The 286,310-nt window shown below is 44.3% G+C and overlaps 1 protein-coding gene across 2 annotated transcripts; it reads right to left on the bottom strand.

The window, feature by feature from the left end:
• Window positions 1-79,243: 79,243 nt before the first annotated feature.
• On the bottom strand, window positions 79,244-191,191 carry LARP4B (La ribonucleoprotein 4B). 2 transcript variants are annotated; one of them, XM_048837660.2, is made up of 17 exons: window positions 190,815-191,191; window positions 142,076-142,210; window positions 121,970-122,117; window positions 121,556-121,717; window positions 119,148-119,229; window positions 118,054-118,190; window positions 117,540-117,643; window positions 115,614-115,724; window positions 114,996-115,049; window positions 114,704-114,913; window positions 110,550-110,656; window positions 108,894-109,148; window positions 106,487-106,532; window positions 103,459-103,623; window positions 96,510-96,634; window positions 89,727-89,835; window positions 79,244-83,183 (listed from the first exon to the last, which is right to left on the bottom strand). In XM_048837660.2, exons 2-17 carry the CDS (start codon window positions 142,154-142,156, stop codon window positions 82,902-82,904), a joined length of 2,178 nt encoding a protein of 725 aa, XP_048693617.1. In that variant the 5' UTR covers window positions 142,157-142,210; window positions 190,815-191,191; the 3' UTR covers window positions 79,244-82,901. The 2 variants fall into 2 exon arrangements, with proteins under 2 accessions (XP_048693617.1, XP_048693618.1); XM_048837661.2 differs by lacking the exon at window positions 190,815-191,191 and adding an exon at window positions 189,896-189,916.
• Between the last annotated feature and the right edge of the window lie 95,119 nt (window positions 191,192-286,310).

The raw sequence follows: 286,310 nt of genomic DNA, 5'->3' as shown, positions 1-286,310 counted from the left end.
GGCTTTGCTATGGTGTTCATCACTGTAGCATCTGAGTGCGTCATAAACCTTAACTTATTTGCAGAACACCCCGGTGAGGGTAAAGCGATATTATTCCCATTTTTCAGACAGAGAGCTGAGGCAGAGAGAGCTTAAGGTCAACCTTAATTCAGGTATTTACTAACTTGATGTTACAACCTTAATGTTCTTTTAACTAGTTTTGTGTGTGTGTGTGTAATATTATGATATACTGTGGAAGGATTGTTTTGACGTACTTCCCTCACCCCTTGTTTTTAAATTTGAAATAGGATTTTAACTAATGCACTGGAATTAATGATCTATCTCTTCTGAAGATTTTTGGTTTTGGTATTATAGTGGGTGCAGGTAGCGACTCCGATAGTTAAAAGTTACCTGCTACTTTCCATTATAAGACCCCGTTTTCAGTTGCTTATACCTTAGCCAAACAAACTGTTTGGGCTGGAGTTATCCCTAGCAGGTACGTGTCCCCACATGAAATTCTTTTGCAAAATTTCAGCAAAAATAATCGGCCCATACCTCAGAGCAAGGTAAGGGGGAAAGATGTTTTGACAATGTTATAAAATTCTTACTACTGTTTTGTTGAGAAGTCTAGTCTTTCAGTGCTTTGGTGCAGCAACTGGAAATTTGGCAGGGGGTCACCTTGGTGTCAGGGATGTGCCTTTTGCTATCCCCATAAATATTTGCCTGAATTTGGTCAAGTTATGACCCTCTGAAAATGTTAGTTTCCACATCCTCAGTAGAGATGAGAGAGAGTTTCACAGCTAAATTCTTTGAAGAGTCTGTTTGCACTGAGCATGCTCTATCCTGGAGATGCGGGAGCTGAGCAAGACTTTCCCTGCTATTGCTCCTCCTAGTTGCTGTGGCTTTGGGCATAGGAACTGAGAACAGGGGCAACCTTAATTCTGACATTTCCTATCTTTTCAGTGCATGACTTTACAACATTAAGCTTCTTTTCATGTATTTGTTTTGTATGTAATAAGGAAATAGATTGGCCCTCTTTCCAAGTGGGCAGGACAAAAATGAAGTCTAAGCATTATTATTATGATTATTATTGTTATTATTTTTAACAGAAAAGCATGTGGACACAGGATATTATATACTGTGATCGACCCAGGCCAGCTGGGTACAGCAGAGTAGCCTTAATGGGATCCAGGAAGTGCTGCTGCTAAAGGATCCCCCCAAGCCTAAGAGGGGGGTCCACAGGACCTGGAAACCAAATAATTATGGGGGACAACTAATGAAATAACAGGGACAGGAGTGAAGGTGAAGGGGCTGGGGGGTCTGTCAGGTCCACGGGGCAGGAGCCTGATGAAAAGGTCTGGAGGGCCTGGGGTGGAGGGTGGGTGGGGCATGCCCTCTCTTAGGACCCAGTCGAGGTAAACCCGAGCAACGGATGGCAAAGCAGCCCTCACCTCCTGAAGTACGTGCCGGGGAGTACGAGGCCTGGAGAGCCCCATGCGCTGAGCCAGCATCAGGGGATCCAGCCAGTCTCCCTGGTCGTAGTCCAGGAGGTCTTCAACTCTGGTAACTTCTGCCAGGACCAAGCTCTGGCGCACTGAGGGGGGACTCCGCCACCTGCACACGGAGCTGGGGATTGTGTAGCAGGGGGTCCGCAGGGAGATCTGCCCCCAAGGTGGCTGCCATGGACCTGGTTGCTGAGAACAGTTTCCAGGTCTGGAGGAGGTCCTGGTAGAAGACTGGCAGGTTGGAGAGGTCTCGCGGAAGACCTCTTGGATGGAGATAAAGGAGCTGCTGGTCATATCGGAGCCCTCAGAAGCAGCGCAGGAAGGCTTGCGCCAGTAAGCTCCACGCCAGACTACCTGCACCATAAAGGAGCCTCTGCAGGGCCTGGAGACAGAAGACTTGGACCTGAGTGTGTAGACACTTCAAGCCCTGCCCTCCCTCCAGGGGTAGATGGAGAACCCCTGCAGAGACCCAGTGCAGTCCTGACCGAAAGAACTCCAGAATCGATGTCCAGAGATGGGCCAGGAAATCCGGGGCCAGGACCAGGGTGCTGAGCCGGTACCAGAGCATGGACAGGACTAGTTGATTAAGCACCAGTGTTCTCCCTCGAAGGGAGAGGCACTGGAGTAGTCCTGTCCATTTCCGGAGCCATTCTATCACACTGCCCTCTATACTGTGCCAGTTCTCTGGCGGAGACGGATGCGTGGAAGAAAGGTAAACACCGAGATGGAGCAGCAGACCCGTGCTGCACCTGATGGCCTGAAGCGCGGGTGGGAGGGAGCTTGCCTGCCACCTGTCCCCGACCACCAGGCCCGAGCTGTTGACCCAGCTGACCCGTGCAGGAGAAGCTGCCGAATAGATAGCCTGGCAAGACTCCACCCATGCCAAGTTGCCTGGGTCCTGGACCACATCGTTGGCATACGCCGACAGGACCAGCCGCAGCTCTGGCTCTCGTAGCACCAACCACATCAACCTCCTGAGGAGGAGACAGAGGAAGGGCTCAATCGCCAGAGCATACAGCTGGCCCGAGAGGGGGCACCCCTGCTGTACTCCTCGCCCGAAGCTGACCGGTTCGGTCAGGGTCCAGTTGAGCCTGACCAGACACTCTATGGAGGCATACAGCACCTGGAGAAAACCCACAAACTGGGGTCTGAAGCCAAACACTTGCAGAGTACTCAGGAGATACCTCTGGGTCCACCCTGTTGAAAACAGTCTCCTAATCCATGGACAGGAGGGCGAACAACAGACCATCCCTACACCCAAGTTCTAAGAGGTCCCAGACCAGATACAGGTTGTCAAAGATGGTGTGGCCCGGGATGGTGTAGGTCTGGTCTGGGTGGACCATGTCCGCCAGCATGGACCCTAGCCTCAGCGAGATGGCTTTTGCTATGACTTTGTAGTCCGTGCTGAGGAGCGAGACGGGACGCCAATTCTGTAAATTGTAGAGGTCCCCCTTCTTTGGCAATAAGGCAAGCACAGCTCGTCTGCACGAAGGAGGGAGGACCCCACTCTGCAAGAACTCAGTTCAGACGGTAACTAGGTCTGGGCCAAGGACGTCCCAGAACACGCAGTAGAACTCCACGCTCGGCCCGTCCATGCCCGGAAATTTATTGGTAGGCATGGAGCAGAGAGCTTCCAAGAACTCGGCCAGAGTGAGAGGCAGCTCTAGCCAATCTCGGTCACCCATGCTGACTGCAGGGAGTTCATCCCAGAGCACTCTGCAAGCGTTAGGATCAGTCGGGTCTGGGGAGAAAAGGCTTGCGTAGAAGGCCCTGGCCCTCCTGGACATCTACGCTGGATCCGTGAGGGAGGTGCCATCCTCTGCCAGAAGGCAGGCGACGTGCTTCTTGGCCCCCCTCCTTTTCTCTAGAGCATAGAAGAAGCGGGAGCCACAATCCATCTCCCCAAGGAAACTGATGCGGGATCGAACAAAGGCGCCCCAAGCCCGATGGTCTTCGAGGGCTTGGAGCTCCTCCCGCTTCTCCTGGCATGCTTCGCAGAGGGATGGATCCTCGGGGCTGGTGGCCAGACGCCTCGCCAGCTCTAAGACCTCCTATTCCAACTGCTCTATCGCCACATCCCTCCATCAGCTGGCATCCCGGGGTGTAGTCACGGCAGAAGAGCAGGGCGTGCACCTTCCCCACGTCCCACCACCGCCACACAGAGGGAAAGGCATGCTACTGCCCTCGCCAGGCCAGCCAGAACTCCTGGAAGGACGCCACGAAGCCCACATCCTCCAACAAGCTGTTGTTGAAATGCCAATAGGCCAGCCCCGGCCTCTCTGCACAGAGAGAGGCCATCATGGTGGCTCAGTGATGATCAGAGAATGGGGCCAGCTGGATGTTGGAGGAGTGGGCCCGTGAAAGGTGGAAGCGTGATAAATAGATGCGGTCCAACCGGGCGTGGCGTGACCAATGGGCACCACCCGGACAAAGGTGAACGTCGAGATGTTGTCCGGGTGGTGGTCGTGTCACATGTCCACCAGGGAGTGATGTTCGACTATCTCCCGGAGGACGTCCGTGGGGGTCGGGTACTGCTCGGTCCTGCTCCTCGAGGGTGGTTTTAAAGTCCCCGCCCAGGACCAGGCACTCGTGAGGATCCAAGGTGTCAAGGAAAGCGGACGCCTGCTGATAGAAATGCAGCTGCTCTGGGCCCGATGTCAGGACATAGACGTTGATGAGATTGACCATGAGCCCGTCCATGAGGGCCCGGAGGTGCAGCAGGCGACCCGGCACAGCCTCAGTGACCCTCAGCATCTTGGGCTGTAGGTCGGGGGAGAACAGGGTCGCCACTCCAGCTGTACGAACTGTGAGATGGCTAAAGTAGACCCTGCCCTCCCATTCCAGCCGCCAGCTGTCTTCGGTGACCGGATCCATATGGGTCTCCTGCAGGAAAACCACAGAGTACCCCCCCTCCCAAAGGAAGGAGAGCACCTGGCACTTGTGGAGGCCCATTCTACAGCCCCGGGTGTTCAATGTTGCGAAGATGGTAGGTGCCATGAGGAGGGCTGGGGGGGATCCTCGGCGGCAGGGTTGCTTGCAGCCCCCGTCGGGCTGCGCAACAAACCGTGACCTACCCAATAGGTAAGTAAGGAATCACGGAAGAGGCAGACCCGCTGGTAGGCTGCAGTGGCCTGCTTCCCGGTCCTTTTACCCTCCCCCATGAGGGTCCTCGTGGCCTGGAGGATTTGATGGAAGTCTCCCCATCACTGGAGAGCAAGCTGCACCTTATTATGGGAGCCACGGATGTCTTTAAGGAACTCCTGCAGCTCTTCTTGCAGCATATAGGGGGCCAGGGTCACGGGCCCGCGGCAATCCTATGGAGGGGCATCTGACACAGCCCCGTGGCCTACCGAGATGGGTAGGCAAGGGGCAGACCCCCGATGGGCCGGCGCCACATGGCCCGCTTCAAACTCTAGCTCAGTTGGGGGCAGTGGAGGGAAGATAGCAGCCCCTGGTGAGTTGGGACAGGGAAATACAGATGTTGCTCCCTGGGGACTATCCTCTAGGAACGAGGAGGTGATGGCCCAAGGGGCGGCAGTGGCATCACGGGAGGTGGAGGGGATAAGGACGGGGTTGGCATCAGGGGCAGGGCAGGGATCAAGAGTAGGGGCAGAGCAGGGTTCATGGGGCAAAGTCGGGGAGAGGGACAGAGGTAGGATCCTGGGCACCAGTAGGTGGTCCCTCTTGATCAGGCTCGGGGATCTGGGGGGGTGAGAAGGGGACCCCCAATGATGCCGGGCTCAGGCTCTATGGCCGGTGTAGCAGCCACGGCATCGGGAGGTGGACACTCTGCAGTGGGGTCTCCGCCTGGGAAGGAGGTCGGTTGCCCCACACCTACGAGGGATACCTCATGGGACTCAGGTCTTGGCCATGTGGCACCAGCAGTTGCCTCAATAGGCTCGGTGGCCTTCAGTGGGGTGCCACCTGTGGCTAGGCAGATGGAGAAGCCCAGGGGACCGGCGGAAGCGGGAGCAGCAGGTAGGGGAAGGGAGCATGGGGAAAAGGGGGTCTGGGTGAGGTCACTCAGATTGAGGCCCGCTGGCAGAGGGTCATCCTCCCGCTGGGTGACCAGGGTCAGATCTAGGGCCCCGATCTCCTCATAAATGGAGGGGAGATCGCCTTCCACCACCCTGGGGTTTTCCCCGCTGGCACCCGAAGCGACGGTCACCTCTGGGCTCACAGGGGCTTTGGATGTTAATGGGGCAGGAAGGGCTCCATTGGGGGCTTCTGAGGGAAGGGACTCCAGTGGAGGGGGCGGTACTGCCCTCCGGTGCTGCCATGCCTTCCCCAGCCAGCACTGGTGGACAAATTCCACCCGGGGGCAAAGCAGAAAGCCCAGCATCAGTGCCCCCTTCCTGGTCTTCTGGGGGGCTTCCGCATAGGTGTGGAGGAGCGGAGCTCGAGCCTTCCGCTTGCTCTCTGCTTCCCCTGTACTATGGCCCAGCCTTCCATGGCACCATCTGGGGGCTGGCTAACAGGGGTCAGGTTGGGGAGCGGGGGCAGGGGCAATGGCTCAGGGCCTCGGGTGGGGGGGGGTTAACAGTGGGGCAGCATTAGGGAGGGAAGATTCCTCCTGGGGCAGGCCCTCTCCCATGCCTGGCAGTGTCCCTGCTGCACCCTCTTCTATGGGCCCCATCGGATTGCAGGCAGCAGAGGCGGGGCTCTCCCGCTCATCTGGGCACAGTAGGGGAAGTACCCCTTGGGCCCGAGCGGGAGCAGTGGTGAGCTGGTTAATGAAGACACCCTCAAGTCATTGGTAAGGGAGCCCTAAGGTAAGGGAGAAGCAGAAGAGCTGTGGGGAAGGGGCCCAGAAAAATGTAGCAACTCTAGCAGTGAAAGGTCAGCTGTCAACAGCTGCTACCATTAAGGTCCCTGAGGTGGAACCTGGAGTAGAGGACAGGCCTGGGTTCCCCCCAACCCACCACTACAGAAACACCTCCTGGGAGGGGAAAACAGGCCCATCAGGACAGGAGGCTAAATTGTTTTGGTATGAGGCTGTAAGAGCAACAGACTGTGGGAATTCTCTCACCAACCTCCTTGCTGGCTTATGACTGTATCCCTGGCCCTAGAGAGAGAAGAGGAGGGTTGCAGTGAGCCTCTGATGCTAGCATAAACCGCCTGGAGGCATAGGACCCACGGGGACAAGGTCGGAGCTCTGCCACAATACTTACTCTTCATTTGTTATATTTACAATACACACACAGTTCCAGTTATTGCTGTGAGCTAGGAAAGAATTAGACAGCAAAAGCAGCAGTAAAGTTTACTGCCCTTTCACCACTTTCACCACTCCAGGAAATCAGCTCTCGGTTGAAGTTTCCCCTGTATGTTTTAACTTCTCTAGTCCAGACACATTACAATTATTTTATAAGAATACATACCTAAGCTGTCAGTACAGCTCATCTCCCCCCAGACTGACTTTTTTTTTGCAATTCAACCTCTTGGGTTTGGAGAGAATGGTCTTGTCTACATTGGAAGTAACACTCACAATGTGCTAGGTACCACCATATCAAATGAGTAAACAACAGCAGCATATGAAGTGATTAAAAGCTATAAAGCCAACTCATAATAAAACTAGTGCTTTAAGTTCAAGATATTGATTTTGCTTCTTCAAGTAACCTTTTAAGATTGTGTCTGAAGTACAGGGGATGTCACTCGGTCATCTTGTGCTGCCATTTTGAATAATCTGCAGCAAGACATCATTAAAGATAGGGTCAGTACAGCTGTTTAAATTATCATAAGATGACAGTCTATATTTTAATCCCTTTTTAAAAAGCCAGTGCCCCTTACTAATTTGCACCTACAAGCCCTGAGTCTGCTAGTGTAACAACCGTTTGCATGGGTCATCAGCAGGTCATGAATCTCTAAACCTAAAACCTTATAGCAACTACTTGAGCTAAAGGAGTACTATCAGCACCATTAGTAGGAGTAGTAGGTTGTTATCCTAAAAATGGACTACTCACTAAAGGGGTCAAAGACACACTGTACAAATGGGTTGCACCAGTTGTGTGTACAAAGCTCCCATTGGTCATTCTATACACATTTAGAGTACAGGTCCAAGACTGGCTTTCATCTAGTGTTAGGGAAGCAGTTCTTTAATAGACTTTACTACAAGTAATAATGCCCAATTTCATGACATTAAACTTACAGGAGATGTGGCAGTACTGATCTCCACTACTGTCACAAATTGACAATGAATAAGTTGTCCAGGAGTCTGTGCTCAAAACACTTGTTGTTTTTCAGTGAAGAAAGCATGATTTTTTCTTCTGTGGACTTGATTGGATCTGTACAGTAATTACTTCCTGTTATTAGGATTAATTCGCCACTCTTTTCCTTCAAGTCACTCAGTCAGGGACACAGATGTAGGTAGCTAGTTTTTAGAATCTGAGCCAGGACACTTGGATTCAGAAACCTGATTCATTGTACGACCTCTATGCCAGAACTTAACCATCCACATAAAAATAGATTAAAAATATTATTCAGATGTAACCACTCTTTCATCCCTGGTTATTTGGGAGCAGGGAACATTCACCTGGGTGCCTGGGTGTCTGATGTTGACGACAGTAAAGAAGATCCTGAGTATCCCAATGGTGATGTTAGGTAGGTGGGAATTCTCTATCCACCCTTCTGCTGCCGTCATTTTACTTGTAGAGGAAATTAAAATAGGTGATGCCTCCATGTGGGTGGGCCCTGTGTACACACACACACAATGGGTGTGCCTTGGAAGCCTCCAGGAGTAAATCTAAACCAGTCTTGGGGTCAATTGGTCTAACTAAAAAATACCAATTATAAACAATATATACCCAATATGCACTTAGATGAGAATGAGCACGCACCTTTACTTAACAATTTAAGAAAACATGATAAAACAAACTAAGATTAAATGTCATCACTAATTTAAATCAGCGGTGGGGCAGTTCAATAAATTAACAAATACACTTTACAATACTAAATGAAACGTATTTAACTGGCATTTACACTGCCACCATTTACCCCACCCCTGAGTGTGCACTCCTCTGGATATGCATGGGTGTGCTTGGAGATCTCGAAGCTGGAGAAAGCATTCTGTTGGTCCAGTGAATCAATCCAGCCAAGGCAACAAGCTACACACCCTCAGAAGATTGGAGTTGTCTTAACCAAATGTCACCAGCCATGGTTTCTGGTCTGATGAGAAGATTGCTCTGACTCTTCTCAGACTCAAACAACCCATTAAAATCTCTTTGCTATGCCCCTTCTCTTGCAAGTACTTTTCCAGACAAGGGGTGTGGTTACTCTCACTGCCTTCGCTGCAGGCCGAGCTCAGTCAGCTTTAGGCACAGCAACAGTCTTTGCCCCGGCTCTAGTGAAGCCTCTAGATCTCTTACCTTTCTCCCAGGTTTTTCTCTCCTATTCGCTATCTGCAGTGCATAGTATAACTTTCACTCAGACGTATTTATGGCAGATGAGAGACCCAAGGGTCCAAAAGACTATACTGAACAGCGGCCAGACAAGAATGGACTTTTGGAACAAAAACGCGTAAAGTGGTTTTTCTGGGCAATATGTGGGGGAAGGGAGATGAATGCAAATTCCCCACCTCTGGTGATGCAAAAGCACAGCCTTTTGAAGCTATGCCCTGAGGAGCAGGCCATGATTTGATGATCACCTGTTACATGAGACCAACATCAAAGGCTTGAGCTGCATTGAAAAAAATCAAATCAGGCTGATCTGCCCAGTCTGTGGTCTGACTCGGAGACAGTTATGCCCTTGAAGCCACAGGAAACACCCCGTTGTGAGTTTGGAAAGACTGCCACCACCAAAGCCTGAGACTGGAGTTGGGGGGAACTCTGGTAAGCTTTTTAGCACACATGTAGGTTCTTTTAGTGTTTTTAATATGTTGTCTTTGTAATACTGTCACCTTATCAAGGAAGCACGTTTATTCATAAAGAGCTATGTGGTAACTGATAACTCCGGGCAATACACTGGGCACAGCCTGAGAAGCAACCACATACCACACAACAGAACCACTAACCCAGGAACCTATCCTTGCAACAAAGCCCATTGCCAACTGTGCCCACATATCTATTCAGGGGACACCATCACAGGGCCTAATAACATCAGCCACACTATCAGAGGCTCTTTCACCTGCACATGCATCAATGTGATATATGCCATCATGTGCCAGCAATGCCCCTCTGCCATGGACATTGGTCAAACTGGACAGTCTCTACGTAAAAGAATAAATGGACACAAATCAGATGTCAAGAATTATAACATTCATAAACCAGTCGGGGAACACTTCAATCTCTCTGGTCACACGATTACAGACATGAAAGTTGCTATATTACAACAAAAAACTTCAAATCCAGACTCCAGCGAGAAACTGTTGAATTGGAATTCACTTGCAAATTGGATACAATTTAACTTAGGCTTGAATAGAGACTGGGAGTGGCTAAGTCATCATGCAAGGTAACCTATTTCCCCTTGTTTTTTCCTTTACCCCCCCCCCCCCAAGACATTCTTGTTAAAGATTTGTGCTGGAAATGGCCCACCTTGATTATCATACACATTGTAAGGAGAGTGGTCACTTTAGATAAGCTATTACCAGCAGGAGAGTGGGTTTCTGTGTGTGTGTGTGGGGAGGGGGTGGGGTGAGAAAACCTGGATTTGTGCTGGAAATGGCCCAACTTGATTATCATACACATTGTAAGGAGAGTGATCACTTTAGATAAGCTATTACCAGCAAGAGAGTGGGGTGGGAGGAGGTATTTTTTCATGCTTTGTGTGTATATAAAAAGATCATCTTCACTTTCCACAGTATGCATCTGATGAAGTGAGCTGTAGCTCACGAAAGCTCATGCTCAAATAAATTGGTTAGTCTCTAAGGTGCCACAAGTACTCCTTTTCTTTTTGCGAATACAGACTAACACGGCTGTTACTCTGAAGCCTGAGAAGAGAAAGCGAAGTGCAGATGCTGGTCTGTTTATTCAGTCTGACTTGCTAGGACTATCACAGGGAGCTCCAAGTCAGGAGTGAGAGAGATGCAGGTCTCTGCCCAAAAGAGGTGAGGGCTGAAGAATCAAGTTCCTAGAGAAGGGACCACGGAGAGGGATACAGGTGCCCCTGCCCTGCGACAGTATTATCTTGCCGTTTGCCAAGCTGAATCTTATTGTGTTATTTTCTAACCATGGTTCTAGCTCTGAAAGAGTAAATTCAACCCTGGTGTAAGTGGGTGTATGTAACAGGGACCTTTTCTAACTGCCTCTTCGTGGCTCATCTGGGAAATTAGCTCATCACTGTCTGCAATTGCTCAGCTCGTTGCCTCAGTCACTCACTCTGCGGCCCCTCTCTCACTGGTCAGGAGCTGCAGTGCCTCTCCTTTGGGGCTTAGCCCTCTGGCCAAGTCACCATCATCCTCCCCTTCCAGGGCACTCTCAACATGCTCCTCATCATCCCAGGCAGTCCTTATGTCTACTGCCCTGGCTGGGCCACTCCCTCAGTGGCTAGACCGCAAGGTTCGGGACAGCGTCTAAATTCACTGCCCAGACTGTGCCACTCAGTGGGTGGGGAGGGAGGGCCTGGGTTCCCCTTACTCTGGGTTCCAATCCAGGGAAGCTATGTACTACCACAAACCTTCCTGTCACTCCCCTAGACTATGTCCTACTGTGCTTAACCCAGGATCACATTCTCAACCCTTCCAGCCAAACCCCTTTCCTCTGGGTCTCTAGACAAACCCCTCCTTTTGGGTCCAAATCCCTTTCTCTCCCCAATCCCTGTGACTGCAGCCCTCTTCCCTGTCACCCCCTTAGTGCTACCAGCTCCCTGGCTTTATAGAAGCCCTGCCTTTTCCTGCACAGGTAAGCGTCCCTTGATTAGACCTTTCCTCTTAGTCTAAATGTCCCCCAGTTTGCAGCCTAATAGATTAATTGGCCCATCTGGCCTATGTTAACTCCTTCAGGAAGAATGTGGGGTTCACACCCCATCACAGTGCCATTCTATTGAAGTCAGTGGCATTGCAACCACTTACTTCAGGACTGAATCTGGCCCACACATCCCATAGTATTATGTATCTGTCCTCACTGGTCAGCATTATATATAAATTTAATTAGCATCCTGCATTAATCAAGGTGCAGAGGGTTTATTCATCATAGCAGGAGTTGCCCAGTTTCTCTCTTCCAGAAGCCCACACCCAGCAATCATCATGGTTGGAAACAGGTTTCAGAGGGGTAGCCATGTTAGTCTGTATCAGCAAAAACAATGAGGAGTCCTTGTGGCACTTTAGAAATTAACAAATTTATTTGGACATAAGCTTTCATGGGCTAAAACCCACTTCATCAGATACATGGAGAGGAAAATACAGTAGGCAGGTACATATATTACAGCACATGAAAAGATGGGAGTTACCTTACCAAGTGGGGAGTCAGGGCTAATGAGGCCAATTCAAACAGGGTGGATATAGCTCAGGGGTGGGCAAACTTTTTGGTCTGAGGGCCACACTGGGGTGCAAAACTGTATGGAGGGCTGGATAGGGAAGGCTGTGCCTCCCCAAACAGCCTGGCCCCCACCCCCTCTGACCCCTCTCACTTCCCGCTCCCTGATTGCCCCCCTCAGAACCCCCCACCCATCCAACTCTGCCCCCTCCCGGGATCCCCGCCCCTAACCACCCCCGGGATCCCACCCCCAATCCAACCTTCCCTGTCCCCTGCCCCAAGCCTCTGCCTATCCAACCGCCCCCTGTTCCCCATGCCCTGACCCCCCCAAACCTCCGCCCCATCCAACCGCCCCCTGCTCCCTGTCCCCTGACTGCCCCCCGGGGGCCCCAGCCCCCTTACCATGCCGCTCAGAGCGGCATGTCTGCACCCACTCTGCCCGGCCGGACACGCTGTGGACAGCATGGCATGCTGAGGCTGCCGGGCAGGATGGTCCCATGGGCCGGGCAGGACGGTCCCGCGGGCCATAGTTTGCCCACCTCTGAATGAGCCTATTCCCAATAGTTGACAAGAAGAGTATCAGCAGAGGGAAAATTACTTTTTGTAGTGACCCAGCCACTCCCAGTCTTTATTCAGGAATTCTCTCTCTGCAATGATTGGAAAAGCCCTTGGCAGAGTTTTGTTTTAGTTTCTAGTGACTCAAAAATCAAAACATTCAGAGTCCATAATCATGAGTTATACTCTCCTTCACCTAGTTCACAAACCAGATCAAAATTAAACCCAGAGTGATATAGATTTGCTCACCTGCTCTATGGGCCCATCATCCATCTTCCTTACTCTAGGTCAGGGGTTCCCAACGCGGTGCCCGCGGGTGCCATGGTGTCCGCTGGGGCAGTTTTGTGCGCCTGCAGGACACCATGCCGTCAAAATGCCGCCGCTGCCTGTGGCCACCGGTGAACCGCCCGCCAAAATGCCACCGAGAAGCGTTGCCGTTTCTCTGCGGCATTTCAGCAGCAACGGTTCTTGCTGCGGCTGTGCTCGGCAGTGGCATTTTGGTGGTGGGATCTCCGGCGCCTGCTACGGTCTTCTGGGAATAGCAATATGCTATTCCCGCAGAAAGGTTGGGGACCTCTGCTCTAAGTGGACAGATCTGTGTAGTCCCTAGAGAGCCTTCCCTCATCTCCAAATAAATGTGTGAGAGAAGAACATTCAAAGGTCCCACTCCGATAAGAGCCACCTGGATCATGATCTGGATGATTATAAATCCTTCAGATTCCCCGGAAACAGTAATATCTGGCTTCCCGGGCCATGGCCATTGGTTTGCTTGGCTAACAAACTTCAACAGGACTGTATGTTTTAAAGTGGAAACCTCTTTTCCAAGCTGCTGCTGCACCCTCAGTAGCTCTCCCTCAGCCTCTTCAACTCCTCCCCCCTCCTTCCTGTTTCCTGTCCTTTCAGACTCCCAACAGCCAGTGCTCCCAATTCTAATAATTACAAGCAACATCTAAACACCACATTCCCATCTCTCAAGAAACTCTCCCAATTACAATAAACTTTGTTGTTCTAACCACAGGAACAAATAGGAAACAAGGCATTGTACTGTTGACAGAATTATTACACTAAAAACTATAGATACACTATAGATACTACATAACAGTCTCTAGTCCAGACACGTGGTCGTCTGGGTCTGACAGTCCATCTCTCAAGCCCTGGTTCCAGTTCAATGTCTTGTTGTGTTGTTACTATGGTGAAGTCATCCAATGCAGACTGGGTGTTGGCATAATCTCTTCATGGTGCATAGGCAGTTGCAAGATAAGAAATATTCCCTACCCGCCCATCAGGAAGTCGATAGGTGTAAGGTCCCTTCTTCTCTATGATTTTAAGAGGAGCTGTGAATTTATGATCCCCTTTGCGTAAAATTCCAGGTTTTCAGATTCTAACGAAGGAACCACACTGAAACTTTGCAAAAAGAAAAGGAGTACTTGTGGCACCTTAGAGACGAACAAATTTATTTGCAAATACAGACTAACATGGCTGCTACTCTGGAACCTGAAACTCTGGTTCCTTAGCACCCCGCCACTTGTCTGTGAAAGCCTTATACTTTGCTTGGTTCTGTTCAACTGTTTTTCTCACATCATCCTCGGTTGGGGCCTCAGGTCGTGCCTTTAACAATCCAGCAATGTTCAGTTTAGCATTTGTCTGTTTCCCATGCAGTAGCTCAGTGGGTGATCTTTGCATTGTGGCATGTTGTGTAGCCCGGTACTCTTGAAAGAAATCAGCAGTGAAGGTTATCCACAATTGCCCTTCCAGTTTAGCCATTTGCAAACTCTTTCAAACTTCTGTTAAACCGTTCGATTTCCCCATTGGCTTGAGGGTAGTATAGGGATGACCTTCTGTGTAAAATGTTCCTCTCTGCTAGAAAAGTTTTAAACTCCAGGGAAGTAAATTGACTTCCATTAATTGAAACCAGTTCTTTGGGGTTACCTTCCCTGCTAAAAACTGAAGAGAGGAACTTAATTACTGTAGCAGAAGAGATTTGCAATGTAACCTCTACCTCAGGCCATTTACTGAAATAGTCTATTAAGGTGATGGCATAACAGTCAATTGGAGCAGTATCAAAGGGTCCTACAATGTCAATCACCACTTTTTCCCATGCAGATTCAGGAAGAAGAACAGGCTGTAATGGAGGGGTACATGTCACTGCTGTATTATTATGCATTTGGCAAGTGACACAGGATTTTATGAGTGCTTTACTTTGAGAGTCCATCCCTGGCTACCAATACAGATCCCGTAGTCAGTCATTGTTTGGTTCTGACAGTTTCTTGATGAGTATTGTGTGCCAGGTGTATGAGTTTTGACTGTAATTCTTCTGGTACAAGTAGCTGCTGTGTACCTTGTAGCACACAGCCATCAAGCAAAGAAAGTTCATCCCAAACTCTAAAATAAGGCAGCACAACTGGGTCAAGGTTTTTAGGGTTACTGGGCCATCTCTGTCAGAAATTCCCGTAGTTTTGTTGAATTGGACATGCTGAACAAGCAGCTTGAAATTGTTCTCTTGTAACTACAGTAAGAGTGCTTGTAATAAGCACAACTACTACATCCCCATCCTCCGGTGGACCATCTGGTGAAGGCAAAGGCAGGCGAGAAAGGCAATCAGCTACCACATTTTGGTTTCCAGGCTTATATTCCAGTTCATAATTGAAAGAGTAGTCTTGCAGACCATCTAGCAATAAGATATCCTGCACTTCCCAGTCCTTTCATGGTGAGCAACGTCATCAAAGGGCTGTTGTCTGTGCGCAACTTGAATGTGCAGCCCCACAGGTAAGTTCTCCATTTTTCAGTAGCCCATTACTTAGCATTACTTAGTGTCCTTGAAAAGCAAATGCAACAGTCCTCTCTGTGTTGACCTCATGAAGTTGTGTGAGGACAGCCCCAAGTCCATAAGTAGAAGCACCAGTAGGTACAATTGTGGGCAATGCAGGACTGAATAGTGCAAGTACTGGACTATGTACAATCAAGTCTTTCACCATTTTGAAACTAGCTTGTGCATCCGTTGTTCACACTAAGGTTGAACTTCCCCGTAGTAATTCTCATAACGGTTCAATGACAGAAGCATAATTGGGAATTAATTTTGCAAACCAGGAGGTAAGACCCAAGAAGGAACATAAGGTTTGCAAATCTGTTGGAGGAGCAGCATTTGAAATTGCCAGGATATGAGCTGGATCAGTTTTTAGTCCAGTCCGTGAAATTGTATGCCCCAGAAAGGAGAGTTCAGTTAATCTAAATTTGCATTTGGACCTCTTGAGCTTGTGGCCTGCTTTGCTGATGCAGTTTAGTACAGACTGCAGGTTGTTGTCATGCTCCTCTGAAGTATTTCCAAACACGATAATATCATCCAAATTGCACTGAACTCCATGTTGATTATTCAGAATCAATGACATTTTTTGGAAGGCACTTTGGAAGGCTGATGCGAGACCGTATGGAACACGTTTAAAATGGAATAGTCCCTCATGTGTAATAAATGCTGTGAGGACTCTGCTATCTTCATGCAACATAACCTAGTGGTATGTGCTCTGCAAATCAAGAGTAGAAAACATCTTTGCTCCACGGACTTCTGCAAATACTACTTCTATGTGAGAAAGAGGATGGCTGTCAACCACAATAGCTTTATTTGGCTCCCTTAAATCCACACAAAGGCGAATGCCTCCACCCTTCTTCTGCATCACTACTATAGGTGAAACACTCTTCAATAATGTCCTCTTGAACAAGTTTTCTAAGTTCCTCTGAAACCGCTTCCCTGACTGAAAATGGTAAGTGCCGTAATTTCTGTCGTACAGGCATCACATTATTCTGCATTTTAACTTTATGCAGAAACCCATAAGCACAGCCGAGTTTCTCCTCAACCTGGTGTTGGTTCCCAGCTGAAACTGGTGTGTGTACCACAAAAGTGCTTTGCTGAGGAAGATCAATTCGTCCATTAACTACCCTGAGATTTAAAGCAGCCAATAGATCTCTGCCAAGGATCGGAGTGCCTTTGTGGACAACGTAGAACTCTGCAGTTACACCGCAATCATCAAAAGTAACTATTGCTGGCAGGCAGACACATACTGGAATATGGTTTTTCAAATAGCACACCAAGTGAAGCTTGGGTTCAGTAAGAGGCACATCTTTAAAGTAATGCAGACAGATGGAATCAGGTAGTATAGATACTGCTGAGCCAGTGTCCAACGTTAGCTGAATAGAGTGTGATTTGCCTGAGGGTATGGCAGAAACATTTACTGTGCACTTTATTTGTTCTGGAATATGTGCAGTAGTGATTTTGTCCATGCTCAGCACAGTAACATCTGGTATTGTAACAGCATGCACCTATTGATTGAACTGGCTGTTGCAACATACTTTAGCAAAATGTCCAATCTTTTTTTGCTACGCTTGCCGGACATCCTGTGTAGCTTGCAAGGTGTTGTGGGGATCCACAGAGAAAGTATGCTTTTAATGTATTTTGAATTTGCTGATTTGGTGGTTTTTCATTAGTTTTCCTCTTGAAATTGTTTGTCTGCAGTGATAGTGAACTTTTCTGCAAAGGAGTTACAGCCTGGACTGTGCCTCCTGAATCCATGCTCATTGTTTTGGCTTCAGCTGTAGCTGACTCAATCTGGGTAGCAATAGTTATTGCTTTTTCTAGTGTAAGTTGTGGTTCTAGAAGTAAACGTTCTCTTCCACGAAGCATGGTTTTCTCAATGAGCTGTCTCTAATCTCTCATCTGCCATATTCCCAAAGTCACAAGTTACAATCAGACTCCTCAGGGAAGCAATATTTTGTATTATAGTCTCCCCTGGTTTCTGCTTACGCTGGTTAAATCTGTAGCGATTCGCTACTACATTCACTTTTGGTACAAAAAAGTTCTTTAATGCAGTGAGTACAGTCTCATATTTATAGTCTGCAAAGGGAAAAGAGTAAAATATATGCTGCCCTTCTGCTTCAAGGCAGTGGATTAGCAGAGCGGGCTTTCTTACTTCAGAAATCTCTGTATCACTGTTTGCAAGCAGATAAGTCAAACATATGGATCCAGGCAGTAAAAGCAATTGGAGGCTCACCTGAGCTTTGTAGAAAGGGTGCAGGTGGGTTCAGAGGCAGAAGATCCCATCCTCGTTGCCAAAATGTTGTAGTAGCCAGGCAAGGTACTAACAAACTTAAACAGGACTTTATTTTATAAAATGGAAACCTCTTTTCCAAGCTGCTGCTGCACCCTCAGTAGCTCTCCCTCAGCCTTTTCAATTCCTGTCCTTTCAGACTCCCAACAGCCAGTGCTCCCAATTCTAATAATTACAAGCAACATCTAAACACCACACTAACCCACTGCAGAGATGTTTACTTGACTAGACCTAGTGTAGAAATTGGAGAAGAGTAGTTCTGGGCCAAGGGGGTTCTCAGAAAAGTTGCACACTCCACCTTATTCATCAAGAGCATTGATGCATCTGCACCACTCCTATCATGTAGAGATCTATCACTTGTTCTCATCCAGGAACTTCCAGACTGATGCATTTGTTTGCGAGACAGGACCAAGCAAGTATTTCTCTGTGACAGATGAGGGATCGATGAAGTGAAAATATATCATAGGGCCAAAAAGACTGGTCTCTCTACCAAGACCGTCCAAGAAACCCATGTATTGTACACAATTCTGTAAGATACATACCTGGGACAAGAAGACCAGATCTTCACAACTGTGACAGAGCTCATTATCATTAAGCGTAGTGAATTATTTCTTCATCTAAGATCCTTCACCTTAGAGAAGATAAATTCCCAGATACCATATTAAATATGCTAGACTTATAACATTGTTCTTTATAGTGGCTAGTGTCCCTTGAAGATGAATGGGGGGGGAGGAGGAGGAAGCTCTGTGCAGCTGAATGAAAACATCAGCTCTGAGCTTAATAATTGCATGACACAGCTGCCTATGTAGACTGCAGAATTTGTGTTGCTGCTGGTGCTGTCCGGCAACAGTATATGAAGAATAAAAGGAGAGATGGGATAGAAACAGCTGGAACGAAGTAGAAACAGTATCTGGGAGATGGAAAAGTATATGAACAATAAGAGTCTGGAGGAATAATTCCTATATAAAAATCTAATTTAAATCAAAGTTGGAGAAGCATACTCACAGATAGGAAGCATTACACTGGGAATTAGCCTTGCCTCCCATGCATAGCTTACTTTGATCTCCTACAGAGTTTTGAGGCTGCAGTTTAGTAAGAATTAATTTGCCCTTATGTTTAACCTTACAAAATAGAGAGAACTTATTTCCTCACTCTCATAAAATTCTAGGAAAATAGTGTGTCCTCTTTTCAAAATTGAAGCAAACAGCATAAAGTCTACTATGCATGACATTCAGAAGCAGATAAATAGACCAAGCCAAATCCATCCCTGATATAACTCTCCTGAAATGTATAGGCTTATTCCAAGGACGAATTTGGCCCTATGACCTATCATATTCTTTTTTTTTTTTTGCTAATTAGTGTGGTAGCATGATTACAAGAGGATTATAGCTCAGTGCTGAGCTTCCTTCCCTGTATTTGTCCCTCTTACATGAACACAAGATCTCCAAGGAAGACTCCGCTATAAACACAGTTATTTGGAAAACTCTAGAGCCTAAGTAATGGATCAAGTTGAAGCTGAGGCATTACTAGGAGTCATTTTTGTTATTTGTCTTCTAGGAATAATTTGATTTGTGACCTCTTTTACTCTCACAATGGTGAGCAATTACTGACACAAGCAGTCCCATGACTTCAAGTGGATTACTCTTGGGAGTAAGCACTCACCACTGTGAGCAAGAGCTGCACAGTCTTGTCCTATGCCTCATTTTACGGTTTATTAAATTAGGGATTTAACTGTGAAATGGCTGGAAGAGAAACCACATAAGAGCCTTAGAGCTGAGGACAGAATGTGCTATGATATACTTAGCACATTTTAATAAAAGCCACTAGCAGGTATACACTGCAGGAGAAGAAAAAGCTATATTCCTTCAACGTGAAATTATTGAATATTTAATGCCAGGGAAGAGATTGTTTAGTCCTTTGCTTCCTCTATTAGAAATAAAGTCACTGCACTAAATTTTACATACGAAGGGCTAAAACACACTAGGGCACAAGCCTGCAGTCCTTACTCAAGCAAACCTCCTAATCAGAGTATTGCCTGAATAAAGACTGCTATATTGGGCCCCAAAAGTGCAGGTGCAGTGCCTCCTGAGAGGTGCTGATGACTGCCTTCAATTCTCCTGACATTAACAGGAGTAAACATTACTCAGCAATTTCTAGGAAACACAGGGTTGGACCTAAATGAAATCACCAATAAATGGCTCCATGTATGGTCCTTTTGCCAAGCCAGCTTCAAAGACCGAAGAAGACTGTCTACTCTGCTCCGATTGGTTGTTTTTCATAACAAGTCCATGAAAAGATCTTAGAACTCACCTTCTTGCCCATATGGTTCATACACATGACTACAGCAGGGTGCTGCTTTTAGGACTTTTTGAGGGGAAGTTTAGTTTGGAAAAAAATAGCCAGTAGAGGGAGTCTTGACAACTCAGTCAGGCTACTTTGGGTGCCAGACAGCTGTTTGACAACTGAAGAATTATCAAGGCTGTAATAAAAGCAACATGTTATAAATGTCAGTATGTCCTAGCCCAAGGTCCAGATTCAGCTCTTAAGTGACCACCCAGCTCCCACTCACTCTGAGGTTTGGGTTCATTCAGAGTTTGAGGATTATCAAAGCTACCTGAACATCTTGGATGTGACAAAAAACCGGCCTTGAAGTCTCAGACGCGTCCTACTTATATTGCTATTCCTACTCTGGGAGGACGTGAGGGAACACTTACAGAATGAAAGCTTCCTGTCTGCATTTCAGTCTTCTTGTTAGGTAGGACTGAATTGTGTTGTGTCACAAAATGGGCTAAAGCTCTGAAAAAGCCTAAGACTCTAGCACGGCACAGACACATGGTTAAAACCGTCCTATCGAGAGCTGGTTGTGAATCTGTCAACTCATCATTTTTCCATCAAAAGTGCTGATTCATTGAAGCCAAAATGGTTCAGTAAACAGGGTCAGGTTTGATTTTTTGAACGTGTTGAAATATTTCATTCTAACATTTTTGAATGAAAAATATTAAATTTTCAGGTTTGGGACAACTTTTAGTTTCAAAATGTTATCTAATTAGCCTAAAAGGTTAAAAAGAAAAATGTCAGAATCAAATGGAAACACTCTGACACATAAAAGGTGCTGGGAGAATCAATTTTTTCAGTTTATGGATATTTTCATGATTTAAATGTTTCACTCCTATCTGAGATGGGTAAAAAATTCTTTATCTCAAAAATATACGATACGAAGCCTGTTTTTTCACACACTTCTAGACCTGTCTGCACCTAACGCAGAACCATGTTTTACCTGTATTGGTATACTACCATATGGTAACCACGTCTCCACAGGCAAAGAGCAGGTCTCCCACCGTTGAATACTGCCAGGGTTGCAGTATAGTCTGGGAGTACAGTTAAAACACAGTTTAGTCCTGCAAGGCTGACTCGTATATTAATTCTGTTTTAACCTGGCCCCTTAAATTGTAGGAACCAAGAAAACAGAGAGAATCTAGATTTGTCATGAGATTTCCTGTGATTCCTGTGACAACTATGAGCAGCCTGCCTGACTTTAATTTCTTCTCACTCTGAAAAGGGAGACGTGCCAGACACTCCATGAAACCCTCTAGAGACTTTGTTATTGCTATTGATTTTCTAGGGCAGGTACTCAGATGCTATGGTGATAGGTTGCAGTTTAAAAAAACCTAAGCATGACAGATATTAACACTTATGATTTGTAGTTCGTTTTGGTCATGTTTTGTGCTATGTGGCGCACAGCCCTTCACGGTCTTTCAAAGGAGGTAGCGGGTGCTCAGCAGCACCTCTCAGGATCAAACACTTCGCAGCTCCAGGACCACACTGTTAATTAAGGGCCCACTTAAGCTATCAGAAAGACTCATTGATTTTGATGGGCTTTAGATCCCACTCTAAGAAAACACCCACAGAGATGAAACCACTGAAGGGACCTTGATTGCCTGAAAAAATTATTTTGTTTGTCTTACAGCACATCTGCACAGCAACACTGAACAAGGTTACTTATCTCTGCAAATGACTGACTAGTGCAATCAAAGGAAATGTAGCTCTGTCCTCAAAGGAGGCAGAGGAAGGTGAACATGGCAATGTGTGAATCAGAGAATGGAATGGAGAAGGCAGTATTATTCCTGCGGAGTGGGGCCACAGAATGGCTGGTGGGTTCCAGTGTGTTGGTGGTGGGGAGGGAGCTGTAAAAAATGAAATGATCTTAACATACAAGACACAGTCACTCCTGGTTGAGTTATAAATACTATACAGTTTTTAAAAAAAAGCTATTGTGGTATGTCAGGTGTTCTGATTAAGTGCTGGCTGGAGCTGAGGCATGCAAAATTAAAAAGTGAACTGAAGTTTTCCAACCATGAAAAACAGCTCCATAAAAATTGTATAAGGGAAGGACGGTTTAGTTGCTAAAACATGAGGCTAATAATCAATCAGTTCCCAGCTCTTTCTCAGGGTTCTGAGAGGATAAATTCATTACCTTGTTGGAGGAATTTGATACCTTTGATAGCTGCTTTCAACTACCTTTGATAGCTGCTTTCAACTACCTGAAAGGGGGTTCCAAAGAGGATGGCTCTAGACTGTTCTCAATGGTAGCAGATGAGAGAACGAGGAGTAATGGTCTCAAGTTGCAGTGGGGGAGGTTTAGATTGGATATTAGGAAAAACTTTTTCACTAAGAGGGTGGTGAAACACTGGAATGTGTTACCTAGGGAGGTGGTAGAATCTCCTTCCTTAGAGGTTTTTAAGGTCAGGCTTGACAAAGCCCTGGCTGGGATGATTTAACTGGGAATTGGTCCTGCTTCGAGCAGGGGGTTGGACTAGATGACCTTCTGGGGTCCCTTCCAACCCTTATATTCTATGATTCTATGAATTCAGATTAGAACCTTAGAGTTATGAACACTAGCGTTACAAACTGACCAGTCAATCACACATCTCATTTGGAACCGGAAGTATGCAATCAGGCAGCAGCAGAGACCAAAAATAAAATAAAATAAAAGCAAATACAGTACAGTACTGTGTTAAATGCAAACTACTAAAAAAAAAAGGAAAGCAGCATTTTCTTCTGCATAGTAAACTCTGTTCAATATACTAAAGTTAGTTTTTATAAAAAGAGTTCAACTTGGCAGCTGGCAGAGAAGCCAGACTCATAGGGATGGAGTGAAAAGGAGCTCTTTTCCCACAGTGAGGGGACTATCAACAGGAAGGTACAAAGTTGGGGGTTGGGGGGAGTTATGTTTCCCCTTATTTCCCCACCCCCTCTAGAATTTTCACATGTGCAGAAAAGCCCGCAGATCTGCAGATGTGTGAAGCCACATCCCTAGGGAATTCTTGTCCTCACCGTCCCTAGCCCTTACTTCCTACCTCCAGACTGCAGGAATCTCTGTGTGCAAGATAGGTTCACTACTGGTCTAAAGGGGGGTCATTCTGAGAATGAGGAGAAGTTGGTGCCAGAGGGGAATGTTTTTCCCCCCATGGAAATCCCCACAGGAGTAGAAATAGCAGCAACTGCTGGAATTCTACTTGGAACCCCTTTCAAATAGGGCAAAGGATGCAGGTGTGACACTACGCTCCATATTTTTAGTAGAAATATTGTTATAATGTGATTATAGCACAACAAAGATGTATTTTGTGCAAAATGGGTCTTGTGAGATGTCGTTGGAAAGGTTATGATTTACTGAATCAGATTATCCTATTTGTATGCATGTATCGTTTTTGTATCTAAAGTTAGGCATATTGACTATACATGTGTACTACAAAAGTGTTTGCACCAGGGGAATGCCCACCAGACAGAATGCAATCAGTCTGGCTGGCTAGCTGGAGACAAGTCAATGAACCATTAGGGAGAACAATAGGTCTTCAAAGGTGCTAATCTCCGACCTTCCTGGGATGCTACAAATGGCCTTTGACTCATGGCTGTTTTGACACTGCAGGGTCATGCGCTCATGTCACCTGATACCAGACTCCATGATAGAATACCAGTATTTTTCTACTGAGGTGGGGAGGAATGACACTGGAAAACAAAAGATTCCCACCACATGTAAAATCTATTTAATACAAGGAAGTGACGTAATGAGGGTTCATTCGTCAGTGAATCCCTGCCCAGGATGACTGCTGGAAACTTCTAACAAACAAAGACAAAGTGGGAGAGAAGGACTGAGACCAGGCTGGAAAAGTGTCTGGCCTGTGAAAGAAATACCTGGAGTTTTAAACTGCAAGCAAGAGAATCTTGCCTACAAGAACCTCTGCAATCTGCTTAAAACATTTAGGGTGAGAAATTACTAGTTTTAACCAGTTTCTTTCGTATATTATGCTTAGCTTGCATGTTTGTTGCATTTGCTAGATAATCTGCTTTGATCTGTTTGCTTTCCCTTATAACCACTTAAAAATGTCTTTTGTAGCTAATAAACTTTTTTGTTTTTCTAAAACCAGTTTGTGGAATTCATAATTGGGGGAGGGGAGGAAAGCTGTGTATATCTTCCTCCACATTGAGTACATCAGGTGGCACCCCGGGGGGAGGGGCAACCTGTTACAGCAGGCCCAGGGACCTTTCCCTTGGCAACATGGTTTCACAGGGACTCATATTACTGGGAAGGTTAAATGGAGACTCAGAGACCTGCAGAGAAAAAACGGCCTTCTGTGAGAACGGGTAGGCTGTTGTGCAGACTTCACATAGTTCACAAAACCTGCTTGTTTCACTGGCCTGTCCTCCCCTCCCCTCAAACCTGAGAGAATGCATTGCATTGCGCTGAGTGAGTTTGGATTCAGGAACGTTAAGGTGCATCCTTCTACTTTCCTACAGGTGTATGCACAAGGCCCTTAGCTTCCTTCCTAATTTGGAAATGCAACACCTTATTTAGCATTTTTATCTATGGTGTTGGAAGAAAATATAAAAGTGTCACTGATAAAGTCTTTGCAGCTATTACAAAGATTAGGGGAGTGGTAAATATCTGGATTCGTTGGTATATTTGGTCACAAACAAAAAATAAATGTTTTAATAGGGCTGACTGTACATTTTTACTTCCATGAGCAAAGAATATAGGCCATACTTATAGAATCAAGGACTCTATCCTGGTAAACTGTGACTCAAAGAAAGACTTGTGGATCTTGGTGAATAATCAGCTCAACATGAAGTTACTGTTGACGCTATGGCCAAAAAGGATTAATGATATCCTTGGATGTATAAACAGGAGAATTTCAAAAAAGAGTGGGGCCACTGTATTTTTATTTGGTGTGGTGTGATTTCTGCTAGAAGATTGCAACATTTCTGGTGTCCACCATTCAAAAAGGATGTTGATAAATGTGAGAGGGTTCTGAGGAGAGCCATTAGAATGATTGAAGGATTAGAAACCATGCCTTATAGTGATAGACTCCAGGAACTAAATGTATTTAGCTTAACACAGAGAAGGGAAAGGGGTGACAAATCACACTCTAAGTACCTTCCTGGGGAACAAATATTTGATAATGGGCTTTTCTAGCCAAGAAAGATATAACAAGATCTAATGGCCAAAGTTCAAGTTAGACATATTCAGACTGGAAATAAGTTGCGTATTTTTAATAGTGCGTGTAATTCACCATTGGATTAATTTACCAAGAGTTGTGGTAATTCCATTACTGTGAATTATTAAATTAAGATAGGATGTTTTTCTAAAAGACCTGCTCAAATTCTAAGAGGAGTTTTTTAGGGGATTTTTTGGCCTGTGCTGTTCGGGAGATGTCTAGGAGATCACAGTGCTCCCTGCTGGCCTTAGAATTTATAAATAGATGCTCCTTGCTGTGACTGGTTTATTCTTGGTAGGATTATCCATGTGTGTGAACAGATTTTCAGATGAAAAGGCTCAAAGGGAATTGCTGGGAAAGGGTGGTGACCATCGCTTAACGGAAATCTGATAGAATAAAATTGATATACAGTAGAAACCTCAGTTATGAATACCTTGGGAATGGAGGTTGTTTGTAATTCTACAAAATGTTATGATGGTTCTTTCAAAAGTTTACAACTAAACATTGACATAATAGAGCTTTGAAACTTTACTATGCCAGAAAAAAAATGCTGCTTTCCCGTTTTTAATAGTTTACTTTTAACGCAGTAAAAGCAGTACTGTTCTTGCCTTTTTTTTTTTTTTTTTTAGTCTCTGCTACTGCCTGATTACATACTTCTGGTTCCAAATGAGGAGTGTGGTTGACTGATCAGTTTGTAACTCTGGTGTTCATAACTCAGGTTCTACTGTAGCCTTTTGAATCATGAAGGTCCCAGTAGGCCACAAATGCTTTTCAGAAGAAATGTCAGCTTGCTCTGGAACCTTTTAAAAAAATAAAATAAAAAATCCCAAAGCCAGTATTTTCTTCTCCCCCATCCAAAAAGGAAAATGAATGCCTAAATAAAAAAATCCTGCATTAATTCCAGCATTATGTTTGAGCTGCCTAAAACTAGGAGAGTCATATTTAACTGTAGCCCTCTTTACATATGGATTAGGACAGGACCATGTATTATATTCACAAAGGTACACTCACCAGAGGTCCCTTCTCTGCCTGGCGGGTCCAGGAGCCCGCCTTGGGTGGGTTCGGGGGGTAGTGGCTCCAGGTCCAGGGTGAGAAACAGTTCCTGGCTCTCGGGGAAAACGATTTCTCTGCTTGCTTGCTGTGCGCTATCATCTTCCTCATCCCCAAAATGCACATCCCTGTTGCATGATAATCCATTGATGGAGTCAAAGTACAGGGGTGGGGTAGTGGTGGCTTCACCTCCTAGAATGGCATGCAGCTCATCATAGAAGTGGCATGTCTGGGGCTCTGACCCCGAGCGGCCATTTGCCTCTCTAGTTTTTTGGTAGGCTTGCCTGAGCTCTGTAAGTTTCATGCGGCACTGCTGCGGGTCCCTGTTATAGCTTCTGTCCTTCATGCCCTTGGAGATTTTTTCAAATGTTTGGGCATTTCGTCTTTTGGAACAGAGTTCTGATAGCATGGATTCATCTCCCCATACAGCGATCAGATCCCGTTCGGTCCATGCTGGAGCTCTTTTGGGATTCTGAGGCTCCATCATGGTCACCTCTGCCGATGAGATCTGCACTCACCTGCAGCTTGCCACGCTGGCCAAACAGGAAATGAGATTCAAAAGTTCGCAGGCCTTTTCCTATCTACCTGGCCAGTGCATCTGAGTTGGGAGCACTGTCCAGAGAGGTCACAATGGAGCACTTTGGGATAGCTCCCGGAGGCCGGTACCAAATTGCAACCACACTATCCCGAATTCAACCCAGGAAAGCCGATTTCAGCGCTAATCTCCTCGTCAGGGGAGGAGTACAGAAATCGATTTTAAGAGCCCTTTAAATCAAAGTAAATAGCTTCATCATTTGAACGGGTGCAGGGTTAAATTGATCTAACACTTATAAATTCGACCTAAACTCATAGTGTAGACCAGGGCTTAGTGTCATCTGGCAAGAGGATAACAGGAATAGCCTGATTCTGGTATGTGCATTCTGGATCACCAAAGAATGTCATGTGAACTGCCAACTGAAAGCCAATGTCACAGTGGTTATTCATATAATTGTGAACTGTATTAGTAAATATACTATGTAAGCAGCTACGTACATACACTGAAAATATGTTCTTAGAGTCTGTATTGAAGTATTAGTCACCAGCAGAGGTGAAAAACAGATGTTCTCTCAAACAAGAGATGCTTATTCACCTCTCTCTCTGTTGGGATGTAAATTAAGCATTGTAACCTAATACAATAGATGCCTATTTCCATACAAAGTTGGATATTAATGAAGAGATGTGAAATCAGCAGGAAGGGAGCACACAGGAAAAAATAAGCCACAGGAGGTTATCCTGTCTATGATTAAAGACAAGGAATTCTCAGGGTACTTCTAGAAAGGAAAGAAGGAATCCTAGCATCCTGGCACCTAGGAAATAAATGCACTGTCCATTTATGTTCATGAAAATGGAATCTCAGCGAGCCTTGGTTGAAAATGCTGAAGAGGACTTTGGGTGAGAAACTTCTTTAGACAGGAGGTTAACCTATTAGTTAAGTTTAGTCTCTAGAAAACATTTTTTAACATGTAATAATTTGTTTCCAATATTTTCACTCACTTTCTTCTGAACCTCTGTTCTTTGATGATAAACTTATGCTTGTTTTCACTATAAATATGTCTAAGTGCTGTGATATTAAGCAAAGTGCTGGTCCTGAGTTGACTCTTACAAGCTGGTGGGTGCCAGCCTCTTGGAAGTAAGAGGCCTGGTAGTTCTGTGAGTGTTCAGCAGGTAAGGGGCTGGACACTGCAGGGAATGCTTGGAGAAGGTGCGGGGGTTGGTGTATGCCATTCGCTAACCTGCACAGAGGGAGTGAGGCCTGCAAGGTAGAGATTGTGCTGACAGAGGCTGTGGGTTTCAGGGAGCTGATACACAATAAGCACAGACAAAACTCCTTCATGCTAAGAGCAGAAAGTAGTCAGGTGCCTCACAACCCGGGTACACCTTGGGATTGTCACAGGGCAAGATTGGCGAGTTGTATAGGCCAGTGGTGCCCAGGCTCCGGCAAATTCAGGGCCCGGCTCTACTAATGTTCGGGGCCAGGTCTCTCCCATGGCCCTGCCTGCTACCCCCATATGCCCCCTCCCCTGAGCATTGCTGCCTACCCTGGGCAGTGGGTGGCTGACCCCTGCAGCTACGCGCTGCACTCCCTTGCAGTCAGGCAACTCCGTGGGGTGGGGAGCTTATCCTGGCTGGACCTCTGGAGCAGCAGTGTGGGGGGGCTTGGGTGAGTGTCCTGCCAGGGGGGCTGGGACAGGCATCCCCCTCCCCTGGAGCTCACTTCTGCCGGAGGGGGGAAAGGGGAAGTCCTCCTCTCTGGCTCCCCTGCCCCAGCCCAGCCTGCCTGCTGTACCCCAAACTCCTCATTCCCAGCCCAGCCCCATACCTACATCCCCCTGACCCCAGCCCTCTGTCCCAGCCCAGAGCCCACACCCAGCCTACCTCCCAGAGCCCGCACCCCTCCTGCACTCAAACTTCCTCCCAGAGCCTGCACCCCAAACCCCCTCCCACACCCAAACTCCCTCCCAGAGCCTTAGGCAGGTGTGGTGGTGGGGAGGGGGGAACACAGTGGGAAAGAGTGGGACTTGGACCTGTTCTGGGCACCATTAAAAATTATACAAACCTGCTGCCCCGTCACAGGGGGCTTCATGGTTTTTGGTGGGGAGATTTCCCACATGTATATGTAGTGTATTAAAAAGCAGGCTGGGGTGGGGGGGCGCGGGGGGAGAAGCAGAGAGGAACCAGACCTGAGAATGAAGTTTTATTCCAATATTCTTTTGGGGTTTGGAATCCACATATTGGGCCTTCCCCTCACTTTACACCAGGAGTCACTCCTGATTGATACTGGTGTAAAGTGAGAGGAGAATCAGGATCACCAGGGCTACTGCTGACAAAAGAGCTACCCCTTGATAAAAGAAGGCTGTTGCATTAGGGGCACTTGTGCCTGAGCTTCTTTTGGAGGGAAGGTGCAGACAGAGGAAACCTAGTTAAAAATCAAATTATGAGAAGCAGTGAGCCACATGCACCCGGGGGCTGCTCCACTGGTGTTGGTGAGGGTCTTCTAAATGTTACGCTAACTGCAGAAATGACTTTCCGTACTAGCTGCATGGGAGGATGAAGGTTGCAAAGCAGGCATGCAGGGTGACCTCAACTCCTGTGCATGGCAGAGAAGGGCTCTGCACCAGCTCCATATAAGCCAGGATGGAGGAAGATTGGAAGTGGGTTTCAGGTGAAACTGGTGCTTTCATATTTGTGCAAGTCCAGCAGTGCCTAACCCTCAGATAAGACAACTCCAAAGGTTGGAGTAGCAGCTGTAAACTGGCAGGGGTGTTGGTGGGTTCTCATCCCTGGATGAAGGGGCTTTGATATTTAAAAAATCCTAGGCCCACTTCCGTCAATGGGAGTTTCACCATGGATTGGAGTAGGGTCAGTATTTCACTCATTGATTCTATTCCCCACGAAGGGAAAATAAAGTCAGTCAGTGCATAAACATACCGTGCTTTGGGATTTGTTGACTATGGTTTTAGCAAAGGACATAGTAAAAGCCGATATTGGATTAGCTGCAAATTACCTGCAGTAAAACCAATCTCACTCTTCAGCAGCTCTTTTAAGTGATATTATTATTAGCTGTTCTTCAGAGGATGGCAGGCAGGCAGCCAGTAAAGCACTTGGATTTACCATCCATCCATCCACTCCTCTACAGGTTTGAACACTGGAGAGATTTTCCTTTTTAGGACTTGCTTTGAATACGATCAGTGGGCTACTTGCCATTTTGTTACACAAGTGACTCCTTGTGCATTAAGGCAAAAGGTATATGACAGGTATTTTGTCAATGGGAAACTCTTGATGCACAATATTTCCATTCATTCATCTGCTTGTTTATTCATATAGTGAAACTATTCCTGGTATTCTCTCTGAAGTAACAGACATTTTACATTGAATTAAAGGATTTACACACATGCCTCTTTGCAGCTGTCAACAAAATGAAAATTAGAAGCCTTATTTTTAAAATGTTGTGGGTTGTGTGTGTTTATCTTCATATGCATGCAAATAAATATTTATATCGTAGCAGTGCCTGTGAGCCTCAGTCATGGACCAGGACTCTATTGTGCTAGATGCTGTACAAATGCAAAACAAAGAGAAAGTCGCTGCCTTAACAGATTATAATATAAGTAATAATTTTATGCTGAATTTTAAATGAATTTCCAAATTGTAACTTTTTTAATGTCCAATGCTACAGCACTCACTGCAGGATTGGGGCCTTAGGTATCAAAATTAATGAAGGGGCTTGAACACTTCAGATAACTGCAATCCTGTCATTTAAAATACTGAACATTTAGAAAAGTGATCAACAGCAGTCACTAGTTGATGGGGTACATTCATTCAAAATCATGTCCTGCTCTATTTCTTTCAATGTGCTAAAGTCATGTATTATAAAAACATCTCAAAGCCATAAAAGAATAGTAAATGCAGGGGCCACTGTGAAAGGAATGCTTTACTCAGAGTTTTAGATCCAACAACTAAATTCATGGTACATGGTGAATTCCAGAAGAGAATGGACAAGATTTTCGAAAGGACCCAGCACCCGTCAGCTCCCCTTTAGGAACCTAACTCATGTGACCAGGATTTCAACAGCCACAGAGAACAATAGAGAATCTCTCACCCACACTTTGAGAACAATGGAAGCTGTTGTCTGTAAATCTGGCCATTTCCTTTAGGGGCCTAAATGGGAACTAAGCTTTTTAGGAAACCTGGCCCACTAAGGGTTGCCGTGTTACATGTATACATGTGAAGAGAAGGCAAGTGAATGGGAATGCTCTGAAAGATCTGGTGATGCAGAAGGAGACTACCACCAGCTGCTCTGTTTTACTGGCGCCATGGCAGAGAATAAGTGCCTCTCTGGTTTCCTCTAAACCCCAACAGGATGAGTTTGGAAGAGGCAGCACCTGAGCTGGCATCATAGTCTTCTCTTCCGCAGATTAAACAATCCCAGTTCCCTCAGCCTCTCCTCATAAGTCATGTGTTCCAGTCCCCTAATCATTTTTGTTGCCCTCCGCTGGACGCTTCCCAATTTTTCCACATCCTTCTTGTAGTGTGGGGCCCAAAACTGGACACAGTGCTCCAGATGAGGCCTCACCAATGTCAAATCGAGGGACGTGATCGGTCCCCTCGATCTGCTGGCAAGGCCGCTACTTATACAGCCCAAAATGCCATTAGCGTTCCTGGCAACAAGGGCACACTGTTGACTCATATCCAGCTTCTCGTCCACTGTAACCCCTTGGTCCTTGTCTGCAGAACTGCTGCTGAGCCATTCGGTCCCTAGTCTGTAGCAGTGAATGGGGTTCTTCCATCCTAAGTGCAGGACTCTGCACTTGTCCTTGTTGAACCTCATCAGATTTCTTTTGGCCCAATCCTCCAATTTGTCTAGGTCCCTCTGTATCCTATCCCTACCCTCCAGCATATGTACCACTCCTCCCAGTTTAGGGTCATCTGCAAACTTGCTGAGGGTGCAATCCACACCATCCTCCAGATCATTAATGAAAATATTGAACAAAACCGGCCAGAGGACCGACCCTTGGGGCACTCTGCTTGATACCGGCTGCCAACTAGACATGGAGCCATTGATCACTACCCGTTGAGCCCGATGATCTAGCCAGCTTTCTATCCACCTTATAGTCCATTCATTCAGCCCATATTTCTTTAACTTGCTGGCAAAAATACTGTGGGAGATTGGTAAAGTCAAGGAACAACATGTCCACTGCTTTCTCTTCATCCACAGAGCCAGTTATCTCGTCATAGAAGGCAATTAGATTAGTCAATTAGATGACTTACCCTTGGTGAATCCATGCTGACTGTTCCTGATCACTTTCCTCTCCAGAAGTGCTTCAGAATTAATTCCTTGAGGACCTGCTCTATGATTCACTGACCTTGTTCGTGAAGACAGAGGCAAAAAAAGCATTGAGTACATTAGCTTTTTCCACATCCTCTGTCACTAGGTTGCCTCCCTCATTCAGTAAGGGGCCCACACTTTCCTTGACTTTCTTCTTGTTGCTAACATACCTGCAGAAACCCTTCTTGTTACTCTTAACATCTCTTGCTAGCTGCAACTTAAAGTGCGATTTGGCCTTCCTGATTTCACTCCTGCATGCCTGAGCAATATTTTTAAACTCCCTGGTCATTTGTCCAACCTTCCACTTCTTGTAATCTTTTTTGTGTTTAAGATCAGCAAGGATTTCACTGTTAAGCCAAGCTGGTTGCCAGCCATATTTACTATTCTTGCTACACATCGGGATGGTTTGTTCCTGTAACCTCAATAAGGATTCTTTAAAATGAGTCCAGGAGAGCTGGCTGTCTTTCCCCCTCATGTTATTCTCCCAGGGGACCCTGCCCATCAGTTTCCTGGGGGAGTCAAAGTCTGCTTTTCTGAAATCCAGGGTCTGTATTCTGCTGCTCTCCTTTCTTCCTTGTGTCAGGATCCTGAACTCGACCATCTCATGGTCACTGCCTCTCAGGTTCCCCCCCGACTTTTGCTTCCCCTACTAATTCTTCAGTTTGTGAGCAGCAAGTCAAGAAGTGCTCTGCCCCTACTTGGTTCCTCCAGCACTTGCACCAGGAAATTGTCCCCTACACTTTCCAAAAAGTTCCTGGATTGCTCTCCCAACAGATCTCAGGATGATTGAAGTCTCCCATGAGAACCAGGGCCTGCGATCTAGTAATTTCTGTTAGTTGCCAGAAGAAAGCCTCATCATCCTGATCTATAGCAGACTCCCACCACGACATCACCCTTGTTGTTCACACTTCTAAACTTAATCCAGAGACTCACGGGTTTTTCCTGCAGTTTCATACAGGAGCTCTGAGCAGCCATACTGCTCTCTTACATACAATGTAACTCCCCCACCTTTTCTGCCCTGGCTGTCCTTCCTGAACAGTTTATATCCATCCATGACAGTACTCCAGTCTTTTGAGTTATCGCACCAAATCTCTGTTATTCCAATCACATCATAATTCCTTGACTGTGCCAGACTTCCAGTTCTCCCTGCTTGTTTCCCAGGCTTCTTGCATTTGTGTATAGGCACTTAAGATAACTCGCTGATCATCCCGCTTTCTCAGTTTGAGGCAGGAGCCCTCCCCTCTTGTGCTCTCCTGCTCTTGCTTCCTCCTGGTATCTCACTTTCCCACTTCCTCAGGGCTTTGGTCTCCTTCACCTGGTGAACCTAGTTTAAAGCCCTCCTCACTAGGTTAGCCAGCCTGCTTGCGAAGATGCTCTTCCCCCTCTTCGTTAGGTGAAGCCCACCTCCGCCTAGCACTCCTCCTTCTTGGAACACCATCCCATGGTCAAAGAATCCAAAGCCACCCCTCTGACACCATGTGCGTAGCCATTCGTTGACTTCCACGATTCGACGGTCTCTACCCGGGCCTTTTCCTTCCACAGGGAGGATGAACGAGAACACTACTTGCACCTCAAACTCCTTTATCCTTCTTCCCAGAGCCACGTAGTCTGCAGTGATCCGCTCAAGGGCATTCTTGGCAGTGTCATTGGTGCCCAAGTGGAGAAGCAGGAAGGGGTAGCGATCCGAGGGCTTGATGAGTCTCGGCAGTCTCTCGATCACATTGTGAATCCTAGCTCCTGGCAAGGAGCAGACTTCTTGGTTTTACCGGTAGGGGCGGCAGACAGATGACTCAGTCCCCCTGAGGAGGGAGTCCCCGACTACCACCACCCGCCTTCTTCTCTTGGGAGCGGTGGTCGTGGAACCCCCATCCCTAGGAGAGTGCATCTCATGCCTTCCAATCGGTGGAGTCTCCTCTGCTCCCTTCCCTCAGATGTATCATCTAGTCCACTCTCCGCATTCGTACCTGTGGAGAGAACATGAAAACGGTTGCTTACCTGTATCTGCATTGCTGGTACATAGACGCTCCCCTTTCTTCTTCTAGAGGTCACATGCTGCCAAATTTCTTCACCATCCTTCTGTCCCTGATACGCAGCCAGCTCTGAATCTTCAGAATATTGTGTCCGTAGAAGCATATCCTGACGTCTGTCCAGGAAATCTTCAGTTTCTCTTATGCAACGCAAGGTTGATACTTGTTTCTTCAGACCTTGAACCTTCTCTTCCAAGATGGAGACCAGCTTGCACTTTGTACAGACAAAGTTGCTTTGGTCCTGTGGAAAAAAGACAAACATGGCACATCCTGTGCAGGTAACAGCTGAACGTTCACCTCATCCATATTACCTTCCTTCTAAGAGCTTCCTCAGGTGTTGTGGTAACTACTAAGAGAAGCCTGCAAGATGAAAGCTTCAGGGGGCTCTTCCCAGGCAAACTCCCTCTGTTAGCCTCTCAGCTGACTGGCTTTTTATAACAGTCAGGCCCACTCAAGGCTCACCTGGACAAAGCATTCCCAATTCACACTTTTCAAACAATCAAGCACATGGTCAAACTGAAACTGTTCCCGCAACAGACACTCAGATACTCACCAACACAGCCCCCCAATGCAGCACTTAGCTTACCTCCTCTCTGACAGATCCCAGGCAAACTCACTCTGCTAGCCTCTCCGCCGTTAGCCTCCCCTCTGTTCACCCAAAGATCAGCCTTTGCATGGGGTTATTTCTCAAATAAGAGGTGGCTGCTCACATCAGACTTGACCAGGGGTTGGACTAACTAAGCACTTGGCTTTTCAAAACATTTTCCACATATCTCAATAGGTGCTCTGTTCAACTTTCTGGAGCCCTTTCCACCCTTATTCTTTCTGTTTCTCCCTCAGCCTGTGACCTTTCCCAAACTCATATTGAATGAGTGTTTGGTTAGTTAACATACCACAAAACTCTCGAAGGAGAGTCTTTTTGTGCACATCATGCAGGCAAAGTGCATTGTGTAATATTTCCCTGCCACTTTCATGACATTTGAGTCTGCACAGGACACAAGTCTTACATAAACAGGGTTTTAAGATCTAAGGCTCTCTCTTGAGAGCTTATGAACTTGTGTAGGGTTTGTGGGTGTTGCTTCTCTAACTGCAGAGAACAGTTTGCACAGAATACAGTAAAACAAATCAAAATCAAAGCTTATGGCCTTGATTCAGCAGAGCACTTGAGCACTGATTTCAGTGGGATAAGCACATACTGAATACTGTATTGAATAGAGTGTACAACTATGTGTGCACAAATTAAACATGGGCAGGGAAGTAAAACATGTATTTTTCTGGTTGAAATACTCTTTGTAGCCTATTATAAACTGGAATTTACTGGAGGGCTGTGAACAGCTGCAGCCTGTACTCCATTCCCCCCTCAACAACATAAACTCAATACTGAATATTCTCCCCTCTCCTGGGGTTTGCCTCTTTTTAAAAAATCTGAAATAAAGCCCATGGCAGAACAGTACATAATCACAGAAAGGCTTTTCTCAGCAGGTCTTCCTGTACCTTCCTCTTGCTCTTTCTTCACCTGAGACCCTCTCAAACCTTTGCATTCTTGGGTCAGAACTGAAGAGACCCTCCTGACCTAGCTTCCAGGGTGACTCAGAAAAAGTTTTATACCTCCTTACAGGTTTCTAAAGTCTGACACTCAGTCATTGGATCCTGTGGTCCAGATACTACTGTCACATCTGTATTACAAATAGATTAGAAGTAATCCTAATTTGCTGCATTACACATCAGCTGCATATGGTGGCAAGGGTGAGAACAACTGGCCTAAGTCTTTAGAAGTGACTAAGGATTTTGCATGCCGTACTTGGCACACCTTAAAAGGAACCTCATTTTTCAGAAAGTGGTGAGTAACCACCCTCAGAAAATCAAGCCCTTTTAAGGCATCTTAAGTTAAGCATCCAGAATCTCCAGTTGCTTTGAATTCTGTGACCTAAAGTCTCAAAACATCTTGTTCCTTCTTTGCATAAAGAAAACATTATGAAAAAAATGAAAGCTATTTTGCATAAAATGCCAATTAACATACTGCCTGAGAAAACTGCCAATTTATAAGCAATAATAATTTATAAAGATTATTTTATTTACAAAGCAAAGCACCTTTTCCCCACCTGCTGAGGCACTCAAGTTGCTTCACAAGCAATTTAAAATTCAACACAATTAACAAAAAATGCTCTTTTTAAAAAAAAAAAACAAAAAACAAAAAACCACTGATGTAATTTAAAAAAACAACGAAGATTGTAGCATCACCAAAGAGCAGCCGCAGAGGATCAAGAGAAGCTTATCAAAGGGGCATCAGGGCTTCAAAGCTAGGACAGCTTTGATAAAGCACAGTTCTCAGATGGTATTTCTAGGGTGGATGGGGATGAGCCACTTCAGATGGGGAGTGGGAATGCAGAGCACTAACACATATAAAAGGTTTCTTTTCTGAATTATTTAGTGCTCATGAAAGGTGCTGGATGAAAAGGTACCTGATGTCCTCTCTTTATCTGCAGCACTGCCAGAGAATGAGAAGTGGCAAAAGTTAACGGGCATCCTTGTTACATGGCTCTGCTGAGGCCTGAACCCTGATCTGGAAATATTACCCTTGAGGATGACAGGTTTGCTTAGTCACCTTGCTGACTCAGCCCTTGGTCTCTGCTCCAACAGTTTACAAGGGTGGTAAGCAGTGCTACTTGTCGGGGTGAAAGTAACAAAGGATTTACCGGTACTCCAGAGTCCTGAAGGGGCGGGGCCTTTAAATCCCCAGGCTCTTTAAATCAGGATTTAAAGGGCCTGGGGCTAGGGCTGTGCGAGCAGCAGCTGGGAGCCCCGGGCCCTTTAAATCACCCCCTGAGCTCCCAGCTGCAGAGGCAACTGAGAGCCCTAGGGTTCAGGGGTGATTTAAAGGCAGCTATTTAAAGGGCCTGGGGCCAGCACCCCAGCCCTTTAACTTGCCACCAGAGCCCCGCTGCGGCTACCCCAGGGCTCTGGCAACAAGGCTCCAGGAACAATTTAAAGGGCCCAGGCTGGATTAACTTTTTGTGGGCCTGGCGCCAAAGATATTTGAGGGCCCCCGAGGGAAAGAAGAGGCTAAGGGCAAGAGCACAGCGGGGCATGGTGGTGGTGGCAGGTGGAGGGGGGGGGGGGGGAAGAGAAGGATCGGTCCCCAGCTGGAGCAAGGCAGGAGCCAGGGGAAGATGAGCACAGTGAGGCACTGGGGGAGAATTAGTCCCTGCTGACTGGAGCAAGACAGGGGATGGGGGCAAAAACACAGTGGGGCGGGAGCTAGGATTGGTCCTTGGAGCATGGGAGGGGCTGGGGGTAAACTGCAAGGGGAGCAGGGCTGGGGAGGGGGTAAACAGTATCCCCCCCCCACACCATTGCCCACATAGAGCAGGTACCTACCTTCTCCCTGGTTCTAGCCCATTCTCTTTGTCTCTCTCTGCACCAAGCGGAGGGTGGGGGTGCACTGAGAACAGGGCTGGGGATGCAGGGTCTGGGAGGGAGTTGAGGTGCAGGAGCAGGCTGGGGGTTGGGGTGCAGGGTCTGTCCAGGAGCTAGAAAGAGGGAGAGGGCTCAGGGTTGGGGCAGGAGGTTGGGGTGTGGAGCGCTTACCTGGGGCAGCTCCTATTCAGTGCAAGGGGTGCAGGTGGGTATGTGGGGTGGGGGACGGTGCAGGAGCTCCTGTTTGGTGCTCAGGGTTGGGGTGGGGATGTGGGGGGGTGCAGAAGTCAGGGCAGAGGGCTGGGAGTGTGGACTGGGGTTGCTCCCAGCTCCCTGCCCTGAGCGGCTCATGGCAGGGGGCTGGAGGGGGTATGCCTGATTCCATGCCCTTCCCCAAGGCCCCGCCCCCACCTCTTCTCTTCTTCCTCATGCCAGCAAACAGCTGATCGGCAGCACGGAGAGAGAGCGGGAGGGGGAACGCAGCACACTGGGGTAAGAGGCTGGGGAGGGGGAGCTGGGCTGCCAGCGGAGGCTGCCCTGTAGCAGCAGGACAGAGCCCCAGGAGAAGGCAGCACCAAGCTTCTGCCCCCATAGGAGAGAGTGGGGGGCAGAGAACAGCAGCCAGGGCCCCTTCCGAGTGTGGGCCCTTTAAATAGCCGCTGGAGCCCCACCGCTGCTACCCCAGGGCTCCAGCAGCGGGGCTCTGGTGGAAATGTAAAGGGCCTGGGGCTCCAGCCGCTCCTGGGAGCCCCAGGCCCTTTAAATTGCCACCTGGGGAAGCCCATCCACCTGGTATGGCGCACCAGCTCTTGCCGATACGCCGTACCGGGGCGTACCGGCTTACTTGCACCTCTGGCTACTTGTGATAGACACACCAAGCGGGGCAGAATGGCAGCATTAGACTCTGGCTCCTGATGAGTGGGAAGATCAATCACAGTACCGTTTTGTCTAGTTTGATCTGTATAAACAAAAGCCAACATGAAATAAGCAAGTTGAAATGGCTAGATCCCTCTCACCATCTATTCCCCCCCACTTCTCCATATACACATACACACACACACACAAGAGTTTAGTGGGGGGCAAAGAGCATCAGTCTATTTGAGATTGAGGAGGGTGGGCCTAAGCCCCCATAGGTCAAAAGGCCTACCTCAGTTGAGGGAGGGGGCCACACAGCCCAGAAGACAACTCATTACATGGGACAAAAAAGGGAAAGAAAAACCAAGAACAGGAGCACAAGTTGAAGGTTTACAACCAGGGCACTGGTTGAGAGCACTGAGCAGGGCCATGGAAGATGTTTGGAGTAAAGGCTGGACTGCCAGAGGTCCTTGCCTTCACAGGGTGGTAGGATGTCTCTCAATTTAGTGTCAGGTGAGGAGTGTACAGAGGGGTGCATAAGATGATTTAGATATGTTCCCTGGGCCTGGCTCCGGAGTGGACCAGCTGGGTAGTAAGCAGCCTGTTTGGGTGGTATGCTGTGGGCAGTTGAGAGCTCATGGGGTAGGGGTCTTGTGTTGACCTCTGGAGATTCAGGGAATATGGATATGTGGGTAGCCACCACCTGCAGCACCTGTTCTAAGTACATCAGAGAGGCATTGTGGCCATCACCTCCTAGGGCACACAGAAGGAGATGCAAGGGGTGTCCAGCCCCATGCTGTGGGTGACTGTCACAGGGGGTGCACCACTCTCGCTAGCCACAGCCTGGGAAGTCATTAATTCTGGTGACATCAGCCAGGACCAACCTCCAGCACAATACGGGGGCCTCCACCATATATGCAGATAGATGGGGATTGATATAATGGAGGCTTCCCCACGGACTGTGGTGAACCTGGTCAGAGACAAGCTTCCAGGTCCTGAGGAGGTCCTGCTAGAAGCCAGCAGCTCAGGGAGTTCTCAGGGGAACCTCTTATGTATCTGCAGCTGATCATATCAGAACTCTCAGAGGCAGCAGAGGAAGGCATGCACTAGCTGGCTTCATACTAGTCTAAAAGCATTGAAAAGTCTTTGCAGAGCCTGAAGGAGAACATATTGACCTGACTCTTGACACAGATCAGGCCCTGTCCTCCCTCTCCCAAGAGGCCTCTCAGGACCCCCTCAGAGACCCAATGCTTCCCTAGCCTGAACTCCAGGACCTTCCCTGGGTTTCTGGGGTGGGCTCAGGATGATTAACTGGTGCCACACCATGGACAGAACCAGCTGGTTGATGACCAACACCCTTACCCCTAAAGAAAGAGGTGCCAGACAAACCCTATCCGTGCCTGCACCTGGCCAGATACCCTGGCTTTCAATTCAGGGTATTTCAATAAACTAGCAGAAAGGGACCAGTAAAGGAGAGGTAGACACCAAGATAGATCAGTGGACCTGTGCCTCACTGGATAGAAAGGAGCTGACCTGCCACCCAGTCTCAATCACCAGGCCAGCTGACCTGGTAGCTTGGAAAGCATGCCTTCTGCTGCTCAAGGGACAGGTGGGCAAGTGACAGCCGTGCCCTACATGGAAAAAGTTGCGGAACAGGTAGAAGTTGTCCAAGGTGGTCCAGATTGGGACAGTATGTCTGTTCAGGATGTATCAGGTCCACCAGCATAGACTCTTGCTACAACAAGATGACCTTGTAGTCTACGGTGAGGAGCAAAACTGGGCCTCAATTCATCAGGTTGCAGCAGTCCTACTCTTTTTTTTGGCAGATGGGCAAGCATGGCCTACTTGCACAACAGGGTAGCAGCTCACTCCTGAGGGACTCAGCCCAGGTGATGGCGAGGTCTGGCCCAAGGAAGTCCCAGAACATACAGTAGAGCTCCATGGTCAGCCCATTGATGTCAAGGGCTTCCAAGACTTGGCCAGAGCGAGAGGACCCTCCAGCCTCTCCTGGTCACCCATGCCAACTGTCAGGAGTCCATCCCACAGAATCTCACTAGCATCGGTGTTGGTCAGAGTTGGAGCAAAAAGATCAGTGTAAAAAAATCCCTCACCATCTCTCACGTCATATCCAGATCCATCAGAGAGGTGCCATCAAGTGTTTTTTTTGGCACCCCTCCTCTTTTCCAAGGCATGGAAGAAGTGGGAGCTGTAATCTCTCTCTTGGAGGAGCTGGCAATGCGACTGGTGAAGACACTCTGGATCCAGAAAGGGTACATCTTGACAGCCCTGAAGCCCTCTTTTTGTTCACAAAATAGGTACAGTACAGCCAATTACATCCCCAGTTCCCTTGGTTCTAGAACACTGTATGCGTGATTTATGTATTCATTGTAAATTATTCTGCCATAGAGGGACCAACTCTACCGTTTAGAAGGTAGTTTGGTCTACAAGTCTAGTTACTCCTCAAGTTCTATGCTGAGCGTGCTAACAAGCGTGTAAATCACTGCCAATTTTGAGAGGTTTTTTCCCCCCAAAGAAGAACTTGGAACTGGACAACCAAGTCATTTCACAAAGTGCCAAACAGCCATCAGAGGGTAATGAGTTTGGGTCATGCTCACTACAGACCAGGGCTGGAGTTCAAACTGTGTTCTGGATGTGATCCAGTCAGAAGTTATTGGTTCATGAAGTGTGTGCATGTTTCTCGAAGGTGGTGTTTCAGGAGTAATGAATACAATCCTGCAAACCAGCCAGGGTAAGGCTGCCTGTGCACTGCCAATCGATCAACTGAGCACAGCACAAGATTGAGAAACTGAGTTCCATATAGATGGTTTTATTTCCGGCCTTGCATCTACCAAGAGGTAGTGCTGGCTTGTGGTAGCTGGGTATGACCAGATAGCAGGCCTGCAACACAGCTATTAAAACACGTACTTAAAAATATCAGAATGAATGATAGAAGAAAGAAAAGGAGGTCCATGTAGATTTACTAATGTCAGAGGATAGTCCTCATCTCAAATGCTCCCAAAAGGAAGACAGGTAAGGGGTTACTTGCTTGAGAATTTACAGCAAATCATCTGCCTTTATATATTTTCTAAATAGCTTTTTTTGCTGTTGGCAGTGCTCAGACATGTTTACTATCCTCTCTGAAGTGAGAGATTGGAGGGATAGCATGCCATTTCTTTTTTTGAATCAGCACGTGTTATCACTTAAGTAACATATAATGCCGGGAATGCCAGGATTAGTGCTACAGTAGAACCTCAAGAGTTCTGAACACCAGAGTTATGAACTGACCGGTCAACCACACACCTCATTTGGAACCAGGAGTATGCAATCAGTCAGCAGAGACGAAAAAAACATAACCACCAATACCATATAATACAGTACTGCAGTTCTCAGCCAGGGGTACGTGTACCTCTCTGGGTAGGCAGAGGTTTTCCAGGAGATATTTGCCTAGTTTTATAACAGGCTACATAAAAAGCATTGGCAAAGTCAATACAAACTAAAATTTCATACAGACAAAATGAGAAAGTAAGCAATTTCAGTAATAGTGTGCTGTGGTACTTTTGTATTTTTAGGTCTGATTTTGTAAGCAAGTAGTTTTAAGTGAAGTGAAACCTGTGGTATTCAAAACTAATCAGACTCATGAACGGAGTACAGTAGTCTGGAAAGGTTGAGAACTCTGTTCAATGTAAATTACTAGAAAAATAAAGGGAACGTTTAAAAAAGATTTGACAAGGTAAGGAAACTGTTTCTGTGCTTGTTTCATTTAAATTACGATAGTTAAAAGCAGTATTTTTCTTCTGCATAGTAAAGTTTCAAAGCTGCATTAAGTCAATGTTCAGTAGTAAACTTGAAAGAACCACCGTAATGTTTTATTCAGAGTTCTGAACCACCTCCATTCCAGAGGTATTCGTAACTGAGGTTCTATTGAAATTTATTATACAGCACATTAGAAATAAAGCCTGTCGTAACTTACAAGAAGAACTGTATTTATAGCTACAGTAAACATTGAGGGTTTTCACTTTAAGTGCCATGGGTCAGAACCTCAGCTGGAGTAAGCAAGCATAGCAGAGTCAAAGGAATTATGCCAGTTGACATCTACGGAGTTTAAGGTTTCAAATGTGTTGCATGATATCTTAGGTTTTCTGTCTTGACAGAAACTTGGACATTTCTCTAATCTTAACAATAAAAGAGTCAAGGTGAAACAAGACTGTTTTTATCATTGCTAAGAGGGCTGCAGCAAGGCAAACTTGATCACAGAAGACTTGGAGGCTTTACTCTTCAGATTAACCAAAGATGCAAAAGCATCTCCACTAGAGGCTCAGCACAACAGTACATATCTCAAAGCACAAGAATGTAGGCAATGAGCTACCACAGCAAGGAGCATGGTACAAAAGCATAGAGTTAACACAATACCAGTGTCTCCAGCTAGGTGGGTCCTAAGAAATAAAACTGGACTGAGTAGCTAATCTCATACTTCCTACCAGCATAACATCTAACATTTTAATTAACTTTTTCAGGCCTGAAAGGACCTTTCTTCAGATGGTGTTAGTATGTATCAGGTGAACTATAATGACCTATGTATCTGATCTAGATACAGTATAGGGAGATTTTAATGTTATGATAGGTTAGCTAACATCAAAACTGTACTTGAAATGCTGTCCAGGATTCTCCTGTCATTGCTCAGTCATCTGATCTAGAGAATGAAGAATCTGGGATTTTGTTGTTTTTACATGACTTGCCGCGCCCCGCGTCCCCCGCCCCCAGGATTGGAGTTATTGATAGCATTATAAATGGAGAAAAGGGAAGAGATAGCAATGCAGAAAAAAGTGGCAGAGAAATAGGAGAGATGGAGTGGGGAAGAGATGAACAGAAAAGGATAGAAGGAGGAAGGGAAAAGAAGCAGGGAAGGGAAAAAGTGGGGGGAGAGAAAAAACGTGATATAATAATGGAGACAGGAAAAATGACTAGACAAAGAAGTTCAAAAGGGAGGGGATAAGGAGAGATGAAGAAAGGGAAGGGAAAGATCAGGCTGGTACTATGAATTTTGAGGAGAGGGAAAGAATCAGTCCATGAGATGTGCGATGTATAGGAATAGGGTAGTGTCCCTTTAAATAGTTGGAGTCCTTTGATGGTGCTCACCATGTCTGTGTTTTAGAAGCCCCCTGCCAAACAATGAGAGCAGCAGCATGTATTATGAGCTTAGAGCACCCCAATGCCAGATGGCACACTATTGCCATGATATTTACCCAAAAGGTGGCATCATGGGAAAGCTAATAACTCACGAATATTAATATTCTGGTGTGCTGCAGAAGTGGCAGAAGGGGGAGCCACAGGCACCTTAATTAGGGCCCCAACCCCCTGCTCCCCTGCCACCTCTTTGCCCTGAGCCCCCACTCTTGGGCTGTCCCTTCCCCCAGGCCCTGCTCCACCTCTTACCCCCAAGACCCTGCCCCCACCCCGCTCCTTTCTGCGCCCTCCCCCCAGTCGCTTGCCTTTATGGCCAGTAAAAATTAAGACGTCACAGCCCTCCCACTTTGAAAAGTTTGGGTGCCATGGCCCCTTGATCCCCCCATTCTGGCACCCCTGGTGTGCTCTGTGTACAGTTAACCAACAAAAAACTTTACAAGTGTGCTGAAAATGTGACTAAACTGTGTTTAAACTAGGCATGTCAGTGGGAGTTGGTAAACAGGGTTTTTTTCTGGACAAAAGAAAGAGACCAACACTTCAACCCAGGTGCTGTCAAAATCAATGTGCTATTAATTTGTACTGGAGGTTGCAGGAAGAGATCATCTGGCATAAAAATCACCAGCAGCGTAGGGATCAGCACGGAGTCTACATCAGACAGCATGGCATTTACACCCAACAAGGGAAAGGAACTTTGTCTGTGGTGACCCTTCAAAAGAATACATTTTATTGGTTTGCTAGAGCCAGGGGTTTTCAGGACAAATTTTTTGGTGGCCTCAGAGTGCAGCCACCAACTCTCACTAGTGGCTGCTCTCGCACCTTTTCCTAAAATATTTAACTAGCTTTAGGAAAGCCAAATGAATATGGACATATACACACCCAAATCATTGTAATTTAGTTATTGTTAGCAAGTAAGTCTGTTGTTAAATGTCATAGTAACAAACAAGTATCACTGTTCACAGAAGACTTACTCAGCCCTGCAAGTCTGAGGGCAAATTAAGACTGGAGGGTTGGTTGGGGTACGCAGTAGGTACCAGGAGTGATGGAGTTGTGGGGGGGGGGGGTCTGGGGAGACAGTGGGAGGCTAGAGTCTGAAGCCCCATCACCAGAGCCCAAAGCCCCATGGCTGGGGGACAGGGATGGAGCCTAAAGCCATGCAGCTGGAGCTCGGGGCTTAGGGTTGCCAATCCTCCCAGATTGGCCAGGAGTCTCCTGGAATCAGCCTCAATCTCCCAGTTGCTATTGAAAGCAATCTGGGAGATTTTAACAGTCCAAAAGTCCAGTTGGCAGTGCAGTGGGGCTAAGGTAGGCTCCCTCCCTGCCCTGGCTCCATACGACTCCTGGAAGCTGCCGGCATGGCTGGCTCCTAGGTGTAGGGGCAGTCAGGGGTGGGGGTCTCTCTGTGCTGCCCCTACCCTAAGCACCGACTCCGCAGCTCCCATTGGCCAGGAACTGCGGCCAATGGGAGCTGTGGGGACAGTGCATGGAGGTGGGGGACAGTGCACGGAGCTGTCTGGCAACCCCTGATGATAGAAGCTGGAGGGACATGCTGGTTGCTTCCGGGAGCGGCCTGAGGTAAGCACTGCCTGGCTGGAGCCTGCCCCAGGCCCAACCCAGAACCCCCTTCCAGGCATCAACCCCCTGCCCCAGCACTGAACCCCCTTCCACACCCAAACTCCATCCCAGAACCCACACCCTGGCCTGCACCCCAACCCCCTGTCCCTACCCCAGCCCTGAGCCTCCTTCTGCACCCAAACTCCCACCCAGAACCTGCACCCCAAACCCCCTACTGCACCCCAACCCCCTGCCCCAGGCTCGCCCAGGATCCCTCCCACACTCTGAACCCCTCTGCCCCAACCTTTCAGCCCAGAGCCCACACTCCCTCTCACCTCAAACCCCTGCTACAGCTTAGTGAAAGTGAGTGAGGGCGGGGGACAGTGAGCGATGGGGAATGCGGGGGAAATGGAGTGAACAACATTCTGGCCACCCCCCCCCTTTTTTTTTTGGCTTCGGCAGTTGCAAAACCTAGAGCCAGCCCAGCGGGAAGGAGACAAAAAACTGAAAGGAGATAAACAGAAGAATATGTGGAGAGGAAAATGAGAAGTAGAGGGAAGACAACAGAACTCAGGAACTGGCATTCTAGAGCCTTTTTTGCCATTGCCTCAGGTTCTCTGGATAACTGGAGGACTAAAGTGATTCCAGTCAGCAATGTAACAAGAAGAGAGTCTGCTTTTAGAGACACTGATACAGAGTAGAGATGGGCCCTGCATTATGAAGTTTACCTCCAGAACCCAACATTCCCAAAATTCCTACCCAGGCTTGAACTTCAAGCCCATTATTTATAAAGGAGACAAGTCACATACCTGGGCTCTGAATGAACTTTCTCAAAGCAGGAAGGCACTCAGAATTGATGTTCCACTTTGGCCTCACTTCTAAAGTACAGAAAGAGGTAGGCTCTTATTTGCCCTAGAAACAGCCTCACCCTCTCTGCTGTTGTGTAGCAAACTGGGCTGGCTTCCTCCCACTCCAGCAGTAGCTGCATTTCACTGGTGCTCTGGTACATAAGCTGTGAATCATTTGGGATCCTTTGGCTTGAAAGATGCTACGTTAGTAAGAATAAAGAATTAAAAAAATTAAACTTTCAGGAACACACAGCATGCGGCCAAAAGGGGGGAAGAGGAAAGCAATGACTAGAATTGTTTGGAAACTTTCATTTTATCCAAAATTTTCAAAATTTTTGTTGAACGTTTTCGTTTCTTTCAAAAGTTTCCCCACAGAAAATACTTACTATTTTCCAACCAGCTCTAGCATTGACCAAAATATAAACAAACTTCTTGAAAACCCACCCATACTAACCAAGAACTTAAACTTTTACATTTTTCTTTAATACAGTTAAATGATGGGACATTAGTCTAGAGTGGTGTTAGAAGCATGAATTGTGTTTGTTGCATGGGAAGAATGAGCTGCTGGCGGCTGCTGCAGAAATAGGGAGCTTTGATTGCAAAAACATGGAGCAAACTGAAGCATGGCTCTATCTCCCTGGCTGAAAAATACCAGGTAAGTTTTATTTTGCAACGTGCTGCAAAAACGCCCCCTCCCTGTTTTGGTCTTCAACTGGAAATATTAGAAAACAATGACGTCAGCCAAAAAAAAAAAAAAAGAAAAGAAAAGGTTTTCACCTTCCCTCCTTTTGATGCCATGTTTTCAAATCTTGTCTAAGGCCTTCTGCATTGCAGGCTGTTACTTGTGGCCACTGTTTCCAGCATCCTAGTGCTAACAACGCACCATGGAGATCTGTGTGCTTACTCAGGATCCATTGTTAATTCCCCAGCAATGCAAGTTAATGGGATTCACTCTCTATTCCACCCCCACCCCAACTCCAGTCCTTGGAAGGGCCAAATCCCATCTCAGTTACAGCACTGAAAGTCCATTGAATCCAATCAAGTTGCTCCACATTTACACTGATGTAACCGAAGGCAGATTTTGGCCCTATGTTGTTGGTGTAGTTGTATATTAATGTAGGCTATTTTCTGAGGTTGGTTCCTCTTTGCAATGTGTATCAATTTACTGAAAGCCAGAGTGTTCCTCTAAGCTTCCTGTATCACAAATGTACCATTTGGAGCATGGCTAGGGAGAGAGTTTTCATTCAGTCAATTAGGGCTGTGTTCCAGGAGGGGGTGAAATTGACTTGCACTTATGTCCATTACTGTTGTTGCTAGTTTTGCTCTGTTTAGAGTATTTTATACCATGGGTTCCTTTTGTAGCATGTGGAATTCAATCCTTACTACTTTAAAGTTTTTTTCCTTATTGAACTGCTTTTCTTCCTGGTGGAATCTGTTTGTATGTTGGTTTGGAACAGAATGAAACCTCAGTTTAACAAACCGGTGCATTGCAGGGATTTTTGGTGAAGTGTTACTAGCATTGTTATCATTTCCAGCCTCCTATTTCCTCTAGTATTTACTCAGCTGATTAATTTTAACAAGCACCTGAGAGAGAGTAATTCTACAACACAAGGGAATTCATAGCCTGAGAACAAGGGGGAAAAAGATAACTAGGACTAGAAAATGATCGTATTCAGGTGGCCGTCCCCAGGAAACGCACCTGAGCGTGAGCATATGAAAGGGGAATGAGTGGAGGAAGGTGATGTATAATATTCTACCTGCATCTCACACACTGGGAGAGAAACCACATTTTAAAACCATTTCTGATGAAAGAAACTCAGATCCAAAAAAAGAGATGGATACCAGGCACAGGCAAAGTGAAGGTATATCCTGCACCATCTGATCTCGGAGCATTCTGGAAGCCTGAAAAAAAAATCCCATGGAACTTTATGCAAGATCAGAGGTGGAGGCCTTGCCATCCTGGCCCAATTCCAATGCGCACAAATAATTGCTGCCTCTTAAATCCTTGTGGTGATTGCAACTGGATCCAGTGTTTTTCTTCTCTTCCTGACCAAATCTGTCACATGGCATAGCAAACAGATGGCACGTTGCATCTGAGCTGGCTGAACTTCAGCAGTGTGGAAGGTGATTCTGGAAGACATGAGACACAGTTTATACAGCACTTGGAGAATCCTGTCGAGGAAAGGTGCTATAGAAAGACCAGACCAAATTCTATCATCTATATAATTAAAGTGCTCTCCTCAGATTTGATCTCAATTTATTTAATTTAATCTTGGTCCAAACTTTGGAGTTTTTCCTTCAATAGTGACAGGTCTAACAATTCAGAACCATACGTTGACTCAAGAGTCCTCTTCTGCAGCCAGAACTTGTGACAAGGCTTTAGAAAGTTTTGTGCCTCCATTATTATGTAACTAAGCACTTCTATACCAGGTTTTTCCCCGTAGATCTTAGTGCATGCTACACTAGTTGATAAGCATTATCATCCCATTTTACAGATAGGGAAATTGAGGTACAGAAAGGTGAGTGGACTTGCCAAGGGTCATACCAAGTCATAGGCAGATCTTTTGTTCTCAGCACAGTCTTCTTACTCCCCGACTGGTATCCTACCCACTGGGTCTCCTGCAGAGCTGAAGTGGTGATTGGGGTAGAGACTGAAGATGATAAACTGTATTCAAAATGTCCTACTGTTACAGAGAAACTTAGGGCTGGTCTAGAAAAGCTACAGTGGTATAGCTATGTGGGTGGGATGAGTGTTTTACCAGTGAGACCTCTGGCATGGATGCAGTTATACTGCTATAAAGGTGCCTCACACTGGTATAATTTATTCCCAACCAGGAATAAACTGTGCTGATATAAGCACCTTTACACTGATGTAACTATGTCCATCTGGGGGGGTGGGGGGGCATGTGTACTGCTTTAATTACACTGGTACCGTTAAAGTGGCAAAGTTTTCCACTATAAACAAGCCCTTAGATAACTGTGCTAAAGACAGGGGGCTGGGTGGGAAGGTGTTATTACTGATCGTTTTCCTATTGCTAGAAGCAAATCAAGACCAGGGAACTCCACCTCTTATTTATTCCCTCCCCCACCCTTCATTCCCAACTTTCTTCTGTGCTTTGGAGAGCCCTGAACACAGCACTGGTCCCCTGAGTAGGAGAGCTCCACCAAGCTAAGGTGCTTTCACCTTCAGACCAGCTGGCAGCAGTTGCCTGTCACCCTCCCCTGTGCAAAGCCCAAGCATATTACCTTTGTGACGTACTGCATCTACACTCCAACTGGCTTGGTAAGCAAGAGACTAGAGGCTGTTCCTGAGTGAGCCAGGGTCTCCCACTGCACAGGGCTGCTGCCAGGCAACAGGACTAAAGGCAGACATCCTACTCCTGCTGCTGCACTGTTTATTACAGGTGCTGAAGTAAACAAGATCATATTCCCACTTTCCCTTCCTAGATTTTGCTGTGACCACAGGCGTAGTGCCAGGGACTTTCTGGAGCTGGTCACATTTGCAAGGTAGTCAGTACAATAAAGGGAATGATTCTTGCCTTGATCTCACTAAATTGCCATTTGATGTTCACACTGCAAAGATGGCTCAGGGTGGGAGTATACTACTGAAATATCCATCACGGCACTTCTATCACTTCCTGAAAGAAAGGAGCAGACAAAAGATCCATGTCGTGGGTGGTCAGATTGCACTGCACCCTACACGTCGTACTCTATCTTTAGCCTCTTTAAAAATAAACTATGATGGTTGCCCTGAGAAACGGGTTCTTACCCCCTCATCCCCTGCAGTTTTGCACAACACAGTCCCCCTCCTCCCCTGCAGCACAACAGCAACATATTACATTTTACAAAGCAGCCCTCCAGAATCCAGCTAGCCAAGAAGCTACAGTGAGACTGTCTCTGAAAAGGGGAAAGGTGATAAAAATTGGAGATTTTTCTCACTGCTTCTGCAGGCATAACATCATGATTGAGTTTAATTTGCCATTGCAAGTAAGAGGAAAAAACATCTCCCCCTCCGCCCCCCCAGTGGAAAAGCATTGGAACAACACATGTACAGTGCTTGTACCATTTACAGAAAAACATAGGACAAATCCACTGTTACCATGTCATTTTACCTTTCCCAGACAAGCATGTAATATCTACCCAGGTTGCACTTTTACAGCTGTCTCATGCATGCTGCCGCAGAATATCCTATGGTGATGAGTTTCATGTTCCACAGATGGTAAGGCACACACAGGGTTAGGTTAGGTCAAGCTCAAAGAGCCAAGGCTAAATTCATCCCTAGGGTGATTCCACTGAAATACTTGAGCTACACCAGGAACAAAGGTTCTTATTTCCAGATAAAAGATCCATCTTTTCAGTCTGAGCCACCCTCTTTCATTTTATCAGCTGTCAGTTAGCAGTTACTAGGTCCTGCTTGGCTCAGTTGGGGATGCAGGAGGAAAGCTTCCTCTATGTGGTAACAAAAGCAACCATCATATAAATGCAGCCTGTGAATGAATGCATGTGCCTCAACAACTCAGTCTCTACTGACTGAGCTGGACATTCCAGGACTGATTCCAAAAACAGGTCTCCCTGTCGATTGTTACTTTCTGAAGTGCCAGTGATCTTGAGGATAAAGAAGTCACTAAAATAGTAGAGGCCTCGGCCCTGAAGAGCTCCTAATGCAAGGGAAGGGAGCCAGTTGAATACTACAAATATTTTTATGAAAAAAAATGTGGCAAGCCCACTTTGCTGTGATCCACCCTTTATCCAGGAAGGAGGTAGTGAATTTTCCTGTGAGCGTTTGCTCCAAAATATGGAACCAGGAACAAGTCACTCATTATTTGCTGTTATCCTGTATGTCAGTGTGCGTTTAAAAAACACGCCACCATTTGAAACCTCAACTTTCAGCCTATCTATAAACAACCCATCCTCAAAATGTGGTTTTTTTAATATGTAAAAATAAGTCTCCTATGTAAACAAACCAGCCAATGAAAAAGCCCAAAGAATGAAGAGAAGAATATCCCAAGCAAAACTTTTAGTTCATGAAAAGAAAGGGAAACCACAGGCTCTGTTAGTGCAGTAGGGACTTCCCTACTGCTGTTGATTATACATGAGAAGTGCTCAGATACTATGGTATAAACATAGTATAAACAGCAGTATAAAACCCTAAGACAGATGTAACGTACGTTGGGACTGCATGGTTTTTCATGCTACTATGTCGGTAAAGAAAAAAGCAAACTTTTAATGCACAATGGTTTGCATTAAACAAAAGCTGGGACCAAACCAGCACCTGCTGTCTGGAGTGGGCTATTCTCACTGCAGGGGGAATATCAAGATGAATCTGATGCCCTAACCTCCTCCCACATTAGGATATATGAGCAAGGTTAGGCTATAATAGTTCTATGCCTATTTTATTTGGGTTCTTATGCTCCCACCATCACTTGGATGTCAAAGTACCTCCCAGAGCAATACAACAGAGTAATTTACACTACTGCTTAAATGCTTTCTGCTCAGTGATGAAGGTTACACGGAGTCCTGAAGGGTGGATACATATCGCACACATGTGGTTTAATTACTCATTATGCACAATTTATGACAAATCTTTCCCAATTTTTTCTTTTTGTGCGTTTTCTGAGAATGGATTCCAATTTCTACCAGTAGTAATTTATCTGCTGCATAGTCCACACAAATCAGTTTCAGCCTATGGGTGGGTTGTTTACCAGAAAATTCACACATGAAAATGTGTCTTATTCATTATTTGCTATCCTATTAAAAAATAGCTTTTGTCATCCCTTTGGAAAGAGCAATATCATGCGACTTAAGTGACCAATCACATATCACCGGTGGTAAATACCTAGACAAATAGGGTCAACCAACTTGCTAGAAAAGTCAAATCCAGCAGCCAGGCCTTATTGTAGAACAAGAGTGAACCAGGCAAATGCAACCCCCCTTCCCTGGCTACTAACCCCCTCTATCAAGAGCTGGACTGTGCATTGTGCCCTGAAGATCAATAACTAGAACTTCTTATACCCAAGGGGTGAGAGTGAGTGAACCACATACTAGATACAAGGCTGAGCTACCCAGTTAGATTCTGGATCCAAACTTCAACATTCAAAAACATTTGATTGTATGCTCCTTGGCGCAAGGACCATCTTTTTGTTCAGTGCCCAGCGCAGTGGAGGGAGGTTCTTGGTCCCTGACTGGGGCTCATAGGCACTGTAACAAGTGGTTTGTTCCATTAGAGAGAAGGATCAGGTACAGAATTCATTTCTAGATCCAACCTTTTCCAGTGTTCTGCAGTGGTTTGATCTCGGGATTGGTTTTCAGTCAGGCCCATCTCTACTATATCCTGTTGTTGTATCATACATCCTTACTAAGAGACACTTAAAATAACCCTCTAAAATGACAGGAAGATAATTCCATCAGAGTGAGTTGCAAGTAGCAGCTGCCGGAGGTGACACTGAACAGTTTAAATGTCAGAATTATTGAAGACTGTATTTTCAGTTTTATTTGGCAGACAAATCACTACAGTTTTCTGGCTATACATGCTAATCCCATAAAAACATTGCAAAATCAGAGGAAATCTTAACTAGCTAAAAAAGGGCATGGGCATAGGAGAGTCCAGTAAATACCCCCAGAGTTAAGCAAACTTGATAAAATTACAGCTATGATTTAGAAAGACAACTATCCCAATTAGTTCAAGCAGCTACTTAGACCATCACCCAGGTAAGAGACTAATAGAAAATTTAGAGCAGGTTCTTTTTCCACTTCACCCATGTAAGCTTCCCTAGATATAAGGTGGAGTGAAGTTCTGGAACAGCCTTCCAAGGGGAGCAGTGGGGACAAAAAACCTAACTGGCTTCAAGACTAAGTTTATGGAGGAGTTGGTATGATGAGATTGCCTACAATGGCATGTAGCTGATCTGCAACTGCTAGCAGCAAATATCTCCAATGGCTGGTGATGGGACACTACATGGGGAGGGCTTTGAGATACTACAGAGAATTCTCTCCCACGCGTCCGGCTGCTGGGTCATGCCAAAATGTTCAGGGTCTAACTGATCACCATATTTGGTGTCAGGAAGGAATTTCCCCCCAGGTCAGATTGGAAGAGACTCTGGGTTTCTTTAGCCTTCTTCTGCAGCATGGGGCATGGGTCACTTGCAGGTTTAAACTAGTGTAAATGACAGATTCTGACTTCAAGTCTTTAAAATCAGTGGTCTCCAAACAATGTTTCTATCATCCCCCCCCCTTGCCCTAATGGAATCTGTCTGCACCCCCTAGGAGCTATGGTTGGGAGCCAGGGCGAGGCCATGGCCAGGAGCAGAGCTGCGGTTGGGGCCAGGAGCCAAGGCCAGGAACGGAGGCCAGGGCTAGAGCTGCAGCTGGAGCCAAGCTATGGCTGGGAGTAGAGCTGCAGCTGGTACCAGGGGATGAGGCTGGGGCTGCAGTGGGCCTGAGGCCAGAAGTGGGGTTGCAGCTGGGGCCAGGAGAAAGGCTGTCTCAGAGACCATCATACTGCATTCTCAGACAAATTGTCCTTGTTTTTGTCAAGTACAAACTATTGCTCTAAAAAACACTCTGCGAAAGGCAAACTCCTGCACTGCTGACAGGGCTCACTATTACAGGATGCAAGAATCCCCTGCTAAGATGAAGGCTAGGTGGCAATATGCGGTGGTGTGACGGGGTGGGACTCACCATACTAGTGCCTCCTGCTGGTCATCTTGCAGATCAGCTTCACAGGTCAGTAGTCTGACTCTCAGTAGTGTCTGCCACTGTCACTTCTGCTCCTGGACCCATGTCACTCCAAGGACCGCAGTGTCCTCTTCAGGACACAGCTCTCCGGCTGTGCCTCACTCTGTTCTCCCCACTTCTGGGGGACGGTCCGCAGTCCAACGGTCCAGCCATTTACTCAGTGGCAAGTAGGAGGGGGACCTGGACCTGTTCACTACTCTCGGTCCTGGCCCAGTGACCCTGTAGATGGCAGCCACTTGCTGCGTCCCCTCTAACCTCTCAGTCTATTTGCATAGGCCACGTCCCCACAGCCCCAGTACCTTCTTCTCCCTTGCCTCAGGACCTCAGCCTGAAACTCCCAGCACCAGCCAGGAACTCTTCCCTAGCTCTCCTGGTCCCTGCTAGTAGCACTGCTCTGTCCAGGGTCCTGGCTTTCTTCAACCTGCAAGGCAGCCAGCCAGCCCTCCCGCCTTGCGTTCCAAGGAGCAACTGAACCTGCTCTGCCCTGCAGCTCTTCTTTTATGGGCCTGCCAGGCCATGACTGGCCGCTCTTCGTAGCCCCTCTCCTACTAGCTGCTTTCTGCACAGCCTCCCTAGGGCTCCATTAACCCCTTACAGGCCAGTGTGGTGTAGACACCCCATAACAGGTGGCTAAAGCAAAGAATCATAAGTCAGGATTTTTCTGTTCTAATCATGGCTTAGTAACTGACTTGGACAAATTACAATCTTTGTGTCTTTATCTACCTAGTCTGTATAATGTAGTTTTCAAAAACATATCTACTTCCCAAGGTGCTGTATTCCTCGATCTCTTAAGTAGTCTGTGTTCTGAGAACAAAAATGTTTAAAAAAATAAAAAGGATGTGGTTTGATAACATAAATTTGACACAATGAAAACTAATTCCTCATTGCTTATATTCGCTCCAGAAACTTCCATACTACAAGGATGCACATACACACATCATAGTTACCACAAAGAGAGGTGCAGGTTTTTTCAGTCTTGCACACAGTTCCTAAAGAATTGGAAAGCTGCTCTGTATTGTACTGCAGCTGAAATATAACATTTTAAATATTTAAATAATGCTGAAATGGCTGGATCTGGAGACCTTGCTGTGTGTCTGCAATGGACACAAGCAGTTGCCCTTTGGGCTAGATTTATTTCTACAGATTACTGCTTAAAGAGCGACAAGTTCTAGATTACAGTGCACCACCTTCCTTTCTTCTGCTCTCTGATGCTAGCTAGAAGGCTACATTAAAAAAAGGAATATCATTTTTTGTGTCGCAGTAACACCAATTACACTAGAAGCACTAATAAGTGTTGGTGGTAGGGAGAGAAAACACTGCAGACACAAATTCTTACATTCAGATGTAGTTTAAACAGTTTAGCACCATAGGGCTTAGTTCATTAACGTAAGTAACAGATGTGGCCGGAATGGATTCAGACAATTCATGGATCTATAGATCCAGGTTCTGCATTAGGATGGGCCCAATGGACCCAGAAAATTTGGATTCAACAATCTATGGGAGGTGGGGCCATGGCTAGACATTGCTGGTGCCTTGCATGGTGGCTGGGTACAGGCATGATTTGAGGACTTCAGTAACACAGCCAAAGGTTATGGGTCTATTACAGGAGTAGGTGGGCAAGGTTCAATGGCCTGTGAGGACAGACTAGATGATCATGATGGTCCCTTCTAGCCTTCGTCTCTGAGTCAGTCTATGAGATCGCACAGGCAGGGCAGAGAACTAGAGGGCTATGAGCACTTTTACAGGGGGCTCTTTGGCTTGCTGGGGCATGGGGCTGTGATTTGTTGGTCCTTGGAGAATGAATTTAGTTCTTGTCTACCAGTCAAAGTAGCAGGCATGGTAAACACACTGAGCAACATAGGCTTTCTACCATTTCACATCAGCAATGCTCTCTTGCAAGCTGTGATAAGTAGATTAGCTTGTAACCTCATGAGGATGAAACCATTCCACTCTCACTGCCTTAGTCATATTACAACAAAGTTCTTTGACACAATCTTTACAGTAGGGAAGAGTTCTCTGTTTAACACTTTGCACCTCATTTAATTTGTACTTGTTCTTAAACTCTGTCCCTGAGCAATATCTCATCCCTCCATGTCAGATCTGTTAGCTAGATAAGAACACTCTTTCCAGCAATGCAACAGGAAAGTTCAGCTGGTCTACAGGGGGACAGTTGAAGCTTGATCTAAATTATGTAAATATTCTTCCAGCAAGTTCAGGTGCAAAAAAAGAAAGATGCCTTTGACTCCCTATAAAATAACAGTTCTATGCAGATCCCGCTTAGGGACGAGACAATTATGCCCCAATTTGGTAAAAGCACGGAAGTCACATTTCAGGCTCTTGATCTCTCTCTTCCTCATTGGTGTAATGTGTACCTTCGCATGAAGAGGTTATATTAATGTTTGCAAAAAAGAATTTAGGTCTTTGAATGGAAGGTGCCAAGTGCTGTTAATCAAACAGCCTAATGGGCTTTGGTTTCTGGTTGATTTTGACATTTGAGATCTCATGCTTGCCAAAGGTGCAAGTTTAAAGCCACAGTTACAGCATGGGCAGCTTCTCCAAATCCTCCTGCAAATGGGATTCAAGATTGACCTGGAGAAAATAATGAAATGAGTATGATCTTGAGAGGACCTATAATCCCCAGTGAAGTCAATGTAAATTGTGGATGGTTGAGGCCATCTCAGCATCAGGTCTTTAATCCTGCTCCCCCTTTTCCTCCCCCCACTCCCTTTGTGGCCATTTAAGATTCAAGTTGGATTCCAAGTCAGGGGAGGGGGGGAAATCCAGTCATGCAGCCAGTGATTTACTGTGGCATGCAGTGCTATGTGCATGCAGAGCGGGGATGGATTAGTACAAGCTGACCAATGCCTGCAAATGCAGGGACTCAGGTGGCATAAAAGAAAAGGAGTACCTGTGGCACCTTAGAGACTAACACATTTATTTGAGCATAAGTTTTCGTGAGCTACAGCATAAACATATTCGTGCTGTTTTCTCTTGCTGACACTAGCATTGAAGCATTTTCAGAGGCAGCCAAGGTATTGAGTCTCATTGCATGAGCTGTGCTGGTATTAAGTCAAGAGTACCTGCAAAGACTTTCAGTACTGCAGGTCTGGTGTCTGGCTGCCACAGGTGGAAGTGAGGGAGGTTGCAAAGGCACATCTGTGGTGCTTCTGTGCTACTCTATCATAGAATCATAGAATATCAGGGTTGGAAAGGACCCCAGAAGGTCATCTAGTCCAACCCCCTGCTCGAAGCAGGACCAATTCCCAGTTAAATCATCCCAGCCAGGGCTTTGTCAAGCCTGACCTTAAAAACCTCTAAGGAAGGAGATTCTACCACCTCCCTAGGTAACGCATTCCAGTGTTTCACCACCCTCTTAGTGAAAAAGTTTTTCCTAATATCCAATCTAAACCTCCCCCACTGCAACTTGAGACCATTACTCCTCGTTCTGTCATCTGCTACCATTGAGAACAGTCTAGAGCCATCCTCTTTGGAACCCCCTTTCAGGTAGTTGAAAGCAGCTATCAAATCCCCCCTCATTCTTCTCTTCTGCAGGCTAAACAATCTCAGCTCCCTCAGCCTCTCCTCATAAGTCATGTGTTCCAGACCCCTAATCATTTTTGTTGCCCTTCGCTGGACTCTCTCCAATTTATCCACATCCTTCTTGTAGTGTGGGGCCCAAAACTGGACACAGTACTCCAGATGAGGCCTCACCAATGTCGAATAGAGGGGGACGATCACGTCCCTCGATCTGCTCGCTATGCCCCTACTTATACATCCCAAAATGCCATTGGCCTTCTTGGCAACAAGGGCACACTGCTGGCTCATATCCAGCTTCTCGTCCACTGTCACCCCTAGGTCCTTTTCCGCAGAACTGCTGCCTAGCCATTCGGTCCCTAGTCTGTAGCTGTGCATTGGGTTCTTCCGTCCTAAGTGCAGGACCCTGCACTTATCCTTATTGAACCTCATCAGATTTCTTTTGGCCCAATCCTCCAATTTGTCTAGGTCCTTCTGTATCCTATCCCTCCCCTGCAGCGTATCTACCACTCCTCCCAGTTTAGTATCATCCGCAAATTTGCTGAGAGTGCAATCCACACCATCCTCCAGATCATTTATGAAGATATTGAACAAAACCGGCCCCAGGACCGACCCTTGGGGCACTCCACTTGATACCGGCTGCTAACTAGACATGGAGCCATTGATCACTACCCGTTGAGCCCGACAATCTAGCCAGCTTTCTGTCCACCTTATAGTGCATTCATCCAGCCCATACTTCCTTAACTTGCTGACAAGAATACTGTGGGAGACCGTGTCAAAAGCTTTGCTAAAGTCAAGAAACAATACATCCACTGCTTTCCCTTCATCCACAGAACCAGTAATCTCATCATAAAAGGCGATTAGATTAGCCAGGCATGACCTCCCCTTGGTGAATCCATGCTGGCTGTTCCTGATCACTTTCCTCTCATGCAAGTGCTTCAGGATTGATTCTTTGAGGACCTGCTCCATGATTTTTCCAGGGACTGAGGTGAGGCTGACTGGCCTGTAGTTCCCAGGATCCTCCTTCTTCCCTTTTTTAAAGATTGGCACTACATTAGCCTTTTTCCAGTCATCCGGGACTTCACCCGTTCGCCACGAGTTTTCAAAGATAATGGCCAATGGCTCTGCAATCACAGCCGCCAATTCCTTCAGCACCCTTGGATGCAACTCGTCCGGCCCCATGGACTTGTGCACGTCCAGCTTTCCTAAATAGTCCCTAACCACCTCTATCTCCACAGAGGGCTGGCCATCTCTTCCCCATTTTGCGATGCCCAGCGCAGCAGTCTGGGAGCTGACCTTGTTAGTGAAAACAGAGGCAAAAAAAGCATTGAGTACATTAGCTTTTTCCACATCCTCTGTTCAACATCCCGTTAGTACTGCCTGAATTTTAGTCCACTTTGTGTAATGATGCAGGAGAACTTATTGTACAGCAGGAACTCCAAATTGTCTGTGATTTCTAGGAAGAGCCAAACTTTCCACACTTGCCCTTGTAGCTCATTAGTCCTCTCCAGACATTCATCTGCCGATCAGTCACCAGGTGACCAAAGGCTCCATGGCACAGATGGATGGCTTTCTATCAGAGACCTGAATCTCCTTTTCCACTGAGGGATCTCCAGCAAGCTGACATCTTCCAATGTCACTGTAGCCTGTAATAATCTTAATTCCATTACTAGTTTAAAAAAACATTGGTCAGTCCCTGTCCACAAAAGCCTATAATTTTTATTTAAAAAAAAAAATTACTTGCCATTGTCGAAGGGTTGAGTGTGAGTGGGACGGAGGGGAGAAAACCTAGGACACAGCAGCATCAGAGCATAGAAACGGAGGAAACTGAATCCCAAAGAGAGAAAAATTGAAACTTTTCCCTTGCTGTGATGCAGAAAGTTAAAGAGGAGAAACTTTTTTCCCACCTGAACAGAAAAGTAACGAGCTGTCTCATTCAGTGGAGGTGAGGTACCTATGATGGCACTGACTGTCAGAGAAAGGGTCCAGACCCTCCAGGAGAAAAGAGCGAAGGCCAGGAATGACCTGCTGCAGGGGAGATACAGAAAGACTTTGCCAACAGGTCAGAGCAGCTCCTGGAAATGCAGAAGGAGACGCTGCAGCCCTGGCCATGTTGGAGAGCGAGAGAAAAAGATGGCGGCTCACTACCTCAAGCGTGACTGGTCGATGAGGGAACAGGACTGCCAGCAGCAGAGGGACCTGTCTGAGTGGCTGCTTAACATGATGGCCAGCAGGCAGCAGAATGTGCCAGCCCAGACCCCACATCTTGCTCCAGCCTGAGTCCAGCTTGCTCCAATCTCATTCCCTCTATGCTACCACGTGCTGCAGCCACTGGACAAATCTGGGCGTGGCATGAGCCAGTCAATGCAGTCCATGAATGGACGTGCACATGGGCAGATGTACCCAAAGCTTTCCACTCCTTGCATCCATGGGGGAAGGAGAACAGGTGCACTGATGTGAAATTCTATTCTATGGGACATTGCACTCCTGCGTTTTATGTTTTGTTTTCTTTGCACTTCATTTTGTTTGCCCTTTCTTTAGTTAGTGACAGCTGATCTACCTGTGTTGACTTAATCAATTATTTTGCTGTTCACTCTCTCAGTGCGTGAGCGCTCAGAGAAAGAGAGGAAGTTCAAAGCAAAGCTTTTCCTGAAGTCTCAGATTAACCATATATGTACATTGATAAGGATAATACAGGTAGATTGACACAGCGCACTAGTGTTGTGCTCACATTATCATAAACGTGCTCACCCTCATTTCCCCCTCCAAACCAAGGAGCTGAGTACCCAAGGTATCCAGTACTTCCCGAGCTCTCCTAGACCCAGCCCCAGAGATTAGAGGCACATTTACTGGCTGCTTGTACCAGCACAGGCATTGATCCACTCCTGGCCAAAGAACTCTGCCTTCTCCTCATATCTGTTGTGTGGGGCCCAGAGGCCCTAACAACACGAATGGCCTTGTACACACGGGCATCCAGATGGTTTTATAGGTGGCATGATCTTGCCTTCAGTGGGCAGAATACACATTCCATCACCATCCTTCACCTGGTCAGGGTGAATTAAACCTCCTTCTGCCAGGTACTCTCACATCAGGACAGGGCTTCATAAGCCAGGGACAGAGAGGATATCTTGAGAGACCCAGCCTATCATTGGGCATAGACACCCTGTTGATATCCATTTATTGGTCAGGAATGAAGCCCCATCTTGTCAATATTTGAAAACCCCAGATCTCTGGGACACCTTGGCATCATGCAGGGCAGCCCCGGAAATTTGTTTCCATGGCACACACGGTTAATCCCTGTGGAGCCACCCCCGCTGCTGTTGCTGGCCCAGTGACTCATCTGCCAATTTAGCGCTATGCTCTGCCCCCACCTTCCAGCCTGTCCTATCCAGGTGCAGAGTCACACCCCTGCCCTGAGAGGTGACACAGGGAGCTCTGGTGCAGGAGTTGGCCCTAGAGCAGCAGAAGCACTGGCCACCCCACTGCCCACTCAGGCTCAGTCTAAGTCCATCACGACAAGAAGCTGCAGGGGCAAAACTGAGTACTCAGGGCAGCTGCGACCTGGCGCATGGGGTTGCAACCCCAGTCATTCAGTTTTAGCCCCACAGCTCCTCCCCATCATAGCAGAGAGGCCGCAGGCCCAGTCCTACATGGGCAGTGGAACGGCCAGTGCTTCTCTGCCACACCACTGTTAATGGTACACACGAGGCCATGAGCACTACTGGCATCTTTCACCCTGCCGGTGCAGCCCACTTTCATGTTCATAAGCCTTCTTCTGTAGTCAAGCAAGGCCTGGGTAATGAGCAGGTAGTATCCTTTCTAGTTTACATATTTGTGTGCACCTTGTGGGGGTGGGAAGGCAGACAATGGGTATCAGTGTGCTATCGAGGGCCCCTAAACGTTCCCCCAGAGTCTGCTATTATTTTGGGATATTAGCAATCTTCACTACCCAGGGATAATCTACAACAGCAATCGCCTCACAAGCCTCCATCACCACAGCACTGACAGTTGACTTGCGAACACCAAACTGATTAGCCACAGACCTGTAGCTGTTGTCTGTGGTAGCCAACTTCCAGATTGCTATTGCCATCTACTTGTGGACTGGTCTTATCTCTCTTATCTGCATATCCTGGTGCTGAAGGGCCAGAGCAAGATCCCACACAGCTCCAGACAGAGCTTCTGGACCCACTACTGGTCATCCCAGGCCTGTATGACAATGTACTCCCACCACTACACTTGTAGTCCTGCTCCAGAACTGTTGCCAGTGTAGGGGGAATCCACACCTATTCAAACCTGCTTCAGCTGTCTCCACCCTGCTGTGTCTGCATGTAGTCTGTGTTATCTCCTTAGCAACGCATGCCATCACCTTCTCAGGGTAAGAAGACGCTGTCAAAATGCCTTTCACCACGTCTCATGATCTGTATATCTGCTTCCTGTTGCCAAAATCAGAGTTGCATTAATGGCAACAGCTGAAACAGTCATTGTCCTGAGCTGGATCCATGTGTTGGCTCCTGGGGGGTACAGAAGCCACAGACAGAAGTCTAGAGCACGCCTGAGCTAGTGGGCTAAGAACTCTTTCACAAGAGGGCCCAGGAGAACAGTCAAGTTCTCCCACAATACCCTGTGAAACAACTCAGAATAGCACAGTTCAGAGCAGCACTAAGAACCATGGGATATGCCCTGAGAAATAACTGAGTATAGCTGTGCAGCATGGCTACTCGCACCTGAGCGAGGCTAAACCAGGGGCACTCTGCAGTGAGATATACCCCTAGTCACTGCTGACTTGAGATGGATTTGAACAGATAACCAGTTCCAGTATTCTATTACTCATTCCATGAGTCATCCAGTCCCCTACATCATATCAGATGCCCCCTCATCCCATTTACAGTGAGTCAGATGTTTCAGAGGTAGCACAGTGGATCAGATGTTCTAAGTAGTGACATGCAAGCTTGGAAGAAGAGAGGTAGTGAAGAACTGACCTCTGGCCCAATAAAAGCCTCTCAGCATGAGACAGCATTTGTTCTTTTAGGGTGGTGTATCTTTTAGGATATGGAATGAGTAACCTTTTAATCTCATCATTCTGATATCATGAACCACCCACTCTTCATTCTACATAGCTTATTGCATTAGACTGAGTGAGAAGGGGAACAGATAAAAGATCATCTCTTTATTATGCTGTTTACTGGTATGAAGTCAGTGCTGCAGTGGTCATTACTGGGGCTGGATTTAAACTGCTCAAGAAGGATACAAGTTTGTGAGTACATCTTTTTGAAGAATGGTATGATCCTGCCCTGCTACTCAGTCACAGTCTTGGAATTAGCTTAGCTTCACATCTAGGTCCCGGTCAAACCCTGTTGCCTCTTTTCTATAGTCCTTTCTTCTCAACCCCAGCTAATCAAACCTAGGCCATGACCTTGGTCATTGTACATCATGTTTCCTTTCAGTGTCATTGCTGCCTGTCAAACAGGTCAAAATCATTCACTGTTCTTGACTCCTGATCACCATCACTTCCCTTTTCAAAGGCCTCCACTGCCATCTCCTGAATCAACCAACACTGAATCTTCTCTAGCCTACTCATAAATAGTCCTCATCACCATAGTATGAGTGCCTCACAATTAACTTAGCCCCCTATTACCCTCATTTTGCAGATTGAGAATTGAGGCACAGACAAAATAAGGGACATGCCCAAGTTGGCAGAGGGGGAATTAAAATCAAATCTCCAGAGTCCCTGGGCACAACCTTAACCACAAGACCATACTCCCTCTCTTCCTGTTATTCTCAAAGTCAAGGCTGCAGCACTGCCCCTACCTATATCACCAACATCATTTACTCCTAGCTCCTTCTCATCTTAATTCCCCCTTGCTTTGTCGAACATTCAGGCCTTCCTCCACACATCTTACCAGAGTTTACTTCCCACGCTGTTGCATGCAACAACAACTACTATCTTCTTCCAAACCAACTTCTGGCATCTCTCTACTCAGCTTCTTCATCAGTTGTATGGTCTGCCTACCATGTTGGGGCAAGGAGTGTTTCTTCAGATATTGGTAGATTTAAAGCCAGAAGGGACCACTGATCACCCGGTTGGCCCTCCTGCATAATAAAGGCCATAGAATTTCATGCAGCGATTTCTGCATCAAGCCCTTCCTCTCATTGCATGACCCCCCCCAACAAAGCAGCTCCAACCATCTTGCTTTTTATTCTGCATTGTGTTAATGCAGATCATAGAATCATAGAATATCAGGGTTGGAAGGGACCCCAGAAGGTCATCTAGTCCAACCCCCTGCCCGAAGCAGGACCAATTCCCAGTTAAATCATCCCAGCCAGGGCTTTGTCAAGCCCGACCTTAAAAACCTCTAAGGAAGGAGATTCTACCTCCTCCCTAGGTAACGCATTCCAGTGTTTCACCACCCTCTTAGTGAAAAAGTTTTTCCTAATATCCAATCTAAACCTCCCCCACTGCAACTTGAGACCATTACTCCTCGTTCTCTCATCTGCTACCATTGAGAACAGTCTAGAGCCATCCTCTTTGGAACCCCCTTTCAGGTAGTTGAAAGCAGCTATCAAATCCCCCCTCATTCTTCTCTTCTGCAGGCTAAACAATCCCAGCTCCCTTAGCCTCTCCTCATAAGTCATGTGTTCCAGACCCCTAATCATTTTTGTTGCCCTTCGCTGGACTCTCTCCAATTTATCCACATCCTTCTTGTAGTGTGGGGCCCAAAACTGGACACAGTACTCCAGATGAGGCCTCACCAATGTCGAATAGAGGGGAACGATCACGTCCCTCGATCTGCTCGCTATGCCCCTACTTATACATCCCAAAATGCCATTGGCCTTCTTGGCAACAAGGGCACACTGCTGACTCATATCCAGCTTCTCGTCCACTGTCACCCCTAGGTCCTTTTCCGCAGAACTGCTGCCTAGCCATTCGGTCCCTAGTCTGTAGCTGTGCATTGGGTTCTTCCGTCCTAAGTGCAGGACCCTGCACTTATCCTTATTGAACCTCATCAGATTTCTTTTGGCCCAATCCTCCAATTTGTCTAGGTCCTTCTGTATCCTATCCCTCCCCTGCAGCGTATCTACCACTCCTCCCAGTTTAGTATCATCCGCAAATTTGCTGAGAGTGCAATCCACACCATCCTCCAGATCATTTATGAAGATATTGAACAAAACCGGCCCCAGGACCGACCCTTGGGGCACTCCACTTGATACCGGCTGCCAACTAGACATGGAGCCATTGATCACTACCCGTTGAGCCCGACAATCTAGCCAGCTTTCTACCCACCTTATAGTGCAGATATTTCCATGCTATATTAATATTTAAACTCTAAGGTAGAAGGAGAGTTGAAGATAGTGAACTTTAATTACAAGAAAACAAGGAAAGAGTTCATCTATGCAAGGGTCTAGCTCACTGGCCATCAGGGGAGCAGATGAGGCATAAAACAGGCTTACATTGAAGGTGAACGTTCATGACCTTATATGTGCACAAAACACATACTTTCCTCTTCCAACTGCTATGGGAATAGTTTTTTCCTAGCATGCAGGCCTTCTTCCTGTCAGCCGCACCATATACCTCCTAAGATAAGCCACTTTAAGACACTTTTCTAACCAAGCGAACTTTGAGCACTAAAGAAGAGTTTTAAAACTGAAGTTTGGAGAAAGGTAGAGTTATAAAGCAAAAAACTTAATTACAGTGTTTGCTACCATGCAAATGCTGTAACAGCCCTTACTCCGTGTTTGGAACCGAAAACCCCCTCAAACAATTCCATTACCTGCTGTTCTGGGTGATAAACATTTAATGCTGGCACAGCAGCATTTATCTACACATGAAAGTTAATCCAGAATAAAGTAGGGTGTATATTTAAAATGGGTGAACTATTATTCCTGATTAACTTTGTGTGTGGATGCTCTTATTCTGGAATAAGAAATGGAGGTTACTTACCTGTAACTGGTGGTTCTTTGAGATGTGTAGTCTGAATTCTACATGTGGGGTACAAATGCACACCATGCACCTGAGTCCAGAAATTTTTGTAAGCAAGAGTCATTGGGCCACATGTGCAGTAGATCTCCTTTTGCTGCACACAAAGGTCAAAAAGTGCAGTGTGGACTGATGCCTCTCTAGTTCCTTTTCTTACTGTGAATCTAGACATGATCCGCAAGTGAGTGGTGGCACGGGAGCTAGCAAACGGAGCTGACAACAAAGGAGTTTTAGTGGGAGTTCTGTGGGAGGATAAGGGAGGAGGCAAGCCCGTGGTCCTTAGGGGCAGTGAGTTCTTGGGTTCCGCCACTTCCCTTCCAGTTTGCAGAAGCTGGTAGGGGGCAGTGAGCTGTGAGAGAAGCAGAGCCTTTGATCAGAGCACAGCCCTGACCAGGGGATGGGGCTTCCCTGATTAGGCGGCCCATAAAGGCAGTGAAGCAACCAGCCAGTGGCATAGGAGCAGTGGCCCAGGAGCCAGCAAAGAGCGTAAAGCAGTGGAGTTTGTTAGGGGAGCTTGGGGGACGGACTGTGTGGTGTTTTGGTTTTGTTTTTCCTTGACAGGACCGTAGGCACCAAGGCTATGACAGATACATAGGCAGCAGTGGTAGTGGCCTATGGCATGGAAAAGAATGAAAATGACCAGATGTGGAAGCTGTGGCACGTACATTATCCTGGAGCAGGTACCCAAAAAAAGCTTTGTATGAAGTACCGCCTGATAGAGCGGGTGGAAGAGAAGATCCTAGGTTTGGAGATGCAGGTGGAAGCTACGGTTGAACTTGGAAGGGGATTTGAGCAGACGATGGAGGGAAGGCAAGGAGGCTGAAAGGAAAAATGCAAGCTGGACTGGAGAACTGAGTGTAGACTGCTGGGTGAGGAAAGCAGCCAGTAGAGACACGCAACTACTAGAACCAGGCAGAGGAGAAGACTGGCTAGTGAAGGAGAAAGAGCTCAGGAACAGGTTTGCTGAGTTGGAAAAAGAAGGGACACAGCAGGTAGTAACAGAAGGTGGGAGGGCAAGAAAAAAAAAAGAGAAGTGGCTAGTCTTACAAGAAGAGGAGAAGAGACCCAGACAAACAGGGGAACCCACACAGGAGCAGGACAGGCTATAGTGGAGACCCAGACCCTGGAAGAGGGAAGCAGGTTGCTCCTCTTGATAGAGAGCTTGAGGCAAGAGAGGGACAGCCTGCGGGCCCAGCTGCGAGGGAAGATGGGGAAGTAGAGACACCCCCCTCCCACACCTGGGTGTGTGGTCTTAAGAGGGAGGTGTGTGATGGGGCATCTGCCCTACACTGATAGGAGGAGGGTTACTGGTGGCTGCTGTGTCTCCAAGGGATGCTGCTGGCATTTTGCTGACCAATTTCACTGGTTTCTGGCAGGATTACAGAGCCTAGCCTGTTGAGGGCTTTGGATATTAGGAACAGGGCTGGAATCTGATAGGATCAATGTACAGCATGTGTGGGTTCCCCTGTTTGTCTGGGTCTTTTCTGCCCCAGACATCCTATCCATCACCTCCCTACCTCCCCCTGCTGAGTGTGGGAAATGGCTTTCTGCCAGGTCCTCAGTCCTCACTGCGCCCTCGCTCTGGGCAGTCACCGACCAAGCCCAGCTCTCAGGCATCCTCCTACTTCTTTTCTGGGGGCAATGCCTTTTTATATGGCTCTCCTTACGGCACTGGACACATGTCCTTTGCCTCCCAATGGCCATGGCACTCCTATAGTCATCCTCTGGCTCAGCCCCATACTCTGGGCTCGCCTGGGCCCTACAGTTATGGGTCGGGCACTCCCTCTTCAGGTGCCCCTGTTGCCCACAGACCAATGTGCTCTAGGTCTGTCTTACCTAGAAGGTGCCAGATAAAACTTGACATGGCCTCCAGAAGCCCCAGGTATAGTGCATGGACCAGAAGTGAAAGATTTTGCATCACTGTAGCTAGATCTCCACCTGAGAACAAACTCTACAGTCTACTTGCTTTCTGAAAATGGAAGGCAGAATTTCAGGCTACTGGTACTAGTTGTGTGAAAGAGCAGGAATGAGCCGAGACCGTGCACCATTTTACCAAGCCAAGCACAGAGGTCTTCTATAGAAGGAAAAAGAAGAATGACTTGGGCAGCCAATTCGTAAGGGGATTTCCCGCGGTCAACGAGCATTTCCTCTGTTTTACTAGGATTGTGCTTTAGCCAGCTCAGCTTTTAGAAGAGCACGTATGCAAAATAATGCCGTTTCCAAGGGGCATGGTAAATCTGCGACAAATAGACATTGGGTCAAAGTATCCAGTTTATTATCATACATCTTTGTATGAAGTGGCATTGTAGCTCTTAAAAACACTACTAAGTTTTTAAAAATACACTTTTGGGTTTCTCTAACACCCACACCCCCCCACCCCTGCAATATTTAATTGCCAAAACTCCAGAGGCCTTACTAGCCATATTTTACAAGCTCTCTTACTGAACCCAATAGACCAGAAGAATAATTATTAAACTGCAGCATAAGCCTATGTTTTATCTATATTATTTTTATAAAGTGGATTTTAAATTCCACATAGAAGTAAGAGGAGAACCCTTCTATGTCTGAAGCATCATGCACCTTACATAAATACTTGCCTTTAAAACCTAGTACTGTAGAGGTAATGCCTAGGGACCATGGATCAAAGACTCCCATTATGCTTGGCACTGTACGTAAGAGGACAGTTCTTGCCCATAAAAGGATCATAAATCTAAATGTCAGAAGACAAGTGAATACAAGAAGACTGGGGAGCAAAAGGCAACAGTGGAACAACACTAATCAGTGTAATGTGCAACAGTCATAACTCACCAGCTAGCTAACCATATCATGTGTTTTGATACACCAATGATATTTTCATCCTTTGGACAGGTAACCTAAACTCTCTTGCAGATTTGCATGACAACTTCAAGAACCACCACCCACGCATCAGACTCTCTAGAAGACTCCCACACCAGCATCAATTTGCTGGACACTACAATCAGAGTCAGCAATGGAGTCCTACAAGTCTATAGACAAGAAAACCCATGGATCACACTTATCTTCACCGATCCAGCAACCGTCACAGACACACCAAGTCACCTATAATCCACAGCAGCATTTCTCAAACTGAGGTCTGCGGACCCCTGGGGTCCCCAAGTGTACTCCTGGGGGTCTGCACGCCTCTGATCAACTCCTCCCCCTCCAGAAGAGTAACAGGGCTAAGGCAGGCTCCCTACCTGCCCTGGCTCCGTCCCGCCCCTGGAAGCGGCCAGCACTTCCCTGCAGCCCCTGGGTGGGCAGGAGGTCTCTGCGCGCTGCCCCTGACCCGAGCGCAGACTCCGCAGCTCCCATTGGCTGGGAACTGTGGGCAGGGACAGTGTACAGAGACCCACCACCTAGGAGCTGCTGCCAGAGATGTGCCGGTTGCTTTCAGGAGCCCGAGCTGATTCTGTCTCTATCAGCAGCACAAAGACAGCTCTGGGCTTCTGATATTATAGAGTCAATCAACTGCAGTTTTGCCCAAGAATTGCCAGTTTTGCTCTTAAGTTTTTAAACTGGCTCACAGGAGTGTGATATAATTAGCAGTTTTCTGCAACACTTCAGCAGAGCACCTCATGCAGGAAGAAGGTACTTAAAGGGCTGATTTTCAGCGCTCAAAAAGCAGCATCTCTGAGGAGTTCAGCTTGAATCAACCCTGTCCTGAGGGGGGATTTGACTATTTGGTTCACACAGCAGTTATTCAACTCCTAAATTCCACCTAGCAACTAGAGCAGCCAAACCAGGTCACAGCCTCCCTTCCAGACAGCAGTTAGGCCAGGTCACTGCCAACTAGGAAGATAAAATTTGTGTGTTCTACACGCCCAAGTCAGCAATATAATGAATACCTCAGACCCCACCTCCCTCACATTCATGAGGAAGTCAATGGGCCCCACTAAGTGCTAAAGGCAGCAGTTAAATTACTTGAAATAAAAGCTTCAGTTAATCAGCCGTTCCAGACTGCTGTTGCCATCTGAACCGCCTGGGGAAATTCACAATATTGAGGTAGAATCTACAACAGGCTACACACTGTGTCAATGTATGGTCCCTGCTCTGAAAAGCTTACAAGCTAAAGACCAGAGGAAGGACGGAGACCGCTAAAAAGAGACATAAAAATAAACCTGTGCACATCTTGTCAGCTCCCTTGGTTATATTTCAGTTTACCTCCATTTTTCTCAGCCAGGGATGTCACAACTCTCTTCAGGCTCCACAATTCCATGACAGTGTTAAACTGGCTGGTACTTATGAGAACATAGGTGGCATTTTACCCTGGTGAGAACCTATGTCCCACTTCTTAACTCTCTAGCCGTCACGAATAAAGCAGGTCATGAATGCTTTCCTGGGTATTATCCTTAAGGAAGGAATCTTTTTGAATTGAGCTCCCTAAAAAAAGGTGGAGGGCCACTATGCACCTCCATTCACATCCCCAATCCCTGTAAATGTATATCCTCAAAAATGGGTGTTCCTCAGCACTTAGGAAGAGCAATTTATAGCTCATGCAAGCCAAAGTCTTTTCATTGAGTCAGCCCCTCTTTAATTAGAGATTTAAGTAAAGAGATGCTAGCAATCTAAGGGGCACAATTGGTACCCTGCATCCTCCATTTAGTTTCTTTACTTCAGTAGAGTAAGAGCAGTAATATGGTCCAGTAATCAGGGTACTACCCAGGAGATCCAGGTCCACAATATTCTTCCAGTGTGAGGCTTAACCTCTCTGCGCCTCTATTCCCTACCTGTAAAATCAGGCTACTAGTAATCTCTCCCTTACATGGGGGTTGAGAATATAAATACCAAGAAGACTATGAGGCATTCAAATATTATGATAATGGAATCCACACAAGTTCCTAAAAGTAGACATATAGCTCTACCAAAGCAGATGGAGAAAAATCAGTTTTTGATTATTTAAATTGTAATCAGTTTCTTTTTAAATCATTTAAAATAATTCTGAATTTAATACAAAGTGTTTTAAGGCCTACACTACTTATAATCCCTAAATATATTAAAATAAAAATATATGATGAATCCATGAGCCTCTATCAAAAACGTTGAGTCCAGGACTGCTTTTCTATAAAAAGAAAGAATCAGGGGGGACATCTAACTTTTGAAGTCAAGCTTTACAAATATGGCACCGTAGGTCATGTACTGTACTAAGGCTTGTTTTGGTCGATAAATGTTATATGCTGTTTTGTGTGCTTAAATTCTAGTACAATCCTAATGCAGCTTGACAAATCCTAAGCAAAAAATTAATTATCTCCTAAATAAGCAATATATTATTCACCATTTTCTAACATCCTAAAATGTGCAATTAGTCAATAAGAATCGGAAAATATTAAGCTTAATGTATTTTATTATGGTGGGTGTACTCTCCTAGGCAGCAGAGATGTACCAGAGCTACTGTGAAGGCTCTCTAGTTGTAAATCAACATGTTTTAATGGCTATACCAACTAATGAGAATGCGCCTTTCTTTAGAAAACAATTAAAAATGGAAAAGTTGATTAAAATCAATGATTGGTGAAAGTTTTCCACGTGATGATTTAAATCCATCCTGCTACCAAATCCTTATAAAAGGCAGACAATACTAGGACTAGTGGGGAAAAGATTATTCCCCCAGAAAATTGAGCTTTGGGCTGGAAACTGGAATATTTTGTCTCAAATGCTGCTGTGATTTATCATGGAAGACTAAGTATGCCTGGGAAACCTGTCCCAGAGATGAGAATGGGAACATAAGGCACTACAGCTGAAACATTTTGGTTTTCTGCAGGAGCCAAACATTTTTGGCAAATAAATTTCGTTTAAAAAAAGAAAAGGAGTACTTGTGGCACCTTAGAGACTAACCAATTTATTTGAGCATCAGCTTTGGTGAGCTACAGCTCACTTCATCGGACGCATCTCACTGTAGCTCACGAAAGCTTATGCTCAAATAAATTGGTTAGTCTCTAAGGTGCCACAAGTCCTCCTTTTCTTTTTGCGAATACAGACTAACACGGCTGCTACTCTGAAAAATTTCATTTAGTCAAACAATTTTCCATTCAAAAAGCCAGTTTTAGTAGAACATTTTCAACCAGACCTGGCTGTTCAGGTACCCAGGAAAATGAAGAATCTCTCAAAATTCAAAGCAACATAGTACAATGCTTTCTTCTCCAACAACAGCACTTCCTCACCTTGCAAGGCCAATTCCTGATTCCAGGCCTAAAAGGTTCAAACAATACACATGGTGCAATGGTTTTCTGTTAAATATTTTAGCATTACATACAAGAGTTCAGCCTGCTAGACATTTAGTCTCAGAAAGACACTAGGAAACCCAAGATACCTGAGTATCTTCAGAGTAAACACTAAAAACTTTTGCAGAAAAAGATGCAACAGATCTAGTTAAGGAAAGATAAAACAACGAGGAGTACTCGTGGCACCTTATAGACTAACAAATTTATTTGGGCAAAAGCTTTCGTGGGCTAAAACCGACTTCAGATGTATGGAGTGGAAAATACAGTAGGAAGATATATATATAGCAGTACATGAAAAGATGGGAGTGGATGAGTCACTACAAGAACTAAAATAACCCAACAAAACACTAATTTCCCCATGCTAATTTCCCCCTACTCACACCTTGTTAACGGTTTGAAATGTGCCACCCTGATTACCACTACAAAAGTGATTTTTCATTCCGATGATAATAGCCCACTTTAATTGATTTGTCTCGACCCCCCACTGAATAAGGCAACTCCCATCTTTTCATGTACTGCTATATATATATATATCTTCCTACTGTATTTTCCACTCCATGCATCTGATAAAGTGGGTTTTAGACCATGAAACCTTATGACCAAATAAATTTGTTAGTCTATAAGGTGCCACAAGTACTCCTTGTTGTTTTTGCCGATACAGACTAACACGGATACCGCCCTGAAATCTGTTAAGAAAAGATAGCTCTACGGACTGAACTCCTCAATTGAACTCTAGGCCCAAGGTGCTAGAGCTTCTGATTTGTCCAGAGACAAAGCTGGTTCCTGTTGGACTGGTGGAGCTGTCAATACCGGTGGTTGAAAGCTCCTGCCTATGGGTGGGAGAGGGAAGCATCCCCATTTTATCTTTTCCTTTTCTGGTGTCAAAAGGAGTCTCAGGAGGACTGGTCCTGAATGAAGAGATTGAAGATAGAGAAGAGTGAAGATATCCTTCAGGGAACTGTAGGTTTCAGTTAGTCCCAGAGCATAGGGGTGTTCCAGTAATTAGGACTGACAGATACAGCACAACCCTGGTCACAGGGGATGGCTGGTCCTTCCAGGTATGGGTGAGTACTGTCAAAGCATCTAACTGGGAACTCTTAGATGGTGGTTGTGGTGCTGATTCTTAGGCTTGAGTCAGACCTGTCACCGGTACTGGTGGATCCTTTCTGCTCTGTGATTTATCCTCATGTTCAGAGTGTTTAAACAGGCTGAAATCCTTAGGACCCACATGCAAGGACTCACCTGACTGACCATTGGAGAAGGATTCCTTCTTTTGGAAGCAGACCTGGAAAGAGATCTAGCCTTGTGTTTGTAAGAGTGGCTCTTACTCTCATGAGAAGCCCGAGTTGATGATTCCTTAGGCTTGCTTAGCTCTGGCTTTCATTCCTGAACTTGTGTGCCGAGGGGTGCTGCTCATGGATTGAGGCTGATGTATGCAAGGGAGGGCTCCTGACCATCGCCACAAAACGTTTCCTTAGATAGAACTTTCACCCCTCATGGGTTAGGGGAGGGAAGGCATGGCAAATGCTGCACTTAGCTGAGATATGAAACCTCTCCCAGGCTATAGAGGCAGTGCCTGTGTTAGTCAACCATGGAGAAGGAGCTGGGGCAGGAGAGTCAGTTCTTAAGCCTGGGACTCTGGGCCTTGGCTTTGTCCACAGGGAGAGACTCCTCAAGGAGGGAAAAAGCTAAGCTATACTAATTAGTGTTTTAGTCTTACAGTATAAACACTAAAATACTAAAAACCATGTACAATATATTTACAGCTTCTGAAGAGGAAACATGGAGGTATCTATGGACACAGAGGATTCCAACTCAGGCCATTTGGTGGTCACAGGGAACTAGAGAGGCATCTGTCCATACTGACCTTTATACCCTTGGTTTGAAGCACGAGGGGAACTGTGCAGATAATAGACACCACTTGTTAGAAATCTCTGATCTCAGGCATATAGGGACCAGCTCTTGAACATTAGCATGCTCCTCTGGTTTTACTAGTCACTCATCTTTTCCATGGGTGGAAAGATGGCAACAAAACCCACTTCTCCCACCATGCTTGAATCGAGCAACCTGCAGATGCTGAAATATGGAAAAAAAATTCCAACAGAAAAAGTTTGATGAGTGCTGCTCAACCTTCCAGTTATGTCAGAAAGCACTGAAATAATGGTATGCACAGTAGCATAGTCAAGCTAAGTAACATGCTGGGTGTGCACACTGCTAAATTTGAGTTGTGTACCTTTCACTTCTCACTGTTGATATGCAAAATAGCCTCTTCCCCCCCCCCCCCAGTCCCGATGCCAGAGTTTTAACAGGAAAGGAATCACTGTTTCCAGGTTCACATAAGCAAGCCTTGACTGTTCCCTTTTGGCTTGGCTTCCAGTCTCAAAACACTTACATATAAGATGTCACCATCCTCCAAAGGTTTCAATACCTTCCCCTACTAAATTTTACTAGTCAGAGGAAGGGACATGTCCACTATATGCAGGATGCTGGCCAGGGTCCCCAGCACATCCAGAACATCAATCTCAGTGAGAGCTGCCTAACAGAACTAGAGAAAGCCTTTGCATTTTCTCAAGATTCACTACCAGGAAAGCATCCAGTTCAATGCAGAAGAACACACTCTTCACAGAAAAAAAACAACAACAAAAAAACAGAGTCAATATGATCTCTATCACTTGGAGCAGCATCTCTAACCTGCACTTTTCCCTTGCCATAGTGTTCATAAAGGAACTTTCCTTCAGCGCAGCCAGGACTTGTTCCACACAACATGGAACATAGGAAGCATACTTAGATTTTAGCATGATAGAACTGAACAACTATTTATCATTTACTCACTGGAAAGCCAGCAATAACTATAAATATTCAGAGGCAGACCACACTTGTTTAATTTGTGCTGAAAACTAGTCTGGGATCCCAAAATCTAAAATATCAAATCTGACACATTTAATCTAAAACTGATTTTAATCCATGGACTTTCAAACATACCACATCAACAATGTTAATGTGAGTGTGAGTGGGGGGGGGGGGGCAAGAGAAAAATTAAGTTCAACGTACATTAAAAGTGTTACAATACACAGAGCACATTGATCTATGAAAAACACCTTGCTATTCACGTGTGAGGATCAGCAAACATCAAAATCATATTATGTCATGAGAGACTTTATAGCAAAGAATTACAAGATTAAACGGCCAGAGCAGGTGGGGAAAGTGGTGGAGCTTGAGGGAAGGATATTAGTACTAGGGGAGAAGGGCAGAGACTTCTAGAAGTAATGATAAGCTTGTAAGAGCTGTTAGAGTGGAGAGGCAGATGTGGGTGTAGGTAGGGCAGAAATCCTCCTGGGATCTGAAGAGCAGGAAGGAGTGGGAGTTTGTGCATGGCACATGTCCAGAACTGGAGCCATAATGGCATAAAATTTAAGAGGCATTTTTATTAGGCACCTATAATTCCATCTGTTTTGATAATTACGTACATCTATTGAGCCTCGCTATGTTTTAGGACTCCAAATTTATCCATCTATCCTTTCTTCCCTCAGAGTGCTCTTCACCATAATAGATTTACTGCTCGACAGACAACTGTCTACCCACAGTAAATGTGAACATAAAGCTACTGAAATGTTGGAAAATGTTAGTATTCAAATGAATCAAATAAGGGCACCCAAACACACACTTCCTCAAATTGAAGTTTTTCCATAAACTGTGGTCTTACAACATTTTGGAGGGGAAAAAGATGTTAACAAGCTTCTCCCCACACAGTACTGATAAAATTACGACCAAAAGTAAGTAACCTGGAGCCCCATTGCTTTCCGTTTTATCACAAAAACATTTTCAAAATGCGGCACTGTAGGAAGCCTCTGAAAGTTGTGCTGCTTTAAACTATGCTAGTATAGCGGTCCAATCCCTCTAGTGTGGACGCAGCTATATTGGTACAGCCTATTCACATACATAAGGAAAACAAGTATCCACACTAGGGCTTGTACCAGTATAGCTATTTTAGTATTAAAAAAAAAAAATCACACCCCTAAAGGAACTGGTAAAGCTTTTCAGCATCGACCAAACCTTATGATAGTCAATGGGGTAAGAAGTTTAATTTTAAAGATTCTACAGCTATTATATATTAAAAAAGACAAAACCTATACAAGATTTGCCATAAAATAAGACTTTTAGGGTATATTTACACTGCAACTAAAAACCTGCGGCTGGCCTGTGCCAGCTGACTCGGGCTCCCAGGGCTTGGGCTACAGGACTGTTTCATTGCAGTGTAGACTCTCAGGTTTGGGCTGCAGCCCAAGCTCTGGGACCCTCCCACCTTGCAGGGTCTTGGAGCACGGGCTCCAGCCTGTGCCTGGAATTCTGCACAGTAATGAGACAGCCCCACAGCCCAGGCCCCATGAGCCCGTCGGCTGGCACAGGCCAGCCGCGGGTTTTTATTTGCAGTGTAGACATACCCTTAAATGGAATTTAGGATTAGAGTCTGAGAATGAGTCAGCTAGCACGTTTGGTGCCAAAAACTTGCAGAATACTCACTTGATGATGATCCTGCCCATCTTTGCTTTTTCCTCTATTTCTAGTGGCATAAAACTCAATAGTTTGGGTTTGTTCAATACCAATGTCAGGGCACCACAGGCAGAAGTATTTGTCAAACTGCTGCTGCCTCAGTGAAGGAGGCACTTACTCATTTTGGCTAAACTCACGCTACTTAAGCCTAGGTCATTGTAGAAGCCAAATCCCACCCCCCAGTGCAACTTCACCAATTGCTCTAGTGTAAGCCACCTTCTGGTGTTTCACAGTAGGTCTACCCAGGGAAAAAAAAATCCTCCATAGCAGCAAGTCTCACAGCTTGGGGCGACCAGTTTAGGCTCATGCTATGGAGCTAAAACTTAGTAGATATGACGTTTGGCCTCAGGCTGCAGCCCAGGCTCTGGGACCTTCCCCCTGGCCCGGTTTTGGAGGCTAGGCTCCAGCCTGAGCCAGAATGTTGACACTATTTTTAGCCCTGTAGGTCAAGCCCGAGTCAGTTAACCCAGGCTCTCAGACACACTGCTGTGGGGGTTTTTTTTGGCTGGGTACATGTACTCTTAGTGTTTTCTAAAAAAAAACAACAAAAAAAAAAGAGGTGTCCTTGTGGCACTTTAGAGGCTTAACAAATTTGTTCGTCTCTAAGGTGCCACAAGGACTCCTTGTTGTATTTGCTGATACAGATTAACACGGCTACTGCTCTGAAACGTGTTTTCTAAACGTGTTCTCAGCAGGTTAGATCAGCATTTCTCAAACTGGGGGTCCCGACCCAAAAGGGGGTTGGAAGGCTATTGCGGGGGGCTCGCGAGATGGCACGGTATGGCCACCCTTACTCCTGCACTGCTGCTTGTGGTGGCACTGCCTTCAGAGCCGGGCAGCCGGACGGTGGCGACTACAGGCCGACTGCCCTGCTCCAAAAGCGGTGCTGCCCCAGCAGCAGCGCAGAAGTAAGGGTGGCCTAGTACGGTGCTGCTGTACCCTCCCCACCGCCTTCCCCTGGGCAGTGTCCTCTATTTGGGAACTTGACACATTTCCTCCCTTTCTGAAAGGCTTCAGCGCCTTTGGCTGCAGAGATAATGACTACATGCTTAATTTAGTGCTTCTATAAGGATGTACAGTAATTTGCTATCTTTTTGTGGGGGGTGGGGAGGTTGTCACAGTCTGAAATATTTTCAAGGGGGGCCCAGCAAAAAAAGTCTGAGAACCCCCTAGGTTAGATGAAGGTCTTGTTCACGCTGCAAAGTTACACCGTGTTTGAACACATTAACTAAGGACGTGTCTTCATGAGACATTAGTGAACAGCAAGCCATGGTGTGAATCTATAGCACACTAGGTTGCTGTGCAGTACCATCCCATGTGAACACTAGCACCATGCACTCAAAGTACCAGAGTGCACTCTGGCTCTTACTACTCGTAAAGTACAGTAAGTCCAAGAGCACACGGGTACTTTCAGAGCACCCTAGCAGTGTCCACGTGGGATGTTACTAGGGAGCAAACTAGCTCGTTGCAGATGCATACCCTGCTTTGCTGCGCAGTAACGTCCTGTGCAGACAATCCTTCTAACAGGATACTAAGCACACAAACGTAGAGACAAGGATGTGCCATGTTTAACACTGTCAGCCAGTCGCAGTTAAGCATAAAACAGTCCTTGTCAGCGCAGAGTGCAAATTCATAGATACTAATGCCAGAATGGGCCATTGTCATCATCTACTCTGACCTGCTGCACAGCACAGGCTATAAAACTTCCCCCAAAATAACATCTAGAGCAGATCTTGTAGAAAAAATATTGGACGTTTAAATATTGTCAGCGATGGAGAATCCACCATGACTGTTGGCGAACTGCTCCAAAGATTAATTACTCTCACTGGTCAAACGTATGCCTTATTTCCACTCTGAATTTGTCTAGCTTCAACTTCCAGCCATTGGATCATGTTCTACCTTTTTTTGCTAGACTAAAGAGCCCATTATTGAACATTTGTTCCTTATATAAGTACTATTAATCAGGTCACTCCATAATCTTCTCTTCGTTAAACTAAATAGATTGAGCTCCCGGAGTTTATCATTATGAGGCATGTTTTCTTAACTTTTAATCATTCTTGTGGCTTTTCTCTGAACCTTCTTAATTTATTAACAGCCTTCCTGAACTGTGGGCACCAGAACTGGACACAGTATTCCAGCAGTGGTCAGACCAGTGCCAATCCAGAGGTAAAAACCTCTCTACTACTCAAGATTCCCATTTATGCATCCCTAGCTTTTTGGCCACAGTGTCACACTGCGAGTTCATGTTCAGCGGATTATTTACCATGGCCTCCAAATCTTTTTGAGAATCACTGGTTCCGAGGATAGAGTCCCCCACTGGGTAAGTATGGCCTACATTCTTCAATCCCTGATGAATACATTTAGCTATATTAAAATACGTAGTTTACTTGTGCGCATCTTACCAAGAGCTCTAGATTGCTCTGAAGCAGTGACCTGTCCTCTTCAGTATTTACCATGCCAATAATGATTTAGCTAACACAATAAGCTTTCCTAGTGTAAAGAAGCCTATGCTGTTTAAAATACCAGAAGCTGGTCTACAATGGCACCCCAAATGTTTCTCCCTCTGTGAGAGCTGCCATTAGTGGTGGCAATAGGGGAAAGGGAAAGAAAAGAAAAACAGACATTCAGGTGTCAGCCTAGCAAACAGCATCCAATGGCAGTTAGAAAGTGCTATTCTACCATTTAAGAGAAGTCATTGGGAGTTCAGTGCTCTAAAGGCTCTTTAATATACAACATATGCTAAAACACTAAGACTTGCTGGGTAAGCCAGTATCTATTTTGTTAACATTAAACTTGGTTCTTGCAACTGGTAAATACTAAATGCAGCCGATTCATATGCTGGACTAAAAGAAATAAAAGGACTTCAATTATTTTTGAAGGTTTTTTGTTTTTTTAAATCTGGAGGGCAGAGTATCCAAAACATTTTTTCCCCATCGAATAGAATAGCCAAACAATGTAATTGAGGTAGTGCCTTACAAACAGTTTTCTAGACTGAGAAAGTCATGTACCAGGACACTAAGTTTCAATCCAAATTTGAAGCCCAAAGTATTATGGGACAGTCATAAATCCCCAAAAGGGGGTTGCAATGGAAGCATTCATAAAAAGATCAACGTACATTGGGACAAGCATCACTCCTACATTAACTGTTTCCTAATGAAGGCGTGCAATTGTTTGCTCATCTCTTTAAATTGTGAAGACATTTTCACGAGGCTTAATCTTTACACCATTGTTTATAAACTCTCATTTCAAATCTATTCACAGCACAGAAACATCCATAATATAAAGCAATCTTGAAGCAACATACTCTCCACAAATGTGAGCAAAAACAAAGGTAGTGACCGATACCGGTGAACTGTTTAATTTAAAAAAAAAAAAAAAAAAAATCAAGAATTCAACAGTGCCTAAATCTTTATTTTTCATAACCTACATATTTTTCAAATTAGACAGTTTTACATTTTATGACACAAAAGGAAACTTAAATTACCAATAGTTTACATGTAAGCTTGATTCCAGTCTTAATGGAAGAAGTAGAACAAAAACAAAAACCCTCAAAAAAGCTTCCATATTACACTTCTATGTCATGAACTGGCAGCTGTTAGCTCTCCTTGAAAGTCTTCGATTGTCTGCTGCTATTAGTGTAATAGGTTACAAAGCACATAAAAATCCCTAAAGTTGCTAGCTGAAGGAGATATAGAGATAGGTATGCACCATTACAGTCAGCTGTTGCTTGTGATACACTGCATCGCACCCACAAAGGGCCTTTCCATATTAACTGCTGAATCTTCAGAAGATAATGCAGCAACATAAAAGTTTGCCACTTTCCACTGATTTCTAAGTAGCAAATTATGAAGTCATGGTGGGGACTGATCTGAAATGAAATTCACATTAAGTCTCAAAAGCAACCTTTGTTTCAAATACATTCCTGGAACAAGATTCTCAGATCCTGTGTTAACTTGTTTTATACTTCCAAATGAAAAGCATCACCACACAATCCTACAAGTTAAATGCCAATTTTAATTACTTTATCTCTGAACTTATAACTCAGATACTGCTTTCTGGGAGGATTTTTCCTTTTAACTTTTTAAAAGCCACATGTTAACAGCTATAGGAACCATAGCAACAGTCTGCATGCAACATCACAACTTTCTACTCTGAAAGTCCATTTTGTCACCAAGTGGAAAAATCTCAAAGTAAATGCAGCAAAGATAAGTTTTTGTATATTATATACAGCTACTTGGCAGGTCACTTTTGCTTATTTTTAAAAAGCTATAAAACCACATCAGAGCAAGGTTTAAACTCCTGTTGCAACAGACTGTTGCTGGGTAAGCAGTAATTACAGTGTATTGACCTAGTACAAATGGCAGCAGAATACATTATAACAGCACAACACAATCCGCTGGTCTCAATATATTACCTTAAGTCCCAGTTGGCTATTATGAATAGCTGTACACTGTTGCTGTAAGTGACCATTCTGTATTGTTTGCAGCTGTTGAGGTTCACACTTTCAACAGGCAAACAACAAATCTCACAGCTGGCCTAAACCATATACAAGTCTAGCTGCCATTTTCACTGCCCACTGGGGAAAGGATAAGAATATTAAAATCCAGTGACAGAACTGGTTTCTAAATTTTGGTGATGTTCGCTGTTGTCAGAGTCCTATCTCCTCCAAAAGAATTCAAAGTGTGCTTTTTAAACAAAGGAACCAACAAATCTCATCTTGCCCATTTTAATCAACTCTGCGGTACACAGCAGGCTGGGTTTAAAAGGTCAAGTCATTACCATCAGATATCTGCAGTATAAAAATTGCTAAGAAATTAACTGCTACTTCCCCCGCCCCCCCTCTTTTTTTTTTTTTTTTTTTAAAGACAGCCATATTCAAGTTGATTATCCATCTATGTAAGCACGGACACTCTCTCTCTGGAAGAGGTGGTCAAATAAGCTTCAGGGTTTTTTTTTCTTGGTTATTTGAACTATTATCCCAATGAATTTATTTGATTTTATGACTGGGATTTTAAAAATTTTGGCTGAACTGCTAGACTGCCAGAATTGACTATGTTCTGTTCTGGAACACCTATTGGTTAAAATGCACACTTGTAGAGAGACTTATGAAAACATTTGAGGGCTTTGAAATAAGACTTTCTTTCCATTTCCCTTTTGCAGTGAAGAGGCAGAGTCAGTTCAGCACACCAGAATAAAATAAAAAAACAAACAAAAAACAACCAATTAAAGTAAGATTCAAACCACAACATTTAGTTTATCTACATCCAGCTCAACAGCAACATTTATAATATATCAATAATTTTTATCAGATTTTTTTTTTCTTTAGGGTACCTTTTTATATGTTCTGATTATTTACAACTGTACAAGCAAAGCACACACTTCCAAGTGCACATATTTAATACAGTATTGACTATTTGCATTTACAGATTTTTCAACAATCTGAAAAAGATCAACTGTTTACGATCTTTAAGGTATATTACAAAACCTGCTGCTAGTTCCTGTACTACAGTATGTTTACCCAGTAAGACCAGTGACAATAGATACATACTGTAACTGAGTAATCCTGTAATTAACTCATGCTAACCCTTAAGGGGGTCAGACTTCATTAACTCTAAGCTGTCTTATACAAAAGTTAAGGCAAAGTCATTTTCAAGTTTAAATAAAATTCAAGTCTTTAAATATTGGATGGAAAGAATTTTTAAAAAATCAGTTGTTTAAACAAACATTTTTGTGGAATAAACTGTACTGTTATATTCAGCAGGAAAGAGGTTTATCTGAACTGCCTGCTATTTAAACACTTAAAGAAAATTTTTAGGCATTTTAAAACAAAAATAATTTATATTCAACTTTATGAGAAGCTTGCTAATTTAGTGCATCCTTGTCCTTCAGAAAGCGCATCACTTCTAAAGTAAATATACGTGTGAGAAACCTCATCCCAGAGGTAAATAGCAGGGATCTCTTCCTCCACCACAAAAAACAAATACCATTATCTCAATGTTTGAAAAATTTAAATCCACATGCCAATGCTTGTAGTTACAGGAAGACGTCAACACTAGGCTGACTAAGATATGAACTCTTTCAAAGAGCACTTGGGGACAAGTTAAAAAAAGTCTACACTGAGCACAGGGATAAACCAGAAAGTACAGTAATGACTCTAGTTAACTCCATCCTGGTGAGGGGGAAGTTTAGATCATCACAAGAACACTATTGTGCTTTCTTGTGATAACAGCCGTTAGCAGGCTTCACCACTATACAAGCTCACAACCTCACAATTTTTTTCTATTCACAATGTGCTTTGTATTTCGAAATGATAGTATTCATTTTATTCTGGAGTGAGAAGCTGGTTACTTGCTTGCAGTACCTCAGAACACAAATATTTTAGAACATCTCTATTGGTGCTGTCTGGAGGACTTAATTTTTTTTTTCTTTTTTGCAAAAGTCATCAAAAAAGATTAGTTTTAAAAAAATGCTATAATCAACTATTAGTTTAACCTAAAAGTGCAAGTTTATTAACTGATATTTGGAACAGCAGCTCAATAAAAAAATCCTCAAGGTCATATTCATACTACTTTTGTACGATATACTTTCCCCCCCCCACACACTCTACGCTAGCTGCTATTATCAGTCTTTTGGACATTTTAGAGATATAGTTACTTGCAGACCAGTTTATTAAAAAATTGCAGCAGCACAGTTCAGGAATACTCACTGTATTGAGCTTGGATTCACAATGCCACAAGGAGACTTCATAAAAAAATTGATTTTTTAAGAGAACACATTTTCCATCTTGAAAATAATCAGACTAAGCATCACCTCCAGTTAAGCACCAGCCTAAATATAAGGTTTAGATCAATTAAATCCTGGAAAAATAGAACGCTTGCTCAAGAGGGTAAAAAATTATTTCATAGAAGGAAAAACTTGCAGGCATTTTATATGCCTAGCAGCACTGCAAGCTCCCTAACCAGCAACTCATTCTCTGTACTCTGAGTGGGAACATGGGTTTTAATTTGTAGGAAGTGAACTCTTTTCAACCCCCTCCCAAGCATTAGTTTCACTGAGGAGATTTTGGGGGGGTGTTCTGTTCTTTATTTAAACGTTTCCCAATGGCTGGAGGGGGCGATCTGCGCCCTGACTGTCTCCTCTGGTCTTTGGGCTGTCCTGGATTTGACTTTGTGGGAGGGGGTTCTCTGTTTTTCTCGATTGTTTCTGTGGGCTTTCTTTCATCTTTCCCACAAGCTACAGTGTTTGGCTTCTGTTCTTTCTGGGGCTGCAACGTAGGTGGATCCTTAGTTGTTCTCTGGCAAATCTCTGCATAACTAGGTTTTCTTAGTTCCTGTGAAATGGAAGATAAACAAAAGACACCGAAGTTAAAACAGTATTAGTCTTCATTGTGACTATGTAGCACAGAAATTATGCATGATAATATATGCAACTACAGGGAAGATTTAGCACAATTTAGCATGTGAAGTTCATGCAAGTAGCATTACAGCCAAGACTGGCTGGAAGCAAGAGACAAAACTTCGAGTAATAGGTTTATCGCTGAATAGCAGCGTATAACCTCCCATCTGGACCTGAACAAGATGGTGGGAACGGGGTAAAGAATCATCTCCTTTTAAAGTTTAACAGATATGTTTGCTAATACTAAGACTGCCTACTTTGGAAAAACAGTTACCTACCTTTCATAACTTATTCTTTGAGATGTGTTGCTCATGTCCATTCCACGTTACGTGTGCGCGTGCCCACATGCATGGTTGTCGGGAAATTTTCCCCTTAGCGGTATCCATAAGGCCGCCTCTGGCGCCCCCTCTAGTCCCACGCTCATGTGCCAGTATATTGGGTGCCGCCCGCTCCGCACCCTCTCAGTTCCTTCTTGCTGTCAATGCAGACCGCGGGGAAGGAGGGCGGGTCATGGAATGGACATGAGCAACACATCTCAAAGAACAGTTACAAAAGGTAGGTAACTGTTTTTTCTTCAAGTGCTTGCCCACGTTGATTCCATGTTAAGTGCCTCACAAGCAGTATCCATGGAGGTGGGCTCGCAGTTCATGGTCGTGCAGCTTGCAACACTGCTTTGCCAAAGCTGGCACCGTCCCAGGCTTGCTGGGTGATGGCGTGGTTGGATGCGAAGGTATGGGTCCTAAGACCAGGTAACGGCTCTGCAGATATCTCGAATCGGTACCTGCACAAAGGAAGTTGCTGAAGAAACTTGTGCTCTGGTGGAATGGGCAGTCATGATAGCCGGTGGTGACACCCCCACTTGTTCATAGCAGAACCTGATGAAGGCGGTTATCCACAAGGAGATCCTCTGAGAGGAAAAGGGGAGGCCCTTCATTCTGTCTACCTTGATGATGAAAAGCTGCATCAACTTACAGAAGGGTTTAGTTCTCTTGATGTAGAAGGCTAAAGCCCGTCTAACATCCAAACAGAATAACCATTAGACTGGTGAGACTTTGGAAAGAAAACCAGTAGGAAGATGTCCTTGTTATAGCGGAACTGCGACACCACCTTTGGTAAGAATGCTGGATGGGGGTGTAGCTGGACTTTATCCTTATAGAAAACTGAAGGGATGTTCTGACGTGAAACCTCATTCTGTATAACTGTTAGGCCAAAGGAAAGGAGTACTTGTGGCACCTTAGAGACTAACCAATTTATTTGAGCATGAGCTTTCGTGAGCTACAGCTCATGCTCAAATAAATTGGTTAGTCTCTAAGGTGCCACAAGTACTCCTTTTCTTTTTGCGAATACAGACTAACACGGCTGTTCCTCTGAAACTTGTTAGGCCAAAGTGATCGCTACCAGGAAGGTGACCTTCCACAAGAGAAGCAGCAGACAGCAGGATGGCAATGGCTCGAAGAGGGGACCCAGGATCCGAGAGAGAACCAGATTCAAGTCCCACGGAAGGACTGGATAGTGGACCTGAGGGTAGAGCCTCTCCAAGCCTTTCAAGAACCTGAGCATCATTTCGTGAGAGAAGAACGATCTGCCCTGGATCGGAGGATGAAAAACTGAGATAGCTGCCAAATGCACCCTGATTGATGAAAGGACCAGCCCTGGAGTTTGAAGTGAAGCAGGTAGTCCAGGCTGGATTGAAGTGAGGACTTGGAGGGGAAAGACAACAGGTAAAGCATTTCCACTTGGCCAGGTAGATCGTCCTGGTGGAGGGCTTCCTGCTACCCAGCAGGATGTTCTGCACTTGAACTGAGCAGGCCCATTCCTCAGCATACAGCCAGGCAGAAGCCACATTGTCAGACAAAGGGAGACTAGGTTTGGGAGGTGCAGATGGTCCTGGTTCCGCGAGAGTAGATCCGTTCGGAGCGGGAGTTCAAGCAGGGTTGCTAATGAGAGATCCACACGCACGTCGAACCAATGCTGTTGAGGCCAGGGTGGAGACATCATGATTTTTGTCTCTCGATCTTCAAGAGGACCTTGTACAGCAGGGGTATTGACAGGAAAGTGTATAGAAGTGTCTGTCTATGGGAGCAGAAAGGTGTCTGACAGGGAGTCTCTGTCGAGCCTGTCAATTTAACAAAACTGCTGACATTTCCTGTTCAGTCTGGATGCAAACAGATCCACCTGGGGAGTCCCCAAACTCTGGAAGATCGCACTGACCGCCTGTGGGTAGAGTGACCACGTGAGGCAAGACAAGAAGAAACTGCTGAGGAGATCTGCCAGCGAATTCCTGGTCCCCGGGAAGTACAAAGCCACAAGATGAATGGCGTGCTGCACAAAAGTCCTATAACTGGAGAGCCTCTTTGCACAGGACTGATGAGCGAGCTCTACCTTGTTTGTTGATGTAGAACATTGCGGCAGTATTGTCTGTCAGGATTTGAACAACTCTGCCCATCAGGTAGGGAAAAAATGCCTGGCAGGCCAAGCGTATCACCCTGAGTTCCCTGACATTTATATAGAGGTAACAATACTCCTATGACCAGAGACCTTGTGCATGGAGACCATCGTGGTGGGCTCCCCACCCCAGATCTGACGCGTAAGAGACCAACATCACTGATAGAGATGGGGCTGTGAAGGGAATCCTTTCCAACACAAATCAAGGGTCTGTCCATCAAGCCAGGGATGACAGGATGTGCGATGGAACTGTGACCAGTAGGTCCAAATCATGTTTGCTGGGAGCTTAGACTGATGCCAGCCACATCTGCAGGGGTCTAAGGTGTAGACGCGCATGTCGGACCAAGTAAGTACATGCTGCCATGTGGCCCAGCAGCTTGAGGCATACCCGGGCGCTTGTGAATGGGTGGGGCTCTTAAACATGTGATGAAGTCCAACATGGCTCAGAACTGGGACTCCAGCAGAAAGGCCCTGGCCTGGGTAGAATCAAGTACTGGCTCCTATGAATTCTGTTCACTGAACCGGGGCCAGGACTGATTACTGCTCATTCATAAGTAGACCTAGCTCCTGACAGGTGGCCCACACCAGATTAAGGCGGTGCTAAACCTGGGCTCATGACCTGCCTCTGACAAGTCAGTCGTCAAAGTACTGGTAGATCTGCACTCCTCAATGCCCCAGGTAAGCGGCCACTACTGCCATACACTTTGTGAAGGCCCTCAGAGCAGACGAAAGGCCGAAGGGCAGTGCTGTGAACTGGTAATGGCACTGGCCCACTACGAATCGGAGGAATCTCATGTGACCATGGAAAGCAAAAATATGGAAATAGGCGTCCTTTAAGTTTAGGGATACCAGTATCCTGGATCCAGAGAGGGGATGATGGAGGTCAGGTAGACCATGCGGAACTTCAACTTCTTGAGGTATTTGTTGAGGCGACACAGGTCTAGGATGGGTCTGAGGCCCCGCTTGGCCTTTGGGATTAGAAAATAGTGGGAATAAAACCCCTTTCCCCTCATATCTTGAGGAATTTCCTCTACAGCCCCTACCCATAGGAGGGTTTTCACCTCCTGGATGAGAAGTCTTTTGTGAGAAGGGTCCCTGAAGAAGGGGATGGAGGGAGAGGTGGAGGAGAACTGCAGGGTGTAATCAGATGCTATGGTGTTGAGCACCCAATGGTCTGAGATAATTTGGGACCATGCAAAAAGGAACAGGGACAACCACTGCAAAAATAAAAGGGGGACTGGATCGGGGTTAGTCTGGTGTGTTGCCCTGGGGCACACCCTCAAAATGTTTGCCATGGGCCACCTGATTGGCGGGCAGAGTCCAACTGCGGGGTCAAGGAGAATGGGGAAAATAGGCGGCATTAAAAGTCTCGGTCTTTCCTTCTATAGGACCTTTGTCGAGGTGGACTTGAGTATCTGGGTGGCAGCCGGAAGTGCCTCCCTGATATCGGAATTTCTTAGAGCCCAAAGGAGCGCAGGGTGGCCCTCGAGTCCTTCAGCCCATCCAGCCTGGTGTCCGTCTGCTGTGAAAACAGGGCATTGCTCCTCAATGGGAGGTCCTGGATGGACAGTTGAACCTTGTTCAGGAGCCCTGAGGACTGCAGCCATGAACTGTGTCACATGGAGACAGCAGATCCATCAATGGCGCTGCCAGATCGGCTGCATCTAACGCTGCTTGAAGAGGCGCCTTGGTCACTGCCTTGCCCTTCCAAGATGGCCAAGAACTCTTGTCTTGACACCTGGGCAGAGTCCCTTAACTTGGCCATTGAATGCCAAGTGTTCTAATTGTATCACCCCAGCAATGCTTGCTGATTGGTGATACGTAGCTGCAGACTTGCAGTAGAACACACTTTTCTACCAAAAAAGTCAAGTTTCTTAGGGTCTTTGTTTTTAGGGGTTGCACTAGATTGCCCATCTGTCCTGTTTGTTCGCAGATGAGACCACCAGGGACCATGGGGGTGTGTGGGTGGGAGTACATGTATTCAAAGCCTTGGGCAGGGACATTTTTTTTCCCCTCTGCCCTTTTAAATGTTGGGGGCAAAGTGGCTGGCATTTGCCACAGTGCTTTGACAAGTTTTAAACTACATACAAGGAAAAAACTTGAAGAATCCAAGAACAAATATCACTAGGGAACTTGCAAGAGCAAGGAGCATTCCAACAACTGTCATAGGCAGTAAGAATGAACTAAGAGGGTGTGGGGCTGGCAGCGTCCAATATACTGGTGCAGGAGCATGAGACTCCAGGAGGCGCCAAAACTGTTCCTCTGGATACCGCTAATGGAAAAATTTCCAACCACCACGCATGTGCATGCACCTAACATGGAACTGACACGGGCAAGCCCTCTAAGAACTTTCCACTTAACCGGTTCTCTCCCCTCTTCTCAGATTATGATGGAAAAGGGCAGCAGAACCAAGAAAGAAGGGAGTTTGGAAAAATGTTATTCATTAAAAGACAAAAAAAATTGCCAAATCAGATATCTAAATATGGAGGAGGAGAAGGTCACAACAGTGAGGTCAACTTAGCATATTGCCCAAAGCAGAAAGGACAATCGATGAATCAAAAGAAAACATGGATACTTGCATACAGCACCACAGACATAGCAAAAAAGCAGTTAAATATTTGAAGCTAACCATACTGTTTGAGTCATTGACATGCCATCCAATTGTTGACAAGGCTCAAAAGTCATCAGATGATGGTTGGGAGTTCTGGATAAAAAGTAAGTAAGTTTGGGACTGGAACAGTGCCCCACACAATGTTGCCTCTAAGGGTATGTCTACACTGCAGTGTAAGCCCAGGGTTTAAACTCAGGCTCAAACTTAACCCCCTACTTCCATCTACACATAAATCCTGCTGATCCAGTGCTTAGATCCAGGTTCCCAGGACGCCCTGGGAATAGAGGGTTCAAGCCTGAGTCAAGCCAGGACCCAGGGTTCAAGCCCTAATGCTTTGCAATGCAGTTGCAGCCCCACCAGCTTTATGCTCTGGGAGACATAAAAGTATCCCACGGGCTGACTTTTTGTCCTCTGGACCGTCAAGTTCGGTGGACGGTCAAGTTTACACACACTGCAACCCGAACAAAGGACCAGAGCGGGCACCTTTTGGGAGGGTGCTAGGAAGTCAGATATGGGTGGTTGGACTCAGGCCTGCATAATGCAATGTAGATGCTAGAGCCTCAGATTGGGGTCCAGGTTTCAATAATTAGTAACCGGAGGTTACAAATGAGTGGAGATGCTCTAGCCCTAGGTTAACAAACCCAGGGTCTGCTAACTTGAGTTCTACGAACCCTGGGCTTTCATTGCAATGTAGACATTATTTACACATGTGCTTAAGGGTTTTAGTACACAGACTCTGCCAACACAGACAAGTGTCCCCTTTTGTGATCAATAAAGTTCACCATTACACACCTTGCTGTGCCTGGAGTACATAGGCAGTGCAGTGCAGGTTTCAGTCTCCCTGATAAACATATTAAGGTCTGAGCGACCTCCAAAAACTCCACAAAGGTTTGGTGGGATAACGAATAGAGGTAATGTTGGGAGATCTGGGGAAGTAACAGAGAGGAAGGAGAGGCAGGAGGGAGGGGATGGAGTGAAACCAAACTATGGGGAAGTGGGTTAGCAAATCACGAGAAGAGGAAATGTGTTAGTTAAATGGTGCTCCCAGATCAAAACTCTCCACTATGAACATAAACTGATGATGATTGCATAAACCAATGTTTTCCCTCCTTCCCAACTCCAAAATTGCACTTACTGGTGCTCAGGGAAAAAAAAAAAGTCACTCCACCTATGACTAACTGTTCCTGCTAATTCTTCAGTGAGCTGAATTTTAATCATGGGAATGCAAAAATACTCTTGCCATTTTTTCTGCAAGATGTTATACAGCTATATTATTGCAAGTAATCAGAAGAGACTTGAGGCAAGGGTAAAGATGCTGGGCTCACAGCTGTAAGTACCAATGGACAAACAATGGAAACGCTGTACTGTTAATACATCATCAAGTGATAACACTTACAAAAGACAGCTAATATGATCACTTACTATGGCAGCCCCATTGACTTGTACTGATTTACATGCAGTACTGAGCGTGGAAGAAAGTCTTTCCATACTTTGTGTCTCTCTCTGCTGCTTATCGACAACCTTGGAGTCACTGCAAGCACATATCAGAAAGTGAATCTCAAAAAGCTATCTTCACGTTTGGAACTTGAAAAGTCAACATGTGAGCAGATTACGCATCTAAGAGTATTTTTAAATCAGACTGATTTAGACGGCAAGAAAGTTATAGCTATATGTGAACTGACATCTATAACAACCTTTTAAACATTAATTCGCGATATATTTTAAACCTACCTTTTTAAAAAGTATATTACCCTTTAATACATGACTTAAAATAAGGAACATGTTACAAATTCTAATTAAGTTAATATTTGTTTGAAACTAGAGATGGACCAGGACATCAAAGCTCACATTTTATCTTGCCACAATCTTATTTTCTGATTCTGAAGTCTCAAGTAAAACAGGTTGTGGCATACAGTACTTGGAAACAATTCTATTATTGTATGCACAAAGTGATATTAAATATTGCTGTGGGAGTTAGTCTATGAACTCCTTTGTTCTGTAAGTGGGGGTGTCTACAATGTAATGTGAGCCCAGAGTCTGAACTCAGACTCAAGCTTAATCCCCTTCGGTCTACACACAAATTACACTAACGTAGGGCTCAGACCCAGGGTCTCAAGACCCCATGGGAGTGCAAGGTTCAAGCCTGAGTCAAGCCAGGACTCACGGTTCAAACCCTATTGCTTTGCAATGTAGACACAGCCCCACTGGACTCCTGGCTCTGGGAGTCTGCCAAAAGCAGCCTACAATCCCATGGGCTGACTTTCTTTGTCCTCTGTATAGTCAAGCTTGATGAAAAACGGTTACCTACCTTCCATAACTTGTTCTTCGAGATGTGTTGCTCATGTCCATTCCATTTTAGGCGTGCGTGCACCCATGTGCACAGTTGTCTGAGATTTCTGCCTTAGCGGTATCCATAGGGCTGGCTGTGGCACCCCCTGATGTGGCGCTCCCATGCGGAGGTATATCAGGTGCCGCCGACTTGCACCCTCTCAGTTCCTTCTTGCTGGCAACTCTGACAGAAGGGTAGGAGAGCAAGTAATGGAATGAACACAAGCAACACATCTCGAAGAACAGTTACGAAAGGCAGGTAACCATTTTTTCTTCAAGTGCTTGGCTCATGTCAATTCCATGTTAGGTGACTCACAAGCAGTACCCACGGAGGTGGGCTTGGAGTTCACAGCTTAGTGGCTTGCAGTACTTCCCTACTGAAGCCAGCATCGTCCCAGGCCTGCTGGGAAAGAGCACAGTGGGACGTAAAAGTGTGGATGGATGACCAGGTGGCTGCCCTACAGATGCCCTGGATAGGCAGCCAAGGAGGCCTGCGCCCTGGTAGAGTTGGTGGTGACAATCACCGGGTGCGGCACCTTTGTTTGGTTGTAGCAGAAGCAAATGCAGGCAGTGATCCAAGAAGAAATTCTTTGAGTGGATATTGGGTAACATTTCATCCTATCTGCCACAGCGATGAACAACGGTGTCGACTTAAAGAATGACTTGGTCCTATCCACATAAAAGGCCAGAGCCTTCCTAACATCCAGGGTGTGTAGTCTGTGCTCCTCTTCTGACTTACGCGGCTTGGAAATAAGACCAGTAAGTAAATGTCCTGGCTCGAAACGAAACAGACTACTTTAGGAAGAAAAGCCAGGTGCGGCCTTAGCTGGACCCTGTCCTTTTAGAAGGTCATGTATGGTGGCTCCGAGGTGAGCACCTGAACCTCAGATACCGGGAGGGCTGACGTCACCGCAACCAGGAATGAGACCTTTCAGGAGAAAACAGGAAGCCAGGGGCTCAAAGGGAGGATCTGTGAGCTGAGACAGCACCAGATATAAGTCCCACTGAGGGACGGGATCTCTGACTTGCGGGTAGAGGCCACTCCAGGCCCTTAAGGAATCTGGCCATGATATCCTAAGCAAAAACAGACTTACCCTGCAACGGCAGGTGAAAGGCTGAGACAGCTGCTAGATGGACCTTGATCGTTGAGAGGGACAAGCCCTGGAGCTTGAGACGCAGGAGGTAGTCTAGAATAAGCTGCAGCAAAGCCCACTCAGGATGAACATCTTTATCCACAATTCAACAGGTGAAGTCTCTCTATTTGGCCATGTAGGTTGTGCTGGTGGAGGACTTCCTGCTTCCCAAACAGAACGCACTGAATCTCTGCCAAGCACTGCTGCTCCTGTGTGTTTAACAAAGCAGTCGCCAAGCCATCAAATATAGTGTCGTCAGGTTGGGGTGCAGAAGACTGCCATGGTTCTGGGACAACAGGTCAAACCTGAATGGTAGCTGGAACGGGGTTGCTACCAAGAGGCCCAGCAGGATGCGGAACCAGTGTTGGTATGGCCACGCTGATGCTATGAGGATGATCCTCTCCCTGTCCTGTTTGATCTACATGAGGACCCTGGGCAGCAACAGTACAGGAGGGAAGGCATACATCAAATCCCCCAACCATGGGAGCAGAAAGGCATAAGACAGGGCTCCTCCTCCAATCGAGCTGAAGACGGGGCACTTCCTGTTCTGCCTGGACACGAACAAGTCCACCTGGGGAGATCCCCACCTGCGGAAGATGGAGCTGACCACCTCTGGATGAAGGGACTACTTGTGGAGAGATGAGAACGTCCTGCTGAGGCGATCTGCCAACGTGTTCTTGGACCCTGAAAGGTGACCAGTTGCGAGATGGATATTGTACTGCAGACAGAAGTCCCAGAGGCAGATGGCTTTCTGGCAAAGGGCCGATGACCTGGCTCTGCCCTGCCTGTTGATACAGAAAACCGTAGCCGTGTTGTCTGTCAGGACCTGGACCACCCTGTCTTGTATACAAAGGTAGAAAGACCCTGAGTTTCCTGACATTGATATGAAGGGAACGACTGAGACTGGACCAATGGCCTTGAATGTTGAGAGCGCCCAGGTGGGTTCCCCAGCCCAGGTCTGAGGTATCGGAGACAAGGGTCACCAACAAGGATGGGGCCGTGAAGGGAACACTTTCCAACACCGATGAGGGACGCTAGTACACTGTCTGGAATCCTGACCACCTGGTCCCTGCTGTGCCGGTTGGGGACACAGACTGACGCCAGCCACACCTGGAGAGGTCTGAGGGGGAGTCGTGCATGCTAGACCATGTAAGTACACGCTGCAACGTGGCCCAGCAACCTCAGGCACTGGTGGGTGGTGGTGAGCAGGTGGGCTCACAGGCCCGTAATGCGGTCTGCCATGGCCTGGAATCGAGACTTGGGGAGGAAGGCCCTGGCCCAAGTGGAGTTGAGGACGGCTCCGATGAACTCCATGCATTGTACCAGGGTTAAGGTTGATTTTTTCCTCAAACCCAGGTCTCGACAGGTGGAACAGACCAGGTTGAGATGCCTCCGCACCTGATCTGCGGACCAATCCTTCATCAACCAGTCGTCAAGGTACAGGTATATTTGGACTCCCCGACGTCTCAGGTAAGTAGCCACTGGAGCTATACATTTTGTGCATACCCTCTGAGCCGACGAAAGACCAAAGGGCACCGCCGTAAACGGAAATGGTGCTGTCCCAACATGAAGCAGAGGAAGCGCCGGTGCCCTGGAAAGATGGAAGCATGTGTCCTTTAAATGGAGGGTGGTGAACCAGTCTCCCAGATCCAGGAAGGGGATTAAGGAGGGCAGGGAGACCATGCGAAACTTCAGCTTCTGGAGTTATGTGTTGAAGCAACACAGGTCTAGGCTGGGTCTGAGGCCCCCTTTGGAATCAGGAAGTAGCGGGAATAGAATCCTCTGCTTTCCAGGTTCTAAGGAATCTTTTCCATTGCCCCCAGGCACAGGAGGTTTTCGACCTCCTGAACGAGGAGTTGCTCATGAGAAGGGTCCCCAAAGAGGGACGGGGAAGGGCGTGGTCGGCTGTAAACTTCAGGGTGTAGCCCGAAGAAACCGTATCTAGCACCCAGCAGTCCGAGGTGACACGGGGCGAGGCTGACCAGAAAGTGCGGAGGCAGTTGAGGAAAGGGAGGGTTGGATCCAGTACACTGGCTGGGGCGCTGTCCTCAAGCACACCCTCAAAGTGACTGCTGGCCTCCCTGACTTCTGAGAGGGTCAGGTTGAGCAGCCGGGTGAGAAGAGAACAGGTAACGTCTCTTAAGCCCTTTGTCCTTGCCCTTGCTCCTGTAGGAGCCAGACTTGGGAGCCCTCCAGGGCCTAGATTGCGTTGGAGGAGGAAGTGGCGGAAGGTGGAATGGCTTCGTGGACTGCTGAGGGGTGTGCAAACCCAGGGAATGGAGAGTGGCTCAGGAGTCCTTGAGCCCATGGAGCCTAGAGTCAGTTAGCTCAGAAAAGAGCCCTGAACTGCCAAATGGGATCCTGTATCATGGTAGGCATCTCCTGGGACAGCCCAGAAGCCTGCAAACAGGAGCTACGTCACAACCACCAAGGCAGCCGAGCCCATCACATTCCAGGCCATCTGGAGGAATCCCTGGGCCATGCTTTTGCTCACCAATTCAGTGAACTCTTGGGCATGATCCTGTGGGAGGGCCTCTGTGAACTTACTGAACGCCTGCAGCTCTCAGTGGCCACGGTTTGCCTGGGGACAGTCAATGTCAACAAACGGTCTCATGGCCTGCCAGCTGATTACCCTGATGGGCCGTGTGCAACCCACGGGTTGCCCACCACTGCCCTAAACTGTAAGCTGGTTGTCTAATAAATTTCTCTCCCGAAAAAGTCGAATCTTTTGGCCTCCTTAGTTTTGGGCCTTCCGCTGGGGTGGCCAAGTCTGTCCCTTTCATTCACCACAGGGGGATGAATATACAGATACTCAAAGCTCTTTGCAGGGACATAGGGCATGGCTACACTTGCAGATGTAGAGTGCCAGGAGTTAAACCAGCCCTTGGAGACCACAGCAGGGAAAGCACTGCTGTGTGTTCACACGGTCAGCTGCCAGTGCAGTGGCGTGGCCACATTAGCAGCTCTTGCAACGCCACAGAGAGCAGTGCATTGTGGGAGCTAACCCAGTGTGCAAGTGGCTGCAGCATGCTTTTCAAATCAGGGAAGGGGGGTGGTGGAGTGTGACAGGGAGTGTGTTGTGTGTATGTTGGGGAAGAGACTGTTTTGGGGGGCAGAGTGTGTCAGCATGCTATCTTGTAAGTTCAGACAGCAGCAGAAGGAAAGGGAAAACCCCAACATCAGCCCCCACACCTCTTTCACACACACTCGCCTGCCTCTGCAGCAGGGGCATTCCACAGTAATGGTTTGCTTTGTCCTGGAGCAGATAAGCATGCCGGCTGTCAGAAACGAAGCTTTGAAAGGGGAGACGCATGCCTGCAGCAGAGTTCAAAACAATGAGAAGAGTGGCCACTTGACTTCAAGGGATTATAGGACGTTTACGGAGACCAATCACAGTGCCATAATACAATATGTTGTCCATACCGGCACCCGGGCGTTTCAGCCAGGGCGCAGCAAGCTCTATGCTTCTTGTGGAGGTAGATTACTAGGAGCGCTCCAGCTGCAGAGTCCAGGAGCGATACGTGCCTTGCCAGTGTGGACACCTCAGGAGTTATGGCGCCCAGGGCTGATTTAATGCGCTCTAACTTGCAAGTGTAGCCAAGGCCATAGTATTTCGTTTCTGCTTCCTTGGATGTTGGCGGAATAGATGAGGATGTTTGCCACACCAACCTGGCTATTTTGATCACTCCTGGGTGGACAGGCAATGCCATTTTTGCCAGTGTGGTGGCAGAGATGACATTGAAGAGGTCTTCTGCCTCTTAAACTCTCTCTTTGATTTGAAAGCCCAGATTCTCTGCTACCCATTTAAGAAGGGCCTGGTGCTCCTTAAAATTGTCTGGGGGGGACTGCTGTTGTGGGAGGGTCCGGCCACCACCTACTCTGGGGACGATGATGACAACTGAGTGGCCTGAGGGATGGTGTCACCCCCTTCTTTGTCAGGGGAGGGTTCTCTTGGCACCAGAGTACGGGGCGTGGGTTCCGCCTCAATGCCATGCTCCAATTGTGGCACAGGTGGCACCTCAGCTGGCTTGTCCCATGTGGCCAGGGAGGGCTGGGAGCACTGGACCAGCATCACCAGCATCCCTTATGGATTCCAGTACTGCCCCTGGCTCTGCACAGTGCCGTCCCCACAGCTCCCATTGGCTGCGATTCCTGGCCAATGGGAGCTGCAGAGCTGGCGCTAAGGGTGGGGGCAGTGTGAGGCATTTCCTTGATCGCCCCACGCCTACGGGCCAGTCGCTTCTGGGAGCTGACTGTACTTTTAACAACCTGGCAACCCTAGCTTACCCCCGCAGTAGGGCGAGCTAGAGTTCGCGGCTCCAGCCCCACAGGGTGGGAGGGGGACAAGGGAGGAGAAGGGCGCCAAGGCTCAGGGCTTCTGGCCCATGGTGTGGAAACTTGCTGCAGGTCAGATGAAATGAAGCAGCAGGCAGGATTCGACTCACAGGCTGTAGGTTCCCCACCCCTAGCTTAAAGTATTTTTTGCCATTTTATTAAACATTTACAGATATTAAGAATCAAGACTATGCAATTTGTTAGCAACTATAAAGTGTGCACATTTATTACACAATAAACAACAAGCTAATGCCTTCTGCTTTATGTATAGTTCACAACAGGAAATATTGTTACTCCATTCCTTGATTAAGGATTCAATAGCTAGTTACACACAGTGTACCTAACCTTTTGAAAATGCAAACTCTTGATTCAGAAAAGAATAATTATAGGCATGTAATTAAATCCTTACTCAGGAGACTGGGATGGGGAAGGAGACCTTTCAAATGTCCCAGACAGAGCAGGAGATGCTGGCAACAATGGCTCTCGAGGAATTCCTGAAGGAATAGTGTTTGTACTTGCATCCACATTTAGGTTCTAAAAAAACAAAACCGTATGTTTAAGCAGAGGTGTTAGGACTGCCCTTGTTCTTGCAAAGGAATAAGAAAACTACATGATTTACATATTAATTTATAGTGAACAGCCACAGATCAACAGGCTAATGCTGAAAATAAAGGAAGCTAAGTTCCCGGGCGGGGGAGGGAGAAAAGAGCAGCCACGGTTTGACAACGAAGACGGTTCAGAGAGTCTCCCAACAGCCTTTTCACCTTCAAAAACGTGTTTACTCCTGGGGCTTTGGTCAGACTGATCCAATGGGCACATCAATACTTGGGATCCAACAGTAGGATCCTTACTGAAGTACCTTCTTGTGTAGCCATTTGGAACCAATGACACCGTGAAAAGGTGCTGTTCTTGGGCTCTGTCCCAAAAGCCTAATTTTTTAGCTGGTGAAGCTTGTTGTCTTTTAACAGGGCACCTTGACAACAGGATCACTTCTTTCAACTTGGTATTTTGCAAAGGCAAGTTCTCTTGAAGTGTCTCATGGGCTTCAGTACCTTTTTGAGAAGAGCGTGTTGGCATCACAGCCTTTAGAGGAGTGCTCTTACCCAAGACCTAAAGGGCCCTTTTCACACCCATCTGAAGTGGGACTGACCACTGAATACGAAAAACACCTTAAAATTTTCCACTGCCCGAAAGACTGATCCTTCCTCCTGGTCAAGGCCTAAGAGGATCTAGACATACTAAAATCCAAATAGTTGCAAAATTAAAAGAGAAACTTTACCCATGCTAAAACCAGCTCTAACAACAAAACCAATTAAAAGTATTGGATTTGTCCATCAAGTAAGACAGAAGGGAGAGGTTGGCTCTGTGACCATTTTTGCAAGCAGAGAAGTGAAGCAAGGGGAGCAGTGTGTGAGTGTGAACAGGGGAATTATTTTGTCCTCCAACTACCACTCAAAATTGGTTCCATGTTGATGTGGCTAGGCATGAGATCCCTACAGTGGGGTCTGTGGATAGGCAATTCCATGAAGGTGAACAGTAATCCATGAGGCAATTATGATTCAGACCACATACTAACTATGTTCAGTTTCTCCTAACAAAATCAGAGACTTACACTTTGGTGAAAACGAAATCATGAGCAGCTGCATGCAGCACGTACGTAGTTGGTGTTTAGAAATTAATTAGAAGAGAGTACCACTCTGCACCCACAGTTAAGTGTGTAAAGGCTTGATCCTGCAAGGTACTGAACATCCTGGCCCAAATCCAGCACACCACTTATGCACATACTTAACTATAATTATAGGAGTAGTCTCGATAGAAGCATATGATGGATTTGGGCCTGAGTGCTCAACTCCTTGCATGACTGAGCCCTAAAATTTCATGTTTATAGATCAGAGAGAGAATGCGGATGACGTAATATCTTTTATTGGACCAACTTCTGGTGGTGCAAGAGACAAGCTTACGCAGAGCTCTTCTGAGACAGTTTCCCAAACTATATTTAGAGGGGGAGTATGGTACATGATCAGCGAAGGACCGAATATCTAGGTTCCGTTCCTGTCTTTTACATAAGAACATAAGAGCGGCCATACTGGGTCAGACCAAAGGTCCATCTAGCCCAGTATCCTGCCTTCCGACAGTGGCCAATGCCAGGTGCCCCAGAGGGAATGAACAGAACAGGTAATCATCAAGTGATGCATCCTCTCTTGCCCATTCCCAGCTTCTGGCAAACAGAGGCTAGGGACACCATCCCTGTCCATCCTAGCTAACAGCCATTGATGGACCTATCCTCCACGAACTTACCTAGTTCTTTTGTGAACCCTGTTATAGTCTTGGCCTTCACAACATCCTCTGGCAAAGAGTTTCAAAGACAGACTGCGTCGTGTGAAAAAATACTTCCTTTTGTTTTAAATTTGCTGCCTATTAATTTCATTTGGTGACTCTTAGTTCTTGTGTTTTGAGAAGGAGTAAACAACACTTCCTTATTTACTTTCTCCACACCAGTCATGATTTTAGACCTCTATCATATCCCCCTTTGTCATCTTTTTTCCAAGCTGAAAAGTTCCACTCTTATTAATCTCTCCTCATATGGAAGCCATTCTCTACCTCTAATAATTTTTATTGCCCTTTTCTGAACCTTTTCCAATTCCAATATATCTTTTTTGAGATGGGGCAACCACTTCTGCATGTAGTATTCAAGATATGGGCATACCATGAATTTATAGAGGCAATATGATATTTTTGGTCTTATTATCTATCCCTTTCTTAATGATTCCCAATATTCTGTTCACTTTGGCACACTGAGTGGATGTTTTCAGAGAATGATCCACAATGACTCCAAGATCTCTTTCTTGAGTGGTAACAGCTAATTTAGTCCAACATTTTATACGTATAGTTGGGATTATGTTTTCCAATGTGCATTACTTTGCATTTATCAACATTAAATTGATAAATTTTGTTGCCAAGTCACCCAGTTTTGAGAGATCCTCTGGTAGCTCTTCGCAGTCTGCCTAGGACTTAACTATCTTGAGCAATTTTGCATCATCTGCAAATTTCACCACCTCCCTGTTCACCCCTTTTTTCAGATCACTTATCAGTATGAGTACTTGTGGCACCTTAGAGACTACCCAATTTATTTGAGCATAAGCTTTCATGAGCTACAGCTCACTTCATCGGATGCTTATGCTCAAACAAATTGGTTAGTCTCTAAGGTGCCACAAGTACTTCTGTTCTTTTTGCGAATACAGACTAACATTGCTGTTACTCTGAAACTTATCAATATGTTGAATAGGACCAGTCCTAGTACAGATCTCTGGGGGACACCACTATTTACCTCTCTTCAACTGATTTGTGTAACCTGGTTTGAATAAACCTCTGCATATGGTCGCCCATCTGTAAAATAAGGATAAGGATAATACTTGCCTACTTCAGAGGGCTATTGTGAAGCTTGGAGGAAAAAATGCTATGAAATCCTGAGATGAAAAGCAGAAAGTATCATCTAGGAATCCCCACTTTAAACTCTGTTGAGGACGCCCACAATACCCTACAGGGTGGAATCAAACTCCCTTGGAAGCCAAATCAATGAGACCCCATTCATTCTCAAGTGGCAATGCTCAGGGTCAAACCCTCTTTTCCAAATATGAGCACATGCACAATGCAGCAGAAACCAGAAACAGGAGTTCAGAGTCCAAGGCAAACTCCTCACCCAATGTAGCAATAGACTGTGCTGTCACGAGATCACCCTGGCCTAACCAAATTAGAGCTGCCCTTGTAGAAGGGTGGAGACTTGTTATATTTGAGTAAAGAAGATATGCATCTTTAAGAGTTAAAACAGGTAAAATTTCCAAGAGACTGTGGGCCAGATCCTTAAATATGGCCAAAATGCAGAGACTACAAATTGGTGGAAAAGTGTGTGTGTGTGGCGGTGGGGAGGGGGAGAAGGATAAGGAAAATGGGTGAAGGTGGCTTAGAAATCACTTTTGCACTGCCCTGTCACTGTTCTGTAAACGGCTATGCCCCTTGTTAGAACCTTAGGGCTTTCTTTAACTGAGACCATTACCAGCATCAGTGGGCAGAAAAATGTAACCAGGGATTGCTATGACATAGGACACTTCCACGATATCGTCTTTACTACCACCATATCAGGGTGGGTGGGAAAGAGGTTGGGGTTGGGGAAGAGAGGGAATGTTGTGTAAGCCCCTTTATGATGTGACTCTTTACCACTAGTGGGTCATCCTTACACCCCGAGCCAGTTAAACCAGTTTTGTAAATAGTCCACAGCAACCCTTCTGCACCAGAGGATCTGGTTATTTTATAACTGAGAATCAACATACACAATATCGATAAAATTGCAACTAAACTAAAACTAAAGCAACCAAAATTAAACTGAAGGGATGGTGGAACAGACTTCAACAAACCAGACTGTTTGATAGTCACTATGGAATTAAATCTGTCTTGGAGAGCACCCTGGGCCCACAGACTGCATTCTTTAGGACTCTGTCCTCTGCACCATATATGAGCAGCTAGAGAGCGCATCAACTCTGAATTACATCTCTAGCTGCATCCTAAAGCAGAGTCTGCCAGGTCATTTTGGTGTATTTTTACATTCTCCAACTGATATCACACATCCACTCTTGGATTCAATTGGTTTAGCAATACTTATTATTTCAACTGACAAGCCCAGTGTTTAGAGAGAGAGTTTCCAGGCTCTTTCCTTTTATTTCAGAGGTTGAAAATGTGTTTTCCCCACCTGCAACAGTTCTCTAAGTGTTTAAGGGGAGGAAAGAAAAAAAAAATCAACAACAAATCAAACTCTGAGCAAGTTGCAGTGTAAGGGTACGTCTACACTACGAAATAAGGTTGATTTTATAGAAGTCGATTTTTAGAATTTGATTTTATACAGTCAATTGCGTATGTCCACACTAAGTGCATTAAGTCAGCAGACTTCGTCCTCACTACCGTGGCTAGCATTGACTTACAGAGCAATGCACTGTGAGCAGCTATCCCACAGTTCCTGCAGTCTCCACTGCCCATTGGAATTCTGGGTTAAGATCCCAATGCCTGATGGGGCAAAAACTTTGTCACAGGTGGTTTTGGGTACATGTCGTCGGGCCCCCCTCCCTCCCTCTGTGAAAGCAAGAGCAGACAATCGTTTCACACCTTCTTTCCAGGGTCCCGGCCGCCGACCCTGCTCAGCCCGCTGCCTGCCTGGATGATCGAAACCCCAGGCAGGCAGTGGGCTGAGCAGGGCCGGCGGACAGAGCCCCAGACCGGCAGCTGGCTGGGGCTCCGTCCGCTGGTTCCTGCCAGCCAGGGTCCTGGCCGCTGGCTCCTCTCAGCCTGCTGCTATGCTTGCCATACCACAGCAAGCATGGAGCCCGCTCAGCTCACGTACGTCTCCTGGGTGCTGCTGGCAGATACAGTACTGCATTGCTACACAGCAGCAGCTCCTTGCCTTCACAGCAGACGATGCAATAGGACTGATAGCCGTCGTACGTCTCCTGGGTGCTCCTGGCAGACCTCAGTGAGGTCAATCAGGTGTGCCTGGACAGACATGGCTATCCTCCTCTTAGAGCACTGAATGGGAGTGACTCCAGATCATTCTCTTCTTTAAGTTTCGTCTCATGGAGATTCAGTTCTGCATGGAATATCATGCGAGCTGGAGGCTTCTGCCTCAGGCTGCTCTCCCAGCTGGCAGCACTGCACGGTCGCACCTACCCCAGCCTACCCCTTGCTCCCATGGCTCATGAAGCCCGGAGAGTAGTAAGGACCACTTCAACTTGTGAAATGACAAATCCAGAACGAAGGATTGCACTCTATAGGCCACATTAAGATTATTTCAGAGTCCTAGATAGCATTTAGTCCCTATAAAAGGCTTCATAAAAATTTTCCCCCGCCCCTAACAAAAATGTTAATTTATCAGAGCAGCTGAAAGGGTAAGGAACCTGGGACTATAACTTAGAGAAAGCTTCCATATTATTTAACTCAGAACTGATATAATTCAAAGTAAAATTTCACAGCGCGGTCTGTTCTAAGACTAAAAACGTAGGAGGCGAGTCAGAAAAAGGAACAGGAACCTGTTTCCGCCCAGTTTCAAACCAGCAACCTTTCACGTGTTAGGTGAATGGGATAACCACTAAACTAGGGAAACCCAATTTGAGTGTATCCCTCGCATGGTCCCTATTATACTTTGTGTAACGTGGGGTTGTATATTAATAGTTTGTGTCAAGGGGCTTCTCTTTTTTTGCCACAGACTTTGCCGAATGCACCAGAATGTTTTCTCTAGCTACAGAAGCTACCTAATGCAATGTCTATATCTATGGCCTTCCTGCTTACAAAGCGGTCATGCCCCTGCCCAAGGCTGACACAACACGGAGTGCATGTGACATAGTGACCTGGCTCGGGCAGGATCACTAGTGAGGCATGATACTTTTGCTGTTAAGCAAACACAGCAATTCTTTCCTGGCCTCAACCACTGAATGCCTCCATGCATTAAGCTGTGTCCTATCAGTGCAGGAGGACTGCATGAGCTCAGAAAACATGTCATCGTGAGTGTGTTTTTTCCATCTTCTAATGTGCGATAACCTCAGGGACGAAGATGATAGGGGGAGCGTAGAAACATTCTGGGGGGACTGCATGGTCACCTGTGCTGCTGAGTTCGCCACTCTGGCCAAATCAGGAAATGAAATTCAAAAGTTCTTGGGGCTTTTCCTGTATACCTGGCTAGTGCATCCGAGTTCAAAGTGCTGTCCAGAGCAGTCACAATGGAGCACTCTGGGATAGCTCCCGGAGGCCAACGCTGTCAAATTGCGTCCACACTACCCCAAATTCGACCCGGCGATGTCGATTTCAGCACTAATCCCCTTGTTGGGGAGGAGTACAGAAATCAATTTTAAGAGCCCTTTAAGTCGACAAAAATGGCTTCGTCATGTGGACGGGTGCAGGATTAAATCGATATAATGCTGCTAAATTTGACTTAAAACTTGTAGTGTAGACCAGGGCTAAGATTATTTTTCACTTAATGCTATCAAAAACGTAACAAGTAGTAACCCGACACAGCTGGGAACATGGAAAAAAGTGCTCTCTGTTTTCGTCACTAGCAATTAATTAGAAATAGTTACTCTGGGGCACCATACGCCACACCACCTCAGTTATCCTTCAGCACGGAGGGTGCACTCTTGCCAACCAACTGCTCGGATGAGAATAGAGATGACAGCAAAGGAGTTAGACACAGAACAACAACTACAGTTTTCCGTGACCTAGATAAAAGCATGGTTAAATTCTACTTGAATTATGTTTTTACTGCATAAACCACTGAATTCGAAACAAGGAGGTATGTAAAGCAATAAACTCAAACTACTCACTCTTTCCTTTGATGTTCCCATTATGACACTGGACAGTCTGTTTTCAAACAAGTCTTCAGTCTTCAAATTGCCTGCAGCCCCAGGTAATGGAGGGAAGCTGGACAATCCCAATTCAAAGCTAGGAGATGGAGGCTTTGGAGGTGGTGGAGACTGCGTTTGACCTCTCTGTAACAACAGAAGTGTGACATGTTATTAAATCAGACTACAGTTAAGGAAGATTATGGGACTCTGATACAAAACAATTAAGCACCAAAAATAGGAAAGACCAGGGCCTCAATGTTACTCACCATCGGATCCCTGACAAAATTTAATTCTGACTAAAATGTACAATGGGAAGTGAGGAACATAAGCCCTATTTACACACACAAGTTGTACTGCTTTAACTATACTTGAATAGTTAATGAGTTACGAGTGTGGATATAGTTATTCCAGTAAAACTTATGCCTGTAGAGGAAGGGAAATAAGCTGTATCAGTATAGACTACCTTTATACAGAGAACTGTCTACACTAGCAGTTATATTGGTGCAACTATTTTGATAAATAAAAATCACATCCCTATCCAAAATAGTGGTACAAAGTCTACTGGTAGACCAGGCCGTTTGCTGAACGATATTTGGTAGCTTACTTACGCATGGTCTGTCACAATGCACTGTAGAAACAGCAGCTTATTTCTCCCCACTGAGTCACCATTTTAGTAATTATAGGACTTAATACAAAAAGTAGTAAAAGTTACATAGCAGAACTCTTCACTATTTGTCCAGGTGGTTTCAGTAAAGAACAGAACAAAACAAAAAAAAAAAAAAGAGAGGCTCTCTCTCTTCAATGACGTTTTTAGAGCTGAAACACATTACAATCAGAGTTCTGACTCATTTTAATAGGGGTTCCCCTTATACCATTGATACTGCATCTGTCCTTGAAATAGATTGCCTGCTATACTTAACGGATGAAGGAAGCCTAAGGTTTTCCAGGACCTTCAGCAGCAGACACTCCGGACTAAAGCACTGGCAATGCAGCACCCAAGAGTCCAGTCCAGTCAGAATCAAGACTTTTGATGCCAAAGCAGTGGGGTCTGAAGAGCAGATGCCAACTTTTTTTTTTTAAATATATATTTAATTTGCTTTCTTCTAGAAGCTTGCAGGATTGTCAGCGTGCGGCTGACTGCATATAAACAGGACAAACGTACAGCTACAATGATCGGAAGTGTTGCTGCTTTGTTTCCGAGACAGGCCATGGTCTTGGTAAACTAGATGCCTCCAAGCAATAATGGTCTTGGACTGTTTCAAAGTCACAGCACCAGCACATTATTAGAAATCAGACATTTTCAGAGCCATTACATGGTGCAGGACTGAATGAGACTTAATAGGTACAAGATCACCTCAAATCTGGGCCTAGAAACAGCTTACAAGGTTTCAGTGGTATCATCCAGACATCAGGGAACTCAGCTGAACAGTTTCCGAGCAGAAGGTGGCCCAGGTCCTATTGGTGTCACAAACGCCAGATTAGCTAGTAAAGCTGATGCTGGACATCTGACAGCAGAATTGGTCAACTGGGCCTGAAGTCACTGCCATGAGCAGGGGTGAATGAGGTGGCTCTCCTGCTCCTGAGGTCGTCCAGACAGTACCTGTGCCTATGTGTACCATTTCTTTGTTCTTCTAACTAAACAAATCTGTACCAACCTGTCAATCTAAAATGTAAGTAAAAACTGAAAGGACAGAAGAAAAAGAAAGGGAAGCACCAAGGATACCATCTGCAATCCAAGACCGTTGCACATTTGACTGCTAAAAACCAACTGAAGGGCAGCTGGGCCCATTCTCCCTTTTATACCATCTGAATCTCTAGAAGGGGCTCTAACAGAAAGAGACCCTGCTGTCTAGAAGATTCCACAGCTCAATGCCATGAGGCACCAATCCCACAAGTGGGACTATGCAGAGGCCACCTCCTTCAGTGAAGATCTGCAGTAATAATGTAATGAAGGAAAAAATGATTTCATGAAGTTTCACCATCATTTACCAAGAAACTGTTGCAACAGTGGTCAAATGGGCTACGACAATGAAGTTTTAAACAAGTGAATTGAGTGAAAGGCTGTGGGTATAAAGTTAAATCAAATCTCAGGTCCCACAACAGAGCTACAGATACTGACTAAAGTTTTTTTTTTGGTGTAAGCCCAAGCTTTTCAAATTTCAAGTCTGATGTTTTATTTATGCCTAAAATTTAAGTTGTATTAAGTTACAGATTAACAGCATTTTTTGGTAACTTGCAATACTGTTAGTGCACACTACATTCAAGATCTATTTCTTGAGTTTTATGTAGATGGCAACTGTGCTCATACACCACCCATCATAAAATGAACTCACTTTATTTCTGAAATCAGGTGTTGTGCGGTGTTCCCTCTGAAATCCATCTCATTTCACCCCTTGTTAACTTTAGAAGCACCTTAGTGGCTTCTTCTCTATAAAGATGTTTTTAGAGCTGAAACATCATACTACAATCAGCATTCTGCCTCATTTTAATAGGTGTTCCAGTTATATCATTGATACTGCAAATGAATTAATCACTGTAAGATATCTAATTCTTTAACTCTTAATTCTACAATGGTGCATTAGTGATTTTCAAGTTCCAAACGAGGCATGTCTGAACCTCGAGGAATCCTTGTACTTACACCTTGTCCACTCTCACTGGAAGTTTAAATAAATACACAGGCATTCAGCTGAAGTATCACAAGTAGTAAGAATGGGGGTAACGTATCATTAAAAAAAACTAGCATTTCAAATTTTCTCTCCAACCTTCTGCATTAATAATCAGACCCCCCCCCCCCCCGATATTTAGTGTTCATTATGTGGTGTATTCTAACGTAGATTTAGATCTATTTTCCTTAACAAAACAGTCAGTTATCTTTAGTTTACTATTAGAAAGCACGTTTTCTTGTGTAACATCTTATTTAAGCCTGGTCAGTTACTCTTCATGGTAATCAAGTTCTTGTTTGTTATCCATATTTCACTTATAGATTAAATTATGATCCAACACTCACTGTAAACTTGTCCTCCCTTTTCTTTCGATAGCCATATGAATTTTTCCTAGAAGACAGAACATACAATTAACATCAGAACTTTGTCTAGATGGGATATAAAAATAATCTATTTCTGAGTTACCTTATTACAGTCACCCTCATCCTAGAGGCTTATTATACAAGTCATTATTTTAGAGACCGTGACTAGTAAGGATTAAGGAGGAAATATGATTGAAGAAAAGCTCATACAAGAAAAAAGCCACGAAGTTTACACAAGGCAAAACTACTCTTTTTTAAAATGAAAATCCCCCTGTTCAAAATATCTAACTATCTAAAATTATCAGGAAGCCTCAGGGACACCCAAAACCATTAAATAAACAAGGGCTGAATAATTTTTACCCTATATTTAGGAAGTGATTTAGTACTGGCTGAAACTTGAAAACATAGCTTATTTGCAGAAAAAAACCCAGTTACCTGCCTTTCGTAACTGTTGTTCTTCAAGAGGTGTTGCTCATGTCCATTCCAAGACCCAGCAGCCCACCCCTCTGTTGGCACAAAGCAGGCAAGAAGGAACTGAAGAGGCAGCGGGTTGGCAGGGCCCTATATACAGCACCACGGAGGTGTCCGAGCCGACCCGATGGGTACTGCTAGGGGGAAAACCTTCCGGCTATTGTGCACAAGGTGCACACACCCCTAATTGGAATTGACATGAGCTAGCACTTGAAGACTACCACGTATTTTATCTTTAGCTTTTCATTATGCCTTTCCAAAAAGACAAAGGTAACAGCATTTGTGATGCTTCGTTAATATAACATCTATGTATTAAGAAAAAAATAGAAACTCACTAGGAAATATCCTAGAGTTTTATCCAGTGCCAAAAGCATCAGAATGTAAATTCTAACACCACTTAAGTCTTCCATCTACATGATTATATATGTTAACATACCGTTCACAACTTAAACCTGTTTTAGAAAAAGAAAACCATGTCCCGATATAGTTCTTTTGCATACAACACGAAAGGATTTAACACCGGGAGTTCTTACTTTTACATTTAAAGTACTCATTTTTATTTAGTGAAAAGGCAAGGTAAAATTTGACTTCTGACTTCAGCTTTCTGAAAAAACTGACATTTCATAATTAAGGCAACGATTTATTCATGGGTACTTTTACTAAAAGTCATGGACCGGTCACAGGCAATAAACAAAAATTCACAGCCCATGACTTTTACTAAAAATACCTGTGATTAAACCTGGTGTGTGCGCGTGCACACGCGCACACACACACAGAGGAGAGGAAGAGGTACCAGGGGCAGCCTGGGGCCAGCAGACTGCAACTGCTCCAGCCAGCCAGCCAGGGACCACGGCTGGAGCAGCAGCTGGTATGGTTGTCCCCGGGGGGGCCACCTGAGTGGTTGGCCCCAGAGCCAACTGCTTGGGTGGCCCCGGGGTCAGCCACACTGGTCCCTGCACAAGCCATGGAGATCACAGATTCCATGACTTCCGCAACCTCTGTGAGGGACACTGAGCCCTATTCATAATTCAAATGGTTATTGATAAGGAAGGGTGATAAAGTAATTCTGGGGAAAAAGGAAGCTAACATACAATCCTAAACGTGTGACAAAAAAATGGCAGTGTGGTTTTATGTTTGTATCTCAATGGCTTCCATATCAAATCTGCTCAATTTGCAAATTAAAAATTGCTTCTCTAACTCCCAGCCCTGCCAACTTCACCTGGGAACTGAAGTGTAAACTGGATTTCTTCCTTACAGCACAATAGATCCCACAACCCAAAATGTGCCCTTGGTTACTCTTATGCAACTCCATTTTCTTTGCATCACATAGGTATAAGTGAAACCACGATTTGGCCCTGCCACTGAAAATTAGTTAACTATATTATGTGTTAGCCAGGATACAATCCTGCTCACATACTCCTAGGTGAATTATCTACAGTATTAGACTGAGTGCAAAATGTTAACTGTTTCACTCAATCTAGCAGTTATGACTGAACACACAGTAAGCAGGACCAACTGAAAGTGCCATTTTTAAATAGTCACTTAAGAAAACCAATTCACTTAAACTGGGCCCTCATTTAACATATAACTCTTTATACAGTTTTAGACAACAGATGATTTTAGCACAAGTCAAAAATGAACATGAAAGTTCTCTCTAAAAAGAGGTTAGAACTTCAACATTTTACAGCCACAACAGGTTACCTCCCTTGTTTAACATTAATGTATTGTTTAATCAACTGAACATGTTCAGAGAAAACGTTTCAATCAGAGCCTTAATTATATTGAAAAGACATGGCCATAGTTAATGTTTTAATGTTACTCCTGTTTCTGAAAGTGTTTACTACTGTGTATACAAATAAATACTCAGAAGCAGACCACACCATAGGTATTTATACGAGCCACTGTTAAAAACACTCACCTTCCTCTTCCTAAGCCAGGGGAAGAGTCAATATTAGTCTGTTCCATTCGTCCAGTTCCTATATCCCTCTTTGTATAACTTGTAGTAGTATTTTGCATCCGTGTCCTGTTTTGCCCCAGTTGCCTTGTCTGTGGACTCCTGACACCATTAATCAAACGATCAGCAGAAAAGTTGAATATTGTAGGACTGTCTAGAAGCCCAGGTCCCCTTTCTACATTGGGTATGGTGTGCCGTAGATGTGATTTGCTAGGATTCCTACAAATCAGGAATACATTGTATTCGAAAATGGTTATGTGAACTGCTTGGCACTTTGTTGTATATTTATATAATCCTTATAAATTGATCATCCTCTTAAAAAGAGATGGATTATTATTTGGTTTCAGAGTAACAGCTGTGTTAGTCTGTATTCGCAAAAAGAAAAGGAGTACTTGTGGCACCTTAGAGACTAACCAATTTATTTGAGCATGAGCTTTCGTGAGCTACAGCTCACTTCATCAGATGCATACCGTGGAAACTGCAGCAGACTTTATATATACACAGAGAATATGAAACAATACCTCCTCCCACCCCACTGTCCTGCTGGTAACAGCTTATCTAAAGTGATCATCAGGTGGGCCATTTCCAGCACAAATCCAGGTTCTCACCCTCCACCCCCCCACACACAAATTCACTCTCCTGCTGGTGCTAGCCCATCCAAAGTGAAAACTCTTTACATAATCAAGTCGGGCTATTTCCTGCATAAATCCAGGTTTTCTCACATCCCCCCCACCCCCATACACACACAAACTCACTCTACTGCTGGTAATAGCTCATCTAAACTGACCACTCTCCAAGTTTAAATCCAAGTTAAACCAGAACATCGGGGGGGGGGGGAGGAAAAAACAAGAGGAAACAGGCTACCTTGCATAATGACTTAGCCACTCCCAGTCTCTATTTAAGCCTAGGCCTAGGTGGGAGGAGGTATTGTTTCATATTCTCTGTGTATATATAAAGTCTGCTGCAGTTTCCACGGTATGCATCTGATGAAGTGAGCTGTAGCTCACGAAAGCTCATGCTCAAATAAATTGGTTAGTCTCTAAGGTGCCACAAGTACTCCTTTTCTTATTATTATTTGGATACAAGTAAAGTATTTTTAGCAAAATTAAACCTTGGAACTTCTATTTTAACTTAATGCTTGACTAAAACTATTCTAAACTTAAATATATAATATGAATAAATCTGCTGATAATTATATTTCTAATAGTATAATTGTAGCCAAGGACTTCAGGAAAAAGACATTCCAAATACAGTATTCTCAGAGCTGAATACTGCAACCAGTCCAGAAAAACAAATTTTAGTAATCTGCATTACAGAAAGATACATTTTCAGTGGGAACTTTGAACAGAAAGTTACAAAGCCAAACTCTGATCATGCACATAGCAGACCAGTTCAGAGCTATAAGGGAGCAGTGCAATCAATCACTTTTAATATTGCGGTGTTTTTATGTTGATATCAGTATCATCTGGTCATATTTAATCTTACAGCAAGTTTAATTTAGCGTGCAACTTGCAAGCTAAAGGTTTTTTTTAGCTATGAAGAATAAAGTAACTTGCACAACTCCTGGAATAGAGATATTTTAAAAAATGATAATATACATTTTTATTTGGTTGAACTTGCCTGCTTCTGGGAGGATACTGTCTGAGTGAAGTCAATGGAGAAGCAGGGGGCTTGAAGGTTGGTGATGTAAACCCATTGATAAATCCAGCATTGGGAAATGGCGTTACCTAAAGAATAAAAACATTGTGTGGACATACATTTGTAGATTACATACTATATAACCAAACTGAATGTTTATCTTCAGAGTGGAAAATTGAATACTTATTTATACTAAAGGTCTTGAACCTCCATGGGTTTGTCAAAATAGCGACTATGGTATTCTTTAAAAGTAAGATAAATTTGGAGGTTAATTCCCTTCATTTCTGAGATCTAGTCCTCTTCGCTTGTTCTGAATGCCTGAAGTTATTTTTGAAACGATATCCCATGTCATTCTACGCAGAACAGTATTTCAGAAAGGTTTTTATTTTTTCATTTTTAGTTTAAGATTATGTGATAAGAACTTTTTAGGCCAGTGCATGCATGACAAACTCATTCAAGAGGAAGTTTATAAACAGCCATTACACATGCTCTAAAGATAACTGGAGATAAATTTTTTTTTTTTTACTATTAATATTGATCTAATTTTCTCCCTTATGTAGTCTAAGATATGTTTCCTATATTATACAGCATGAGAACATGCATGGAGCTTTAAAAACTAGTAAAACAGTGTCCCTGTCTCAAAGAGTTTATGACGTCAGCAGAGACAACATAGTGAGATGATGCCATTCAGCTGGGGTAGGAAGAGGACTACAACAGTAGGCTTACATGGCTATTTAAGTAACTAATTCATGCTTCACGAAGATTAGGAGTTTCCCCCTTACTGGTTTGGATTCAAAGATAACTCGAAGGTTAAAGTGTTAGCCTCATGGAATAAGTGCATTTTGAGAAAGATATTTAAGGCAAGGCTGGATGCATGGCAGACAGGGTCAGGAAGCAGGTTCCAGGAGTGAAGAGCTGCACAGAAGAATGAAATGTGTGGAAGGAGGACATGAAGCCATTCAGCTTTGGAAGAGTAATGGTAGTAGATAGTAGTGTAAAAGGTAGTAGAAAGCAAAAAACGGATATAATGCCCCAACATCCCAGTTTGGCATTTCTAGTACCTTGTTACTCCATCCCTCTGCACAATACATTATAGATTCGTGTTACACTTTAAGATAACTTCACTTTCCAATACTCATTTTCAAGTGTGCCAAAGAGGAGGATACAATCACATCTCATGTTTTAGCTGTCTGAAGGTAAAAATAGGTGTGATTGCTATGTTGACACACAAATCATTTTAAACAGCGTTGACGTCCAGACTTGAAAATTATGGACTGCGTAAAAAACAATCTCTGTTCAGAGTTCACAGTAACTATTGGAATGGCCAGTTATCTAGTTACTACAACTTGCACAAATCTTCACTGCATGTGAAAGAGACAGTAAAACAGGTAAGTTAAATTTATTCAGTATGCCAAGAAAACTGCTACTTAATCAGTTTACACTGACCTATTTAATAATACAAGCATTCAGCAATAGTTATAACATATAAATACCTCAGTCACGATCTCTTAAAGTACATTTAGTCAAGTACAGTATTACCAATGTATACAAAACATGTTGACTGTCAAGGCTAGCAACCTTTCACTTACAGTTTCTCCATATGCTAGATCTCTTCATCATCTTCCTAAGAGCTTGCTGACAAAGTCTTACCAAAATTGGTAAATGTCTGGTACAGGGACCTCTAATTTTTCATGTTGTTCGGCACCACTCTACATGTGTATTACTGTTTGTCTTGCTCCCAATAGGGAAAAGAGGACGTAACAGAATGCTTATTGAAAGGGAGCTACCAAAGTCAAAGTGAAGCTCTTAAATTTTAGACTTACTTTTTACTATTCCTATCCACCTTCTACTAATGTTCCCCCTATCATTGAGCATACTAAGCAATCATTTTAGTTAAAAAATTAAACCCAAGTTTACAGTTATTTCTTACAATGGCACAAGCACCAAGAAAATTGTCTTTCCTGCCTAACTAGTTCAAAGGAAAGTTTGCTGCTCAAAAAAACCAACAACCCACAACTGAATGTGTTAACAGTAAGACAACAGTCTCAGTTAATACTTGCATCAGCAAGATGAGCTGAGAATTAAACTTTCAAACATGTATGAAAAGAGTACTACATAAATGCTTAACAGTGTCAAGTCCATCTCAAAGAATTGGAGGTTACATTATGTCTACTGAAAACTATATATACAGGAAAACACCCACACTGTCTAGGAGTGCGAAGAGCATCACAAATCACTGACAATTGAAATTTAACAGTGCAGTTGTCACACCACAACTTACTGGCAGCATAAAACAACATGCCAGCAAACAGGCCACCATCAAGGGATTAAAAGTGACATTGTTCAATACTTTAGGCTTCAAATTTAGATAAAGATTTTACAAAGCCTATTAATACAAGTGAAGATTCAATGAAAAAGGCTTGCTCTGAAGTTACAGCATTTGTAACCCAAATGCTGCAACATTGCACTAATTGTGAAGAACCAAGAAAGTCAAAGTATTTTTTATTGTCCAAAGTGAGTGAAATGCACGTGGTAAATAAATGTAATTCAGGTTATTCAAATTATTCTTTAAGTGAAAGTCTTTTAAATGATCAGTACCCTTTCCTCAGAAGAGCCCTTAGTTTGAAAACATTTCATTATGATCATTTTCCATTCAGAAAATGTCTTTTCCTTCCAATTCTAATGGAACCCTCAACATGCTTTTATTGACTTTGACATAACCAGTGATACTGTTGGACAACAAGAATGTGACCATGTTTGAAAATGGCACAATTACTGCTGTTACTGAGTCTTCATTTGTCCATCTCAAAAATCAAACAAGTTTTTAGGTGTTACTTAAATCAGGACATGGGTGTCCAGAGATGAACGTGCACTCCATCAAGTCTCCTCCCCATTCTATAGCTCCCTTTAAACACTAACTGCAAAGGGTTCTGGCTGCTTTCCCTGTGTGTCAATGTGTTCACCACAACTTTCTAATTATCAAGTTAGTTCAAAGAGACTTTAATCATTTGCCAAGATTTCTAAATAGTCTCTTTCTAATTTTGAGCACTGCTACCCTAGTTTATTTTAACCCCAATTAAAGACAGATGTGGGGGTGGGAGGATGGTTCCACTTGTGACAACCCTGGCCCTCACCAATCAATGACACTCCACAGCCACTGAATGCACAAAAAGCTGCATGCATGAATACAACTAACCAAACAAGAAGCACAAGTGGAGAGTGGAGTTTTACTGGCCCAAGTAATTCTGATGTGGCACTAAGTCACACCTTCTTCTCCACGCATGTACAACATGCCTCAGGTGGCACATGACCAGGATTCATCACTGAATTTGGTCTGCTGGTTGGACCATTAGCTTCCCCAACTTGGGCTGGGTACTGACGGAGCGTGGCATGAATGCTGATGCAAGAGTAAGTGGTGAGGAGGAAAGGCTGTAGAATACAGAGAGTGTGGGGTCTGTCAAGTAACTCATGTGACTGCACTAGCAATGTAGACCTAAGGCTGCCGCTAGCTCTGAATATAGAAAATGTAAGATTTCTTTAAATCAGTACTTCCTTAGAGATTATCAATAATTCTTAAACCTAATAATAAAGATGTTAGTTGTAAAACTGTCAGGATATGTCGAATAGGGCAATCCTGCACATTAACCTTGCAAGAGAAAAATCTTAAAATTTTAAACTAATATGCTAGATTATACTCTCTCAACTAGTCCTGTTTGGTGCTTTCCGTACATAAAACATTGAATTGGATTTATAAATACACTCATACACATATGCTATGAAGATTACCTTTTTAAAAGTATTTAATACTATTACTCAGAGGGGGATGCTTAAGTGTTTAACCTTTAGAACAAAAACCTTATGATCTGAATTTAAAGCATGAGGAAAGTAACTTCTGAAGCCTCCCTTTCTTTAAAAAAAGAAAAAAAAAGAAACCAGATTCCTCTTTCAAAGAGGGTCTCATACTCCAAAATATGGACTGCCAATGTCCACTTTCAAGAAAAGCCCACACCACATACAATCAGAAGAGTGGAACTTAGATTTTGACCTCCCACACGCAGTCCTTCAAACTGAACGCTAAACACTCTTCTTGAAACAGTTAAACATGCAGCAGCTGTTTCATACTCCTGAACACTTACCAATGTTGGATCAAGATAGCTGTGCGTAGTAGACCAGGTCTGTGGGGCAATTAAGCTGTACAGAGGAAACTGCTGTTGGGGACTGTATACTGGAGGTAAATAAAAGGATGCTGTATAACGCTGTTGTGTGTAGAGGTTCATGTCCAGAGGTCTATATCCATTCTTTGGCAAAAATGTATTTATAGCTATTGCCTTTGCTTTTATCCTTGCCTGCAAGAGAGATTTAGATTACTTAAGTACACCAACCTATTATGTTAATAGTAAATAAAATAGTATAAACAGCTTTATTTACCTTAATTGGTTTTCCTTGGAAAGTTTTCACTTCTTCTCTAAGGTATCTGTAAGCCTTATAAAATGGACATTTTTTAAAAAAGTTGTCAAATATCCATTATGAATATTAATTTAACACAACAACTAGTGTTAAAGGAGTTTTGGTAGACCAAGAACTATTGCCACATTTGAAGTATCACCAGTACTAAATGGAGGTAAGTAATTGTATAAACAGTCAATCCAAGTTAGAACATTTCTTTAGTCACTGAAGTTAAATTTGATATAGAATTACACAGCTTTTTAAAAAGACCTTTAGAAAGTCTAAATCAGTACTTTATTTCTTAAGATAAGGTGATGCTTCAAGATATGCTACAGAATATCGCCATTTGTAGTAAATAAGGTTCAAGTATTTCACAGGAAACAAGAACATATGCACACAGGATAAAGTTCTTACGGGTTATGTTTTGCTAAATCAGGCTTCTGATATGACTAACTGGAGGTTTAACAGTATTTCTTGGACTAGAAATAGTCACAGAAAGTTTATTTACGAGTGGATTTTTGCCCACCCTGATCGGCTGGTGCCTTGGAGCATTTGAAAGGCTGCATAACTATTGGGCAATACGAAAAAAAAAGTTGTTACCTGCTGGGCATCAGCTTCGGACTCAAAGGTAATGAACCAATTGTCATTATAGGCAAACTCACAGTTGATAAATTTAGGCAAATTATCACCCCTGAAGAGTGCTTCAACCTCCTAAGGAAAGGGTGGGGAAGAATTGATGGGGGAAAAAAAAAGAAAGGTTATTGTGAAGTGTAGAACTCTGAACGTGAACGACGGGTAAGAGTCCAGAATAAAAATGCTTTTCAACTGAGAGAGATTAGAATACCCGCAGTAATGCTGAATCTTAAAATTTACTTTTCATATACAGGGATATGAAATGTTGCATTATGAAGGCCATACTGGGATTGTTCTTCTCAGTACTGTTTAAAAACAGGAGCACAAAGCTATTTAGAGGGCTTTCATTTAAGAATAAATGCAGGATTTCAGTTGCCTCAAAATAGCGGACTTTGGCAGCACAGAAGCAAAAATACTTTTCAATGTTAATTTACAATAGTTCTGCCTATAGTACAGAATATTCCATTCTGTTTTATTCATAGAACCAAAAGCCAAGTAATATCCAGAACCATCATTGACTCTGAAGACTTGACAGCAGCTTTGAACATTCTGGTCAGACTTTCTACAATTTTCCGTTACATTAGAAAATGTACACAATTTACATCTACTGTAGTTTCTACAGTGTTTAGCTACACCATCCACTTCTCTTCTGACAGGTCTTGGCCATTTTTAAAGCCAGTGATTCACACAACTATTTTGCAAGTGTTCAAGGCAGATCAGCTACACAGTTCCAGCACCAATACATCTTGTCATAATCAGCAAATGGGTGACAGGGGGAAAACATCCATGTAACAACTTCGTACACACATGAAATGCCTCTCTTCGCGAACTTCCTTGAAAGTTAAAATAGCTGGACTGTTGAAAGGAAGACTTGCCATATCTTCAATTTTAATTTTCCCTTTTTTGTTCTTTAAGAATGTTATGCTTCTGTTTATTTTGAAGTCCACTGTTACTTCGTATTACTTTTTCCGCCAGTAATAGAATACATTTAATTCCTTTCAATATGAATTTTTCTTGTACGTTTTCATTCATATGCTTTCCCATCCTGTGTTAAGTGTCTCTGCCTCCTTCTTGCTCCCCAAAATGAAGTAGTTACAGATCCCTCTGCTGCTCCATCTTCTTTCTACTATCAAGTCCAATCTGCTTCAAAGATACGCACTGAATGACTTCACATTCCATCCCCGATTTTTTCTTCACATTCCATAGTTAGTGGTCCACTGGACTACTAACACTCCTTCCAACAAAACTAGTGTATATCAAGCTGATTGTCTCAGCGCTACAGGAAAGCTTCTGAAGCTTGCAGTCACTCACCGGGACAGGCTTCCAGCTTCAGCAGTGACTTTTTGCATTAGAAGTTTTTCCTTTTCACAATTTCATCCATTTACTAGTTATGCCCCAGAGCAAAGAGGCTGGAACATATTGTGAAGAAGGCCAGCAGGGAGTATTTTAAGGGAGGGAGATTCTAAGCTGAGGAAGCCATAGAGAAGTACTCTGTTAACCTATTGTGGAGGCATGGTCACCTGCCTAAATCCCTGAATAGGTCTGTAGTGCAAAAGACCTACAACCATGGTTCTATAGAGGAAGACCAGCAGTTAAACCTATTTATAAGAATTTCTGTATGGTCTCAATAGCAGTTTAAGTGCTTCAGACCTTTACAGAAGTTCATGTGAAACACACGTCTTACTGTAATATTCTTGAAATCATGCATTTCTACAGAGAAACACCACAGATCATTCTAATGGACTTTATAAACCAAAGTCTAGCAATTTCATTAGAAATGTTAAAAAGTAGGTTACATCCCCTCTGTATAGTCTTATTGTCAACAGGAGAATGCTAATTCCCGAGTCAAGAGGGTGAACCATTATTTGTTTCATGGAACTACAAAATCCTTACTTCAATGGGTGTAGATTCAGGTACTTCACGTAAAATCACAATGCAACGATTCTGATTTGGCCTGACTTTCTCTCCCTTCTCATCCACTTGGACTAAAGGCAATGCTAAGAGGAAAGGGGAAAAAAAATCTGGTTTTAGAAAACAGAAAGTGAAGCAGTTTTACACCCTAAAAGACTTAAGGTCACTTAAGGTCTGCCTGCATGGTTTACATAAACCTGGTTTTAAACAATTTTGATCCTGTTCGTGTAAAGGGTCATAGTATAAAATGTGATTACTTTCCAGCCATCTTAAACATGCTCATTGTCACTGTATAGACAGATTTTTAATCTAATTAAAACTATGAAATTCTGTCTAAGGCAGTGAAATATGAATGTGCTTGCACTAGATGAAAGGCTGAACATTCGCTAATGTTCGATAGTTTTAAGTGGCCTTATTTAAGTTGCAAATATTTAGTATGTTCTAAAGCATTTAGTATGTACAACAAAAATGCTGTCAAAATACACGATTTACTTACATCTCAGCACTTCCACAATCAAATCCATATCAGTACTGAGTTTCTTGACATGATCAAGGTTTGCTACTGTCATTATTGGCACATACTGATCACTGTCCATCTGTGATATAAGGTACATGTCACTGGCAAGATTCTCTCTGTTGGAAGGAAAAATAAGTGGTTAATCCTGGTTTCCCATTAAATTCATCATGTGCAAAAAAGGATTATTTGCAAAGAAAAAATTCCCACAGTGGAATGTTGTATCCATCTCCATAAAGTAGCAAGTACCAGATTCTTACAGCACCCTTTGTCTTGAGAAAATATTTTCACTCATTTTCCATCAGAACCACTCAACACCATTATTTTGCTGTTCTACTTCAAACTAATTGTTAGAATGACCACCACCCATTAGCCATTTCACTGCCACAAATTGTGCTCGCATACTTGGAAGAGGCAAGTGATCCATCTTCCTGAATATGCTAGGTCCTGAAAATTCCACTGTTTCAATGGACTGTCAATTGTAAGTGGATGTTAACTTTAAGTGGTAACACAGGAGTTCAAAGGTTAACACCTTGTATTAGTTTTATAACCATGTAGGATAAAAGGAATTATTTACTTCATGTCAAATACAGATGCATAGGCAGAATGCACAAGCATATCAAAGCCCTCCGGTATAGAAACAACCTTATGAATTGTATTTGATTTATTTCATAGTAGTCTCACTATCCTCTTAATCTAAATTCACAAAAAAGGTAGTGAAGTAGTACAGAGATGTGATGAATAAAACTGGGTTATGAATTTCAGAACAGTAGATTCATTAATTTTAAGGCCAGAAGTGACCACTGTTGACCTCCTGCATAAAACACAAGCCACAGCACCTGATCCAGTAATTTCTCCATTGAATCCATTATTTCTGTTTAAGCTACAGAATATCTCAGTAGCACTACATGCTGGAATTTTTCTATGGATCATTTCCTCTCATATTGCTATTCCTTTCCATTAAGTTTTTACTTTTGGAAGATACAGATCCCATCACATCTTAGGGATAGAAGGTAATATCTAACAGGATCCTAACTATCCTATGATGTCCCATATTTATGTATTATTATACATACCTAGATAAGCAGAACTCCAGGGTTTTTTTAAGCACTTCTCGTAGGTCTTCCTGACCTTCTGGCTGCAATTGGTCATTTCCTCCTAAGTATGGAAGATGTACGGTTGTATGATTAAATTGAATAGAAACAGTGAAATCTAAAAGTGAATTTTGCCAGAAAGTTCGAAAAAGTAACTTCTTCAAAAGTCATACCCAGAGTCAGCTGTAGCCTAAACTTTCAACATTAATAAGACTTGAACGCTAGATACTAAAAAAATGACTACCAATCAGAAAAGTAAGGAATAAATAATCCCTACATCAGGAATATAAAAGATTAATAAAGCAACATATCTGGATGTCTGTGCCCACAAGCAGCTGGAAGAGCTTTACAAGACTGAAAAGACACTTAAGTAAATTCAAGGTTGAGTAACCCCTTGCAAATATCAAGGAAGCAGTGCAGTGAACTATCAGCAGTTCTCAAACTGTGGGTCGGGACCCCAAAGCGCGTTGCAACATTGTTTCAATGTGATCACCAGGGAGGCCGTTAGACTTGCTGGGGCCCAGGCCTGAAGCTAAAGCCTGAGCCCTGCCACCCCTGAGACTTCAGCCCTGGGCAGGGGGCCTATAACCTGAACCCAGCCGCCCAGAGCTGAAGCCCAAGCCCCATGGTGAAGCCGAAGTCTGAGGCTTTCAGCCCTGGGCAGAGGGGCTCAAGTTACAGGCCTCCTGCCCAGGGATGACACTCTTGGGCTTCGGCTTTGCCCCTCCCTCCCCCAAGGGGTGGCAGGTCTCGGGCCGGCTCAGGTACCCTCTCCTGAGATTGTGTAGTAATATTTGTTGTTGGAAGGGGGCTGAGGTCCAATGAAGTTTGAGAACTGATCCACTTTCACCAATGCCCTCACCACCGTGTTCCAAATTCACAAACACTACAACTCTGAAGAAAAGATGTGTTGCTGTAACTCAAACCAGTTTTACGGTACCATTTTTGTAAATGTAATTGATGTACAAATGGTTACAGACACATTTTCCCCCCATTGTAAAATGTTACGTTTGTGTCTCCTAGAGCAGGGATGTCAAACTCTGTCAAGAAGGTCAAATTTCATTTCTAATTATTGCCCTTGGGCTAGTGTACAAGTTTAGGACTACATACTAAAAGTCACTCTAGAGTGAAGACTCCCAATGAGGTCAATGGGAGGTATGTACAAAGACCAAACATAGTAACTGAACATTAGTTTATATCATTTACTGCCTGTTTAACGATCTTTTCCATTCAGCGGAAAAAATATGCTTATCTCTAGAACCCACCACCACTATTACGGTCTTTTGTTTTCCTTCCTTCTTAATTCACCTTTACGCATTTATCTTCAGTTTCCTTCTCCCCCATCCCTGAAGCTGTTAGTTATGCCACTAAACAGTCAGAACTGGAATCTATTCCTGATACTATGCTACATAATCATTAGAATATATACTGAAAAAAAGAGCTAGTTAAGAGTAAGTATAGCAAGACCCTTCTGCAGTAGTCTGAAAACTTTACTGAAACACACCACGACAAAGTTTGGTCATTTACAGCTTCATTAAGATGCTTATAACAAGGGGGACTCAGAAGAATGTTTGTGAAACAGTTTCATAAGACAAACAAAAGAGGATAAGCGAAAAATTCATATTTAAACAAATGGTTAATTTTTAAAAAAAAGTCTTTATAGCAACTAACATTGCCTTTTGCTTCACACAAGTATTAGACACTTATTAGCACACCTCCTTACACTTATTGTAGAGATTTAATACCCACAAAATGCAGTATCGTACAAGAACCGATTAGGTTTATATTAGCATGCTAATTTTTAAGGGAAAACTGTACTGTACTTTGACAGAATTCAGATTTTGAACACATTCTGTAAGATGTTTAGGCTGACGAGCAAGAGTGATTATTTCCTGTGATGTTTGTATCTAGTACAGTAGAATCTCAGATTTATGAACACCAGAGTTATGAACTGACCAGTCAACCACACACACACACACACACACACACACCCCCCTCATTTGGAACCGGAAGTATGCAATCAGGCAGCAGTGGAGACAAAAAAGCAACTACAGTACAGTACTGTGTTAAATGTGAACTACTAAACAAATAACAGGAAAGTTAAAAAAAGGTGACAAGGCAATTGTTTCTGTGCTTGTTTCATTTAAATTAAGATGGTTAAAAGCAGCATTCTTCTTCTGCATAGTAAAGTTTCAAAGTTGTATTAAGTCAATGTTTAGATGTGAACTTTTGTAACTCTGAACAAAACGTTATGGTAGTTCTTTCAAATGTCCATTCCCGAGGTTTTTGTAACTCGGAGGTTCTGCTGTACACATGTTCATTATTCAGCTACAAGCCAAACAGTTTACAATTAATTTCTATCGAAGCATAAAGAAAGTTTCTTTTCTTACCTGTCTGGGTGGTTTCATGTATCGATTCATACTCTGAATTATCTAGAGCCAAAGGGTTCATATCTCTTTGGTCTGACACTGGAACGGTTAGCGATGGCTCCTGCAGTTCTGTTAACACTGCATTTTGCTGCTTTTTGTCACCATCACCATTGGCATCCAGTCCTGCAGCAAGGATTACAAGAAAATGTCTGAAGTGGATTTTTCATTAAGGTCTAAACTTTCATTTGCAATAACTGAATTATATAAATAAACCTCAGTAAAGAATTGTATTCTAGAAGAAATCTGAGAATACCCTTGTTTTCTTAATCATTTTCGTGTTTACGTCTTACACTAGAAAATTTGTGACATTACTCGGAAGTTCTGGACTGAGTTTACTTCAACCAGAATGGAAGCTTTTTAAACTATTATTCATACCTTCTTTGCAGGAATCTGGAGGATGGTCAGGTATTTCTTCCCAGGTTTTGTTCACGCTACCATCAGTGGCACCACTAGCTTCCAAATGTAACATATGATTCCCCCATACCTTTGCATTAGGATTTAACTCAGAAACCTTGGTTGACTCCTAGAAAAGAAATTTTGGATTATGTACTTCGTAGATGAGTCACATTTATATATGTGACATAAAAGAAACCTGACATATAATGCTAGAGGGCATCCCAAGTTCCTTCACCACACGACTGATTGAGGGGAAAAAAGGAGGAACAGTAACAGAACTACTGGTGCAAGGATGATACCATTGTGTAGAACTTAACATTTCTGCAGGCTACAAGGACTAATGTTTGTAGCTTTCACGGATCTGTCACTCATAAGTTTGTTAATACATCTTTTACGTTGCTTACTAACAAATGTTTATGTTACATCTCTACTTCAAGCGGAGATTTGTTCCCTGCCTGTTCCTGTGAAAGAGAACAGAGAAAAAAAATAGCACCATATGAAGTACGTATGACAAAACTTGGCTAATACCATTTGGCAAGAAGGCGGCCAAAAGATTGGTAGCAAAAAAAAAAAAAAAAGACAATTCAGCATGTTCCTTTAGCACCACCTATACATGCAAACTGAATTGTTGCTGCTGACACTACATGCCCCCCCCTTAACCAGCACTGGAAACAATTTGTAGTATAAATAGGATAGGAGAACACTGTTTCCAGCACCATTATAGAAATCACTAAAATGGCAATGGTGCTGAAGACCATTGTGTTCCATTTACACTACCAATTCATCCATTTTTACAACCAGGAGATCAATAATAGTTTAAAAGGGTGATGAGTGTGTGGCAGGTAATACACTTTTAAATGCTGCTGAATTCAGACATGCGGTGTTATTTATTTCCTAGCTTTTCCAGGAAGCCTTCCCCAGTGATTATGACCAATGCCATCAACTTCCATTTTTAAAAAGGAAATTCCCAGCCCTTATGACTGCAAAGGGCCTTAAAAATGTGCATCAGGTGCTGGTGGTGAAATTGCTGGGCAAGGTTAGAGCAGCTGCTACTGATACACTGGGCCTGTCGGTGGAACTCCACTTGCTTTGCCAGTGAACCAAGGCAGAGCTGGAGAAGCAGCTGCAAGTCAAGTTTGTTCTTTTCTCTCCCCCGGTTGGCCAAGACCTAACCCAGTGCATTCCTGTTTAGCTGCTGTGCAGCTCTTCCTTCTCCCTCACTTCTACAATGCCCTCCTCAAAAGGTGTGCAGAAGATACCCAAGCTCCTAATCCCTTTCCAGAAAGGAACTAAAGATTTCAGGAGCTCCACAAGCCTCCTCCCTAAATAAAGGAGGGGGCAAAGCAGAACCCCCATGCCCCAGGAACAGCAAAAGTGGAGCAGCAAGGAAAGGGAGAAGCATTTGCCATCACGAAGGCCTTGAGGCCTACCCAGGCTGGGTGTGATGTTGCTGCCATTGCCACCAAGGAACTCATTATAATGCAACAGATTTGATAGGAGACAAAAGTGATGAATTTTAGTGTTGGGGTGGGAAGAGAAAAGTGATTAAATGAGGGGCGTAGAGAACTGATGAGCTGAAGTGAGTGACAGAACGGTGGGAATGATCTGTGCTACAAGAGACTGAGGTGGGAATGGTGGGGTAAATTAGCAAGATGTATGTGTGTATGCATGCATGTATGCATGGATGCATCCCCATCACTATTGTACCTCTGTCAAATTCTCCATGTATTTATTTGCAACACCTCTGGAAGGGAAATGCTAGTACCACATTTTGCAGATGGGAAACGGAGACAGAGACTAAAGCACAGAATTTGTATTTAGGTGTTGCTCCACTCAGCACTGCAATGCCTAACTACCTTTTCAAGTGACCTCCCCAAGTTCATATAGCAAGTCTGTGGCAGAGCAAGAAACTGAACTCTAATTTCCCATGTCCTAGCCTAGTGCCCTAACCACTGTACCATCCTTCCTCACGAGGAGGAGTACTTGGTGTCAAGTGTGCAGGCACAAGGTTTACTTGGTTCTAAAAATGTAATTAATCTTGACATGACATGAGGCATTCCCACTGAAATAAATGAACACCCTGCAGGGCTGATCTGAACTACTCTGAAAAAGTTTGATTTAAGATTTAAAACTCCCTTTAAGTGATGCAGGCTCTCAGCAGTTTTTAATATACGTGATGTAGAATACATTAGAATAGAAAATGTCATTTTATTTTGTGATTATAAATATAGCTCTTAGATACCACAGTGAAGGGGACTACTGACAATCTTCAGATAGCTTTCCTCACTTGTGATGAACAGTTGTAGCACGATCTCATTTACACAGCAATTTTCAATTCTGGAAATTCACATACTTTGGCAAGGATTAAACTTCTAAACAGCATTGATTTAGATTTGACAGTGGTCAGTAACATTTTTGGACTATATCAGCATGACATAACTTCATTTTATTGAGCCAAAACTGATCAATACACTTTTTGAAAGAGTATATGAAACTTGCGCTGTTTAATCAAATCATAAGTTGGACTTAAGATTTACTCCAACTCCCAATTTCAAGAGCCACATTTTAAAGTTTAATATACTGTAAATGATCAAATCATGCTTATAAAAATACTTACAAATTCTGCATCTTGCCATCCCCAAATACCACCATTTTTTGCTACTAGCAACTGATAAGGATCTCTTTCTACAGCAAATGAAGAAACTGTCAAATCTTGAGGTTGGTTCTGGAAATTCTCAGTTACGTGTTGTCGGTCATTCTCCATAACTGTGTTAGAAGTATCAGTATTCCATGAATAGTCCATCAGATATTCATTACCACCACTAAAGATGGTGTCAGAAAATATCTGACTTGTAAAATCAGCATTATCAGCCTGCAGAGTTAAGAACTGTGAACCCATTTCATCTTGGGAATTTTGTGTATCCAGCTTACAGGTATTTTCTGATTCATTCAAAGTATCTCCCATCAGATCTAGAACACACTTCTCATTGCCTTGCCAAAGTTCTCTAGCACCAACTGGGACATCAGGTAATGCATATGAAGGAGTAGCAGCATATCTATCTACCTGCCCTGGGTCAGTATAAACCCCACAAAAAGATTTATCAGATGTGTTCAGATCACAAGTTTCAGTATGTTCATGATTTGCGGTGGAAAGTTTTCTCAAACTTTTCATCTTAGCATCTAGAATGTAACTGCTGTTTTCAGATTCAGTGTTCTTTGTTCCCAACCACTTTATATTCTCACTTGTTTGTGCTTCTGCATAGTCAGCTGATGTATTAGAAACATCAACATTTTCTTCCTTTGACAGATTGTGACACAGGTTTTCTTCACCCCTTTGAAATTCTGTTTTCTGTAGATCTGAAACACATTTTTCATAAGTTTCTGGAAGTTTTTCAGCCAAAGGTTCAGTAGACCTTTTAACATAAACTGGGTCTAATTCTGTATAGTCACAGTTATCTGTCACATCACACTTTCCCACTTGTTTCTGAAGAACATCTGAATAGGATCTTTGGCTTGATGGAGACAGATAGCTAGGAGATCCAAATATAGGATTACTAGCTCTTTGATGATTTCTGAAACTGTTCCTCATTTTTAATCTATCATCTGTACAGTCTTCCAAAGTTACAGGTCTATCATGCATAACTGAGAAAACATTCTGATTATGTATTAAGTCTCCACTGAGACTTAGTGTATTACTGTCATGATCAAAAATGGTAACTTCAGAATCTGGCTCACTATTTTCTGTTTCATTATTAATGGTCCCCCGTTGAAGCATTTCTAGTTTTGGTTGTTTCACCATTTCTACACCACCACTTGTTAATCTGGCAGGGTCAGTTCCAGCACTCAATTCATTTTCCACTGCATGAAATGAACATTTATCCCATAGTTCATCTTGTTTATAATTCAAGTCCATTTTATTCACATTTGAATATGCCAGCAAAGATACAGAGGAAATACTGTTTTTGTTAAATGAACTGGAATAGTCATATAATTTACCTTTATTTTCTGGCAGTGCTGGTGAAAGCTGACATTCTAGACTGTTTTCCTTTTGGATTATTTCATGTGTACTTATGTTATGTGGTTTGCAAGATGCTAAAGTATGATTTCTTACCCTTAATGAAGTCCTTCTCAGACAACCAGTTTCCACAGGAATGTTATCTGCTTGATATGAGGGAGTTTGCCCAATGATGCTCACATGATTGTCATCTTTTATGGTATTAGGACTTAAAACATTTGACAGTATTTTTGTTTCAGTGCTGCCTTTCATATCAGTTTGAAAATCTAAAACACTCTTTAATGTTGAGGGCACTTTAATCACGTTTGCACCCAAAACATTTTCCAAACTACACAAAATTTCATCTGTGTATTTCTCTTTATCTTCCAGGAGCTGTTCCAATTTGCTGTCACATTCACAAGAAGTAAAAGGGGCCTCTTTTCTAAATTCACAGTACATTGTCTGAAATGTGTTTGTCTTCTCATTAGAATTTAGTTTACTTTCTGGCTTTAATAGGGAATCCTCTTGGCTAAGGTTTTCCAGATCTTGAGTCGCTGAAAAGGAATCACTGTCTGTTTTCTGAAATTTTAAGCGAAAATGTAAGTTACTTGTAGTATCTAATTTTTGTTTAGTCTTTGCTTCCTTTTCAGTTTTCAGTAAACATTCACTTAAATGAAATGGTGTGGTCTCAGTGTTACAATTTCTCTCAGTCTTTCCTAAATTATATTCTTTAGGATTTAAAGCCAAGAAGATGTCAGAAGTGGAGCTGTCAACATGTTTCACACCTTTTGAATAAGGACAATATTGTTCTTCTCTAAGAGCATTCACAAATTTTACAGACTCATTGTTTTTATTAATTGATTCATTCAAACTGACACTACTATCTAGTATATCCAATCTTTGAATTCTATTTTCACGAAACTCTTCATCATATACTAGTGCTCTTAAACCATCTGTTGCTAGAGAGTCCATATTTAGCCTATATGTCTGACAGCTGCTTTCCAGTAAGCCTGTATAAGATGACTGGACGTCCATATGATAATACTCCTTTGTTTCATTTTTTTGCAGGTTTGACCTATGCTCCTCTTCACCTACAGGCAATTCTTTTTGTGTATTAAACTCTGCTTCTACTTGTACTGACCGCAGGATTGGAAATTCTTTCCTAGTGTCTCGAGGGCATACCACATTGCACATTCCTTCAACTGTGACAGCTGAATTATCTATGTCTGCTGCCATCGCTCCATGCTCGGTAGCTGGCATCTCTTCATCCACTTTCAGATCTTCAGCATCTACAATACAAATACTATAAAACTCCTTATCTCTTCTACATTGCCTATGATCTATATCAATATAGGTAAAAGCTGGAACTGCTGTTTGTCTGTGTAATGTATCTGAAAACTTTCTATAGCTGTCACGACTGTTGTCTTGAACATTCTCCACTGTTTCATTCTGTGTTCGTGAATATTCACATTTAACTGGGTAATATTCCAGATAACTCATATTTAACAAAGTTTCTTCCTGTGAGCTTTGACCTAGAGCCACTGGTTCCCATGAAGGAGAAATACAGTCCAATGAGCAACATGGCTCTCTGGCTGTAATATATTTGTTTCCGTTAGGACTATTACATTGAGAGACTTCTGTATTATTTGTACACTGAGTATTCCTATTGGTATTTTCAATTATTCTTTCACTGCCATCCCAGTCTTCCTTTTCTTTACTCTTTTCCAAATGTTCATATCTGTTAAAGACCTTTAGGATGTGACTAAATGAAAGAAAAAAGTTAAAAGGTCTGTTATACTTCCTTTTAGTGACTTGCTCATGGTCAGTGTTGTCCACACTTTTGTATGAAGGATACTTTGTTTTTCTACCCCAGAACCCACGTTTAGGATTTGACTCCATGCAATTATCGGTATGAATGCACTCAATGCTGACTAAAGCAGCTGTCCCGTTAGCTGTCTTTTCTACTGCGTGCAGCTCCTTACTTTCCACAGTTTCTAAAATTGAAGGTAAAGTTTTACTTATCCTGTTTTCTGGTGCCTCCTCTTCCACAGATTTTTGTAACAGGCCAGTTTTTTCATTATTTTTGCTGGTAGTTAGTTCTTTACTGAAGCAGCAACCCATGTTTAAGCAGCTGTACTACCGGAGAGCTCACATTGCAAATCGCCTTCTTGCACATCTAACTAACTTTCTACTGCTTCTGAAAAGACAAGCCAACACCCAGATGCCAAAAATAGTACATTTAAAACCGTGCAGGGAGCTCATATGCCATTGCCACTCAAAGTCCAAAACCCAATTACAGAGCAATATTTTAATGTTTCATTACATGTCCTGTAGTAGCTAAGTCAAAGTTTTCCGAACCAAAACATAGCAGACTTCGCTAATATTTTAAGATCTGTGAGCATTTAATTGCTACATTTCCTGAGAAAAGTTGTCTTAAACCAAACTACTTTAACTATGACAGGTTTTAGAGTAGCAACCACGTTAGTCTGTATCCGCACAAAGAAAAGGAGTACTTGTGGCACCTCAGAGACTAACCAATTTATTTGAGCATAAGCTTTCGTGAGCTACAGCTCATTTATTTGAGCATAAGCTTTTGTGAGCTACAGCTTACTTTGAAGTAGCTCACGAAAGCTTATGCTCAAATAAATTTGTTAGTCTAAGGTGCCACAAGTACTCCTTTTCTTTTTAGTTTAACTATGACTTTACCAAAGTGCAAGCATGCCCTAAACCTAGTTTCCTTGAAGTTGCAGATATGACCATCAATAGCTAAAGCAGAGCTACACGCAAGTTTGATTCAGATTTAAAGAACACAGGAAAAAGTATTACTGAAGCGGTTGTGCACATGACTATACTCCAACAGTGGTTCTATAAAAGTGAATATAGACTAAGATACTACTTTTTAGAAAAAGTGAATTTAGGTCACAACTCTTGTAGTCAAGAGTCATAAGCTATCCAAATCCCTCTCCTCCAAACAATTTTTTTTAAAATTAATATATCAATACAAAACAATCGCTTGTCCAAAAGTAGCTGTAAATATAGCAAAATTATTCAGGCAACTTGTTATTCCCCCTTTTACAGCTCCAGTACATCTGACGCGCTTGCAGGTTTAAAGGGAAACAGCTTTAATGAACCAATACCGCAGCATGCTTAGGTACTTCATTGTTATTTTAGTTCACTCTAAGTGCTCTATTAAATGCATTAACTTTCTAAAACAGAAAGCCTGCAACATATCTAAATATCTGTTGTAGTTTTATCTACATAATTTTTACTTCCTTTTTTCAGGGCTTTCAAATTCTGACCAAGCTTAGTTGTCCTTATCATAAAGCAAAAATGCCGAGGTCACCGCTCCTCTGTAATTTAAAGGAGTAGGTTTACTTATTTTAAATGGTCTCTTGCTTTCCTTTCTTGGGCTTCACTTTACTCTTCTTTCCTACAAGAGAATATCTTTCCTGCACTGTTTTCAGTGTGTATTTCCTCTTCTCTCTCCAGCTCTTTACTTACATGGTAGTTCTACCTCCTCCACTTGTCCACGCCATTTTTGCCGACAAAAACAAAAAAAACCACAAACCAAACAACCCACCTCACTTGCTCACCTATTCTACTTCTCTTTTCTATTTTACCCCAACAGTAATTCCCCTACTTCCCATCCACAGCTAGGTGTTCTTCCATCCGCCCACTCTCCCATTCATCCTTTCCACAAGGCTTGACACATTTACCAGGACTAAGTGTTCCAAGTCCCGTTTTCCAGGGATGATAAACAGAACCAACCTCCCATCATCTGGGTTTGGCTTACAACCAAAATACTCTTGGCACAGCCTAGGGAACGCCAGTCTTTTATAGCCTGTGGCTAGTATGCAAGACTAATATGAAATGTTCGTCCACTGTTACCACAAAAATTCCTCTGATACTGGAAGGAACAGTGTCCATTCCTGTCATCCGTTTCATAAATTCCAAGATTCTCCATAAGCGGTAGTGACAGTCTAACCAAGTTACCCATCTCCCAGCATCTTTTCAGTTTTACTTGGAAAACAGACAGTCTTATTCTGCTGTTGCTCACAGCTTTCCCAAGAACCATCAGCATGAAACCGACCTACTCAGAAGTTTCATGGCCACCTAGGAGACTGTAAGTCAAGTCTTGTCAGTTAAAATGCTGCAATTAACTTTTACTCTGCTGCTGCCTAACAAGTTCTGAACAGCAGCACAGGTGATGGTCCCATGCCTGCAGACTCAGGAAGATGACCCTGTATTGTTTCACACTTAGTTCAGGTTTAGAAGATTCTCTGTGCAACCATAGAAACTGGAACCTGAGTGCTTAAAAAAAAAAGAAAAGATTATTTAAAGAACACATGCTGCTTAAGTAGACACTCGTCTAGGAAAGATTCTTACTTGTTTGCTTGGTCGGGCGAACAGTTTTCAAGTTCTGAAAGAAGTTTCCAAAATTGTATTAAACACACAATGCTTCAGTTTAAACAAACCCACCATCACATTTTTCTCAGATTGCTCAGCTATCTCTACTTTGTCTATTCCCAATTTTATACAGTTCAGATTACTACTTTTTTTTTTAATTCTTCTTTATAACTTCCCCACCTTACTATTGCCTGAGATATTTCACTATCTTTGTGGCAAAGGTAGAGAAGATTCTAAGTTTTTCCAGTCTACTTAGTGTACTATGGGGTACAAAGTTGTACAACAGTCTTCCAGGTGTTGCACTAGATCTTTGTGCAAATACCTTGCTATTAATTTCTCCTCTATTTTCCATTAAATTTAATGCGTGCCAAACAAGGAGTAAACTTTTGGAAAGACTGTCAGTGTGGAGAATTACCTATAATTCTTTTACTTTGGTAAAATGTTTTCAACCAGATTCCCACTACTGAGCTTGCACTCCCAGACTGTGACTAACATGAAAGCTCTAATCTTCAGAACTCTAAAGAGAAGATGACTCACCAGTGAGATGCTGGCCACTGCCGAAAAAATGTATAAGACCTACAAACACCTGGAGACATGGACTGCTTTCAAGAAAAAGACAATACAAGAAAGTAAAAACAGTCCTTTCGATCCCTTTGTAATATGCTATTTATTAGTAACAAATTTACAAGGAAAAACTGCAACATGCAGGTTTCCAATGTAGGAAACATGAGAACATACCCCTGCTCCTTTACTGTTATGGAACTGGTAAGATTTAACCACACTATCTGAAGACATCCTATAGAAGAGACAAGGTAGGAAAGGTACAAAAGGATATCATAACAAGTCTTAATTATTCCAAAGTTCATCAGGAGCTTATGTTAGTACTGGGGGAGAGATATATCTTACTATAAGAATTGAGCATGCAGATGGCCTTTTAAAAAAATATTTCAAGAATTTGCAGGTGAGCCATTGTAGGAGAAAGTATTCCTAGAAGAATAATGACATGTTTCAGAGTAGCAGCCGGGTTAGTCTGTATTCGCAAAAAGAAAAGGAGTACTTGTGGCTCCTTAGAGACTAACAAATTTATTTGAGCATAAGCTTTCGTGACCTAAGTATCAAGTGAGCTGGTCCTTGCATTAACTAGTGTGTAAGCACAGAAATTGGATAGGCATCAATTTGCAATCCCTGGGCAAGAATCTTCCCCTACAGAGATACAGATGGAATAAAGACCAACTCTGAAGATGCCAGTCTGGATCGAGCAACATCACATCTTTGTCCAGTTTGATTTCTTTTTACCTCGGGGAGCAGCACTGCGAGGTGGTTGCAGCAAGGACTTATAGGCCAAAATCAATGTTCATCAGCTGTCCAAAGTCCCAAGTTTCCTTCTCTTTCTGCAAAGTGTGTGATATTTTGTTTTAAGTGATTTCATATCTGATGTCCCCCATCCCTATTTTGTACACAATGTGTATTTGTTTGAAGATAGTTGCTACAGAGAAAATTTTGCAACTGATTTTTTGTATGTCACTGTATTAGTCTTAAGATTTGTTCTGCCCACAGAACAAAAGAAACTGAATTTGGGAAATTGGGAAATACCTCAAATGAGACCAAAGACTAAAATACATTAAGTCACATGGACAGCCAACTCTCTAACTTCAGACAGGCACATGCTAAAGAGTTAAACTGGTCAATTTTCAGAAGAAACTCTGTTCAACACTAAGCCTCTCACCATTAGAAAGAATGCATAATCTCTAAGAAATTTGCCTTGAGACGCCACAGAAACAAAGACACACTATTTTGGCCCAAGTTACCAAATCTGTGAACAATGTCACAAGTCCCTAGAGCTGAACTGTTCTTAAGCATAGTAAGTCTGATGCATCATTGCTACCATCTGCTGCCCCCCGCCCTTTTACCCGCTCCCCCCCCCCAAATTCTCTCCTGGGACAGAGTTCAACATGCTTGTGTCTAACTTGACTCAGATTTAATTATGAGTCATTTTCCCCCTACATTTCCTGGAAAAGAGAACTGGTGGTCTCTCCTCCCCATTTAGAATACATTTCATTGAATATATGACATGTGTGAATGATCCAAACATTTGTAAGATCAGCATGTCAGAGCAGTTAATAGAGTCAGAGTTTAAGACCAGAAGAGACCACCAGATCATCTAGTTTGACCTCCTGTACGTCACAGGCAAACACTAACCAGCATCCACATGCTAAACCCTACCACTGTTTCGTTTTGTAACAGTTCATAAAGATGGTTATCAGATATACCTAAGACCCATACAAAATAGTTTAAGTCTTTTACTAAACAGACCCTGTGACAGGTTGGACCCATTGGGAAGCCACCTGATGTGCTGAGATACCACTGAGTCTACCTGTTCTGCCAGCATGGGCCCCCTTTAGCCTGTCTTGCTGAGCCAGGCTCTTAAAAACCTTCTCTGACACACAGGCAGGGCCACACCAAGCTGCAGATCAGCTCTGGGAAGACTGATCTTAAGGGACTTGCCGCCCTAGCACTCAGATGTCCACCTCCCTTGGAGTGCAGACCCAAACATATATTATGAAATTTGCCCCCGCCCTCAATGTGGAGAGACATTTCTTACACCGTCCCCGGGTTAGAAATTTACAGAAATTGGGTTTAATAATAAACAAAACAAATTTTATTAACTATAAAAGGCAGATTTTAAGTGGTAAAGGGGGAACAAGCAGAATAAAGCAGATTACTAAGCAAATGAAATCAAAACATGCAAACTAAGCTAGTTTCACTAAAGACATTGGTTACAAATAGTATTTCTCACCCTAGATATTGTTGCAGGCAGTTCGCAAAGTTTGTGTGGTACAGAGTTCCAGTTATATTCCTTTACAGACTGGACCCCCATCTCAGCCTGGACTCCCCCCTTGCCTTCCCTTTTGCACTTTCTCCTCTTGGGCAGACAGGCCAGGGAGAGGAGGAGTCCTGTTTGCCTTCCTACACACCCTTAAATAGGATTTACATAAGGTGGGAATCCTTTGTTTCCCAAACTTGACCACCCCCCCCCTTCCCTTACAGTGGAAAGTTACATCGAGTCCCAGGTAATGTTTAGTATCAGATGACAAGACCACCTGACTCTGTAGCATCACAGTGTCCACGAGTCAGTGGCAGTAGAGAGAGTCCACAGGAAGGCCAAGCTTTTCACAGCTCATTGTCTTCACGGATGGGCCACCCGTCCTGTCTGGCTTTTCCATTGTTGTACCTAAGTATTAGCCGTGGGTGTCACCCAAAGTAGCATAGTTGAAGTACAGATACATAGTCAATATTCCCAATTTCAGATACAGAAATGATACAGGCATAAAAATAGGATAATCACATTCAGTAAGTCATAACCTTTCCAAGGATCTCTCACATGAGCCACCTTGCATATCTCAGTGATGTCATTCATATCATAAGCATATTTTCATAAAGAATATGGAATGACACGTCACAGACATGTTAACAAAATGTGAAGAGAAAGCTTGCTACAACAGAGTAACAAAGTGCCATTAAAACTAGAGCATGCCTACTGGATCTGAAAGTTTTCATTTAGTGCTCTCACAGGCAAGCAGTTCTACTATTTACATTAACAGGAAAACAAAATGGGAAATTCTGTGGCCAAGACAACACTTACTATGGCTTTACCATACCATTTTCTTTATGTATGTTCTGGTGATTCTAAGGCAGGATGGAGAAAAAAAATATGAAAAATAAACTATATTGACAAGTTGCTAGTTTAGTTCTTTCCCATGTTTAGTCTTAAGTTGCTAAAGAGAACGTATTGTACTTTGTTTCTTTAATTTTCTACTTAATAAAATTTCAGATTTTACAGAGATTTTTTTCCCCTGCTAAGAAATCCTCACTCAAAATGCTCATCTACACTGAAGAGACAATTCAATTCTCATTAGAATTGGTAAGGCAACTCCCATCTTTTCATGTACAATTTATATATCTCTTCCTACTGTATTTTCCACTCCATGCATCTGATGAAGTGGGTTTTAGCCCACGAAAGCTTATGCCCAAATAACTTTGCTAGTGTGTAAGGTGCCACAAGTACTCCTCATTGTTTTTGCTGATACAGACTAACATGGCTACCACTCTGATTACGTGAGCAGTAGATGAACCAGATAAACTGTGCCCAAGTTAAGGATCTTCTCTACAGTGAGCAACAGAATAATCAAATTAGGAATGGTAAAATGCATTGACATAGGGCTGCTATTAGAACACCTGGGGGAAAAAAACCCCACTATCAAAGGCAGCATCTTTTGCGGTTGAAGAATGAAATTATGACTTAGGAGATGAGAATTCAATTCACAGTTGTCTCAGCTTATGACCTTGGGCATGTCACCTACTCTTACTGTGCCTCAGTTCCTCATCGGTAAAATGGGGATAATATGGCCCACTTACTATGACAGATAGAAATACTACAAAACCAAAAAAATGACATACCGAGAACTGATAGTAATTTAGTACAAGAGGAACTTAAAGAAAACTTCAGAGCTAGACAATAAGGATCCCAGATCTACTAAAACTAAGAATCACTTGACTCCACCACTGCCATTTTATTATCCTCATTAAAAAGTATACTGAGGTTTTAAAAACAAATTATTTAGATATGGGAGTTTCTCCAAGCTGCTGACATTAAAGATGGCAAAAGTTCAGTTTTATTCAGTTTTCTGCCAAAGTAGGATTGTTTCTTACAGCCAGTTTGCAGGTGCTTTGTCTAATTTTAATAGTATCCAACAATGGGGTTTCCACCGTTTCCAAGCTATTTCAAAGAGCCTAACACAGTAAGTAGTTTGATTGGTCATTCACTGAGGTTTCCTAGATACAAGATTGAAGAAATCCCTCTGCCTCACTTAGCGCTTGTTTACATAGGAGTTTTAAAGTGGATCAAACCAAGTTAATCCTGTTTGAAAATGGCTGTATACATGATTCATTCCATCACTGCACACAAACTCCTCATTTGAGGAACTCTGGAGTCCTCTTGCCAAGTGGACTAGGATTCCTACAACTTAATTAGTGCAGTCTATTGTTCACGTGCATGCATCTGCCTTCATGCTTCCAAAGGCTATCCCACAGTGCTCTGCAGGTTGCCCATTACTGACTTGTCTGTTCACTTGTGTGTCATCCTCCTGCTCTGGTGTCAAGTTCCCAGGACAATCCCTTCCCCCTCTACAGTTGGAGCAGAGATAAAATATTCTCATTTTCTCCTGGATCCCACTGTATCATTATTCTTGGAGCCATACTGAGACCCTGGATTTCCATCGCCATCTGGAGAAAAGTATTGGTGCAGGACACTCTTGTGGCTGGCCACTAGAATAAAGACCTTTTGGACTCAACACTGGGACAACGACCAATGCAGGAAAAAGAAAGAATGTACACTGAAATGAGGGACAATGACAGTCTGGTAGAGGACATGTGACCTGCCCATTTTATGACGAACTGGACAGGATCCTACACAATTATAGCACAACTCATCCAAGACACCATGTGGAACCTGCTCTCCCCACCACCAGAGATGACCAGCAAGACCCACTGGAGGATGCTGGAGAAGTGCTGATTCCTGAGAGAGTCAGGATCTTTTTGGGACCCCAAATCTAATGCTAGCCAGCTGGAAAGTCAGCTGCAGTCATGCCCTGCTGCAACATATACTGATTCCTGCTCTGCATCAGCAGAGGCTCAGTCCCAGTTAGAAAGCCAAGTTGCAAACAAAGAGTCCGATTCCCTGGAGGGAATTTCAACAAGTACCTATCTTTACAATTTATTGTCATGCTATACAACGCCTTCTGCCTTCTATTCTGGGTGCCCCACGGCCATAGCCATTTTAGACAGATGTGAGCCAGAAGCTAGCCCCTGCCTCCCTCTGTCCATGCTGACCTGTTGGCCTCCCCATACGTGTACCCAAATTGGCGGCTGCTCCGCCCAGGTGACAGTCCTCATGCAAGCCACAGCTATCAACAGTTTTCAGGACCGTGCCATAGAGGTCACTTGTCCATCTTCATTTCTCCTTTCCTCATCTGTCCTACCTAGAAAATGCCACCCATTCACCAGCCCAAAATGGCGGCTGGCTGCATAGTGCAGCCACGGCCTCTACCCCACCCCCCAGCACATTTGATTAATGAAAACAATTTATTATTGCAAAATGCAACTATTTTTTGAGACGGTGGTTACAGGAAAATAAATGTGGTTAGTGTTCCGAGTTTACGTAAGGTATAAATGGACATTGCATGCCCAGAAAAAGGTACAAACAGTACTGTTCCCTGATGAGGTTTCAATGCCCTGTAACATACATAGTCCACTAACAATCACAGCAAGAACCCATCTGCACTCTCTCCATGTTTGCAGGGGAGATAACAGAATTTAAGACGGAGGAATTGTTCAATTTTAGTTTGCACACCATAGGGAATAGCTGCACACCCATCTGTCCCTAGTATAGCATACCCATGCTTCCCTCCCCTCCCAGTTTAGCTTGCAAGTCCTTTCCTCTCCTGCAGTACTTCTGAGGTGGCCCACTCTGGTGAATAACTTCACATAATACCTCACTGGTCTGCCCTTTCCTTTAAGCAATACTGTTCTCTGCTTCCTGGTCACCTGCCTCAGTGCATCATCAAGAGTGTGGACAGCCTAATGGGGATCCACAGGGGATTACTCTCTGCTCAGCCTTGAATGCATCTCCAATCCCTCCAACACCAGAGGGCCTAAAACAAAACTGCAAAACCAAAATTGGAACATAATTCCAACTCAACTCATCCCATCCCACCCCACCCCCACAACCTACTGAAGCACAGCAGGAAACATATAGCATACAGAAATCCTAGTGCACGCAGCACCTCCTCACATGCAGGCCACTTACCATCTCTGAGCTTCCCCAAGATGGCAAGTGTCTTAAGGAGGTAAAGTCATATAGGCATAATAAATGAAAATGCTACCATGGCCAGTCTGAATTATGAACAATAAGCAACTGGGTGTCCCCTCCCCACTTTCAATACTCCCACAACCACAGCACCTGCAACAGCCAAACCATCAAGGACAGGGCCTCTAGCTACTGTTGAGGGGCTGGCCAACCAGAAGGAGCAAAAAAAGGAAGATTCAGGACAAAATGTTCAACGAATTCATGGCAGAGCCCTAAACGAAGACCACACTGGCTGATAGGTGGAGGCTGTACATGAGGACTCAGAGGAAGAAAGAAATTCAGCTCTCCCAGGAGACTGTGGCAGTGATCAAGGAAAGTATCACAGTGGCTAAGGAAAGCATTGACAAAAAAGACAGGAATACACAGAAGCAACTCATGAATGCAATCCTGAACCAGGATGCTCTCCTACAAAACATGATCCTGCTAGGCCACAATACTGGTTATGGACACGAGCAGCAATTCATCAATGCCATATCCACGCAGCACTTGTTGGAGAGGCCACTCCCCTCTCAGGTCCAACATCCCCTCACCAGGAACACTGGTTCCAGAAGTCCAGAACTTTTGAACCTTGGCACCAGAACGACTGTGTACAAGTGGTAAGACCTATACACACTAACTTTAAGCCTCTTCCCCCTGCAAACTTGTTATTTTTGCTCTGTTTACATTGTTGCACTTTTAGTTTGGTTCACATTGTTTTATTTAAAAGGTTTGCTTTTTGTTGGTCAGAATGTTTTGGAAAATGTATTTAAATAATAAATACCTTTTTTATTTGCAAAGTTTTTGGCTTTGTTACTGTTCCATAATAAAAATGATTTAAAATCCATGTTGGTCCATTCTCACTCATCACTAATGGAACACAAAATTCTTTAAATAAAGCTAAAATAATTCAAAGTTTTACAGAAGTATATAGCCAAAATCCCACCTCCACCAGCCTTAAATGTACTGAACTGATCAAAATCTATCCCAGTTTGCCCCACCACGGAGTAGCAGCTGGATACACAGACACATATCCAACCAGGAGATTCAAAATATGAGCAATAGGTATCCCTAAAAGTATTCTCCTGTGTGCTAGTATTCTCTACAGGATGCCCTGCTGGCTGCTCGAACTGCCAAGCAAGTCTCTGCACCTCGGCTCCACGCATTGATAAGGCCTTCCCCCCTTGGTCTCAAATACTGTGCAGAACACAGCTATGATAATTGGGACTCTTTCTGCTGCATCCAAAATGATTCCATAAGCAGCAGCATCTGTCTTTCAAAATAGCCAAATGCACACGATCACCTTCCGGCAACTACTCAGACAGTTAAAATGTTCCTTCCTTCTGCTTGGTGGTAAGGTGGGTGAAGACCAAAGCCGAACGTGTGGCTGTGTGCACTGTAATACAGCCCAGGCAGTCCCTGCATACTCTCACTTGCCACCATAGCAGCATAGTGCATTTCAGGGTCCATGCTGGCAGGAAGCAATTCAAAAACGGCAAAAATGCTCATCCAAAAAGGAAGCATGATATGAAACACCAGAACATGGGGGTTTAAAATCTGAATCCTCCGAACTTCCACTTCGCATCCCACAATTCACAGCGAAAACTATCCCATACTATACACTGCTCAGCCACACAGCAAAGGACTTTGGGATATCCCCCCCGAGAATGATACTCCACCAGTTTGCAGCAAACTACTAGTGCGTGTTCAGACCATGTTGAAATTTCTAACAGAACAAGCATATTAGGTGCATGCTATTGGTGGCACTTGTATACTGTGAGTTACCAGATGTGCATCTAAAAAGTTGCATTAAACCCCTTATGTAGACATACCCTTAGCCATTACCAGACTAAAGTAAATTTTGGAAATTCCCAGTGAACATGTTCACTTTGTCTACACAGAGCCAGATTTTTAGGTAGGGGCATTGGGACAGAAGGGGCAAAGGGGTCCTACCAAAAAAAAAATTGTGCCTTTATTTGCTTACTATGGGGCAGACCACTAGCTGCTCAAACTATGGAGCAGTTAAAAGTGTTTTGTAAGTTTTGATCTAGGTTTGCAGAGGAAGACTGTCACTACATTTTATTGAGAGACGCTAATCCTTTACAGAAATTAAAAACAAACAAACAAAAAAAACCCAAAACACACGCTTCTGTGGGTTCATTGGTTCATTCCAGGCTCCAGACCAGTACCTAAGGAGTTACGTTTTCCAAGGTCTACAGCTATTCCAAAAGCCTCCCAACAGACATTCTGTGAAGGGGAGAATGAACTGGCAGAAAGCAGACGCCTAACCTTCATTTGAGGGGCACAGCCAGGATGGCTAGAGAATACGTTTCAGCGCATTCCCAATAAGCTCCTGGGAGCTGGGCTCTTGTGCTCTCAGGGTTTCTGGTAGAGCCTCCACAAGCAGCAACACGTTGTGATGAATACCCCCAGTGCACAGAGGTCCAGAGAAGTAATCTACACCTTTCTGCACCACTTTACAGAAATATAGCCTTATAACCTTTAAAAAGTAATTCAACTCAAATAAACTGGAAAAAAAGAGTGATTTTCATAAAAAAATCTAAAGTGCTTTCTTGTTAATGTTTTAGCCAGGACCTCAGCTGGAATTATTCTTTGAAGCATCTACATAAAAAGTTTTACAAATTAGATGACCTATTTCTTCATATGTTTCTTGAATTCTACTGAAGTAACAAGCTTTGCTCATGAATCTACAGACACCATTCCCAGATTCTGTACAGAAAGCACCAAGTAATTACTAATAAAACATTCAGACATTTTGTATGAGAGGGAATATATGGCTTTTAAAGAAAGCCCTTCAGAAGCACAGTTCAATATACTATGTCACTGACAAAGGTGCTCTACACGAGCAGTACCCTAAGAACCACGATACTGGTATAGTTCATGAAAAGCTTGAAAAATAATGACACTTCATAGGAAGAAAAGCTTACCACTCCTGAAAACTACAGAATATGCTTAATCTTCAGGTCTCATGCTATGAATAGCATTTCAAGTCTTCCAAACCTCATGTTAACTGTTTGCCTTCAGAAGCTCCTTTACCAGAGTTTAGACATTAAATGAAATCTGTTTTCTCTAAAGTTATCGAAGATGGTTAATCCCATTTCTAAACAGATACGGAAGAGCAGAAATTTGAGATTTGGCTCTAAATTTGCATCTAGCATTACGTGTTTTAATTAAGGACACTTAACTATTTTAGAAGAACTAGCATTAGACAAAAAGTATAGTGAGTGGCTTCTCAGAGTGGGAGACGAATGCAAATAAGCGGACACCCTTTTCTTTAGAGCAACAACTGATGTACCTATTAGATCCAGATGTAGCACTGGAAGTTACTGGTATTTTGACTGTTCCCTAGAGTCAGATATTCTGAGGAGAGGCAACTTTAGCATAGAACAAAAACTCTGCACATTTGAAATAATGTCACTCTGAATTTGGCTCAGTATATTCCGGTCTGTGATTTTAAAGAGAAGAGAAACATCTACATTTGAGTTTGAGGCAGAACAGAATTGAGGCAAGAAAGCGACTCAACCAAAAAGAAAAGTTCCTCAATCTCCACTTATGCCCATGTTTTAGGACAACCTGGAGAATACATGTGTTTAATTAGTGGAAGTGAGAAAAGCAGAGTGCACTAGTTTAAAGCGGTCTAGTGATCTGTTTGTTATGTGCTCTAGCAAAGCATGTTTTAAGTGTTAAGAGAAGATCAATCAGATAACACATTGTGCTGAATATAAGTACACCTCAAGCCCCTAGTGCAGTGGTCCCCAAACGTGGGGAAGGGTGCGGCAGGCCTAGGCCAACCTCACCAGAGGGTGGGAAGGGAGCGCTTCCCATCCCCGCTCTGTTACCAGCCCCAGGGGTGGGGGGTAGCAGCTGCTGGTGGAGCCTGGAGGAGCACTCTGAGACCACTCAGTCTAGAGGTATTGACAGCTCCCTGCTCCTACCCCTGCTCCAAGTGCAGCTCCCCCTCCCTACCCCACTTACCCCCTACCCAGTCCCAAAGGCAACATTTTCCTTAAAGGCAAAGCACTATTACATTTTAGTCTCTTAAATCATTTAAGTATTATTTATGCAAGAAGTCAAATTTTGCGTTTGGTTAATAAAAAAATTTCAAACCCAAATGTCTAAGTTTTTTGGAACATTTGCTACTATCACTATAAATCTGTACACAAGTTGCATTTACCATGCATTTTGCCAAAAGCCACATGAACCCCATAATGCAATTTATTAGATCCTGCACTGCAACATGTATTTTGTGCAGTCTGCCAGAGTGCTTTGACTATGCAAAATACCATTTTACACAAGTTAACACACTTTCAAGCTAAAAATATCCATGCCAGGATTTATTCCGGTAAAATTTCTCCTCATGTGAGAGTCTAGCACTTTCTTTTGACTGACTTCAGGGTTGGCAACTTAATTTTAATTGTTTTTTTTTTTTTTTTTTTTTTTAAAACCCCTCCTCTCCAACTGGCTTTAGCATACTAGTAAGTGCATAACATGTTAACTAAAGAAGCATACTACTCCAAGACTGAGCAACAACTTTGTACCATGAAGGTGAATTTCCAGGAGTTGTGGAAACACGGCCACCTAGACAGCTATTTCTCAGGATTTTTGGTGGTGGTGCCATGTACCGCCCACATCCTGTATTAGAACGTTTTGGGCTACAATTTGTATTAAAGACTGCCAAACAAAAGTGCATATTTGTTTAATATACAAAACAAAGACTACACTAGGTAACTAAGTGAAATTATTTTTTTACTATAATACTTACTAGATGAGAACCGTCTTTAACTTCTTGTACTTGCTGCACCTGCGGTTCAGCCACAACTTTAGTGTCCTGATCAGAAGTCATGAGCTGTCTGCTTTTTGGCTCCTCAGAGAGAACTTTACTGGTCACCTTGGTAAGCTGCAGAGAAAACAAAGAGATACAGATGCTATAAAAGTGACTGTTAAAATAGTTCAAGAATTCATAAGCAACTTCATTTTGTAGAACAATGGCAAGAAGAACAGCTACAACTGTTTCTACTGTAGATTTTCCAGTAGAAAACAGCTGTAAGCACAATTTACATTGATCCACCTCGAGACGCATTCAGGTTGGTTTCCAACAATGCACCACCTCTTTTTGCCACTGCTGCAGCTAATTTATTTTTTCCATTTGATTAAAAAGATTCCCAATTCCAGTACAAATGGATTTTCAGGTTCCCATCTGTTATAACATTTCATCTTAGCAATTTTTTAAAAAAGGAGGTCACATCACAATTGCTTTTCTATGTTAGCAGGACTTAAGTCACTTTATTCCATCATGCTTGAAAGTTCCTCTATCCAGCCGGATGGGTAGAAAGCTAATGAGGGGTGAAAATCTGCAGGACAGGGATGGCTTCAAATTTTACAGCTATTATTAAATACCTCTGTCTTAGTAAACCGGTGTTTCATAAAAAAAATAATAATGAGAAAGTCATTGTATACATCACATCCTTCATTTTTAAAAAAGGACCGGAATGTAAATGAGAATATTTCTGTGGGAGGGGCAGAACCTCATCTGAAATACTATGTACAATTCTGGTCTCCCGTGTGTAAGAAAGATGAACTCAAACTGGAACAGGTGGAGAGAAGGGCTACTTAGGATGATCAGAAGAATGGAAAACCTTCCTTCTGGAGAGAAGGCTCAAAGAGCTTGGCTAGTGTAGCCTAACCAAGGAAGGCTGAGAGGAGATTGGTGTATTTGTAGAGAACAATCCTAATAGATAAATACCAGGGAGGGAAAGGAGTTAAGTGAAGCACCAACGTTGGCACAAGAACAATGGACATAAACTGGCCATCAACAAGTTTAGGCTTGAAATTAGACAAAAGGTTTCAACCATCAGAGAAGTGACGTTCTGGACCAGCCTTCTAATGGGAGCAAAAAATCTAATTGGCTTCAAAACAGAGCTTGGTAAGTTTATGGAGGGGATGGGATGATGAGACTGCCTACAATGACATGTAGCTGATCTGCGACTGCTACTAGCAAATATTCTCAACGGCCAGAAATGGGACACTAGCTGGGGAGGGCTCCCAGATACTACAGAGAATTCTTTTACATGTGTCTGGCTGGCTGGGCCTTGTGCACATGCTCTGGGTCTAACTGAGAGACCTATTTGAGTTGGGAAGGAATTTCCCCCCAGGTCAGAGGGGCACAGAGTGCGATTTTTCAACTCTCTTTTGCAGCATGGGGCACAGGTCACTTGCAGGTTTAAAGTAGTGCAAATGGTGGATTTTCTGCAACTTGGAGTCTTTACATCATGATTTGAGGACTTCAGAAACTCAGCAAGAGGTTATGGGTCTACTACAGGAGTAGGTGGGTGAGGTTCTAGGGACTGCAACGTGCAGGTGGTCAGACTAGATCAGAGGTGGGCAAACTATGGCCCACGGGACCATTCTGCCTGGCCTGAGCTCCTGGCCAGGGAGGCTAGTCCCCGGCCCCTCCCCCCGAGCCTCATCGCAATGCGCAGCCAGTGCTCTGGGCTGCCGCTTCTGCCACGCAGCACAGCTGGCTCTCGCATGGTAAGGGGGAAGGGAGTCCCATGGGCAGTTGGATGGAGGGGGAGAGGCTCAGGGGGTGGTGGCGGCGGTGGTCAGAGGCAGGGGAGGGGCTGGATAGGACATGGGAGTCCCAGGGGGCCTGTCAAGGGACGGGGTTGTGGATAGGGGTTGGGGCAGTCAGGGGACAAGGAGCAAAGGGGATTGGAAGCAGTTGGATGGGGCGGAGGTTTTGGGGGGTTGGTCAGGGGACAGGGAGAAGGGGGGTTGGACGGGTCGGGAAGTGGGAGAGGACAGATAGGGGGCAGGGGGCCCGGCTGTTTGGGGAGGCACAGCCTTCCCTACCCAGCCCTCCATATAGTTTTGCAACCCCAATGTAGCCCTCAGGTGAAAAAAGTTTGCCCATCCCTGGACTAGATGATCATGATGGTGCCTTCTGGCCTTAAAGTCCCTGAGTACAAATGGAGGTTTTTTGTTAGTTTTTTAAATCCCATTGTTAGCCCTAGAGTACCACACACACGAAATTGTGCAATCTGTGGGAGGTACCACCTTGAACATGTTAGATTTAGCGCTAAAGCCAAGGGGTGAGATGTAGTCTTGTGCCTGTAAGAGGAGGCACAGAATGCACACCCCAGGGAAATGAAGAGGCTGGGGTATATGCTAGGGTAGTTTTAAGTAATCTTCGCACTCTCCAAACCCTGGGCTACTCTGCAGGATGGAGCAATCTCCAGCCTAACTCAGAGAGCCCTGTGGCCTTTGTAAGTTACAGCAGAGTCCCAGGAATGCCTGCAATCTCCACAGCACTGCAGACCTGCCCAGGCACATGCACCACTGAACTAGGGCTTCGCAAGCGGGTCCAGTGAGGCACCCTTACTGCCATTACCTCAGTACCTGCTGTGAGGAAGATTTTCCCCAGGCAGGACTAGGGGTTTTAATGCACATTTATGCCACATTAGCCCTTTTACTCAGCATAAAGGGAGCACACAAGTAAAGTATTCAAGATCGCACTCAAGAGGTTTTGCAGGTAGCTAGAGAAACTACAGTTAGAACTGAAAGTGAAACTTTAAAACATTACTAGAGTAATGTATGGCAAATACAGAAAGTAAATTTTGGAGCCTACATTGAGAAGGTGTTCTACATGTGGAATGACTCTCTATATCCCAGATATTCATATAGCGCTATGGCAGATCCAAGTAAATAGGCTAGGGAGAATAATTTTTTTTAAAATAATTTTGATAAATTTCAGTGTTTATTTTTAAAGCTTTTTCCCTAATTTATTATCTATTTACATTCACAATTTTGCAAATTTATGAGGATCAGACAATGATAAATGTTGAGACTCATAAAATTAAAGCATTATAAACCATTAACACACAAGTTGTCAACATTAAATATCAAAATACACAAAATTAAATATCCTTAAATTCTCTAAGTTCTCAAGCAGCATTTTTCTTACTTTACCTACATGTACATTTCTATCAATGGAAATATTTTTTCATCAGTTTGTGTACATATGGTGAAACTGATGTTTACCAACAAAAGACTAATCCTTGCAAATCTACAAGTAACCAAAGAACTCAAAATTACAAGATCTAGGTTCCATTATCTGACTCATTGCTCATTCAACAGATCCATCATTTTACTGGCATTGCTCAAGGAACTGAAATTTAAGTCGCTGTCAAGACTAAGCATCTAGTTTAAACGAACCCTTGCTTATCATATCATGCTAAATATGCAACAGTGGTGGTTTGACCAGACAGCATGAAAAATATTTTGGGCATATTCTTTTGGAAAACCAGTGTACCACTTCTACCCAACCAGTTCTTGAGGAGTAGCCCCTTAAATGAAGCACTGAGGAAGCAGTAGGGTAAAGAAAATAAATTTCTTTGTGGTGAAGGACTAAGGAACCGTAAGAGCCAAATAAAGTGTTGGCATGTGAGGTGTCAGAAAACATTGTTATTTGTATATTAATATTTCATGAAGTCTAATTAAACAGTTTCACGACTAGTTACTTCAAGATGAAACTATGTTTGAGAACATTAGAAATATCTAAACTATTGAATCTCTACATTTCTTCCCCCCAGAAATTCAAGGGTGGGAAGAATTTGTCCAAACACTAACAGAGCCCAGGTATCTAGGTACCTGGGAAATATTCCTGAAAGTATTCTTTAACAACACCCACTCTCACTAGTTATTAATCGTGAAGATTTTTTTTTTAAATAAATAACATAGCGTGTAGGCTACTAAAGTACATTCTGGTAATATATATTTTGATTTGCCACAGAACATGACAGGAAACTAACAATGAATGGTTACTTATGCTATAGAGTTAATGGGGTTCTTTGAGATGCTGTAGTCAGGGTAGATCCCATTAAGTATGCATATGACTCAAGCACAGTGCTTTTTTGTTTTATTAGCAGAGTCCAGTGGGGCCACACATGAATCTTGTGGTTCCTTGTAATCCTGTATGAGAGCAGTAAGGACTGGGAGGCCACAACCGTCCCTCAGTTCATTTGCAATTCAAAGCTCAGGTAACCGAGGCCTTTGAAAAACAGGCATGGAGGGCAGAACATGGGATCCACACTGGCTACATCATTATCTTGAAGACCCATAGTTAATATAGATAAGAAACTCTCCTCTCCAATTACTTGTCAGTGTGGATCCCACACTAAGTGACTGCAAAGCAGAATCTGCCTTGGACTGTGGGCAAGGAGTCTTGGCTATATCAACTAGGTTGGAGTACCATTCTTCTGAAATTGGCATCTGCCCAGGCATAACCAAGTGAATGCATGGCCTGTGACCTGTCCATTACTTGTACTATGTACCCCGACTAAATCTCGGGTGCTTGGGGGAGAGGCAGCGGCCCAGGGGTGCGCAGGTATTGGGAGGGTGGCCCAGAATCCCCACTGGTGTTTGGGATGGGCAGCAGCGTGCGGCCTGGGCCCCCCCTGGTGCTGGAGGAATGGCAGTGCTGGAAAGCTGAGAGTCTTGGGCAACAGCACCCCCCTCCCAGCAGCAGCACAAGTTTGGGTTTTGGAGGGGGTTCTGGGCTGCGGGTTGGAGTGCTAGAGGGGGTGAGGGCTCTGGGCTGCGCTTACCTTGATGGGCTGCCTGGAAGCGGTGACATCCCCCACCCCAGCTCCTAGACAGAGGCACAGCCATGCAGCTCTGCGCGCTGCCTGTGCCCTGAGTGGGCGGTGCCTGTAGACAGAGGCAGCACAGAGAGCTCCCTGGCCATGTCTCCACCTAGGAGCCGAGGGCTGTAAAGGCAGCCCCCAGACCAGCTGCACCAGCCGTTGCAGAGGTCAGGGGTGACTTCTGTGACAAACTCACGGCCTTATGAATAATCCATAACAAAAGGCCAGTGGGTTGCTCCCCGTGGCTGCCATACAGATCTCAGAGATCAGCACATTTCTGAAGGAGGCCAAAGAGGTTGCCTCTGCCCTGGTGGAGTGTCCCTTGACCTTTGAAGGGAGAGACATGCCAGCCATGTATTTCCAACCGTCATTACTCTGTGATCCACTTCAAGATTCTCTGAGGAAAAAAAGGCATGACCGTTTCAATATGCTAGATAAGGCCATGAAGAGGAAAGGAGACTTTGAAAGACTTTGTTCTGATGAGGTAAAGCAGGGCCCTGGACACATCCAGAGAAGGATGTTTTTCTCCTGGCGAGAAGTGTAGCTTCAGGAAGAAGACTGATAAGGCAATAGACTGGTTTCAGGTGCAATTCAGAGACCACTTTAAGAACCAACTTGGTGTGGTTTCATCACCACCATGTCTACATGAAAAGGTATTTATGGTGGTTCAACCATAGGAGACCTACAGCTTACCGATGTGATGGCCAGAAGGAAGACCATCTTGATGGTGAGGTGGCATAACGGGCATTCTAATGATGATTTGATGGCAGCTCTATGAGCTATAGAATGATGCTGAAGTCCCACAGGTGCCTGATCTCTAACCAGAGAGCAGGTATGAAGGAGAACCATGAGAAATCTCAATACTGTTGGTTTCAAAAAAGCTGAATGCGACTATATGGGAGTGTGGCATGCTGATATTATTGGCAGGTGGATTTAAGAGCTACAGGCTAGTCCTGCTTGCTTCAGCAGCCATATGTAGTCCAGAATCTTTGGTACTGGGGCCTCTACCAGGTTCAAATCCCCCCACCTTCCCATGGGCAGCGCAAAACAATCTTTTATACTTTAAGTCCTTCTGGTCCAACTTTGCAAAAACAAATCTCCTGAGCATCTAGGGCAGAGGTAGGCAAACTATGGCCTGCGGGCCACATCTGGCCTGCCAGCAGATTTAACCGGGCCCTTGAACTCCTGCTGGGGAGTGGGATCTGGGGATTGCCCTGCTCCCGCGCTGCAGCCGGAGCAAGGTCAGGGGCTGCTCCGTGTGCCATGGCTCCCAGAAGCAGCAGGATGTCCCCGTTCCAGCTCTTATGTATAGGGACAGCCAGGGGGATCCATGCTCCACCCTCTAACCCCACCCCAAGCGCTACCCCTGCAGCTCCCATTGACCAGGAACTGCAGCCAATGGGAGCTTCAGGGCAGCACCTGTGGACAGGGCAGAGTTGCCTGGTCATGCCTCTGTGTAGGAGATGGAGAGGGGATATGCTCATCCAGGAGCTTCCCCTCCTGCACCCCAACACCCTATCCCAGCCGTCTCCCATATTCCAAACCCTTCTGTCCCGGCTTGGAGTACTCGCCTACACCCCAAACCCCTCATCCCCAGCCCCACCGCAGAGCCCGCACCCCCGGCCAGAGCCCTCACCCCATCCTGCACCCCAATCCAAATTTCATGAGCATTCATGGCCCCGCCACACAATTTCCATATCCAGATGTGGCCCATGGGCCAAAGAGTTTGCCCACCCTGCTCTAGGGGGCAATCCCTGTCAGTTCTACTCATCCAGCTGACATCCATGCCATTCGGTGCAACCACTGTGGGCGTATGGGCAATATTTGACCCTAGTTTTGCAACAGCATTTTCAAACAGATAGAAAGATGTACAGAAGGGCTGGCTGAACATCTGTGGAGATCTGACAGCACATCATATTGGCTGAAGCAATTTTGACCTTGGATATTATCCTGGGGAAGGCATGCAGCAGTCCTTGAGATCACCAAACAGAAAGGCATCTGAACAAAAGTCAGTGCTCACACGTTCACTGAAGCAGAAGTCTTTATACTTGGCATGGTCATGGCAAACAGATCTATGGTGGAATATCAGGTCTAGGATAGATTTCTGTAGCGAATACTCACAGGAATCAGCAATGGCCTGACAGACTTGGAGCTGGAAGATGTAGAGCTAGCATAATGTCACTCCATGATGATGGCACCATTCCCAAAACTCAATTGCTTCCAGACAAAGAAAACAAGATGATGATCAAGTGCCTCTGTTTCTTATTTAAATTGTGCAATGCCAATGTGTTGTCCGTCACAATCTGCACTGTAGGGTTTCAGACAGGACAGGTAGGAAAGCCATATAAGCGAACCTAGTGGCTCTCAATTTCAAGATATATATGTAGAGCTTAAGATCTTGAGACCATGAGTCTTGCATCTGAAAGTGATTAAGGTGAGTGGACCAGACTGTCCCTGAGACATCTGTGACCTGTGTCATTGTCAGGGAGAGACCAAAAAAAGTACCTCTTTTCTCACATCCAGTGGGTGCGGCCACCAGTCAAGTTTCTGCAGGATTCTGGTCAGGACCATGACTTGTTTATTAATATGATGTTTGGATGAGGAGTACCTGCCTCTGATTTGCCAGTCATCTAGATACAGTAGAAGTGGATTCCCTCTTAGATGTGCCACTGCTATAGCCAGGTACTTCCCCCACCCCCAGAGATTCCAAAACCAGATTCATGAAGAGACTGTGCCACAGAGACTGCGAAGGGCGGAACCCAGTGTTGACAGTCATTGGGTCCTATTGTGAACCTGAGGTACTTCTTGTGGGCCAGGCGGATGGAGACATGGAAGTACTGTAGACACCATGCAAGTTGAGAGCCATGAACCAGTCATGAGCCTAAAGCGATGCCATTCTAAACCTGAGATACCATATGTGTGTTAAGTCTCCTGTGGTCTAGGATAGGACAAAGGGGTCTGGATCAGCAGCTTTCAATCTGACAAGCACTAGTACAGACTAAAGTGCCAAAATAAAAAACTTTGTTCTCAAGATTCTGAGAAGAATTTGGAGACATTTAGCTTGAGGTAAAAATCTAGCAGGGTGGACCAGCTAGATTCCAACCAGCAGGAACTTGGGGACAGTTGCAGATGCCCTGCCCTTTAAGCACTCGCATGAGGGCACATGCTCAGCCAAAACAGACACTGCTAGTTTTAAAACCTCCCCATTCAGCCTATGCATCTTCTTGTCTATTTTCCTTCCACCGTGGAGCTTTTACACCTCCCCTCTAATCTCGCAATCATACCCCCTCCCCCAGCTTGTTCTTTCTAGAACATGAAGGGTCAGCACTAGTACTTCATACATGCAAAGCTGTGGAGGAAAAACAAGTAGGATGACATGATTTTAACAACCATGAGTATAACTCCACTGCACTGAGGTTCCCTTTTGGCACTTCCTGACTACCTGTTATCAGTCACACAGTAGTCAGCTAAATGATTATTCTAGGTTGACATTAGATAAGTTAGTAGTAAACTTCTTAGATGGCTAACAATATCATGAACAATATAATGAAATGTGATGGCCATACAAGCATTTAAAAAAGTTACAATTAAAAATAGCATAACAACTAATCAGTGTTCAACCTCTAACACTAAGGCCTGGTCTACATGAAGATGTTAGAGCGACCTAGCTAGGTCGCTCAGGGATGCAAAATATTTTGCATGCTGAGTGCCATAGTTAGCTGGACCTCACCCCTGGATCATAACTAGGTTTCCAGAAGAATTCTTCTGTTGACCTAGCTACTGCCTTTCAAAAAGATGAATTAAATACACCAAAGGAAAAACCCCTTCTGTCAATGGCAGGAAGCACCAACACGATGATGCTACAGCAGCACAAATATAGCACCACAGCTGTGCCACTGTAGTGGCAGTAATTTAAATATGCCCTTAGTTGATGTGTCACGTTGGATCTCATGTAAAACTTTTGTCAAGAACTAACCTGTGGCAATTTCATTTGGAATACTCAGCCATATAAATATTCTTACCATTTGCATTATTTGTTGCATTAATACGTAGTAGGAGTTAATCATACTGGCCACCCAATTGGGTAAGAATTTTACAATTAAGTAAACCATGTTCGCATGTGCGGAATGCCACAGCCACTTGCCACGAATGAAAATTAGATCATCATTTCATGTTTCCTGAGAGCTCTGCTGCAACATCCCAGATTGTGTGGTGACATCACAGATACTACTGAACCTGACTACACAGCTGACCTACAGGGTTAAGTGGCTTTATTATTATAAAGCACCGTTTTGGAAAGTTAATTACTTTATAATGAACTTTTCAAAACCACACCATTATAATAAAGTCATCACTTACCAGTACCTTGTAGTCCAGCTCTATTCTGGTAGGGTTCCATATTAGCCATGTCACAGAACAGGGCATTTGCATACAGCCTAGTAGAACACAGGTACTTCAGGACAAGCTAAATGGCTAAATGACAATTATAAGTGAGTTAAGTGTCAAATGCCCCCTTCATACTTTTGTGGAAGACTATAAAGTGAAATTTGCTAAGTTTGTAGATTTAAAAATTTCTTATTAACTATGCTGTGTGCTGGTATCAACAACCTTGCTAAGAATGACAATACTGTAGATAGACATGGTGGGTGAGATATCATCTTTATTGGACCAACTTTTGTTGGTGATACAGACAAGGTTTCGACCTTACACAGAGCTCTTCTTCAGGTCTGTGTAAACTTGAAAGCTTGTCTGTCACCAGCAGAAGTTGTTCCAATAAAAGATATTATCTCACCTTTTCTCTTTAATATCCTGGGACCAACAGAGCGGCAACCCAACTACATACAATGCTCTAGAGCAGTGCTTCTCAAGCTATCTGATGTGGGGGACCGGCAATTTTTTTCCCCCCAATGTGTGCACAGATTGGCAGCTGATGGCTCACGGACAGGCACTGGTCCGCACACCACCACTTTGAGTAGCACTGCTCTAGATGACAATGTGACTACTCAATGGGACCTATTGGAAGCAAGTTAATCACCTTATAGTATCAAGGTAATAGGTAAAATAGTTAATGCTCAATATATTAAATGTATATTTCTATGTCCATGTAGCATTAACAAATTTAAATTAAATATTTAAGATTCTCATAGCAATGTTGGCATATCCATTGTTAATTGTGTATCTTAAAAACAAACTGACTAGTCATCCTAACACTGGCATACATATAGAGTGCGGCCAAGTTGTTGCTATATACAAGTGTCCCTATGGGCTCTACTCAAGTCAATAGAAGCTCTGAAGGCACATCAGCATTTGGACCTTTGTTCTTTAAATTTACGGTTAATATTGTAATGTAATTTTTTGCATTTAAAACAGAGGAAAGCCTAGCCACAGCATAAGGGTGTCACACAATTCCATAGACTGCAGGAATCCAATATACAAAAACCATGCCCTCCCACAAACTATAAAGCTGAATGATTTTTCCACAACTCCACAAGCATCCTACTCAGTAGCAAACACTTATCTAATGCACCAGGCAGTTTTGCACTCTAGTAAAAGATAACAGAATCACAGAACCGTAGACCTGTAAGGTACCTTGAGAGGTCATCTAGTCCAGTCCCCTGCACTCAGGCAGGAGTAAGTATTATCAAGATCATTCCTGACCAGGGCTTGTCTACACTTACAATGCTGCAACAGCACAGCTACACTGGAGGTGCTGTGCCTCTGTAGTGCTTAGCAAAGACACTATGTTGCCAGGAAAGCTTCTCAGGTTGGCATAGGTGCTTCATCTCCCTGAGAAGAAGTAGCTGTGTTGAGAGGTCAGCCCTTCCATCAAACTAGTGCTGTTTACAATGGGGGTTAGGTCTGTATACCTGTGTCGCTCTGCGGTGTGGATTTTTCACACTCCTGAGCAATGTCATTATACTGATGTTAAGTTCCTAATGTAGACCAAAGTAATCTGTTCTAGTGCTTAACTACCCTTACAGTTAGGAAGTTTTTCCTAATGTCAAACCTAAATCTCCCTTGCTGCAATTTAAGCCCATTACTTCTTGTCCTGTCCTCAGTGGTTAGTGGTTAACAATTTATCACTTACCTCTTTTTAACAATTTACATACTTGAAGACTTACATTCCCCCCTCAGTCTTCCCTTCTCCAGACTAAACAAACCCTTTTTTTTTTAATTTCCCCCTGTAAGTCATGTTTTCTAGACCTTTAATCACTTTTGTTGTTCTCCTTTGCACTTTCTCCAAATTTGTCCACATCTTTCCTGAAGTGTGTTGCCTAGAACTGGACACAGTAATGTACTTGAGTTGAGGCCTTATCAGTGCTGAGTAGAGTAGAAGAATTACTTCATGTCTTACTTACAACACTCCTGCTAATACATCCCAAAGTGATGTTCACCGTTTTTGCATCAGTATTACATCGCTGACTCTTATTGAGTTTGTGGTCCACTATAATGCCCAGATCCTTTTCTGCAGTACTCCTCCCTAGGCAGTAATTTCCCATTTTATGTTTGTGCAATTGATTATCCCTTCTTAAGTGCAGTACTTAGCATTTGTCCTTACTGAAATTCATCCTATTTATTTCAGGCCATTTCAAATTCTAATCCTGTCCTCCAAAGCGCTTGCAACACCTCCCAGCTTGGTATTGTTCACAAACTTTGTAAGAGTGGTCAGTTTGGATGAGCTATTGCCAGCAGGAGAGTGAGTTTGTGTGTGTGTGTATGTTTCCGGGGGGAGATGAGAAAGCCTGAATTTGTGCTGGAAATGGCCCACCTTGATTACCATGCACATTGTAGGGAGAGTGGTCACTTTGGCTGAGCTATTACCAGCAGGAGAGTGAGTTTGTGTGTGTATGGGGGTGGGGGGTGAGAAAACCTGGATTTGTGCTGGAAATGGCCCACCTTGATTATCATACACATTGTGAAGAGAGTGGTCACTTTGGATGGGCTATTACCAGCAGGGGAGTGAGTTTGTGTGTGGGGGGGGGGGTGGGGGGGCGCGGAGGGTGAGAAAACCTGGATTTGTGCTGGAAATGGCCCACCTTGATTATCATACACATTGTGAAGAGAGTGGTCACTTTGGATGGGCTATTACCAGCAGGGGAGTGAGTTTGTGTGTGTGGGGGGGGTGGGGGGGCGCGGAGGGTGAGAAAACCTGGATTTGTGCTGGAAATGGCCCAACTTGATGATCACTTTAGATAAGCTATTACCAGCAGGACAGTGGGGTGGGAGGAGGTATTGTTTCATGGTCTCTGTGTGTATATAATGTCTTCTGCAGTTTCCACGGTATGCATCCGATGAAGTGAGCTGTAGCTCACGAAAGCTCATGCTCAAATAAATTGGTTAGTCTCTAAGGTGCCACAAGTACTCCTTTTCTTTTTGCGAATACAGACTAACACGGCTGTTACTCTGAAACTTTGTAAGTATATTCTCTATATTATCCAAATCACTTATGAGGATATTGAACAGAAATGGATGCAGGACCAATACCTGTGGCACCCGACTCGATATGCCCTTCCACTTTGACTAAGAACCATTGATAACAAGATGTGCATCCACCTTACAATGGGTACATCTAAGCTATATTTCCCTAGTTTGAGAAGGTCATAGGAGATAGTACCAAAAGCACTACTGAAGTAAAGATAGATTACATCTCCTGCCTCTCCCCCATCCACAAGGCTTGTTATCCTATCAAAGAAGGATATTAGGTTGGTTTAATATGATTTGTTCTTGATAAATCCACGCTGACTTATGTATCACATTATTATCGTCTTGGTGGTTACAAACTGATTGCTTGATTATTTGCTCCATTATCTTTCCAGGTACGCAAGTTAAGTTGACTGGGCTGTAAGTCCCTGGGTTGAACTTATTCCCCTTTTAGTAGATGGCTACTGTATTTTCCTTTTGCAAGTCCTCTGGAATCTCTCCCACCCTCCTCAAATTCTCAAAGACAGTTGCTAATGGCTCAGATCTCAGCCAGTTTCTTCAGTATTCTAGGAGGTATGTAGTCAGGCCCTGCTGACTGGAAGGTGTCTGTCTACTAAGGGCTGGTCTACACTAGAAAGTTAGATCAACCCAGCTACATCTCTCAAGAGCGTGAAAAATCCACACCTCTTGAATGATACAGATAAACTGCCCTAAGTCCCCATGTAGGCAGTGCTAGGTCAATAGAAAAATTCTTCTTCTACCGACCTAGCTTCCACCTCCCTGGGAGGTGGATTACTTACACCTATGAGAGAGCCTCTCCAGTTGGTGTCTACACTGAAGCGCAACAGCAGCACTCTTGCAACATTTCAAGTTTAGACAAGCCCTAAGTAATTCTCAGCTTGTTCTTTCCCTATTTCAGTCTCAGAGCCTACCCTATTTATGCTGATATTTTTCAGTGTTAGTCATCTGATCACTCTTAAACTTTTCAATGAAAACCAAAACACCCCCAACCATTTAACACTTTGGCCATTGCTGTATCTTCGGATATTGGCTATCCCTCCTCATTTGAGTAATGGGCCTACCTTGTCCTCAGTATTCCTCTTGCTTCTAATGTATTTGTAAAATGTTTTTTGTTACTCTTGATGTTCCTAACTAATTTAATTTGGTTTTGTGCCTTACCTTTCTAATTCGACCTTAAATTATTAAAATTATCAATCTTGTAACTGCTTATATAGTTGTCTAACTTCTTCTTCAGATTTATCAAGGGACTATTTTAGCAAAAGCTAGGCATTAGTTAAATGCTAAAATTAAATTGAGACATTAATATGTAAAGAGCGGGCTTATTTTGAAGACACAAAATTCATCTCCACTATCCTAACCCAAGAACAGCTAAACGGATTTTGCTCAAGTTTAACAACAATTCACCCTTGGGATGAACCCAAGCAGGGCATTTCAGCTGAAAAAGAGAACCAAAGTACAAAGTGAAAAAACGATTACTTACCTCTCTGTTGTTCTTTGAGATGTGTTGCTCATGTCCATTCCAATAGCTGTCTGCGCGATCACCGGAAAGCTATTCCCCTAGCGCTACTAGTCAGGTTGGCTGTGGAGACCCCTGGAGGGGTGCCTTCATGGCGGCGTATATACATGTTCCTGCCGACCGGCTGCCTGCTCAGTTCCTTCTTGCTGGAATACTCAGACAGTGGGGAAGCGGGTGGGATTTGGAATGGACATGAGCAACATCTTGAAGAACAACAGTTATGAGAGGTAAGTAACTTTTTTCTTCTTTGAGTGATTGCTCATGTGCATTCCAATAGGTGACTTCCCAGCAGTTGCCCAAGGGGAGGGGTCAGAGTTCACCAGATCACTGAATGCAGGACTGCCCTACCAAAGGCAGCAGCATCCCTCGCTTGCTGGGTAACAGCGTAGTGTGAAGTGAAGGTGTGGACGGAAGACGGAAGTTATCCTGGATAGGGACCTGCGCCAGGAATGCCGTGGACGCTGCCTGCGCTCTGGTAAAGTGCCCTGTAAGCAGAGGGGCTGGAACTTTAGCCAGGTCATAGCAAGTCCTGATACAGGATGAGATACATGACAATGCGCTGTGATGAGATCGGAAGCCCCCTCATTCTTTTTGCGATGGCAATAAAGAGCTCTGGTGATTTACGAAATTACGGCTTCATGCGTTCAATATAAAATGCCAAGGCACGTCTAACATCCAGGGAATGGAACGTGCGCTCCTTGTTAGTGGCATGGGGTTTAGGAAAGAACACAGGTAAAAATATATCTTGGTTCACATGAAACTGGGATACAACCTTAGGGAGAGAAACAGGGTGAGGGTGTAGCTGCACCTTGTCCTTATAGAATACCGTATAAGGAGGTTTGGAGATCAGCGCTCTGAGTTTGGAAACCCTTCTAGCGGAGGTTACAGCCACCAGAAAGGCCACCTTCTAGGAGAGATAGGACAGAAAACAGGTAGCCATGGCTCAAAAAGGCGGCCCCATGAGTGAGGACAGGACTAAGTTGAGGTCCCACTGTGGAACAGGCTGACGTATAGGGGGATAAAGTCTGTCCAAGCCCTTAAGAAAACCTCCCACCATGGGGTCATGGAACACTGACCCACCCGCCATTCCTGGGTGAAAGGCCGAAATGGCTGCAAGGTGTACCCTCAGGGATGATATTGCTAACCCTTGGTGCTTAAGATACAAAAGCTAGTCCAAAATAAGGGGAATTGGGGCTGATTGTGGCTCAGTTCCCCTTTGTCAAGACCAAATGGAGAAACGCTTCCACTTAGCCAGGTACGTGGCTTGAGTGGAGGGTTTCCTACTTCCCAACAAGATCTCCCTCACTGAGTCCAAGCACTGAAGCTCAAGAGGGTTCAGCCATGGAGCTTCCACGTCGTGAGGTGGAGGGACTCTAGACTGGGGTGTTGCAGATGGCCCTTTTCCTGTTTGATTAGGGTCTGACAGAGGGGGAGCACTACTGGTCTGTCCACTGACAGGTTCAATAGCATGGTGAACCAGTGCTAGTGAGGCCATGCTGGTGCTATGAGGATCAAAGAAGCCCTGTCCTGACGAGTCTCGAGGAGCACTCTGTGTATGAGAAGGAATGCGGGAAACACATACAGCAGATGACCCATCCATGACAAGTGAAAAGCGTCTACGGTGGAGCCTGGGCTGTGGTTCACGAAGGAGCAGAACCTCTGGCACTTCCTGTTGTTCCACGCCGCGAATAGGTCCATGTGGGGAGAGCCCCACCTCTGGAAAATCGAGTGAGCGATGTCTGGTCTGAGGGTCATTAGTGACCGTGAAACGAGCGACCGAGTCGATCGGCTAGCTAGTTTTGCATCCCTGGAAGGCGTGACGCCTGTAGGTGCATACAGTGGGCGATGCAAAAGTCCCACAACTTGAGGGCTTCCCAGCACAGGAAGCGACCACCACCCTGTTTATTTATATAGACCATCACTGCAGTATTGTCTGTGAGCACTGATACACATGCTCTGGAGGTGGGTCTGGAATGCTTGGCATGCTCAGCAAACCGCCCTCAGCTCCCTTATGTTGATGTGCAGCAATAGCTCTGTATAGGACCAGAGGCCCTGGGTTCTGATATTGCCCAGATGTGCTCCCCAGCCGTGACCAGGGAGAGTGTAGTTTGGGGTTTGGCGAAGGGTACTCCAGCACAAACCAGCTGTTGTAGCCACCAGAGGAGAGAGTCGAGAACCCAAGGCGGGAGGGTCACTATTGAGTCCAATGGGTACCTGCCCGGTCTACACACTTGCGCTAACCATGCCTGGAGGGGCCGCCTGGCATGCTGTACTACATATGTACAGGCTGCCATGTGCCCCAATAGCCTCATGCAATTTCTGGCTGTGGTTGTGGGAAAGCGGTGCAGGGTCTCGATAATGTCTGTGAGCACTCTGAAACGCAGTTCCAGAAGAAATGCCCTCGCCTGCGTGGAGTCCAAGAGCACTCCTATGAACTCTATTCTTTGTGTGGGGATCAGTGTGGACTTGTTCAATATAAGTCCAGCCTGCAAAATCTCGCCCTGGTCAGGGACAAGTGTTCTGCCACCTGTTCCTGGGAACTGGCTTTGTCAGTCGTGCAGATACAGGAATACCTGCACCTGGCGCTTGCGAAGGAAGGCTGCCACAACTGCCATACTCCTGGTCAACACCCGGGGGGCTGCAGAGAGGCCAAAAGGGAGCACCCTGAACTAGTAGTGCTGGCCACTGACTACAAATCTGAGGAAGAGCCTGTGGGCTGGGATAATGAAAATATGGAAGTACGCGTCCTTCAAGTTGAGGGCGGCATACCAGTCTTCCGGATCCAGGGAGGGAATGATGGTGGCCAGAGAGACCATGCGAAACTTTACCTTCTTTATGAATGTGTTGAGGTCTCATAGGTCCAGCATAGGCCAAACCCGCCCTTGGCCTTGGGGATAAGGAAATAGCCAGAGTAGAACCCCTTGGCCCTGAATTCCTGAGGAACCTCCTCTATTGCCCCTAGAGCTAGGAGCGAATGCACCTCCTGCAAAAGGAGTTGCTCGTGAGAGGGATACCTGAAGAGGGACAGGGAAGAGGAGGTGGGAGGGCAGAAGGGAACAGAATTGGATAGAGTATCCCACCCCTACCATGCCGAGGACCCAGCAGTCTGATGTGATCTGAGACCAAGCATGGTAGAAGCGGGAGAGTCTGTTCACAAGTGGGGAGGTGGGCGGGGAAAGGATCCAAGATGGCAACTGGTGTGCCATCTTCGGGCTCATCTTCAAAAAGTTTGGCTTGGGGCCAGGGGGCTGTTTGGCTGAACCCTGGCCTTGGCCTGAGGAGGATTGCAGAGGGTGCCTCCTATTATTCCTGCCCCTTCTTGGTGGAGCTCACCTAGGAGGCCGAGGGTAGAAGTGGGAAGGGGGCTGAAGCCTAAAGGGCTTTCTCTGAAGCGCTGAGGTGTGCAGCCCCAGAGACTTCAGAGTTGCCTGCGAGTCCTTCAGGCTGTGCAGCCATGTGTCTGTATTTTGGACAAACAGGCCCACACAGTCAAAGGGGAGGTCCTGTATTGTGTTCTGGACCTCAGGTGGAATACCTGAAACCTGGAGCCACGCACTGTGCATCAATGCAATGCGGTGGCCATGGTTCGAGCCGCAGAGTCCATGTCCAGGGCGGCCTGGCGGGCTGTCCTAGAGACTATTCTACCCTCCTCAAGGAGCACACCGAACTCCTTGCAAGGGTCAGACAGGATTAACTCCTGGAATTTAGCCAACAAGTTCCAGGAATTAAAGGTGTAGCGACTCAGCACTGCCTGCTGGAGCCCTCCAGTCAGTCAAATAGACTTCACGGCCAAAGAGATCCAGCTTCTTTATGTCCCGTGACTTAGGTGTGGGGCCTGGCTGTTCCTAGTGATCTTTGTGATTTGCTGCATCAACCACCAGAGGCCCCGGTTGAGGGTGGATAAAAAGGTGCTCATAGCCCTTCTGTGGCACAAAATAGCTTCTCTCGACCCCTTTAGCCACTGGTGGTATAGAGACCGGGGTCTACCAGAGCACCTTTGTGGTGTTCTAAGTTATCCTTATGAGGGGCAGGGCCACTCTAGAAGGACCTTCGGGAGTGAGGACGTCCACCACTGGATCCGAGTCCTCCATAACCTCCTCTGCCTGGAGGTTAAGGTTTACGGCCACCCTCCTAAGCAGGTCCTGGTGGCCTTTAGTGCCCATTGGTGGTAGAGTGGTGGAGGTGCCTGCCACCGCCTTGTCCGGCAAAGAGGAGGAAGAGGTTCCTGGGACAGGGTCTTCCTGCCTTTCTGGTTCTCTGGAGGTTTGGTCAGGTACCTCTGAGTTCCTGGCGACCAGAGGCGGCTCAAGTGTCACTGATGTCAGTGCAGGAGGGGCTGTGCTTGCTCAGCAGCCCTATCTCATATGGGGTCCTCAGGGGCCCTAGGGGTGTAGCGTGCCAGCAACATTGCTGATGGGGGGCACGGGGTGCCAACGCTACCAATACCAGTAGGATCCCTGACCCTGAGCCTGGTGGTAGGCCCAAAGGGTAAAAAAGGGCCATTGTTCAGGGCCTGCCACAGGTGTGGCCAGGAGATGGCTGGTGCCAGTTGCTCTGCTAGCCTAAGGTGCCGGGACCGGGACCGGTGGTGGCTGTGTCAGGAGACAGAAGACTGCCTCTGACAAGTACTCAGTACCCGACCATGGGGGTGTGGAGACAGATGGTGCCAGCAAGCGCTATCGGAAGGATGGTTATCAGCGCTGCAACATTGTGGGCTTCCCTCGATAATGAATTAACGGTGGTGCCACCATCGGTGCCATGACGGATGTTGGAGCCACCTGCAGTGCCGGGCATGACACTGCAGTCAGTGCTGTCGCCGGTGCTATTGGTGGTAGCAGAGTTCGCAAAACCGGGACCCGCACCTGCGGGGCCGGGAACTGCGTCATCATGGCAATGAGATCTTGGGCTGCCTCATAGGTATCCGGAGTGGAGGGGAGATCAAGCTCATCCTCCAAGTCATCCCAGGTTGAGGAGTCTGTTCTTGCCGGACTCAACGGCTCCACCACTGGGGTCAGAATCAATGGCACCGGTTCTTGAGGACCAGACCGAGGGTGTCCCGCCGGAGAATGCACCCCACTGGAATCCCTCCGTGGCTTCTTGATGGGGAAATGTCTGGCTTCTTTTTCTTATGTGGCACCAGGGATTGCGAATGGTGCTGCTTGAAGGCATTGGCCCTGCGGGCCGGGAAGCGGTGCCTGTGCTCCCTAGCAGAGTCCTTTCTTGGTGCTGGGACATCCCGCACCGAGGCAGGTGTGCTGCACACTGAGGATACTGGGGCTGGCTCTGGCTGAGGCTGAAGGACCGACTCCATTAGGAAGAGCTTCAAATGATAGTCCCACTCTCTTAGTCCTGGGTCTGAAGCACCTGCAAATAGGGTACTTATCTGTCTGATGGCCCTTCCCTAGGCACTTGAGACAGGCAGCATGTGGATAACTTATGGGCATAGGCTTCGCACACCTCTCCCACGCCTTAAACCCCCGCGACTGAGGTATGCCCCAGCACCGGAGAGAGTAGAGCGGGGGGGGGGTCCCCTGAAGTAAGCTAAACTAATCTACAACTATTAACTAACTGACTGACTATTTCAACAAAACAAGGGAACCACTAGGTAAGGCACTTGCAGATGCAAGAGACTGAGCTGTTCCAACCACCGTCACGGGAGGTAAGAAGGAGCTGAGCAAGCAGTGGGTTGGCAGGGACATATATACACACTGCCATGAAGGTGCCACTCCAGGCGTTTCCACAGCCGACCTGACGGGTACCGCTTGGGGAAAAGCTTTCCGGCAATCATGCATGCAGCGCACGTGCACACCTATTGGAATGCACATGAGCAATCACTCAAAGAAGAAACATGGGTTATAATAAAACTTGAGTTACAAACATCTATAGTTTTTACTACCCAAGAACTGTAAGTCAATGTAACACATGCAAAAAGTCAGCTGCATTATTAGCGATCTTTGCAGGAAGGCAAAGACTGAATAATACTGAATGAACGACTTACAGATTTCAGAATATGACCCTTAATATTGAACTACCCTTAACCTGAAAACTTGAAACTTACAACCAAGATTAGAGGAAAAAGTAATTTTACTGGTATGTAGTCAGTTTTGCTATCTGGAGTAAACATGAGCACAGATGTGTAAGGGTTTAACATACGCACGATCAGGTCAGTCAGATTTGTTATTTTAAAACATACAAACTGCAAAACAATGCTCCAGGGCTGAAATCTTGCATGCCAGTTTTCAGACCAGAGTAATCAGTCCTTAAAAAGAATTTATAATGCAAATACTGACAACTAACTTTAGCATAGCAAACAGCAACACCATAAAACAAAAAACCTCACTGGAACAAAAAATCTTTTCATTGCCCTTCCAGCAAATGTAAACAAAAATATATTTGAATTTAGCTCGATGCATAAATCCCTTCCTTCACAAACTCATCTGAAACCAGGTTAAGGGAAGTTTTTCAAAAGAAGCCTTCAGCATAGAAGCACACTTCCATTAGTTACCTTAACATAAGAATGCTCTAGTTGAGACCTTCCAAGAGGTACATGCGTTAATTTTTTAACACCAGAAAACTCTGTCCCCAGATTTCCACCTACCTTCCCACCTGGAAGTCAGAAAGCCCTTACTACTTTTTCACTACAATATGTATCAGACACTATATTCACTCTCACATGCCTTTCTTTCTGCACTAGAGCACTGCATTAGCAGCTAGGTCAGTGGTCCCCAAATTGTGGGGTGTGCACCTCAGATGGGCATGGAGAAATGTTTGGGGGCAGGGCGTGGCCCAGGCCAGCCCCCATGACAGGTGGGGAGTGCCACCCAGCCCCTCTCTACTCCCAGCTGCAGCTCTGCTCCTGGGCCAGCCCCCACAATGGGAAGGGAGTGCCACCCAGCCCCAGCCCCCAGATCTGCTCCCACCCCCAGCCCCTACTCCACTTGTCACCCCAGACCTACCCCCACCTGTGGCCGCGACCCCTGGCCTAGGTGTGGCTCCACCCCTCAACCTCAGGCCCCCCCTACCCAGGAGCTGCAGACCAACTCCTGGAACCAGCTCCTGGGGGGGGCTGGGGGCTGAGGCGAGAAGCACAGCATGAAAAGTTTGGGGACCCATGGCTGCAGAAGCTTCTCCATCTCCTGTGAGAGCACTCTGTACCACATTCTAGGAAGTTAGTCATAGTTCAGTGTCTACAGCAGCATTTCCCAGTCAGTGTGCTGCCAGAACCAAACAGGTGCGCCATGGAATTTTTTGAAAAAACTACATGAGAACACCAAAAAACTTTGCCTTTTATTTTAATTTGTGTTGGAGCTGGATCACATTCTGTACTTTTGCTCTCTAGGACAAGACCCCTTTCATTATTATGTGTGAGTCAAACTCGCTTTGGGGAATGGAGTGTAAGATGCAAATCTGAGTCCTGTGGAGTGGAAGGGGAAGCTGTCTTCTGATTGGCCATCTGCCTCACTGCCCCACCTCCTCCACAGGCAGAGCAACCAATCAGAGCTCAATCTTTTTCCCCTCCCGTTCTGTGATCAACAGGTCCCCTCCTCTGCCCTGCCCCCCCCCTTCCTGCAGCCACTGGCCATGGGAAGAGACCCAGGACCCCAACCTGGAAGGGGAGCAGGGATCCCGCTGAAGTCCCCCAGGAGACGCAGAGGTTAGCTGGAAGGCAGAACCCATCCGGGTGGGGAAAAGAACTGATGGGGGCTAGAAGGCAGAACTGGATTTGGAGACTGAGGGGCAGAATTTATTGCAAGGCAAGCGGTGGGCAGATGAGGGGGTGAGAACTCCTGCAACAGGGGTCAAAATCCTCATACCCAATACGTTTGAGAGCATAGGGATCACTAACACACTGAGGATAAACTGGGGAACTTAACCAATCAGACTGAAAAATGTTTTGTAAACTAACCAACCATGTTTTGGGGGCCAATCTCCTGATTTGTTGGGGTCTGGTGGGGTTTGTTTTTTTTTTTGGTGTCTCTTCAGGTTGGCAATACTCTGAGTGGGGCTTAAGTATATTGCCTTTAAAAACAGAGTTACACATGCTTGGGAAGACTATTTTGGGAATGAGAAGAAATGATTATTAATTGCTCGTCATCTCAAAATATTATTTTCAAGTGCGTGTCACTCTCTCCACTAAGCATGCTTTTGTCCAGAATTCTTGTATCTAGCTTTAATGTTAGTTTCCACTGTTGAAAATGTTAATTCTGGCACAAAAAAGACAGACTGATCTAACATCAGCTGGCATGGTTGTTTTGATTTTAACTGTACTAGCCTCATTCTGGATTGGCTCATGAATATTCAGGAGTTTACTTGGAGACAATATGGTGCTATGCCTGAAAATAATTAAAGGTATTAAGGTCTGCTGCAACAGAAAAGGTTGGCAACCACTGGTCAACAGTGTACTTGTCAGCTGAGGTATTATTGATGGGCACTACCCTCCAACCATTGGCCACCTATGCTTATGGACTAGTAACGGTAAGTGAGCTGGATCCACTATAGTTCTGTATTTAACTTAGCTACCCAGTATAGGCCAGATATAAGTGTGATGAGTAAAATTGTTTAAGGCAGTGGTTCCCAAACTTGTTCCCCAGCTTGTGCAGGGAAAGCCCCAGCCAGGACAGGCTGATTTGTTTACCTGCCACGTCCGCAGGTTTGGCCGATCATGGCTCCCATTGGCCACAGTTCACTGCTCCATGCCAGTGGGAGCTGCGGGAAACAGCATGGGCCAAGGAAGTGGGAGCCATGATTGGCCGAACCTGCGGACATGGCAGGTAAACAAACTGGCCTGGCCCAGCTGGGGCTTTCCCCTGCACAAGCGGCGCAACAAGTTTGGGAACTACTGGTCTAAGGCAATATTCAAAATTCAATGGAATAGGGGCCTTTGTCATGAGTACAAAGGTGAGCCAGCAAGCACCTCAGTGTACTAAGCTTCTATTTTTAGTAAATAGAGGCCTAGTCTACACTACATAGTTAGGTAGACAATCTACCTTATGTCAACCTAATAATGAATGTGTCTACACTACCAGGTCCCTTGTGCCAACGTAACTCGCCTGCCATGTCGACCTCGGCTATGCCTATGCTATGGACCTTACAGCAGCACAGTTGTACCACTGCAGCTGTGCCGATGTAAAGTCTCCTGTATAGCTGCTCTATGCCAGCAGAAGAGAGCTCTTCTGCCAGCATAACTAAACCGTCCCTAACGACCGATGGTAGCTATGTCAGCAGGACAGCATCTCCCACAGACATAGTGCTATTCACTGTGGTGCTTTTGGTGGTCAGGGGGATGTTTTGTTTCCCCCCCACACACACCCATGACTGACAAAAGTGCTAGTGTAGACATAGCCTTAATTACTCCACCTCCGTGAGAGACGAAGAACTTAATTCAATGTTGTTAGGTCAACGCAGAGGCAGTGTAGACACAGCGTTGCTTATGTTGACTTAACTGGCCTCCAGAAGGTGTCCCACAATGCTCCACTGTGACTTCTCTGGTAAATATGTTCAACTCTGCTGCACAGTAGCCAGGTACACAGGAAAAAGTCCCTCCCAGTTAAAGGACCAGGAACTTTTGAATTTCCATTTCCTGTTTTTTCGATGTGGAGAGTTCACCTGCACAGCTGATCATGGCAGCTCCACTCTCCAAAACTGGAGTACACAGGAGGCGATGAATCTTATTAGTCTATGAGAAGAGGCTGTGCAGGCACAGCTGATTCAGCCATAGAAATGTAGACATCTATGAGCAGATTGTGCAGGACATGGGGGAGAAGGGCTACACCAGGGACACACAGCAGTGCCATGTGAAGGGGGAACAAAACAAAAAACAAAACAAAACCAACCTTCAAGGAACTGCGGCGGGCGTACCAGAAGGCAAGGGAGGTGAACAGTTGTTCTTGTGCAGCACGGCAGACATGCTGCTTCTACAAGGAGCAGCATGCGACTCTCAGCAGCGACCCCACCATGACCCCCGAGAGCAGCCTGGATACCTCTGAGGAGCTGGAGACCCAGGCCAGCATGGGCAACACTGAGGTGACAGTCTTTTGTCTTATATTTCCTTTTTATTAAAATTAACAAGGTGAGGTACAGTGTCTATCTGCTTCCCAGTGGCCACACCAGGTAGGCAGATGGTGCCCAATGAAAAAGACAGACAGACAGGCCAGGAATCCACTATAGAAATCTCCAGGAAACTTTTGTGGAGGTACTCTGAAATCTGTTGCAGAAAGTTTCTGGGGAGGGCTGCCTTATTTCTTCCACCACAGTAGGACACCAATGAGTGACAAAAGATTTACTCTCATAAGTGGTAGTGCAGACAGCATTAGGCTAAAGAATTTTAGAAAATTCCAGCCAAAACTGTTCAACTACTTCGAAGAACAAAGCTAAGCAAAACAATGCATTTTCTCTCCTATGCTAGTGATTGGGACCTTTTCCTCGAAAGCATCTAGAGTTCCCATGCTTTGGAGCAGGGACTTAATCTTTCAAGGACCTATCAGGGATGTTTACACCATCCCTGTGAAAATGGGCCAAAATACAAGTTTTGGGGGGAGGGGGAAGGAGATAGTTTGCATGTGCTGAGTGGAGACAAGTTTCAGCAGCTAAATTTCTCCCAAACATTCTGTGAACACTGGGCATGATTCAGGCTGGGTCTAAAAAGAACTTCCCCTGCAGCTCTGGAGTGCTGCAGACTGTGCCAGAGCTATGCACCATACAGGGGAAACAGGCAGAATCTACCTCCATCACTCACTCCTCTCCCTCAGGCAACATGAAGCAGGATGCTGCCTGACACAACAGAGACAAAAGCCAGACCTGGGTGGGAGGCAAGATGGAAGCTAGGAGTGCTGGAAAATGGAGCTGGCTGGAGAAGGAGATTGGGATGACAAGCCAAAAGAGCGGAGACTGGGACTGGTTAAGTGAGAATGGGACATGGACAAAGAGCTAGGGGTGGGGGAAAAAGAAGTGGGACAGCTACAGGTTGTAAGACAAAGGGCAAAAGGAGTCATGCTTAAGGAAAATAGGCAGAAGACTGTGCCCACTAGAGTACACATCCCCCCAGCAGCCTGGAATGGAACCCAAGATCTCCAAGTTTCGCTATTCTTCTGCTGTCAACAAATATCCTTGAAACACGCTGGCAAAATTTGTGTCACATCCTCTTTAGAGCTGGTTCAGAGGATGACAACCTACTGTTTGTTAAGGTGTGTGAAGTAGGCAGATCCTATAATAAGCACTATAGAAGAGCCCATGAGAAAAATAATTCTTAAGAGCAGAGCTTGAAGAGTATGCAATAGATAAGGCATGGGGCTGCATCCTGAATAAGGAGGGAAAAAAAATATTGAACACCTACTTAATAAGTAAGCACCGGCTGTCCTGTGCATTGATGAAAACAGGGCTCATGGAAAAAATAGTCTGATCACATAATTCAAGAATTCATCATAATGCACATACACAAAGGGGACAAATTAAGGTTACACAGGCAACCTCAATTCTAACTTTGGAGCAACCTTAATGTTATTTTAAACAGATTAGTTTTTAAATATACACATGCGCACACTGAAGTTTTTAATAGTGTTGTGTTTTTAAAAAATAAATGAATGAATTCAGGTTAAAGTTTCTGATTTCAGGTTAAACTGACTTGCACACTTCATCTAATATACGAAAGCTTAGTTACTGAAGGAATCAATAGTAGTGACTTGTGCATTTACCATATTAGCCAGAGATGAATGTAAAGGGATGCCATCAGCTCAAGTGTACTCTGTTTTTTGTTTTTAAGTGGTTCAGGTACGATACCTCCTCCTGAGCCCATGTCATTTTGTGGTTTTACAATCACTTTTTACCGATTTGATTTAAAGGGTTTCTTTTCTATACTTTAAAACATTAAAAAAGATCCACAAAGTAAAACCAACTACATAGGGAAACACAGGGATGCTATATGCAAGCCTTAATGCACAAATGCACAAAATAACTGGAAGATAAATTCTCCCCATTTTCATCCATAATAGTCTTTGCATGCTATTTGCGGATAAAGTGAAGTAGGATTTAAACTACTACTAAAGTTAAACATTTTAAAATCAGCAGGTCCAGATAACATGCATCCAAAAGTTTTAAAAGAATTGGCTGAGGAGCTCATTGGATCATTAATATTGGCCTTCACTAAGTTTTGGAACAGTGGGGCAGTTCCAGAAGATTAGGAGAAAGCTACGGGTATGTCAATATTTTAAAAGGGTGAATGGGATGACCTGAGTAATCATATACCTGTCAGTCTGACATTGATCCTGGGCAAGATAATGGAGGAGCTGACACAGGACTCTATTAATAAACATTAAAGGAGGGAGTGTTTAACTTGGTACCTCACAATATTTTGATTTAAAAAACTAGAATTTAAAATTAACATGGCATGCTTTAAACAGACTATACCAGCTAAGTGATAGGTCTCATAATGTAATTGTGACCAGTGAATCATCACTGAGCAACTGTGTTTCTAGTGAGGATCCAGAGGCAACAGTTCATGGCCCTTTTACTATTTGACATTTTTATCAGCGACCTGGAAGAAAACATAAGATCATCACTGATCAGGTTTGCACAAATTGGGGGAGTCGTCAATAAGGACTGGTCACTGATACAGAGCAAACTGATTTGCTTGGTAAAGCTGGGTGCAAATAAATAATACCATTTTAATATAAAAGTATATATCTAGGAAGAAAGAATGTCAGCCATACTTACAAGATTGGGGACTCTACACTAGGAAGCAGTGACTTTCAGAAAGATATGTGGGTTCTGGTGCATAACCAACTGAACATGTGCTCCCAAATCAACACTGTACCCAACAGAGCTAAAACGATTCTTGGATGCCTGTACAGGCAAATCTTGAGTAGGAGTAGTGGGGTTATTTTACCTGTTTTTGGCACTGATGTGACCACTGCTGGAATACTGTGTCCAGTTCTGGTGTGTACAATTCAAGAAGGATGTTGATAAACTGGAGAGAGTTTGGAGAAGAACCATGAGAATGATTAAGCGATTAGGAAACATGCCTTATTGTGACTGAGCTCTGAGTATTTAGCGGAACAAAAAGAGAAGGTTAAGGGAGGGAGTTGTTTACAGTCTTAAAAATTTAATAAAGGGCTCTTCAACCTAGCAGAGAAAGGTATAACATGATCCAACATCTGGAAGTTGAAGCAAGACAAATTCAGACGAACGTGTTGTTAAAAAAAAATTAACAGTGAGGGTAATTTGTTGGATCATATTAAAGAAGTTCTGTATTAAAATCACAAATGAGTTTCATTCCCCATAATTAGTAATACCCTGGAATTTAAACTAAGAGGTCTCTTGGTTTTTGGTACTGTTTCTCTCCCTCTGTGTGTGAAACTTGCAAGCTGCTAATTGTGTTACTACATTCTAAGACAGAGTCTGTTCTCAAAGCAATTCTTTGTAACAACTACTCACATAGAGAGAGACTCGAAGCAATACTCTGTAACAGAAACAGCACCCAGAGACTCCCTGCCCTTTTGTTGTATTCATCTTGATTTGTTAACAACTGTGATTAAAATAGACCTAGAGGATGTATGTGGATGGATGCTTGGTGTGGATAATAACTAAATGATCAGGGAGGTGCCAGCCCAAGAATCCAGTGTCCATCGGCTGAAGGCGGTGTCAAGTGGAAATAACCAGAGGACCCCCCGAGGGCAGACCCCCCCCACCCAACAGCCTCAAGAATGGGAGAACCAAAGAACAAGATAACATCTGGCAGCATGGCACATTCCTGACAGCTCCATCTGCTGATTGATTCAGCAACAGCATGATGAAGCAATTCCCAAAGACTGACATAGGAAGAAATTTCTATAAAAATGAACGCTAGAAAGTGAGAACTTTGGGGTCTGATTCTGCAAACCAACTTCCAGGAATATCAGATGTGCATCTGACGAGGCCCTGCTCCCTCCTCATGTCCAGGCCACCTGGCCAGTGGCTTGGCATGAGCAACTCCAAGGCTGGTAACTATAACAACAACCTTGCAGAACGTGTGCGTGCGCATGAATGTGTGAATAAATATGAAATTGAATGGAATGTTATAGCTATAACTAACTGCTTACTAGGATTCTTTTTGTATTCACAACAGATGTGGTATTTTGCCTTTTCCCCTTTAATAAGATCCAGATGGTTTTTATTTTATTGGTATAACAAATTAACCATTGGAACAGCTTACCAAGGGTTATGGTGGATCACCATAAAGTTGAAGATATTCTCTAGGAATTATTTTGAGGAATTATTCTATGGCCTGTGTTATAGGTCAGACTAGATAATCACTATGGTCCCTTCCGGCCTTGGAATCTATGAATTAAGTTGACAGTGTGCCTTTAATGTTCTTCTTAAAATGGGGTCTGCATTTAGGCTCATTTATACCCTGGAACTAACCAGACTCAGGATTCAGCACACAAATAATTTTAGACTAATTTTTTTAGTTTTAGATCTTTCAGAACTGCTGGCCAGTTCCAGACTCACTGTGGACTGCATCTTTTCCAGGAAGAACAAAAAAAAATTACTAATACATTAAGATAGCCGTTGGGGCCACAGATTTTGCATATGGAAGTTTTAATTTTTATAACAAATTAGACACCAGAGGGCACTGTGACCAAAGTGGATGCAGGTTGCTTGACTTCCTAAGCAGTCCACAGAAAATCCCCAAACATTGTCTCCTAAAACCCACCATTCAACTACTGAAACCCCCAAGATGCCCTTTAGCTCAGCATTTTTCTCTCCAATATCTGGAAGCACACTGCCTCTGCTACCCCCATGGAGATATGCCTCCTCACCTTCTACAAATGGTTGCCTGAGACTGATGGAATGCAAGCAGATGGCCATTCAGCAAGCCGTGGCCACAGATACTGTTGAAACTGCATCTACCCTACAGACCACCATGACTAAGATTCACAGTGCACTACAAGCTCTATTCAGATGGATGAGTGAAGCAGAACACAATTTCTGAAGCGGATGATGTTTTCAAAGACAACCAACTACAGGTTATGAAGAACTGGAATGATATCAAGATTGTTAAGACCAAGCTAACTAATCTAGAAAGCCATTCATGGCGACGTAACATCAGGATTGTGGGAATACAGAAAGATAAATCTTCTGAATGTCTCTCTAAACTCCTAACATGCCCTAACCAAGATTTTTGTTTTGATATACCTCAGGTACACACCAGTTCCTTGCCCTCAAACCAGTTTCAGAAGATCAGCCTAGAGCACTGACTGAAGTTCATCACTAAGGAACTTATACTGCAGAAATCCAGAGGGGAAAAAAGAAGCTGTTAAGAACATAACAGTCATACTGAGTTAAATCAATGGTCCATTAGCCCAGTATCCCATCTCTGACAGTGGCCAGAAGGGAGCGAATGAACAGAACAGGGCAATTTCAAGTGTTCCATCCCGCATCATGCAAGGCCAGCTTCAGGCAATCAGAGGTTTAGCAATACCATTGCTTTATTAGATGGTGCTTCCTTATAGACTAATGTATCAAGGCTCTGTTGGTAAAGGGGATTACTAGAGCTGTAACATTTGGGTCCCAGGAGCTGTTTCACCTCATGCAGCCACCCTCCCCATCCCACAGGTGGCAAGTGGGAATTTTGGATGTTTAAACAAGACACTTCTTTTTGACTATATGGTACTAATGTCTATTTCTCTCTCCAATATCTTTTCCCCATTTTGTTTTTTCACTTATTTAATTCCTCTCTCTCCCCACCCTTCCCATTATCCTCCCATGCTGGAAATTTCCTTCCCACGCCTGCTGAATATATACTGGGAAGCAACAGCCTCCCCTGGATTATATAAAACTTTTGCTGTTTAGCTATGCAAGAACCATACCCTGTTCAAGAAAATTTGCAATTTTTCATTTATTCACAAACTGACTTTATACTTCATCTGGTACATTTTAACAACGAAGGCACCCATAATTAAACATGTCTCCTGGAATATAAAGGGTTTTAATAACCCTATTACCAAATACACTCATTACTAATGATGACATCACCATGCTCCAAGAGATATGTGACAGAACTTGACGATCGTAAACTGAACAGAGACTGGGTAGGCCTCATTTTCTAGTTGCTTTAATTCTAAAACGAGAGACAATGCTATATTAATACATAAAAAGGTGAATGATCAAAAGAGGTCTGAATGAGGGCAGATGCATTGTCCTTAAGGCTGAAACTGGCAATTCTGTAATCATCTTTGCCAATCTCTATGGGCCAAACAGAGATGATCTTAATTTTTTTCATACTTTATGAATATAAATGACAAGGTCAGATCCAATTATTATAGATAGAGACTTTAACGAAACTCTAGATCCAGTCTTTGATAAATTTCTCCATCTCCATATAACACCGCTAAAACCTGTCAGGTACTTCATATATACCTGCCTAATTCAGGCTTACAAGGTATGTGGCAATTATAGCCTCTGTCCTTAGGATTGCCCAGTTTTGTTTTGTTTTTTCCCCAGCAGGTCATTCAACACATTCAAGATTGGACTATTTCTTACTATTATCACTTGATAAATCCCATCATTTATTGTGGTACTGTTATATTGTTATAGTTGACAATGCTCCTATGCATGTCTTTTAGGCCTACAGGGTATGTACCCGCCAACTAAAATGTGAGATTGAATACCTCTGAAATTTGATACTCACTAGAGTTACCAAATGATGTAAGAACTTTTTTCTTTTTCTTTCTTTAAAACAAATGCTGCCATTTCTTCACCAGCTGCCACATTTTGGGAAGCCATGAAAGCCTTCCTCAGAGACTCTATCAACTATTATGCGACCTTTATAAAAGGAGTGGAGAGAACAGAGAATTGATACCATTGCAAAGGAAATTAAGACCTGGGATGAAGACTATGCTTCTGCCCTCTGCCTAAAGAAACTCAGAACCCTCATCGAAAGGTATGAAATCAATAAACTTCTGCCCCAAAAGGCAGAGTTTACGTTATTTTGTTTGATGCAAGATTACTGGGAATCTGGCAAGAAAGCTGGCAAGCTATTGGCACAAAAGGCTAACAGAAATGAGACTGTTGCTATTCTCGACAGTAACAAATTATATACAACAATTAAAACAGATTTAAAACTATGTTTAGCTGAAGAGGGTATTGGTAAAGATGCCCTAGTAACTATTCTAATGGATTGTCTAGGATATTCATCTCTAAGTCTCAGAAGGAATTTAGAGACACCCCGCTAGAAATCACAGAACTGACTCAGGCAATAAAAGAAATAAAAGGTTGGAAAGACTACTGGCACAGAGTAGTTTCCTACTGAATTTTATCAAAAGTTCACCTCCTAGATTAATGAATATTGTCAAGGAGGCCAGGAATCAGCAAACTTTCCCACCACTGTAAGAGAAGCTGTAATTTCAGTTATTTCTAGACCTGGAAAAGACCTCAGACTATGTAGTAATTACAGGCCAATTTCTTTAATCAATTGTGATACTAAAATTTTAAGCAAAAGCTTGTTATGCAGTTGGACAAACGTCTCTAATATGACACACAAATCAGGTAGGCTTCCTTTATAATAGACATGGATCAGATAATGTGTGTCAATTGATATTATTGCCACTTTGAGAGATTCTAAAGAATCCTTAGCTGTCATTTCTTCAGATGCTGATAAGGCCTTTGACTATATAACCTGGGACTATTTTTTTCATGTAATATCAAAATTTTGATTTGATAACTAATTCATTGCTTGGATGGAGCTTTTCTGCTTTAGCCTGACTTACAGGGTAATACCAATGGTATTATTTCTGCCTTTTGTTCCATTACAGAGAGGTCTGAGGCATGACTGCCCCCTTTCTCCTCTTCTGTTTGTTTAGCTTTACAGTGTTAAGCCATTTCCATCCGGGCAAATCAACATACCCATCATACCAGGATGGGATACGAAGAGAGAACAAGTTTATGCTCTACGTGGGTGACGCTCCTGTATTTGTCTCTAAGCCTGATACTGCTATTCCTAATCATTATTAATACGTTTGGACACAGGTCAGGACACAAAATTAATTGAGGGTAAATCAGAAATCCCGGGCATTAACATATGTGCCACAAGGGTTTTCATCAAATTTGGACTTTCAGTGGCAATCCTCTTGCATGAAATAGAGAAATTTTGTAGCGATAATCAAGGTGGGCCATTGCCAGCAGTTAACAGGAACGTCTGAGGAACGGGGCGGGGAGGGGAATAAACATGGGGAAGTAGTTTTACTTTGTGTAATGACCCATCCACTCCCAATCCCTATTCAAGCTTAAGTTAATTTTATCCAGTTTGCAAATTAATTCCAATACAGCAGTCTCTTGTTGGAGTCTGTTTCTGAAGTTTTTTTGTTGTAATATTGCGACCTTTAGGTCTGTAATCGAGTGACCAGAGAGATTGAAGTGTTCTCTGACTGGTTTATGAATGTATAATTCTTGATGTCCGATTTGTGTCCATTTATTCTTTTACGTAGAAACTGTCCAGTTTGGCCAATGTACATGGCAGAGGGGCATTGCTGGCACATGATGGCATATATCACATTGGTAGATGTGCAGGTGAACGAGCCTCTGATAGTGTGGCTGATGTGATTAGGCCCTATGATGGTGTCCCCTGAATAGATATGTGGACACAGTTGGCAACGGGCTTTGTTGCAAGGATAGGTTCCTGGGTTAGTGGTTCTGTTGTGTGGTTGCTGGTGAGTATTTACTTCAGGTTGGGGGGCTGTCCGTAAGCAAGGACTGGCCTGTCTCCCAAGCTCTGTGAGAGTGAGGGATCATCCTTCAGCATAGGTTGTAGATCCTTGATGATGCGTTGGAGAGGTTTTAGTTGGGGGCTGAAGGTGATGGCTAGTGGCGTTCTGTTATTATCTTTGTTGGGCCTGTCCTGTAGTAGGTGACTTCTGGGTACTCTTCTGGCTTTGTCAATCTGTTTCTTCACTTCAGCAGGTCAAAAGGTCCCCCTGCCCCCGCTCTCCTGCTGGTAAAAGCTCACCTTAAGTGATCACTCTCATCACAGTGTGTATGGTAACACCCATTGTTTCATGTTGTGTGTATATAAATCTCCCCACTGTATTTTCCACTGAATGCATCCGATGAAGTGAGCTGTAGCTCACGAAAGCTTATGCTCAAATAAATTTGTTAGTCTCTAAGGTGCTACAAGTACTCCTGTACTTGTGTAAGGTGTCTGATAAGAGCACTCTGTGCCTGGAAGTCAATAAGGAAAACATATACGTGCAATAAGCAATTTTAGGTTTGCTTCCAATGCTATTTCAGCTAAATTTATTTTCAGTGCTTTTGTCAAGCTTGAAGACAATGTACATAATGATACACAAAAAAACTGCTAAACAATTAAGTTGACTATACATAATATACCTGACATAAAACCGCGAGACAAAGGCAACGTAAGTTTAAGTCAATTTAACAGCACATGCGCCCTCACCCTTGCCAGCCACAGGTACACACCTTACTACGACCGGACATCACACCAGACAGCATGCCTTTACCCAATTACTGATTCCAAATACACGCAACTGTAAATTTAAATAAACCGTTAGCCTTCCCTTCTGCACATTGTCTTGCCATCCCAGAAGTTGGCAGAGTGGATTGTGGTCTGTGGTTTGTATGAAACTGTCCCTTTCCTGCCGCCTTTTTGCTTGAGAGAACAGATTTAAAATTTTTATTAATGCTAATGTTAAAGTTATATAATATACAGGTTGAGAAAAGAGAGTGTCTGTACATCTGGGTATAGTGCTTAGATTACCTACAAATACAAAGCTTGTTTTTAAAAGTCATAGGATACAGAGTACATAATCAGCAATAACCTAAATTTAGGTGAATAAATTTAAGAATACAGTTTAAATATTAGAATCCAAAATACTACATTAAGCCCTGGTCTGCACTAGGAGTTGAGGTCGAATTTAGCAGTGTTAAATCGATTTAACTCTGCACCCATCCAAACGACAAAGCCCCCCCCTCCTTTTTTTTTTGACTTAAAGGGCTCTTAAAATAGATTTCTTTACTCCACCCCCGACATGGGGATGAGTGCTGAAGTTGGCCTTGCCGGGTGGAATTTGGGGTTCTGTGGATGCAATTAGACCGTATTGGCCTCTGGGAGCTATCCCAGAGTGCTCCATTGTGACCGTTCTGGACAGCACTCTCAACTCAGATGCACTGGCCAGGTAGACAGGAAAAGGCCCGCAAACTTTTGAATCTCATTTCCTGTTTGGCCAGCGTGGCAAGCTGCAGGTGAGTGCAGAGCTCATCAGCAGAGGGGACCATGGAGTCACAGAATCGCAAAATAGCTCCAGCATGGACTGAACGGTATCTGATCACTGTATGGGGAAAGGAATCTGTGCTATCAGATCTCTGTTCCAGTTTTCGAAATGTCAAAACATTTGTCAAATATTTCCCAGGGCATGAAGGACAGAGGCCATAACAGAGACCCGAAGCAGTGCCACGTGAAACTTAAGGAGCTGAGGCAAGCCTACCAGAAAACCAGAGAGGCGAACGGCTGCTCCAGGTCAGAGCCCCAAACATGCTGCTTCTATGATGAGCTGCATGCTATTTTAGGGGGTTCAGCCACCACTACCCCAACCTTATGCTTTGACTCCTGCAATGGAGAGGGAGGCAACACGGAAGCAGGTTTGGGGAATGAGGAAGATGATGATGATGATGAGGTTGTAGATAGCTCACAGTAAGCAAGCGGAGAAACCGGTTTTCCCGACAGCCAGGAACTGTTTCTCACCCTGGACCTGGAGCCAGTACCCCCCGAACCCACCCAAGGCTGCTTCCTGGACCCAGCAGGCGGAGAAGGGACCTCTAGTGAGTATCTTTTTAAACAGTATACATGGTTTAAAAGCAGGTGTGTTTAATGATTAGTTTGCTCTGGCATTCGCTGTCAGTACAGCTACTGGAAAAGTCTGTTAACGTGCCTGGGGATGGAGCGGAAATCCTCCAGGGACATCTCCATAAAGCTCTCCTGGATGTACTCCCAAAGCCTTTGCAAAAGGTTTCTGTGGAGGGCAGCCTTATTCCATCCACCATGGTAGGACACTTTACCACACCAGGCCAGTAGCATGTACTTGGGAATCATTGCAGAACAGAGCATTGCAGCATATGTTTGCCGGCGTTCAAACAACATCTGTTCTTTATCTCTCTGTTATATCAGGAGAGTGATATCATTCATGGTCACCTGGTTGAAATATGGTGGTTTTCTAAGGGGACATTCAGAGGTGACCGTTCATGCTGGGCTGTTTGCCTGTGGCTGAACAGAAATGTTCCCCACTGTTAGCCACGCGGTGGGAGGAGGCAAAATGTGACCTTGTAACGAAAGCACATGTGCTGTGTATGTAATGTTAACAGCAAGGTTTACCCTGAAAGAGTGTACCCATTGTTCTATAAAATGTGTCTTTTTAAATACCACTGTCCTTTTTTTTCCCTCCACCAGCTGCATGTGTTTCAAGGATCACAGGATCTTCTCCTTTCCAGAGGCTAACGAAGATCAGAAGGAGAAAAAAAAATGCACTCACGATGAAATGTTGTCCGAGCTCATGCTGGCCTCCCACACTGACAGAGCACAGACAAATGCGTTGAGGCAGACAATATCAGAGTGCAGGAAAGCACAAGATGACCGGAAGGAGAGGGGGTGGGCTGAAGAGAGGGCTGAAGCTGATAGGTGGCAGCAGCATGATGAGAGGAGGCAGGATTCAATGCTGAGGCTACTGGAGGATCAAACTAATATGCTCCAGCGTATGGTTGAGCTGAAGGAAAGGCAGCAGGAGCACAGACCCCCGCTACAGCCCCTGTGTAACCAGTTGGCCTCCTCCCCAAGTTCCATAGCCGCCTCACCCAGACGCCCAAGAATGCGGTGGGGGGGGCCTCCGGCCACGCAGCCACTCCACCACAGAGGATTGCCCAAGCAACCGAAGGTGGGCATTCAATAAGTACTGTGTGACCTTGTCCTTCCTGCCTCCACTACCCATCCCAGTGCTTCCCTCCTCCACTACCCCTCCTGGGCTACCTTGGCAGTTATCCCCCTATTTGTATGATGAATTAATAAAGAATGCATGAATGTGAAGCAACAATGACTTCTTTGCCTCTGCAAGCGATGATCGAAGGGGCAAGGGTACGGTGGTTAGCTTACAGGGAAATAGAGTGAATCAAGCGGGTGGCGGGGGAGGGGAGATCATCAAGGAGAAAAAAAACAGAACTTTCACACCATAGCCTGGCCAGTCATGAAACTGGTTTTCAAAGCTTCTCTGATGCGTACCGCACCCGCCTGTGCTCTTCTAACCGCCCCATGTAACGCGGCCAGGCAATTTGCCTCAACCTCCCACCCTGCCATAAACGTCTCCCCCTTACTCTCACAGATATTGTGGAGCGCACAGCAAGCAGTAATAACAGTGGGAATATTGTTTCACTGAGCTCTAAGCGAGTCAGTAAACTGCACCCGCGCGCTTTTAAACGTCCAAATGCACATTCTACCACCATTCTGCACTTGCTCAGCCTGTAGTTGAACAGCTCCTGACTACTGTCCAGACTGCCTGTGTACGGCTTCATGAGCCATGGCATTAAGGGGTAGGCTGGGTCCCCAAGGATAACTATAGGCATTTCAACATCCCCAATGGTTATTTTCTGGTCTGGGAAGAAAGTCCCTTCCTGCAGCTGTTGAAACAGACCAGAGTTCCTGAAGATGTGAGCGTCATGTACCTTTCCCGGCCATCCCACGTCGATGTTGGTGAAACGTCCCTTGTGATCCAACAGTGCTTGCAGCACTATTGAGAAGAACCCCTTGCGGTTTATGTACTCGCCGGCTTGGTGCTCTGGTGCCAAGATAGGGATATGGGTTCCCTCTATGGCCTCACCACAGTTAGGGAATCCCATTGCAGCAAAGCCATCCACTATGACCTGCACATTTCCCAGGGTCACTACCCTTGATATCAACAGATCTTTGATTGCGTGGGCTACTTGCATCACAGCAGTCCCCACAGTAGATTTGCCCACTCCAAATTGATTCCCGACTGACCGGTAGCTGTCTGGCGTTGCAAGCTTCCATAGGGCTATTGCCACTCGCTTCTCAACTGTGAGGGCTGCTCTCATCTTGGTATTCTGGCACTTCAGGGCAGGGGAAAGCAAGTCACAAAGTTCCATGGAAGTGCCCTTACGCATGCAAAAGTTTTGCAGCCACTGGGAATCGTCTGAGACCTGCAACACTATGCAGTCCCACCAGTCTGTGCTTGTTTCCCAGGCCCAGAATCGGTGTCCCACCGCATGAACCTGCCCTATTAGCACCATGATGCCCACATTGCCAGGGCCCGTGCTCTGTGTCCAGGTCCTCATCGCTCTCGTCACCGTGCTGATGTCACCTACTCGCCTGGTTTCGCTTTGTCAGGTTCTGGTGCTGCATATACTGCTGGATAATGCACGTGGCGTTTAATGTGCTCCTAATTGCCAAAGTGATCTGAGCAGGCTTCATGCTTGCCGTGGTATGGCGTCTGCACAGAAAAAAGGCACAGAACGATTGTCTGCCGTTGCTCTGACAGAGGGAGGGCCTGACAACATGTACCCAAAACCACTTGTAACAATGTTTTTGCCCCATTAGGCATTGGGATCTCAACCCAGAATTCCAATGGGCGGCGGAGACTGCAGGAACTGTGGGATAGCTACCCACAGTGCAATGCTCCGGAAGTCGACGCTAGCCTCGGTACTGTGGAAGCACTCCACTGAGTTAATGCGCTAAGAGCATTTTGTGTGGGGACACACTATCGACTATATAAAAACAATTTCTAAAAGCTGACTTTATAAATTTGACCTAATTTCGTAGTGTAGACATACCCTAAGGGAGTGTCTGTCAGTGTCCCCTACACACCCCTCACACCCAGAGCCCTTCCATAACAGTGAATATCCTTTCATGTGAGGGCTGACACTTTTTTTTTTTTTTAAAATAGTGTCTAATTGAGGACAGAGGGTTGCTCAAGTTTCACATCTAGATTTCTCATACCCTAGGCAAGTGTCTTAGTTTTAGGTCAACGAGCAGCTAACACTAGGCCAGGAATTCCCTCACTCTCAAGAGGAGGCGTTCACAGCCTCTGCTACCTCAGACAAAAGGGGAGAGCATCCCAAATGAGTAGTCACTACAACACTACTCCATCACTTTCCTCTGAACTCAGTTTGTAACTATTTAACCTCCCATATGGTCTCCTTCCCTAATTTTACTGCTGCCCCTACCAATAGTATTTCACCAATGAGAACAGCAGTGGAGTTAATTGAGACAATTCCTCTCTATCAGCTGGGCAACTGTGCAGGAGTTGCAGGCAAATAAACGTTATCTTCTGTTATTACGAGGCACAATGAGGAAACCAAACAAAATTAATATCATTTGTGAGGGTGTGGGGAGGGAAAAAAAAGAAGAAGATGGGAGGAAGAGACATGGGTTTGTTTCTTCCTTCCTCCTCCCCAAGGGAGCATCCTCAGCAGCAGGGTACTGCAAGTAGAGCACTGTAAATGTTGCTTTGGGTGCTGGAGCTTCTAGAGTGAAACTGACAAGTCAAGCTGATTTCACTCTGCTACTGCTCTGAAGGGCTACCTGCAGCAGGGCAGATGCCAAGCCCCACTGTCAGACATTTAAGTCATGTCAGGTGGTTGCATTTGTAGTAAGATGCAGAATTCCCACAACAGTCTCAAGCGAACTCCTGCATTGAAACCAAGGAAGTGAGCTGGTTGGTCAGTGATCACTTACCTTTTGAATCAGAAACAGAAGAACAGTTGTCTGACTAAAAAAGGCAACATAGTCTAGGAACAACCACAGAGTTGGGAGCAGGGGTCAGCAACATATCCGTACATGGACACAAGCATCTGTGGTAAAAATGTTGAGGCCCGTGGTAATTTTTCAAGAAACGTTGAATGATTGAATGACATAACCCACCCAATGTCCATCACTAAGTACGGTAATTTTCTTAAGTGTCCTTCAAGCAATATGGTGGTGCCGACCTCTGGTTGGGAGCTAGGAGCTTCAGAGTTCTAACCCCACATCTGCTTAATTAAACTCAGTTAATCTTTGCCTCAGTTTTCATTTTGTACAACAGGGATACTACTTCCCATTCCCACTTCACAGGCTAAGGGGGGTAGTTAGTGTTTGTACAGCATTTTGAAAAATTAGAGCTCTATAATATTTAGCAATTATATATCACATACTTCAGTACCTATTGACTACAAGCTTGGAGATTGGTGGTAAACAGGTGTCTCTTGCTGAAGATGAAACCATAGTTTATTAATGCCTACACATTCAGTGATCAAGGACCAGAAAACCAGAACCAGGTGAGAGGAATCAATTGATTTTTCTGCACTTATTAAAATTCTCTATATAAAGTATTAACTTTTTTGATCGGCTTTATTATTGTTTCACCTACTTTGAAGAAGAAAACTGTAAACACTTCGATAAGAGCCCTGAAAAGCTGTCTAGTTTCACTGTAGTATTTACGTGTTTCAATATGCTCTGCCAGGATGCCATTTTGTAAATTTCAAATCTAAAACGAAGCTCCTCAACAATCTTTAGACAACCATATGCCTAGAAAGAACAGGCTGGGAGATCACAGTCTCCAGCACTTACAGCCTACAACTGTCACAAATGGCTATGCTAGCTCTTCTTACACCAACGAACAAGTCCTGCTTTTAAAGCAGAGCTAAAGCAAGCACATTTATACAGGAGAAAGAAAACTGTTTTACAGCTCAAGTTCAAGACCACATTAAAGAGAATCAGTTAATTCACAAACACCAAATTGCTACAACGTTCTGGCCTTCATAGTCTCCATTAAGGCCATTTGGATTAAAAGCTGCATAACATTTCCATCCCCACCCTTTTAAGTATGCACACAGAAAGGAAGAATGATCAACACACACTGACTGAAACAAATAAATGTGTTCTAACAACAGAAAAAATAAAGCTGGTCTTGGACTTGATGGAGGGCTATGGTTGTGTTACATCCATGTAGATGTTGTCTACACTGGCTCCTCAGCTGGCCAAATCACAAGATTTAAACTCCTAGGCAGAAGTGGTTCAGAAGACAGCTAACAAGAGCCTCCTAGTCAGATCAAAAGATTTTACAGGTTTACTAATGATTTTAGTGAAAGTATGAGCTGATTTATTTATACACATATGCACATGGTGCTCCAAACAATACAGTTTAAGAAAACATGGTTAAGTAATCTCACAGCTTTGCAGTATTCCCCTCCAAGCTAGTCAGCAGTTTTAAGTAACAGTCATGGTCACACATGACCTTGTGACTTAAAAGGTTCAAGAAGAGGCTTGAAAAGGTTCATCACTTAAGGCAAAAACCACACTTGGACATTTCAAAGATTCTACACTTGAAGCAAGATTAGTAGTTTTGTTCTTCTATTTCTCAGTCACTACATAAGCAAAACTGTAAAAAATTCCAGGTGCCAGATACTGAGCCACAATGCATTCTAAATAAATCTAAATCTAAGAGTGAAGGAGAGGGACAGGGGGAAGAGGAGAACTGACAAGTTTCTCTACATTTATTTCACATGGCTATTAGTCTTAGTGGTCAGGTGAAGGTGATGAGAGATTCACATGACTAAGAAAAGCCTCATGAACGGGAAATTCATCTAAGTGCACACAGGACAAAGATTTTTATAGGGTATGATAAAAGTTGTAGTTTGTTTCTAGAAAGCTATTGAATCTTAGATTGAAATTTGCCTTCAGCAGTAAGTGTCCATAGTCTGCAAATTTGGGCATTAGAGCTGAGTCCCTTTTCCCCCCGACTGTAGTGGAAAACTTAACTATAACTGACACTGGAAGGGGTTTACTGATGACACAGATTAAAAAAAGGGGGGGCTGCTTTTTTTCCCCCCATTGGACTGTGATTTCAGAGTTTGTCTTACACCTCACCTCTGCAACTCTTTGAGTACTTATCTCTTTCGAGGATGCAGATGAAGTCAAGAAAATTAATGTTCCTCTAATATTTCCACTGTCTTAAGTAGCAATTATCTATGACCCCATCTAGAACCCAACTATTGCTTAAAGGAGCTCATCTATAGTGCTGCCGCATCAACAAGACTACAGGAAAACCTCTTTCACTTTATGGTAGTAAAGATAAACATAAGCTGCTTGCATTGGCTCTTACCAACTCAATCATGGGAGTCAGCTTTCATGTTAATGCTGAAACTTTTGCTGACTTGTAATGCAAGGCTTTATTCCTATTTCTGAGTAACACACAATGTTTCTTGAAACTGAAATTTGAATGTTTTGTGGGGTAAGGAACACAGCACATCTTAATTTACCAACATCATTGGAAACAGAGTTTTGACATAGGGTCACTTCAGAAATTACGCTTAGGTCCTCAAAATAAATGGTAGAGCTGCAAAGTAACTCCTTAAATCATTCAAGGCCAGTGCCAAGACATATCACCCAATATTTCATTTACACTTCTAGAGCTCCTTGGAAGGGACTCAAGCCTTTAACAGATGCAGTGATTCACTACAACACCCTTGAAGGAGACAAGAAGGTTTATCCATTTTATATATAATGGAGTGTCTTCCCCAGAGCCACATCCAATTTATCAGAGCTGGGACTAGAACAGTAAACTCAATTAATTCCCTGTTCTGTAACCACTGTATCTTACTTCCTTTTCCTTATTTACAAAGATGACATTTACGTTTTCCCTCACCATTCCCCTCTCCTGTCACCAAGAAGACTGGGTAATATACTCTTGCAATTCTGAGAGCTCTGCTAGAAACTCTAGGAAAAACAGTTTTCAACTTGAAGTTTAAGGTACACATTGCCCCCTCAAATTAACATATGCTAGTTTGATGCAAGACAACCCCCTGGCACTCTCTCCACCCAGACATGGGCCCTAGAGACAAGAACACCAGCACCACCGCTGAGGGTGTCCCAGAGCCTCAAGGGAACATCAGAGATTGCAGCAGAATCAGAACTATCCAGAAGAACCCAACAGAACCACATTAGCCCCGGAGTACACCATTAACTTTCTAAAGCTCCAGAGCTTAGAAATACCATGAAGGTGACAGATACAGGAATTAGTTACTTTTTGTAATTTTAGTTTTTTAGAAGGTAAAGCCACTTGAGAGCTGTGATTAGCACAAAAACCCCTAATTTGCTTTAAGTTAAAATGGAAATGAGAGTATACTGGAAGGTTTACTTTTTTAGCTTCTCAGAATGCAAGTCTTCTAGTTGAGTCTATGACAGGGTCAACTTATTTGATCATGCCCCCCGTCTTCATGTCTGTAGAAGTTTACAGCACCCTCCCCGCCACATAAATACATATACTAATATGTGTAGCGGCGGCAGCGCTCCTCTCAAATCTGTTTCCCTCCCCTCCCCCCCCGCCCCCGCCCTGTTGCACAAATGAGCCAACAATCCACTGTAAAACGAGCAAAAGCAAATCTGCAATTGTGGTCCATGCTTACAATTAAATGGGCACACCGCCTCATAGCGAACGGATTAACAACAGATAGCAACGACTTTGTACAACGCTATGCAAGCTAAACAGAACACTGTCAAAATGCACAGCACCATCTGAGGACTGGATAGGTCTGGGGGAATCAGCTTTTCAGGTTATTCACTGGTGTAGGTAAAATGTGCACAATAAATCTCATCCCCCCACCGCCCCCGCAAAAGCTTCTCATGCCCTCCCTTCCCGGAGTATACTCCACACCCCCCAGAGTGGTCTGCCCCTCCAGTTTGAAAACCTCTGGTCTATGATACTGTAGTTTCATATTTCAGTACAACTGTACACCTCTAAAACAAAGGCATGATTTAACCCAACAAGAAAAGAGAGAAGTCTAACTCTGGGCTGACATTTTGCCTTAAGTACCTTCCCTTGATAAAACAGATACTACCAAGGTATTTCTTCTTCACATTGCTTCTCTTCATGTGTCAGTATAATAATGCCTGCATCTGAAATTTTCCATGCATCTGAAGTAGTGGGTTTTTTACCCATGAAAGCTTATGCCCAAATAAATCTGTTAGTCTTTAAGGTGCCATTGGACTCCTTGTTGTTTTTGTAGATACAGACTAACATGGCTACCCCCGATACTTGATACCAAGGTATTGACTGGAACACTGCCTCTTGCTCTAGCAACCAGAGACAAGACTGAAAGTTTCACCTTGAAGCTATAAAGTTAATTTAATGGGCACTACCAAGGTTTAGGTCAAAAGTCTGGTCTAATTCAACAGATCTTAATGGGCTTATATTCTAAACAATTAAAATATATATTCTAAAAACTGCATATTTTGAGTCCACAACAAACGTTTTCCTTATTTAAGTAAAAGAGCATTTCACTGAAGTTTGAGACATTAGATCATTTGATTTTTTAGGGCTTTGAGAAATAGTCTCTAACCTTCACATGCAGTTTGCATGATTAATCAGGTTTTCTAAGAAAGTGATGTTATCCAACCAATTTGCAAAACTGCTTAGTTTAAGACCCATTATATATTTAATTTTTTTTAAAAATGGGCAATCAAAAGGATTTAAAAAGTCACTGGGACATTTGCTAGAGTTAGGACTGACCAGAGCATATAACGGGGAAGCTATGGCAGTACTGGTACAACATGTTTTCTTCAACCACAGCAGATCTTTGGAGCATGACAGCAAAACAAAAGTGCTGACACATTCAAAGCCCAAGTGGGAGTTATACTATGAGATCAAATATAATTGATAGTACAGGCAATGAAAGAAAAAGCTCTTAAGAACTAGCTTTCTTTCAATGAAAATGTTGGCTCAATTCATGAAGATTCTTTTAATAAAAAATGGTTAAATTTCTTTTACAGGACAATCTAAAGTCAGTTTCCTTCTCAGTTTCTTTGGAGGTCACTCCAAAAAAAACTTTTCCAATGTAACTTAAGAATCTTTTAGCTTATGCTTGTGAATGTCCTAAAGGTAAGATCCAAGTCTTTATAAACTATATTAATTTCAAGTGGTCACAAATGTATGTTCATTAAACTTGCCATTTTCCTCACTTTTAGGACATTCTACCTTGAATTATTGACCATGATTAGGTAAGATTTTATATTTGACAAAAAGTGAATTAAATAGCTCAATGGAGGTTGATCACTTCAACATTATTTTTTGCAACTAATCCATGCTCCAGCCCACAACATAACACTAATGCACAATCTTTTAAAAATAAGCAAACTGGTACACAAGAGACACCTAATGTAGTTCACTTTTATTGATAGCTAGTCTGACAGTCACGTTTGTAATCAGAGCTACTGGTAATTCAGGTTTTTTGGCTCATTGTTAAAGGATGGACTTGTTCCAAAATTTCAGCCTGGATTCAAATCTAATACTCCATCCTTAAACTTTCCCCACAAGTCAAAATACTTTGGCACAACGCACACTACCATATTGCTCTGAAACCGTGTCAATATCTTGATACCATGGAGCAAGATAAAATGTCAACCTGCATCAGAACCCTCGGAATTTTTTGGTCAAGTAGTTTTCACGCACAAATGTGGTTCTGGGGCAACTGAAGTGAACCACTTCAATGTTTTCAATTTCTTCCCATTCTCCCCCCAAATTCCTCATTGCTTTTTTTATTTGGCCAAAACTTTGTCGAATTTACAAATAATTTTCAACCCAATAAACAAATGGAAAAAAAATTGAAAAAAAAACTTTTAACTGTTCATTTCAATTTTTTAAATGAAACATGTATTTGTTTCAAAATGATACCATTTTGAAATGTAGATGGATTTGTTTAAAAAATATACACCCCACAAAACATAAAAAACTGAAAAAACCCTAACTGAAATTTTTGTTTCTTGTTTCAGTGAGAAAAACCAGTTCAGTCACTGAACTGAAAAGAAAACCCACCAATTATTCACCCAGCTCTAATCATAACACTTTGGAGAATCTTGTTAAATGTCACAAGCCAAAGTGCATCAGGTGAATACTTAGATGAGAAACAGAAAAATAAGAAGTGCTATTCTCAGCTACCTAGAAGAAGAGTAGGGAGAACCGTGCAATTCACTGTGCCATCCTTCAGGCATAACAGAACTACTTATCAGAGACTGGGTGGCAACATAGGCAGGATTAAGGACGCCAACCCCAGTGACCTAGTCAAATTCCATTGTGGATAATTATGTTCTGCCCACTTTTGTTCCAGTAACCTGGAAAAGTTACTGTTCACTTCCTATCTCTGAACTGCTGTGTAGGACTATCAATTAATGTCTGAGTTTTGTTGGTGATAATGGAGAAAAGATTGCCACAGTGCAGGCATAGAGCATGTAGTTCTCAAAAGCACCTGAGGATGGCAAAACACAATATACATCATAACTCAGTTTAACAGCCATAATTAATTTGTTTCAGGAAGTTTAAGACACTTATTTTAACTGTCCGTTTAATTTTGCTCTATTCTTCTTTTGGTTTCTTAGAGTGAGAAATTTTGAAATAAGGCAGTATTGACTCATTTAAGCATAAAACCCTCCAGCCACTGGGTATGAGTAAGCAAACTGCTTTTGGACATTGGCCGGTTGATTCATCCGTTCCTTGTTTGAACAATGGTCAGCACTAGCAAAGCTTCGTTGTGGGGCAACCTGAGACAGCACCATAACCTGTAAAAGTACCATTATGAGTACCAACACAAAACAAAGATAAAAGATTTTAGTCTTACCAGAACTTCAGCATAAGGTTTCCCGAGACAATTTTTAGATTAAGCTTTGTAACAGGAGTGTCTGATGAAGCAATTAGTTTAAAAAAAAAGTCACTAACCACAAATAACTATTTAGTTAAGTCTTGAGAAACAAGATATTATTACTAGAATAGCAACATCTTAATACAAAGTGCTTGGCAATATCTTAATCAACAAGGACATACAGTTTGTATCTGTTCACATTTGACTAGTACCAGCTATTCTACCAGCGAACACCTATATATATATATATATATATATATATATATTTTAAAGAACAAAATGCTACAACTTCCCATTTGGAGCCTATCATTTTTGATAGCACATCTCCCCGATATAATGAGTCATCATGTCATGCCTGAAAAATATGGCTTTATATTTCCCAAGCTTGAAAATAGGTTTCCTTTGCTTATCCAACCTTGTCTCTTATACCATCTTCTTTCTGCCAGTGATTCCAAACATTGATACTCCATTTGTTAGCTTTTCTTACAACCATCTTTCTGCTTTGATTTGTGGAGTCCTCCCTGACAGCACAAAATATTTTACCTGAGCTGGTTAGCAAGGCCACTACCCTCTCCATTTAAATCCTTCCTCAAGACCCATTTCTTCCAGGACAAACACAAGCAACAAGTTGATCATGTGATTGACTTCTTCCTTGTAAACTGACTGCTGTTTATGAAAAGTGAAAGGGTCTAAGGTAGGGAATGTGGTACAAGGACACTGGAATCAAAATTGGGGAGATAAAGGTGATGAATGGTGCAGGGATAACAAGAGACAAAACTGTTCAGTTTAAAGGTTCCTTGGTTATTTTTAACTGATAAGACATGCATCATCAAAACTCTGATCACCTTGCTTGTACTTTATACCCCTTTCCCTGTCACCTTTCGTTATCATTGGCTTGGATTGAATACACTTTATGTGGATTAATGAATATGCCGTCCCTCCATGTTTTCAACATATCGCATTTTCAGAGTTACTACCAGCTAAATATTCAATATTTAATATAAAGTTATAAAAGTTTATCATTAAATTACCATGCCCATTAAGCTCATTAACTGATTTAAAGCTAAACCCTATCGCCAGTTATGAGATTTAAAATGACGACAAAGAACTGCAGTTCTTCACAAACATTTAGCTTAGACAAAAACTCTTACTTTTCATTTCTCTAAAATAAGGCAAGTAGTTAATATTTAACTCTATTCTCATCAGTTTAAAGACAACTTCTGAGAATGACCTAAATTGTTATCAGTGTCTCAAAGGAAGAAAGGGTCCTGGTCTAACATCTCCACGTTGTTCTGTAACAGTGTTAAAAATAAGCTCTCAGCTGTAAAACCATGGAAGCAAATTTATTTCAACTGATGCATGAACCCGATATTTAGATTGAACCATACCTTTTTACATGGTATTCTTGTATAAAGGCATGCAATATGAAGTTAAAAGCAAGTGATACTAGTTACAGATTATTCCTATGCAGGCCTTTTTCCAATATATAAAAGTGTGGGAATTTGAAGACAAGAATAACCAGGAGAAAGGTACTATAAGTTTTAAGGTGGTAATGCACTTATGACATATCTTGAAAATATACCACTACTAGTTAAGGAAACACTTTATGCTTTACCACAAGTGGGGAAAAAACACCTTTCTTGTTCGAATATGGATTTTAAAAAAACAAACCAACCTAGTTTTTTTTCCACTTGAGTTTCTATATGAGTAATCATTTATTCCAGATATATTAAACCAATTAAAATGTTTAAAATGTTACTGTATTATTGAAAGCTAGACCACAATACAAGTTTCAGCATTCTGGGGCAGAAAAATATCCACTTCTATATACCATATAGAAAAATAAAGCACTATTTACATTATACGCCTCTCAGGTACCATCCCAGTTCTTTCAACATTTAGAAAGCTAAAGTCTTATCCTAATAGCGAAGATGTGAAACTACTGATAAATGTATGTTGATTAACTTTACATTTCAGAACACATTTTCTTAGAAAGTTGATTTGATAAGGTGTACAGTAACTGACATGTCAGATATACAGCCCTAGAGATGAGTACTCCTCAGGTAAGTTTGGGGGGAAAAAATATCATTTGGGAAATAACGGTAGTTCTAAATAGCCCAATCAGATTCACAGCACAAAGTGAAGTTTGGAAAAAGTTGCATGAAGGGCTCCAATGTGCAACCCCCTTCTCTTACTTCACTTAAGTTAGATTCTCAACCAAATGTTGTTGAACTTTCAGATGAAAGCCAGAAAAACTAGACCACAGACACGATCTAGGAGAGCAAGTAATAGACTGGAAGTCAGAATTCCTGATTTTTAACCTCACCTGTGACTCAAACTGGCTCTGAAACCACCTCTCCCTGTGACCACAGGCAAATCTCAACTTCACTTTGCCTCAATATCCACACCCGCAAAGTAGAAATGGTGATATTCTTCTGCCTCACAGGACTTACGTGCAACATGGTGATTGAAAACACTGAACATATAAAGTAGTAATTTTGAGTATCTGTACAAACTAAAATTAAGAGGGGAAAACTTGGCTGAAGCAGCAAATGGAGGAACCAACAGCAACCACACTTGATAAAAAGCAATATCTGAGGACCCAATACTTTTTGCTGGTGCTTCTTTTGGCGGGTTCCTACACGTGCCTTTGAATCTCCTAGGCATATTAACTCACTTGTGTCCAGGGGAAGATTTGCCTACAGGAATCCAGGCAGCAGCGCCTGGCTGAATGGGGCAGGGCAAGGACCCCACGTCTCCGCCCGCTAACGTATCTTTACACGACACCCCCGCCCCCATCCCGGCCTCGAGGGGAGCAACGCTGCCGCGGGGCCGGATCTCCGCTGAGACTCCCTGTCAGGGAGGCCAGACCAGGGCGGGGAGGCAGAGCCGCTTTAGGCAGCGACTGGCTGCGGCTCCAGGCCGGGAGATCCAGCCCCCGGGTAGGGAAGTGCGCAGGACGCTCCCCAGCAAGGCCGGGCAGCTGCCGTGCGGGGCTCTGAGCAGCCGACACAGCTCGGGGCCCCGGCCCGGCCCGGCCCCACACCGAGGAACTCGCACTCGCCACGACCAGCAGCGCCCGGTGCCGGGATCCAACTCCCGCAGCAGCAGGATCTGCGGGTAGGAAGATGGCGGCCCTGGCCGCCTCCCCGGTGAGAGGAGGTGGCGGGTCGCAGCACAGGGAGGAGCCGGAGCGAGGCCGGCCAAGGGGAGGGAGTGGGCCCGGGGAGGTCCCTTCAACCCACCTGTCACCAACAGCCACTGCCACCCAGGCCGCTCACGTCTCCGCTGAGGTCGATGCCGGGGCCGCTGCCGGGGTCTCCGCGGGGGCTGGGGCCTCTCACTCCTGCCGGGGTCTCCGCGGGGGCCGGGGCCTCTCTCCGCCGCCGCCACCACCACCAGGGCCTCGCTGCTGCCGGATCCCAGGAGGAAGAGGATGGAGAGCGGGACCCGGGGGAAGGAAGCGGCGGCAGCGGCGGCGGCGGCGGGAAGGGGGGGGCGTGGACAAGGAGGAGGCGGCGGCGGCACTTGGGGCCCAAAACGTCTCTGATCCCAGAAGCAGCAACACCCCGCTCGCATGAGAGACCCACAACCCCGCTTCCGGCTCCTGGCGGAAGTCCCGCCTTCGCCAGCGGAAGATATTGGTCGTCGCTAAAATTTCCCCAGCCCGCAGCAGCCGCCGATGATTGGCGGAGCGGACTCCGCGCGCGGTGTGACGTACTTCGGCACGTGACCAGGTGCCGTCACCAGCCCTGAATGAGCGCGCGGAGTGGGGAGGGCAGTTCCCCTTCTCCCCCCTCCCCCTCGCACCGAGCACGCCCACCGGAGGAATGTGACTTCTCCCTCGCCGTCCCTCGCTGCTCGTGCAGCCGGAAAAATTAAAGGGACCGGTACGGACAGAGAACTAGTCACAGTGTCCCCCCCCGGGGCGTGCTACCTCCCTTTAATTGGGGAGAGCGTCCAAGGCCGATAACGGCTGCCAGCCCCACCTCCTTCGCTTAGGCCGGGCACGCGTAAGCTTTCCTTCACTAGCATGGCCACCGTGGGAAAGGGGAGCTCTAAATCACGCCTCCAGGTTCCCTTAATGGGGGCCACCCCCCATTTAACCTAGAGACCCCCCACTTCCCCTTTAACGGGGGCACCCCCACTTAACCTAGAGCCCCCACCACCACTTCCCCTTTAACGGCGGACACTGCCCACTCAACTAGAGCTCCCCCACCACCTCCCCTTTAATGGAGGGACACGCCCACTCAACCTAGAGCCCCACCACCACCTCCCCTTTAATGGAGGGACACTCCCACTCAACCTAGAGCCCCACCACCACCTCCCCTTTAATGGAGGGACACGCCCACTCAACCTAGAGCCCCACCACCACCTCCCCTTTAATGGAGGGACACGCCCACTCAACCTAGAGCCCCACCACCACCTCCCCTTTAATGGAGGGACACGCCCACTCAACCTAGAGCCCCACCACCACTTCCCCTTTAATGGAGGGACACTCCCACTCAACCTAGAGCCCCACCACCACCTCCCCTTTAATGGAGGGACACTCCCACTCAACCTAGAGCTCCCCCACCACTTCCCCTTTAATGGAGGGACACGCCCACTCAACCTAGAGCTCCCCCACCACTTCCCCTTTAATGGAGGGACACGCCCACTCAACCTAGAGCCCCACCACCACTTCCCCTTTAATGGAGGGACACTCCCACTCAACCTAGAGCCCCACCACCACCTCCCCTTTAATGGAGGGACACTCCCACTCAACCTAGAGCCCCACCACCACCTCCCCTTTAATGGAGGGACACTCCCACTCAACCTAGAGCCCCACCACCACCTCCCCTTTAATGGAGGGACATGCCCACTCAACTAGAGCTCCCCCACCACTTCCCCTTTAATGGAGGGACACTCCCACTCAACCTAGAGCCCCACCACCACCTCCCCTTTAATGGAGGGACACTCCCACTCAACCTAGAGCCCCACCACCACCTCCCCTTTAATGGAGGGACACTCCCACTCAACCTAGAGCCCCACCACCACCTCCCCTTTAATGGAGGGACACTCCCACTCAACCTAGAGCTCCCCCACCACTTCCCCTTTAATGGAGGGACACGCCCACTCAACCTAGAGCCCCACCACCACTTCCCCTTTAATGGAGGGACACTCCCACTCAACCTAGAGCCCCACCACCACCTCCCCTTTAATGGAGGGACATGCCCACTCAACTAGAGCTCCCCCACCACTTCCCCTTTAATGGAGGGACACTCCCACTCAACCTAGAGCCCCACCACCACCTCCCCTTTAATGGAGGGACACTCCCACTCAACCTAGAGCCCCACCACCACCTCCCCTTTAATGGAGGGACACGCCCACTCAACCTAGAGCCCCACCACCACCTCCCCTTTAATGGAGGGACACTCCCACTCAACCTAGAGCCCCACCACCACCTCCCCTTTAATGGAGGGACACGCCCACTCAACCTAGAGCCCCACCACCACCTCCCCTTTAATGGAGGGACACTCCCACTCAACCTAGAGCCCCACCACCACCTCCCCTTTAATGGAGGGACACTCCCACTCAACCTAGAGCCCCACCACCTCTTCACATCAAATCCCTGGATATCAGCTTTATACCCACAGATCATTTTTGCAGATCGGATGCAGATACAAATTTTAGAGTAGCAGCGGTGTTAGCCTGTATTCACAAAAAGAAAAGGAGTATTTGTGGTATCTTAGAGACTAACAAATTTATTTGAGCATAAGCTTTCATGACCTACAGGTCACTTCATCGGATGCATGCAGTAGAAAATGCAGTGGGGAGATTTTATATACACAGAGAACATGAAACAATGGGTGTTACCATACACACTGTAACGAGAGTGATCAGGTAAGGTGAGCTATTACCAGCAGGGGGGGGGAATGGGACGACGACTTTTGTAATGATAATCAAGGTGGGCCATTTCCAGCAGTTGACAAGAACGTGTGAGGAACAGTAGTGGGGGGGAAAATAAACATGGGGAAATAGTTTTACTTTGTGTAATGACACATTCGCACAGACACACCCCTAGAACCCAGACCGGGGTATTTTATCTGCTACCTAAGATCCATAAACCTGGAAATCCTGGACGCCCCATCATCTCCGGCATTGGCACCCTGACAGCAGGATTGTCTGGCTATGTAGACTCCCTCCTCAGGCCCTACGCTACAAGCACTCCCAGCTACCTTCGAGACACCACTGACTTCCTGAGGAAACTACAATCCATCGGTGATCTTCCTGAAAACACCATCCTGGCCACTATGGATGTAGAAGCCCTCTACACCGACATTCCACACAAAGATGGACTACAAGCCGTCAGGAACAGTATCCCCGATAATGTCACGACTAACCTGTTGGCTGAACTTTGTGACTTTGTCCCCAAATGTGAAATAGTTATGGGTGAGGACAATGTATACCTTCAAATCAGTGGCACTGCTATGGGTACCCGCATGGCCCCACAGTATGCCAACATTTTTATGGTTGAGTTAGAGCAACGCTTCCTCAGCTCTCGTCCCCTAATACCCCTACTCTACTTGCGCTACATTAATGACATCTTCATCATCTGGACCTATGGAAAAGAAGCCCTTGATGAATTCCACCATGACTTCAACAATTTCCATCCCACCATCAACCTCCGCCTGGACCAGTCCACACAAGAGATCCACTTCCTGGACACTACGTGCTAATAAGCGATGGTCTCATAAACACCACCCTATACCGGAAACCTACTGACGGCTTTGCTTACCTACATGCCTCCAGCTTTCATCCAGACCACACCACATGATCCATTGTCTACAGCCAAGCTCTACGATACAACGGCATTTGCTCCAACCCCTCAGACAGAGAAACACCTACAAGATCTCTATCAAGTGTTCTTACAACTACAATACCCACCTGCTGAAGTGAAGAAACAGATTGACAGAGCCAGAAGAGTACCCAGAAGTTACCTACTACAAGACAGACCCAACAAAGAAAATAACAGAATGCCACTAGCCGTCACATTCAGCCCCCAACTAAAACTTCTCCAACGCATCATCAAGGATCTACAACCTATCCTGAAGGACGACCCATCACTCTCACAGATCTTGGGAGACAGGCCAGTCCTTGCCTACAGACAGCCCCCCAACCTGAAGCAAATACTCACCAGCAACCACACAACACAACCACTAACCCAGGAACCTATCCTTGCAACAAAGCCCGTTGTCAACTGTGTCCACCTATCTATTCAGGGGACACCATCATAAGGCCTAATCACATCAGCCACACTATCAGAGGCTCGTTCACCTGCACATCTACCAATGTGATATATGCCATCATGTGCCAGGAATGCCCCTTTGCCATGTATATTGGCCAAACTGGACAGTCTCTACATAAAAGAATAAATGGACAAAAATCAGACGTCAAGAATTATAACATTCAAAAACCAGTCGAAGAGCACTTCAATCTCTTTGGTCACTCGATTACAGACCTAAAAGTTGCAATTCTTCAACAAAAAAACTTCAAAAGCAGACTCCAGCGAGAGACTGCTGAATTGGAATTAATTTGCAAACTGGACACAATTAACTTAGGCTTGAATAAAGACTGGGAGTGGATGGGTCATTACACAAAGTAAAACTATTTCCCCATGTTTATTTTCCCCCCTCCTGTTCCTCAGACGTTCTTGTCAACTGCTGGAAATGGCCCACCTTGATTATCACTACAAAAGGTTCCTCCCGCCCCCACTCTCCTGCTGGTAATAGCTCACCTTACCTGATCACTCTTGTTACAGTAGGTATGGTAACACCCCTTGTTCCATGTTTTCTGCGTATATAAAATCTCCCCACTGTATTTTCCACTGCATGCACACGATGAAGTGAGCTGTAGCTCACAAAAGCTTTTGCTCAAATAAATTGGTTAGTCTCTAAGGTGCCACAAGTACTCCTTTTCTTTTTGAGGGTACAGACTAACACGGCTGCTACTCTGAAACCTGAAATCTTCCAAAGGCAAAATTCAGTTAGACTCTAGAGGAGCATGTTCAATCCCCATATACACACTGTAGCTCTAAGAACCCAGAAAAGTAACTGATAACATGTTGTGTAGTGTGGGATTTTCCTGGCAGGATTAACTAACATGATTTGGTAGCAAACCACTGCTTAACACCCCTGTAAGGGCTAGGAAGCCCTATTTCATTATCAGACCCTGGGGGTACTGGATCAGGTGTTTTCTATAATGAAATCAGAGAGCTCAGCTGGAGGCTGCTGTCAGGGGAGTTTGGTTCCTCTGAGTGGTCAGGGAGTAGTGAAAGGCTTCTGGGCCTATGTAGGTCAGGAATAGCTTTATTTTGTGTTTCTTTGCTCGGTTTTTGTTTGAATGAATAAACCATATCCTGAGGAAAGGGCTTGAAAGAGACATGGAGTGTAATAAGAAAAGGAGTACTTGTGGCACCTTAGAGACTAACCAATTTATTTGAGCATAAGCTTTCGTGAGCTACAGCTCACTTCATCGGATGCCTACTGTGGAAAGTGTAGAAGATCTTTTTATACACACAAAGCATGAAAAAATACCTGAGCTTATCTAAAGTGATCACCAGTGATCACTTTAGATAAGCTATTACCAGCAGGAGAGTGGGGTGGGGGGAGGTATTTTTTCATGCTTTGTGTGTATAAAAAGATCTTCTACACTTTCCACAGTATGCATCGATGAAGTGAGCTGTAGCTCACGAAAGCTTATGCTCAAACAAATTGGTTAGTCTCTAAGGTGCCACAAGTACTCCTTTTTCTTTTTACGACTACAGACTAACACGGCTGTTACTGTGAAACCTGTCATTATGGAGTGTAATGTTAGTCTTCTGTAGGCTCAGGGGAGACAGGCCAGAAGATCTATGCATTTTGTTGAACTAGGTTAAACAAAACTATTTTAAACAGATACTAGCTCTCCATTGTGGTTCAATCGCATTTCTTTAATACAGTAGTAAAACTGTTTTTTAAAGTTACAATGTGTATGTCAGCCATTTTCATCTCTGCTGAAGTGTAGCTTTCTGTAATGCAGTTTTAGAGCACTGATTAGTAAAGCTACAATCACTGCTGGGAGCAGCTTGGTATTACTATTAACCGCTCTCATGTAAGTTTGTAATTAGTTTTTAAATATATCCCACATAAACACAGGTCTGAAAATTATCATCCTGGCAGCTCATCAGACCAACTAGTTTCCAGGTCTTATGTATGTCAGTTGTAATACATTCAAATTCCTCAGTGCAATAATAATCTGTTTCTGGGAGCTTTCTTTATAAATTTTAGCCACTTAATTATTCTCTGAAAATGTTAATGAAACTTTAATAAGGAGTCACACTTTTTCATATTTTGTAAGTGACTCAGAATTTTCCTAAACAATCTGAAATGTATTTTAATTCTTCTCAGTGCTGGGCTTGCATTTTAACAACTCCTTAACTTCGTACTTGCTTTCATGGTCCCCATCTTTGCGGTAGCTGAGCTTTTCACAAAATTCATGAATTTATCATCTGGACAACCTTGTTGAGTACTTTATCCCCATGTTACAGACGGAGAACTGAGGCTCAGAGACATTAAGGCCCAATCTTGCAACTGATTCTATGCAAGAAAGCTCTTGCACCTAATGGAGCCCTGTTTAAATCAATTGTCGTGTCCTGAACAGGGATGTTTTCCTGAAAAGTGATTATAATTTTGTATTTCCGTGTCCTCACACCAAGGCATAGACACTAGTGCTCAGTGAGGACTATATCCATGACAAGTTTTTAGCATTGGCTATTTTGACCTACTTGCCCATAACTACAAAACAGCTGGAATCATTTTGCATTTAAAAAATAAAAAAACACACAGAAAAAAAATTAATCTTTGGGGTAGGCAGTGAGTTCAATTCTCCCTTCACACCTTGCAATGAAGTTACACTGGCATAAAATAGGGTATAGAGTAAAATGGTTTAGCCATGCCAGAAATCTACTCTAATGCCTCAACAAAAAGGTCTGGCTCAATCAAATGTAGAGAACTTAAGAAAATCACTTTTCAAAAAGAGATGTATAATTTGTAATAGGTTTGTTGACAATTATGCAGCAAAAATGTGACCATGAGCCTAAAATAATATTTTGTTTTTTCACTACTCTTTGCTCGTCTTCAGTTAATAGCAGATATAATTTTTAATGTGCCTAGCCTAGTAAGACAGAGTGCAAGAACAATATTGTCCATATGAGGAGCAAACCCAGAACATGTTTCTCTGTCAAAGTTCAGTTGGCCTGAGTAACAAATTTTTAATCAGAGCAATATGGTTCTAAAATGTCAGAAACACACCAACACTTTTATCTGCCTCCAGCGCTAATTACATAATCCCTGTATATCATGGCCTACATGTTATTCACAGAGAAATTGCAGACCATTTTAACCTTTGCAATCTAATCATAGAAATGTATGCTTCGTTGTTCTAACTTTCTATTGAATGCCCCTCTGTGCCAGAAAAGCTGAAGAATTTTCAGACACCAACCAATGCATAAAAAGACTATCCATTCAATGATAGAGATAATGAATTGTCTTTATTTTTCTTATTTATCTACACGTGCCCCTCACCACCAAAATAGCACATCTGAAGAATGAAGAGTTAGCAGATTTTCAACTGCCTTGCACCTTGTGTGGTCATTTACACCTTGCATAGGAAACGCAAGTTGCGTGTAAAATGCTACCATTCATATTGCCTCGGTGTAAATGACTACACTAAATGTAAGGTAGTGGAGAATTGGGTCCTCTCTGGATTTTTTTCGTATAGGAATTGGAGATTTGTAAATCCAGGATTTTGGTTGGTGAATAGTTATGCCCTGTCCATATTGGGAGCAGAATCATTGTAGATACAAACAGCTGTTTAAACATAGGCTGTTGGTATCAGGTTTCTGATCTAGCACAGCAGGGAAAGAGAGATTTTTTCCAAGAGTCATGCCAGAGATTATCTCCCCGAGGAGGCCTATAGTGTGGTTTTATAACACAGTTCTAAGGGTACAAATTGGCTATGTTGGGAAGATCAAGTCCGTAACATGATAATGCTCCATGTTATAACATGGTCTGGTCCCATCTACACAGGCAAGACCTAACCATGTTGTAACATGACTGGATTAGTATCATTTCAATACACAGTCACCTGACTAGGAAAATGCAGTTGTGTAGATGCTCCCTAGCGCCGCTCAGGAGAGTACAAGAACTCTACGAGCAAAGTAACAACTGGTTTTATCATTGTTCTGCATAGGTGCTGAAACTGGGGCTGTGGCAGCACCCCCTGTTTTAAAGTGATTTCCACCATACACGGGGTTTACAGTTTAGTTCAATGGCATCTCAGCACCCTCGCTACACAAATAGTTCCAGCACCCTTGTGGTTCTGGCCCCAATCTGTTCAGGACCCAAAGCAGATCATATTGTATTGGGGTGGCAAAAAAATTCATATTTATACATATTATAAAAAAAACCTTGATGTAACATATAATAAATATCTTATGTATATTAGGGCTGTCAATTAATCGCCGTTAACTCATGCAATTAACTCAAAAAAATTACCTGCAGTTTTAATTGCACCGGTAAACAATAGAATACCAATTGAAATTTATTAAATATTTTGGATGTTTTTCTACATTTCCAGCTATATGGATTTCAAGTAGAACACAGAATACAAAGTGTACAATGCTCATTTTATATTATTTTTATTACAAATATTTGCAGAGTAAAAATGATAAAAGAAAAAGTATTTTTCAATTCACCTCATACAAGTACCATAGTGCAATTTCTATATTGTGAAAGAGCAACTTACAAATGCAGATTTTTTTTGTTACATAACTGTACTCAAAAACAAAACAATGTAAAACTTTAGAGCCTACAAGTCCACTAAGTCTTATTTCTTGTTCAGCCAATTACTAAGAGAAACAAGTTTGTTTACATTTATGGGAGATAATGCTGCCCACTTCTTATTTACAATGTCACCTGAAAGTGAGAACAGCTGTTCGCATAGCACTTTTGTAGCCGACATTGCAAGGTACTTACATGCCAGATATGCTAAACATTTGTATGCCCCTTCATGCTTCGGCCACCATTCCAGATGACATGCTTCCATGCTGATGATGCTCGTTAAAAAAATAATGCGTTAATTAAATTTGTGATTTAAGTCTTGGGGGAAAATTGTATGTCTCCTGCTCGGTGTTGTACTCACATTCTGCCATATATTTCATGTTATAGCAGTCTCAGATGATGACCGATGTTGTTCATTTTAAGAACACTTTCACTGAAGATGTGGCAAAACGCGAAAAAGGTACCAATGTGAGATTTCTAAAGATAGCTACAGCACTTGATCCAAGATTTAAGAATCTGAAGTGCCTTCCAAAATCTGAGAGAGAAGAGATGTGGAGCATGCTTTCAGAAGTCTTAAAAGCACAACACTTTGATGCGGAAACTACAGAATCTGAACCACCAAAAAGAAAACCAACCTTCCGCTGGTGGCATCTGACTCAGATGATGAAAATGAACATGCGTTGGTCTGCACTGCTTTGGAACATTATTGGGCAGAACCCATGGGTGCATGTCCTCTGGAATGGTGGTTGAAGCATGAAGGGACATATGAATCTTTAGTGCATCTGGCACATAAATGTCTTGCAACACCGGCTACAACAGTGCCATGCGAACATCTGTTCTCACTTTCAGGTGACATTGTAAACAAGAAGTGGGCAGCACTATCTCCTGCAAATGTAAATAAACTTGTTTGTCTGAATGATTAGCTGAACAAGAAGTAGGACTGAGTGGACTTATAGGCTCTAAAGTTTTACACTATTAGATTTTTGAATGCAGTTATTTTTTCTACATAATTCTCCATTTATAAGTTCAACTTTCATGATAAAGAGATTGCACTACAGTACTTGTATTAAGTGAATTGAAAAATACTATTTCTTTTATTTTTATGGTGCTGTCAAGGTTCCTCCCCCACTCTGAACTCTAGGGTACAGATGTGGGGACCTGCATGAAAAACCTCCTAAGCTTATCTTTACCAGCTTAGGTCAAAACTTCCCCAAGGTACAAAATATTACACCCGTTATCCTTGGAATGGCCGCTACCACCACCAAACTAATACTGGTTACTGGGGAAGAGCTGTTTGGACGCGTCTTTCCCCCCAAAATACTTCCCAAAACCTTGCACCCCACTTCCTGGACAAGGTTTGGTAAAAAGCCTCACCAATTTGCCTAGGTGACTACAGACCCAGACCCTTGGATCTTAAGAACAATGAACAATCCTCCCAACACTTGCACCCCCCCTCTCCTGGGAAATGTTGGATAAAAAGCCTCACCAATTTGCATAGGTGACCACAGACCCAAACCCTTGGATCTGAGAACAATGAAAAAGCATTCAGTTTTTTACAAGAAGACTTTTAATAAAAAATAGCAGTAAATAGAAATAAAGAAATCCCCCCTGTAAAATCAGGATGGTAGATATCTTACAGGGTAATTAGATTCAAAAACATAGAGAACCCCTCTAGGCAAAACCTTAAGTTACAAAAAAGATACACAGACAGAAATAGTTATTCTATTCAGCACAATGCTTTTCTCAGCCATTTAAAGAAATCATAATCTAACACATACCTAGCTAGATTACTTACTAAAAGTTCTAAGACTCCATTCCTGTTCTGTCCCTGGCAAGAAGCAGCATACAGACAGACACAGACCCTTTGTTCCTCTCCCTCCTCCCAGCTTTTGAAAGTATCTTGTCTCCTCATTGGTCATTTTGGTCAGGTGCCAGCGAGGTTACCTTTAGCTTCTTAACCCTTTACAGGTGAGAGGAGCTTTCCCCTGGCCAGGAGGGATTTCAAAGGGGTTTACCCTTCCCTTTATATTTATGACAGGTGCAAATATTTATAATAAAAATAAATATAAAGTGAACACTGTACACTTCTGTATTCTGTGTTGTAATTGAAATCAATATATTTGCAAATGTGGAAAACATCCAAAAATATTTATATAAATATTATTCTATTATTAACAGCATGATTAATGGCACAATTTATCGCGATTAATTTCTGTAATTGTGCGATTAACCACAGTTAATTTCTTTAATCGCTTGACAGCCGTAATTTATTTATTTGGTGAAGATTTAATTCTCCAAATGCCATAAAATACTGGGCATTAATTAGTGAGAATGAAAGTTCCTTGAAATACTATGGGCCAGTTCTGTACACTCAAAGCTGCCCCCTGATGCCAGCATCATGTGCAGCCACTGGAGTATTCCCCTTATGTAGGGGAATCCTCAGGTAACATAAAATCACCATAATGGCTTCTGCGCACCATCCTCCCTATGGTCACTGCAGGGGATGTGATTTGGGGGAGAAAGTGATATGGTCTATGGTACTGGTGATCTCCAGCTGCAGTAGTGGCCCCTTGACAGTTAGTGGAAGTGGGACCAGGATAGGGGGATTACAAAGTTGGTTCAGAGCAACCATAGTACCCGCTTCTCCAGCTGCACCAAACACTTCTCAGTCTTAGGATCTGGCCACATATCTGTTTTCAAAACACATACAGTGCCTGGTCCTTCATCTAAATCTCCCAAGTTAACAACACTTGGTCTGGCCAGTTTTCAGAGCTTCAGTAAGTGTACAATTGACAGCTAAATGTATCCCACAAAGGGGACGACTGCAGAGAGTTTTACACCTTGGGGCTTTATTAAAAGGTTACAATTTTCCTAGTGATAAGAAAGGTATATTTGCTAAAGGAGGTGATTAGGGAGGTGAGCAGCAAGTGTGCCAGAAAAAAAACTTAGCTGCTATATCACTATCAGTCATGGTGGGATTTATTTGTTTTCATATATATTAATGAATTCTAGATTAAATACTCCTGTAGCTGCTCAAGGTGATTATTACATAAGTTAAAAAGGGGTATCATTCTCAAGCAGAAATAATGTATAAAAGCTAATCTTACAGTAGATCACCCACTCTGCTATACAAAGCCTTAGAGCAGTGTTTCCCAAACTTGGGATTTGTCTTGCTCAGGGAAAGCTCCTGGCGGGCCAAGCTGGTTAGTTTACCTGCCACGTCTGCAGGTTCAGCCGATCGCAGCCAGTGGGAGCAAACCAGCCCGGCTCACCAGGGGCTTTCCCTGGACAAGCAACGTCCCAAGTTTGGGAAACACTGCCTTGGAGTGTGCCAGCTTCTGAATCAAAAGTGAAAAACTCAGATGGAGCTTGATCCAAAGTAAGTGGAGACACTATAGGATAAAGAACAAATCAGGTCCTCCCATAGAAAAATCTGTAGGTTTTTCTTTCAGTGATTGTCCAGATGAATTCCACTCTTGGTGCACATGTACCCCACGTACCTGTGAATAGAATCTTTTGGTCAGCAGTGCCTGCTGGCCACACCTGCACCCTGAGAGCCTTTGCAACACCCCCACCTGAGGGCATAAAGGGCAGTGGTGGTCCACGACTGACAGAAAAAACTGCAGATGGTGTCCTTATCTCTTCCACTTGGTTAGCTTTGTTTGTAAACAGTTTTGTCATAGGATACATAATAGTTATTTAGTGTGTTAGTTAGTTGATAGGCTTCTGTTGGTAATGGGGCTTCAGCCATAATGTCTGAAACAAATCTCCTGGTTCTAAATATTGCCCCTCCTGTGAGGTGGCCATGGCCCTCAATGATAGGCATACCACAGGTTTATTTTGTCTAGGAGATGGGCATACCACCAAGATATGTTTGATCTGCTGATCATTTTCCAAACAAATGCAGAAGGCAAGGGAAGCTCGCCTGAAGTTTTTCTTGTTAGACAGATTGAGACCTGCTTTGAATCCAGCAGACAAGACCCTCTTGCTCCAGAGCAGTCTTCCTCTAAAGTGCTCCAGTAAGCTCTGAGTCTGATGTTAGCTGTCAAACACATTATTTGAAAAAGACCTCTTCTGTTCCTGCCCTCAAGTCAGCACCATTGGCTTCTGAGAGGGGTAGGACAGAGTATTGCACTGCTCAACAACACAGGCATTGATCACTTTCTGAGGGACCCGGTAAAAAAACGGGGTTAAAAATCCCCTCGCTCAACCTCCTCAAAGGATAGCAAATGGCCTGAGATGGGGCCCTTTGGCACCCTGACAGACCTTAGTCACCAAGCTCCGGTAATGGCAAGGAGCAATTTCAATCTGCATCCATTTCCAGAGCTGTGGTGGCCATCAACAATGCTCTTTGCTTTGGCACGGACTCTGAGGTTCCCAGTACCAGCACCAATCCTTTAGGTACCAATGTCTTTGACACCATCCACTCCAGTACTGTGTCAGGATCCTGGGCAATGTTGGGCAGGACTCATGGCAGAAGCTTGGGATTCCAGAACAGAAGCCAGAGTCAGAGCCAGTATCAGTCAATGAGATACCAGCGGGAGCCATGTTTCATTTTTGAATCCAATATTTTGTGGACCTCATATCTGTCATGACCCTGGACCTGCACTGCAGGAGGAGGCAGTTGTGTTCAATGCACAAAAGAGTTGTTGATGTATGGCTTTAATAGAGACACTGAGTATACCCAGAAGGATCTGGATATTTGGAGCCAAATGGTCACAGGATTGATCTCTGAAGAACAACAACAAAAAATCTTCCCTGATGCCATCCCAGAGGCTAGAATTTATAGGAGCAATCTTAGGCTGAGCAACAGCAAGAGCTTACCTCCCTCAAAGCAGATTTGAAATCATGGTGGACCTCAAATTATCTACAGAACCATTCTCAAATGTCAGTAACAACATAGATCACTCAAACACATGGCCTCTTGCACAAACATAATTCAGCAGGCCAGATTTCATCTTGGTGGCATGCAAGGATGGTTGAAGTCTGTCTACCTTCCAGGCAGACATCACATCGATATGACAATTCAAATTCTTCAAGATATCCTTCTGTCATTAAACTGATGGAAGACCCCTTCTTGGTATGCAAGGGAGTACTATTTTCACCTCCTCTGCCCACAAAAACACTTGTTACAGATGTTTCCATCCTTGACTTGGGAGCACACTTGGATCGCCGTCAAACCCAAGGACTTTGATCTCAAGAAAACAAGAACCTACACATAAGTGTCGTGGAGCTAAATGTAACCCTGTTAGTCTGTTTAAATTTCTACCTATGATCCAAGGAATACCTATTCAGGTTATGACAGCCAACATCATGGGGTGAACAGACAAGAAGCCTGATCTTTCACCCTGGGCAAAGGAGCAATTTGCCTGTGGAATTGGTGCATCAGTCATCAGATTACCCTAGTAGCTCTATATCTTCCAGAGTTACTGTGGCAGGGTGTGTGGTCTGCTCTTGCCTCTTTCCAAACAAACAAACTATTCAGAGACCTTATTTAGGTAAAACACCCAGTGATTTATTTAAAAAGTTCATTCCCACCACCTTTACAGATTGTGCAGCACCTTTAACAGTATCCTGGGGCTCTAAGGCTTCTGAGCCTAGCAGGGGAGAGACTGCCTTGGCTTCTGCCAGCCTACTGCTCTTTCACTTTCTCTCTCACATTTCCTTCCTGTGCCTTTATACCCTTAGGAGGTAATTAGCTGTTAACTCTCTTCAGCCTATCCTCAGTCTATCAGTTTGACACTGTTCCCATATTCAAGTGCACGTGGGGCAACCAACTGAGGTTGCGGTGATGCTGGATTAGCTGTTGTAGCCCTGCACTCTGTCACAGTTAAAAAACACACTAGCAGACAAATTGAGCAGGCAGTTTCTTTGCAGCCACAAATGGTCCATCAAAGATTCTGTCATCAAAAATATTTGTCACAAATGGGGTCAACCAGTCAAGGACTTGTTTGCCACAGAAATTAACACGTGTCAGAATTTTGGCTCCAGGTGGCCTGCAAGCCCTGGCTTCCAGTCAGATGCATTCCTTGTATATAACTCAGGGGATAATGTATGTGTACCCTCTAATACTGAGGGTCTTGAGAATACTCAGTGCAGGACATGGAGGTAATAATCCTGATAGCATCTGCCTGGTCCAGATAGTTTTGGTATCCAAATCTAAAGAAACTATCCATCCACCTGCCTAAGATATAATTTCCCCAAAACAATGGACAGATTCTTCTTCTGGACCCAACCCCACTGCGTCTCACAGCATGGATTCTGGCTGGCTAAGTGAGTTGGAAAGAGACTATTCCTCTGATATTCTCCACATTCTAACTTGGAACAGAAAAGACTCCACAAGAATCTCCATATGCAGCTCAGTATAAAAGATTCATGATTTGGGCAGAACAGCATCATCTTTCTTCCTTGGAGACACTAATTCCCTTTATTTTGGATTGTTTGTTATCTCTGAAGAACTATGGACTATCTGTTAGTTCTATCAGAGTGCACCTGGCAGGAATATCAGCCCATCATCCTCTGATTCAGGGTTACATGCTATTCTCATACCTCCTTAAAGGCCTAGTTCATGTTTCCTTCTGTCTGGGAGCCCCCCTTCTTCCTAGGATCTTAATGGGGTTTTAACTAGATTGATGGATCTCTCCTTTGAGCCCTTGGCATCATGCTTTCTACACTAACTTTCAGTGAAAACTGCCTTTTTAGTGGCAATCACATTAGTTCAAAGGGCCAGGGAATTGCAGGCATTCATGGCAATCCATTGCACAGTCTTCAGGAAAGAAAAAAAATTTCTGGGACCTCGACCAGTTTTTATCTCAAGTGATCTGTGACTTGCATCTGAACCAGACAATCTACCTACCTGTTTTCTTGCCCTAGTCTGATGACAACCAAGGGGAAGCTAATCACCATACTTTTGCAACACTTAGGGCTCTCTCCTTTTACCTTGATAGACCCAAAACTTTTAGGGTCTCATCTAGACTATTCATTGCTTTTGTGGAGAGGGCTGAAAGCCAAGCTATATCATCCCAAAGAATTTTGAAATGGGTCTCTGATTGCATTATGCTAAGTTATTAGTTAGCTAATTTAGAGTCCCCTCCACCCACCTCACTAAAGCAAAAATAAGGGCTCATTCAATCAGAGCACATTCAGCATCTGTGACTTCTTTGAGATGAGTTCCCATCACTAAAATGTATAAGGCAGCTAACTGTGATCAATACATACATTTACAAGACACTGGTTTCTCACAGAGGCAATTAAATCAGATCTCTCTTGGCAGAGCTGTCTTACAGTCATTATTTAGGTAGACTCCGGGCATGCACTGCTTGTACATCACATTACTGTTTTTCCATATGTATTCCACTTTTGGTGATTCACAATCACTTGAAGAAGAAAGAATGACTACTTACCTTATATCTTAAGGAACCACAGTTATTATGTTCTCCAGATGTATTTCATGCCCTGTCCTCCTTCCCCACTAGTGTGGAGTCTTGTGGATTCTCTGTTGGTGAAGTAACTGATGGACAGTTGGCGACACTTTGCCCTTTATGCCCCTTGGAGAGCACAGGTACAGCCCCAACAAGCTTGGCTGGCCAAATGATTTTGATCTCAGGAGCATGCACATCAAGAGTGGACTATGTCTGGACAACACCTCTTGAACCACGGTGCAGTGTAAGTAACCGTTCTGTTTGTGGTGTTGATTCTCGGAGTTTCCTATAAATCATCCACAGGTTGGGCGGGGTATGACCTTCTAACTTGTGTTTGTCCTAAGATCTGGGGGTAAATCCTGTGAATCTCAAGACATGCTCATAAGTCTAGTACTTTTATGCAGAGGTTCAGTGTCTTTTAGTTAACATGAGTCTTGCTTCCCCTTTAGAGTAATAGAAGAGTTGCAATCTTATAAACACCAGTTCCATGTCTCACTAGAGTAAGTATAGGCTGTAACGGGGCAGTTACCCAGCTCCTGTGAAAGGCTAGGCTGATTGGAGAAGCAGCCACAGCTGGGGCCACGCCCCAGTCAGGCCACAGCTGCCCCTATAAAAGGGCTGTGAGCCAGGTGCTGAGTCAGTCTCTCTCTAGTGGTGAGAGAGAAGGATCTAGCTGTCTGGGAGTAGGGTACTAGAGGTAGAGAAGTGCTGGGGAAAGGCAAGAGGAGCTGGGGTACTCTAGCCTGGCAACTCCCCAGGCTGCAGGCCTTGTGTAAGGCCTAAAGAGAGGTACTGGCCAGCGGGGAAAGGTCCAAACCCCTTTTGCCAGTGATGAGTGGTTTACAGACTGTAGTCCGCCCCAGTGAATGGGGGTGGGGGGGCTAGATGGTGACTGGCGGTAGCTACTGAGGTAAGGTGGAGATAGAGGGTTGGGGGTTCCCTGGGGAGGGGAGACCCTGTCTGGGGGTTACTGCTATGGGCAGCACCCCAAGATAAAGGGCACAGGGGTCCAGGAGGAGCAAGGGGCCAGCGGCAGGCAAGACACTAGCCAGGAGGAGACACTCTGTATGCTGGAGAGCTAATTCCCACAATGACCAGCAGGAGGCACCGCACTGCTGAGTCATCACATCGCTACATAGATATCAAGCCCCAATGCATTTGTATGGCTGCATTCCCTAAACAAAGATGGTCATTAACTAAGAGCAAACATAGAAACTTCAATGTGTCAGTGAAAAAAGGACAGTTCTTCATCCCAGAAAACAAACCAAATTAGTGACTGACAATGGGAGTTATGCCTGTGGGCATAGATCTTGCTGGGCGTGAGTAAGCTTGCATATAGTTTCATTTGAGTACTAGGTTAAACTGTAACTACTGGTGTAACAGCTGTGTGCTAGAGATGGTGTGTTCAGGCTAGTTGATAGTGGGAACACCCTAACCTGATAAACTTGAAACGTAGATAAGGTAAGGATATAAGCGATTGGTCCTTCCAGGACCTACAAAGTGATTGATCCTTACATGATCGCTATGATGTCCAAACCAATTAGATTCAAGATTTAACTAGGGAAAATGTTGTGTGGGACATAGCTTGCAATTAAGGTATCACCCTGTATCTAAACTCACTGTGTCTGGGCCTGGCCAGCATGGTCATAAAGCTGCCTAAAAAAGTAACATCAGAGACAAGCTGGAGTTGAACTGAGTTTTTGGATCCCAGAGCACTAGAAGAAATGTTGCCCCAGAATTGGACAAGGTGTTCTGGATAAGCTGGAAAAGGTCTCAGGGGGAATCCCAACAATGCCATGATCAGGGATCAAGATCACTGTCTTTAGATCCAGGCATATGTAACCCTTCCGCCAGGTGGAGTCGGCAGCAACAAGGGTTGGGTTCAATATCTAGGGATTCCTCTTAACAATACAAAACAGAACTAGCTTGAGCCCTCCCCCCAGGAATCTGGGAAAACTATCCATCACCTCTGGACCCCTCTAAGAGGCAATACTTCCTCACTCACAAGCACTGAGTCTGTGTATAGCAAAATAAAACTTTTAATAAAAGAAAAGGAGTACTAGTGGCACCTTAGAGACTAACCAATTTATTTAGCATAATCTTTCGTGAGCTACAGCTCACTTCATTCGAATGCATCCGATGAAGTGAGCTGTAGCTCACGAAAGCTTATGCTCAAATAAATTGGTTAGTCTCTAAGATGCCACTAGTACTCCTTTTCTTTTTGCGAATACAGACTAACACGGCTGCTACTCTGAAACCTTTTAATAAAAAGGAATCCAGGAATGATTGGAAAAACACCACAATAACATTAAAAGCATGTGACCATAAGCAAACACCCACCCCACAGTACATTGGGCAGCATCCTTAGCTACGTTGAGAGCTTCTCCCATCAACATAGCTACCACCTCTTATGGAGATGGATTAACTATGCCGACAAGAGAAGCACTCCCATTGGCGGTGCAGCTGTGCTGCTGTAGCATTTGTATGTAAAGACAAGCCCTAGGTGTGTCTATGTAAATAATCTCTGCTCCTGAAGTCTTTCCCCCCAGTTCATCACTAGATGCCAATGGAGAGCTCATTCAGAGGCTGTTTAAACATAGTATAACAGTAGAACCTCGGAGCTACAAACACCTTGGGAATGGAGGTTGTTTGTAACTGAAATGTTCGAAACTCTGAACAAAACGTTATGGTTGTTCTTTCAAAAGTTTACAACTGAACATTGACTTAATACAGCTTTGAAATTTTACTATGCAGAATAAATTCTGCTTTTAACCATCTCTTTAAATGAAACAAGCACAAACAGTTTTCTTGTCAAATCTTTTTTTTTAAACTTTCCCTTTATTTTTTAGTAGTTTATGTTTAACACAGTACTGTATTTGCCTTTTTTAAAATGTTTTTGGTCTCTGCTGCTGCCTGATTGCATACTTCCAGTTCCAAATGAGGTGTGTGGTTAATCGGTCGGTACGTAACTCTGGGTGTTTGTAACTCTGAGATTCTACTGTATTATTTTTGATAACTTGAGTATTTAATACCAAAAGATTAGAGGAAAAACACCATGACAAATGTACTTTAGTGAAAGGCATTTATTTATACTGGGATTCTGAGGCATTGAACTCTGTATTACTAGTTCACATCTGGCTTAGGTGAGCGTAACTGAAATCTGTTTTTTAGCCTATGTGAAACGAGTTGGTGGTTACAGTCCAACACTTAGTGGACAGATGTCCATCTCAGAAAAAGCACTCTGTCTACTTGGTAAGCTTGGTGGCAAAGGCTGAGGACTTCAGTCTAAAGAAGCCAGGATGAACAAATATTTTATGCTGAAAATGAGTCCAGGATGGAATTGTAACTTGATGACAGGTAGGTTGAACAATCCTCTCCATCCTAGATATGGTCTCTCTACATGAGAATTTTGGCACATTGATGGTGTGTTTTACTGAAGTTTTCACTAACACTGCCTGTGCCTTACCAATCGTTTGGATAAAGAGAAGTCTTCCAGAGGTGGTGGAGGAGAAGTTCTGTATCCCCAAGGTTGGGAGGATCACAGCCACTACTCCCAGGAGGAAGTGTAGAGTAGTGGTGGTTGGTGATGCTCTTCTGAGGGGGATGGAGGCAGCCATCTGTCGCCCTGACATGGCATCCCAGGAGGTGGTGCTGCCTGCCAGAGGCCCATATCCAAGATGTTATGGAGGGATTGTTGAGGATCATCTGGCCCTCTGACCACTACCCCATACTACTCATTCATGTGGATTCTAATGATACTGCAAGGTATGACCCTGAGCAGATCAGAAGTGACTACACAGCTCTGAGAGTGAAGGTGAAGGAGCTAGGGGTGCAGGTGGTATTATCTTCAATCCTTCGAGCCCAGGTAGGGGCCCAGGCAGACATAGATGCATCCTGGAGGTAAATGCCTGGCTGCGTGGGGGATAATACACGGGACTGGAATATTGGTATAGAAGGGTACAGCTTGCTCAGGAAGGACAGACGGGAGGCGGGGGGGAGGCAGAGAAAAGCGTAGAACTCTAGGACTGGAAGGGACATTGAGAGGTCATCTAGTCCAGTCCCCTGCATTCATGGCAGGACTAAGTATTATCTAGACCAGTGCTACACAAAGTGGTGGTCTGTGGACCGGTGCCGGTCCGTGAACCATCGGCTGCCGGTCTGCATGCACCCTGGGGGGAAAAAATGCTGGTTCCCTCCCCCACATCAGATAGCTTGAGAAGTAGTGATCTAGACCATCCCTGACAGGTGTTTGTCCAATCCGCTCTTAAAAATCTCCAATGAGATTGCCTCCCTGGGCAATTTATTCCAGTGCTTAACCACCCTGACTGTTAAAATAGGGAAAGAATAAGTTAAGTTACTTAGACAAGTTAGATGTCTTCAAGTCACCAGGGCCTGATGAAATATATCCTAGAATACTCAAGAAGCTGACAGGCAATATCTGAGTCATTAGTGATTATCTTCAAAAAGTCATGGAAGACCAGAGAGATTCCAGAGGACTGGAAAAGGGTAAATATAATGCCCATCTATAAATAGGGCAATAAGGACAACCTGAGGAATTAGAGACCAGTCAGCTTAACTTCAGTACATGGAAAGATAATGGAGCACTTAATTAAGCAATCAATTTGCAAACAATTAGAAGATAAGGTGATAAGTAACAGCGTGGATTTGTCAAGAACAAATTATGTCAGACCAACCTAATTGCTTTTTTTGACAGGGTAACAAGTCTTGTGGATAGAGGGGAAGTGGTAGATGTGGTATATCTTGAGTTTAGTAAGGCTTTTGATACTGTCTTGCATGACCTTCTCATAAACAAACTAGGGAAATACAACCTAGATGGAACTACTATAAGGTGGGTGCATAACTGGTTGGAAAATTGTTCCTAGAGTGTAGTTATCAGTGGTTCACATTCAAGCTGGAAGAGCATATCAAGTTGGGTCCCACAGGGATCAGTTTTGGGTCCGGTTCTGTTCAAAATCTTCATCAATGATTTAGATAATGGCATAGAGAGTACATTTATAAAGTTTGTGGATGATGCCAAGCTGGGAGGGTTGCAAGTGCTTTGAGTATAGGATTAAAATTTAAAATGATCTAGACAAACTGGAGAAATGGTCTGAAATCGGATGAAATTCAATAAGGACAAATCCAAAGTACTCCACTTAAGAAGGAACAGTCAGTCGCACACATACAAAATGGGAAGTGACTGCTTAGGAAGGAGTACTGTGGAAAGGGATCTGGGGTTCTTAGTGGATCACAAGCTAAATATGAGTCAACAGTGTAACACTGTTGCAAAAAAAGCAAACATCATTCTGGGATGTTGTTGCAGGATCAGCTCAGGCTTCCCCTCCCTCGCAGCTGCACCCTGCACTTAGGTTTGTCAAATAAAGAGTCTCAATGCCCTCCTGTGCTGATTCACTTTCGTGTCTTTATTTACAGTGCTCCCGTTAGCCCCCAACCGCTATCCTCCTACAGACCCTTCCCATGGTCTTCTGGCCCTTGAGCCTCCTTCAGTTGGTACAGAGGCAGAAATGCAGCCCTCCTGTCCCTTACCAGGCTAGCCCTGACTGAGCTTTTCTCAGGGCTTATATAATCGTCCCAGTACTCAGCACAGCTGTCTCCACTTGGCTCAGTCTATTCCTCTGGGCCAGCCCTCTTTAGGGCCTGCAGCTGGGCCCCCTGCTGAGTGCCTGGGCCTCCGTACCTGGCCACCCTGCTAGGAAGCAGGGTGCGGCCAACCCTTTTTAGCAGGGTATTCACGGGGTTTACCTCTGCCCTGCCACAGATGTATTAGCAGGAGTGTTGTAAGCAAGACAAGAGAAATAAGTCTTCTGCTCTACTCTGTGCTGGTAAGGCCTCAACTGGAGTATTGTGTCCGGTTCTAAGTGCCACATTTCAGGAAAGATGTGGACAAATTGGAGAAAGTCCAGAAAAGAGCAACAACAATGATCATCGGTTTTCAAGTACATAAAAAGGTTGTTACAAGGAGGAGGGAGAAAAATTGTTCTCGTTAAACTCTGAGCATAGGACAAGAAACCAAGGGCTTAAACTGCAGCAAGGGCAGTTTAGGTTGGACATTAGGAAAAACTTCCTAACTTTCAGGGTTGTTAAGCACTGGATTAAATTGCCTAGGGAAGTTATGGACTGTCCATCACTGGAGATTTTTAAAAGCAGGTTAGACAAACACCTGTCAGGGATGATGTAATACTTAGTCTTGCCATGAGTGCTAGGGACTAGACTTGAATCATAGGACTGAAAGGGATCTCGGGAAGTCATCTAGTCAAGTCCCCTGCACTCATAGCAGGACTAAATATTATCTAGACTAGAAGACACATCGAGGTCCCTTCCAGGCCTATGATTCTGTCATCAGGGCTGACACTCTGAGACTGTACAGGAACAGTAAAAATTCACTTAACAGATAAAATGCACTGTGCATATTTACATTGATTTTCAATACAGAACAATTATTAAAATCTAAACTGTTGCTTTAAACCCTGACATTTTTATATTTCCAACACTTTTTTTATATGCTTGTACAGTGCCTAAAACTTTTTGGGCTCTATCGTAATATAAATAATATTTACAGAATAAGAAGTTCTGATGCAAAATCAGAGCGATATTTGAGAAGTGTCTTGCATAAATACATTAAATGTTCTTTCCAAGTGTCATAAACTGATCAGGAAGGTAATCGTGGTGTTGACTGATCTAGTAAATGGATTAATAGATTTCAAGAGCAGAAGGGACCATTGTAATCATGTAGTCTGACCTCCTGTATAACACAGGCCCTAGAACTTCCCCAAAATTATTCCTAGAGCATATCTGAGTGCATTGTGCAAATGTGGCACTTGAGATGCAAAACCAGTGTTTGTCAGTCTAACATGTGAGTTAGACATTTTCAAGGGTTTAATCCAAGATGGGATCCAGGGGTGTGGAACATGAAAAATAAAAGCGGTTAAGTTCCAAATACATTGGTGGGGTGGAACAATGGGACTGAAAGTTGTGCAACCTTCTGAGGCTGAGCTTGCACAGAGGCTAGTAGATACCTATTGGCCACAGCACGTGGTACTTATGACTGGCAGGCAGCCAAACCAAGAGGAACCAAGGCAGAAAGAGAAAATGTGAAACTCCCATCTGCTCAGAATGCCATGTAAAGAAATCCTCTATATGGCCACAAAGAGAGCCCATGACCACACATGATAGACTTGACCCACGAACAGAAAGCTACCTCTCTCATTTATTTCCAATAGTATGTAAGACTATGTTATAAACATTGAAATGTTTTTTTTACATATGATAAAACTGGAACTTTTTAATGAGACTAAAAATATACACATTTAGTACGAGAATATAAAAATCCTATTGATAGCCAGAAAGCTGGAGAGGGGGAGGAGAAGAAAATGGGAGGACATTAAGTTTTTAAAACGTTGAAAAAGCCAGAGGTTAATAAATGGAAATAGAGCTTTGAAAAATAAGCAAAAGGCAGAGGATGGAAAAAATCTTGTTCTGTCAGAATCAGCAACTTGTGCCCTAGCTAGTATATGTGTCCTTACTCAACCCTGCCTCCCTGCTGTTTCTTGGGTAAGCTTGTAGCATCTTGGTTTATAGTCAGAGTTTAGCACAATGGAGGCCTGATCCGGGCTAGGTCCTCTGCACATAAAAAAGAAGCTTACAAGAAGTGGAAGGTTGGACATATGACCAGGGAAGAGTATAAAAATATTGCTCGGGCATGTAGGAATGAAATCAGGAGGGCCAAATCACACCTGGAGCTGCAGCTAGCGAGAGATGTCAAGAGTAACAAGAAGGGTTTCTTCAGGTATGTTGGCAACAAGAAGAAAGCCAAGGAAAGTGTGGGTCCCTTAATGAATGAGGGAGGCAACCTAGTGACAGAGGATGTGGAAAAAGCTAATGTGCTCAATGCTTTTTTTGCCTCTGTCTTCACTAACAAGGTCAGCTCCCAGACTGCTGCGCTGGGCATCACAACATGGGGAATAGATGGCCAGCCCTCTGTGGAGAAAGAGGTGGTTAGGGACTATTTAGAAAAGCTGGACGTGCACAAGTCCATGGGGCCAGATGAGTTGCATCCGAGAGTGCTAAAGGAATTGGCGGCTGTGATTGCAGAGCCATTGGCCATTATCTTTGAAAACTCGTGGCGAATGGGGGAAGTCCCGGATGACTGGAAAAAGGCTAATGTAGTGCCAATCTTTAAAAAAGGGAAGAAGGAGGATCCTGGGAACTACAGGCCAGTCAGCCTCACCTCAGTCCCCGGAAAAATTATGGAGCAGGTCCTCAAAGAATCAATCCTGAAGCACTTACATGAGAGGAAAGTGATCAGGAACAGTCAGCATGGATTCACCAAGGGAAGGTCATGCCTGACTCATCTAATCGCCTTCTATGATGAGATTACTGGTTCTGTGGATGAAGGGAAAGCAATGGATGTATTGTTTCTTGACTTTAGCAAAGCTTTTGACACGGTCTCCCACAGTATTCTTGTCAGCAAGTTAAAGAAGTATGGGCTGGATGAATGCACTATAAGGTGGGTAGAAAGTTGGCTAGATTGTTGGGCTCAACGGGTAGTGATCAATGGCTCCATGTCTAGTTGGCAGCCGGTGTCAAGTGGAGTGCCCCAGGGGTCGGTCCTGGGGCGGTTTTGTTCAATATCTTCATAAATGATCTGGAGGATGGTGTGGATTGCACTCTCAGCAAATTTGCGGATGATACTAAACTGGGAGGAGTGGTAGATACGCTGGAGGGCAGGGATAGGATACAGAGGGACCTAGACAAATTGGAGGATTGGTCCAAAAGAAATCTGGTGAGGTTCAATAAGGATAAGTGCAGGGTCCTGCACTTAGGACGGAAGAACCCAATGCACAGCTACAGACTAGGGACCGAATGGCTAGGCAGCAGTTCTGCGGAAAAGGACCTAGGGGTGACAGTGGACGAGAAGCTGGATATGAGTCAGCAGTGTGCCCTTGTTGCCAAGAAGGCCAATGGCATTTTGGGATGTATAAGTAGGGGCATAGCGAGCAGATCGAGGGACGTGATCGTCCCCCTCTATTCGACATTGGTGAGGCCTCCTCTGGAGTACTGTGTCCAGTTTTGGGCCCCACACTACAAGAAGGATGTGGATAAATTGGAGAGAGTCCAGCGAAGGGCAACAAAAATGATTAGGGGTCTGGAACACATGACTTATGAGGAGAGGCTGAGGGAACTGGGATTGTTTAGTCTGCGGAAGAGAAGAATGAGGGGGGATTTGATAGCTGCTTTCAACTACCTAAGAGGTGGTTCCAGAGAGGATGGTTCTAGACTATTCTCAGTGGTAGAAGAGGACAGGACAAAGAGTAATGGTCTCAAGTTGCAGTGGGGGAGGTTTAGATTGGATATTAGGAAAAACTTTTTCACTAGGAGGGTGGTGAAACACTGGAATGCGTTACCTAGGGAGGTGGTAGAATCTCCTTCCTTAGAAGTTTTTAAGGTCAGGCTTGACAAAGCCCTGGCTGGGATGATTTAATTGGGGATTGGTCCTGCTTTGAGCAGGGGGTTGGACTAGATGACCTCCTGAGGTCCCTTCCAACCCTAATATTCTATGATTCTATGATTCTATGACAGTACAGATGCAATGCAAATAATAGACAATAATCTTGAGAGGTGCTAAGCCCCTCCTGAACACTATTAACTCTCATGGGTTTACAATACTATCAGCTATATCAGAGTCAGAGTATAAGGCCCAGGCAGCCCAGAAAATATTAAGCAAGATACAAGTAAGGGCAAGGTTGAGGGAACCCCATAGGAGAGCTGGGACTATTCAGGATCATGTAGGAAGTGGTTTTAATTCCCATCCATAGGAGCAATCCAGAAGGCTAACACACAAACCCGCTTTTATGGCATGTGACATTCAGCATTCTGGTAAGTGCAGTAATCTTTTAAAATATAATTTGTTGTGAATAAAATTTTCTAAAGAACTTAAGCTCCATTTTCAAAAGCGATCCAGGCTCTTAGGACCCTAAGCCTTATGGAGAGGATTTAGGTTTATAAAAGCTTAAATCAAATTTCAAAATGGGATCAAGGCTTGTAAATCATGTAGGTGGCTCTTGAAAATTTTACCTTAAGTCTCCCTTGTTCTCTCTTTTCCCTATCCTTAAAGCCATGTCTACACTACAAAATTATGTCAACCTAATTACAATGGCATACAGCCACTGCAGTTATAAAATCGCTTGTATGTGTGCACATTTGGTTTCTTGTGTCAGTGGTATGAGCCCTCACCAGGAGCGCTTGTATCAATTGTATTGTCAGTTTGGGGCATTGTGGGACAGCTCCTGAAAGCCAGTAACAGTCAACGTAAGCAGTGTTACACTGACATTGAGTCAACCTAATTACATCAACTGTGACTCTACACCACTCGGGGACGGAGTCATAGGTGCTGACTACATGGGTGCTCCAGGGCTGGAGCACCCACAGAAGAAAAAAAAGTGGGTGCTGAGCACCCACAGGTGGCTCCCCCAATCAGCTGTTCCACAGCATGCAGGAGGCGAGGACAGGGTGCACTTGTGGGAGGGGGCAGATTGGGAAGAGGCAGGGCGGAGGTGGGATGTTGTCAGGGGTGGAGTGGGGCGGGGCCTGTGGCAGAGCTGCGGGGAGCACCCCCCTGGCATATTAGAAAGTCATCACCTCTGGAGGTGGTGGTACTAAATCGGCACAGGCATTTATGTCGGTGGGAACCAAATTTAAGTTAAAACACTTCCACAGCTAGGTCAACACAAGGCCATAGTCAACCTTTTTTCTCTTTTGTTTCTCTTGGGTATATTTATCTTTTTACTTCCCTTTCACTTCTACTTCTTCATTCCCCTTTGTTGTGTTCTCTCTCTCCTCCCTCATTTTCAATTGCTCCTTCCAGTCCTGCATTCTCTCCCTCGTGCAGTCTCTCTCGCCTTCCAAAAACTCATTAAACTGTCATTCCACCTAAATAGCTCTTTTCTAAAACATCCACCCAGTCTTTTCCTCCTACTTCCCCACCAATCTAGTTACCCTTTGCTTGGATCTATCCCTCCAAGTCACTCTTTGTCTCTGTGCATTTTCAAGGTGTCAATCACTAGTCTAGGCAACAAGACCCACATCCTCAAAGGTATTTAGGTAGGTGAAATCAATGGAAGTTAGGTACCTAAATACCTTTTGAGCATGTGGGCCCAACTCCTCATTCTCCCTCTAACATAGAAATAGCGAGACCTGAAATGGCTTTGAAAAGCAGTCTGCATTGACTTCATCTCCCTCCCTTGCCTCACAAAGTCTGTTTCTTTCTTTCTCTCCTGTGCACAGAACCCCTGAAAGCAGAGTGCATGGTGAAGATAAGGCGATGTGGCTGGCGTGCAGCAGTTTTCCAGCTATTTCCAATCACCAGCACAGCCCTTAGAGCCACAGACAACAGTCTTTAAGTTAGAGCAGCAGCTCTGAGGCTGCTTTAATTTACACTGGGGCCAAACTGAAGCAGGCATAAAAACATCTTTGCCCCAGACTTCGCTCTGGTCCTGTGTTGATTGCAGCTTGGCCAGACGTAAAAATGAATGTCTACAAAACCAACTGTGCCTGGCTTATCTAATTAAAAATAGCCTTTTTAATACTTAAAAATCTCATGACATTCAAGTATGTTATTTTGGGGCATATCTGCTAGTGAGTGCTGGGCCCCATTGGAAAGCGGAGAATCTCCCCATCTCAGTGAGATAAAGCTGCCATTTCTAGTCCTGTAGTGTCCTGAGAGATCAGATTTAGAAACTGAGGTTTTTATATATAGACAACCTGTTACTGGCCTAGGACTGAATCTTGCACCATCCCGGCCTTCAGGCAAAGACAGTATTTTGTGAGAGACATTCTATATTTGAGGGAGGAGTAAGCATTTCTCTGGTAGACTTTAAAAATATGGTGATTATCTGAAGCTCCTCAGGGGGGTTGAAATATTAAAATAAGGCTTAGGGGTGATAGATTAGTGGACAGGTGACATGATCATATGTTGTTGTTTAGTTTTGGAAGCATCTAAATGCCCCAACTCCGATCCAGTCTCCATTGTCCTAGGCAGTATAAAAGCACATAGAAACAGTTCCTGCAACAAAGAGCTTAAAACTAAATAGACAAGACAGTAGTAGTATCCCCATTTTACAGATAGGGAACTGAAGTACAGAGAGATTAACTGACTTACCATAGGCGCTGACTTCTCGTGGCGCTGGTGGGTGTTCGAAACGCCTCTGCCCCGGCCCCGCCCGCATTCCAACCCCTTCCCCCAAATCCCTGTCCCAGCCCCGCCTCTTCCCCAGAGTGCGCCAAGTTCCTGCTCCTCCTCTCTCCCTCCCAGAGCTTGCTACAGCTGTTTGGCGGCGGCAAGCGCTGGGAGGTAGGCGGAGGAGTGGGGAGTGGTGTGCTCAGGGGAGGAGGCGGAGGAGGAAGGGAGGTGGGGCAGGGAGCTTGGCTGCTGGTGGGTGCAGAGCACCCACGAATTTTTCCCCGTGGGTGCTCCAGCACATGAGAATTCTGTGGTGAAGCCAGAAATTGAAACCAGATCTGCCAGTCTAGTACCTTCACCACAAGGCCACCCTTACTCTCTTAGTGTGTAATAATATCTTATTTATTTTATATTTATATTATGGTAATGCCCAAAGGTCCCAATTAGGAGGGTACTATGCAAACAAAGAAAAGAGACAGTCTCTGTTCTGAAGAGCAGACAGTCTAAAGATGAGGGGTGGGGGCAAAGGGTAAGGAAAGGGGATATCACAAATAAGCAAAATATAAACTGTACTGGTACATTGCCCATACAACATACAAGCAAAAATATTATCAGCATAGATGTGTTGCCCATATGTAAGAGAAAAAGTCATCCTGCCCTTCTCAATCTACTCCCAGCTGTGCTCAAAGTGAGCAGAAACTGAATACCAACATGTGTTTTTATCTGAAAGTTAGCACCAGTATGTTTTTTCACCTCAGATAAACAAAGAAAAAGAAGGGTTTGTTCTGCTTCACTGGAGCAAAATAATAATACAATAGAGTACCATTCAGCAACACAAATAGCAGCTGTCCTGTGACCTCTCTGTTTAAATGGGTATCCATGGTGAGATCCACGTCGTTTTTGTTAGATGGCTTCAGAACTGTGTGGCAGTTTTTACTGTAGATATAGCAGGGAAGAGAGGCTGAAAAATACCAGTTACAATTAAATAATGAAGTAAGATATAGAAGTTTCATTACATCATACTGCAGAAGGCTATGCCCCTGGCTCTATTAGTGTATTTCTATTCATCGTGCTTTTCCAACACCATTCAAATTAAGAGCTAGATTGTGGCTTTCGGCACAGCCCTGTGCAAGGGCTGGCACATAAATTGCACCACCCCTGGCATAATGCCTTGCTTGCTTTCCCCTGGCTTTGGCAGGGCAGAGGATAGCCATTTGCTGCTGGCTTCTAGTCTGCAGCTGCTCCAGGGCTCTGCTCTGCTCAGAGGGCAAAGGGGCATCTCAGGACTAAAGGCAGTAGCTATGGATACCTGCAGCACAAGTGGCCCCTAATGCCTGAAGGGGGAAACTGCAGGCAGCTCAGGCAAACTTCCTCAGGTGGCTGTTTTCTTGTGAGAACACATGAGCTCCACATGATTGACCTGAAATCCCAGGACTCACAATAATACTGTGAGTGTTGGCTGCACTGGATATATGGCAGTAGGGAAATAAAAACAAGAACCAGATGGGGGGAGTCTGACAGAATTAGTAATGAAATAGTTTTCAGAGTAGCAGCCGTGTTAGTCTGTATTCGCAAAAAGAAAAGGAGTACTTGTGGCACCTTAGAGACTAACCAATTTATTTGAGCATGAGCTTTCGTGAGCTACAGCTCACTTCATCGGATGCATACCGTGGAAACTGCAGCAGACTTTATATACACACAGAGAATATGAAACAATACCTCCTCCCACCCCACTGTCCTGCTGGTAATAGCTTATCTAAAGTGATCATCAAGTTGGGCCATTTCCAGCACAAATCCAGGTTTTCTCACCCTCCACCCCCCCACACAAATTCACTCTCCTGCTGGTGATAGCCCATCCAAAGTGACAACTCTCTACACAATGTGCATGATAATCAAGTTGGGCCATTTCCTGCACAAATCCAGGTTCTCTCACCCCCTCACCCCCCTCCCAAAAACCACACACACAAACTCACTATCCTGCTGGTAATAGCTCATCCAAAGTGACCACTCTCCCTACAATGTGCATGATAATCAAGGTGGGCCATTTCCAGCACAAATCCAGGTTTTCTCACCCCCCCACCCCCATACACACACAAACTCACTCTCCTGAAATAGTGTGTATCTTGGGGCCTTTAAGTGTTCATGCCAAAGGATATCTATCAGCAGTATTGCCAACCCCAGATTTCAGAAATCTTGAGTCATGTCCCGAAACGTCATGAGATTTGAAAAATAACATCTGAGGTTCTTTTTATTTATCTTCTACTGTTGGGGCAAATGGGGTTCATATTTTCAAGCTTTTCTCTACAAATACGAGGGCTAGAAATTTATTTTTAAAATGAAAGCTGAGTTCTCAGGTAATAACCTGAATCCAGAAGCTGGGGCTTTAAGAAAACCCCTAAATATCATGAGACTTGTGATAAAGTCACGAGAGTTGGCAAAACCTGATACGCTCTGCAGTCTGCCTGATATTTGAGTTCTGTCTTATTTGCCGAACTTGGATCATATATTTCCAGACAAAATCCTAGAAGGGAAATCCAGTCATAACATTAGCAAAGTTAACAATTCTGAGCCAAACCCTGGTCTTCGTGAAGTCAATAGCAAAACTCCTGTTTGAATACAATGGGACTAAGATCTGCCCCATATACCTTTATTTAAAAAAAAAAAAATCCATATATAGGTCTCTAGAAACCAAGGCTGGCACTACTGAGTGGGCGGGGGATGGGCAAAAAGGACATTTGCCATCTCCCCCCACCCCCTAAGATCTTTAAGGGGCCCCAACTTATAAGAAAATTTGGGCTTTTTTGTTTTCTCCAACCAGGTGTTTTCCCCCATAAATTATGAGTTGCAGGTTTTGGGGCTTCTTTTTAAAATGGCCACTTGTTTTGGGGCTTCTCACAGCGCCCGTTTGGAACAGAAGCCCAAACAAGGTTTGTTCTCCCTGTCACCGACATATCATTTTCAAATTCCTGACATACTGGTGCATGTATGCATTTTGCATGTGGTCACAAGTCACAGCAATGTGGCCAGGTGGCATATGCACAGGCGGGCAGGGGTGGGGTGACGGGGTTGGACTCACAGCAGCAATGGCAGGTGGCGTCACATGGTAGCATTGCCCAGTCCAGGGTGCACACACACAAATGTACATTGCAGCCTGGCTTTTACGTCGCAAGTATGACTCCATCCACGTGTGCACTGCAGTCTGCAAGTTGCGGTGATGTGCAATGAGTTGACTGACCACGTTGTGTGTGCCAGGCCTACCGGCTGACCACATGTTTCACCAGGAAAGTCAGGTGAGTGGCCAGGACTGGAAAGTCCCAGGGTTGGTGGTTGAGGGCAAGCTGTTGGTGGGCTGTGGGGAATGTTGGAGGGTGGTGAAGAGAATTGTGGGGAGATTGGTGGGCCGTTGAGTGAGTGAGTGTGTGAAGGGCGGGGAAGAATGTTGGGGGTGAACAGGGCAAGTTGTGGAGGGGCTCTGCAGGATGTTGGAGTGGTGTGGTGAGGGGTTTTCAAATGATGGGATATATTGATGGGGGGCTGTGGGGTGAATGGGGGATTCTGGGGGCAGTAGGGTTGTGACCAGGATGTTGGGGGGGGGGGGTTGTGACTGGGGCTGAGGTGTCAAAATGTTGGAAGTTGTGGTGAGTGGGATGTGTGTGTCAGGGAGGGCTGCTGGATGTGTATGTGGGCTGGTGCAGGGTTGTTGGAGTATATGTGGAGTGGGAGGGGTCTGTACATGGCATGGGGTATGTATGGGTAAGGTTGGAAGAGGTCTGTGTGTGGAGTAGGGGAAGAGGGGCATTCTGGGGAGTCTGTATGGGGTGGGGGACCTTTGCTAAGCAGCCCCTGTGCAGGAACGTAGCAATGTCAGCATACTGTTCATGCCATGCAGGGTTGGCAGCAACTGGAGCAGAGTGTTCCTGCTCTGAATCTGCTCTTGGACTGTGCCTATTGGGCAGAGTTTGGTGATGCACTGCTCTGGCAGAGGGATTGCATGGTGGCATCCTTAGAGCTGCTGGATACATGTGTATCCATAGAGCAGCAAATATGCATTATTTTAGTCAAGACACTGTGATGCTTTCTCAGGATGCTCATGACTGTGACTTACCTTGATAACCCCCTGCCTCCAGCAAGAGGAAGACTTGCTGGTGCTTAACTGGGTGTCAGCTCCCTGACAGCATCAGTCTGTTAGCCACCCAAAAAATCTTCTCAGGGGTCTGCCAGCCCTTACTTTGCCTTAACAATAGGTGCACCCCAACCCCTGAGCTCTCTTGAAGCGTTCCCTTGCAGTATCTAGCACTTCACTGGACACACATAAATTACCAGGCAAGTTGTCCCCAAAGGAGCAGTGCACACATCAACTTGTTTGGTTCAACTGAGGATCAGCTCCAACATAACATCATAGCACTGAGATATATTTATAGTGAAAACAATCATAAGTTTATTTTGAAAGTCTAAGAATGAAGAGATAGTGACTAAGGATAATGATGGAAACAGAAATGGTTACATTTAAAACAAAGTATAACACGCTTCCTGGAGTCTAAACTTAATGTTAACAGGCTCAAACCCTTGTCTAAAGAAGTTTCTCACTTAAAGCAATCTCCCAGCATCTCCAACCAACATGGCTGGGATCCCTCTTTTATGAACACAAAAAGTGCTGCCTTTGTGCTTCCTCAGTGAAAGATGGAGGGGTATCTCTTTTGCCTTGCCCATATATTCTCTAAAGTCATTGTTTTGTCCCCAGAGTCAGGACAACCCCAGCGGTTTATTCCCTGGCGTGCTGGCTCCATGTTGTCTTCACATTCTCATGTTGATGTCGTTTGCAAACGGGCCTCCATTGTGTTAACATACAAAGCTTATTTTACATGTGAATCAAGGCAGACAGGTGCATATACATCCTTTGTCGGGTCAGAACCTGCTTGTCAACTCTGATTTGATTCAGACTTCAAAACATATTTTCCAGTATTTATACACAACTCCCTAAATATCATCAGTACGTACATCTCACAACAATTCTGAAGATCAGTAGTACATAAGCTTTTATCAGATATCTCACTTGACCCTTTCTGGATAAATACTTTGAAAGCAATGTGGTGGGTGTAGTGAGTTGTCCCACCTGGCAGGAATGACTTACAGAACAGTGAACACTTTGCTAGTTCGCACTGAAGGATTCTTAGGGTCCGATACACGCCAAATGAGTTTGTTTAACTGAGCCAAAAAATTAAATAACACATTCTAATGGGAGTGAAAACTGCAAACTATTCTTGCTTGATTGTACACTGGCTTGTTCTCATATAGAACCAATGTCATTATTCTTTGGTATGGAAAAGTGGATGAACAAGCATCATCTAACACTTTTTCTTACCTTTCTGAATATCAAAGGCGCTACTGGAGCAGAACTTCCTGAAACTGCTTGGAAGCAACTAGAAGACACGGAACTTAAAATAACAGACTGCAGAGCCCAATGTTACAAATCATGGCTCCATTATGAGGGGCGAGCACAAGGGTTTACAGGCACAAAGGAGGAAAGTTAACTCCTTTGTCATGTACATGTAGTTGCAACTGGAACTTGCTGATTTCTGATGCTGCTGCCTCCTCCCTTGAGACCAAAATTTTATTTGGTATACTGAAAAGAGTGTCTACATTATCTGGTAGCTCTCTTAAAAGGTGAGATACTTTCTAAAAGCGTGTGGATATTTCCCTGAACCCCTTGTCTGAAACAAGATGGAAGGCATGCATAGATGCTGTAAAAGCTGTCGAATAACAAATTCCTCAGATCTGTGACACACTGCGGGAGCTACATGACTGTACTTCTGACAGTATCTGCCTTGCTCAGAGCAAAATCATTGCAAAAGAAATTGTCTACTTATCCTTTCATGGTAGCCCTCCTATAAAGCTATGACGATCAGATGCCTGGAGCTGTCTGTCTGCCTGATTAGTTCTGCCCAGCTGAGAAAGAGCATGAACTTCATTAGCTGTCCCTCATAAAAGAGGAAATGGAGACCCAAAACTGCAGTACCTTCTAGAAAGCTAAGTGCTGGTGATCCCAAAGGTTGGCTACTGGAGTTACCGCAGAAAGGAACTGCTCCAGAAAAACCAAGTGGACAGGAGGGAGTCTACTTGGAGCCCTTTATTGCCCAGGCTCTGAAGTAAGAGACAGAAAATCTTCTTACTGGTGCAAGAGGGAAGAATCTGCAAGGGTTCTGATTGTTTTGTTGAGAAGTAATGGGGTGTACAAACCGCACACTGAGCTGGAAGGGGTTAAAGGACAGTACTGGGCCCAGGTAGCCCTGCCCCTCCAGCCCTGCAGACCATGTTCTAACTGGAGACAGGGTTGAAAAGGGGAGGAGGACAGACCTACCCTGGAGGCTCCCGATAAGGGTGTTGGAGAAGCCTTCCTGGAGGGACTAACTCCGTATGTGGATTCCAGTTGGGGCTGATGGTTTGATTGCCATTTCTTTTTGCTTTTCACCTGATTTTTAGACTAGAAGCTGTGGGAGAACAGCAGATGGCAGGAAGTGATCTAGGGAGGGTACCTTGGAAGGCACCTTTGGGGGCCAGACACTCTTGACCCTCCTAGGGCCCTGGGTTGGAACACAGTAGAGTGGGTGAGCCCAAGCTCCCCTACCACTACACCTCTGATTAAAAGAGGGCCTGGGATGCAAGACCTACTCACTGGAAGGTGGCACTAGGTGTGATAACCACTAGGCCACCTACCCATATAGGACTCTGTTACAAAAAGGCTTAAATCAACTATTACCTGCTGAAAACAACTTCCCTGGATTCCTTAAGAAAGCCCAGACAGAATTAATCCCAGGGAGTGAGCTGACCCAGCAAGAACAAAGGTTGGTCTGCTAGGAGGAGGATGCTATAAGATAGGCATAATCCTTTTACACCTCACTATGTGGTACAAGGTACTCAAATCAGCATACTCAGCAAGCAGTCTCAGGGAAATTATATGGAGTTTAGTATGGCACGCTGATTAATAGAAACAGCAGCTGCAACCATCCAGGATTATTGTGAGACAGGTTTTGATATAGCTCTTGAGAAAGCCAAAGAAACTACTCATGGGTTGGATGTAGAACCAATATTTCCAGTTAGTCACTAGAGAAGATGACAGAAAAGGTTATATGAGGATGGAGCAGCTGACAGTGAAATGGATATAAAAGACAAATTCAGGATTGATTTCTGATATTCACTCCTGAACATTGTTGTTGCAGAACCTTACAGCAGGTTTGAAGGAATTTTTAGCTATGTATGGCTTCTTACATGTATTCCCCAAACTAGATGGTGACTCTGTGGAAGAGGCATGTAAAGAATTGGTTGCATCTAAAGTGGACTTATCAGCTGACCTATTGGATGAATTTGTGACATTAAATTGTATTGTGAACACAGACAAAATAAAAATTCAGCATGAGATTCTGAACTTTTTCATTAAGAACACATTTCCCACTGTTTACATAGCATAGCACATGCATTTAACTATTCCTATTATTGTGGCTGCAGCTGAAGCCACATTCTCCAAATTAAAGATATTTATGGTCTCAAATATCACAGGAGAGTGTAAGTGTTTTAGCCTTATTGTTTATTGGAAGTCAAGTTGGAAATGATCAATACTTTTGCATCCACAAAGGCAAGAAAGATTGTGATGTAATGATTTTACCTCAAGGTGAACTTTTTTCATTTATTAATTGAAGATAAGTGATTGATTTGCCTATTTCAGGCCAGGGATTGATGTCTGGTGTGACATTGAATTCCATATTCCTTATGAAAATATGCTTATGATGTGAATATGATATAACTGATATACTTTATGCCAGATGACTCAAGTGAGATATCATTGGAAAGGTTATGATTTATTGAATGCTTATCCATTTTGTATGCCTGTATCATTTCTGTATCTGAAGTTAGGAATATTGACTATGTATCTGTATTTCAGCTATGCTACTTTGGGTGATGCCCACGTCTAACACTTCAGGTCCACCAAAGGAAAAGCCAGACAGGGAGGATGGTCCATCAGCGAGGACAATGGACTGTGAAAAGCTTGGCCTTCCTGTGGACGCTTCATACTGCCACTGACTCATGGACGCTGTGATCCTACAGAGTAAGGGGGTCTTGTCAGCTGATACTAAAACGTTACCTGGGGCTTCATGTAGCTTTCCATTGTAAGGGAAGGGGTTTCAAGTTTGGGAAACAAAGGATTCCCACCTTATGTAAATTTTATTTAAGGGTGAGAAGGAAGGCAAACAGGACTCCTCCTCTCCCTGGCCTGTCTGCCCAAGAGGAAAGACTGCAAAAGGGAAGGCAAGGGGGGAGTCTGAAAAGGAATATAACTGGAACTCTGAACCACAGAAACTTTGCAAACTGCCTGCAACAATATCTAGGGTGAGAAATACTATTTGTAACCAATGTCTTTAGTGAAACTAGCTTAGTTTGTGTGTTTGATTTCATTTGCTTAGTAATCTGCTTTGTTCTGTTTGTTCCCCCTTTTACCACTTAAAATCTGCTTTTTATAGTTAATAAAATTTGTTTTGTTTATTAAACCCAGTATTCGTAATTTCTAACTGCGGGGTAAGAAGTGTGCACACCGCTCTCCACATTGAGGGAGGGGGTGAATTTCATAATATATCTTTGGGTCTGCAATCCAAGGGAGGTGGACATCTGAGTGCTGGGGCAAGTCTCTTAAACTGAATCTTCCCAGAGCTGGTCAGCAGCTGGGTGTGGCCCTTTGTGTGTATTAGAGGAGGCTTTAATAGCCTGGATCAGCAAGACAGGTTAAAGGGGGCCCATGCTGGCAGAACAGGTAGACTCAGTGGTATCTCAGCACACCAGGTGGCTTCCTAAGGGGTCCAACTCATTACATCTGGTTTAACTCATCAGTTAAGTGACAGGTAAGCTGCACTGGATTCTGCATTATTTAATTAAGTGTCTTGCTTCCACAGACATATAATTTCAGCAGCTACCATCATCAGCCAGGATTTAAAGAACATAGAGTAATAAGCCAACCAACTGATTCATTTCTTTTTATGAGTATTGCATTGGGAGGGGTTTTGATAGTTTCCTTTCCTTATACTTATTATTAAAACTATTTGTGGTGATGCGTAGGGGGGCATTCACTTGAGTGCCTCTTTGCAGCTACATACAATATTGCAATCCTTTTCCTGCTCCTGGAACCCCCTACAGGCTGACTGCCTGTCCCTGCCGGTCTTCTCTGGCTCAGCCCTCTGGCAGGGTCACACAGCCAAAATGAATACCTTCCAGGGCAGCAAAGAGTCCAACAAATAGTCTGTCTGGCCTCCCCACGGTCTTCAACCCCAGCTCTAGGCTCTTTAGATTTAGCCCTTTACTCATGCTTCCTAATGAAACCTGTCCCTTTCTTGAGCTTAGGTTAGGCTTTTCTCTGCTTTTTAGGGTTTGCACACTTTGCTGGTGGTCAGTGGGGGAACCCAGGCCTGACCACTATTCTGGGTTCCAACCCAGGGACTTTGTAAACAGTATCCGAGTACTGCTCAGTTGAGTTCATTGCTGCTTCTTCCATAGGCCTCTTCCATCCTGGGTCCTTTATCTTTACCCTCGGCTCAGGGATAGAATTCTCAGGTCCCTCTCTCCCTGCAGACCCAGCTATGCCTGTGCAGCCAGAGACAAACCCTGACTCGTCCTCAGGCCTGTGTGACCAAATCTCCTGTTTGGCATGCCCAAGGCGTGGGCATGGATGGCTTTCCACCATCTTTCCAACTCCAGATCCTGGTGGTAGCCAGGAGTTGGTACAGTGCAACCTAGAGCAGCCTCTAACTTGTGATGACTAGTTCTTCTGGCCCAGGATAACCTGCATGCCTTGAACCCTAGTCGCACTCTCTCCTGCCCCTATCCCTGGGGCCAGGGCATGTGGCTAGAACTGTTTATGCCACCTGGGGCTTGCCCTAGGCAAGGGACATCACCAGCTAGATATTTGTCAGTTCTCCATTTCCTTTGCACCACAACAGCCTCTCAAAGAGAATGGAGCTGGGGCCAGGATCTTGCACTGTGTAACTGTTCTACAGAGAAACCTGCAGCATTAGTCATTCATCTTCTAGCAGTGCTTAGTATATAATAGAAAAAATATTCTTAATCCAGTTTAAAAGAACAGGAGTACTTGTGGCACGTTAGAGACTAACAAATTTATTTGAGCATAAGCTTTCATGAGCTACAGCTCACTTCATCAGATGCATGCAGTGCAAAATACAGTGGGGAACATGAAACAATGGGTGTTACCATACACACTGTAATGAGAGTGATCAGGTAAGGTGAGCTATTACCAGCAGGAGGGTGGGGGGGAAACAAAAAACCTTTTATAGTGATAATCAAGATGGGTCATTTCCAGCAGTTGACAAGAACAGTGTGAGGAACAGTAGGGGGGAAAAATAAACATGGGGAAATAGTTTTACTTTGTGTAATGACACATCCACTCCCAGTCTTTATTCAAGCCTAATTTAATGGTGTTTTCCAAAATGGAGCTTCTGGAATTCCCCAGTCCTTAAGGAGCCAGTGTGGTGATGGTAGTGTTATTGTCTGGCACAGCTTTTGTTTTGACTTTCTTTACAGGGGTGAATTTCACTGTGAATCACCTAAATCCTTAGAATAGGGCTCAAGTGGCAAATAGGCCTTGTGCTGGGCCTCTGCACAGGTATGAAATTCCTTCAATAGGAACAAATAAAGGCAGAAAGAGAAAAGCAGAGAAGGTGGATGGAAAGGTGCCTAAAAGAGGGAGGAGGTGAAAAACTACCTCAGAATGAGATTGGTGTTAAGGAGAGCAGAAAAGGTAGCACAGAGAAAGAGGAAGAAGAAGAAAGGAACAAAAAGAAAAAAGGAAGAGAAGTGGAGATGAGATAGTGAAGGCTTCTGCGTTAAGAAAACTAATTTCAGAATGAAACTGCCACTTCACCAGAATGAAGCCAGAGAAGTTCTCTCAGGACAGAAGCAATATTCTTAGAAATCCAAGTTTTAATAGTGAAGTTCAGCACAAGCTGCATATGCCTCAGGGAAGTAGCAGACAGATCTGCAAATAATGAATTACAGAAGTGAAGTCAGGATGTAATAAAAGCCTCAGTACCCCTTTGAGATAACATGTGCTCTTACCTGGAGAGGTTCCTAAGAGGGCTGTGGGAGCTTTAGAGAAAGCACAGATTCCAAAATTGCAAACTTCAGAAACAGGAAGAAGAGAATTGCCTTCTAAAGAAACAACTAGGAGAGAAGATTCCTCTGCTGGGAGAGGTCAGTCAGTAACAACCCTGTCTTTAGTCATCATTGAAACACTGAAATCAGAAAGGCAATTGTGCAAGGCAGCAAGAATTGCTGCAAGGGCTGACTGATGTATCTTTTTTTCTCTATATATCAGCGATGGGGCCGAGCCACCAAGCTCAACTCTGACTTCAGATCGAGATCCGAGTTTCACCAAAGTTTGGATCCTGGAATTTGGGCCAGGCACAAAGTTCATCCAAACTTCTCAAAGCTTGGGAATGTTCAGATCCAGGTTTTTTAGCTGTCTTTCTATGTTGATGTATAAGTATCTAAATAGAATAGAATTAGTTTCTTTCTGATGATGACAACAGAACAATACATCGTATTAGCAATGGTACACAGATATTAAATAAAAAAAAATAAAAAAAAAATTTTAAAAATGGTACGCTCAAAAACTGCTATGGAAAGGGGAATATTAAATGCCTTAACATTGCTTTGTTTGTAAATAGGAGTGTCAAGGTTCCTCCCCACTCTGAACTCTAGGGTACAGATGTGGGGACCTGCATGAAAAACCTCCTAAGCTTATCTTTACCAGCTTAGGTCAAAACTTCCCCAAGGTACAAAATATTACACCCGTTATCCTTGGAATGGCCGCTACCACCACCAAACTAATACTGGTTACTGGGGAAGAGCTGTTTGGACGCGTCTTTCCCCCCAAAATACTTCCCAAAACCTTGCACCCCACTTCCTGGACAAGGTTTGGTAAAAAGCCTCACCAATTTGCCTAGGTGACTACAGACCCAGACCCTTGGATCTTAAGAACAATGAACAATCCTCCCAACACTTGCACCCCCCCTTTCCTGGGAAATGTTGGATAAAAAGCCTCACCAATTTGCATAGGTGACCACAGACCCAAACCCTTGGATCTGAGAACAATGAAAAAGCATTCAGTTTTTTACAAGAAGACTTTTAATAAAAAATAGAAGTAAATAGAAATAAAGAAATCCCCCCTGTAAAATCAGGATGGTAGATATCTTACAGGGTAATTAGATTCAAAAACATAGAGAACCCCTCTAGGCAAAACCTTAAGTTACAAAAAAGATACACAGACAGAAATAGTTATTCTATTCAGCACAATGCTTTTCTCAGCCATTTAAAGGAATCATAATCTAACACATACCTAGCTAGATTACTTACTAAAAGTTCTAAGACTCCATTCCTGTTCTGTCTCTGGCAAGAGCAGCATACAGACAGACACAGACCCTTTGTTCCTCTCCCTCCTCCCAGCTTTTGAAAGTATCTTGTCTCCTCATTGGTCATTTTGGTCAGGTGCCAGCGAGGTTACCTTTAGCTTCTTAACCCTTTACAGGTGAGAGGAGCTTTCCCCTGGCCAGGAGGGATTTCAAAGGGGTTTACCCTTCCCTTTATATTTATGACAAGGAGCATCCCTAGGACTAATAGCTGGGTACTCTGTGAGCACTATATATTATATATAGTGTATATAGGGAATGTTGGATGAAGGGTAGAATGCAGAAGTGGGAGGTTTGGCAGATCAAAAGCTAATAGCACAATAAGAAGATCAAAGTATTCAGCCAAGTATTGAAATGAAGTGGTAGTTGAAAAAGATCTGACCAGAATTTCCTTAACATCGGTAATTAATTTCTTTATTTTGGAAAGTAGCAATAAAGCTCTCCTCTAGGTGATTTTTTTTAAAACCTTCACAGCTAATGATTTCCTGTGCTTTGATAACTTCAGCTGAAAGTTTCTATGTGGATCTGTACAGTGCAAGTTTTGTTTGTTTTGATTCTTTATGGTTCATTCTTGCCATGTGTCACTTCATAAACATTTGAGGAACTTTTTTATGCTTTCTGTGATAACTTTGGGCCTGATCCAGGTCTCACTCACCCTGTGTATTATTATTTATTGTATTGCTGAGTGTCTAGAATGCTTCTCTGAAGAATCAGAGCTCAATTGTGCTAAGCATTGTACATGTATTTTACCGAAAGCGGATCCCTGCCCCAAATAGCTTACAATCTAAATACAAGACAAGAGATACAGGTAGATACAACAAACAGATGGGGAGGAGCACAAGGTTGTAGTGAGACACTTATAATTAATGTACCAAGCTGTGGTTACAGGAGTCTATCTAGTCACTGTCTAGTGTTTTGTACACATCAAGGCCCAGGTGGGTTTTAAGGAGAGATTTGCTGATTTAAAGAGAGATTTGCTGATTCTTACAAGCAGCTCTTCCCATGCATAGAAGGTGAGTGGTATGGGAGAAAATAAGGAAAGAAACTTTGTGTAACTCCAGTTAGTTGACATATGTACAAATCTTGTGTTGTTCCTGGTCAACTGTTTGTCATATGCTGTATACTGTAAGCAGTTGAAGAAAATTCTGTGCTTTTGGAGTGAGAAGATGAGCTTTATCCCTGCTGTTGCTGGATTTATTATAGTAAGAAAACTTAGATGCAAACTCCTAGACAATCAAGAGTTGAGGCTTATGTTAAATATATATATTACTGAAAGGTTATTTCCCCTAGCTTTAAGATAAACTTCTCAGATTTTTTATAACTATGCTTTTCATGTCATAATTCTTTGTGAAATTTTAATACATCTGTTCCTGAGATGAGTACCTCAGTTAAATGATTCAATATTTAATATGCATGTTAAAGCTGACACGAGAAAAGCTTTGCAAAAAGATCCATAGAACTGTGTTGACAATATTTTTGATTTGCATAAATATTATTCAGCTAAAGTGTTTGCAACATAAAGCAGCAAAAATATTTCTATAAACCACAGAAAAATATTTATGCAAAATCAGAAACTCCATGTTTTAATACAGAGGTTCCCAAACTGTTGGCCATGACACAATCCCAGATGGTCTGCCGGCACATTCTCCAGTTAAGCTCTTAGGCCTTCTCTACACTACAGGGGAAATTCGACCTAAGCTACGCAATTTGAGTTATGTGAATAACATAACTCAGATCAACATAGCTTAAATCTACTTACCACGTGGTCCACACAACGTGATGTCAATGGGAGACACTCTCCCATTGACTCCCTCTACTCTTCTCTATCCAGTGGAGTATAGGAGTCAACGGAGAGCAATCTGCGGCCGATTTAGCAGGTCTTCACTAGACCTGCTAAATCGACTGCCGATGCATTGATCGCCACTTGTCGATCCCCTGGTAAGTCTAGACAAGCCCTTAGTAAATCTTTAACTCCATGAGTGACTCCTATAATCTTGTTCAGTTTGATACAAAATTGTGTTTTCCCTGTTTGAATGCCACATTTTACTCTTGACTTTTTTTCTGAACATGTGCTAAAACCAGGGGTGCTAGAACAATTTGTATAGTGGGGGTGCTCAGAGCCGTTGAACCAAACTGTAAACCCTCTATATGATGGAAACCACTTCAGAGGGTATAGCAACACCCCCAGCACCTCTAGTTCCAGCACCTATGACTAAAACTGGTTTCAAAAATCTTGAAGCATTTCTGTGAATGCATATTGCTAAGGATTTCTGTCCTTACAATGGTTTACATTAAAATGAAAAGGAAACATGTACATTGTTTATTTACAGTGTTATAGTTTATATGTATGTAACTAAAACTAATTTTCCTCAAGAAGTGTTAATAGTGGGCCGCAGTGCCTATTGCAGCTGCACAGGTGGGCCTCAGGGGAAAAAAGTTTGGGAACCCCAGGTTTAATATATTTACTATGGACTTCCCAGCTAGAAAAATCAGGTGATCAATATATTTTACATCGCGTAAGCCATCAAAGCCATGAAAGTTGCATGCAGCATTGAGTTGAATGCAGGACTGTGGTTATGCTTATTTCTGTCTGTGAATGAGAGAGAAGAAAGGCAAGAAGAATCTCTTGGCATTACTTTCTTGGAGTCACTATAATAATAATAATAATTATAATATAATAGCCATTATAATAATATTCACTGCTATGACTTATATACACTTTTATGCCTTTTCTCCTCCCTACATGCAATCAAATACTCAATTTGATTAAAAACAGCAGAAACCTAAAAGGTAAAACAAATAAATAGTTTAAAATGTCATTCTGCAATTTACAAGGCCATTGTCATGAACATTATGTTGCTAGGTGACCTCAGATGATATCAGCCACTAAAATACCGCAGTATTTTCCAAATGCAGTAATCAAATCATTTTAGATCGAATTATTTTGTATTATAGCAGAGTGCCACCTCTGCTGTAGTTAAGGTTGATCGTTACATTCTATTTAAAGGTGGACTATTCTAAGCGCTCTGCAATGACATGCTGACTTGGATTGTCTTGAAATTGGACCAGTGGTAGGGCAGTCTCAGTAGCTGGGGAGAGTATGGGCTGTTGGAGCAGTGTGGGTGAGTGTTGGAGTAGTGCAGGGAAGGAAAGGAAGGAGTCAGAACTGTGCAGTCAGGGGTTTTGGTGGGAGGCTTCAGCTTTGTCTTCCCAAAAGTCCCACATCCATCTATTAATCATAGGTACTTATGTCGCCCCCGCTAATGTAGCCTCACAATCTTTAATGTGTCTATCCTCACAACATCCCTGTGAAGTAGGGAAGTGCTATTATCCTATATTCTAAGGGCACCAGGCACCATTGTGCAACTCTAATTCTGTGTTAAGTTAGTTTTTTGGCATTTAATAACAATAAAGGGTTAAGAAAGCTTTGCTTAGAACTAGTAGTCAGGGGAGTTCAATTGTTTTTAAGTACAACCTAACACCATGAACAGGGCTGGCTCTAGGTTTTTTGCCGCCCCAAGCCATGAAGTCAAAATACAGTTCAATTTTTAAAAAATGTTAATTTCTAATATGAGTGCATGTTTTTTTTAACCTTATCAATGGTATTTTATTGAATGAATTCATGCTAAAAATAATCTTTTGTAGTCTCTGGTGATTGTTCCAAAAAGGAAATAGTCATAATAAATCCATAGCTACAGTAGACTAAGTAGTCACTTAGAAACTTTCTTTACTCCACACTGCACTCTTAAAAAATGTGGGGACAAATCATCTTCATGTTCTGTCATTTTTGTTTGGCAAACAACAGTAGGAGAGAGATTTTTTTTTTGTCTTGTGATACAGAAAATCATTTGAATTATTATCCATATATTTTTTGTTTTACAAATCAAATTATATCAGGCTGTATTGAGATGTAAGGAGTTCAATCTGGTTAGGTTATCAAAAAGGTGATTGAGAGGTGACTTGATTGTGTTGTAAAAGTACCTACACAGGGAGAACACACTGAATACCAAAGGCTTCTTTTGTTGGATCATATTAAAGAAGTTCTGTATTAAAATCACAAATGAGTTTGATTCCCCATAGTTTAATTTCCAGGGTATTACTAATTAAGAGGTCTCTTGATTTTTGGTACTGTTTCTCTCCCTCTGTGTGAAACTTGCAAACTGCTAATTGTGTTAGTACATTCTAAGACAGAGTCTGTTCTCAAAGCAATTCTTTGTAACAACAACTACTCACACAGAGAGAGACTCAAAGCAATACTTTGTAACAATAGAAACAGCACCCAGAGACTCCCCGCCCTTTCATGTTGCTTTATTAACAATTGTGATTAAATTGTGATTAAAATAGAGATAGAGGATGTATGTGGATGGATGCTTGGTGTGGATAATAACTGAATGATCAGGGAGGTACCAGCCTAAGAATCCAGTGTCCATTGGCTGAAGGAGGCGTCAAGTGGAAGTAACCAGAGGACCTTCCCCCCCCCCCCCCCGGAAGGGCAGACTGGAATCCACCCAACAGCCTCAAGAATGGGAGAACCAAAGAACAAGATAACATCTAGCAGCACGGAGCCATCAGGAATGTGCCATCTGCTGATTGATTCAGCAACAGCATGATGAAGCAATTCCCATAGACTGGCATAGGAAGAAATTCCTATAAAAATAGACTCTAAAAAGTGAGAACTTTGGTGGAGGGGGTCTGATTCTGCAAACCAACTTCCAGGAACATCAGATGAGCATCTGACAAGGCCCTGCTCCCTCCTCATGTCCAGGCCACCTGGCCAGTGGCTTGGCATGAGCAACTCTAAGGCTGGTAACTATGATAACAAACTTGCAGAACCTGTGTGTGTGTGTTTGTATGAATGAATGTGTGAATAAATATGAGATTGAATGGAATGTTATAACTATAACTAACTGCTTACTATGATTCTTTCTGTATTCACAATAAATGTGGTATTTTGCCTTTTTCTCTTTAATAAGATCCTGCTGGTTTTTATTTTATTGGTACAACACTTTAACCTAACAGAGACAGGCATAACAAGAGCCAAAAGCTGGATGTTAAAGCCAGACAAATTTATATTTGAAATAAGGCACACATTTTTAACAGAGTGATTAAGCATTGGAACCAAGTCCCCAGGGAAGTGATGAGGTCTCCATCATTTGAAATCAGGACTGGATGCCTTTCTGGAAGATGCTTTATTCAAACACAAGTTGTGAGCTCAACAGAAGAGTAACTAGATTAATTTCTATGGCCTTGGTTAGAAGGAGGTCAGAATAATGGACCCTTATAGCCTTAAAATGTATGAATATATTAAATGGATTTTTGCTCGCTGTAATTGTTCTTTTAAGGGCTGGAGGCCTGGAGCTGGCCAGCCCTGTATAATTAGCTCTGTCTGCAAAACCTGGGATGAGGTGTGGGGCTTAATTTGTAGAATTTGCTAGGTATGAAGGAACTGATTCCCCTATACAAGCAGCAGGAAGCTGCGGAGAGGAGAACATGCTCTGGGAGATGCAAACAACAAAAATGGAGCTGGATTGAGAGACTTCAGTAGGGGCTTCTCACTCCCAGCCAGGGAATGACTGCTGGGAGTGAGAAGTCTAGCAGGGAGCCTTGAGGTATTAGTGGGAAGTGGGAAAGATTACAGAGACTGCTATGGGAGAGCAAGGACCCCAAGGAATAACTGGGAGTGTGGAGTTGTGGAAGATCTGAGAACTTTGTTTTGGGGTTAATATTGTTATTTGAATAAATACAGCTCCAAGGAGGGATGTTGCTGAACCAAAGAAGAGTTGTTTGATTCAAGAGACCCTGAGTTGAAGAGGGAAACTAAGGCAAGGTGCCTGCAGTGTGACCTCAGGCCATGATGGGGTGCTTGGGAGGGGACTGGCCTGTTTATACTCACTAAAGGGCTTGATCCTGCTCCCATTGACTTCAGTGGAGCAGGATCAAGCCCTAATGTACTTGGCCTGCTTCCCTAAATCAAAGCATGAATTACATGTAAAAGCAGAGGTAACTCTGAATCAATTCTGTGTTTATAAATTGATTTATGTGAACTAAAAGAATATTTGTTGGGTAGTGGGAAAACTTTGCAAAACTTTAAAAAGCACAATTTTCTTACAGTCTGCTAGCTAGATATGAACTAATAATCATTGTTTAATGTGCCAAGAAACTTTTCAATATCAAAATAAAAAAGGATTAACAGCTGGACATAATCTATGAAACTATTGTACAGTATTTGTATCCATTGCTCAAGTAGGATGATCAGTTATTCAATATCTAGCAGCATAAATTACATTCATGCTCTGGCAGTGAGAGAGACACATACTCACTGGATGCAACTGTGAATGTGTTCATGGAAACCCATTCCAGAGAAATCGAGTTCAGGGTTTACTGTTGAACTAAAATACCCAATAATTTGATACAGATAATCTATGCTCAGATGTCTAGCACTATAAATGTGGTCATATACACACCAGGAATTCCAATCAGCTGCCTCATTGTCTGAGTATGTGATCACAAACACCTCTTCAGAGGTGAGCTTGTTTCACCTAGCTCTGTCACTACACCTTTGTCTCAGTGCTCATTGGAGACATTGAGACTCTTGCTTTCCTCTGTACAGATTGGGAGATATCTTTATTGAAGTGAATGCTTAGTGCAATCCATTCTGGCTCTATGGGAGAACTCTCAAGAGAAGTTGCAGCATTTCAGATCTTTCACAGGTGACACCTGAATGTCTTTAGGCCCATATCTGGGTACCTTACCTTAAGGGACAAGAAATTCCACTACTCATTCTATACAGCTTGTAGTGTGACACAACTATTTTGTGTACTGGGAATTATTAAAAATACACAGAAATTCTTAATGCTTAGATGAGACTTTAGGTATTGAGTAGTCCATGATTCAGAATACCTACTTCACTTTTACTGTATAGCAGTTATGCTCTGTTTCCATGAGATCTGTATCGAATAAATTTGATTTCACCCCAGGCTCTGTTCATGAGCATCTTGTTGCTGTTGTCCCAATTCAAGCAGATACTTAAGCATATGCTTAACTTGGAGCTAGTCAATAAGACTATGCACATGCTTAAGTTAAGCACATACTTACTAGTTTGGGGTAAGGTTAAGGTGGGGGGTGAAAATAGGGCTAATTTTAATGGGAAGCCAGATTCTACCTTAATTATGGAGTGGCTATGTCTGGGTACTAGCTCTGGGTACTCAAGTGAACAAACATGTCATGGAGCAATCTGGGCATTTTGTTGGCATGCCTCATGTACTACCAGAAAGAACATACATTTTTGTAGAGGAGATAAAGTGACTGGTGTGGGGGGTGTAGTGTGGATTTTTTAAAATTCTCTTGATGGTGACCTGCCTAAACCCCAATTTCCAAACAAAGCTTTAATTCTCTTTCCTCCAGGGCTCTAAAATGCAGAACAGAAATTTGTGGTAAATCATATTGTTAGACATTAACAGCAACTAAGAGTAAGTAATGTTGTTTTTTCCTCCCAAGGGAATTATTTAATGTTTAATGAAAATACTGATTTGCATAATTCACTTGCAGATTAAAGGTCACCGTCAATCTGTCACTAGCATAACAGGATAATTACTTAAAATGACGATCTTCCAGCCACAAAAGAATGCTCATTTGTTGAAAATGACAATTTAAAGTGATAGTATTAATTATATCCTTGTCATTCTATTTTTAAGAATGTCTGAAGTTTCTCTACCATAATTCTCAAAGCCGTGTGTCTTTCTGACCAAACTATGGGAAGCAAGAAGTAGCTGTTTATACCAGCAGCGCTTGCAGAGGGAATCCTTCCTTCTTAACTTAACTATTTTCCATCAAACAGTACTGAGCTTTCTTTCCCACTGTCCTACATTTGATAGTTATCATTTAAGAATCCAGATAGGTGGCAACTTTAACAGAAATTTGCAATATCTTAGCAAATTAAAATGGCAGAAACATTAAAAGCAAGGTATCTCTTGTCCATTTAGGGCTATGTCATCCCTAGTCTTGCGTGAGTGCATAAGGGAATGAGTGCAAAGAGCTTCCCTGCCCACTCCACAACCCCGATTGTGCCAAGAGTCAGACACAGTCTTGATCCTTGTATTCATAATGATGAAGTGATTCTAGCACCAGCAGTGATGCCAGAAGTTCCACAGAGGTGAGGTGAATTAGAGTGGAACCATCATCCTGCCATCCAAAACAAACAGTGATTGTGAGTGGCTGCAGATATGGCACCCTAATAAAGGGGTAGCAGATGCCACTGTTGTGTGGGCTCCCTGGCACTCCTGGAGGTGACATTCCTGCCTTAGGCATGATGCCTCCTGCTTTTGTCAATTCACAGCCCTTTATCACTGTAACGAGGCTGGTTCTGGCAGGACCCAACTGAGAGTGCCAATTCAGGACAAATTGCTTAAAGCAGGGCAGTTACAGCCCAAGGCTGGGGTTTCTATGCACATCAAGGCAAACCAAACCAGCCAAACAGAGAAGACTTTGGTTTTACCCCACTGGCTAACCACAAGTCACAAAACCAATTCCCTTAGACACTCCAGTTTCCCAGTATCACCACCAGTGCCACTTGTTATGGGGACAAATGGTTATGAAAACCAATACCCCAGTAAAAGAAAAAAGGTTCTCTCGATCCCAAAGGACCAAGCCCCAGACCCAGGTCAATGTACAAATCAGATCTTACCCACAAATCACGCTGTTGCCAATCCTTTAGAATCTAAAATCTAAAGGTTTATTCATAAAAGGAAAGAAATATAGATGAGAGTTAGACTTGGTTAAATGGAATCAATTACATACAGTAATGGCAAAGTTCTTGGTTCAGGCTTGCAGCAGGGATAGAATAAACTGCAGGTTCAAATCAAGTCTCCGGAGAACATCCACAGCTGAGATGGGTCTTTCAGTCCTTGGTTCAAAGCTTCAGTGTAGCCAAGTTCCTCCAGAGGTAAGAAGCAGGACTGAAGACAAGATGGAGGAGCTGCAGCAGCTTTTTATATTCTCTTGCCATGTGGTCTTTCTTTCTTTGTTCCAAAGACAAGCTGTCCATCACATGGCCTGGAAAAACCTGAGAGTTCTGTCCATAGGCATGTTCCTGCATATCTTGCTGAGTCCCAAGGCGTGCAGTGAGAAGCTTATAAGAGAAAGTTCCAGCACACTCAGCTCCATGAGGTAGGCCTCCCAGTACAGCCCTCCGCCACTACCTCCTCATAGCTAATTATGCACTGTCAAGACTGATTCCCCACTCTGGCACTTTGAGTGCAGAAGGTGGGGGCCCGCAAGGATTCTAAAAAATTAATACTGGCCACTTCCGGCTTGTATTAAACTCTCAAGGTTACAACTTTTCTCTGACCTTGGATGGGTAGATGCTGCCACCACCCAAGTGCAAAAAACCGCTTGGGGCCCAGGAAGGTGCACTTGGGAATTCCTCCCTGTGGGGTACCCTCAAGCCCTTTCACCCCCGCTCCAGAGTAGAGCTGAGAAAGAAAACAAAGGAAATCAGCTGTTGCCACCAGCTAATTAAACAACAGGCACACACCTCTTAGGACACAAAAACCCCAATCCTGTTCTTAAAAAAAAAAAAAGGTAAATTTTATTAAAAACAAAGAAAATACATCTGGAACTTAGGCTATTGCTAGATTTAAAAAGAGCAAATATCAAAATTAAGCAACAAGAATGGTTTTCTTGAAGTCCAGCTTAATGGTTGCCAGCAAAACAAAACCATTTGGGGGTTAGCACAGAGGAGACCACAAGCCAATAAGAAATAAAAGAAATAACCCTAATCACATCTTCCTAGACATTTCCTGATTTACTTACATATCTGGGGTTTTAGATAAGCAATTCCTAAGAATGATTTGATGATTTTTCATACCTGGTTTAGCATCTTACAGCAATGCAGCTCTGTGTCTCCTCTCTCTGGAGAACAACAGACAGACAGACAAAGGGAAAGTTTTTTCCCAATTTTAAAAAGTTCTAGCCCTCCCATTGGCTCTTTCAGTTAGGTGCCCACTCCCTTCCTTTTACCTATGGGCTTTTTTAACCCTTTACAGGTAAAGCAAGTAGAGAACAGCTACTAACAGGGATTTTATAGCTAACTGGCTGGGTGGGTGTCCATAAAAGGGAGTTTCCCCCTCTCCCCCCACACTTCATTTATCATATGTACCCTGAAATCTTACACGGTAATCAGCCTGGAAACAAATTACACTCTGGCTTTCCCTAGTGGATCATTACAGTATGTTTACTCTAGACTATGGAGTCTTCAGTGGTTAATGCTCATTCTAGTTTTATTATTATTTCTATTGCAGTAGCATCTATGGGCTCCAACCATCCATACTGTGCATTCTACAAATCCTGAGAGCTCTGCTTCCAGGCTAGCCCTTATTTGAAAAAACAACAACAGAAACCGACAGCATTTGACCGCAATGGTCCAAAAGATGACTGTAATAGTAGCAAGCTTCAGAGGGGTTGCCGTGTTAGTCTGGCTCTGTAAAAGCGGCAAAGAGTCCTGTGGCACCTTATAGACTAACAGAGCATGAGCTTTCGTGGGTGAATACCCACTTCGTATTCGGATATCCACAATATCTGACAAAGTGGGTATTCACCCACGAAAGCTCATGCTCCAATACGTCTGTTAGTCTATAAGGTGCCACAGGGCTCTTTGCCGCTGTAATAGTAATATCACTGCAGAACTGGAGGTGATGACTGTAGAATACAGTAGTAATATTTTATAATATTAAAGTCCAGTGTGGAGGTCTGCTGTGTAAATTCAACTGCTGATGTATCACAGGTGCAATTGTAATAACACAGCTGAACAACCTTTATTGGGGTGGGAAGTAACCAACAGAGTAAAAAGTAAAGTAGAGCAGTTGGATTATTATCAGAGCCAACTGGTATCTTCTAAATCCTTCTGGGTTTCATTCTTTTTATGGAATTACTCCATTTTGCAATCTTGATGCAGCACCAAGTTTCCACATTGTTTCCTCTGGAGAAGGCTGAATTCAAGAAAAAAAAAGTCAAAGGACAATATGAATTTTCATTGGCAACAACATTTAAATAAATATCCTGCACAAACCAGGCATAGTGATGGAACAAGCTCGCAGGCTAGCCTGGAGATTTGACTGCGCTAAAAGGACTGTGAATATAATTACTGTCACTATTGGTTGCATCAAGAATTGCAGCCACATGACTTTAAAGCTTCATCAGTTTTAGTCAATGCTTTAAGACTGGGTCTCTTTTTAGTGGTGTGGGATCCCTCTAATCCCCTTCCCATAGTTTTTGTGTCCTATTTTTGGACAGCTAGGGAACTTTTCTCTGTACGTTTCCCAATTCACAATGACAATAAAGCGAACTGAGGACTGGGTCTGATGAGGAGGAACAGAAATAAGAGAATTGGCTCTGCACTGTGTCTGATAGTATGTAACACGAGGAGGAGAAGCAATGCTTCCCTACTATGATGAATGACACTATAGAAAACTCTCGGACTGACAGCAAGGGAAAGAGGACTCTCCTACTACTATGTCTTGGGAGGGGGTTCTATGACAAGGCGCAGGAAGAAGAGACGACCTGAAAGAAAAGGAGTCAGCCACCGAAGCCAGAATGTCTGTCAGGAGTGAGATACTTGACTTCCATCAATTCCCCCTACAGAACTCCATCAGGCTGGCAGCTGTGGAGTTGGCAAATGAACCCTATAAGGGGCAGAGTGGTGTGACAGAGAATGGCGGGTGGCAGGTTTGTTTTGGCGATACGACCATGTTAGTGCTGTATTCTAATCATATCTCTTCCCCTTTAACATTTGTGTTCTCTCCTTGTAGCCTCCATGGAGCTGCTATGGAAGCAGCTCACATGCACAGGCCTGTAGGCTCAGGCAGCAGGTCCTGGGCCCAAGATTCTCTTCCCTGCGTAGCTGTGGTACACCGCACAGGACACCTCCACCAAACCCCGAGCAGCATGTCATCTTCTGGTTAGTAGGGAGCTGGGGGAGAAGATCGAAAGGATTAGAGAGAAGGATAAGCAAAAATATGTAAGACAGCAAAAAGGAAAAAAGAAAGATAAGAATGAGAAAAAGGAGAAACGAGAGAAAGTGGACAGAAAAAAAGAACAGGGATGGTTGCATCTGGGCAACACTGTTGTACCAGGGACATGGAAGGACCCATCTGCCAATCCATCTCATGGGGTCAGGGGGAGAAGACGGCTGCAACAAGAAATCATAGGCTTAAACATGTTGTCATGAAGTGGAAACTTTGCTAATACTGTTCTGATCAAGAAGCAGTCATTGCTAATCAGTAAAAGTTGGCTACATCAATTCCCTAGGAGATCTCTCTGTAAAACAGCCACCCCAATTAAATGGAGTATCCTGTACTTTTAGAAGAATTGGTACTATTAAGTGGAGTACACGGTGTCTACCAATTGTAGCTCTGTAAAGCGGAGAAATTTATTTATATCTTGTGATGAATATACTGTGTTTCTGTAGGACTTATTCCATGTTTCTACAGTGCCCATCACTGTGGTATTCTATAGGACTTTATGATTAGCTCTCTTCTGCACTAGATGCCCTTTCCCAACACACATCTAAGTACAGTTCCCAACTTCCCCTTTATTTAATGGGAGCAGTCCATTTTCTCAGACTTGCTATCTGAAGTCAGAGACAAATGTTGGTAGATAGTGATGGCATCAAAATTATTTTTTTGTTGAAGATTGATTTTCTTGGGCTCCAACAGTATTGGCTGCATTCCCAGAAATGTCTCTTAATTTATCATCTCTAAGGTGTCAGACTGAGACAGAAGAAACAAGTTTTAAATATAAAACTCTTCAAAGAGGGACCATTTCACACACGATGAAGTTTCAGCCGTATCCCTTGGTGCAGTAAAATGTAGAGTTAGCCGAGAAGAACAGAGGCAGTAAATTACACTGTCAAGGGAGAGAAATTAGTTTTAGAGTAACAGTGGCAAAGAGTCCTGTTGCACCTTATACACTAACAGACGTATTGGAGCATGAGCTTTCGTCGGTGAATACCCACTTCGTCGGATGCATGTAGTGAAAATTTCCAGAGCCAGGTATAAATATGCAAGCAAGAATCAGGCTAGGGATAACGAGGTTAGTTCAATCAGGGAGGAAGAGGCCCTCTTCTGGCAGTTGAGGTGTGAACACCAAGGGAGGAGAAACTGCTTTTGTAGTTGGCGAGCCATTCACAGTCTTTGTTTAATCCTGAGCTGATGGTGTCAAATTTGCAAATGAACTGAAGCTCAGCAGTTTCTCTTTGAAGTCTGGTCCTGAAGTTTTTTTGCTGCAGGATGGCCACCTTTAAATCTGCTATTGTGTGTCCAGGGAGGTTGAAGTGTTCTCCTACAGGTTTTTGTATTATTGCCGTTCCTAATATCTGATTTGCGTCCATTTATCCTTTTACGTAGGGACTGTCCAGTTTGGCCTATGTACGTAGCAGAGGGGCACTGCTGGCACATGATGGCGTAGATTACATTGATGGACGTGCAGGTGAATGAACCGGTGATGGTGTGGCTGATCTGGTTAGGTCCTGTGATGGTGTCGCTGATGTAGATATGTGGGCAGAGTTGGCATTGAGGTTTGTTGCATGGATTGGTTCCTGAGTTAGAGTTACTATGGTGTGGTGTGTAGTTGCTGGTGAGAATATGCTTCAGGTTGTCTGTGGGCGAGGACTGGCCTGCCTCCCAAGGCCTGTGAAAGTGAGGGATTGTTGTCCAGGATGGGTTGTAGATCAGTGATGATGCATTGGAGAGGTTTTAGCTGAGGACTGTATGTGATGGCCAGTGGAGTTCTGTTGGTTTCTTTCTTGGGCTTGTCTTGCAGCAGGAGGTTTCTGGGTACATGTCTGGCTCTGTTGATCTGTTTCCTTATTTCTTCATGTGGGTATCATAGTTTTGAGAATGCTTGGTGAAGATTCTATGTTGGCCTCTGTCTGAGGGGTTGTAGAAAATGCGGTTGTATCTCAGCGCTTGGCTGTAGACAATGGATCGTGTGGTGTGTCCGGGGTGGAAGCTGGAGGCATGAAGGTAGGCATAGCGGTTGGTGGGTTTTCGGTATAGGGTGGACTTATTTGCACCGTGGTGTCTAGGAAGTGGACCTCCCATGTAGATTGGTCCAGGCTGAGGTTGATGGTGGGGTGGAAGCTGTTGAAATCATGGTGGAATTCTTCCAGGGTTTCCTTCCCATGGGTCCAGATGATGAAGATGTCATCAATGTAACGTAGGTAGAGAAGGGGCGTGAGTGGACGAGAGCTGAGGAAGCGTTGTTCCAGATCAGCCATAAAAATGTTGGCATATTGTGGGGCCATGAGGGTGCCCATAGTGGTGCCACTGGTCTGGAGGTATATATTGTCACCAAATTTGAAATAATTGTGCGTGAGGATAAAGTTACAGAACTCAGCAACCAGTTGTGCTGTGGCATCATCAGGGATACTGTATTCCATCTGTGTGTGGGATGTTTATGTAGAGAGCCTCTACATCCATGGTGGTTAGGCTGGTGTTTTCTGGAAGATCACCAATGCATTGTAGTTTTCTCAGGAAATCAGTGGTGTCACGGAGATAGCTGGGAGTGCTGGTGGCGTAGGGTCTGAGTAGAGAGTCCAAATATCCGGATAGTCCTTCAGTGAGAGTACCAATGCCCGAGATGATGGGGCGTCCAGGGTTTCTGGGTTTGTGGATCTTGGGTAGTAGATAGAATAACCCCGGTCAGGGCTCTAAGGGTATGTTGATTTGTTCCAGTGTTAGTGTAGGGAGTGTCCTGAGTAGATGGTGCAGTTTCTTAATGTATTCCTCAGTGGGATCTGAGGAAAGTGGCCTGTAGAATTTGGTATTGGAGAGTTGTCTGGCAGCCTCCTTTGGGTAGTCAGACCTGTTCATGATGACAACAGCACCTCCTTTATCAGCCTCTTTGATTATAATGTCAGGGTTGTTTCTGAGGCTGTGGATGGCATTGCGTTCTGCACGACTTAGGTTATGAGGCAAGCAATGTTGTTTTTCCACAATTTCTGCCTGTGCATGTCGGCGGAAGCATTCTATGTATAGGTCCAGACTGTCATTTTGACCCTCAGGAGAGGTCCATATGGAGTTCTTCTTCTTGTGCTGTTGGTGGGAGTGTATTTGTGTATCAGTGTGCTGTTCAGTGTTATCTTGAAAGTATTCTTTGAGTCGGAGATGGCGGAAGTAGACTTCCAGATCACCGCAGAACTGTATCATGCTTGTGGTGGTGGCGGGGCAGAAAGAGAGTCCCCGAGATAAGACAGACTCTTCTGCCGGGCTGAGTGTGTAGCTGGATAGATTGATGATATTGCTGGGTGAGTTAGGGGTACCACTGTTGTGGCCCCATGTGGCAGGTAGGATTTTAGAGTGGGTCTGGCTCCCAGGCCAAGGGCTGCTGAGAGGACATTCATTGCACTGCAGTCCTAACATTTGATTCTTATACTGAGGACTACCTGACAGACACCTGTGTGACCCAGCAGTAGCTACACAATGAGTGAGGAAAAAGGAGAGTAAAATAAGACAGAGGGGATGCACTACAGTATTGGTTGTCTGCAGCATTATACAGAAGGAGTGGCTTTGAAAGCTATGATGGGAATTCAGCTCCTCAGCACAGTGAAAGCTAGGCATGTCACTTAGTAGTCACTGATGCTGACAGCATCACTCTTCAATCCTCCCTGTTGCCCAGACTGATCAACATCAATAGCTCCTTCTAGTCTGTCATCTCATCCTTCAGAGAAGAGTGAAGAAAAACACCCTGTGAATGTGCAAGGTGACATTCTAGAATAGTGTGGAGAGGCACAAACACGGATATGATTTGCATTGTAATTGTTACATGACAGTAAGAGTATGTCTACACTACGAAATTAGGTTGAATTTATAGAAGTCGGTTTTTTAGAAATCGTTTTTATATATTCGAGTGTGTGTGTCCCCACAGAAAATGCTCTAAGTGCATTAAGTGCATTAACTCGGCGGAGTGCTTCCACAGTACTGAGGCAAGCGTCAACTTCTGGAGTGTTGCACTGTGGATAGCTATCCCACAGTTCCCTCAGTCTCCGCTGCCCATTGGAATTCTGGGTTGAGGTCCCAATGCCTGATGGGGCTAAAACATTGTCGCGGGTGGTTTTGGGTACATATCGTCAGGCCCCCGTTCCCTCCCTCCCTCCGTGAAAGCAGCAGCAGACAATCTTTTCGCACCTTTTTTCTTGAGTTACCTGTGCAGACGCCATACCACGGCAAGCATGGAGCCCGCTCAGGTAACCGTCACCGTATGTCTCCTGGGTGCTGGCAGACGTGGTACTGCATTGCTACACAGCAGCAGCAACCCCTTTCCTTGTGGCAGCAGACGGTACAGTAGGACTGGTAGCCATCATCGTCATGTCCGAGGTAGACATGGGGCAGACATGGGTGCAGAGACTACATTAGAAGTGACTTGACCAGGTCATTCTCTTTAGTCCTGCAGTCAGTCCTATTGAACCATCTTATGGTGAGCAGGCAGGCGATATGGATTGCTAGCAGTCCTATTGTACCATCTTCTGCTGGGCAGGCAAGAGATGAGGATGGCTAGCAGTCCTATTGTACCATCTTCTGCCGAGCAGCCATGAAATGTGGATGGCTTGCAGTCCTTCTGCACCATCTGCTGCCAGCCAAAGATGTAAAAGATAGATGGAGGGGATCAAAACAAGAAATAGACCAGATTTGCTTCCACCCCGTCTAGGGGACTCATTCCCCTAGGTCACACTGCAGTCACTCACAGAGAAGGTGCAGCGAGGTAAATCTAGCCATGTATCAATCAGAGGCCAGACCAACCTGCTTGTTCCAATAAAAACAATTACTTAGGTGCACCATTTCTTATTGGAACCCTCCGTGAAGTCCTGCCTGAAATACTCCTTGATGTAAAGCCACCCCCTTTCTTGATTTTAATTCCCTGTAAGCCAACCCTGTAAGCCATGTCGTCAGTCGCCCCTCCCTCCGTCAGAGCAATGGCAGACAATCGTTCCGCGCCTTTTTTCTGTGCGGACACCATACCAAGGCAAGCATGGAGGCCGCTCAGCTCACTTTGGCAATTAGGAGCACATTAAACACCACACGCATTATCCAGCAGTATATGCAGCACCAGAACCTGGCAGAGCGATACCGGGCGAGGAGGCGACGTCAGCGCGGTCACGTGAGTGATGAGGACATGGACACAGATTTCTCTGAAAGCATGGGCCCTGCCAATGCATGCATCATGGTGCTAATGGGGCAGGTTCATGTGGTGGAACACCGATTCTGGGCTTGGGAAACAAGCACAGACTGGTGGGACCGCATAGTGTTGCAAGTCTGGGATAACTCCCAGTGGCTGCGAAACTTTCACATGCGTAAGGGCACTTCCATGGAACTTTGTGACTTGCTTTCCCCTGCCCTGAAGCGCATGAATACCAAGATGAGAGCAGCCCTCACAGTTGAGAAGCAAGTGGTGATAGCCTTGTGGAAGCTTGCAACACCAGACAGCTACCGGTCAGTCGGGAATCAATTTGGAGTGGGCAAATCTACTGTGGAGGCTTCTGTGATGCAAGTAGCCCATGCAATCAAAGATCTGCTTATATCAAGGGTAGTGACCCTGGGAAATGTGCAGGTCATAGTGGATGGCTTTGCTGCAATGGGATTCCCTAACTGTGGTGGGGCCATAGACGGAACCCATATCCCTAACTTGGCACTGGAGCACTAAGCCGGCGAGTACATAAACCGCAAGGGGTACTTTTCAATAGTGCTGCAAGCTCTGGTGGATCACAAGGGACGTTTCACCAACATCAATGTGGGATGGCTGGGAAAGGTACATGACGCTCGCATCTTCAGGAACTCTGGTCTATTTCAAAAGCTGCAAGAATGGACTTTATTCCCAGACCAGAAAATAACTGTTGGGGATGTTGAAATGTCTATAGTTATCCTTGGGGACCCAGCCTACCCCTTAATGCCATGGCTCATGAAGCCGTACACAGGCAGCCTGGACAGTAGTCAGGAGCTGTTCAACTACAGGCTGAGCAAGTGCAGAATGGTGGTAGAATGTGCATTTGGACGTTTAAAGGTACGCTGGCGTAGTTTACTGACTCGCTTAGACCTCAGCGAAACCAATATTCCCACTGTTATTACTGCTTGCTGTGTGCTCCACAATATCTGTGAGAGTAAGGGGGAGATGTTTATGGCGGGGTGGGAGGTTGAGGCAAATCGCCTGGCTGCTGGTTACGCGCAGCCAGACACCAGGGCGGTTAGAAGAGCACAGGAGGTCGTGGTACGCATCAGAGAAGCTTTGAAAACCAGTTTCCTGACTGGACAGGCTACGGTGTGAAAGTTCTGTTTGTTTCTCCTTGATGAAACCCCCTGCCCCTTGGTTCACTCTACTTCCTTGTAAGCTAACCACCCTCCTCTCCTCCCTTCGATCACCGCTTGCAGAGGCAATAAAGTCATTGTTGCTTTACATTCATGCATTCTTTATTCATTCATCACACAAATAGGGGGATGACTACCAAGGTAACCCAGGAGGGGCGGTAGAGGAGGGAAGGACAAGGCCACACAGCACTTTAAAAGTTTACAACTTTAAAATTTATTGAATACCAGCCTTCTGTTTTTTGGGCAATCCTCTGTGGTGGAGTGGCTGGGTGGCCGGAGGCCCCCCCACCGTATTCTTGGGCATCTGGGTGAGGAGGCTATGGAACTTGGGGAGGAGGGTGGTTGGTTACACAGGGGCTGTGGCGGCAGTCTGTGCTCCAGCTGCCTTTGCTGCAGCTCAACCATACACCAATACATATATTGGTTTGATCCTCCAGCAGCCTCAGCATTGAATCCTGCCTCCTCTCATCATGCTGCCGCCACATTTGAGCTTCAGCCCTGTCTTCAGCCTGCCACTTACTCTCTTCAGCCTGCCACCTCTCCTCCCGGTCATTTTGTGCTTTCCTGCACTCTGACATTATTTGCCTCCACGCATTCGTCTGTGCTCTGTCAGTGTGGGAGGACAGCATGAGATCAGAGAACATTTCATCACGAGTGTGTCATAAATATAAAGGGAAGGGTAAACCCCTTTGAAATCCCTCCTGGCCAGGGGAAAGCTCCTCTCACCTGTAAAGGGTTAAGAAGCTAAAGGTAACCTCGCTGGCACCTGACCAAAATGACCAATGAGGAGACAAGATACTTTCAAAAGCTGGGAGGAGGGAGAGGAACAAAGGGTCTGTCTGTGTGCTGCTCTTGCCAGAGACAGAACAGGAATGGAGTCTTAGAACTTTTAGTAAGTAATCTAGCTAGGTATGTGTTAGATTATGATTTCTTTAAATGGCTGAGAAAAGAATTGTGCTGAATAGAATAACTATTTCTGTCTGTGTATCTTTTTTGTAACTTAAGGGTTTGCCTAGAGGGGTTCTCTATGTTTTTGAATCTAATTACCCTGTAAGATATCTACCATCCTGATTTTACAGGGGGGATTTCTTTATTTCTATTTACTGCTATTTTTATTAAAAGTCTTCTTGTAAAACACTGAATGCTTTTTCATTGTTCTCAGATCCAAGGGTTTGGGTCTGTGGTCACCTATGCAAATTGGTGAGGCTTTTTATCCAACATTTCCCAGGAAAGGGGGGGTGCAAGTGTTGGGAGGATTGTTCATTGTTCTTAAGATCCAAGGGTCTGGGTCTGTAGTCACCTAGGCAAATTGGTGAGGCTTTTTACCAAACCTTGTCCAGGAAGTGGGGTGCAAGGTTTTGGGAAGTATTTTGGGGGGACAGACGCGTCCAAACAGCTCTTCCCCAGTAACCAGTAATTGTTTGGTGGTGGTAGCGGCCATTCCAAGGATAACGGGTGTAATATTTTGTACCTTGGGGAAGTTTTGACCTAAGCTGGTAAAGATAAGCTTAGGAGGTTTTTCATGCAGGTCCCCACATCTGTACCCTAGAGTTCAGAGTGGGGGAGGAACCTTGACAAGTGCGTTTTTTTTTCTTTCTAATCTTCACTAGCCTCTGGGAAGGAGAAGATCCTGTGATCATTGAAACGCATGCAGCTGGTGGAGAAAAAAAGGGACAGAGGTATTTAAAGACACATTTTATAAAACAATGGCTACACCCTTTCAGGGTAAACCTTGCTGTTAACATTACATACACGGCACATGTGCTTTCGTTACAAGGTTGCATTTTGCCTCCCCCCACCGCGTGGCTACCCCCTTAACCCTCCCCCCACCCCGTGTCTAACCCCGGGGAACATTTCTGTTCAGCCACAGGCAAACAGCCCAGCAGGAACGGGCACCTCTGAGTGTCCCCTGAAGAAAAGCACTCTGTTTCAACCAGGTGACCATGAATGATATCTCACTCTCCTGAGGATAACACAGAGAGATAAAGAACGGATGTTGTTTGAATGCCAGCAAACATACACTGCAATGCTTTGTTGTACAATGATTCCCGAGTACGTGCTACTGGCCTGGAGTGGTAAAGTGTCCTATCATGGAGGATGCAATAAGGCTGCCCTCCCCAGAAACCTTTTGCAAAGGCTTTGGGAGTACATCCAGGAGAGCCGCGAATGCCAGGGCAAATTAATCCTTTCACATGCTTGCTTTTAAACCACGTATAGTATTTTAAAAGGTACACTCACCAGAGGTCCCTTCTCCGCCTGCCAGGTCCGGGAGGCAGCCTTGGGTGGGGGGTTCGGGGGGTACTGGCTCCAGGTCCAGGGTGAGAAACAGTTCCTGGCTGTCGGGAAAACTGGTTTCTCCGCTTGCTTGCTGTGAGCTATCATCTTCTTCGTCCCCAAAACCTGCTTCCATGTTGCCTCCATCTCCACTGAAGGAGTCAAACAACACGGCTGGGGTAGTGGTGGCTGAACCCCCTAAAATGGCATGCAGCTCATAATAGAAGCGGCATGTTTGGGGCTCTGACCCGGAGCAGCCGTTCGCCTCTCTGGTTTTCTGGTAGGCTTGCCTCAGCTTCTTAAGTTTCATGCGGCATTGCTTCGGGTCCCTGTTATGGCCTCTGTCCTTCATGCCCTGGGAGATTTTGACAAAGGTTTTGGCATTTCAAAAACTGGAACGGAGTTCTGATAGCACGGATTCCTCTCCCCTTACAGCGATCAGATCCCATACCTCCCGTTCGGTCCATGCTGGAGCTCTTCTGCAATTCTGGGACTCCAACATGGTCACCTCTGCTGATGAGCTCTGCATGGTCACCTGCAGCTTGACACGCTGGCCAAACAGGAAATGAGATTCAAAAGTTCGTGGGCCTTTTCCTGTCTACCTGGCCAGTGCATCTGAGTTGAGAGTGCTGTCCAGAGCGGTCACAATGGAGCACTCTGGGATAGCTCCCGGAGCCCAGTACCGTCAAATTGTGTCCACAGTACCCCAAATTTGACCCGGCAAGGCCGATTTAAGTGCTAATCCACTTGTCAGGGGTGGAGTAAGGAAATCGATTTTAAGAGCCCTTTAAGTCGAAAAAAAGGGCTTCATCGTGTGGACAGGTGCAGGTTTACATCAATTTAAAGCTGCTAAATTCGACCTAACGTCCTAGTGTAGACCAGGGCTAAGTCAATGGAGTTGCACCTACTTGCACCAGGTCTGAACTTGGACCATGATGCTGTTACAGTAGTGCATATATGTAGTCTATAACATGGAACTCTGTGACACAAAATACAATAGAGTCATGAACACCAGAGTTACAAACTGACCAGTCAACCACACACACCTCATTCGAAACCAGAAGTATGTAATCAGGCAGCAGCAGAGACAAAAAAAAAAAACCAAAAAAACCCCAAATACAGCACAGTACTTTGTTAAACGTAAACTATTAAAAGAAAAAAGGAAAGGCTGTTTTTTTCTTCTGCATAGTAAAGTTTCAAAGCTGTATTAAGTCAATGTTCAGCTGTAAACTTCTGAAAGAAGAGCCATAATGGTTTGTGTACAAGATAAATTGGGAGTCAGAGTAAAATAAGTTAAATTTTGTATCAAATTAAATAAACATGCAATACTGTAGTGATTGTACTGGACTTGACTTAGGGTGGAGATCTTTCAGTAGACAGTGCTGCTTTACTCCAGGATCCCTGCCTTATAGTGGAGGTCAAATGGGGTGCATAGGAAATGGGGCCTCCCTTGATCTTGATCCACACAAATTACATATGTACTTTGCCATTGAGGCTATGAAATTAATGTAGTGTCTCTTTTGAGTGTCATGACTTATATTCCTTATTATTTTGATCTGTTTGGGCAAGCTTATGCTGCTTACAGCAAAGTTTCCTTCACGCAGGAAGCTGGAAGCAGAAGAAAGACAGGTTGCAGAGCAAGGTTAAGGGAAAGAACCTCTTCCATCAGAATGACCATGCAAGTAGTCAACAAAAGGTCTATGCTCTAAGCTGGGCACCACAGAGGAACAAATAAAACCCCTGCTCCTCTAGTTCATTCAGAGGCCTTATTGACCTCTCAGGGGACCAGGTTAGGCTTTCCCACTCACTGGGAGTTCAAACAATTTTTAACTCAAAGGGAAGAAACCCCTATTTTGTGCTGGTTCTAAGGCTTCCCCTCAGCTCAGGGAAACATGGACAGTCTTTGTCACTCCCTAAAGGGGAAAACAGTCTATAGAATTGGGGTCCCTTTCCCAAGGTAACCCCTTGTCTCACTAGCTATCTGCAGATCTCATGAACCCAGCCAGATTCCTCTGATCCTCAAAAGAGATTTTTCCCTGGCAGAGCAGCACCATTGCCCCTTCTCTCTCCTCCACATGGGTAGCAACTCAGCACTAGTTCATTCCAGGCTTACAGGAGACAGAAATTCTTTACCAGGGATAGCTGCAGTCTGAAGGCTGCTTCCATTTCTTGTTCCCCTCCTGACTCCTTTCTCCAGGCTTGGTAGTGTTGCTGGTGCTGTGCAACAGAGAGCCCTGAAAACAGCCCCCAACTCATTGTGGAGTTTGGGCACCTTCTCACGCACTAGTTATCTTTATTCCTTTGCAAATCTTTTCTAAATATTAGAGAATCAGATGTGTCTTTCCAATGAATAATTAGGCCTGCTGCTGGATGGTGTACACTAGATGTTAGGTAGGTTTCCCGTTAATAAGACAAGGACTGGAGAAGTGGCACTTTACAAGTTACTAGCATTGCTACTAATTGCAGCATTAAACTAAATGGTTGGGTTTTTTTTAAGATGAAAATCTGGAGGCAGATTTCTAGCCCACAGAACTAAGCATCTGACCTGGCCCATTAACTGAGGTGGTGGCTGGGAACAGCAGAAAAAGAGCAATGAAAAGGATTGAGTCTTGAGTGCGCAGATTATTTTCCAGTAATCTGCACCTCCATCTTGTGTGATGAATAGGTCAGACCCAGTACATCATCATGTTGCAAAGGTTCACTTTCGCACTATCTGAAAGACCAATGTTGGAGTCTTGCCATGGCCAAGCTTTGGTAGCTCAAGTCAAAGGGAAGACCGGCCACCTGTCATGAGGGCAGGTCAAACTAAATTAGAGAGCTCCAGCAGTTCAAAAAGTATTGCCAGTATCTCTCCTGAGGTGAGGCTGGTATAAATTCAAGTCAGCCCTTAGTACTGCCAGCTGAATTCCAACACCTGCTCCAGGCCCAGCAGTCACATTAAGTTGTAAAGAAAAGGCTCTCTCTTTGCTGCCTTGTCTGGCAGTTTAAAAAAAACAAAACAGACAAACATACAGAGCCACTCCGCATGTGTTGCTTCTGCTGAGTTTTACAGAGCATGTTTACATACACACTCTGGCATAGTCCTGCCCTTAATTCTGGTGAGCCACACAGGTTTGGGGAGTGGAGACTGCCAGCTTCTGATCCCAGAGTCCGTCTGTCAGTGCACAGAAGGATGGTTCATTGTGTCTGGGAAGACACTCGTGACTTTTGCTCCAAAAAGAATAGCATACACTCCTTGGAGTAGCTATGGATGAACTCAGGGAATGGCAGTATAGCTACAGCAGGTGAGATCCTGACCACCTTGGCTTGGCATGTTAGTGCTAGGTTGGAGGATGGGCCTTCCTGTTCTGCTGATGTGTGGGGGTTGGGGATGAAGAGGTTCCCTATCCCAGTGTTGCTCATGAATTTTGTCATGAGACTCATGATAATTATTGTTTTCCTTAAAGCCCCAGCTCCCAGAGTAAAGTAGATATGTGATGATTTCATCCTTCATTCTTAAAGAAAAAACAAGTTTCTAGCCCTCGTGGCTGTGAAGAAAACTTCAAAATGTGACCCCAGTGCACCCTAAAGGCTCAAAAGGCAAATAAAAAGAACACCAAATCTATTATTTGTACATAATCTTGTGATTTTAAAGCCAATCTCATGGTTTTTGGTGAACCTGACTCATGATTTCTGAACATGTGTTTGGCAATATTGCTACCCTCACTTCCCCATCTAGCATTTCCACAGCAGATGGTAGGATTTTCAGCTGTGCTAGCAACAACCATGTTTATCACAGATAAGAACTTACACTTAATACCATGTTTGTCGTGTCGTAATATATACTAAAACCTGAAGGGAGTCTCTAGCAGAGCTTTAAAACTGTACCAACTAGCTGTGATGTTTGAAAGTTATGGAAACAGAGGAGGTACCATTGGGGAAAAACAGTGATAAAAAGTAACAATCTTGAAAAGAAATGTGACCGTGGCCAGAACCTCTGGTCTCCCCTTGATACTTCTACCCCTAAACAAACAATCAGGGACATGCCCCTCAGATACAGGGCTCTGCAGAAAAACTCATACAGCTCTCTGTGTGTTTACTTCTTTTTTACAAGTTGCACACATAAGGCCCAGTCGTATCTCCCCCAGCCTACCTGGCTCCTCTCCATTTCCTCCCTAAAGCAGACCCTGGACCTCACAGAGGGACCTGAGAAGATGGTGCCACAGAGTCACCTAAGCTCCCATTCTTCAGTTCTGTGCATGGAGGACTACTGAAGGTGCAGTTCATCTGGCCCCTTGTTTGGTACAGATGAATCTTTGATGATCTAACACTCAATCAATGTTATCAGAGGGAGGAATTATTAGGCTACTACAGTAAGTTATGTAGAAACTAGGACTAATTAGAGGAAATTAAGAAGTGGATGTGACGTTCCCCTGGTGTTATCTGGACCAGTGATCTGCTAGGTCACTCCAATCCTCAGCTCTGGGAGCCAGCCTTACCCTGCTCTGCTGTGAGAACCCCCCACTCCTGGGCTGTTCACGCACAGCCTCTGGCATGTAAGCTGCTCCCAGCTACATGAGTGAGCACTTTTGGCCAGCCGCTGCTTGGATTGTGCAACCAAATGACACTAGCCAAAATCTGCAGTCCCAGAGACAACTCTAGGAACCTCCGTCTTGCAGTGTCCAGTTATGCCCGCTGGATGCTGCAAGCTTATATGAGTTCATCAATTTAACAAAGAAATTGATATGTTCCACGCTTGTTATCCCAAGGGAGTCTCTGACATGCTTCAAACCAAAAGTACTGCTTCAGGTAGAACAAACAAATTTATTAACTACAAAAGATAGATTTTAAATGATTATAAGTCAAAGCACAACAAGTCAGATTTGGTCAAATGAAATAAAAGCAAAACACATTCTAAGCTGATCTTAACATTTTCCATGCCCTTACAAACCTACATGCTTCTTACCACAGGCTGGCTGGTTGCCCTTCTGCCAGGCTCTCCCCTTTGATCAGTGCTTCAGTCGCTTGGTGATGGTGTCTGTAGATGGAGGTGGACGAGAGAGAGCATAGTAAAGGTCTCTCCCTTTTATCATGTTCTTTCTTCCCTCTTGGCTTTGCACCCCCCCCCCTTCAGAGTCAGGTGAGCATTACCTCATTGTAGTCCCAAACTGACCAAGGGAAGGGGGGTGACTCACTCCAGAGTCCAACAGATCCTTTGTTGCTGCCTAGGCTAGTGTTCTTTGTTCCTGTGACGCTGGGCTGGGTTTGTTCCATACATGCTCTGATGAGGTGTGAACTGCCCCTCTGCTCCTGGAGAGTTTTGCCTGGGCCTCTGCTCCTGAGGAGTTTTTGCCTGGGCTTGTTTTAAGCCATGAGGACACATTTTCAGCCTCATAACTATATACATAAAATTACAACCTATAACATTACTATAACAACAATGCTCAGTGCATCATGAGCCTCCTGACATAGAATCGTAGAATATCAGGGTTGGAAGGGACCTCAGGAGGTCATCTAGTCCAACCCCCTGCTCAAAGGAGGACCAATCCCCAATTTTTGCCCCAGATCCCTAAATGGCCCCCTCAAGGATTGAACTCATAACCCTGGGTTTAAGCAGGTGAATGCTCAAACCGCTGAGCTATCCCTCCCCCAACAAACTTTGCATTGGATACCACACAATCATATTATAAGGATGAACATGGGGGTGCAGGGTGTTCCCACAAGGTACAGAGTGTCACAGTGGAATATCAGGAAAAGTGTCCTAATAGTGAGATCAATATGGCTGGGGTATGGTATCCCTGGTGAAGTGATGGAAGACCTATTGCTTGGGACTCCTAGCCAGGACAAAGCACCAATACTTGTGCAATAGGGAATAATCTTGCATTTGAAGGAGCTGGACTAGTTAACCAAATACATCTCTAACATCTGATTTTAAAACTGTTCTTCACTTCCTTCCTTGCCTTGAGAGTGGACTCCTTGGATGGGGTCCAGCTGCATTATCCAAATTGTTTTTTGTCAAGGCAACTCCCAGAAAAGTTGCCTTGACATTTTGGTGCAAATTTCACTATATGTTAATAGATACAGAAGCTAAAAATATGGGGTGGAATCCTGCCTCAGTTGAAGTCAATAGGAGTTTTGCCATTAACTTCAAGGAGACCTGGGTTCCTGGTGCAGCATGAGTTCTTCCACATGCATGTTGTCTATAGATTTGAGAAAAGTGTTGTTAGTCCAGCTGTTCCACTTTTCTGTATGTTTCATTCAGACATCTGTACTTGGATGATAATGCAAGACTGATTGAAGCTTTTGCACAATATCAAACCTTGACAAAGATCTTTACATATGTGTGGAAAGAATTCTAGGACATTGTTTAATTGTTCACCATCAACAGTTGTTCACCTAATGCCAGTTAAATGCACCAATAACATCCTAAATTCTCTGATTACAATTAAAAAGCATCTTCTATTACTCTTATGACTATGAGTCCAGCAACAGCTATCACAAGTGGAAGGAAAATGTCATGTCAGCTCCAACAAACAGGTGAGCTTGTAGAGCCATGCACCTTCTTTGGATCTGTGTCAGCAGCTGCTGCTTTTTCGTTAGTCAAAGGCAAAATCCTCACCAAATCCATAACTCTGTTCCTACAACAATGTCAATAATTAACATTAATCTCTGCAACTTTGTCTCTCATGAAGAAGTCTAGAATTACAGTATTTACAATTAGGACAGTCTAGTTAACAGTGAAAATTATTTTTTAACTTGTTATTGTCCAATATCTTTTTTTGGCACATCAAAATCAGTCTAATAAAACATACATTAATGCAAGGATTCCTGATTGTTATTTGTATACTCACTGACAGGTCTAATCAAAATGTCAAGGTCCATGCAGTTGAGTTCATTCTTCTTCTCCAGGTTTATATCATGGAATATAGCTGAAATACAGTCTATCACAGTACCATGATAAGTTCAGTTAAGTAACTGCTTTTACTTAGGACTTTCCAGTTACATTTCTATCTCAGGCTTCACACTGTGTTGTGTTTTTAACTGTGTCAGCTCTGGAGAGAAGAGACAGAACTCCTCAGTACTGAATACAGAGGGGATTTTTTAAGAGGCTGCTGACCCTGCAGCTTTCCTGGGCTCTTTACCTCTCAGACGGACTACCACAGCCTGTCTCCCTGCGTCTTGGCCTAGATTTCACGGTAACAGAATGGACTGACGACAACACATCCATCTTTTGTTTAAACTAGTGTTTTAACAAACATTGGTTTTCAGCCTATGGGGAGCGAACCGCATCACAACCCCCATCTCTTTCTTTATTGCTAGAAAGAAGTGGGTCCTGAAAGCTTTTTCTGTTTTATCATGGATCAATGTACAGAACAGGTCAAGAACCACTGGTTTAAAACTCTTGAATACTCTGTACTATAATTGGAAATGTATATGACAAACAGTTTTATTCCTTTTCAAATGTGAAAACAGTAGCGGCACCCTACGACAATATAATATAATTGTTTTTTTAAAGTGCAGATTGGAATAAAACATTTTAATTGATCCATAACAATTTGGGGAGGGGGGACATTTCACTTAGTCAGAAAATTTTAATTGTTTTGGTTTTGTTTTGGAATGGAAAAAATTCAAAATAGTGGAATTTCCTGCTAAATGAAATATCTGGTTTCTGCCTGCATCCAGCATAAGGTTTAGATCAGAGGTCCCCAAACTGTGGGGCAAACCCCCTTGCAGGAGTGTCAAGGAATGTTAGGAGAGGCGTAACTAGGACCCGGACCAGCTCCCACAGGGGCCGTGGAGGGAGAGCCACTCAGCTCTGCTCCTGACCTTAGTCCCAGCTCCGGCTACTGGGGCCACACCTGGGGCCAGTGATGAGCTGCCAAAATCTGAAGAACCAGCTCCTTCAGTCGCTCCGGGTCTTCAGTGGCACTGAAGGACCCGCCGGCGAAGTGCCGGCGAAGACCCGGAGTGAGTGAAGGACCCGCCGCCAAAATGCTGCCGAAGACCCGGAGCGCCGCTGGGTGAGTAAAAATTAAAAAGGGATTCTCAGGGGAGCCTCCCCAGCTGAGAGCTCAGGTGGGTTGGACAGGATGGTCCCACGGGCCAGATGTGGCCCGCGGGCCGGAGTTTGCCCACCCCTTTAACAACTGGTTCTAAACTGGCTTTAAAATTTAACAACCAGTTTGTGCAAACCGGCTCCAGTTCATCACTGCCTGGGGCTCTGCTCTTGGCCCCCCTCCTGGTGCCCCAGCTGCCAGTCTCGGCCCCCAGCCAAGGCTCCACCCCCTCCCACAGCTGTGGCACCAGCCTCAGCCCCCTTACCTCATCCGCGTCCCCCCCCTCCAGTTCTGGGGGGGGGCACAGAGAGGGGTAAGGGAGGGCACAAGGTAAAAAGTTTGGGGACTACTGGTCTAGATGTAATCTCTCAGGTCGGTCCTCTGGCCCTGTATCTTCCAGCTCTGGCTACCACTGGCTGCTGCCAGCAACAGGGTGCATCTCAGCCCTTTCCTCCACAGCCAGGTCCCAGATTGCAGGCTCCTGCCTGCTGTTCCTATTCACATGCAACCTCTGCCTCACTCTTGTCAGACAGTTGGGTCCCCTACATCCCTTTCCTGTACTGGAGGGATTATGGAACCCTCTGCTGGGTGGATGCCGCACCAAGGATTAACACAAGGCCCAGTAATGAGCAGGGTTCCTAGAACTCCATTCGCCATGGAAACATGCATAACTTTTATTTTTATAGAGAATCTTTAGTTTTTACATTTTGTGAAAAGATAAAAACATATATTTACTAAATTAACTGAAAGTACTAGTGTCACTTATTCAATGTGTGCAACCTCTGCCTCTTGTGGTTGATTTTTGAATGCACTTTAAATTTACTAGCTAAACATACTCCAATAAACTGTTTCCAGTGTATAGAGGTTACTCAGTGGTGAATAAAGCTTCATGTTTTAATGCATCTCAAATTTCACTTCAGCCTCTAGATGTGAGTAATTAAAGTTATGAAAAGATGCTGAAAACTTTAAAAATCACCCCAAATCCCATGTCACTGATTTTGGCAAGGACATATTTCACATTGACAGTAATGTGTTGTGCAGTTCTGTATGCAGTGAGGCTGTAGATTACTTTCAAAGGCAGACAATTGCATAACACATGGAAAGTGCTAAACATAAACTGAATAAAAAGAAACAAAAATTGTTAAGGTTCCTTCCCTACTCTGAACTTTAGGGTACAGATGTGGGGACCTTCATGAAAGACCCCCTAAGCTTATTCTTACCAGCTTAGGTTAAAAACTTCCCCAAGGTACAAACTTTGCCTTGTCCTTGAACAGTATGCTGCCACCACCAAGCCTTTTAAACAAAGAACAGGGAAAGAGACCACTTGGAGAAGTCTTCCCCCAAAATACCCCCCCCCCCATGCCCTTCACCCACTTTCCTGGGGAAGGCTTGATAATAATCCTTACCAATTGGTACAAGTGAACACAGACCCAAACCCTTGGATTTTAAGAACAATGAAAAATCAATCAGGTTCTTAAAAGAAGAATTTTAATTAAAGAAAAGGTAAAAGAATCACCTCTGTAAAATCAGGATGGTAAATAGGTTACAGGGTAATCAGATTCAAAACATAGAGAATCCCTCTAGGCAAAACCTTAAGTTACAAAAAGGCACAAAAACAGGAATATAATTCCCTCCACCACAGCTTATTTTACCAGCCATTAAACAAAAGAAAATCTAACTCATTTTCTAGCTAGATTACTTACTAATTTAACAGGAGTTGGAAGGCTTGCATTTCTGATCTGTTCCCGGCAAAAGCATCACACAGATAGACGAACCCTTTGTTCCGCCCCCTCCAGATTTGAAAGTATCTTGTTCCCTCATTGGTCATTTTGGGTCAGGTTCCAGTGAGGTTACCTTCGCTTTTTAACACTTTACAGGTGAAAAGGTCTTGCCTCTGGGCAGGAGGGATTTTATAGCACTGTATACAGAAAGGTGGTTACCCTTCCCTTTATATTTATGACAAAAACAAAAGGCTTTGAACTTTCTTAAAAATTGTAAATATATCAATAAAATATTGTGTTCAATACTTATATGTATTGTGGCTAGGGAGACAAAAGTTCAGCATTTCATCTTCATTGTTGACTATCGTAGATTTTTTTTTAAATCAGAGATTTTTGGCTTTTTTATGACAGAAAACGAGGATCCTGGTAATGAACTAGCAGCTTCCTTACATTACACTAAATAACCCACCTGCTGAAGCTGCTGGTACTTCTCGTTACAGTTTTAGTTAACTTTGGATTCTTAAAGTTATTTAAAGTGCCGTTAGTCACAAAAATGATGGTGTAAAAAAACCTGCCCCTTCTCAGTCATGCAAATCTGTATTCTGAGACATCTGCTGTTTTTTCTATTACATTAAATGTTATTAGAATAAGTTAATTGATTTTGAGGCCAGAATGCCTTGTGAAACACAGGCTATACAATTTCACCAAGTAGTTTCTTCATCAACCTAAAACTTCTGGTTGAGATACAGGATGGCTTCTAGAAAGATATCCAGTCTTGATTCTAAGACTTGAAGTGATGCAGAATCCACCACCATCTCTAGGTAAATTGTTCCAATCTACTCTTACTCTAAAAAATGTGCACCTTATTTCTTGTCTGAATTTGACTAGTTTCTGCTTTCAACGGCTGAATCTCAGGCCTTTTTATGCTAGATTAAAGAGTTCTCTATTATCAGAAATCTTCTCCCATTGTAGATTCTCATTGACCATGATCAAGTCACCCCTTAACCATCTCTTTGTTAAATTGAATAGGATTGAGCTTCGTTAGTCTCTCACTGTAAGTCAGGTTTTCCAGATGTCAAATCATTCTTGTTGCTCTTTTCTGAACACTTCTTAATTTGCCAACATTCTTTTTAAAGCGTGACTCCTTCTTTTGTGGTGGACATTGGACTTTTATATCTTCTTGGACTCTGTTAACTTCCTCTGGAAGGGGATGAATTCATTTGGTGACCTGGCTGGAGGGTAGAGTTGCTATCTACTGGAAAGGAGATCACCACTGTACTGGAGTGACCTTGGGCAGGGAATGCTAGAGATGAGAGAATGAAAATTCAGGTACCAAATCACTATGCAGCACCCCTGGTAAGTGCTGCCTATCACAATGTTATAAAAATATATAGTGGATCAGTGTAATGCAGGGAAGTTTGTCATTCTTCAAGAATTCCTCCTCATTGGTAATACATTTCCAGAGGGAAAAATATGCTGGTAACTTTAAGTTCATAGCTCCTGAATTTCTGATGAATCTTTGGCAGCAACAATTCACAGTCAAAAAAACATATGTAACCATGGAATCATTGGCAATCCTATTTATCTACCAAGCAGCCTACTGGATTTAGCCAACTATGACTCAATGGGGGTGTGAAGGCTTTCAGGTGCCTCTAAAAGGATCTCCGATACTACAGTGACAGGGGACCTTATAAATGACTAGCTAGATAGAAAATCGGGTGGAAGGGGGGTTGCTTCCCTTCCCCATCCTCCCATGAAATACATCTCACCTTTTCACATTGGTGTGCACTTGTACAGCATAGGCACAAAGGAGGGGGTAAAAGTATACCACAAAGGGCAGCTAAAAATGGTGAATACAAAGTGATGTTTCATCTACTAAGAGTCAGATGCAGAGTCCTTCTCCTTACTCACTTTGTTTCACTTCCTATTCTGGTAAACTGCCATTGATGTCTCTGGGAATTTTGCCTGAATTAAATAAAAACAGAGTAAGGACCTGAGGATTTGGCCATGAAGCAGCGAAAGGATGGGGAAAATGTGCTACCGGTGCTGCATAAAACTGATCTGACACTTTAAAATCAGGAAGTTCGTTCCGGAGCCATAGAATTAGTGGACAGATTTTTTTTCTTCTGCAGAAATAATGCCAAGCCACATTCATGTTATTGACAAGGACAACATTATTGCTCTAGAATGAAATTTGTATTGTATATGGCTGTGCATGTTTGGGAAGAAGGCACGTGAAAGGAAAGGATGCAGAGGATTGTGGTGAGCGGGCAATTGTGGGACAGTGTCAGGAGGAGGTCAGAGCAAACAACTAATCAGCAGAACGTAGGTGTAAACAGAGTCTGAATGAGCTCTCCTCTGACATCTAGTGATGAGCTGGGGAAGATGACTTCAGGAACTGACCTTGTTTGTTTAGACACACCCACTCTGCCTAGGTGCGCAGCATGATGGAGCTGCTTTCCCTGAATGACCACTTTTGGTGGATGTTGGATTGCAAGTCACTTTGTTATTGGGTGCAGGGATAGTAAAGCGTTGTTATCCTTGTGTGGATCAAGGGAAGCAGAACTGTGCTTGGCATGCCCTAATTAAAGGGGTTCACCCCCAACTGAACTGCACTCGCTAAGCAGGAGGAGATGCTCAGTGGAGATAGGAAAGGGCAGGGACAGGTGTTTGTACCTGAGTGAGTTCTACCCCAGGGTTCTAGACACCATTTGATCCTGTCTACTGTGCAGTGACAGAGTTAAGCTCAATTGAGAGGCTTTTGTTGCAGATTGATAGGTCTAAGCATTAGCTCTGCTATGGGACAGTGTTTTTGGTGAAGGGCTGCCCAGCCTGCACTAGCAGTGAAGCTTCCCCACTAACGGTTGAAATTACTGAGAACTGAAAGCTGTATTAAGTGGTGGGACCTCAAGACATCCCAGAAGTTGCAGTGGAACGGCCAAATGGTGTAGCCAGTGGGAAGGTGAGTGGCTGACGTCAGAGTAAGTGGCCAGTGGAGCGAATGGCAGGGCAATTGGCTGGCAGAGTGAGCAGCCAGCAGTGGTGAGTGGCTGACCAGTGGAGTGAGCTAGGTGCTTCATTCCCCCCACCTCCACCAGGGTATGAGGTGACCTTATGCAAATGCACCTCTGGGTCTTCACTGACCAAGGACAACAACTGTGAGAGGAGTGCAGTGAAGGGAGAGGGGAGGGGCACGTTGAAGGAATTTGTTTGTTGGAGTTTCTCATCTCAAGGTGAAAACCTGCGGCAAAGAATACTGCCCAGTGTAGTCTGAGATGGGTGTTCTGTTCATATGCTTCTGAATCATGCTTGTGGCATTTTCCCAAATTAATGCCAGGTTACTTTCGCCTATTTATTAAGGGTTTCTTTTCTACACACAGACTCCGTACTCGCATGAGAAGTGTTGCCTCTTAGAGGCACCAAGGGGTGGTGTGTTGTTTTCCCAAATTACGGGGTGGGGGCTTGAGCTGGTTCTGTGGTGTACTGTTAGAAAGGAACCCCTAGATATTGAACCCAGCCCTTGTTGCTGCTGACTCCACCTGGCAGAAGAGTTAGATAAAAAACATGCAAAGTTCAAGGCATGGAATACAGGCTCTGTTGTGGTCACTGTGGTCAAGGAAAAGGAAGCTGGGCAGCAGCTGCTGCTGCCTTGGAAAGCGTTTGGGGGTATGGGTCAGCCATTGCTCTTCCTCCAGCCTATGTGGCTTGAAGAGTGGGGAGCTGCCAGGGACATCTAGTGGCCCCTTGAACAGCAGTCCTCTTTACTCCTGCCCCTCTTCATTTTGTGTTCCTGATTTTGGTGGTTTAAATTTTGTCCTCAGCCTAATGATTGTTGGGATTGTTTCCTCTGAGACCTGTTTTCACTCAGCTTCTCAAGAACTCAGTTCAACTTCAGTCTTTGTTACTTAGGTATTTTTATTTGGCATACAGCAGAGCTATGTAGAATTGATTAGACTCAAATGCGGGGGGGGGGGGCATGGATGCAGGGTACATCACAGCTCCAAAGTTACAGACACCCGACCCCCTTTTTTATATGTATTACACATCTTATTGCATTTACTGTACATTGCATCATACATGCTTGGCTTGGTTATTTGCAGGAACCAATCCCTGTACAACATACACTGTCCCTGGTTCAACTTCCTCTTTAGCTCATTTCTAACTTATTTTGTCCCTTATCATCTAGTTGATAGTAAATAGTTCCCTAGGCGTTCTCCCTCTTATCTTAGTTGGCTCAGAAATTTTGTCATCTTAGCCTACTGGTCTATTTACTTATCTTCTGTTTTCAACCTGATAATTCAAGTGTCCCTAACTCTTATCTTCCAAGGAAAAAACAAAAGCCTCCCTCCATGTGTTAATTACTCATGTTGGGCCAGGACTCAGCTACATTCCCCTGCTTCTGTCTTTTTTATATGAGTAGTCGTTTCATTTGCATCATATTCCTGTCTTTGTGATTTTTTTAAAGTTTATTACCCAGCAGCACATTTCCAAGACCACAGTTGTGATAATCATTTTAACCAGGCTTAAAGTATGAACTGGGGTTCAAGATCATCTCCTCTTGTACAGACTAACAGGGTGTCTCCACTGCCTGAACAATATTATCCCCAATTGCTTGTTGCTCAGCAGCTAGTTTGGCAAAGGGCACTGTAACGGGGTGGGACTCACCCTTGCGGTGCCTCTTGCTGGTTCCTGGGAATTAGCTCTGTGTCCAGCTCCAGAGCACCCTTTGCAGGCTGGTGTCCTGCTTGCCGCTGGGCCAGAGTCCCTCCTGGACCCTGGTGCCTTTTTGGGCCAGGGTGCTGCCCCCTAGCAGTACCCCACGGATCTGCATCTCCCCTCCCCAGGGAATCCCCAACCCTCTATCCCCACCTCGCCTCAGTCTATGACCACTGCCAGTCATCAACTAGCCCCCATTCCCTGGGGCAGACTGCAGTGTAAATGCCACTCATCACTGGCAAGGTGGGTTTGGACCTGCTATCTTTGCCTACCCCTGGGCTGCCCTCTGCAACCCCAGTACCCTTCTTGGCCTTTAACAAGGCCTGCAGGGGTTTCCAGGCCAGAGCTCCCCAGCTCCTCTGGCCTTCCCCCAGCCCTGCTCCAGTCTAGGTACCCTGCTTAGCTTCTGAGCAGTCAGGCCCTTCTCCCTCAACAGCTAGAGGGAGACTGGTCTCTGGCTTCTAGCCCACTGCCCTCTAAAAAGGGCCAGCTGGGCCTTAATTAAGGTGGCCACAGCTGTGGTCAGCTATTCACTTAGCTTCCCCCAGCTGTTCTCACTCCTCTTCCTCGCTGCAGCCCTCTCCAGGGCTGCTTTAACTCCTTCAGGGCCAGAGCAGGGTAAACACCCCACTACAGGCACCAATTGCTCTATTTTTCTTTGTACCAAATCAGCAGTGTTAATGGACAAGGGAGGTACGGGTACAAAGATTGGTCACCAGTGATTCCCATTTGGTGTTTTCTGTTACATTCTCTTTCATCTTCACGCTTGGCCATAGGGCATGGGTCCCACTCTGAGTCAGAGAAGTGAGGTTCAGACAAAATTCATGCAGGCTCCCCTGGCATGGTGTTGTCCTCACTGTGAAGTTGTGGTATCTCAGAGCACATGCTATGTCCCAAAGCCATACTGTTACCCCAAAAACAGAATTTGGGGTGCCCCTAGAATAACCTATTGTCCCCTTAATCTGTCCTTCCTAAGGTCTGGGTCTCCAGGGTAGTTAAGGAAACATTTGAAGGACACAGATATAATCTTCTGATAAAATGATTGACACAGGCAGTATTCTTTCCAAAACAAATACTATTTAAGGTAAATAATAATCCCTAATACAGTAATAATCTAGAAATAACTATTAGATACAAATCTCTTATTGCAAGTTAAAGAGCATTCAAACCACAATTGCATACAATTCAAAATATTCTGTTACAGTTGGCCAGTCTGCAACAGATCACTGACATCAGTTCTTAAATTGTACTTTAAATTTTAAATATGTAAATTACAATTAGCAAAATCTTATGCATTTTTATTAGCCTGCACACATGCTACACTACACTATACTTGTACCATAATTAAAACTAGCAGACTTATTCTGTCAATTGATTTGTTTGCTGCTGCGTGGTCAGCTCTGGTCAGCTTTCCATTTGCTTTTTCCCTTAGCTCTGCTCTCAATCTCTCCTTCTCAGCAGCTCCTGATCTCTTCTCCCACTCCTCTCCAGCTGACTACTTCCCACTGCCTTTTATACTGTGCCGTCAGCTATCAGACATTCTCTGCGCATACTCAGTGTCAAACATTACCTCGTTCATGGACACAGGCCAACATTCAAACATTCCGCACATGCTCACTGCCATTGTTTACCTCAGAGCCAGGATTACCTCATCTGTCCTTACCCACTTGGCTCTCTGCCAATGATCTTTTCCCTACTTTTATACCTCACATGCTCAGCAGTTTGTGACCTTTTAGCCTTGTTACCTTTAGCCTACCTTTACTGCACATGCTCAGCATGTGATCTGCAGCTTCCAGTGGGGGAGCAACTTCTACTTATTCAAGCATGGGGAGGAGGTGACCAGCCCTCTGTGGAGAAAGAAGTGGTTTGGGACTATTTAGAAAAGCTGGACGAGCACAAATCCATGGGGCCGGAATTGCTGCATTCGAGAGTGCTAAAGGAGTTGGTGGATGTGATTGCAGAGCCATTGGCCATTGTCTTTGAAAACTCATGGCAATCAGGGGAGGTCCTGGATGACTGGAAAAAGGCTAATGTACTGCCAATCTTTAAAAAGGGAAGAAGGAGGATCCGGGGAACTACAGGCCAGTCAGCCTCACCTCAGCCCCTGGAAAAATCATGGAACAGGTCCTCAAGGAATCAATTCTGAAGCACTTAGAGGAGAGGAAAGTGATTAGGAACAATCAGCATGGATTCACCAAGGGCAAGTCATGCCTGACTAATCTAATTGCCTTCTATGACGAGATAACTGGCTCTGTGGATGAGGGGAAAGCAGTGGATGTGTTATTCCTTGACTTTCGCAAAGCTTTTGACATGGTCTCCCACAGTATTCTTGCCAGCAAGTTAAAGAAGTATGGGCTGAATGAATGGACTATAAGGTGGATAGAAAGCTGGCTACATCATTGGGCTCAACGGGAAGTGATCAATGGCTCCATGTCTAGTTAGCAGCCGGTATCAAGTGGAGTGCCCCAAGGGTTGGTCCTGGGTCCGGTTTTGTTCAATATTTTCATTAATGATCTGGAGGATGGCGTGGATTGCACCCTCAGCAAGTTTGCAGATGACACTAAACTGGGAGGAGAAGTAGATAGGCTGGAGGGTAGGGATAGGATACAGAGGGCCCTAGACAAATTAGAGGATTGGGCCAAAAGAAATCTGATGAGGTTCAACAAGGACAAGTGCAGAGTCCTGCACTTAGGACAGAAGAATCCCATGCACCGCTACAGACTAGGGACCGAATGGCTAGGCAGCAGTTCTGCAGAAAAGGACCTAGGGGTTACAGTGGACGAGAAGCTGGATATGAGTCAACAGTGTGCTGTTGTTGCCAAGAAGCCCAATTGCATTTTGGGATGTATAAGTAAGGGTATTGCCAGCAGATCGAAGGACGTGATCGTTCCCCTCTATTCGGCATTGGTGAGGCCTCATCTGGAGTACTGTGTCCAGTTTTGGGCCCCACACTACAACGAGGATGTGGAAAAATTGGAAAGAGTTCAGCGGAGGGCAACAAAAATTATTAGGGGACCGGAACACATGACTTATGAGGAGAGGCTGAGGGAACTGGGATTGTTTAGTCTGTGGAAGAGAAGAATGAGGGGGGATTTGATAGCTGCTTTCAACTACCTGAAAGGGGGTTCCAAAGAGGATGGCTCTAGACTGTTCTCAGTGGTAGCAGATGACAGAACAAGGAGTAATGGTCTCAAGTTGCAGTGGGGGAGGTTTAGGTTGGATATTAGGAAAAACTTTTCACGAGGAGGGTGGTGAAGCACTGGAATGTGTTACCTAGGGAGGTGACAGAATCTCCTTCCTTTGAAGTTTTTAAAGGTCAGGCTTGACAAAGCCCTGGCTGGGATGATTTAGTTGGGGATTGGTCCTGCTTTGAGCAGGGGGTTGGCTAGATGACCTCCTGAGGTCCCTTTCAACCCTGGTATTCTATGATTCTATGATTCAAGGGGGAATCTAGGGACACAAAATGGAGGTTAGGAATGCAGACATGGAGTCTGGGAATCTCTCCGGTATCAGTACCACCTCCTCCCTCTCTTTAATAACCCAGCCTCCCTTGCTTGTGGTCAAGTTTATTTGGGCTGAGCACTCTCAGAACCATCTGTGCTTGATTTGTTTACAGCAGGTTCTGTTTATTTTATTTTTTTGTTGCTGCAATGGGATAGTGCTGTTTATAAGTCCATTCTCTGTTGGACCCATACTGTTAACATATACCCTGTTTTAGGATTTCCTATCCATCTAGGAATAGCAATCATAATTGTCACAGTTGAATTATTAATTTCATGCAGTGCCCAAGGTCCAGGATTTTCTAGCCTTGCAAATTTTCTTTCCCAATATTATGAATTCCTTCTTCGACTAGTGTGGTCCAGATAAGTGTGCTGTTTAACAACCTTGACCATTCCCCCTTCTTTATTTTTTTTTATTCAATGCATAACAAGTTTGGTACCATGTATGCCACACACATTTGCCTGAGAAACATTAATTAATTACAATATTTATAGATATATTAAATAACAGTGAGTTAATTTTACTTTTTTTTGGTCATTTATTTCAAAATACCTGTCCGCAAGCATGTCTGAATGGAGTGGAGGCACAGGGCCACATGGTGAGGGAGGAAGGTGGTGCAGAGCCACATAGAGACAGATTCAGGAAATATTGTAATGTTTGCTGAATTTTATAGGGAGACCCCAACTTTTGTGCCACCCAGTATGGTTGCCAGTGTTTTTATTGGCTTTACAGTTTTTGTAGAGCACCTTTTAAAAAAAGATTTTATGGTAGAGGTGCTTACTTTGGACTAGCGTGGGAGTTGCATGTTATTTATTATCTGCCATCAAAATACCTGGGGTTTATTTACATACACATTTATCAATTATTTTGGGCCTACTAAAATACAATTATTTTGCCTTAGAAAAACTTTGGACTTGTTTATGTGCCACAACATTTAGTACCTTTTAAAGATGTTTTTTGGGAATATATTATAGACCCATGAACTTTTAAACCATGCAGTTTCTTTTTTAGTTCATTTTGACCCACAGATACCGTTTAAATTCAAACTTGTAGTTTTTTTTAAACTACCACCACTACTACCCCAGTGTTTAAACACCACAAATATTTTAGAAAAGTAGATTGGTTTTGTTTAGTTTTAGATGGTGCTTTATAGATTTTTATGGTGCAATTGGAGTTTATAGTACTTTTGTGGTGGTTTGGGGACCAGGGAATTACCAGTCGAAGTGTTTTTCAACCTTGGGATCAACTTTACACCCTTTACATTAGGACAGACATTGTCGTAAGCCTTTACCACTTTATGGTTGCAAATGTCTGAGACAAAAAGTGAAGAAACCATTTTTTGCTCCACGCCCCCACCCCTTCATTTTGTGACCTTTTAGTTGACTTTTTTTAAGCCCAACTTCACCCTTGCAGTGTGTGTGGTCACTCTTCAAGTATATTATGCAGTTTACAAAAGGAGGTGTACGACAGAAACTTTCACACAGGACTGGAGAGTGAGCTTGCTGCGCACTCAGCTGGCAGCAGTGGCTCCTGTCTTGCGAGCCTGGGCTTGGTTCCCTTCTGGGCATTGTGACATGGTGCACAGGGTCACATGGTGCTGTGAGCCTGTGCAAATGTCACAATGCCACTCACTCAAATTTGGGCCAACTGCCTCCCCATCACGATGGAGAGGCAGTTGGGCGAAACCTGAATGGTTAAGAAATTCCTTTGCTAAAGCTCTGTTCTTTGCTTTCCTGCCACATCATCCCTGAAAGAGTTACTTGAGAAACCAGAGCTCCCACAGCTAGGTGAGCTCTGTGGGAATACGTCTAAGCAACTGGGAGGGCTGTGGGAATGGTTCCAGGGTCTAAGTGGCCAGACTGCAGGGCTCCATTGCCCTAGAAGGGTGCCAGACATGGGGTCTGCACTGGGGAGTGCACCTGAGAGACTGAGAGCTAGGAAGAGTGACCAGTCACTACCCAGACCCAGTGAGGCTTGGAAGCCAGCAGTTGGTGCTACTCGCCACAGACTGGTATCCATCCAGAGAAGGGGACTGGACCAGATTGTGACAATAGTAATAGCTCACAAAGTAGCAAGCAAGAGTGTTACTATTGTGCCTTGTGCCTTGATTGAAAGATACTGTAGAATGTCATAAAGCTTCTGATATATTACTAAAGGTTTAATGTTGCTGTATTTGGCAATAGGAAACTTAAGCCGGTGACTCAAAAGCACCACCTGCTGATTCGTAACGTAACTTTCTAAACTCCATCTTTCTTCTTAGATGCAGATTGCTATAGTTGTAACTCTGTGTCTAATAATAGCAATGAGACAAGGTGGGTGACGTAATATCTTTTATTGGACCAACTTCAAGACCTGAGGAAGAGCTCTGTGCAGCTTGAAAGCTTGTCTTTCACCAACATATGGGGGTCCAATAGAGATAATACCTCATTCACCTCATTCTTCAAATAATCTGAGACCAACACAGCTACAAGAACAATGCAAATAATAATATCAATAGCATACTTCCTTTAATGAATATCATTACTACTACCTCTTACATATAGCCTAATAAGGATTTAAACAACATTAATAAAACCTCAAACCTACCACCTAGAAACTTGAAGATCAAGACACTGATTCCTTTTTGGAAAAGGACAATTCCTCATTTTTCAATGTTGTGTCTAGAATATAACTGGTTTCAGAGTAACAGCCGTGTTAGTCTGTAGTCGCAAAAAGAAAAGGAGTACTTGGGGCACCTTAGAGACTAACCAATTTATTTGAGCATGAGCTTCCGTGAGCTACAGCTCACTTCATCGGATGCATACCGTGGAAACTGCAGCAGACATTATATACACACAGAGATCATGAAACAATACCTCCTCCCACCCCACTGTCATGCTGGTAATAGCTTATCTAAAGTGATCATCAAGTTGGGCCATTTCCAGCACAAATCCAGGTTTTCTCACCCTCCACCCCCCCCACACTCAAACTCACTCTCCTGCTGGTAGTAGCCCATCCAAAGTGACAACTCTCTTCACAATGTGCATGATAATCAAGGTGGGATTGTGGCACAGCTAATTAAAGATGCATTTTGATGTCAAACTGCTTGGCTTCTGAACAAACTAAAATATGCTGTAAAATATGCCTGCAATTATTTTTGCCAGCAAAATTATACATGCACATTTCCCCAAGTGGGAAATCTGAGGAAACTTCACATCAGGTCCTAAGTGTGTTAAGTATGAGATAAGAGGTACAACCTTATCCTTGCTATGTATAAATAACTCTTTTTATATTCCAAGGGCCCTCAATGCAGGATTCTCCATACTTCCCCATTGTTTACACCCACATCTCTTAAAGGCACAGTCCGGTCTATGTACCTTAACGCACCCATCACTGTGGTATTCAGTTGGTTTAATTATTTGATCTTATACAAGACAAGGTAGCTCTCCTAGATATCACCTGCTAACTGTATTGTTACTTACTGAGAGTTTGTTCCTTTGTTCTTCTTCTTTTCGCTGTTTCCCCTTCTCCCACTAAAAAAACATTACCTGGCTGATATCTACCATCATCATTCAGGAAAGGCTTGCAGACAAACCAGGTTTTGTCTCAGACTAAAAATGTCTTAGTCTTGGGTTATTCTAATCTCTGATAAGGAATTCCACATCTGGGTGGGGGTACAGGGGCTCTGCCAAGAATATTGTACCCCTGTTCATGGGCCTCTGTCAACACAAAGTTTTCTGAGGGAGCAAAGTTGCCTTGCTGTGTTACAGAGGTCATAAATGTCCTAGCCTGCAAAGTGAGGCCAACAACTCTAAAGCAGGTCTGGACTGAAGAGTAAGCTATTGGAGCACACAGAGCACCAAGGTGAGGTGCTCTGGTTGGAGTTTCCTATGTGTGATGGAGTGTTGTAATGGGGTTCGCTCACCACTCTGGCACCCCTGCTGGCTGTCATGGGAATTAGCTCTGCATGTTAGTGCACCCTCTTCAGGTGGTGCCTCACCCCCATCAGTCCTGCTCTAGGACCCTCATCTCTCCAAAGATTGCCACATCCTTTCAGTGACATAGCCCTCTGGCTCTGCCACACACTGTGCTCCCCCTTCTGGGGGACCTGGAGTCCACTGTTCAGCCACTTCCCTCAGTAGCTACTGCAGCAAATTTTCTGGTCACTTCCTCATGGCCTCAGCATCTTCTTTGCTTTAGGACCTCAGTGTACAAACCCCAGCAGACAGCCAGGAACTGTCTCTTGTTCCCTGCAAGGAGCATTGCTCTGTCCAGGGTGCTAGTAGTTCTCTCAGCCCTCCAGAGACACAGTCCTTCCTCCTAGCAGAGAACTGCCTTTCTCTGCCCTGCAGCTCCTGTTTTTATATGGGCCTGCTTGGCCCTGATTGGCTGCTCGCTTCAGCCATTTTCTGATTGGCTGCCTCCTGTACAGTTTCCATAGAGCTCTATTAATCCCTTAGAGCCCAGTATGGGGCAGGCGCCCCATCACAGGTGTCCATCCCACACAAGACTTGAAGGGGTTGAGGTGGCAGTGGGCCAGTTAACTCCCCAGGCTTCACCTGGAGGAGCCAGAGAGCAGGGATTAATTAAATGAAGCTCAGGTGGACAAGAATAGGAGGGGCCTATAGGAACTGAGTGCAGAATAGGGGCTGTAGGGAAGTAGTCTGCAGTTACTTTCTGGGAGAGCTGTTTGGGACTACAGTTACTCCCTGGGAAAAGGGAGTTTGGGTTGACAAGCCAAGGAGGGAGAGAACTAGAAAGGTAGGTAAGGCTTGCAGGCAAAGTAGCAAGGTATGGGGCAAGGCAGAACTTGGTTGCTGCTGAGTGGGAACCTGGAGCAGAGGGTGGGACTGGGTTCTCCTACCAGCCACTGGGGAAGTGCCACAGGCCAGGCAGTGGAGAGGGGACGCTCTGAGACAGTTTTCCCTGAAAGATGTTTTTACCCTGGAGGGGGAAAATATGAGTGACCTGTCTGGAGGGCTGAGTCACAAAGAGGAAGCAAAAAGAAAAGGAGTACTTGTGGCACCTTAGAGACTAACCAATTTATTTGAGCATGAGCTTTCGTGAGCTACAAATAAATTGGTTAGTCTCTAAGGTGCCACAAGTACTCCTTTTCTTTTTGCGAATACAGACTAACACGGCTGTTCCTCTGAAAGAGGAAGCAGGAGCTCCTGGTTTGAGAGAGGGTGTCATAAATATAAAGGGAAGGGTAAACCCCTTTGAAATCCCTCCTGGCCAGGGGAAAGCTCCTCTCACCTGTAAAGGGTTAAGAAGCTAAAGGTAACCTCGCTGGCACCTGACCAAAATGACCAATGAGGAGACAAGATACTTTCAAAAGCTGGGAGGAGGGAGACAAACAAAGGGTTTGTGTCTGTCTGTATGCTGCTTCTTGCCAGGGACAGAACAGGAATGGAGTCTTAGAACTTTTAGTAAGTAATCTAGCTAGGTATGTGTTAGATTATGATTCCTTTAAATGGCTGAGAAAAGCATTGTGCTGAATAGAATAACTATTTCTGTCTGTATATCTTTTTTGTAACTTAAGGTTTTGCCTAGAGGGGTTCTCTATGTTTTTGAATCTAATTACCCTGTAAGATATCTACCATCCTGATTTTACAGGGGGGATTTCTTTATTTCTATTTACTTCTATTTTTTATTAAAAGTCTTCTTGTAAAAACTGAATGCTTTTTCATTGTTCTCAGATCCAAGGGTTTGGGTCTGTGGTCACCTATGCAAATTGGTGAGGCTTTTTATCCAACATTTCCCAGGAAAGGGGGGGTGCAAGTGTTGGGAGGATTGTTCATTGTTCTTAAGATCCAAGGGTCTGGGTCTGTAGTCACCTAGGCAAATTGGTGAGGCTTTTTACTAAACCTTGTCCAGGAAGTGGGGTGCAAGGTTTTGGGAAGTATTTTGGGGGGAAAGACGCGTCCAAACAGCTCTTCCCCAGTAACCAGTATTAGTTTGGTGGTGGTAGCGGCCATTCCAAGGATAACGGGTGTAATATTTTGTACCTTGGGGAAGTTTTTGACCTAAGCTGGTAAAGATAAGCTTAGGAGGTTTTTCATGCAGGTCCCCACATCTGTACCCTAGAGTTCAGAGTGGGGGAGGAACCTTGACAGAGGGGCTGTGGACACAGAGAGAGAGAGAGAGAGATGGATTGCAGCTGCAGGAAGTGGTATTGGCCTGTCAGAGCTAAGCCCCAGAACCACTAGGAGGTGGCATTGTCCTAGCAGTGAATAGAGTGCCCTGTCACAGATGGACTGCTGCTAGTTGTATAGTTAGCGAACCTCTGTGGCTGTGCTTGTTGTCTGAGGTAGAGTATGTTGCAGTGTGCACCGTCCTCTTCATTTGTCTAGGGAAGGCTGGATGGGACTCCCTTTGGAACTGGAGTCCTTTGATGCCATTCTCATTGGCTGGAGAGGTTGTTGTAGAGTGCCATAAGGCACTGTTATTAAGGGATTAGCTGTTGCCCCACAACATTCTGAATCCCTGCTAGCCCTGGGAGTGAGCAGCTATCTGTGGACATGGGAACCATGTATCCCTTTCTTCACCTTAAACAATAATTACTACAGGGCTACTCGACCAGCCCCAGTGGTGTTTTTATGTGGGGAGCAAAGAAGCAAGTAAATGTTAGGACTTAATAGCCAATCTTCCAGAGTTTGTTTTAGGCTTGATCTTTCATTTTATTTATTTGTTTGTTTGTTTATTTAAAATTCTGTCCATGCTCCACTTGGACTGAGTGTGGGTTGGAGGAAGGAGAGGGCGGCTGGAAGCTGGCCCAGCCCTTGCTCAACTTAGTGTTGTACAGGGGTATCAATGACTTACACCAGTGTAATGTCCCTCAAAGGCCTTATGCCAGCAAAGGATGGGGTATAGGAAAGCTTGACTCTGCCATGCTTCATCTCCTCTCTGTCCTGACCTGACCTCTAATACATTTCTGACTGGGATAAGAACACTTCATGCTGCATAGGAGAACGTGTAGCAGACTGGAGAATCCAGCCTTTCACCTCTTTTGTTCAGCCCATCTGTTTTCTCCAGTGCTCTTACATTGTGCCCTGTGCTGTCTTCCCAGTAGTTATTTCACTGTATCTTTATTATATTGCTTGAACAAACTGAAAAGTTTTCCCAGGACTAGGCTGTAACTGCAATAAACTCATGTTAACATGTTTTATTGCATTAGTGAGAGTGATCCTAAGGGTATCTCAGACATGTTACCATCAAAGAGATTCGAATGCATTACCTATTTACTGGCATTCTTGTTAATCTTCATAGCTTTATGATCCATGATGGTGCCTGCCCTTTGTAGTGATTTAATGAGTAAGATTTTGAGAATCAAAATATCTTGACACCTACCCCCTATGTGTACTGATGTGAACTGGTATTTGACACTACTTTGAAATAAAATCATGAGCACAAAAACATTTCAGATATCACATGGACGCAACTCATGTACAAATGCCAGGCTATGGCTTTATTTTACTTAAGGAATTAATGAACCAGTGCTGGACTGGCAGCCCTTAGACTGATGTAACTGTTCTGTGGTTAACTAGATAACAATAGAGGAAGCAATAGGCAGTTTGGGAAGCTTGTGCTGTCAGGACCCAGGGCCTGCAGCAGAGTCAGTCTCCTGGCAAGTTAGCGAGCATAGCTGGCCTGTAATAGGCTGTCAGGCTACACTGCCATGACTGGTAGGGTTGCCAACTTTCCAATTTCTGGAAACTGGACAACCCTGCTCCACCCCGCCCCACAAGGTCTTGCTCACTGCTCTTCCCCCACGACCCTCTGCATAGCGTTACCAACTTTCTAATCGCATAAAACCAAACACCCTTGCCCAGCCCCCTGCCCCTTCCCTGAGGTCCTGCCCCACCCCTTATCCAAGGCCCAACCCCACCTCACTCCATTCCCCCCCACTCCATCAGTCGCTGTCCCCCACCCTCACTCACTTTCACTGCGCTTGAGCCAGGGAATTGAGGTGTGGAAGGGGGTGAGGGCTCCAGCCGAGGGTGCAGGCTCCAGGCTGGGGCCAGAAATGAGGGGTTCAGGCTTTGGGAGGGGGCTCCAGGTTGGTGTAGGGGGTTGGGGTGTGGAAGGGGATGAGGGCTCCAGCTGAGGGTATGGGCTCTGGGGTCAGGCCAGGGATGAGAGGTTTGGGGTGCAGGAGGGGGCTCTGGGCTTGGGGTTGGGGTGCAGGAAGGGGTGCAGGGTGCAGGCTCTGGGAGGGAGTTTGGGTGTGGGATGGGGCTCAGGACTGGCATTGGGCTCCAGGAGTGGATGCTGGTTCCAGGAGGGAATTTGAGTACAGGAGGGGGCTCAGTGCTGGGAAAGGGGGTTGGGATGTGGGAGGAGATGTGGGGAGCAGGCTCTGGGTGGTGCTTACTTCAAGGGGCTCCCTGGAAGTGGAGACATGTTCCTCAACTCCTAGATGCTGGGGTGGCCAGGCAGCTCTGTGCTGTGCATGCTGCAGTTGCCACCCCCGCAGCTCCCATTGGCTGCATTTCCCAGCCAATGGGAGCTGTGGAGCCGGTGGGCTGGGGCAGCGTGCGGAGCTTCCCTGATCACCCCTGTACCTAGGGGCCGCAGAGACATTCTGGCTGCTCCCAGGAGCTGCACGGAACCATGGCAGGCAGGGAGTCTGCCTGAGCCCCACTGCACCGCTGACCAGACTTTTAATGGCCTGGTCAGCAGTGCTGACCAGAGCCGCCAGGGTACCTTTTTGACTGGGTGTTCTGGTCGAAAATCGGATGCCTGGCAACCCTACCCCTGCACCCAACCTGGGGACTGCTGCAGTCTCCCAATCCCACCAGTTACCTACAGGAGGGTCGGGGGAGGCTCTCCCCTCCCCGCTGCACCTGCCCCAGCAGCTGGGCCCTGGTGGGGGGTGGCCTGCCGCCACCTCCCTCAGCCAGGCTCTCTCTCAGGCAGCGCAGCTGCCACACTGGGTGGCTGGGCTCTCACGTCAACCCAAAACGGCTGGTGGGAGAAATGTGTGTTCCCCCCTTTTGTTCCCCAGCATGTTTCTGGCTCACTCAGCCTCTGACTCTGGCAGCTGGGTGCAGGTGGGGAGTGGAAGGGGCGGGACCACCTACTTCTCCCTCCGGACACTCTGCTCTGGGTCATCGTGAGAGCCCTGCCGCCCAGCCAGCGCCGTGGCTGCCTGCAAGAGGGAGACCCTGGCTGCGGGTGGTAGGGGCAGCAGTGGGAGAAAGACAGAGCCCCTCTCCCTGCCCTGGCAGGCCAATCTGGGAGGGCACTTGCCCCCACATGTCCCCCCTACGTGTTACCCCTGCTCCTGCAGGCGGCAACTGGACTTTTGGCGTCTGGTCAGTGTTTCTGACTGGACACTGTCAGGTGCCGTTTTCGACCAGACTTTACGGTTGAAAACTGGACACCGGGCCACCCTACTGACTCTCAGCTGCTCAGAGTATTTGCCCAGGGCTGTGATAGTTCCTGTTTGCCCTCTGCCTGGGACCTAGCCCTGCCTTGCAACAGGTAACCAGCTCTGACCCTTGTTTCCTATTCCTGACTTTGGCTCTGACTCAGGCTCTAAACCTGGGTTCCTATTCTTGGCAACCTACTCTCTGTCTAACCACAGGGCTTCACCACTCAAGTTCTGGTCTCTGACACTACTGTTCCTTTGCCCTGTACTGCAGGGGCCTCAGGACTAAAACGGAAACAACACTGCCAACTTGTGTGATGGCTTCTGTGATCTGATCATTAATAATCTGACCAGCACCATAAATCTCTTTTTGTCTCTTCTGATCATTAATTCTGGGTGTGAGTCAGACTGGTGACACCTAAGTGTGAAAGGCTCCCTAGACATTGCCAGTCTTCTGAGTCGCATTATTTTATCAATTGAACAGGGTTCAAGTGCCCTTTACTGATAAAGAAATGCAGGATAGGACTTTCATGAAGGCAAAGTTCATTGCAGTCAGTGTCTATAGGTTAGCTTAAATAGTCTGACACAGCCTAATGAAATTAAACCAATGTCTTGGTTACATGCACAGGGGCTGATCCTGACACTTGCTAAACTATTTTTTATTCTGTTGAAGCTGGAGCCACTCCTGATTAGACTGAGGTATCTGAATTTAGATCAGGCCTTCTAGAATCAAATAGAAGAGACCTACAAGACCATTAAGTCTTTTCCGTCTGCTGGGGCAGGATGGCCAACATTTTCTGAAGTGGTGATGATTTTGGATATCCTACTGAGACACTTTGGGCATCTTCCTTCATACTTATTGAACACCTAAAATTTCCATTCCCATCAATGGGCCAGACAGGTGCTAAGCACCTCAGACAATCAGACTCAGGGGCATGGATCCAAAAAGATACTTAAGGGCCTAAATCCCATTTTTGGGCACTTCCATGATCCACAAAACTCCCAGTTGGCTGCCGCCTAACCATGTAGGTGCCTAAAGTCACTGACTGCCTATGTTTTTGGAGTAAAAAGTTCCCTAGATGCCCATGTTACTGCCTCTAGTCATGTGCACTGCTGTCTCACTGTAGGTGCTCAAATGCCTATCTCCTGCCTAAGTGCCAGAGCAATCCACAAGTTGGAGTGGAAAGACAGGTGTTGGGCTTGTATCCAGTACGCATGTTCAGAGGCTACTTAATTCAGAACAGCCACGTGGGAGGGAGGAGGAGGCAGCTCTCCTGTATAACCTGTAAGCCAGTGGAGAGGGTAGTCTGCCAAGTCCCAGGTCCTGGTTCAAGTCCCCCTTCTGCCTGATGAACAGAAGGGATTTCCACGGGGATCTGTAAGTCTCAGGTGTGTGCTCTAACCACTAGGTTATAGAGGGAATCTTACATTGTTTTGGCTCAATATTTAATTATTCAATTAAAGTGGAACAACTTGACTAGGGGATATTTGATGGAGCCCCACATCAGGCTATTCTCTTGCCTAGTGGTTAGAGCACTCAGCTGCAAGGTGGCTGAGTCCTGTACCCATCTCTTCTCATTAGAGCAGAGGGAAAACTTGAACTGATCATCTCTCACATCCCAGGTAAATACCTGAACGACTGAGCTAAAGGTTATAAGGGAGCTCAGCCTCTTTTCCTTCCCCCTGCTGTCTTGTGTGGAGTTAGGTGATCTCTAAGCATGCTTACTGGATCAGGCCCCACATCCACATGAAGTAGTGATGTGCCCATCTCCCCTGAGTTTATGGATCACAAGCAGAAATAGGCACCTCCCTGCAGCCCAAACTTAGGTGCGTGGCTCCATGAGAGGGAGGAGGTACATACATATCGTTGGTCTATCCCATCACCTAGCTTAGATGGCTTATGTTGACAACTTGTGATTTAATGGTTATAGTTTTAACTTTTTGAATCTCAATATCTACTGTTAAACAATTGTCTGATCCCCTCCATAACTTGCTGCAGCTGTGAACATTTAAACTGATTATTTTTAAGCATTTAAAAATTTTAATACTATCTGTTAATTACGGGGGGGAGGGTAAGGGGGTATTGAATTCTGCCAAGCACACACAAGTCACTCCACTGCTTTAAAATATTGTGCAAGACTTCTTTCTACTATTATTATGAGTGATGCATAATAATAGAGGTATTCTGGGTCTATTAGTTGGGCAGATAGGAAAATGTATGTAACCACAGTTCCCAGAATTTAGGGCAATCATTCAGTCATTCTAAGACAGACAGTAAAATCATACCTGAGACAACCTTGGAGGTCCCCTAATGTAATGGCTCCTTATGAGGGAAGCACTGAACAACTGGGATATCATGGCATCAGAGAGGAATTTGTAACATAAAAAAATTATAAGGACTGTATCCACTAAAAAAACTAAAACCTCTTCTTTGGATGGCTGCTGTGGATGGGAGAAGATGACTCTCTCTCTTCATACACAAACATTTCTATTTTGTTTAAACTTTGCTATTTAGTGGTCATCTGCAAATTTATCTTCATTTATAAAATGTAACTGATTAATCTTAAAGTGCATGTATATGTAACTCTGCTTTTAATTATTAAAAGCAGAAAAGACTCTTTCCGGCTGCCAACCTCTAGGATTCTGAGAAAAGATCTTGATAAACCAAGATAGAAATTCTACAAACACAGGCTTTGTCAGAAAGTGAATTCCAGAGCTAAAGGTCTCCAGTGAGAACACCCTGCTACCATTGTCTTCTCTGTTTTCAGGCAAATATGCCTTCTTTCTCGTGAAAGGCGATGCAATTTGTTCAGGACAGTGGAGCTGCTTCACCTCACAATGATGTAACCTGTACATAAATCCACTAACGTTCTGTGGCATTACACCCCTGTAAGTGACAGATCTTGGGACTTATCTTTATTTACCTATCTACCCACCATCTTGTTCACTTTGTATGCATGATATAGAGAACAATTTACATGCATTTCATCAAGATAATTAAAAATGTTCTTGCAACCAGAACAACATATAAATAAAAATGGCCACCTGAACCTTCTCTCCACTTCAAGAACACATGAAGTACTTGCATTAAAATGTTTATGAAGCAGCATGCCTCAAAATAGATAGAAATATATTCTGATTTTACAAGGAGATTGGAATGCTAAAGTGGGTACTGACGCACAGGCAGATTGGCGAGATTATTGTGGTCCTTTCTGTAATGTGGTAACTGAGAGAGGATTGCGACTTTTCGAGTTTGCCAGCTATAACAATCTGGTTCTTGCAAATGCATTAGGAGCACATAAAGCATCCACACGATCAACATGGTGTGCACCTAATGGTCTACATCACAGCCAGATTGATTACATCATGGTGCGAAACCGATTTCCTTCTGGGATTAACAGAGCTAAAACAAGGAGCTTCCCTGGTACTGATATTGGAAGTGATCATGACCTTGTGATGCTAAATTTTTGGCTGCAGCTAAGGAAAATTGTCAGGCCAAAGTTCACCAGAACCAAGTTTGACTTAGAAAGATTCAGAGACCGAAACGTTGCAGAATCATTCCAAGCAATGATCAGCGGAAAATATGCCTCGCTGCTTGCTCTAGAGCAGTGGTTCCTAAACTTTAACAACCCACGAACCCCTTTCACTGAAATGTCAAGTCTCATGAACCCCTTCCTAAAAATGAATATTTCCAGGGATTTTCTCCCTTACCTCAGCATAAATTATAAAAGCAGTGATCTTGGAAATATAAAATTTGTTTTTATGAGATGCTTATTACACACTATTTATTAATTACTATTTATCATTACAGTATTTTTATTACATTATGAAAACAGCAACACTCTTCCAAGATCTCACTTTTGGAGTTTGTATCACTTTTGATTAAGCTTGTTATAAAACAAGGCTCCTATCAGAGGTGCAAGTAGGAAAAAAGGATGCAGGGGCAAAGCTCCTGTGCATTCCGGGGCCTGGTGGGGCACCGCTGGAAAAGTGGGGGGCCCATGGGGACTGCTTGAAAAAAAGGGGAGGGACCGTGGGGGGGGTGCCAATGTGGGGGCGACACGTGACCCTCGTCGCCCCCCTGTACTGGTGCCTCTGGGTGCTATGTTTCATCAAGGAGTATCAGATATGAAACAGCTAGAAGGTACTTAAGGAGTACCTTAAGGAGAACTCAAGCGTTCCTCCTACACAAGCATTCAGGTCTTGAGCAGTCCGGGCAAACAACGTACGTTACAACAAAGCTCAAACTTGTTCTTTATAATAATTTAAAAACAATACTAGCAGCCTATTTAATTTTAAAAACAGCAAAAAATATCCACCTCCCTTTCTATTTCGTATAAGGAGTCTTGAAGTTTAAATCTCCTCAGTGTGATAGATATGCTTGCTTTGATCTGCTTAGCTCTTGGAAGTCCCCAAGGCTCCGGGCTGCTGGCCCCGAGCTGCCTGGGGTCCCTATGGACAGCTTTGTCTGCCATTAGGGAATTTTTTCCCGAGAACCCCCTGCAACCCCCGTTTGGGAACCACTGCTCTAGAGGAAGAAGGAGTAACAATGACCAACAATTTCAACGCGGCAATGAATGAGGCAGCAATGGACATCCTTGGGAAACATCATAAGAAAACAAACCATGGGTCACAAATGAAATACTACAAATTTGTGACATTAGAAGAGAATTTAAGAGAGACAAGAACAGCACTGAGGGAGCTGATAAATACAGAGCAATTGGCAGAAAGATCAAGAAAGGAATGAAGGTGGCCAAGGAGATATGGATTGAAAAACAATGCTCTAAAATTGAAGAGTTGTATCAATAATAAAAATAGCAAACGAGCCATCCAGGTTGTAAAAGATCTGACGAAGGAAAGATGGACCAAAGCTAACACAGTCATTGGGTACAGAAGCTGATTTAGAGGACAGGTTACAAATCAGAGTTAATAGTTCCACAATTTCACATTTGAGTTCTTTCAGAACTCTTGGGTGAATGCCATTTGCTCCGTGACTTCTTACTGTTAAGTTGATCAATTAATTCCAAAATCTCCTCTAATGACACTTCAATCTACAAAATTCCTCAGATTTGTCACCTACAAAGGATGGCTCAGGTTGGGGAATCTTCCTAACATCCTCAGCCATGAAGACTGAAGCAAAGAATTAATTTAGTTTCTCTGCAATGACTTTATCGTCTTTAAGTGCTCCTTTTGTATCTTGATTGTCCAGAGGCCCCACTGGTTGTTTAGCAGGCTTCCTGCTTCTGATGTACTTAAAAAACATTTTGTTATTACCTTTTGAGTTTTTGGCTAGCTGTTCTTCAAACTCCTTTTTGGCTTTTCGTTTTACATTTTTACACTTAATTTGGCAGTGTTTATTCTCCTTTCTATTTACCTCACTAGGATTTGACTTCCACTTTTTAAAAGATGCCTTTTTATCTCTCACTGCTTCTTTTACATGGTTGTTAAGCCACGGTGGCTCTGTTTTAGTTCTTTTACTGTGTTTTTAGATTTGGGGTATACATTCAAGTTGGGCAAATGAAATTTAATGTGGATAAATGTAAAGTAATGCACATTGGAAAAAATAACCCCAACTATACATACAATATGATGGGAGCTAATTTAGCTACAACGAATCAGGAAAGAGATCTTGGAGTCATCATGATAGTTCTCTGAAGACGTCCGTGCAGTGTGCAGCGGCAGTCAAAAAAGCAAACAGGATGTTGGGAATCATTAAAAAAGGGATAGAGAATGAGATGGAGAATATTTTATTGCCCTTATATAAATCCATGGTACGCCCACATCTTGAATACTGCATCAAAAAAAGATATACTGGCATTGGAAAAGGTTCAGAGAAGGGCAACTAAAATGTCTCGGGGTTTGGAACAGGTCCCGTAGGAGGAGAGATTAAAGAGGCTGGGACTTTTCAGCTTGGAAAAAGAAGACTAAGGTGGGATATGATGGAGGTATATAAAATCATGAGTGGTGTGGAGAAAGTGAATAAGGAAAAGTTGTTTACTTGTTCCCATAAGAACTAGGGGCCAGTAAATGAAATTGGTGGGCAGCAGGTTTGAAACAAATAAAAGGAAGTTCTTCCTCACACAGCGCACAGTCAACCTGTGGAATTCCTTGCCTGAGGAGGTTGTGAAGGCTAGGGCTATGGACTATAACAGGGTTTAAAAGAGAACTGGATAAAGTAATGGAGGTTAAGTCCATTAATGGCTATTAGCCAGGATGGGTAAGGAATGGTGCCTCTGTTTGTCGGAGGGTGGAGCTGGATGGCAGGAGAGAGATCACTTGATCATTACCTGTTAGGTTTACTCCCCCTGGGACATCTGGCATTGGCCGCTGTCAGCAGACAGGATACTGGGCTGGATGGACCTTTGGTCTGACCCAGTATGGCCATTCTTATGTCCTTAGGTAGTAGAGATGAGATGCTTCTGTAAAATCCTGGGCATCTCCTACTTCAGACAGGTCACTAATGAAGAGGTCCACAACATCATCACCCAAAGCGCTGGGTCATATGAAGACCTCCTGACGACTGTGAAGAAGCGCAAGTTGAAGTGGTACAGCCATGTAACAAGATCATCCTCCAAGGGACAGTACAGGGGAAGAGAAGAAGAGGTGTAGAGAGAAAAAGAGATGGATTGACAACATAAAAGAGTGGACAGGAATGGACTTCACGGAGACTCAAGCACTGACACACAATCCTCAGGGGTGGAGACAATTGGTTGATTGCTCATCAATGATGGAGTCCCAATGATCAATGCGGCTATGGGAGTGATGATGATGATGCCTCAAGATGATAGGGCAGCTGTAAAATAATCTTGAGTGGTTTTATTAACATTTTTGCAATAAGTGGTA

This window comes from Caretta caretta, chromosome 2 (assembly GCF_965140235.1).
Source record: "Caretta caretta isolate rCarCar2 chromosome 2, rCarCar1.hap1, whole genome shotgun sequence".
In the NCBI taxonomy this organism is placed as follows: Eukaryota; Metazoa; Chordata; order Testudines; family Cheloniidae; genus Caretta; species Caretta caretta.
Note: the sequence above shows the minus strand (reverse complement) of the source record. Positions and strands in the feature narration are given on the sequence as shown.

What these genes read in the sequence shown, in the direction of transcription:
- LARP4B (XM_048837660.2), bottom strand. Translation starts at nt 142,156, where the DNA reads ATGACTTCTGATCAGGACACTAAAGTTGTGGCTGAACCGCAGGTGCAG. An exon ending in ACATGAAACCACCCAGACAG is followed by an intron (nt 119,230 to 121,555) that starts GTAAGAAAAGAA and finishes TTCCATACTTAG; the next exon opens with GAGGAAATGACCAATTGCAG. An exon ending in GCTATCTTGATCCAACATTG is followed by an intron (nt 110,657 to 114,703) that starts GTAAGTGTTCAG and finishes TTTATTCTTTAG; the next exon opens with GTAACGCCATTTCCCAATGC.